At 38.1% G+C, this 231,088-nt stretch overlaps 4 protein-coding genes across 11 annotated transcripts; 1 reads left to right on the plus strand and 3 right to left on the minus strand.

Annotated features, from left to right (window-relative positions):
• Window positions 1-97,862: 97,862 nt before the first annotated feature.
• On the minus strand, window positions 97,863-108,480 carry LOC149074935 (serine protease ndl-like). The gene is made up of 2 exons (XM_089245883.1): window positions 108,290-108,480; window positions 97,863-100,013 (listed from the first exon to the last, which is right to left on the minus strand). Exon 2 carries the CDS (start codon window positions 99,865-99,867, stop codon window positions 98,038-98,040), a length of 1,830 nt encoding a protein of 609 aa, XP_089102009.1. The 5' UTR covers window positions 99,868-100,013; window positions 108,290-108,480; the 3' UTR covers window positions 97,863-98,037.
• Window positions 108,481-116,734: 8,254 nt separating this feature from the next.
• Window positions 116,735-150,989, plus strand: LOC149074936 (protein NATD1). 6 transcript variants are annotated; one of them, XR_016194311.1, is made up of 6 exons: window positions 116,735-116,901; window positions 117,115-117,259; window positions 122,428-122,537; window positions 126,512-126,641; window positions 136,006-136,104; window positions 150,805-150,981. XR_016194311.1 is itself a non-coding variant. In XM_089245886.1 (5 exons), exons 2-4 carry the CDS (start codon window positions 117,121-117,123, stop codon window positions 126,629-126,631), a joined length of 369 nt encoding a protein of 122 aa, XP_089102012.1. In that variant the 5' UTR covers window positions 116,910-116,945; window positions 117,115-117,120; the 3' UTR covers window positions 126,632-126,641; window positions 150,805-150,989. The 6 variants fall into 6 exon arrangements, 2 of the variants coding, with proteins under 2 accessions (XP_089102012.1, XP_089102011.1); XR_016194310.1 differs by having other exon boundaries at window positions 116,900-116,945; window positions 150,805-150,989; XR_016194312.1 differs by lacking the exon at window positions 116,735-116,901 and adding an exon at window positions 116,910-116,945 and having other exon boundaries at window positions 136,019-136,104.
• LOC149074937 (uncharacterized) lies at window positions 143,861-202,041 on the minus strand. The gene is made up of 6 exons (XM_089245884.1): window positions 201,818-202,041; window positions 154,485-158,169; window positions 153,049-153,256; window positions 150,235-150,386; window positions 145,300-145,383; window positions 143,861-145,108 (listed from the first exon to the last, which is right to left on the minus strand). Exons 2-6 carry the CDS (start codon window positions 158,092-158,094, stop codon window positions 144,711-144,713), a joined length of 4,452 nt encoding a protein of 1,483 aa, XP_089102010.1. The 5' UTR covers window positions 158,095-158,169; window positions 201,818-202,041; the 3' UTR covers window positions 143,861-144,710.
• A 7,757-nt stretch (window positions 202,042-209,798) lies between these two features.
• On the minus strand, window positions 209,799-229,673 carry LOC149074938 (methionine aminopeptidase 1D, mitochondrial-like). Of its 3 annotated transcripts, none has more exons than XM_089245889.1 (7): window positions 229,570-229,673; window positions 224,922-225,430; window positions 221,466-221,657; window positions 221,168-221,331; window positions 216,904-217,001; window positions 215,389-215,436; window positions 209,799-209,991 (listed from the first exon to the last, which is right to left on the minus strand). In XM_089245889.1, exons 2-7 carry the CDS (start codon window positions 225,393-225,395, stop codon window positions 209,816-209,818), a joined length of 1,152 nt encoding a protein of 383 aa, XP_089102015.1. In that variant the 5' UTR covers window positions 225,396-225,430; window positions 229,570-229,673; the 3' UTR covers window positions 209,799-209,815. The 3 variants fall into 3 exon arrangements, with proteins under 3 accessions (XP_089102015.1, XP_089102016.1, XP_089102014.1); XM_089245890.1 differs by lacking the exon at window positions 229,570-229,673 and adding an exon at window positions 229,409-229,507; XM_089245888.1 differs by lacking the exon at window positions 229,570-229,673 and adding an exon at window positions 228,962-229,010.
• Between the last annotated feature and the right edge of the window lie 1,415 nt (window positions 229,674-231,088).

Consider the following 231,088-nt stretch of genomic DNA (forward strand, 5'->3'; position numbering starts at 1 on the left):
CCCAAGCACCGGAAAGGGCTTTGCCCGAAACTTCAGACGTCATGGGAAGGACCCTGTAGAGTCGTGAAGAGACTGAACGACGTCGTAGCTCAGATCCAGAAAACACCATCCTCGAAGTGCAAGGTGGTCCACACCACAGGTGGTACTCTTACCACAGTGAATGCAACCCGCCGATTTAGGAACTGAATTGTCGGGACGAACAATTCTATGAAAGAGGGCAACGTTACGATCTATAGATGACAGATGGCGCGATTTGTTACGTCTCTCAAAAATATCGAAATCTGTTGGCAACACCAGATGATACCGGTTTCAGTTTAGCGCAAGGCTGTGCAATTGGCGGAGAACTGGCGGAGGGTGGCAGCAAAAACATTCTAGATGGTTCCGCGCCTCCAGACAGTGGCGCCACAAACTGGTACTATGAAATAGATATTTGTGGAATATTCTTTTTCTTAAAGTTTCGGCCACAGCTATAAATAGTGAGGAGATTTCAGATTAAAGAGAGATTCGATGAAAAGTCAGTTGTGATTGAACTTTGCGAGAAAAGTTGTTAGCTCTCTGATTAGCTTGTAAATTGATGTTCGTAAATAAATCTGTGTTTGTCCGTCGAACCGCTTCTTGTTTTGCAATCTCGAAGCCTTAGGGAAATTATTCCGGAACAATTGGGTAGCTAGAATATGTCATATGTTGCGATTACACTACAAAAGTTTTAGAAAGTTCTTTTATAAAATTTGAAAAAACAACCAATAAGCCTATTCGGTTACATTCGCTCGAATATAATCAATACACGTATTAGGGGTCATTCAAGTATTAGTCAGCATCGGGGGGGAGGGGTTGACTTTTGATGACAAGGGGGGGGGGAGGGGTTTGAAGGTTGCTTACGTCATCAACCACCCTTTTTGAAGATATGAAATATTCTAAGCTGCTGACGAAATTTTGCTGACAGGGGAGGGAGAGGTCAGTGTTTTACTGACTTTTTCTGACAAGGGGGGGGAGGGGGTCAAAAATGGCTAAAAATCTGCTTACGTAATACTTCCCATAGTTGCATTTTTCAAGTTTTATAAAAGAAATATTCTAAAACTTTTATAGTGTAACACCGGCCATACGTTATTTTTTTTTTTATTTATCACCAGAAACGCAGTGAGTAGTAATTTTCTTCGTATTCTCTGATAAAAGTCAAAGTCTCAAATTTATCTGTTTACGTAGGCGTTTATCTCTCGTCCAGGCGCTTGGGTGTTAACGAAAATTTAATTTTTGTTTGTAACTTATATCAAGTACAAATTTTAACCGCATCATTCATTTTTTTTTTATTTGATCATGAATAGTAATGAAATCATTATCATTTTATATAAAGCTGTTTATAAGCTAGGGCTTATTTTCGGGGAAACATTGTGTATATATAAAATTGATATTCTGTGCGTCCATCTGTATGCATGTTCACTAAACAAATCTACGATTTCATACCAATCTTTGCCAAATTTTGCACCTTCATATGCACCAAACAGGTCCCAACTTAGGGCAAATGTTTTTGGCAGCATCTTTTCGAGAAAAAAAAAATTAGGGCCTCCCCGGTGAGGAACATGGATATCTAAACCCCGTATGTAAACTTACCGCGCCATTTTATGAAAGGGCGGCAACTTTTGCTTGCCGTTAATTAATTAATTTATTTATTTTTTTTGGCTGTGATTGGCAACTTTGCTCGACTCTGATAATTATTTTGGCTTTAATTGGTAACTTTACTTGCCTTCGACGTTTTTTTTGGCTGTAATTGGCAACTTTGCTTGCCTTTATAATGGTTTTTGAATGTAACTGCCTACTATATACTTGTCTTGACTATTTTTTTACTATATTTAGCAGCTATACTTGCCTTTGATAATTTTTTGACAATAGTTGGCAACTTTACTTGCCTTTATAATGGTTTTTAAATGTAACTGGCTACTATATACTTGTCATGACGATTGTTTTTACTATATTTGACAACTATACTTGTTATAACTAATACTTACAATTACTAACGATAATTATAACGATAATGTTTTGACAATAGCTGGCAACTTTACTTTTTTTCCTTCGACAGTACTTTTGTCTGTGATTGGCAACTTTGCGTGCCCTTGACATTTGGTAGTGCGTGTATTGATACTTTCCTACCGGAACACCTTTCACGGGCGAGATGCAACCGCTTGGTGGGCCGCATTTCAACCGCGGCACGGAGGGTTCCGAACCCCTGTTTGCAACAAAAAAAAAGAAAAAAATTCTGGATCTTGGATATTTATTTTCGTCCATCGGTCATCTGAGTGACAAAACAAAATTAAGAAAAAATAGGGGAAAAAAGAAAGAAAGAAAGAAAAAAAGAACCAGAAACCTTGAAATTCCATTCTTTTTGGTTCGGTTTTTCAAAACGAACGTGGCCTTCTTTCGGTTCTTTGCCTCTTTGGTTGGTTGATGGCCGATGATGCCTGTATGTACGTATGAATGTAAGACGTACGTATACGCTGCAAGATGCTAGGTCACTTGGAAAACCCGGATGTTAAAAGTTTGTTCTTCAGCTACGGTAACTAACTAACTCGACTCGAAAGAGGATCAGAATAGGGGTCGCAACAAAAAGAACAGATTATAATCTCGATACCAGGTGAAGTTTCTTGCTTCATCTATCGCGTCCGATTATATTTATATCGTCACGTTCATAACTTTAACATGAACGTAATAACTTATCGTGTATACGGAAATTATTTTAATTAATAATTAATAAAATATTTATTTAAAGCTCAATTACATAGATTTCTAAAAGTACAAATTTGATGTTTATTTTTAAGAACGTTTGAATGAAATTTATTTAGCTTTGTATTTTATTTTCAATTTGAAAATTTTTACTTTTATGATAGTTTGAATAAATTTATTTAAAAATTATTTTATTCTAAATTTTGGTTTAAAATTTAAGTTTCCTCTTATAGGAGTTATTCATGGTAGTATTCATTAGTAGTTATTCATGGAGAAAATTGAGTTTTAATAAGTTATTCATTGATTAATTTTTCGGTTATGTTAATAAAACTATTTAGAAATTTCATAACATTTTGAAAGTTGAATTTTTGAATTTTCAAAAATTAATTTTACTATTAGAACACTACTCAACTTTATAAGCACGGTCTGTATAAGGGAGTTTTAAACCAGGGGGTGCTTGGAGAGATTATCTATATACTGATTGTCTTTTTTTGGAGAAAGGTCCGTGGCTGTCAATTTATTTTGAACGCGGGGGTCTACGTAACGAAAAAAATTACGAATTCCTGTGGTCTACATATAATAAATATTTTAATATGAATATATAAATGCAAATACAAACACAAAGACCACAACAGGCAAATTGCCCAACGAATCATCTCAAAAAAAGATGCCCGTAAAAAAATATTTAAAATATGAATTTTATTATCAAAACTACATTTAAAATTTATAAAAAAAAATAATATTTAATAAATTTTAAATTTAGTTATAATAATAAGGTCATATTCGTATTTCAAATATTTAAAATAATGTGTATTAATTATAATTTACTACGTTATTTATTTCGAAATTTTTCACACATTAAAATTTTTAACTAAAAATTTCCCCAATTATGCATTTTGGTAATGTATGTATATATTTCGTTATTACCTAAAAAATAACAATGAAATGTCCTATAAGTGAAAAAAGGTAATGTGTATTTTTTTCAAACCAATTTTATATACTGTAATTCGAAGATGTTATGCATATGTGATATTAATATATAATTTATAACAATTTCATATCAATATTAATATTACTTATGACTAAATATATATTAATATTAAATTATAAATAATTTATAAATAATATTAATATAATAATTTGAAATGTTATACATCAAAAATAACATCATGCAAAAGAAAAATTCTAATTTCGTGTCCTCATGTTAATTGTATGAAAAATTACATTTGTAGATACATATTGAAAATCATTTTTTTGTGTTAAGATTTAGAATGTTTTGGAATTTTGAGTTGCAAATTTGTTTAATGTAATTTCAAAAATTTAATAAAGTTTTAAAATTTAAAAAAAACTGAAAAAAAATTACGGAATCTTTTTTTAAAGTAATAAATCAATTTTTTCTAATAAAGTGATAATAATGTCTAATGAATTTTTATTAATATATTTTCAATGTTTTTCCCTTATTGTCGATTAATACAGTCGAATCCCATTTCAAGGAATACCGTTATAGTGAACATCTCGTTTTAACGAATACTTTCCTTATCCCCCAGATAAGTTTACATAGAAACAATGCTTAAACCTGGATTTCCTTTATAACGAAATTTCATTATAACGAAATGATTTCTTCGGTTTCTTGGAGTTCGTTATAATGGGATTAGACTGTATTTCAAACTGCTCATATTTCGAAGCAAAAAAAAAAAAAATTAGCATGACAAGCTGTTGAATCAAACTTTCAAATTAAGAATATTTTCAAATTAAGAATCTACAGTATTATTTTAATATTAAATTTCTTAAAACCAAGCAATAATAATAAATTAGTTTATCAAAAATTATTTAATTTCTTACAAAAAAAGCCCTTTGCCAAAAATTATCAATTTCAAAAATCATTTAAATTCTTTTTAAATTTTTTTTTTAATGGAACTGTTGGTTTTACTGAAAAATAATAATAATATAAAGAAAGTTGCATTTTTGAACTAAAATTTCATATAGGGTCTAGAAAATTAAAATTCCTATACTTTTTCAAATATTCAAAAAAATCAATCTTTTTCAAAAAAAAAAAATTCCCTGAAATTGAAAATTCTTAAAGTTTTGTTTGATGAAATATTATTTATTCAATTCAAAACTTTTACAAGTTATTAGAATTTTTTTTTCATAGAAATTTGACTGATTTTTTCATTATAGCATAAATACTGTCATAACTTTTTTGAAATCGTAATGAATGGAATTACATCAATTGTTGGCCTATAATATGTTGAATTCATTGGCCTAGTTCCGATGAGATCTCAACTTATCAATCTTTTTCTACAACTTTTAGATACCTATCAAAAAAAAAAATATATATATATATATATTATCGATACCTATTTCGATCATACGCAAATCCTTGAATATGTAAATTTATTTATTTTTCCATCTTTCTTTTGTATTTTTTCAAGAGAGGCAATGCCCTTCAGTTACGCCATTTCTGTTTATAAGAGCAAAAAACTGTCAATGACTGCTATAAGAAAAAGTATCATTCTGTTTATACAGTGAAATCTCGATATAACGATACGCTGGGCACCAAGAAAAATTATCGTTGTAGAGGGATTATTGCTATATCGAGAGGTAGCCGTTTAATATTAGAATATAGGCATTTCCCAACAAGGCTTGATTGAATATCGGTGCACAAGGATTTATCGTTATATCGAGTATCGTTGTAGTGAGATTTAACCGTTTTTGATTGCCGGGGTGCGAAAATTAAAATTATTTAATTTCTTACGGAATGTCTTGTCAAAAACAAAGAACTTTCAAAATTTTAAATTATTTTCAAATTTGTTTTCAACGTTTCGAATTTGTTCATTTACTGAATAATATTAATAATATGATAAAGCTTTCAAGAAAATAATAATAATCTTCAAGAACAATTGAAGTTGCATTTCTAAACTAAATTATATAAAGAGTTTTAAAAAAAATTAAAATTCATATTTTTCAGAAAAAATTATCAATTTTTTTAAATAAAATTCCACAAAAGTGAAAAAATATTTATTCATTTCAGACTTATTAAAAGTCATTAAAAAAAAGAACATATTTATAGAAATTTGATTGGTCTTCTTCATTATAGCATGAATATACCATTATCCTTTTTTTTTTAAAAATCGTAATGAATAGAATCACATAAATTGTTGGCCTATATTATGTTGAATTCAATGGCCTAGTTCCGGGATCTTCGAACTTATCAATCTCTACAACTTTTAGATACCTATCAAAACAAGAAAATAGTATCGATACCTCTTTCGATCGTATGCAAATCCTGAATACGTAAATTTATTTATTTTTTCTCTCATCTTTCTTTTGTATTCTTTTAAGGGAGGCAATGCCCTTCAGTTACGCCATTTCTGTTTATAAGAGAGAAAAAAAAAAAGGAAACCGCTTCACTTCAGTGTCAATGACTGCCGTAAGAAAACACATCATTCTGTGTGTATTTGATTGCCGTGGTGGGACATCATCTCCACACAAAAAATTAAAATAAAACAACCCGTTTCCACGTTTCTCAAGAAAAACAAAAAAATTAAGTAAAATAAGAGAGAGAGAGAGATACACGGTAACCAGTTTTTAGAATAAGAAGGAACGAGGCTATCTCTCAGGAGGAGCTCCAATACCTATAACCTATTTACCCCCTTTCCTTTTGTAATTTTTTTCGTTTTTTTAGCCCGCAACATGGCGGCAGGTTGTGGTATGGGAGGGCATTTATTTATAGTAACCAACAACGAAATGCACAAAGAAAGAAAACATTTCTTCTTCTTCTTCTTCTTCTTACAGGTATTGAATAAGATGTGCCGAAAGGATGTAGCGAGTCCATGATGCAAGATTTGTTTCTTTACTCGCGCAGTGCAGTAATAATAATCGGAAAAATTACGATGACGGCTTAAGCGAAGTGCAGTCAGTTTCAATGTGCAATATTGTGAAAACCGTATAAATTTGAAGTAATGTAACATTCATTAAAATTACGATATTTTAAGGAAATTTGTAGATTTCAAAAAAGAAAAAAAGAAAATTGAATTTTTTTTTACCTTTTTGCAGCTCTTATTACTTAACTTATTGTGTTAAAATATACAGTCGAACCTCGTTAGTACGTCACGCGTTTAACACGTCACTACGCTTACCGGATCACTTTTTTGGAAGTCCCAATTGTCCTCAGGTAGGAATTGGCAAGCTATGGCTTACTCCGTTTGACGAGTCACTCCGCTTACTAAGTCATATTTTAAGTCCCAAGAGTGACTCATTAACGATGTTTGACTGTACTGGTACACTTTGATTTATACTAGTAATTTTTAATTTAGACTAATCAGAGCAACTGTTAGAATAGTTAGTTTTTCTTCTGGATTATATGCATTTGTATATTTGGCTTTTTTTTTGTCATCATGGATATAAATGCATAAAATGAAAAAAAATTTCAGAATGAGTGCATATTTTTGATGTTTTATTTAAACTCAATCACTTTTTTTTAGTGATTTTTCAAATAAATATTGCTCCTAATGTTTTTATAACATAGAATATTTTTTCTAACAGTTGAATTGATAGAGATGTTTGCAATATTGTATTTTCCAAATATCAACCGTTTTATTGTATGGTTATTTCTGGAGATGTGTCAAAGTTTCTCAGCCACCTCGTTGGGCATTTTACCTGTTGTGGCGTTGTATTTGTATAATTGAGTACAAAATACGTAGAAGTTATTTGCATATGCTGTATACAGGGTGTCCTGTAAGTGCTAATGCTTCCCTTATCTCATCAATCGTCCGTCGTAGAGGTATAGTTTCAGTTTAAAAAATGCTTAAAAGGCATTCAGAAATTTCCCTGTACCAGTTTCGAAAGTGAAAATACAGTGTGTAACAAAATAAAAAATAAAAATCTAAATTTTTATAAGCGCCCCTCCCCCCCCCCAACTTCCAGTTACAGAGTTATGCCTTAATGAGATGGCTAATGAAAGGCCGCATTGCATTAGCACTTACATTACAACATGTATACATATGTGAAGGATATTGTTTTGTAAATGAAAAATGCATTGAGAAATATAAAATGTACATTTTAAAAACTTATGTTTTTTTTTCTTTTCCTTCGTAGGGTGATTTTTAATACATATTTATTCCTTTTTCGTACATATTTCGGTATTTGTAACATTTTTCCGCGATTCTTTTTGCATTTTTAACTGCATATTTGCATATTTCGTCACTTTTCAGCACATATAATCCGGGTTCTATATAGTTACTATAACTGACAAACTCTCGCAATTTTCAGACGTTAGTGGTTGTTATCGAAGATTGAAGTTACTGAATAATTTCAAGCATTGTAAAAAAACTGTCATTTTCGGATACTAAAACACTGCTGTTAGAAATTAACATTGATGAAATTATTTGATTTATTTAATTAATTAACATAATAATTAACACAATAATTAACACATCAAAAATTATTTAAAAAAAAACTGGAAATGTCAGACATCCTCTGAAAATGCTTTCTAGGTAGAAGAGGAAAAACAGAAATTACAGGATAAAAAAGAGGAAAGAAAATCCAGAGAGAAAATGAATGAGTATCATTCAGGAGAGTCTACTAAAGAAAAATATCCCATTTTTTTCCTCCCTTATATTATATAAGTTCCTTTTATGCTATCAGAGTCAGTGCAACGGGAGAAAGATGACAAGCCAAGCCATAATAATGGAATCAAAGAGTTCACTGCCCACCCAATAAATATGACACACACTAGATAAACGCTTATGGCACAAAATAGGAAAAAAAATAAATAAATAAAACACCTAAGACAATTACTCAGGAAACGGGAGATCATTTTATCATTGATAAAAGATTTTCGACAATGCCCGGCAGCAAAGCAATGACGTTACTCATTCTTTACTTACATATATTCCGATGGAATAATGGTCACAAAAGAAAAGACGGATATTTAGTCACAACGTGAAGGCATCTCCTTGGGAGAAATGACCATCCAAGTTGAGAATTTTACGTCATTATACGAATAATTAAAATTATGGATTATATATTTTGAGCAAGCGGAATACAGGGTGTTAACTAAATAGTTTAACGGGGTTGGTGCACGCAAATTTTCCAAAAAAACATTTTCCAATTTTTAAATACTATGAAATTTTCTGCGTCAGCTGTGTTAAAGTTTTACCCGTACTAAAAATATTTAAAAAATATTTTAATATAAACTGCTTTAGAGCAGGCATTACACATGCTAATTTTTGTCACTAAAATGTGTTTTTCCTCAAAATTAAGTTTTTTGATAGATAAGGAACATTTTCTCGAAAACCACTCATTCAAATGTCTTGAAACTTTGTGTGTCTCTCAACACTATATAGTGTCACGTTCTTTTAACACGAGGATTTTTTTTATTAAAATTATTTTAAAAATTTTTATGGAACAAAATATAGGTAAATTTTGGTGACACTTGGAAAAGTTGGATGTTGGTGGAGTTAAAATTCGATAAAAAAAATCAACAATTGAAATCCTAAAATCCTCGCGTTAAAGTATGTAATACTATAGTGTTGAGAGACGCACAAAGTTTCTAGACATTTGAATGAGTGGTGTTCGAAAAAATACTCCTTATCTAACACAAAAATCTTAGAAAAACGCAATTTAGTGAAAAAACATTAGCATGTGTAATGCCTGCTCTATAGCAGTTTACATTGAAATATTTTATTACGGGGTAGAAAACAAAAAACTTTAACACATTTAGACGCAGAAAATTTCACAGTACAGTCAAACCTCGTTAATGAGTCACTCTTGGGAGAGCAAAAATATGACTTAGTGAGAGGAGTGACTCGTTAAACGGAGTAAGCCATAGCTATGCCAATTCCTGCCTCAGGACAATTGCGACTTCCAAAAAAGTGACCCGGTAAGCGGAGTGACGTGTTAACCGGGTGACGCACTAACGAGGTTTGACTGTATTTAAAAATTGAAAAATGGGGGTTTTTTTTTTGGAAAATTTGCGTTAACAAATTCATAAAACAATCGAAGGAATCGGTATATTTGGAAGAGTTATTCTCACGAAGGGAGACTTTTATTTTTTTGCTGCCGGAAAGAAATTTAGTTCAAATTTGTGTCGATAGAGGAAGCTGCATGAAAGGGAATTGAAATATGCAAATCATCTATATACATAATTGATTTTCTGTCTGTCTATTCTCTATAACAAACCTACAATTTTAGATCTATTTTCACTAAGTTTTGCATATATCCCAAACGGGACCCGACTTGAACGATAGGCTACTTTAAAAGTTTGTCAGAGCTAGGCAAGTGCCCGAAATGGGAAAAAAAAATGTCGGACAACAATGGTTCCTGGGTCTCAACAATCACTTTCGGAATGTCAACTTTGGCTACCGTGGTTCTCTAGCGATGCGTTTCAGACATGTATATGCCTTTATAATGTAGGGAGAGAAACGATGTCACTCTTCGCTGTTTTCATACGGAGCACGAAATCCTGGATAACCAAGCGGAGATCGAGGCTTAATTCGGAAAGAAAATTCACATTCCTCTCTGTGGAGAATCGAACCACCAATCTCTCTCTGTCAGGGCGAGTGTTTTAACTATTGAACTACAGAGGACAGAATACATATGCTCTAAGGAATCAAAATGTCTGTCCTCTGTAGTTCAATGGTTAGAACACTCGCCCGGACAGTGAGAGATTGGTGGTTCGATTCCCACAGAGGAATGTCAATTTTCTTTCCGAACTATATACATCTCGATCTCCGCTTGGTCATCCCCCCAGTAATTAATTAAAGAAAACCCGGGCAGCGACGGTAACTTTTTTCGCAAACTGCACTTTCAATTTTCATAAATTTTTAAAGTATTTACGAATTTATGGGACACTTCTGTGTACATTGTCCTTATTAAATAAGAACATAACTATAAATAGCAGTTTTTACCTTAGAGAACCGCTTCCACGGAACTTGGCCGTGAAGCTCATCTACAAATTAACAACAATTACTCGTTAACCTAACAAATAATGTTTTGAATAATTTATGTACATTTGTGAATTTATCAACAAGTGAAAAGTAATTATAATGGAAATAGCGGTTTTAAAATACTGTGAAATAAAAAGTACTAACTAAGTTAATAAAAAATTTGCATACATAACTTCTAAAGTCAATACTGTTTTGTTTGACATGAGAAAAAAAAAACTTAAAAATGCATCGATAGGTGGCGCTGTACTCGGTGGAACACGGGCGAAATTCGCTCGTAGAGGGAACGAAGTCGGCAAAAAATGACTAGATAAAAAAAATTTTGTGATATTTAATTAGGAAGTTTTTTTTTTCGATGTTACAGTAATTTCTCACTTTGCACATTCCCTTTTATACATCTCTTTCAGTCGTAAGGGACCGTTCAAGTATTACGTAAGCAAAATTTTAGCCATTTTTGACCCCCCCCCCCCGTCAGCAAAATTTCGTCATCAGCTCTGACCCTCTGAAACCTAACGCATATTGGTGGGATCAGAGACGTACACGGAGGAGGGGGGGGGGGCATAGGGGGTTCTCTCGTGCCCCCTTTCCACGATCAAAAATTTATTTTTTAATGCAAAAAAAATAATTTTTTTTTAAATTGAAATTTCGGAAGAAAATACCTTTATATGTTATTATAATCAATTTCTCTTAATTTCAATGTCAATTGAAGGCCATGAACTCAAAATTTATCTTTCATAAATTCATCGCGACCCACCCTCTAAGCCATATAATGATAAATCGCATAAAGTCCCTTGGCCCGCGGACCAAATATGGCCCTGGGGGTTACTTAATGTGGTCTGCCCTCTTCAAACCTAATTTTGTAAAAAATGGACTAACGGAACATTGCATGGGGGGCTCGAGGAGCTCGAGAGGCTGGTGAGCCTGCAGGGCGTACCCGGCGGCATCATCACTAATAGCGGTGAGACCGAGGAGTATGTGGATTCCTCTGAGTATGTAGAGGAGGCGATAGCCGCGGGGCTCTTGGAGGATGCAAGCGCGGAGTCCTCGGATGCTAGGGTATGAATCTGTGTATTTCTAACAGACAATATTATCTTCAATGACGCCAAGAATAACGTTGTAATCAGTGTAAGAGAAATCAAAATATATCTTCCAAATCAGCGATTCCTATAACTTTTCATGTATCACCCCCTCCCCTTCCGTGGAAATGCACATAAAGTATTACTTGCATACCTCCTGGTATGTTGTGTCGTAACTCTTTTGCATTCTCTATTACTTTGCTCATTTTTCGGCCATTGCTGATTATTTCCTCGGGGTACCATTAAACGGTCCCTTTCACGTAACACAGGCTGGGAACCATTGTTTTAACCCATTAGGCGGCACAGCAGAAATCACTAAACCCCCTTCAAAAATGTCTGTTTTTTTGAGTAGACTTTCTTCTAATTTTAAGCAAGTGCAAATTAAAGACAAGTGTGAAAAAAGGTGTAAGGGAAATTTCATTGAGAAAAATCAACTTTTCAAAATATCTAGGCTTTTAAGGGGACGAGATATTTCGTCTATGCTACTTAAAGGGCAAAATGATACCATTAATGAAATTTAAGTAATTACATAATTAAAACGGTACGTTTTATGCTTTACATTTCGGTCGGTCCGAAGTGTCAGCTTCAGCAACTGTCTTAGCATCTGCTACTTCGTAAGTAAATAAGCATTTATACATTTATGAGCAATCTCTGTCGCTCGCTCTAGAGATTCATTAAACAATAACCATTACTGGGGGGGGGGGGGGGTGTATGCTCAGACATCCCGATCTGAAGGACCAGTACCTGGAAGCAGGCGTGGATCCGGGTCGATGTGTCGGGAGGGGCGATTTATTCTGTTCGTTGGATCGTCACGTATTTTACGGGACAGACAAATTTTTCCTTTGTTATTTGCCGTTCTTGGCAGGGATGATCGCCCCCATCGCTTCCCTCTGGATCCAAGCCTGTCTGAAGGACATTTGTAAACAGGCAATATTTAGTGGACATGGCTGAGATTTGGTGATGATGGCCACAGGTTTCGTCACTTTCCCCCCACTCATTATGCACATACAGGTTCTAAAATTTGAGCAGCCATATAATTGCTGGTGAATGGGGGGGGGGGCATGCTCACAAACCACTTTATGGTGTTTAACATGGTATTTAAACGTCCCAACATTTTAATGATAACATTCAGGTTGTACGTTTGGAGCGCCTCGGATTAACGATGAAAGGATAAGAGAATCACGGGTAGAAAAAAGCATTGCTGCTTATCTTCCGCGTATCCCCTGGATGGCTTATCACGTATGTCCCATGATCTCCACATGTTGGAGCAGGTCTCCAACAAAGCTGGTACCTTTTTCATGTCCCCACAAGCCAGACTTTTCATGGATCTTTCATCTTCTACAGTGAATTTATAGCGTGAAAAAAAGTCTTACCCTTCGCGAGGCCATGCGTACTCCTAAATATAAGCTCAACACTGGCTCGGCTCAAAGGACCAGGGTTAAATCAAACGAATCAAGGCGGGCGACGCGTATTTTCGTCATCTCAGTTTAATAGTCATCAACTCTGCCCCTCTGAATCCTAACTCATATTTTCATAAAGGGTGGTTGATGACGTAAGCATTATCCAAACCCCCCCCCCTCCCGCCTTGTTATCAAAAGTCAGCAAATCGGAAACCCCCTCCCCCCCCCCCATCGATGATGACGTAATACTTGAACGGCCCCCTAAGACGATTTTCTGAACTTCTGGGCAAATACAGGAGACACATCCATAATTAATCTATTATTTTATCAGAAAATTGTGAAATTTTGTGGAGGGCCTTGCGTGATGGGAATTTATTTCAGAGGGGTGGGGGGGATAGTTGCACGTGTCGCCACCAGAGAGTGCTTTATTAAGAAATGACACATTTAGGCAAACGTTTACAATTTTACACTTGTTGAACACTTTCACAATTGTTACTGCAACAAAACATGTTCCACACGATGGCCATCATTTTCAGATACCATGTGAAATCACCAGATGGTATGTTCCACAACTGACCGAAGTGTGTGCTGGGAAATGTTCATTACGTGGCGTGACCTTTAAGGTCGGGTAAAGTTCTTGGCTACCTTTTTTAGGCATTCACATACTTGCACACGCTATAGGTCACTCTTTTTTTTCACTCAGTGGCATGGCTCCTTGCTTTTAGGTCATTCTTTTGGTCATCCACATGCTCGAACACGCTCTAGGTCCCCCCACTGACATGGTTCCTCGCTCTGTAGGCCACTCTTCTGATCATTCACACATGCTTGCTCACTCACCAAGCCACTCTGCAAACTCACGTGCTTGCAATTTCTCTTGGTCGCTCACTGACCAAAGTCCCTTACTGTCTCGGCGGCAGAACCGTCTTCAAAAGCATCAAGCGCCCCTGGGCAAAGTGATTTTTTTACATTTATACACGCTTGCTCTCGAAAATTTTAACCGGGTGTCATTTTTATGAGTCTCCCCCCCCCCCTCCCGGTTCGCACCCGGGTAGGCACATGAGTTAGGACGGCACTGCTCGACAGAGACGGATTTATTCAGGGCTATGCAAATTTTGCTGCCCTTCTCCCATTCTACTAATTTTCTCTCTCAGTCATTCCTCAAATTCGCCGCCCCCTGGGCTATATAGACCCGCTAAGCACCACTCCTCGTAAATACGCCCGCCGCTGTCGATCGTCCAATATTAAGGGATCGTTTCTCTAGAATCTAGATAAAATAGGGTCAGAAATATATATTTATGGAATTTTTTTTCCTATGCATAATTATTAGTTTGTTTGTCGAAGAATCAGAAGAAACGATCTACGTTTTTACACAAGTCCGAAATGTGACCTAATCAAGAGCTTTGTTTTTCTTTAAGAAGTTGGTGACCTCAAAAATGGCTAAAGATGGCATCTAGAGGTTATTACGACAAATTCTTTTTTTCTGAAGCATCATTATTCAGAAGAAGAAGAATCTCGAAATAAACTTGAATCTAATCTCATCTAAAATGATATTATATATTATTTTTTAAGATATTGAAATGATAGTTTTTTATTGGAATTTTTTCCGGGTAATCATAAAATTAATCATTACTTTTTAAGGGTGGAAGTCATTTTTGTACTTCAAGGAAAAAGTTCGGTTGTTGTCGTGAAATAATTGATTGTTGTTTTTGATGGGAGTAATTTAAATTCCGTGTAACCTGGATAATTTTTGCTTCAATTATTTTGTTTGAAGATATTCACTTGAATTTCTTGAAAAAAAATTCCATTGAAATGGTTGAAATAATAATCGCCAAATTTACCTTAAACCATTGCAAGAAACTGAGAATTCATTCAAAATTTTTACAAAAGGAATTAGTGGAATTTTTTAAGAAGTTGAAGGAAATCACCTAAAATTTTTATAAAATTTTGTTCAAAAACGGGCGGAATTCTTCTTCGAATTGTTGAAAAAAATCTGAACATTTTCAAAAACTGGCAAAAAAAAAAAAAAAAAAAGTCGGGAATTTTTCAAAAGTTGCAGAAAATTTGCTTAAAGCTGTGAAAAAAAAAGCTGTTTAAAATAGTTGAAATTTGTTGAGAAACATTCAAAAAAATGTCTCATACTTTTAAATATATATTATTTTCGATAATTATACAAATACAAATACAACGCCACAACAGGCAAAATGCCCAACGAGTGGCTGATGAAAAGATGCCCATATAAATATGGTTGTCATATATTTAAAAAAAACAGCAACCCTATTAAAAATGCAATTAACACAAATTATAAGCAATATATACACGTGATAAAATATTATACAACGCCCATAAAGAATACTTATGGTTGTCTTATTCTAAGAATGAATAGCTTCTCGATTTACCCCAACATGTTTATCGTATTTATTTTTAAACGTGTCAATTGTGTTACAATTTACTGCCTCCGGGGGTAAGCTATTCCATTTATTAACTACCCTATTAGAGAAAAATTCCCTGCGACACCATAGCCTTGCATTGTCCCTCACCAATCGATACTGGTGTCCCCTTGTAAAAGCAATTGTGGGTGAAGTCAAAATATTGGTAGAAAATTCTCAAGAAACGTTTGAAGTGTGAGGATACGTTTCTTATAAGACGCTCGTCTACTACCGTGAAGGGAGTTGCCGTCAGGTTACCTTCGAACCGGGAGAAGAATATCGATATTTTCCCTAACGAGCTTGAGGTGACAACCGATAGATGGCGTCTTCATTTCCAACCCAACTCGTTAACGGTAGTAGATTGATTACAGCGATCTGGCCGGAGTTGGTGTGTGGTGATGTAGTGGATGTAACCAAGGGTCCATGGACCCCTTGGAGAATTCTCAGAGAGTCCGTGGGCATAGAGAAGAAAACAACTAATTTGCTGTTTTTACATTATCATGCGTTGAATATATTAATTACTAAAAGGAGTCAGTGGCATTTATCTTATTGGGGAAAAAGTGGGTCCGTGGCCTTCATCTTAGTGACAAAATGAGAGGTACATTCATCCTATGGACAAAAAAGAGGCCCGTGGCTTTCCTCGTATTGGTGAATTTAGGTCTCTGGCTTTCGTCTTATTGGCAAAAAAGGTCTCTGGCCCTCGTCTTGCTGGCGCAAAGCGCCCACGGAACACAAAAAGTCAAGAACCCCCCCCCCCCCCCCCCTATGTACCGGAACGAAATATTCAACAGATCACTTCACATTTTCATCAATTTCATTTCTACAACGAATTGCATAAAGAAACGACTTAGGTATCGGGATTCAACTGTATTACAAAATAACTGTCAAAACAATTTAACGATACCCCTCAACTTTTCATTTCCAAGACGGAACCAATCCATTGACCACTCACGATTACCATCTGGTATTACTATTACGGTACACGTTTTTATAAGAAACCACCAATGGCTATTCGGGTATTAAGGAAGTAAGTCATCCAAAAACGAGATCTCAATCATTCTTGTCTAATAAGTCTTTCAAAGTTCATCCCAGAGAATCCCATGTCCATCTTATTCATTACAATCCATTTACGATGACCAATTCAAAGCGATAATTTCAAATCCAATTCTATATAATATGCACAATGTTAATTATAGAGGTGTCCATCTTATTTCTCTTCTTTTTAAAAAAAGAAAGAAACAGATGTAATCAGTTCCTAGTTTTCCAAAGCTGGTAATGTTATTTCTCCTCTGTGCAATGGACGTTATTGTCTTTCGGTTCGAAACAGAAAAAAGAAATAAAACGTGGCTTTTTTGGAAGAAGTATTTGAGCAGCGGGCTGTGTGTGACCTGACAAGAAACAATTGAAGACTATGTGTGACCTGGTACACTAATGACCCGGCCCTTGCCGTAGTGGTAATAATAATAATAATAGTAATAGTAATAATATGGATGGAAGTTTAAAAAGAAACGCATCTCGTTGGAGGTCACGCGGAACGTGGTTGAAAGAAAATATATAAAAATAAAACGGAAGAGAAGAGTGACGAGCACAAACCTGTTTGAGGTTGCTATGCTAAAATTTTCCATATCACATTTATGTATCTATAAAATAACGATCGTATCTCGGAGGTTTCTATTCATTGGCGATCTTTCCGAACAAAAAGACTTCGTGAATGTACTTAATATTATAATGAACATAACGTGAATATCAAATTCTTTCCGTACGCATGTCCGTAATGAATAAGAATGTAATCATTTTGACCTTTGGGAATCGCTTCGACGAGCTTCGATTGGAAGCTTGGCCATAATATATTCAAATCGTGTTTTTTGATTACGAACGTTCAAACTTAATTTTACAGACTTGGTGTTTCATAAATTCAAGAGTTAGGATTTAAATTTTATTCGTCTACTTCAGGGGTGCGCAACCTGTTGCCCGCGAAAAGTATTCCGGTAGAAAATTGTCAATATATACACACCACACCATAAATATCTAAGCTGACCATATTTCTTTCATAAAATGCGGGAAATTGGTATCCATACCGAATATCGCCAAAAATTGCAAAACAAATCGTCAAAGGCAAGTTAATTTGCTCATTTTTTAGCCAAATTTTTAGCCATTTTTAACCCCTCCCCCGTCAACAAAACACTAACACCCCCCCCCCCCCCCCATCAGCAAAATTTCGATGGAATTTGCTGATGGGAAACATGGATTTGCTGATTTGCAACAAGGGGGAAGTCATCAAAAGTCAGCAAATCAGAAACCCTCTCCGTTCCCCCCCCCCCTCCCGATGCTGACAATACTTGGATGATACCTTACAGCCAAAAAAAATTGTCGAAGGCTTGTAAAGTTGCTAAGTTCGGCCAAAAAAAAAAATTGTCGAAGGCAAGTTAGGTGCCAATTACAGTCAAAAAAATTGTTAAAGGCAAGTATGTTGACAATTACAGCAAAATAAATTGTGAAAGGGAAGTAAAGTTGCGAATTGAAGTGAAAAAATTGTCAAACTGAAGTAAAAATGCTAGTACAGCCAAAAAAAATTGAGTAAGTTAAAGTAAATTTCGTGCAGCGCCCTCTATCGGCAACAATAGAGCGTATAAGTGTTGTGAACCTAACATGAAGTTAGTTTCTGTGTAAGCTTGTTATGTGTAGCGCTGCCATCTGCCTTAAGTTTTTCTAACTATTAGTGAAGTGCAATGATTTAACAATTTTAGGAGGTTCCTTTTCATTCCGTACACCTCACGGTAGGATTCTGGTCACTCTGCTCAGCGGAACTTATCAGTATCGATAAGCCATACTGCTCCACGGGTGCTGGGAATCTAGAAAGAAGAGGTTAGTGGAATTAATATGATGAGAGATTGGAGATAGGGTTAAGAAAGTTGCAACCAGAGCAGGTTATTGAAGAAGGCGGCACAGTTACGTTTTTGCTAGAGACCGCATTTTGAGTTCATCTGGTCAAAGGGCCTTCAATGAAACGTGGCCCCCCCGTGGGCCACATTTGGCACTTGGGGATTTTTGCCGAGGATCCGCCGATCATTTTCAGAAAATGGTTGACAACATTGAAAAACGATTAATTCTAGAATTAATGAGAGACATAATATCGAATTTGATGAAAGAAATAATTCCAGCACAAATTGATGAAAACTCATAATTAGTTAAAGAAATAATTCCAGAATCGATGAAATTTCAGAATTACTAAAAGAAATAATTTCAGAGAATTCGTGAAAAATAATAACTTATAAATCAATAAGAGAAATAATTTCGTAATTTCTCATAGAAATTATTTCACAATCAGTAAAAGAATAATTGCGTAATTATTGAAAGAAATGATTTCAAGATATATTGAAAAGGAAAATAATTTACCTCGTAATTACCGAAATTTTAGGTAAAAAATTAATCTCAGAAATAATCAGTTTAATTGGTAATTAATCAAACACTATTCCAGAATTAGTGAAAGAAATTATTTCAGAACTAATCAAAATTGATAATTAATTTGAAAAAAACTTCAAAATAAATAAAAGTCTTTAATTATTTATTTCCCCGTTTAACTCGGGTCCCCATTGCCCCTCCTATTAAGATGTCACTAAATTACATGAGTTAGTGGCCCGCGGGCTTCGTGGGATGTTTCAATTTGGCCCGCCGTGTATGAAAAGTTGAAGAACATTAATTAGTCTAATCATTCTATGAAAGGATGACTTCACTGTCCGTTATCCATACAAAGATTTTTAACAACTGGCTGTTGCAAAGATGAATTTTTTGGAAAGAGGGAAAATTCAACTGCCTTTGCGGGGAATCGAATCCACATCCTTTGATCCGGGTCAACGCCCTAGACCAGTGTTTCTCAACAGCAGCGCCGCGGCCCAGTACCGGGACCTAACACTAGTTAACCGGGCCGTGAATGATTCGCAGTTTCATTTTCCCATTGATTTATCGTTAGTTGTGTGTATGACCGGGCTTTTCGCTCACGCAAAAGATATTTACTTGGCCGCGGGCTTCCAAAGGTTGAGAATCACTGCCCTAGACCACTAGACTACAAAATTCGATCAAAAAATATTATTCTCCACACAACATTTGAAGAACAAAGCCGGTAAATCGCATTATCCACATTAAATGGGATACATTTCCTCAATTTTTTTTCCAATTTTTCAAATTCGAATATATCAACAAATATTGCACCTAGAAAGGTGGAATAATTTTTTTCACATCAGGAGAGACTGCGCAACAACTTTCTAATTTGGTTTTTGGGGACAGAGTGATCGTGATATAAAAAGTTAATTTTTATTTAAAGAACTACGCAACCCCTTGCAACATGAATGACGTATCTGAGCTCTACCATTTATTAGGATAATTTTCTAATTGGAAGTATGCCTCTAGGATAAACGATTCGCCAGTAAAAGGCGGCAGGGGGAATTATAGAATCACTCTGTATAATAGGCCTATACACGATTCATATATGCCATTAACTTTCAGCAATTTAAAAACAAGAATGACATCGATGTCATGAAAAACGAATGATGTAAACACAAATTAAAAAAACTCTAAATTTTTATATGGTCTCCCTGTGCTTAAACTTCCAATTAGAAAGTTGTTTCGCTGTCTCTGCTAATACGAACGAAAAAAAAAATTAATGTTTCCAATTGCGATATTCACAAAGATATTCGAATTCGAAAAACGAAGGAAATTTGGGAAACGACAGCGGAGAAACCATTTTACCGCATTTGTTTTGAGCATTTTCTAAACTGGAATCGTATCTCTACGATGAACGGTTCGGGAGATAAAGACCGTCCCAGCACACTTACAGGTACGCCCTGTACACAAGTTGGTTCTTGCTTGGCGATTCCGTGGTAGGTGTCGTTTATTATTATTATTATTAGAGCCCGGAAGTTCAGGCAAAATGCCACATAAATGCCTTTTTTTTTTGCCTATTTTCAAACTTTTTGGTAAAAATGCCTTTTTCGAAGTTTTCCTGCCATAAATGCCTATATATTTTAACATATTTTTAAGTTTATTAGTGACTTTCAGAAGCCATAAAACTGGAATATTTTGAGCATTGACGACAAAATAATTGTTGTTTCCAGATTTTCCAACAATATTATCAGAAGCCCCCCCCCCCAATCCCACCCCCTTCCAGCCCCATTCAAACGCGAATAAGTGATCTGAGAGATCGGTGTTGCCAAGCATTAAATTTGCTTTGGCCGGATGGTATTCGACGTGAATTATTTTGTTGCCAAAAAAGTTTCAGACGAACGCAACCCATGTTAGAAAAACAGAGGAAAGTTAGAAATTGTTGTTTTTCTCCACAGGCTTCACATGAACATGTCTCGCTCAGGCATTGGACTGCATTGTACGCGTATAGTCGACCGATGGCTGTCCCAAGAGGTCGTCAATCGACGTCATGGATCACACAAGGCGGCGTAGGAGCAGTCAGAGCTCTGGGGTTCATGTTGTTCTGCTGATTTTGTTTTTTTACACCATAAATGCACTTGTGCAAACAATCACGGCTATTTATTTTACACATACATATTTAGTATTCGATTAAATTTACCAGTCGCCCTCAGGGGTGTGTGACAGCCACACAGGGCCCCACGCTTGAAAGGAGTCCCGCATATGTGGTTAATATAAAAAAAAAAAGTTAATTTTTCAATACATTAGAACAAGGTAGCCATGTTTCAACTATATAAATGACTATTATTCCAAATAACACGACAAATAAACGAGAATTATTCGCAACTTGAAGGAGTCCCACAAATCATTTTCTCTGCGGGCTCCGCGTCTGGTAATTCTGGCCCTGGAATCGACCTAATAATGAGGGTCTTCTCACATTTTATTTTGGGCTTGAAATCATTTTAACCTGAATTATAATGCAGTTATTATGAGTCATAATTAAAAGCAATAGAGGGCATTAAATGCAACAAATTTTTCAAATAGTGTTTGGGTCCTCAATACTCAGTTTTAGTTATTTTTTTATTTCTTCCACAAATTATAAATGCCTTTTTTTAGTGCTTATTTTAGGTTTTTTTAGTGCTTATTTTAGGTATTTTTAGTGCCTATTTCGACAATTTTTAGTGCCTAAACTTCCAGGCACTAATTATTATGATTCACTGTTATTAATATTTTATATATTGCATGACGTCAAAACCGAGCTAGAATTCTAATTTCTAGATGGTCTATTGGAATTTAAAAAATTTACTATTGCTGGAAATATTCTCATTTTCAGATATTCCACTGGAGTTGATAAATTTACTATTGTTAAAAACTCATTTTTAGGTATACTATTACATTTAGGAAATTTACTACTGCTGGATATTCCGATCACGAATTCATGACAAAAAAATTTTAATATAAAAAAAAAAAATCGGACAAATACTTCAATCACCAAAAAAACATTATCCCCCCCCCCTAAAATCAAAAAACACAGCAACCATATTCATACAAAACATACACAATCCATATCTGCCATTTAAAATTCCAATGCCAAATTATCCCCCCCCCTTTCCAGCAATTCAAAAACAAGAAGGACATCGACGCCATAAAAAAAAATAAACGAATGATGTAAACAAATTTAATGCAACATCCATCAAAAATAAAATAGTAATAAAGCTCTAAAGATGGGGGGAAAAAAATTGTATCCAAAAAAATGAATAAATAACAGTCATTAAGAGGTTCATTACATTGCAAAAAAAAATAAAAAAAAATAGCCAAAAAAAAGCGGGAGGAATAGCCATCCCACAATGCTTATCACACGGCTATACAATGTAATGATTACCAGAGGCTAGAACAGGAAGGGATGGATACAAACACAAAACTTCAATGCTCAAAATACGAAGGCCTCTCTCTCTCCATCCCATCCTGTCTATATCCATTATATACAAGTTGATTCTTGCTCGGCGATGATTCCGTGTTAGGTTATTATTATTATTATTTACTATTATTATTACTTTATATATGTATTGCATGACGTCAAAAGCTAGCTGGCCTTGACTTCGGGCACTGGGTCAGCCGTGGTATCTCTATATTCTTCACCCCTCTCCGACTCTTCCTCTTCTTGTAAAAATCCCGCTATTCGCCGTACGACCTCTCTATCTGGTGTTGCTGGTGCTGCTGCTGCACCTTCCCGATGTGGTAGATATACTTAAACGCGGATCCAATCTAGTCTCAAGATTACCTTTTTTTTTTTTTTTTTTGAAAGAAAAGCTCTTGTGACTTCACAGCGGGGATTTCAAACAGGTGATTCATGGAGACCTTTGAACTGTTGTGAGCCCAAGGTTGATGATATTTCCTCTCGTACCATTTAACAAGGCGGAATCTTATTCTCTCTTCCGGGTTCTTTATTATTTTGGATGGTTGTTTGGTTGCCGTTAGTTATTATGGTCAAGTTGGTTCTTGATTCTTTCAGTATGGATTATTTTTTTTTTTTTTCTCTCTCTTTTATTTGATATGTAGGTCTGTGTAGTTCAAGTTGATTGGTGTGGGAGGTGCTGTTTGCAGAGATTTATTTGTTTTTTGAAAGGAGCTGTGTGACCGTTGATGTCTTTGGAATGTATGGTCGTGGTTTTGATATCAAATAGCGTTTTTTTAAAACTGAAGTGTTAAATTTTTTTGGATTGTCTTTTGTACCGGGGCCGTTACTAGGAACTTTGCCGCCCCCCACAAATTTAAGATTCGATCATTTTATAACGGTGTTCTTTGTTCCAACGTAAACTGCCGCCCATAAATTTTTCCGTAAGGGGGTCAGTTGCTACCCTTCCCTCTAGTTCCGGCCTTGCTGTCAACGCTCCATTCAAAGCTGAAAGTGTCGGTCTCTACTCCATTCGAAGCTGAAGATGCCCGCCAACGCTAAATTCGCAGCTGAAGATGTCGGCCACCACTGCAGGAGGCCGATGCCCCCACCCTCCCCAGTTACGGCCCTGATGCAGCACCTCCTAGAGATACAAGGTCTCTACACTGTTTGCCATAAACGTCATTCAGACTACCTAGCAATTTTGCCACATTTTGAAACACAGCATCTTATTTCGTTTCTTATGTCCACTGCAGGAGGCCGATGTTGAAGATATTTGCGTCGGCTTATGAGCAACTGGAGATACTTGCTCCATTCACAGCTGAAGATGTCGGCCTCCATTCCATTTGAAGCTGAAGATGTCGGCCTCCATTCCATTTGAAGCTGAAAGTATCCGCCCCGGCTTCATTAGCAACTGAAGATGCCTACCAACCAGAACCGTAATTGATATTTTTGCTGCCTCCACAACTTTAAAATTCGATCATTTTATAACGGTGTTCTTTGTTCCCACCCAAAACTGCCACCCTTAAATTTTTCCGGCCTGGGCAGTTGCCGCCTCCTCTAGTTCCGGCCCTGTTTTGTACCCTTATTTCTCATAATAAAGCCATTACTTACGCAGGGTTTGAAGACTGAGGAAACCGAGTGGCACTACATCAAGTCCGTTCCTGCTCAAATAACTCATGATAAAGTGTTTGTAGAAAAATACTGTTTTAAGTAGAAAACGTATCAGATAACTTGCCCATTACACAGGGTAGTAAGGAAAGTCCTATATAGTCTAGAGGGGTATAAAAATCATTCAAATCAAATTCATAGTAATGGTAGTTTTATTCGTGAGTCTGTTGAATCAATGAATCGTAAAACATACAGCGTGATTCCATAACTTCCCTTGGCGTCATTAGGTTTCGTGTTACCTTAAAATTTGAGCTGGTCAAGTCTAAAAAATTGCAAATTTCTACGTCACCTGTTGATTCCAGAAGGGTTTACCTTGCCTGAGGTACCCTTACTGCCCTCTCGTCATAAGCATAAGAAACACGATCATTCTGCAATGGAACCTCCCATAATGGACACTCCCATTAGCGGACACCTACACTGACTGGCACCATTTTGAATTACATACAAATACAGTCTTTATAATTAAAGTTCCACTTTTAAATGGCCATAAAAGGAAAACTACTGGACAGAATGTTATCAAAATTGGTAATAGTTTACAGGAGGTCATAGAATACAATTTTCACAAAAAAAATCAAAAAATCACCACCAGTGGAGAATGGCGCTGTATGCAATATTGTTAAACGAAATAAGACATGAAGACATCGGTTTAAAACGTTTTTAGTAATCGTTTCTATAATTAAACTGTTTGTGGAGTTATGCAAAATCGCAATGGCAAGTTAATTGCAATGCGATTTAACTTGCTTTCAGAAAATGTCGGACGCTACATTGAACATGCTTTTGTTTTAGAAGCGATTAAAAACATTTTAAACCGATGTCTTCATGTCTTATTTCGTTTAACAGTATTGCATACAGCGCCATTCCCCGCTGGTGGTGAGTTTCTGAACTTTTTTTGCGAAAACTGAATCCCATGACCTCTTGTAAACTATTACAAAGTTTGATAACATTTTTCCCAATAGTTTTCCTTTTATGGCCATTTCAAAGTGGGACTTTAATTAATTATAAAGACCCTCTATATTACTATTCATCAACGAACACCCCTCGTTAACGGAAAAAACGGCGGTCCCATTATCAAGAGATGAAAACTACCGAAATGTATGTGAAAAAGGTGGATATGTTCCCTTTTGATAGAAAAACGATCACCTTTTAGGCCGGGATTACACTATAAAAGTTCCTTTGATGAAACTTGAAAAATCCAACCAATACGGTTATTGGTTACATTCTGGAAAATGAAACCGGTGACCTTATTGGCTGCCTTTTTCAAGTTTCACAAAAGGGCTTTTACCAAACTTTAATAGTGTAATCTCAGCCTTGCACTGTAATTTCTACCAAAAATATTCCCGTTCGAATAATCCCCGTCACAGCCGTAACAAGGATTTTTGCCGCCGGGGGCAAACGGGATTCGACCGTTCCGGCAACTTCAAAAAACAGTGGTTTTATAACAGTGTTCTTTGTTCCCACATAAAATTTCCGCCGCCCCCTTAATTTTTCAGTTCCTGCCTCCCCCCCCCCCCCAGTTATTGCGCCCTGATCCAGCACCTCCTAGAGATAGAAGGCCTCTACACTGTTTGCCATAAACGTCATTCAAACTACCTAGCAAGTTTGCCACATTTTGAAGCACAGCATCCTATTTCATTTCTTCTTATTTCGGCGTAGAATCTTCCCGATTGGCTCACAAATACCGCATAGTGATTGAATGCGGGGCATAGAAATCGCCAATTCTGAGCCCCGATCATTTCTTTTCCGCACAACGATGGCAGGGAATTCCCCCCCCCGAATATTCTGAGGGGGGAAAATGGACTACTTACTGACGTCACAAGGCAGACTGCGGAGGCTTTTTATCTCTAGGAGGTACTGCCTGATGATCCCGGTTGCATAATCTGACAGATCTAATCCCAAAGATTCATAAACCGTTCGAAAGTGCATTTCGGAAGATAAAAAAAAAAAAGTTCCCTTTTTTTGAAAATAACCTCATATACGGTCACTCTTCCCCCCCCCCCCCACACACACACACACAATCACTTTATTACAAAGATTCTCGTAACTCTTTGCTTTAAGCTGTTTATAAACTCACGAACACACACGGTTTCCGTAATCAGCTCAAAGTTCAGAAAAAGTTTGAATCGAGAGACGACTTTCACCAATAAGAGAGCAAAAAAAAAAACGAAATTGCAAGAAAACTTTCCCTTTTTATATTATCATCATTTTTGTATTATTTTTTCCTGATGATACCGTTGATTTCGGGCAACTTCCTGAATCGATAAAAAACAAAGATAATACACACACACACACACACACACACACACACACACACACACACACACACACACACATATGTATATGTAATTTTTTGTTTCTTCTGTGTAATGTATTAAAAAACAACAAGACAAACACGTCGACGATATGATAATGCAGTTGACAAGTAATTTATCGCACTTTGTACGCACTGAGAGAAAATGCAATTTTTTTTTTTTTTTTTGCAGTTTATCTCCATTTTCACATCGCGTAATATCGAATTAATCGATCTCGTATACCGTTATTATATGCAATCGATAGGGAAAATGAACGTCACGAAATTAATTTTCAAATTAAGTTGGGAATTCTCTTCATTAATTAGAGACTGGAAGCCGATTCTGTTTTCCACTTGTGATGTTGGAGATATTTTTCTCTGACCGATTTTCTGAATGGTTTTGGTCTAATGAACTGTTTGTCAATGAACACTTACCCGAGGACTCTTTGGTCTATGTATCGCAGAGGTCTTCAACCTTTGTCCAGTCGCGAGCACCTGCCTGTTACTCCATTCATCAAAAGGGGAGCACCCCCTTACGGTAAGTTTGGCGTGCGATTGCATAAAAAATCGGGATGATTTCAGTCCTTGAATGCGATCTGTACAAGGTGTTTGATTGGAAAGTTGATCAAGTGCTCGCGAGCTCGGAACCGGTCGAGTGCTTCGGCCACTTCAGGGGGGAGCACCGTAGTGCTCGCGGGAAATGGGTTGAAGATACCCGATCTATCGCATAGTGGTTTTGAGAACCTCTACTGTCAGATGGGTAGAGAATTGCCCGAATTTCGCGTATTTTGCTGTGGTAGCCATGGCCCTTCCACTTAGTGGAATGCAAATTTTTGTCATTTGTTATTCATTATTTTCAAATTCAGGCACCTGCCTCTCTCGCTCTCAATCCCTTTCAGACCCTGGTACCACAAATGTGGTGTGGTTGCTTTTTGCCACCGTAGAACTTTCTTTTTCTACCTCAGGCAGTTTAGCACTGGCCATAATGGGAGATAGACGTGAAAATCGCAAGATTGCTGGGGGAACGGGGCATGACGATATCAATTCACCTATACGCATATACATTTTCATTATCTTGGCTGAAAATATATGAATGAAGTGAATTATTTCTTTACAAAAAATAATAATAATAATTAAAAATTTAAAATAAAATTTATGACATGAATGTCGCTCTCCACTTGTTAATACAAGATATACGGAAGACTGGATGTTGTGAAGATATTTAGTATTTGAGATGTTAATTTTTTAAGGAAGGCACTCGTCCGGCAATCGAGGGACCCGGGTTCGACTCCCGGTAGAGGCAGAGTTTTTTCCTTCCTTAAAAAATTAACATCTCAAATACTAAATATCTTCACAACATCCAGTCTTCCGTATATCTTGTAAAATAAAATTGAAAAAATAAAGATTTGCTGCCATTTATGGTTTTAATGCATTTTTTCAGCATCAAAAATGCAAAAAAACATTTTGAAAATTCCAAAAAAACGAAGGCTAGGGGTCTGCAAAGGATATTGAAGAAATATGGCAACACTTCTCTGAAAGGAATCACGCATAACTCTGAAACCACAAATTCGTCAAGGCCAAGCATCTATTCACAGAACACATTATGACGTGCACCGTTAGAAATCACGCAGAAGAATTAGATATTTTGATTGATTGGCTTATTCACTCGAATAATGATCAAATTGAATATTTTACTGTAAAAAAAACCTTTTTTTTTTTTTTTTTTCACCGCTCACAATTCCGGTCGGTCCATTACAAGAAAAAACAAATGCAGTCAGTCGGCCCCGCTTAATCGGATATCAACGATTTCACCACACCATATCTGATTAAGCGGGAAAGAACTCAATCGCAATTTTACAACGCTAGCATAGTTTATTGAAAACTGATGAAAAAGATCAATATTAATAAGGGTTCTCGAATAAATCAGACATCAAAAATGGAATGAAAGTTATATTTAAGTACAATGATCACAATACCTTTTACCTAAAGATCCTTACTCCTCACGATCCTTATTCAAGATTTTTACTTTTTATTAGAAAATTTAGCGTCCTCTATTGGCTCAACAGAGAACAAAAATAAAATAACTAAACGTACATATTAAAGACAACTTGAATACTTGGAAGCTTGCACCTACTCTCAAATGTGTTTATATTTCTGATCAATTCCAAATATTTCATTCGGTAAAAACATTGTGTATAGTGGTTGATGTGTATCAACAGTTGACGTTTTAGCGTAATATTCGATTGGGGCCGAAAAGTCAACAAAACGCTGACCCCCTCTTGTCAGCAAAATTTTGTCATCAGCTCTGCCCCCCTGAATTCTAACTCATATTTTCATAAAGGGGTGGTCGATGACGTAAGCATTATCCAACCCCCCCCCCCCTTGTCATCAAAAGTCAGCAAATCGGAAACCCCCTCCCCCCCCGCCATCGATGATGACGTATTACTTGAATGACCCCTTAAGCTGGGACAAGTCGTTGGAATTATCATATTAAGCGGGGAACTTTAACATTGTCCCTATGGGAGAAATTTTGACGCGGGAGAATTTTATCAGTTTAACCCGGGGGTTCTCTTAATCTTTTTCAGCCGTGACTCAAATTCAACCAAAAGATCGGCGTGTCGTGACCCATGGGACTGTGTTTTTCCAAATTAGTGACACTAGCGGCGCAACCACTGCATTCGTTACTGGAGCAAGAATCTCTGGTTTGTAAATGGATTCGTATCACACACATTTCGGAAGACCCTGCGTATAACGCAAAAGGAAGATCCTGCGGAAATTTCGGTCGTGAACCATAGCTCAAGAACCCCTGGCAGTAAGTGAATTTGTACGACTCATCTAAGATGCTTTTGCGAATCAAGTTTGGGTCCGGACCCATAACTCGAGAATTCCTGGCTGTAAATGGATTTGTGACGACCCTTCTCGGAAGACCCTGAGAATCAAGTTTGAGTCGTGGTTCATAATGCAAGAATCTTGGACTTGTAAGCGGATTTGTATTACGCATCTCGGAAGACCCCTGCTAATCAAGTTTGGATCGGGATCCACAGCTCAAGAATCCGTGGCTGTATGAGTGACTGGGGCAAATATGATTCGCCATACGGGGTTCCCCGGAGGGAGCATTTATTTTTCCAATGTGAAAAAAACATACATTTATATACATCCTACCCCAGAGAACACCATCAACATCTGGGGAGCAGCAATTTGGTGCCATCGAGGCTCACAAAAAGTATTTTGCATTAAGGACAAATATTAGATCTGGCTGTAAGTGACTCATCTCGGAAGCTTTGCGAATCAAGTTTTGTCTTCATCCATAGCTCGAGAATTCCTGGCTGTAAATGGATTCGTACGACCCTTCTCGGAAGAACCCGCGAATCAAGTGTCGGTCGTGACCCATAGCTCAAGAATCCCTGACTGTAAATGAATTCGTACGGCCCTCTTCTAAGGCGAGTCAAGTTTGTTTCGTAACCTTGTAGCTCATGAATTCCTGGCTGAACGACCCATTTCAAACCTGCGACCCAAATCGCAGGCCATAGGTTAAGAGCCCCCCGTAATTTAACCAATTTTTGACCGCTTTTCCAATTCATGACCAAATTGCAGAATTTTTTTACGTGTGATAACTGGGTACTTGAATGATACATTTGAGATGTTTCAAAAAACTAGATGTTAATTTAGTACGTTTATCTTTGTAATTAGCATAAATTTCTAATTAATTAACTTTTCAATTGATATAAATTAATTAAATTTTAAATTAATATTAATTAATAAACATTTCAATTAACATAAATTAAATTAAAAATTTAAAATAAAGCATTGGGCAAATGCAACGTTAGTCAACAGTTGGTTAAGCGTTTATCCGATTAAGCGGGGGCAACTATGTAGGCGTAAAAGAAATTATCGAACTAAACGGTGCCAACTGTATGTGGGTGTGAAATAAAATGTGCCATCTTTTACCGTGGAGATACTCGGGGTCTAGATATTAACGGGTACAAGCTAACTCGGTATCAAATCAGTGACGAGAGAAAACTCGAAACATACATCCGTAATTTCGATTTATTTAGTTACCATTCTCAAAACGGAAATCGAAAACACCTTTTTCTTATAATAGCAAAAAGTTTATATGTTTTATGATTCAATGATTCAACAGCACCCACGAATAAAACTACCACTACACCATCTCGGGAATGATTTTCTTTCTCTCGTCTTAACCACAACACAGGAGGTCATGGACCTTTCAGGTGCAAAAAAAAAAAAAAAAAAAGCGGAAAAAAACCTCTCTCTCTTCCATTCTCCACACACACACACTCTGAGGTGATGACGACGACGACGATTCAATCAATCTACTGACCGTTATTCGAAATGACAAATACTAACGACATCGAAATCTAATAATCATTTAAAAATGAATAAAAGGGGGAAAAAACAGTCGCGATGCATCATCACCACATCATCCCACATTAGAGTTCGATTACGTGGCCAAGACTACCGATTTTGTATTTTCGGATATATATGGATGAATATTTAAAAAAAAAATTATAGTTCCAAGAAACTTTGTTTTCATTTATCGTCTGCTTTTTATAGTAACTCCCCCTCCCTTCTTCTGAGGCTGGTAGATCATCGTCACGATGTTAGAGTTTAATTACGTCATCACGACTCTTGATTTTGTATTTTCGGATACATATGGATGAATATTTTATAAATTAGTTCCAAGCAACTTTGTTTTCATTTATCGTCTGCTTTTTTATATTAACATTCCCCCCTCCCCTTCTTCTAAGGCTAGTAGATCATTGTCACGATATTAGAGTTTAATTACGTCATCATGACTCTTGATTTTGTATTTTCGGATACATATGGATGAATATTTTAAAAATTAGTTCCAAGCAACTTTGTGTGTTTTCATTTATCGTCTGCTTTTTTCTAAGTCATTTCTTCTTTGGCTCAGAGCTGGTAGTTCGAAGGAAGAGAGGGAAGGAGAGAGTCGCGCGCGCTTCTCTCTTCTTCGTGCCTCTACTCTCCTCGCAACAACAGCCTATCGCTACTCAAAAAACAGGTCAGTGACCTCTTTTATTTTATTTTTTACCGCGGAAAATGCGCGGATTTTTTTTTTTATTATTGTTATTTATCATTATTATTAGTTTTTACTTGTTTGCTTCCGTAGGGCGTGGAAAAAAATATGATTCACAATATTTTTTTTTTTCTTTTATAATTGCGTTAATAAATACTAGATATGATGATGTTACGCATTGATTGCGTAAACGCATTACAAGGATTTTCTATTTCATTTTTGTATAGGAAATGCCGATGTATCTCCGAAGCTGCGTTGAAAAAAGTACTAATGCGTTTTGATTGATATTATGAAAATGAAAGAAAAATGAGCTATTATGGATTATTGGGAATTTTGTTGAGAGACTCGGACCGACTGCAACTCCGGTCTATCACCATAGGCAATTATCACTGGATGAGTTGTGCTGTATATTTGTAAATAACATTAAACAGTTTGCGTACGTATCTAATTTTGCGAGTGAATTTTTATTGCTGCCATCTACTTTTCGGATTGCGTTTTTAATTGGGTTGCTGTATTTTTGAAATATATGACATCCATATTTTTGTTATGAGCATCTTTTTCTCAGCCACCTCGTTGGGCATTTTGCCTGTTGTGGCGTTGTATTTCTATTTTTTTTTTTAACTTTCTTTCAAACCGAGCACAACTCAAGTCTATCACCATGGGCAATTTACTACATAGTGAGTTGTGCCGGAGAAGTGTAAGTACCTAACAATCTGAGTGTGCGTTGCCATCTATATTTCAGAAGTGAAGTGTAATAATTGAATGTTTGGACTTGTGAGATTGTTTTTTTCTGGCTTTGACTTGAGGGGTCTTCCTCCAGTGGTGGCTCGAAATAAGATCCCTACTAGGGTGTAACCTATTTAGCACCTCCTACCCTTCCTTTTTTAGGTCAATAATTTTTTTTTCGCTCTTCCACTAGAATTTGCGAATCCTTTCTGGACGGACAAAAATCCTTTTCGCTATCATTTTTTCAACACAAAGAAATCATCCTTTCACCTCGGAGAATCGACGCACCCCCCCACCCTCTCCCTCCGGAGCAGACAGAATTAATTTTCTCTATTTTTTTGGTTTAAAAAAAAAAATCGCCCTTCTCTAAATATCGGATTCGGCACCCCTCCCAGAGCGGACAAAAATATAATTTTTTCCTTTCTTTTTATTTAATCAACAAAAATTCTTTTTCGCACTTTTACCACAGACATAGCGCCCCTTTCGAGGCGGACAGAGATTATTTTTGCTAATTTTTTTCAGTAAAAGATAAATCACTTTTTATTTCGGATTCGGCACCCCTCCCAGAACAGGAATGAATAATTTTTCCTAGTTTGTTTCCCCCCTTTTTTAGTCAATAAATTTTTTTTCATCCTTTCACGTATTTGATACCCCTCCCAAAGTGGGCAGAAATCATTTGCCGTATTATTATTATTATTTTGTTAATAAAATTGTTTTTTCGCCTTTTGATCTCGGACTTGGCACCACTCTCAGAGTGGACAAAAATCATTTTTCCTTTCTTTTTTTCCATTATAAATTTCTTTTCGCCCTTTCACCTTTGACATGGCGCCTTTTCCAGAACGTACAGAAGTAATTTCCCGTAAATATTTTGGTCAAGCAAATTTTATTTTTCGTCTTTTTATCACAGACCTGGTGTTGACTTGAATTATTTGTCCTAATTAATAAAAAAAAATTTTGTCCCAGTAATAAAAAAAAACTGTATGCTTTGCTTTAGATAATCGGTTTTACTTCAATGCTGTTTGCTTTTGACTAACTGGTGATGACTCCCTATAGTCTATCGATATACGTATATAATATCTATTTTCTGTACGTGCGTGCTTCCGTTAAAGTCTCCTCACAGAGAGAGAGAGAGAGCAACAACAGGACTACAAAACGGTACTAATATTCAATCATTACCCTTCACTCATGGCTAGAGAAATCGAAGGCACTCCACATAACAAGCATTGAAAAACAGAAACAAAACTTCACGTTAGGTTCACTACACTTACACGCACATTCCGGCATGTACCAACTCGTTAGAAATTCCGTAGAGGAATGTATATGAGTTGCGCGTACGGTCAAGTAGTTGTTCATTCGTTATGCATTTCAATGTTAAAATATTTCATTTATTCCATACACAACTCGAATAACTTATAAACTCGTGGTGTGGGGGGGGGGGGCAATGTTCTTTATCCTTTTTTTACGCGTGCAGACTGGTGAAAGCGGTTAAACAATTTCACGGACCAGCAGAAACGGGAGAAATAATTTGCCATCCAGCAAAAAATAAATGCAGTCAATAGGGGGAAATAATTTGTGGACCAGCAAAAGTTAAAAAAATATATATGCATAAGTACTTATCGGACCGGCAAAAAATAAATACAGAGAATGAGAGAAATAATTTGCGGACCAACAAAAAATTAAATGAACAGGAAAAATAATTTGCGAATAAGCAAAAAATTAATACGTGTGTAGAAGAAATAATTGGCACAACTGCAAAGTGCAAATGAGTAGGTGAAATAATTCACCGAAAAAAAAAACGGAAAGAATAATTCGTACACCTGCTGGGGGCTGACAAAAGTAAAAACTAATGTAGAGACGATATAAATAAAAATATATAGCAGCTATATTGTCATGGACCGGCAGCGGCCCGCAAACCAGCGGTTGAAGAATACTGCTCTAGGGTGATTATTAAAACTACATATTACAGTAAAATCTCTCTTTTGCGGACACCGGTGGGACAGAAAATTTCATCAATAAAAGAGAGGTGACCATTAATCAGGGGTTTGAAACGAATAATTTTATTCTAGAAGAGAAAATTATTATTCGGCCGTAAAAGAGGGGTGGCCACATCTGAGAGGTGTCCGTTAAGAGGGGATTCACGTACATAATACATGATTTTAAAAAGATCTACTATTTCGTATAAGTACATACAGTACCGTTTCTGAAGTACGATTTCCGTATAAAAAAAACGGAAGTACAATTAAAACTATTGAGTTATAGCAATATTTTCTTTGAAATCTGTGGGGTGGGGGACATTTTCGAAAAAAATTCAGTTGTGTAGTTTTTGCATTTATACGACGCTTTGACCGGTTTCTCGAACGTCGTATAAACCAGAGCTGTATAGTAAACGCCGTTTCATCTCTCTTTGATGTTGCGCTTGCCGCCTTGGCTCAGTGGGCGTGGTCTTGGAGCTGTTGTGTGACGTCACTGCCCTACTACTTTTTTTCTCGCAGACGACATCAGCTTTGCGTTTTGTACTGTATTGAAGAGGATTATTTTAAGTTTTGGTTGTTTATTTTACTGTTTCTAAGTGACTGATCACGGTGCTTCACCATGAAAACACCATGAATCACACAGTGATTGCGGTATGAATGATCACACAATGGTCACGATGAATCACACAGTCACTGGTATGCGCGGATGATACTTTTATAATATGTTTTGGGAGATACTTGGGTAAATAAGTGATAAACAAATATGATTTCTTGTGTGATTTGCAAAGTGCAAGAGCAATTCTTGGAAGACAAAGGAACTCGGGATTCAAGTTACTTATCATTAGGGGCTAGGATTTTTATTGTTCTAAAAACTTCTGAAAAATGCTCTATAACAATGCATTTATGCTCTTAAAAAACCGTAAATATGCCCTATAAAAGGAAAAATAATGTCCTCTGAAAATTTTTTTATTTTTATCTCAACCAACAGTTTTAGCAAAATATGATAATGACAGGTGTTTATGCAGTCTAAACTATTTTGAACCATTACTTATTATAGGAATAAAAATTCTTTGTTTTACCAACTAATCTCATCGAGCCAAAAATTTCCCTTTTGAATAAGTTTTTCCCTACAAATCAGAATTAATGTGCTGCCATCTATAGGTAAAAATTCCTAGAAAGGTACGGTATTTAGCTTTAGAAAAGCATTGCACGAAATTAAAATAAATAAATAATTCTATTCATTTGATAAAAACTCAAAATTTCCCACAAAAAATTCTCCCATTTACCAATTTTTTATCCAATTTTTCCCCACGAGTTACCATCACCGAAGCCGATTCAGAGATTATTAATTTATTTACAGCCACACACCAGTGTCGTTGAAGGGCTAGTATTTTTATGCTCAAAAAATTCAATGTAATCCCTGATTGGTTGAAAAACCTGAATTTCGGGATTTTTTTACCAATCAGCAACGACATTTCATTTTTGGTGCATAAAAATCCTTACCCCAAGAGTTATCGTCAGAGGCGGAAACCGCAAAAACCAGTCTGAAGCGGGATTGGAATACCGAGGAAAAAATTTGCTTTTTATCGAAAATCATGAAATATGCCTTAAAATTTTGAAAATATTCTCTACCACGTAAAGATAGCGAAATATGCAAAAAAATGAAAAAAAATATGCAAAGACAGAAATCCGATACCCAGGGACTTGCAAAATATGGGTGTCCAAATGTAAGAGGCTCAATCGAGTAAACTGTAAGTACTCTTATATTTGCTTCCCATGTTTTTATATTGCAGTTGTATTGGTAATAACGAAGTCCAAGGCTTTCAAAAGCTACAACTAAGCAGTTCATTAGGTAATTGAAATGATCTGTGTCGAGTTGGCTTTCAATCAACCTAACAAAAGTTAACTAATGCACGTGATTGAACTAAAACCGATCCAAGAAAAATATTTTTAATGGACGTTGCCTCAAAACCAAATGCAAAACTTCTTATTTTAAAAATTTAAATGACTGTGAACGAAGCAAGTCAATAAATAAACGGATCAAAACAATCGAAAAAATTATTTTGGAAAGAATTCAGTAAAATGGACAGTACAGCGACTACCGTTATTAACAAGGTAGCAAAGCGAACGCACTCGGTTGTGCATGGGAATGACGTCACGCGTGACGTCAGCTGGTACCAACTCCAGCACCTCGTGAGACAGCCCTTGTTACATGGCCCTGCGTATAAACGAGGTTCCGCTGTAGCTCGCGAATCTAGAACTGATCTTCATGTGACGTGCGTGCTGTGTTGAAGAGTTTCAAAGTTCGCGCGACAGTCCATCGCTCATTGGACGACAAAGCATAATATTATGTAGTAGCTGATAATATATGTTTTGGTTCTTATTCTTTCCTTAAAATACCGGAGGCAGCCTCTCCAAGACTCAATCGGATCCTCGAGATCGCGATGCGATACGCCGCAGCTGGATACACACATTTCTGAGTATAAATAATTTATGCATCTATCATCGGAGGAGGTGATGTCCGAGAATCAAGCGCCGCCTTTTTTTTTTCTCCATATAAACTCAATAACTGGAAGAAAGATATGCTCTTCCTCCACATCTTCTAAAATGACAAGCACCTCTTTAGACAAGGGTTGTTCGCGTGTGGAGATAACACGTGGCCTTGTCTTCTCGTTATCGCATCTGACCTCAACACTTGATACACTTTCACGAGGAGGATGATCCGCATGTCCGTGATGTATTTTGCACCACTGCAAAATCGAAATTTTGATCCGGTTCCTTAGATTTTCAATTCTTATTGGTTTATGGATGGGAGGGCGAATCAATTCCTCATGGTGGAATCCAAACGGGACTACACAGCTCGGGGTTAACCTTATTATACAGGATGGTTGTAAATAAAATGATAGTGCTCAGAAATATGTAGCGTCCATTCTGATGGAGACATTTTGATGAAACTTAGTGTATAAGATATATGGACAAAGGTAGTAAAAGAAAGATTCAATGAAAGAAGTAGTTCAATTTATGACTACCAGATGCAAAATCTGCTCTTTTTTTCATCGTAGTTATCTTTTTCCCATGGTCCGACGTATACAGGGTGTCCTGTAAGTGCTAATGTGGCCTCTATATCATCAACCGTCTGTCGTAGAGGTATAGTTTCAATGTAAAAAAATGCTCAAAACGCTTTCGAAAATTACCCTATACCAGTTTTCAAAATAAAAATGCAATGTGTAACTAAGTAAAAATGTAAATTTTTATACGGTCCTCCTGTCCTCTAACTTCCAGTTCGAAAGTTGTTGCCGTGTCTCTCCTGACGCCAACAAAAAAAAATTTCCACGTTTCCAAGTGCAATATTCACTGAGATTTTCGAATTCAAAAATCGTTGGAAAAGTTTTAAAACAACAGCAGAAATGAGGGAAAAGAAGCGTTGTCTGTTACGTTGTCTCAACTTTCCTCCGATTTTTGAATTCAAATGTCTTAGCGAATATTGCACTTAGAAACATGGATTTTTTTTTCCTCTTGTCCTCAGAAGAGACAGGACAAAAACTTTCTAATTGGAAGTTAGAGCACAAGGGGACCGTATAAAAATTTAGATTTGTTTATTTTGTGACACACTGTATTTTCACTCTCAAAACTGGCACAGGGTAATTTTTGAACGGCTTTTGAGCATTTTTTACATTGAAACTATACCTCTACGACGGACGGTTGATGAGACAAAGGTCGCTTTAGCAATTACAGGACACCCTGTACACCAAGTTTCAATAATATACGTCCACCACTACGAGCGCTACATATGTCGGAGTAGTGTCAGTCTCTTCCCCCCCCCCCTAAAAACAAGATCACTTCTAATTACTGTATTTAGTTCATTTACAGTGAACAAATATTTCATAAGTAAGGTCAGTCTCTGGACACCTGATCTAGAGTTCAGCGAGGGGTTCTCTTGTGGGTGCTATGAAGTCCCAACATCATGGACCAAAGCGATGTTCTGGTGCTCACTATGATTTTCACTAGCTTGTTTTAACAGCTAATCAGTTGCATATTCACGTACCAGCTATTAAAGAACACAGCCCAAGACAGAGGTGAGTGGGGGCGAACCAGTCTTAGGACTGATGCACCATTGATAATGATGATGATTTACATACTTGCATTCAAACACCATATCTCCAGATGCCATTTTGTAGTTCCTCTATGGTCATGAGCTGCTTCTCCTCCACACCAGGGAAAACTGTTTCAACAGCAGTTCAGTGATATTCTGGAGCCCCCCTCCGGGCTGGAAATAAAAGCCCATTTATTTAAATTCTTTGAAAAATTATAGTATCCCATCTCGTTATCAAGGAGGCCCCGTATATATCCGAGCCCGGGTGGGCCCATGCGTTAAGGTGGACCGCAGTCGAAGTGGCGTTCTTCATTATGGAATAAAAGGGGTTTAAGGATACTATTTTCGTTAAGGATGAGAAAGGTGGTACATTTCCCAGCACAACAATTGTCCTAAAGAAAAATCTGACGATTCTGGTTTGATGGGGGGGGGGGGGGGGCGAGACCTCAAGTAAGTAAACTCCTCATTCAATCTACGTGATATTGCTGATTATGATCATCATTACGTCTCCGTAGGTTCTACACGATCATTTGTGTATTTTAGTTCACGTCCAGATATAAGGAAGCAAAACTAAACGTGCTATTACAGCTCCAGCCAAAGTTGAAATGCAGTTTTTCTACATAGAACTAATTTTGGCAACGACCTTCCCCTCCGTCTCTCTCTCTCTAGCAGATAATGCCAGAAGGAGAGATTCGTAATAGTGACGAGGTAGAGAACGAAACCAAAGAGAGAGAGAGAGAGAGATCTTTATTTGAAACAGACAAAACGGTTTTTCCTCAAGACAAGAAAAAAAGTTTTCTTTTTACAGTGTGTTTACGAAGAAGTCACGTGCTCTCGAGCTTGATTAGAAAGGGTTGGTGGTTGGTTGGCGTCAGCAGTTGTAGTATATGTATCCTCTGAGGCAAGGGTGGTTCGTTAGAGAGACGACGTCATCATCAACTCTTGGAATGCGGAGACAGAGAGAGACTCTAAGGATCAACGTATATTTACATGTGTATACACTCGCGCACACACACACTAGAAATCAGGTCAGTGGGTTGATGCTCCCTCATCAACAACAAGCTTCTTCCAAGAGATTGTCGCTTCTTCTTCTCCTTCTTCTCTTTTGCTGGTAGAAAAGTCACCGGCATCAAAAATGATAATAAAAAACAGCCAGAAACTCGTCTTATCACTGATAAAACGCGTCTCAGAGCACGTCCGCAACTTCGAAAAAGAAACTCCCTTCATTATTATTATTATTATTTTCTTTTTAAGCGTGAAGAAGTTTTTCTACCAGCTCGTAAAAGATGCCTCAAGATGTGCCGACGGTTATTGGTTTTGAATTTGAGGACCATCTCGAACTGGGGATATGTCCACACTCGTAGACAAAATCGTGCGAAGTGTGTCTGTAGACCAAAGGGTACGCAACGTACGTCCCGCGGGCCAAATGCGAACCATCAAGAGGTTCCATCCGGCCCGCGAAAGTTGTTACGGTTGTACAAAAGTATCAATGCACACAACACGATAAATGCCTAGGCCGACCATATTTTCTAGTTCAAAGATACCGGCACCCACACGGATTATCACCAATTACAGCAAAAAATTGTCAAAGGCAAGCAAAGACGCTAATTATCGCAAAAAACTTGTCAAATGCAAATAAAACTCTAATACTACTTTACCACACGCACGCACACCAACTCAGGTTATATCGCCATATAGCAATTTACCACCGAACGACTTGGGTTAGAAATGAAGACGCCATCTATCGGTAGTGGTATCTATTATCCGAGGTAAGTAAGGTTGCCAGTAACAGCTGTAAAAGTTGTCGAATTCAAGTAAAGTTGCCATCTATAGCTAGAATTGCGGAAAAATCGCAAATGGCGGGAAATAGAGGGCTACTGCAAGTCACAATAGGTACAAATGTAATTCACGAAAAAACCATAGAAGTTATATTTGATAAATTCTGCGAGATAAATATGTTTATATGCTTATAAATTTTTCAATTAGGGATCATTCAAGTATTACGTCAGCATCGATGGGGGGAGGGGTTTCCCATTTGTTGACTTTTGATGATACAGGGGGAAGGGTGGTTTGAATAATGCTTAGGGGTCATTCAAGTATTACGTCAGCATCGGGGGGGGGGGGTTCGGATTTGCTGACTTTTGATGACCGGGGGGGGGGGTTGGAAGGTTGCTTACGTTATCCACCACCCCTTTTTGAAGATATGAAATATTCTAAGCTGCTGACGAAATTTTGCTGCCTGGGGGGGGGGGGTCAAAAATTTCTGAAAATCTGCTTACGTAATTCTTGAATGGCCCCCTTACGTCATCAACCCCCCTTTTTAAAAAATATGAGACATTCTTTATGGCACCTTTACTGGGTGTGCCAGAAACACGAGAACCTTTCCCCAGTTTGTGGCAACTGAACTAACATTCGCCCTACTGATAAGTCCCCTATAGAACCACTTTAGTGATCTTTAAATGTTCCGCGGATCCTTCAAGTGATCCGGAAATGTGGCAGGTCCTCTTAAGTGCTCTAGAAATATGTCACTCGCCACTTGAGTGCTCTGGAACTGTGCCACGAATCACTTAAGTAATCCGGGAATGTGCCGCGGGTAACTTGAGTGATGTCGAACCACACTGGGGGGCCTCTTGAGAGCTCTAAAACTGCGCCTCTGCCACTCAAGGAATCTCTAAATGTGCCACGGATCGCTTAAGTGTTCTCAAACTGTGTCACGGTTCACTTAAGTGATCTGTGAATGTGCCACGTACGTACTTGAGTGATATGAAAACGCGCCACGGTCCGCTTAAATGCTCTGGAATTGTGCCACGAGTCCCTTAAGCGATCTGTAGATGTGCTGGTCAGTTCATTTTTACAAAATTAGTTCTGAGAGGGCAGGCCACATCAGATAACCCCCGGGGGCCACATTTGGTCCATAGGCCAAGGGCTATATATGGCTTAAAGGGTCGGGTAGTAATGAATTTCTTAAAAATAAATTTTGAGTTCTTACAGTCACAATTGCCACACTATAACTTATGAGCATGAAAATTTTAGTTTTTAATTTCAAAAGTTTTCAAGTAAGCCTCGTTGAAAATAAGGGAAAAAAAGGGACTTTTTCCCCTAAGCCATTCCCTTATTTCTCTAGCCATGAGTGAAGTGTAATGATTGGACATTAGTACCGTTGTAGGCCAGTTGCTCTCTCTGTGTGGCGAGACTTTTTAACGGGCTCGCGCACTTACTCGCGCACACACAGAAAATCGATATCATATACGTATATCGATAGACTATAGGGAGTCATCGCCAGTTATTCAAAAGCAATCAACATTGAAGTAAAACCGATTTACCTAAAGCGAAGCATACAAAGTTCTTTTTCATTACCGGGATCATTGATAAGCGCCATTGTCATCAGTGTTGCCACAATAGAAAAAATATTAACTTACTCCAATATTTAAAAAGTTGATTTTAGACAACCACATCAAATGTGTCTGTCATTAATATTATCACGGAACTTGGTTTTCTTTGCGAGTAGATGGGTATTTCTCCAATCAAGCGACCTAAAAAGAAGACTAGATTTACTTGGGAAAATAATGAAGTTGGCAACATTGATTGCCATATAATGATTATTACGGTATAAGCTACTGTTTTCATAGTTTTTAACAACCGCCATTGTGATTGGTAAGTCAGGAAACACCATTATTTTTCCAAAAACTATCATAACTTGAAGTTCAATGTGGAAGAGGGAGATTCAATATTAAGCGGTTTAGAGATGGGGGTTATTAAAATAGATAAGTTGCATAAAATTCTACGGAGCATTTCAGAGTTGAAGTTGCATATGAAAAATTATCAGCTTTAATTCAGTGGTAATAGCTGGTAATAGCGGTATACAGCTCTTCAGAAACTAGTATTTGAAGGAAACTGAAAAGCGAAGATTTTATGCAGTTTAGGCTACAGTCAAAAAATGCAAATTGGTAAAATTTACAACTTTCACAGTTTCACGCCGGAAGAAATTCACCCTGCAATATTTAAAGAAAATTTCCCGAGACATTGACAGTTGAATGTAACAGTAGTAGTAGATGGTATTAAATATTAAAAATTTTGATAGTCAGTGTACACATTCTAAGTAAGCTTTATAATATTATCATCCCATTAAATAGTTTCACTAATTTAAGCTGTAATTTTATTCAAAACCCATCGATTTTTCAAGACAAGGTAAAAAAAAAGGCTCAAGAATTTCCCACCAGGTGGCATATTGGTTGTTAGCATCGTGTAGCCGTATGTTTGAGTATACCCAGACACTTCTTCCATCGCTCTATCTTTATCCATTCGAAAGTTATGACCACTTGAAAGATCTCGTATACAATGACCCATATGCGCCCTTACAATCATCTAAGAATAATTTTGAAGAGTGCGCATCAGATCCGCCTGATCCCCCCGTGCGTCGGAATATTCCCCCTTTAGTTGATACCTAAACGTTATACGGGGGCACCGAAATGCATGCTTTCCAAATACTGACAAAGTATCTAGTTGCGGCCCTAGTGATGGCAATATAAAAAAAATCCGTGTAGCTTTATGTTATGGTAATTGTGAACAATCATCTGTAAGGGGCCGTTCAAGTATTACGTAAGCAAATTTTTAACCATTTTTGACCCCCCCCCCCGTCAATAAAAGTAAGCAAAACGCTGACCCCCCCCTTCCCCCAATGTCAGCAAAATTTCGTCATCAGTACTGCCCTTCTGAATCCTAACGCATATTGGTGGGATCAGAGACGTCTGTTAATTTTAATGTTATTTGAAGGCTTTTTTTTTTTTTTTTCAAACCGAGCACAACTCAGGTCTATCGCCATAGGCAATTTACTACCTAGTGAGTTGTGCCGGAAGTCAAGTGTGTGTACCTAACAGTTTGAGTGCGTGTCTAGTGTTGTGTATGATTTTTCAGTGCTGCCATCTATATCTCAGAAGTGAAGTTAGTGATGTGTAGTGACTGAAGAATTGTACCTATTTGAAGGCTACGAGCTCAAAAAATTTATCTTTAATAAATTCATTGCGACCCACTCTCTATAAGCCATATAATGAAAAATCACATAAAGGTCCTTGGCCCGCGGACCAAATATGGCCCTGGGGGTTATCTGATGCGGCTTGCCCTCTTGAAACCTAATTTTGTAAAAATGAACTAAGCGGCACATTTCCAGATCACTTAAATAACCCGGGATACGGTCCCCGGAACACTTAAGTGATCCGTGACACATTTAGAGATCCCTTGAGTGACATGTGACGTAGTTTTAGAGCAGTTAAGTGCCGCCCCCCCCCCAGTGCGGTTCTACATCACTCAAATTACCCGCGGCGCATTCTCAGATTATTTAAGTGATGCGTGGCACAGTTTCAGAGCACTTAAGCGGCCCGGACACATTTTCAGATCACTTGAAGGATCCGTGAAACATTTAGAGATCACTAAAGTGGCTCTGTAGGGCATTTATCAATAGGGGGGATGTTACTTCAAGTGCCCACAAACTATCGAAAAGTTTTCTCTCGATTTTGGCGCGCCGAGTAAGATGCCATTAAAAATATTTCATATTTTCATAAAGGGTGGTTGATGACGTAAGCATTATCCAAACCCCCCTTGTCATCAAAAGTCAGCAAATCGGAACCCCCCCCCCTCGCCCCCATCGATGACGACGTAATACTTGAACGGCCCCCTAATAAAATCACAGAAATTTTCTACGAAAAACGGTATTTTTTTTTTTTTAAAAAGAAGTAAAATTGCCATTTCGTTTGTGAGGGAAAAGTAATATACTTAAAACTCACAAAACAAAAGAACATCGAGAGAGAGAGAGAGAGGAATGTACTCTTCCTCAGAGTGATGTGCATTGGCTATTCCTCCTCGAAAAGGAATGGACGTTAGTGACAAAAGGAGGTATTTAGCACGTTTGTTTCCACACAAGTCGACAACTGCGTTGATCTCTTGACAACTTAACAAGGATGAGGCTGGGCTCTGGCAGATGTCGCCCTAAAATTTATTATGTCCACTCTCTGACCCATGACTCGAAACGAACTCACCACAGAGGAACATCTTCTCGCTCTCTTCTGTCCTCTCTTTGCCTCCTTTATCTTAATGACCGATGGGGGGGAAATCCCCTCTTTTCCATCCAGAAACACGCGCTTTCTCTTGCCTACCATCACCCTTTAAGGCTGTTGGTTTGCAGAACTACTTCTTTTTGTTTTTTTTCAACCTCCAGACCTGCATTTATATAAAACATTTACTCCTACTGGCGTGGTCTCTTAGGGCAAGATAAAAAAAAAAATCTCGAATACCATAATATTATTTGTGGGAATGTTTTCTGGTCTTCCGGGTCCATGTTTTAGACATCCGGGGAACATTACCGTGATAAAAAAAAATTGAAAGAATCGGTTCCGGGTCGAAAGTTTTGCAAAAAAAAACGGCTCTAGATGCGGAAAACCCCCTTTATACCCGTATTTAGTTTTTTTCTCCCCAAATTTCGTCCGTTTTTCGAATTCGAAGATTTCAGTGAATATTGCACTTGGAAACATGGGATTTAGCCGGTTACGCAGGTTCATTTAATAATTTTTGCCGCACTACGGTTATTGTTCTGCAAACGCGGGGCTAATCTCTCAGACCGGGAACCTACAATTTATTGCCGATTCCGAACGGCAGCTGTTTTTTTTCCTTAATACTCATCGAGAGAGGTGGGTGCTCTAACGCAGCCACCTCGCTGGGAATTTTGCTTGTTGCGACCTTGTATTTCTTTTGTTAGCATCAGAAAAGACAGGGCAACAACTTTCTAATTGAGTTTCGGGGCACACGGGGACTGTATAAAAAAGTTAATTTTTTCCTGTTAATTTTTAATTTTGATGGATATACAACTCTTTGAAACATGAATGACATATCTGAGTACTACACGTTATTTGGAAACTTTTTCTAATTGAAAGTATAACTCTAGGATTAACGGTTCGCCAATAAAATGGCATGTCCCCTGTTTGCTATGCATCCTGTATATAATGCTCATTACGCATACATAATTGCGTAATTCCTTTATGTTAACCCTGTACATGTAATTGATATAAATGTTTACTGTGATAATGATGATATGAATTTCAGATGTGATGAAACTAAGCTATGTTGTGATGTCTTTTTTTAAGTAAAAGGAAAAGAATATCTTTCTTCCGGGATCCGGGTTCGAACCCCACAGTGGTGGTCGGCTGAAGTTGGTTTTCTGTGGTTCCCAACTTCAAGGCGCAAATGCGAGCCGATCTCCCCGTTAAAAAGTCTCGCCACAGAGAGCAACAGTCCTACAACGATAAATCATTCAATTATAACACTTCACTCATAGTTAGAAAACCTGGTGGCAGATGGCAGCACTACACATAACAAGCATTACAGAGAAACAAAAAAACTTCACGTCAGGTTTCACTACACGTACACGCACATTCCCGCATGTACAGATTCGTTGGGGGTTCCGCGGGGGGGGGGTGTGGTGTAGCAGTAGTAGGTAGGGCCTCCAAAAAATGGCTCGGTGATCCATGATGTCAGCCACCTCGTTGGGCAATTCGCCTGTTGTGGCGTTGTATTTGTATTTGTATATTTTTCTCACAAGAAAGCTTCTTCCTATAAAATCATCAAAAGAAATACCATACACATAAAAATCTATGATAGCTTTCAAAGTTTTCTCTTAGTACAATGTAAAAATCGCTCATGATTATTTAATATCAATATTTAAGAGCCACAACACGCATTAAGGTTAAAAAAACATCCTTAAAAATTGTTGACAACATGAAATTCAATGATTCTATTTTCAGAATATCCACATGATCGGAATGTAAGAAAAAAATCTGAAGAAGAGAAATATACAAATGTAAGTCTATCGTAAAGATAGAGAGAGAGAGAGGGGAAAAGAGATGACCAACGCCTCAGCGACTCGGTGTGAGCTCAACCGCGAGGATGAGGTCAGTCAGCCTGACCACCAGACCCAACCACAAAATGGTCATCTCCTTCTCGGTCTTCCCGCAACGACCTACCATTACTCTCGCGCATCATTTCGAATCGGGCCTCTTTTCCTCGCCATTTTTGACCATTGGTCCATGCGATCCAAAAGCGAAACAGAATACTCTTTTTCTTTCTTTCTTTTTTTCATTAGTATTATGTATTTATTTTTTGTTTCTCCATTCAGTCAAAGCGGAAAGGCCACTGCCACCCACAGCCACCACCACCAGACTATTTTCTACATCTATCTTTCTGTGTGTGCGCGCTTCTTAGAAAATGACAAATGTTTTTCAAGGGCCATCAGAGAGAAATACCGTTAAACGTGTGTTTAGATGTTTGTTTAATGTTTCGTGATATTTATTCCCCTGCTCTCTCTTTATTCTTTGTCTTTTATTTCTTTCGCTGGCCAATGTTTTTCTTCATGTGTATTTATGTTGTTTTTTACGTGTGGTCAAAGCCTCGCTTGAACCTCTATAAGTACGAGAAGAACTTAACTCGCTGATTTCTAACGATCGGAGCTATTATACCGATGATGTTTGCAGTAAGAACACCAAAGTAGTGGCAACATACTGGACGCGGTTGGCCGAGAATGGATATAGGATTATATGCTGAACTTGAAAAAAAAAGGGGGGGGGGGAGCCATGCGGTCAAGTTGCTTTTGGAGAGCAGCTAATGTGTTCCTCTCTTTTTAAACGCGTGTTTACAATTAGCTAATACAATAGAAAGATCTTGACATCGTTCCCCGTCATTTCCCATTACTGATCGACGCTGTATGCAGTGACATAGACCTCCCGTTGCCATGTACGCGGTAAAATGTGAAAACCGCTTGGGATGATACTAAAAAATCTACATCAGTATATAATCAATCCGGTCGTGCTTCAACGTCAACAGTGATTCTGGACACTAGCGACTGAGGGAAGAACAGGGAACTCGTTACCAACAATAGAATGTGTAGGATATTGATTGCTATGGCCGAGAAGTAAAGGAGTAATAGTGGGGCTGGGTATCGTGCAAAATGTGGCAGAATTCGCTAATATCACCTATTAGCGATTACACTGCTTGACAAATGCTAAAAAAAATACGGTAGTGTGTCGTTTTTTTCTCATGACACCAAATGATGAACATCCTTTAAAGAAACAAAACTTGGCACATGTTTAATAGACATCCTAAAGTATCGATATTATGCAAAGTGGGGCAGATACCACCACATGGCAAAGCAAGATAAGCAAAATAAAAGAAAAAGATGCTCCTTACAGCAATTGTAAACAGTTGAGAAACGTGCTTGTTTTAGGACAGATATGAAGTGTGCAGGTTCATCAGCATGTTAGTGCACAGTGTCCAAGGACACTGATGCACATTTAGCATCGGTTGTGCCTTAATTGTTGAGGAGGGCTTGATGGATTTTGTTACGTTCGTCTTTCAAGGCGATTTTAAGTTCCTGTATGGTTCGAGGAGGGCTCTGTCTTTGAGCAATATGTCTGCCGAGTGCTGAAGGCGGTGGGAGGATTACCACACCACAAGAGGATAAGAAGATGGTTATGTCAGCCCAGTGGCGAAAAGAAACAGAATTCCACTCCTAGACATAGAGAGTCGAATACCTTGCTAACGCTACTGGCACTCGCGTATGTGACAGAATCATTTCTCGGCGATTAAATACTATTGGTTTATACGCGTGGAAGTCTGTAAAATGCATTCCGCTACGAGAACATCACCGTCGAGAAAGATTACGTTGGTGTGATAAGCAAAATACCGTTGACAATCAGAAATAGTGGTCTCGAAGAATCACGTTCTCTGACCGATCGTGCTTCAACGCCAACAGTGATTCCGGACACTAGCTACTGTGGGAAGAACAGGGAACTCTTTACCAACAACAGAATGTGCAGGATATTGATTGCTATTGCCGAGAAGTAAAGGAGTAATAGTGGGGCTGGGTATCGTGCAACATGGCAGAATTCCGCTTCATATCTTTGATGGAGTTACCGTAAAATCACAGCGGTAGTGCACAGCGATTCCCCTGGGTCATGTCCGTACAGTTGCCCCGGACTTTCTGTTCATAGATGACAATGCCCGTCCGCATAGGACAGGTGGTGTCCAACGCTAGTTACTTAAATTATCTATAAATGTGCCGTGGGGCCACTTAAGTGGTCTGCGAATGTGCCGCAGGTAACTTAAGTCTGGAGATGCTCTTTGACGGCTGAGCTCGTTGACTCTATCTTTCACGGCCGCGATGGATTTGTTTATCTCGTCCACGATGCCTAATTTCATCTGGCCCATAACGGTCATCAACTAGTTCATCTGTTCTCGCATCTCATCAATGTTCATCCCTGTGGTATTTACCATTCAAGTCCTGAATTATCCCACCTGTGACACCAAATTGTTCAGGATAATGTCTCTCACAAGCAGTTCCAGATGGAAAAGCACGAAGCAATTCGAAGGACAACACAGATTTATTTCACAGAACAGCTATTCACACGTATTTACAAGATGCGATTCGACAACACGCTAAACAGAGAGCCTCTGACATACGGTTTCTCATACGCACGCAAGAGATCTCGTATTCGAAAACTCAACAAACTGCCCCTATTTCCGCTCTAGTGGCGCTATATAAAGCCCAGGAAATTTTTCGAGGACAATTCTACCATATTCTGGCGAGATTCCATCCTTTCCTTTGGTGTCATGACATCGCCAAATCATCGGAGCTGTCGCTAAATTCGCCAAGTTTGCCGTCAATTTGGCGGGATTTAGAGAAATGCATTAATGACTTACAGGTGAAAGATGACATAATAAATCTATATATATAAAATTGATTTTCTGTCTGTCTCTCTCTCTCTCTCTCTCTCTCTCTCTCTCTCTCTCTCTGTGTATCCATAGAATGTATATGGTAGTTCATGGCAAGTGTGTGTGTGTGTGTGTACGGTTATGTGTGGCAAAAAAAAAATTGCGGAAAATAAAAATATGTCCGCTATTCATTCATCAAACATTCATTCTCGAAATAAAAAGAAAATGAGTGAATATAATATGTAATATAGAATACTTCTTGGCGAATTTTAAAATTCATTCGCTCCTTAATATCCTGATGGATCGTCGCCGTCGGTGATTGGGCTTCACTCTTTTTTCGAATTGCTTTATGAATGAATCTATGATAGTTACAAGACTTCTTTTCAACGAAACCCTTGATGATTACAAGTTTGTTGCAGGGAACCCTGGACGCGATGAAGTGACTATTCTATTGAACCCTGGATGAAGACGGGAATGTTACACGGGGTCCTATAGGATTGCGAGATACACGGAATACTGAATGATTATATGAGGGAACCCTGCAGAGGCTTTTTGCTTAAATCAATAAAGATTTTGATTTTTTTTTAAATTTTGATATGAGTGAACCATGCGTGGTGACTCTAGCCCCGTTCACATGTGCAGTAAAACATCCCGGGAAGTTCCCGGTAACGGGGATTTTCGCTACAAACCATTCACATGACGTTTAGTTTATGCCGGTAATCCCCCCTCTTCTTTCCGGAAGTCATCACTGGTTACGTGGGTTGAACGGAAGTGGCTGATTCAAGATGGCTGACGAAGGAGCTTACAGTAGTTTTCGCGGCGCAAAGAATTATGGGAGAGAAGGTAGGTGTCGATCACCAATCTACCCAAAGAAAGATGGGCTATTTTGATATATGAGCTTCTCTGTCGCCTTCTTTTTTCCCTACGAGGGGAAAAAAGTAGTCATGCCGGTAATTATCACCAAAGCGACCCCCAATCTTGCACATGCGAACGGGACTTATGAGTCGTTTCCACGGAACCCTAGATGATTACGATACTGTCTTTTAGAACTCGTGAGACATTTAACAGTTAACTTGATGCACTTTGATACACTTGGCAGTTGACTTGATACATTCATACCCTCGATACACTTAATACAATTAATAATTCTAATTTTCACTGTATATTTCATCAACCAATAGCAAAAAAAAAATTCAGAGAAAATGAAAATCTCTCTCTCTCTCTCTCTCTCTCTCTCGCTACTTATCCATTCATCAAACATTCATTCTCGAAGAAATAAAAAGGAGTAAATAGAATATATATAAGAGAGAGGGATGTGTTAAGAGGAACTTCTTGGCGAGTTTTAAAATTCATTCGCTCTTAATATCCTGATGGATCGTCGCCGTTGGAGATTGGGCTTCTCTCTCTCTCTCTCTCTCTCTTTCCTACGCGAATTGCTTTATGGGAATCGAAGATATCGGTCATTCGTCACGAAAGCACGGTATAAAAGAAAGATGAAGGCAAGCCGAGAAAAGAAATGATTGATAAATAAAGCAAAAAAAAGAAGAAGCCTTATATACGAAAGCGAGAAGGCCCAAGATGGTGGCGGTGATGACGATGTCGGGAGGGGGGATGGGAAGAGATCGAATTGATCTTGGGCATCCCGTGGATATCTTCGTCTTCTTTCTTTACCTTATTTCTCTATTTTTTCCCCCCTTTATTTTCTTGGCTGCTCTTTCTCGAAAATGAGCAAAGATCGCATTCCTTTCGCTTCTTCTGTCTTCGGCATACAAATACCAGATAGTCCTTTCTCTTCTCTGTTTTTTTCCTTCCTTTCTTTTCGCCCCCCTTGCTTTCTTTCTTCTCATTTCCTGTCTATTTCTTTTCTTTCGAATGCACTGTCCGTATGTATTTCTGGGAATATCAATTTCGAACCAAAGAATACTTTTTTTATATATACGCTGAATGATTGTTTCGGTTCGATATGGGATGGGTTTTCCTTGGATCATGTCCGCACACATGTTCTTCTAAGAGAAAGTTCGTGTTTTGGTTCTGACGGGCAATCTCTGTGAAGGGACTGTCTCTCTCTCTGTATAGCAGTGCTTCTTACCATTTCTTCGCCCGTGGCCGTCTTTGATACGAGAATCTTATAGGGGACCCTTCCACCTATCAAGGAGCATAGGAGGGTACTGGGAGGAAGGAAGAAGAAGGAGGCGATCACCTCAGTGAAAAGTTGGGATGTGGATATTTACTTTACACACCCTCTGTGGTTCGACCCCCCCCCCCCCTTCCGTTCGCAAAATATGATCCGCTTATGTCAAGGAATGATACCCCTTATACTCATCGAATTGATGTTCTGATCGAATTCACAGCGAAGGAAAATTTCATGAGTAAAGTCGGCCTCTGATTCCGTGGGGGTTCTATGCCGTCTCAGAACCATGAACTCTCAAAAAAAAAATGACGTTCTTGGTCCCCGTACTCAGATTCAAGTAACAGCTTATCTCATCATGTATCTCATCCCCCCCCCCCATTGACATTAGGCTCAGGGCCATGCCCGGCTGGGCCCATGCGTTAAGATGGGTCTGGTTCTATGCAGGACCAGTTTAGCAGTATCAGAAGCCCCCACCCCCGCCAAGGACTCAATTTATACCTTACTTTCTTTCCAAGCGAGCACAACTCGATAAAGGGACCCTATGATTCGTGGCCATAGGTGGATACAGGGGAAGGATGATGGGGTGAACTCCCTCCCGGTCAGTGAAAACTTGTGTTATTGGCATCGGCAGGTGGGCGGAGGAGGACATTCCGTATGTCCGTCACCTTCCTTTCACTAGCACGAGCTACCTAGGAAACACAAAAGGGTTAAGAGCCCTTAGCGTACATCTAAGAATGTTCAACTGTTTCCTTCCCATGAATAACACTGCTTAACCAAAAATTTCTGAGAATAATTCGACAGTTCATAACCCTTTCGAGAACCAAACATTCATTTTTTTTGAATGCTTTTGCATTTTGGATACTCAAAAAAAAATGCATTAAAAACACATAAATGTCAGCAAATCTTTATTTTTCAAATATTTTAAATTTTTTTCAATTTTTTTGTGAAGAAATAATTCACTTCGTTCAAATTTTTTCACTCAGGGAGATCTGTATTCATCTTCACATACAAATTTTCTAGAATTTTATAGCGGAATTTTGTGTAGTAAGCCACACTTTTCCCAGAGGCAGTTTCTCCTGGAAGCGATCTTGAAAACCCAGCGAAAGTTCAAATTCAAGTGCTGCCCTCTGATGAAATCAACAAAAGTTCATATCTACCATGTGTCTAACTCAAAACTTATGCAATCCTTTGAATCAGGGCCGAACTCCGTGAAGTCAAGAGAAAAAATTCTGCGGTGAAAAAAGGCAACCCCCACGCGTTTGTTGTGCCAGGGATAAAGATGGGACGATTGATATTCTCGAAAAAAGCTATCTCTTATAGCAAGGGGGTTCTTAACCTTTTCCGGCCGCAACCCAAAACCACCAACACCACCAACTTCGCGACCCATGGCTCTATTTCGGATATAAGAATCATATACATAAATGTGAAAGTATGTATGTATCTATGTCTGTTCTTTATACAAATCTACAGTTTCAGACCGATCATCGCCAGATTTTGATATATATACCAAACAGGACAGGGATTGAACCGTAGGCTACTTTAAAAGTTCGTCAGAGCTGGCCAAATGCCCGAAATGGGCGAAAAACTGCCGGGCAACAATGATTTTGGGACCTCAGCAATCACTTTCGGAACGTTTATTTTGATTATCGTGGTTCCCAACAATGCTATCAAAACTGGTACAGAGCGATTTTTAAACACATTTTGAGCTTTTTTTTAAATCGGAACCCTTTCTCCCCACGACCAACGCTTGATGAGATAAAGGTAGAAAGAGAGAGATAGGACTTACAATATACAGGACATCCTGTATATTGTTTTATATATCGGCTGGAATCAATAAGTGAAAAGAACAATTCACTGAATTTTTTTTCCCAAATTTCGAAAAATGTTACAAAAAAAATTTTTTTTTAATTTAATTTTTAAATTTACACTGCTGGCCACCGTAAATGCAACACCCTGAAGGAAGCATGCAAATAATATGAAATTTACAACATGCATTAGCGGAGGTGAGATATGCAAATGATTAGAATTTCAGCGCAGTCGCACATCACGCGCGCCTGTGGCGCCACTTCAAAGCGCTATTTAAGGCTTGGAGATTTCGACGATTTGAAGTACGGCAATTGTGTTTTTCTTGTGGTTTTTTCAAAAAAACGACCAATTATGCCTCGTAGAAAACAGCGATCATCTTTTGATCAAGTATCCGAGTTCGACAGAGGAAGGATAGTGGCCTACCGAGATTGTGGATTATCTTTCAGGGAAATCGGTAGTCGTGTTGGACGAAACCAAACAACTGTAATGCGGATATGTGATCGTTGGATGCAGGAGGGTACGACGGACCGACGTGTTCGATCGCATCCACCTCAGTGCACCACTTCACGTGATGACAGGCGTATTGTGCGTATGGCAGTGACGGATCGCTCAGCCACATCACGAACCATAGCACAGCACATTCAGTCTGTACCGCATCATCCAGTGTCTGCGCGTACCATTCGACGCCGTTTACAGCAGAGTTGTCTGTCCGCAAGACGTCCATTGCTTCGTCTACCCTTGACGCAGAACCACAGACGTCTCCGCCGCCAATGGTGCGATGAAAGAAGGATGTGGACGGCACAATGGAATGAAATTGTCTTTACTGACGAGTCACGCTTCTGTCTGCAACACCACGATGGTCGGATTCGAGTGTGGAGACACAGTGGATAGAGGATGCTGAACAGCTCCGTTATGCACCGCCACACTGGTCCTGCACCGGGTATTATGGTATGGGGCGGTATTGGATATCACTCTCGCACTCCTCTAGTACGCATTGCCGGTACTTTAAAAAGCCAGCGCTACATCTCCGAGGTGTTGGAGCCAGTTGTCCTTCCTTACCTTCAGGGCTTGCCCGCAGCCATATTTCAACAGGATAATGCGCGACCACACGTGGCACGCATTGTCCAAAGGTTCTTCGTCAATCGCCAGATTGAATTGCTTCCCTGGCCAGCTCGCTCTCCGGATCTTTCGCCGATAGAAAACGTGTGGTCCATGGTTGCTCAACGATTGACCCAGATTACATCCCCAGCTGCCACACCAGATCAACTTTGGCAACGCGTGAAAGCTGTTTGGTCTGCTGTACCCCAAGAACACATCCAAAGTCTCTTTGAATCAATGCCGAGGCGTGTGGCAGCGGTGATCTCCAACAATGGCGGCTACTCTGGCTACTGATTTTGGCAGGAACCACACTTCACAGAAGTCTATAAATTTAATCATTTGATGCTTGGTCAACATGTTATCTACAAAATAAATATTGTTGCGATATCTCTTGTCTTTCTTGGTGTTGCAATTTGGGTGGCCAGCAGTGTATTTAAAAAAACAAAATTTTAATACTAACAGTAGCCTAAAAAGAGCATTAAATAATAAGTAAAAGAGTTTATAAAAATTAAGGGGGGGGGGGGTGGATGCACGCAAATTTCCCAAAAAAACCGCTTTTTTTCAATTTTCAAACAGGCCTACAATAAAATTTTTTGCTCCTAACTGTGTTCAATTTTTTTGTTCTACCTATACTAGAAATATTTTTAAACTATTTTAATATAAATAAATTGCTGGCAGGCATTATGCTAATGTTTTCCATTAAACTGCTCTTTTTTCTCAAAACTAAGTTTTTTTCGTTACATAAAGAACATTATTTTCAAACACCACTCATTCAAATGTGTTGAAACTTTGCACATGTCTCTCAACAATATGGTGTTACATAATTTAACGCGAGGATTTTTTATTAAAATTATTTTTAAAATTTTTTATAGTACAAGACATGGGTAAATTTTGGAGTATTTGAGAGGGAAAAAAATCAAGCACCTAAAGTGTGCATAGAAATTTTTTTTAATATTCCTTAAATGAAGGAGATTTCTCTTATAGGAAAGCATTGGAAGCCAAGATCGTGCATCAACCCCCCACCCTTCTTAATTTATGTGAATAATTATTTACAGAAAATAGATTTCAAATACAAAACTAATTATCCAAGGGGTTGCAGAAAGGTAGTCATATTGAACTGGGGATTGTGGGATGGTAAAAAGGATAAGAACCACTGTTATAGAATATGAAAGCCATCCCCAGATATCATCATCAATAACAACCATTTTCAATCCACTGCTGGATGAAGGTCTCCTCTAAATTTTTCCATTTTGCTCTGTCTGATGCTTTAGCCATCCAGTTGACTCCTGCCACTTTCCTGATCTCGTCAATCCATCTTGCGTGAGGACGCCTTCTCGGACGTTTGGGGGTACCGATCTAGAATACTTGTGGTACATCTGTTGTCCTGTCTTCGTGCAATATGTCCTGCCCATTTCCATTTCAAACGTTTAATTCTTCCCATGATATCATATACCTTTGTGTGGTTCCTTATCCAAGTGATTCGTTTTCTGTCTCTTCTTGTGATGTCTAACATACATCTTTCCATGCTCCTTTGTGTTGTCTGTAGCCTTTGTACCGTCTTGCTTTTGAGAGTGTCCATGTTTCAGCTCCATAAGTCAGTGCTGGTAGAACACACTGGTTAAACACTTTTCTTTTCAGGCATAATGGCATGTGACTCTTCAGAATCACGCAGTTTATGCCAAAAGTGTTCCATTCAATCCTGATCCTTCATTAATTATTCCGTTGTCTATGGTAATTTCTTGTTCCAGGTATACATAGCTTTCTACTATGTATGGCTGTCAATCAGGCTGTTGAATAGTCTTTACTTGTTAACTAGGAGAAGACCCTTTAATTGCTTCATTATGAGGACTTGAAGGAATCGACTAGGAGTAGAGGCTCAAAGTCCGATCCGCACCTTCCCGTGGTGCATCCCTGTAAGTAGCCATGTTTAACACGTGGTGAACGGACGCGGATGGTCTTCCTCCAACCCGCACTGGCCAGAGTGGAGGATTACGGCCGAAAACCCCCCTAAAAATAAATATGAACCCCCAGATATAAGGGTTTGAATATATAAATTCTTGAAAAAACCAGTTACGGTCTCCACTTTGGGAAACCATTTGACATCCCGGTATATCGGAAATCACGTCAGTAACGGAACTAAATCTATTGGCGGTTTTATGGCCTTTCGGGATAGGCCTCTCCGTACTAGGCCAGGTCAGTTAGCGGCAACAGGTGCAGAAATGACGTAGAAAGGAAGAAGCGAGGGGAAAAAACTACAATATACATATATAAGAAATTCCAGTTGTAACAACCTTTCGGGGTTTTTTTTCCTATATTTTTTTTCAACTGGTAAAAAAACCATGGCGTTCATACATCCGGGTACTACGACGACTCTTAAAAAATTTCTCACCCCTCCCAAAAATTCTTTACAATGAATTTTACCATCGGGGGGAAAAAAATATATAGCAGATTGCAGATGGCAAAAAAGTAGGAGCAAAAAAAAAACCCTATGACGTGCAACATTTTAACATGAAAAAAGTTCATCAGGTCCATTCGCCCCGTCACTAGATCCGATAGGTGAAGAGCCGGAAGGGGCAAAAATAAGGGTTTTTTTCTTCTCTTCCTTCAATCTTCAATATCAAAAGGTGCTCGCACGTCTACTGCGACCCAAGAAAATGGGTAAAAAACGTGCACTAACCCCTATTCTACCAATGTGGGTCATCTCAGTCGCATAGACACAATTCTCTCTTCTCTCTCTCTCCTTGACCTTAACTATTTAAAAAAAAAAAAAAAAAAAATCCAACTCATTCCCTTCGCCCCACCGAATCCCTGCCGTCATAAAGACAGACCTGTAGGGCTTTCTTCTGAAGATCACGTACGAAAAAAGGGGTCGTAGGGCCCCGCGCACTCCCCTCAACTGTCTGGATCGAGAAACGAATATAAAAAAAAGGGGACTATATCTCTTTTTTTGTATAAGGTTCCTTCTTCCTTAAAAGAGCAAAAAACTTACATAGGTGGTTATGATGGGTTAGGGGGGGGGGGGGGAAATACGCATAAAAACCGTGTTTTAATGCGTTTTTTGTCCCTTTCTTGAGGTGGAGTGAAGCACAGTGACCCCCTTCGGTTGGGTTTACGGGGATATAAGGGGGGAAACGGAGATTTTGAACTTAAAAAAAAACGGATATGTTCATATCCTTTTCCATTCAGAATCTCTCTTCACTCGTTTTCGTGTAATCTGTGGTGTTGTGTGTGTGTGTGAAGACTTAGGGTTAAGGTATATCCCGTCTACTAACCAGGGCAATGTCCTGTTCGTGTGTATATCCCCATCTTTCCCTTATAAATATTGTTGTAATACACTTCGGTGCTCCAACGGGAGAGACCTTGTCTCGATTTTTTTTTTTTTATATATACATACCTGTCTGTGGCAAGGACGGTCGTATTTCCTGTTTACGTCTTGGTTCGATGTAAGAAAGGGTGATTTTTTTTTTTTTTCTAGGGAATATTCAAGGGCTTGAGGTACGGCCCATACTTATTTCATGTTGATCGTTAACCCCTTTCACTGCTTACGGTAAATGTACGGCATAATGCCGTTCTCTCTCTCACCTGGAATTTTATTCCGATTTGACTGAAATCTCTGAAGAATATTTAATCCTGATATCCTACTGATAGAAAGTTATTTAAGGTATTCTCGACTACGTTGAAAACGTCATTTTGGAAGAAAATGTGGATTTTTATTTTTTATAAAAGCCCTATTTGTTGTGATTCCAAAACGGGCTTTGTTTTGTTTATATGATGCTTAGAATCAAAGTTACGTTCACTTTAGTGTTGCGTTTTTACATGCAAGTAATACGCGAATAAAGACTTTGAACGTGTTTTACGACGAATGATATTTTTGACATTTTACTTGACTTTATGACATGATTTGTAAAAATTGATGCGTTGCAGCCTTACGAAATTTTAATGTGATATTTTGCTATATATTGTTGAGGTTATGAACCAAAATCAAACGTCTATCACATATATTTTTTGAATTACAGTGTTTTATAGACAAAATCTAGGATGAAATTTCAAAAAATTCACACGTACTTAAACATATTTTAGTGTAACTTATGAACATATCATGCAATCCTTTAAATTTTAGTTCATAACCTGCAACAGTACTAGCTAAATGCGCTGTGAAAATCACAAAGCATTTCATTAATAAACTTTTTTGCAATCGTGTTTCGAATATCACATGAATTTTGCCTGAAATTTGACATAAAAACGACTTTTTCATAGAAAATATAATAGATAGACCAAAATTTGTCACTGTTTTCACCATTTCGAGACACTTTCTATCACAAATGTATTTAAAGTTCGCTCCAGAACCATTTTAAAGAAAAGTGACAAGAAAGGTAGTCGGATAGCTTAAGGTATTCGACTACGTTTAAAACGTCGTTTCGGTAAATTTTTTGACGTGAATACGTCTCTTAAATCATCTGACGATACCTGGTACATCACCAACGAGTAACGACATGTTTGAACTCTCATACCTCAAAGTTCGCAAACGCAAATCAATGGTATCGTCAGATGGGCATTGCAAAACCAATCCGATGACACTGTTCTGGTTCCGGTGCCGCTTCCCTACCTATTCGTAACGAAATTGTTTTCCGCTGTACCTCAGAAAGTACGCAACGCAAATCAAGATCAATGGTATTGTCAGATGGGCATTGTGTATACAGTGGAACTTCGGTTAACGAGCAAAAATTTTGAACATATTTTAACTCGGTTAACGAGTGATGATTCGCAAGCGCTTTGTGCGCTTTTCGCCCCTCCAATGTGGTGATTCAAGTAGCAGTATCTAACCGCACATCAATCTAAACCTTTTACAAAGCCGCTCTCGTTCAGAAATTTAGCAGCTCTCCAGGGAATTTCAGGCAGTTATTTTTCTTTTCTTTAAAGTGTGTTAGCAATTCAGAAATATGTTTTGAATTTCGTTTTTGGCATTTTTACTAAAAAATAAATTATTAATACCAACCCATTTTTTAAAAAAAGTTCATTTTTGTGAGTGGTGGTAGAAAAAATGACCTGACTGAAATTCATTTCTCGACATACTTTAACATGTTTAGTTCATGAAAAAGGTAAAATTAGCTGCTAATATCTGCTACTCCGCTGACCCTATGCCATAGCTGAGGCTTGCCTATACAAAGGCGGAATAAATATGAAGTTTGAGGAAAATTTCTTTAAAAATGGCAGATTATTGCTCTGATAACCGCAGATTATTTGAGCTTTTACACTTTAGTGTTGCGTTTTTTACATACAAGGAATCTGTTATTAAAACTCTAAACGTGTTTTAAAAGAAAAAGAAATATAGAGATATGAATACAAAAAAAAAATTACTTCAAATTTTTGTCGATAGAAGCCTCTGCCTAAAAGCAAATCACTGAAATTATGCAAAATCGGAGTCCTATAAAATGCCGGGTGTACGGTTAACATTTTTGAGCTCATTTCGGAATTTTCTTGTTACTGGTACTTCCATGAGGGTTCTCATTGTGATAATTGACATAAGTGGATATCAAGCACTATTTGGTGAAGTTGTTTTACCTCAGCCATGAATCGCCAGCTGAAGCTTTACTAATGTATCTGACAGACCAGACACGACCAAGGCTCTGTCCCTCCCGGGATATAAGCCTTTTACCCGTGCGGGTTGGGTCGCGCTGGGGAGCTTCCTAATGTATTCGGCACAGAAGAGATTCAATAAAGGTTCGGATCCAATCACTCCTACCATACTTCCCCGCAGCGCCTTCTATCGAAAAAATTCTAACTAAATTTTTCGTATGTACTAAAAACAAATCCCCCTTCCCCTCCGTGGGAATAACTTTTCCGCAAAACCGCATTCGAATATACCGATTCCTTCAGGTTTTTTTCTAGATTTTGAAACTATTTACGAATTTATGAAACACCCTATACATGAACATATGAAAAACTATGAATTTAAAGGTTAATTTGAATATTTAACTTCCTTTTTTTCAGTTATGGCCGCAGATACGGAAGAGTGTTTTCTCGTATCGCTGGTTGGTGATACGTGCAAGACCCTCAGATTTGCCAACTCGAGGGTGGAGTCACTCCAATGAGGATTAAATGGAGGGGAATTTTCACTCCTACGCCCAATTCCGCTCGAATTTTCACGACGAGAGCCTCGTTCAGCCCTTAAAAAAAACAGGGACAACAGTGGATTTCGTGACCAGTTTAAAAAAAAAAACAAAACCGACAAATATATATTGTACGCAGTTAATTGAACCCGGAAGCAGTTGCTGTGCTGGGAAACTGTTTTAAAGGCACTTTCAGGTAATTAGCGTCGACAAACACGGTAAACAACAAAATTACATTTTCACTGATTATTTGGTGCTCTCTCTCGCTCCCCCCCCCCCCCGTTTCTCTTATGTAAGGTGATCGTGTCGCGTATTCCGCTAACGACTAACCATCGTGTTAATTTCGTATTTAGCGAAAATCGAGTGATAATGAAGACGATATTAGCTTTTGTTTTTTTTAAGAAATAGATCTACAAATAACATAATTATAGCATTCGATTTGGTTATTCGGAAGTTTTTTTGGTAGTCATTAATAGCCTAGTAACCCCCCTCTTCCCCCAACCTGTGGTACGCGTACCTCCCCGTGAGTGTTCGTGACGACACGTTCGCGGGTACGCGAAATATTATCAGCAATTGGAGAGGAAAACGAGTAAACTGAGAAAAAATTGGATTAAGCCGTAGTTATAGCATAATATGCAAGCAGATACCCAGATCTACTGCGCATTTCAAAGGAGTAGTCACGCTTTTTATGCGTATATATATATATAGGGGTGGGGAGCACGCAAGCCTCCTACGTACTTCTAGGAGAAATCAAGCCTCCAAAGCATATCTACGGGTACTTACACCTTTTAATTGGGATAAGCACGCCTCCTATGCATTGCTGGGGGTTGGAAAAAACTCCTACGCATTTCTAAGGGAATGGTAGTTTCCTCCACAGATGGAGGTATGCTTGTCTTTCACGCATATCCAGGGGTACGCGAGCTTCTACGCATTTCTATTAATACATATACCTACAGGTACCCAAGCCTTTTTAAGTGTCATTAAGTGCACATAAGCAAGCCCCCAACGCAATTTTACGGGGGGGGGGGGCGCAAACCTTCTATACGTTTCTATGGGGTAAACAAGCATTCTACACATTTCTGAGGGTTCAGAAGCCGTATATTTGTCTTCTACGCATTTCTAGCAGTACGTAAGCCTTCTACACATACCTACGAGTACTTACACCTCTGTAATTGAGATAAGCAAGGTGCCTACACACATATAGGAGTAAGCAATCCTCCTACGCATTTATAGGGGAAAACAAGCCTCTTATGCATTTCTTCTAACTTATAGAAGTGCGGTAGCCTCATCCACAGATGAGAGTAGGCTTGCCTTCTACGCATTTCTAGGAGTGCGCATACCCACGCCTCTTTAATTGGCATAAGCACATAAGCCAGAGAGTTAGGAAGCCTCCTCTGAAGATTAGAGAATCTTTTCTTTCACGCATATCTAGAAACTACGCAAGCCTCCTACGAATTTCTAGGAATACGCTTGCCTTCTAGCCTTCTACGCATGCTTACGAGTACTCACACTTCTTTAATTCCAGTGAGCAAGCTTCCTATGCATTTCTAAGGTTACGGAAGCCTCCTCCACAAATATAGGGGGAATGTTTGCCTCCTGTTCTACGAATATCTAGCAAGCGAGCCTCCTACGCATTCCTAAGGGGAACACAAACCTCCTGTGCGTTTCTATAGGGCCGGTACACGAAAGATTAAGAGTTTTTGACCTAGAAGATGATAAAGCTCGCTCGCCTGACCTAATGGCCGAATATACAATGTGTGTGTGTCAATCCGTCAGCACGAAGCACTGAAAGAATTTCTACAGTTATCGATTGATTGTCCGTATGCCTAATGATTCAACCACCGTTATCCGGTGACAATAACCTGAAGAACCTGTTCCTGGTTTAGGAGACGATAACCAATGAGTAGGCTTTAGCCCTCCTACGAAATGCTTCCTGAAATAAATGAAATTTCACGAAGCTAATCATCCGTCATTCGACGGGGGCCTTATCAGCTGTGAATGATTGCCCTGTCGTAACCGAGTGACACCTCCGAGTCCAGCGCAATAATCCTGAAGAGAACACGTTTACATTTCCAAGAGCACACGCGCGTTTCTGTTGGTACAAAAATATTGTGTGTTTATACAGAATAATTTCTATATTCCAGTAACATTAATAGGTTCACTTGAAAGCATAACACGATTCCTCTCCCCGAATGTATTTATTACCGGTTAATTCGGGTTTTTTTATTAGCGCATGATGTACATGCGAAGACTTCCTCAATAAGATAACATCGTTTCCAAGAGAGAAGGCTTCTTTCATTATTTTTCCCTTTAAAAATGCCTGGATCGGCCTACGCAAACGATGTAGGAGCGAAATCATCATCATCGCATAGGCATGTACGCCTTCTCAACTCAGCCTTTAGAGAGAAAGAAAAATACACTGGAACACATCGTTTATACGTCGCTCAGTTATACGACTTTCACATTTATACGACGTGTGGATTCTGTGAAATCGGTTTCCCATACATTTTTTTATATGTTACAATACAGGTCGAATCCCGTTTTAACGAATACCGTTACAGCGAAAATCTCGTTTTAACGAACACTTTTTTCTAATCCTCCAGATAAGTTTACATAGATACAATGCAAAAACATGTAATTCCTTTATAACGAAATTTCGGTATAACGAAGTGATTTCTTCGGTCCCTTGGGGTTCGTTATGTAACGGGATTCGACTGTAATTCATTTATTTGATGTTTTCACTTCGACTCGAACAATTCGAATAACTTTAAAAATAAAACGGCATTTGCATCCATTAAATGCGTGTAATTTTTTTGTAGACAGTGAAAGCGCGTTGTTGGAGCAGTTTTTTGCATATTGCCACCCCAAAATACATAAATTTTTTGGGCGATTTCTGACAGAAACGGACCTAGCCACTGCTGTCTGATGGCCATTTAGAGTGGACACTTGAGTGATTTGTTTATTTCTTGTTTCTGCGAATACGCAGACACGGTTAGCATCAAGGAAACGGGTTTCAATTGTTCGAAAGACGGCCATATGTCCATTCAGATTTGTTTTTTCCTCCCAAAGTTTTCCCAGAGGGGGAGAAAAGTCCATTTGCAATCATTTTGAGGGCACGGGTCTGTCACTAAGAGGCATGTACGGTACACAAGCACAGTATTGCATCAGTTCTTGTATTGCTCGGTCATTTCCATTGAAATTTTCTTTCGTTGCTGGTGCTTCGCTTGTTGGCTGTGTCAAATCTGCCATCCTTAACGCCAAGAAAAACGAAAGGCGCTTTCCCGAAACGACAAACTAGACATTTTGGAAGAATTAGAAGAGAATTTTGGATTAATGGCGAAAGTTTTGATCTTGCAAAGCAGTTTGAACATCCCGACATCAACTTTAAAAATGATTATAATGATTAAGCAGAAAAACTGAAATGAAAGACCAAGAAGCTACTGTTTGCAAATCATCTGCTGCCAAAAATGATGAGATTGCAAGATTCATGAGCGACTACTACAGTCGAATCCCATTATAATGAACGCCAAAAGACTGGACTTCGTTATAACGAAATATCGTTATAAAGGAATTCCAGGTTACCTAACATTGTTCCTATGTAAACTTATTTGGGGGATTAGAAAAGTGTTCGTTAAAACGAGATTTTCGCTATAACGATATTCGTTAAAACGGGATTCGACTGTACTAAACACAACACATGCACCTCGTCGATATTCTTCTATGAAACTATGGGATTCTTCAGCTATGTGTGTCACACGATCCGAACTCGATTCGCACGGGCTTCCGAGGTGGGTCGTGCAAATTCGAATGTTGGTTTTTCGAAATTAGTAGCGACTCAATCAGTGCATTTATCGCAGCTTAACGGGTCTGAAAGTGGATTTGTACGACCCAGCTCGGAAGTCCGTGCGAATCAAGTTTGGGGCCGTGGCCGATAGTTTTTCAGAATCCCTGGCTGTATCTGCACGACACATCTTGGAAGCTCCTGCGAATCGAGTTTGGGTCGTGGACCCATAGTTCGAAAATTCCTTTCTGTAAGTGAATTTGCACGACCCACCTCGGAAGTCCGTGCAAATCAAGTTTAGATCGTGTGACACAGCAGAATAATCCCATAGCTTCATAGAGGAATATCGACGAGGTGCATGTGTGGTTTAGTAGTAGTCGCTCATGAATCCTTATCTCTAAGTGAACTTGTACGATTCCCCTCGGAAGCTCCAAGTTTGGTTCGCGTGACCCATAGCTCAAAAGTTCCATACGTATCACAAGGGAATATGGACGAGGTACATGTGTGGTTTAATAGCTCACGAATCTCTGGCTGTGAGTGTATTCGTACAACCCACCTCCGAAACCCCAGTAACCCTAGTTTGGGTCGCGATCCGTAGGTTAAGAACCTCTGCTCTAAGCAATTTAAAGCGCGATTTTTAATATAGTGAAACCCCTCTTAACGGCCACCCCTCTTTTGCGGCCAAATAACAATTTCCCATTGTACATCAAAAGTATGCATTTCAAACCCCTGACTAACGGTCACGCCTTTTTTACGGACGAATTTGTTTTCGTCCAGTTGATGTCCGTAAAAGAGAGGCTTTAATATATTTCCTATGTCTGTTGGGACGGGGAGGTCATTTCTTTAAGAAGTCTCAGTGGTTCGACTTAGGCATTTATACGCCGGGCGTCGTATAAACGAGGTTCAACTGTATTTGTTACATTGAAACCGGTTCAAAAAAATCAACATCTGAAACAGTATGGAAAATTCAGTTCTCTAAAAACAAAGAACCAGTTTTTTAACGGCTCCTAATGGTCAGAACATTTACATTATCTTTAATATCTCAATATATAGTTTCTAAAATAATTCAAAAAAACATAAAATGTAAAAAGTCTTTTGGGAAGCGGAAGTTACGTCATATTTCTATTCAGAAAGCACGGGATCAGCCCAGTTATGTTGGCGATTCAATGCCTTATAGTATTATTAGTGTGTGTTGTGCGCGTATATCCTTCTTCCCACCGTTTCATTCACCTGGCATTGAGATTTGATGATGATCATTACCCAGATAGTGAATGGGGAGGAGGGGCCCGACTGAGAGCTGTTGCGTGGCCCTGATTCCGAGATGTTCAAGAACACCACGTGTGTAGTGTTTTGAAAACTCCGCAGTGATGATGATGATGATGAACGCCTCTTTTTTTTTTTTTTTTTTACGGAAATAATAAACATTACACATTTAATAAACATTACCGGTGCACGTTTAGGTAGATCAGTTTTTCTGTGAAATACGAAACAAGGTGGTGCGCAAAGAAATCTCTACACGTTGCCAAAACCTTACCTAATTTGGGTGATTTTTAGCTACAAATTGACAGAATTAAGCACAGAGACAAAGATATTTGTTGCCTTTTACGATTTACGGATGGAAATTTTTAGCATTCCGTGAATGTTTTCCCAACGGCCGTAACTAGCCTCTAAAGTCGTACGTTCCAGTCTTGAGAAAGTTTCGTTTGTTTGTTTTTTTTCTGATCGTTAAATGATGAGCCGTGAAGCGCAATAATTGATTTAATGTAATAGTGCGTTTCGGAACACTCATTCATAACCAGTGGGAAATAGTCTTTGATGAAATAGGATAATAAATCAAATAGTCTTTGATTCAAATCGTCTTTGGTGCCGCTAAATCAACTCAGGATGTGGAAAAGGTGCTACGATATACACATTAGAGCCGCGATACTGAAAAGTTTGGAAATTCTTAGTCTACGCAGAGAGATTCGATGTCTCATATATATTTACGATATTCCTTTTCACATAAATTTATCGTTTCCACTCGTTCGTCGTTTTATCGAAGAAAAATGAGTTGTCCACATCAATGTTTTGTAAAGCAATGTAAGTTATCCTGAAAAATGTTTCATCAAACAATGAGCATTTCACAACAGTTCCATAAATGAGCTTTTCACAACAGTTCCATCAATGAGAAATTAGCAACAGTTTCATCAATGAGCTTTTCACAACAGTTCCATCAATGAGGATTTCGCAACAGTTTCATCAATGAGCTTTTCACAACAGTTCCATCAATGAGCAATTCGCAACAGTTTCATCAATGAGCTTTTCACAACAGTTTCATCAATGAGGATTTCGCAACCGTTTCACCAATGAGGATTTCACAACAGTTCCATCAATGAGCTTTTCACAACAGTTCCATCAATGAGGATTTCGCAACAGTTTCATCAATGAGCTTTTCACAACAGTTCCATCAATGAGGATTTCGCAACAGTTTCATCAATAAGCTTTTCACAACAGTTGCATCAATGAGCATTTCGCAACAGTTTCATCAATGAGCATTTCACAACAGTTCCATAAATGAGCTTTTCACAACAGTTCCATCAATGAGAAATTAGCAACAGTTTCATCAATGAGCTTTTCACAACAGTTCCATCAATGAGGATTTCGCAACAGTTTCATCAATGAGCTTTTCACAACAGTTCCATCAATGAGCAATTCGCAACAGTTTCATCAATGAGCTTTTCACAACAGTTTCATCAATGAGGATTTCGCAACCGTTTCACCAATGAGGATTTCACAACAGTTCCATCAATGAGCTTTTCACAACAGTTCCATCAATGAGGATTTCGCAACAGTTTCATCAATGAGCTTTTCACAACAGTTCCATCAATGAGGATTTCGCAACAGTTTCATCAATAAGCTTTTCACAACAGTTGCATCAATGAGCATTTCGCAACAGTTTCATCAATGAGCTTTTCACAACAGTTCCATCAATGAGGATTTCACAACAGTTCCATCAATGAGGATTTCGCAACAGTTTCATCAATGAGCTTTTCACAACAGTTCCATCAATGAGGATTTCGCAACAGTTTCATCAATGAGCTTTTCACAACAGTTCCATCAATGAGGATTTCGCAACAGTTTCATCAATGAGCTTTTCACAACAGTTCCATCAATGAGGATTTCGCAACAGTTTCATCAATGAGCTTTTCACAACAGTTCCATCAATGAGGATTTCGCAACAGTTCCATCAATGAGGATTTCGCAACAGTTTCATCAATGAGCTTTTCACAACAGTTGCATCAATGAGCATTTCGCAACAGTTTCATCAATGAGCTATCCACGCCAATCTATTTCATAAAACAGTGCTCATCTCCGAGAACGTTTCACCACAAAAATGAGCTATCTATTACGATACTTCATGAAACAAAATTTTTACTCGGGACAGTGTTTAATCAAACAATAATCTGTCCACAAAAATTTTTCATCAGACAATAAATTACCCACAACAATGCGAGCTGCCCACAACATTTCATCTTACAATAAATCGAAGGCAGAAAAAGCAAGGCAGCCATGTACTTTAGAGGCAAACGAATTTATAAAATGATGGTAATAAATTTATATTTTTACTTGAATAAAACATATGGCAATTATTATTTAACATTGAAATCTCAAATATTTTTATTTGTTTATCTTTTTTGGAAACGAAGTAAATTTTTAGAATAAAAAAATAGGTCAAATAAACAAACCTAGTTTTTTACGGATATAAATTTGCTTTATGTACTTATTTTTCAAAGTTTAAATAAAATCTTACATGGCATTTATTACATCAAGTTATTTAAAAAATGTGAATGTTGAATAAGTCCCGTAGTGATTAGCATAATATTTCGCATTACCTGATCACTAGGTGGTTCTAATGTTTTTGGATATTGTTTTTGCATATTTGGCTATTTTCACGTGATAGAGCATATTTTCATGCATGTTTCGTAATTTTCGATAAAAAAGTAAATTTTTCCCCTTGCTATTCGAATCGCGCGCTTCAGACAGGTTTTTGCGGTTTCTGCCTCGGACGAAAGTTCTTGAAGGGCTAGGATTTTTTTTTTTTATGCATAAAAAATGCGACGTGGTTGCTGATTGGTGAAAAATCCTGAAATTTTCAGGTTTTTCAACCAATCAGCAACGACACTGAGTTTTTGTGGAGCATAAAAATACCAACTCTACGAGGACACTGGCGTGTGGCTGTAAATAGATTAATCATCCGAATCGGTGTCGGTAATGGTAACTCGTGGGGGAAAAATCGGCTAAAATTGGTGAATGGGAGAATTTTTTAGCGTTTGTGGGAAATTCTGAGAGTTTTTATCAAATAAAAATAATTATTTATTTTAATTTTGTAGGATGCTTTACCAAAGCTAAATACCGTAGCTAGGTATTTTCACCTATAGATGGCAGCACATTAATTCTGAATTTGTAGGGGAAAACTTAAGAGAAATTTTTGAGGAAATTGAAAAGGAAATTTTTTTGCTGGATGTATGTGTATGTGTGGAGATTAGTTAGTAAAACGAAGAATTTTTCTGTTCATACAAATAAGTAATGGCTCAAAATAATTTAGACTGCATTAATACTTCTCATTATCATATTATTTTGGTAAAACTCATGTTATTTGAGATAGGAATCAAACTTTTTAGAATATATTTTTCGTTTTATAGGGCACATTTAGTTTATTAAGAGCCTAAATGCATTTTTTATAGAGAATATTTCAGAAGTGTTTAGAGCATAAAAATCCTAGTCCTACTGATCATTTGATCATTTTTGTCGCATCACTGTCATTTTCTGCACACGAGGGGTAATTAGACCGGGACCTACAATTTATTGCCGATTCCGAACGGCAGGCTTGTTTTTTATACTCATCGAGAGGTTGGTGCGCTAACCCCTTCGATGGGGGACTCCCTGCGGTAGCAACTTTTTCAACGGTCATGTCGCCGTTTCGTGTTGTACCCCTGTGTCAGGAAAGTTTTTAAATGTTAAAACAAATACAGGGGGGAGATTCAATAAAAAAAGTTCGATTTTTCACCACCAGGTGAAAATGTGGCGATTTTTTTTATCGCGGTTACCTTTTTCCTCGTGGTCCAAATAACGCATATGTCAACTTTCAGTGAAATGCGCCCACCACGACGGGCGCTGCATGGGTCGGAGTAATGCCAGTATAATTAAGCTCAGTAGTATCAGTTTACTTATGCTGACACTACTCAGACCAATATAGCACACGTTGTGGTGGACGTATTTCATTGAAACTTGGTATATAAGTTATTTAGACCATGGAGGAAAAAGATAACCGCAATAAAATACCGCCACTTTTTCACCTGGTGGTCAAAAATTGAACTTTTTTTTTTATTGAATCTTTCTTTTCCTCATGATCCATATATCAAGTTTCACCAAAATTTCTCCATCAGAATGGGCGCTACGTACATATTAGTGTCAGTTTATTTTTAACCACCCTGTATTTGTATTGCTTTTTCTGTACATTTACATTTTATTTTCTATATACTTATCTTGCATTTGAATATATTGTGTTGTGATATATGTGTGCGTACTAAATGTGCAATATAAACATCGAAAACCTAGCCAATCTAGCTTTTTTTGTGTTCGGATTCGTGTTCAGCGCATCGAATCAAATAAGAAATGACTATTTTTATTCAGAAACGTTTTTCAAAATTCGTTGTTCAGTACAATTATGTCGTAATCCACTAACTACAACGATACTATTCCTCGCACCGCTTAGTATTAGGTATAAACTGCATTTAAATGGATTCTTAAACAGTTGTAACATCTGAAAAATATGTATAACTAAAATTTTACTTACAGATAAGTAACACAGATACATGTTCCCCCATACCGTACCGTACTTATCGAACGATACAATAGCTACTACTACGTACGATGTCGATTTCAATAGAAACACGCGCGAAACTTTCATTGTTATACCGAAACTATATATATTTTGGTGTGCGTGTGGGTTGGGGGGTGGCGACAATAGATGATTATTATCGAAGAATTGTATATCGCTTGAACGAACCCGGATCAAAAGAGGATCCACGCCCAACCATCCTCGATTCTCTCCTCTGGGATCTTTCAAAATGAACACAAAAGTGATTTTGGGGGAGAGTAAAAATCGTTTGCATAACGATTACCATCATCAACAGCACCATCATCAAGCTACTGACTGACCGGAGGACCGACCGACCGGCCGCCCTTATCATTCGTACGCAGCCCTGTGTATTGTAACGCACACATACCCGCGATTCGATCGTCCGATATTTATCCCGTCTCCCTACCCTGGGAAAAATCTTCCACCAGCCAATAATAATTACTCGATATCGCGGTGAAAGTCATTAGTTACTGAAACTGTTAATTACCAACCGCCCCCCACCCTTCCCCCCGTTCTTAGTTGTCTGTTCCCCCACCCAACGCCAATTAATTTCCGATTTACTGATCTCAGAGGATAAGCGGATCGAACCCCCGTTTCCATTCATTATTAGGGGGGGTCGTTAATTTCATCAAAAGTATTGGACTTCATTAATAAGTAAAAAAAAAAATATGTATTATGAAATTTTTGGTAAAAAATTAGGATAAACAAAGAACTTTCCAACATGAGACAAGATGGCGACGGGTTTTTTTTGCTTTAATCTTTAATTATGTATTATGGAGGGATCTGTATTTGGCACATTCCGGCTGGAATATATTGCCTTAACATTTTTGGTGTGAATTTTCGATTTTTGTCTAATATCCATAAAGGGGAAAAAAAACGACGCATTTTTCAAATACTTTTTCATACCAAAAAACGCATTCTGAACAGCTTTTTAATATCAAATAATGCATTCTTTTATATATAATACTTCCTCCAAAAATGATTTTTCCATCTCAAAAACAACTATTTCTCGATAGAGATTTTTCACCAGACAATGCATTCCTCAAATGTTACATCAAAAAATGCATTCTGAAAATGTTACATCAAGCAATATATTCTGCAAATCTCACATCACATAATTCATTCTGTAAATGTTACATCAAGCAATGCATTCTGTAAATGTTACATCAAAAAACGCATTCTGCAAATGTTGCATCAGATACTTCATTCTGTAAATGTTACATCAGATAATTCATTCTGCAAATGTTACATCAGATAATTCATTCTGCAAATGTTACATCAGATAATTCATTCTGCAAATGTTACATCAAGCAGTACATTCTGCAAATGTTACATCAGATAATTCATTCTGCAAATGTTACATCAGATAATTCATTCTGCAAATGTTACATCAGATAATTCATTCTGCAAATGTTACATCAAGCAGTACATTCTGCAAATGTTACATCAAGCAGTACATTCTGCAAATGTTACATCAGATAATTCATTCTGCAAATGTTACATCAGATAATTCATTCTGCAAATGTTACATCAAGCAGTACATTCTGCAAATGTTACATCAAGCAGTACATTCTGCAAATGTTACATCAGATAATTCATTCTGCAAATGTTACATCAGATAATTCATTCTGCAAATGTTACATCAGATAATTCATTCTGCAAATGTTACATCAAGCAGTACATTCTGCAAATGTTACATCAGATAATTCATTCTGCAAATGTTACATCAGATAATTCATTCTGCAAATGTTACATCAGATAATTCATTCTGCAAATGTTACATCAAGCAGTACATTCTGCAAATGTTACATCAAGCAGTACATTCTGCAAATGTTACATCAGATAATTCATTCTGCAAATGTTACATCAGATAATTCATTCTACAAATGCTACATCAGATAATTCATTCTACAAATGTTACATCAGATAATTCATTCTGCAAATGTTACATCAAGCAATGTATTCTGCAAATGTTGCTTCAGATAATTCATTCTGCGAATGTTGCTTCAGATAATTCATTCTGTAAATGTTACATCAGATAATTCATTCTGCAAATGTTACATCAGATAATTCATTCTGCAAATGTTACATCAGATAATTCATTCTGCAAATGTTACATCAAGCAGTACATTCTGCAAATGTTACATCAGATAATTCATTCTGCAAATGTTACATCAGATAATTCATTCTGCAAATGTTACATCAGATAATTCATTCTGCAAATGTTACATCAAGCAGTACATTCTGCAAATGTTACATCAAGCAGTACATTCTGCAAATGTTACATCAGATAATTCATTCTGCAAATGTTACATCAGATAATTCATTCTACAAATGCTACATCAGATAATTCATTCTACAAATGTTACATCAGATAATTCATTCTGCAAATGTTACATCAAGCAATGTATTCTGCAAATGTTGCTTCAGATAATTCATTCTGCGAATGTTGCTTCAGATAATTCATTCTGCAAATGTTACATCAAGAAATACATTCTGCAAATGTTACCTCAAGCAATGTATTCTGCAAATGTTGCTTCAGATAATTCATTCTGCGAATGTTGCTTCAGATAATATTACATCAAAAAAACTCATTCTGCAAATGTTGCTTCAGATAATGTTACATCAAAAAAACGCATTCTGCAAATGTTACATCAACCAATGCATTCTGCAAATGTTACATCAAACAATGCATTCTGCAAATGTTACATCAAACAATGCATTCTGCAAATGTTACATCAAGGAATGCATTCTGCAAATGTCACATCAAGGAATGCATTCTGCAAATGTTACATCAAGCAATGCATTCTGCGAATATTACATCAGATAATTCATTCTGCAAATGTTACATCAAAAAATTTATTCTGCAAATGTTACATCAAAAAACGTATTCTGCAAATGTTGCTTCAGATAATTCATTCTGCAAATGTTACATCAAGAAATACATTCTGCAAATGATACATCAAGAAATACATTCTGCAAATGTTACATCAAGAAATACATTCTGCAAATGATACATCAAGAAATACATTCTGCAAATGTTACATCAAGAAATACATTCTGCAAATGTTACATCAAACAATGCATTCTGCAAATGTTACATCAAGGAATGCATTCTGCAAATGTTACATCAAGCAATGCATTCTGCGAATATTACATCAGATAATTCATTCTGCAAATGTTACATCAAAAAATGTATTCTGCAAATGTTACATCAAAAAACGTATTCTGCAAATATTACATCAAAAAATGTATTCTGTAAATCTTACATCAAAAAATGTATTCTGCAAATGTTGCATCAGATAATTCATTATGCAAATGTTACATCAAAAAATGTATTCTGCAAATGTTACCTCATTCTGTGAATGTCACGTGACAATTCATTCTGCAAATGTTACCTCATTCTGTGAATGTCGCGTGGCAATTCATTCTGTAATAATTTTACACCAAACAGTGCTTTCATATAACAACGGTAAAAACTATATATATTCTGTAAATGTGATTCATCAAACGATGCTTGATGAAAACAAAGAGTAATTATACAAATACGTCTCATCAAACAATGCTCTAGTTAAACAATGATTAAAAAAAACATTCCGTTAAACATATTTCTTCAAACAATGCGTTCTGCAAATGCGCCTCACCAAACAATGAATCCGAACGGTTTATTCATTCTATAACAACGGATCGAGTTCCTCATGGGGAAGTCCTTCCGTAAAACTTGAAACATGCATCCAGTAAAGCTATTGGTCGCATTTGCTCGAATGTAACTATTGGTTGCGTTTTTCAAGTTTTATAAATGAACTTTTATGAAACTTTTATTTGAAAATATCCATGAGGAGAAAAATTTCTTTTTGTAAAGTATGAGATACGTTCAGAGTATCAATCAATTTCTTATGTATTCGCCTGAGGCCGGACCGATATCCAAGGAGTTTTGCAGGAAGGAAGAGCCAAATTCCTGAGGCTCTTCGAATTGATGTAGTGTTTATTGTGTGTACTTTGGATGTCGTAATCGGAAGGATGTAACATGAATCTGTCATGTTCTCGGAAAAGAGAATATTTTGCCTGTATATTTGTGTTGCCGCTTCGATGTTTTTTTGTCCGACTTTTTACAACGTAGATTCCCAACTGGTGTGTCCCGCGGATTCCTGCGGTTCCTCGAGTGTTTTGTTTTTTTCGGGTTCCACGGAATCAAACATCACAGAACCCTCAAAAAATTGCGGAACAGCTTAGAACTTGCAAATAAATAAAAAAAAAATTTTGTTACTGATGAGATTCTTTATTTTAAATTTTGATGAATAAACTACCTTTTCCTGCACAAAACGTGAGCGGATGTTTCCAAATTTTTAATAAATTTTATAATTTTCGGACAGAAAATTATCTAAATTCGTATTTCATGAGCAATATTTCGCGGAAAAGCGCTAAAAATCTAATTGTTCCGCATTTATTTCATCAAAAATGGCAAATTTCACATTTATCGCATCTATTTCGTAAATACGAAAATTACGTAGCCTTAGTGACACCCAATCAGCATGTCACGGCACATACAGTCCATTCCCGATTGCTCGAATATCTGTTTAAGTTTTCACTCGATTCCAGAATTTTTCCCGTATTTTTAGTGTTAAAATTTTCTCTTACTCGAAGTTTCTTCCTTTAAGTCGAAGTTTTCGAACACGACACAAATTTGAAAAATATAATTTAGCAGTAGAACTTAACATTCAGCAATATTCTGCTATATAATATAGAATTCAGCAACCGAAATCAGTATTTAGCAATAGAATTTACCATTGAGCAATATTAGCAATAGAATTTAGAATTCAGCAACCGAAATCAGTATTTAGCAATAGAATTTACCATTGAGCAATATTAGCAATAGAATTTAGAATTCAGCAACCGAAATCAGTATTTAGCAATAGAACTTACCATTCAGCAATATTAGCAATAGAATATAGCATCCAGCAATATTGACAATAGAATTTACCATTCAACAATCGAGTTCAGCATTAAGCAACAGAATTTAGCATTCAGCAATCGAATTCAACATTTAATAACAGAATTTAGCATTCAGCAATATAATTTAGCATTTAACAATATAATTTAGCATTTAGCAATATAATTTAGCAATATAATTTAGCATTTAGTAATATTTGCAATTTTAGCATTTAGCAATAGAATTTAGCAATATAATTTAGCATTTATTTGCAATTTTAGCATTGAGTAATATTTGCAATTTTAGCATTGAGTAATATTTGCAATTTTAGCATTGAGTAATATTTGCAATTTTAGCATTGAGTAATATTTGCATTATAATTTAGCATGAAATTTCAGCATTTTAGCATTTCTTCCTCCCCACCCACCAAAACATTTTCAAATGAAATCAGTTAAAAGTGTAATAATAAAGAAATTCTAATTCAGGTCTCGCGCTCTTAGGTAATTATTTTTGTTGTTGTCGTTATTGCTAGCGCCCTCTATCGTCCGATATGAGAAAATGACTCGCAGCCGCGTTTCTGAAATTTCTCGAATGCACGCATATTCGTTATTGTTAGGCTGACCATATTTGCCCGAGAAAAATACGGGAAATTTGGCTTCGAAATATAGGGTGTTGCCAAAAGAAAGTAAAATCGCCAACTCATATTAAAATCCAAGGAGGTTATCCTTTCCTCCATGATTAAAATCACAAAAACGTTGCCAATCGCGGGAGATGAAGCTCCACTTCAAATTGCAGAGAATTTTAAAAAAAAAACGATAAAATCGTGATTATCGTAATATAATTTCTGAAATGGAAAAAAAATTTCAATCGTTGATTTGAAGAATAAAAAGTCAAGTTTCAGTCAAGACTTCGTTGCAAAAAAGTGGGGACAGTGAAAACAACGACAACAAAAAACCGGGAAGAGTCCCAGGAAATACGGGACCCAGTTATTGCGCAAAAATTGTGCGTGTTGCTACAAAAACAATTGTTTAAAATTATATACGCTTTTAACACCATTACTTTAATTTCTAACATTTACTACAATCAGGAATGAAGATAATATTTCTATAATTCATAAATATTGTGTTATGTATAACACTAACACACAATGTATAGATTATTATAAAGATTGGAAAGGCATTTTTGTACGGGAAAGTGCATTGTGAGCAAATCAGAGTGTCAAATATGTAACAAATCTTATTTCATCGTTAGGCCAACCAACATTCCTTAGATGTGGCCAGCTTTAATCTTAGGAATTTCTTGGGAAAACGTCATTGTGAAACGGAAAAAAAATTGCCGAAAGGAAATTGTCGTGATATCCGAGTTGGTTGCTTTTCATCGACGTTACAAGCAAGGAGAGTTAACATTACACTCTCAATGGGAATCAGTCCAGACCGCCAGTTATTGGCGTTATCACCGAGGTTTATAGATAACTGAGACGGCTATACATAATAAAATTTAAAAAATAGATTGGTATAATGAATATTTTTGACCGTGTATTTTGAAATATGTACCAGATCATAGAGGGTAAAAATTTTCTTACGATTTTCACACAGTTCTTTAGAGCACGGGTTTCCAACTGGGGTCCCGCGACACCTGTTTCTTGGGGTTTCGCATGATCAAACGCCACGGAACTCAAAAAAATCACTGGTTTTGGAGAGAGTTTTCAAAGAAGAAAACGTTCTTGTTTAAAGCTATTCGCAAAGCTATTTTGAATATTAACAAGGTAGTATCGTTAAAAAAAAAATATTCCAGACCACTTTTAGAGGACTAACCTAGAGAGTGTGCAAGCATCTGAATGGACAAAGCAGTGTGTAAGTATGTGAGTGGCAAAAAGGATGACCTGGAGGGCGAGGGACGAAAACAGCGACCCAGAGGGTGTGAAGGAATGTGAACGACCACAAAAGAGTGTCTTAGACACAGAGGCATATTTACGGTGTAGCGGGATTGGACTAAACGGGCTGTGGTCCCGGGCGGCTAATTTGGAGGAATGAGTAGTCAAGAATACTAGGCGAGAATGGGTGAAAAGCGGTGAAATCTGTTTAGTCCACAGGCCACACAAAGATAAATCCGTCTCCGGAGGGTCCCCCGAAAAAGATTTCATCATAGGGAGTAGAAATTATGTGTTTCTTGCTCGAATTTCCACGTGGAAAAATGAGGTATTTGCCCAAGCGGCACCTGATCCCATTATCGTGGTGTGTCCCTCCTATGCACCAGAGAAGGCCCTAGGGGCCGTTCTTGGCGGGCCCATGCGTCAAGACAGTCCTTGGATATTTTATTAAAAGATTCAGGCAATATCTTTCTTCTTTAATTGAGAAACAAACAAATGAGTGAAACAGCACCCGTGGCTTGATAGTTAATAAATACCCTCCGTTGTGTGAAAAACACTGGAGGTGCGGTTTTGTTTTGGTGGAAAAAATAATTGTTCATTGTTGGTGTAGTGGCGCCATCTCTTGTAAACATATGTAAGGGACATAGTCAAAGATGCGTGAGCATGCATTCTCATGTCCAAGTTTAAACATCTCCGGTAACTCTAATTTAACGCTTTCTCTCGCATATGTGGAGAACGTAAATAACGTCGTTACACATTGGAACACCTGCTGGCTTAAAAAAATTGCTTTTGAGCTGAATAAAAAAAATCTTTATTATAATAATTATAAGCTATCTCTTTCTTTATGTAATTATAATTATATTATTACATCCTTTATTTCTCCATGGTACCAAGAATCGTTTTTATTTTCCAGATAGTGGGCACATCCTCTTTAATTTCATCCGCATAGACATGATGTGTCTCTGCTCACAGAATTTCAATATCTGTGAAGAATGTACAAGATAGCATGTTATTTTTTGTCAATGTTGGGAACTTTTTTCCGCTCAGTAAAATAACTCTACGCGCACGGAAGCATTGTCAGTCATTCTCAAACCCTAAACGTGTAATTTGTAAACTTATAAACCATGAAAAAATTGTGTCTTTCTTAGTTACTTTTGTTTATTACTAACAAACTGGTGAAAATAAAATTTTATCAGACACAACATGCCTTTTAGAAAACTTACACAGAAAATTTATACAGTACAGTACATTATATATTTAGAAACATCATTAAACTAGAACTCCTTTCTGCCACCTATCAAATAAAATAAACAACTGTTATGATTGGAATTGGTGGCTAGCTTTTGATTAATGGGCCATATGAAAAAAAAATCAATATAATATGAAATTATTTAATATTCTTTGAGTAATAATATAGATTGAATTATGAAATTAGTTGCAGAATTTTAAGAGTTGATATTTGTGTGCAGTAAAACATGTTATTTTGCTAAAATTACTTTCAATAGTGATAGCATGGGGGGGGGGTAACAATTTGATTCTGTTCTGAATAGTGATTTAGTTTTCTTATCTAATTTCAATTTTGCGATTATTACTGTTATTATTTTACTACAAACAAGCGTCAACTGTTGAAGTTTTGCAGCAAATGCGATAATTCAATCTCTATATTATTGCTTAAAAAATATTGAGCAATTTATCTCATATTGGTTTTTTTTTCCATTTCTTCACGCAGCACCCTAATTCAGCGGTTCTCAACCGGTGCTCCGCGGAGCTCCAAGGGCACTCGAGGATAATAAAATAAATTTAATAAGCAAACAAAAAAAGAAGCCTAAAGGGTACCGCAATATAAATAATATGCTAAAAAGGGCTCCTCGAGTTAAACAAGGCTCCGCCATAGAAATCATACATTGGAAAGGGCTCCTCGAGTTGAGCCATAGAAATTATACACTGGAAATGGCTCCGCGAGTCAGAAAAGGTTGAGAACAGCTGCCCTAATTATAAACCTGCTACCAATTCCAACCATAACAGTTGTTTTTTTTATTTCATAGATGGCAGAAGCGATTCGAGTTTAATGATGTTTCTGAGTATAATACATCCTGGACTGCACAATATTTCCTAAAGAGCATGTTTTGGCGGATAAAATTTTGTTTTCAGCCGTTTGTTAATAATGAACAAAAGTAACTGAGAAACACACCATTTTTTTATGGTTAATAAGTTTACAAATTTCACGTTTAGGGTTTGAGAATGCTTCCGTGTACGTAGAGTTCTTTACTGAGCGGAAAAAAAATTCCCTGCATTGTATAATATAGTATGTTATTTTTTGTCATTCTTCACAGATATTGAAATTCTGTACGCAAAGAATAACTTGCCCCTCCCATCTGAAAGAAAAAGACAGAGCACATTTTAATGTAGGAATAATATTTTTCCTTTCCCCTCGAGCATATCTCAGGTGCTTATCGTGCCCCCCATCCCTAGACTGGGATCTTTAATGGATTTTCCTATATACTAAATTTATAATGAAAAAAACAAAATACCTTTTATGATATTTCACAATATATTGTTAATATATATTTTAACCAATTTTTGTTAGTTTCAATGCTTTTAAAAGGGTGGTAACTCAAAATTTCTCGGGAAGGCAATTTTTGTACCCCCCAAAGCCCTTTATGACCCGCCAAAGGTTGAATTCTGTCTATACATCGCCTCTGATTAAGAGGTGACGCGAAGCCCTCTTTCATTTTGCCCTGTGGGCTATGATGCTGCTGAGACGGCAGTATATAAGGGCACGCTTTTTTTGGAACAAATATTCAAAAATTTGTTTGAGTACCGTAGAACCTACTCATTATCATCAAGGGGTTACGCTGAACAGCCTTATATATCAAGGGTTTCGCGAGAAACTCTACGTTGGAATGCCCTGCCCCTTAGAGCCTGAAATCCATTTCAAAAAATGTTTTTAAAGCGGTGGCGAACAAAAATTGTATAGTGTGATCGGTATTGATTTGATTTAATTTTAGCTGTTAGATTTTTACAAATCGGCTGATTTTATTGAACCGGTTATTTTCTTAACGTAGTCTCTACTGTACTCCCAATACCTCCCGTAAAAATAACTACAGCATTGCGCATGTTCACGAGAAAACACCATAATAACAACACGAAAAGACATTACTTTATCACTTGTCTCAATACCTCTCCTCTAGCAAAATCTAAAAAAAAATGAGAAAAGTTTCAAGCTGTTAAAGGAGAGAGAAAAGTTTGGAATCGTTGTTTGGCAACAACCAACGGGACACAAACACTCACGAATTCTCCCTAAAAAGGAACCCATTCATGGCATTGTGAGTCCTTTTCCCGAAACATCAAATTAATATTAGAACACTCCACACACACACGAACACAGAAAGAGACTCCATCATCGAAAAATATCCAAAAAGAGAGCCCCGAACGAACACGAGGCTCGACTCCCCGCGTGTTTTATTAGATAATGCGTAAGAGAGGAGCGTGTTTTCGTAGAGGAATTTTTTGGTTGTCATCCGTATCTCGAATATTTTTGGCCCTCCCCCACTGTGGTACTTATTATTAATACGTCGCCTTAACAACATTAAGGCAACATTTGTCATCAAACTTTTCCCGTGAAAAGGTTGTTGTCACTCGTTGAGATATTATTATCCGCGCAGAAGTACAAGAAGATCGCGAAGAAAAATCTTTTGTTTAGCAAGAAATATAAAATATCCTCTCCTTATTTTCCCAGTTCCTTTGGAAAATTTTGTGACTTTTGCGGGGGAAAAGTCCGTTCGCATGGGAAAGTTTTCCCCCCATCCTTGATTTTTTCCCTAAAAGAGATCGATTCATTCATTACGAGACTATGGAGGAGAGAGAGAGAGAACATTAGCAATAATTCCGAAAACATTTTCTTCATTCTTCGCCCTCGAGAATGAATGAGCCCGGAATGAAGATGCTTTCTTAGCGCACCATAAATATCAAATTCCCACCATTATTTCCATTTGTTTCCTCTTAGTTTTCAACGACTATGAAAAATTTTATGTTAGTGTTTGCCGTTGCCGGTTGAATTAATGGTTTTTGTGGGAGAGAGTGTGCAATTTATTGGATTTTTCCCCACGAGACTTTATGAAGATATGATATAATCGTACTGTACAGTCAAGCGCGGTTATAACGACATCAAGGGTTCTATATGAATTGTGCCGTTACAACAGAGGGTGGCGTTTTTAAAAGGGTTTCATACTTTTTAACATGATGAAAGCTATATTCTAGTAGATATAGCATTAAAAATATTATTTAGCCATTGATTTATTTCACATTTTTACCACGTGTTTTTGATTGTAGCACATGCTATTCCGTACTCTTATAAAGTTTTTCATACGTCTAGTAGTTAATTTTTAACAAATTTTCAGAAAAATGCATTAAAAACAATTTGTGTGCCTATTCAGTGATTCAGAAAATAATTCATTCAGTGATTCAGAAATTATTTCATTCAGTGATTCAGAAATTATTTCGTTCAGTGATTCTGAAATTATTTCATTCAGTGATTCAGAAATTATTTCGTTCAGTGATTCTGAAATTATTTCATTCAGTGGTGATTCTGAGTGATTCTGAAATTATTTCATTCAGTGATTCTGAAATTTTTTCATTTAGTGATTTGAAATTATTTCTGCCGCCAATTCTGAAACTATTTCATTCAGTGATTCTGAAATTATTTCTGCCGTCGAGATTCTAAAAGTGTTATTTTAGTAATTTTGTAAGTATTCCTGTCACTGATTCTGAAGTTGTTATTCAATGTGTCTGAAATTATCTTTTTCATATATTCTGAAATTTTTTTCATTTATTCTGAAATTATTTTTTTTCATTTATTCTAAAATTATTTTTTTCATTTATTCTGAAATTATTTTTTTCATTTATTCTGAAATTATTTTTTTCATTTATTCTGAAATTATTTTTTTCATTCATTCTGAAACCATTTCTGTCACTGATTCTGAAATAATTTTGTTATTATTTGAGGGGCTTTCAAAAGTATTTATTTCAAGCAATTATTTTTTACATTAACTGTTTATTTATTGATCGTATTTCAGTGTTCTTCAGCTATATCCTAAAACCAATCGGCGAGCCGCGGTGAAGAGCTCCGAGGGCAACATATGGCCCGCGGGATCATCCGTTGAAGACCCCCCCCCCCCCGGCTGCATACTACGTCGCAGAATAATTCAAACTGATCTTTGGTCGCGCCAGTCAGGGTTCGAACCCTGAAAGTTCCGGCCACTCGAGTCTTTTTTTTGACGGGAGCCATTCCAACTGTTCATTATTCCCGTATAGAACGGAATGATTCAAATTTTCCTTTGAATTAGAATTTCAAACGACAATAAGAATCGATGGCTTCTTAACCCGTTTCACGATCACGTGCTAAAAAACGTTCTCTGAGGTTTTCCTTGTTCTCTCTCTTCCCTCTTCACCATCGCGAAGCTTTATATAGTAACCCTATCAACAGAGACGTTTCTTTTTCTTTCCCTTCTTTCTTCGTGTACTCCTATTAATGTTTTGTTCCCACATATACTGTACATAACGTATCTTTGTACTATATGCATATAAAAGCGAAAGAGCACACGTAGGGTGTGGGTGAAAGAAGACTATAAAAAAACTCTCATCTATACCTTATTATACTTTTTCCTTTTCAACTTTTATTTTCCTTTCCTGCGGTTGGCTTTGGACGAGGTTGCCAGATTTATCGCCGATTCGTCTTATGAAGATAATCCAAATTTCTTGCCAAAAGCTTGTACGTGAAGTGGTTAATGGAGTCTTTGTCCAGTGCCCCGGATGAAAAAGAGCTGCAAAACCACCCAATCATTGAAATTTTTGTTGAATTTTTTATCTTTTCTTTTCAACGTTTGATTTAATTTTGTTATTGGCAGGGATATATTTCCATAATCGGGGTGAACGCCAAGTTGGCGACTTTATTGCGATAAGTTTAGTGTAAAAATCTTCTACGATTTCGTTAACACACACACACACACACAGTATGATTATGCATAGGGCGGGGAGCATAGCATGCACCCTTCCAAGCTGTCCCATCCGGCTCGCAAAAAGTGTTCCAGTAAAAAATTAACAATATGATCTATACCTAGGCTAACCGTACCTCTATAAAATTTGGGATCCATCCGACACATCGTAAATTACCGTCAAAAAAATTGACAAAAGGCTAGTAAAAGTGTCAATTATAGCCAAAAAGAACTTTCAAAGGCAAGTGGAGTTATTATAGGAGCCAATTATAGGCTAAGAAACTTCTCCAAGGCTCTCAAGAGCACTGGAAAACTGTTTCCTTGCATAATTACAAGAGAGTGAAGAAAGCCAACATCACACAAGATAGAGATAGGGACGGCTTTTTCCTCAGCCCAATATATCAAGGAAACAGATATTTTCTGAATTTTATGTGGAGGTGAACTCGCAAAGGAGAGTCATCTGGGCTCCGCCGGGACTTGAACCCAGGCCCCTCTGCATTCTGGGCAAGCATGCTACCATCTACGCCACTGCAGACACGACTTTGAATTCCCTATATCCCGCACTGTGGCGTGAGCCGCTGAAATAGAGGCATTAGTAGTCTCTCTTAACTTCAACAAGGGGCCCTCAGGTGGAGTCCAAATCCAGAAAATACCTAGTTACTTGGTATATTAGGCTGAGAAAAAAGCCGTCTATGTCTATCGTTCCACCTGGAGGCCATTAGCTAAACTTAAGAGATAGGCATAAGTAGCCTCTGCTTCAGCGTCTCACGCCACAGTGCGTGAAATAAAGAATGCGGGGCCGTGTCTCCAGTTGTGTAGATGGTGACACGCGCTTGCCCGGAATGCAAGAGAGCCTGGGTTCGGATTCAGGTGGACACCAGATGACCTTCCTTTTCGAGTTCACCTCGGCGTAAAATCCAGAAAACATCTGTTTCCCCGATCACACAAGATATTCATGATTAAGGATAATATTGTGTATCAAAGCGAAGCCCATTGAAATCCGTAGCGTCCCCGACTTACGAAGCGAACTGCACCCTGCACCCATCCATCAAACAACGATCACGAAACGGTACCTAGCCTCCAGGTGTCCATCCACTTTATACGATTATTGTATATATATACTACAGAGAGAGCAGAAAACCACACACGTGAGCTCGGCGGGGAGGAATAGCACTGTTCGTACCCGCGAGGGGCCTTGGAGATAAGTTATAGGGAGGTATACCCCGGCAAAATGACCATCCATTTTGCGTTTCCCTTACACACAACGCTGACAGAGACAAAACTATCCGGGGTCAGAAGATTCCTCCAGATGGAATCCTCGATTGCCATTTGTCCAGCTTGTGAGCGAGAGTATCTTGACAAGAGTAAATAATGGGGGGAAAAAATAAAAGATGGAAGAGCTGCGAGGCACACATAGACCGGTCGAGTTGTATACGTCTAACGACTCGGAAAGGGCGTTTAGAGACGGGCAAACACATATCTGTGTGTAATATGGCGAGGGACGGAACTTCCATTTGCCGAAAAGTTATCAATTACGCCGGTTAACTGATAGGGATTAGCTGCGAGGGACAAACGGAATGTTGTTCCATTGACTCCGGTCACAAATAAATGAACTTACGTTGTCCCTTCCCCCTGTAATGTGCTTTTCCTGCCTCACTCTTAATGGAATTAACTGGTCCCGAGTGGCCATTGGACGTAATAAATGATTGACTTGTACCTGCGCGCGTCTTTTTTTCGAGCCGGGAAAATTCTGTAGCGTGCCCTACGGTTTGATAGAAGCCTCAAAATCATGATCGGCTCAGAATGATTATAGTCATGCCCCCGGAGTCGCGCGGTTATGGAGTGCGATTTTTCCGCGGGAAATGCTGAAATGCTTTCTGAAACACAAGCAAGCATAATCAGGGGATTATTGTCGAGATAGTGGAGATTATTGAGTGATAATTAAAAAGTGGAGAAATGTTTTTTTAATCTTATTACAGAACTTCATTCTCTTTCGGACCCGGGTGCCACACAAATGTGTGGGTTGTTTTTCCTCACTGTAGAATTTTTTCTTTTGATCTCATAGTTAAGGGGCCGTTCAAGTATTACGTCATCATCGATGGGGGGGAGGGTGGATAATGCTTACGTCATCAACCACCCTTTATGAAAATATGAGTTAGGATTCAGAGGGGCAGACCTGATGACGAAATTTTGCTGACAAGGGAGGGAGGGGGTCAGCGTTTTGCTGACTTTTGCTGACAAGGGGGGGGGGGGAGTCAAAAATGGCTAAAAATTTACTTACGTAATACTTGAACGGCCCCTAAGCCCTGACCAGAGCTGCTCTTTGGGGGGGGGAGGGTGACAGCTGCGGTAGCACCGGGCCCCCGCATTTACGGTAGCAACAATTTCTTTAATAAATTCTGAATTTTCATCAATTCTGGAATTCTGCATTTCCATCAATAAATAAATTCTACAATTCATCAATAAATAATATCACATCATATTTTTTCACCGTGCGACCCATCAATGAAAAACCGGCCTTCAATTTTAATCGAAAAATTATAACAGTAATGTTTTTTATGTGTTAGGTGGCAGCAGGAGCTCCATATCAATGATGATCAATGTTGCCGCTGTGGTGTTCGAGTGGTTATAATGACGGACTCGCGATGCGAGGATCCGGGTTCGAACCCCACAGTGGTGGTCGGCTGAAGTTGGTTTTCTGTGGTTCCCAACTTCAAGGCGCAAATGCGAGCCGATCTCCCCGTTAAAAAGTCTCGCCACAGAGAGCAACAGTCCTATAACAATAAATCATTCAATCATAACACTTCACTCATAGTTAGAAAAACTAGTGGCAGATGGCAGCACTACACATAACAAGCATTACAGAGAAACAACAAAACTTCACGTCAGGTTTCACTACACGTACACGCACATTCCCGCATGTACCGATTCGTTGGGGGGTTCCAGGGGGGTTTGGGCGGGGTGCAGGTGTGGTGTAGCAGTAGTAGGTAGGGCCTCCAAAAAATGGCTCGGGGATCCATGATGTTCTTAAGTCAGCCACCTCGTTGGGCAATTTGCCTGTTGTGGCGTTGTATTTGTATGTTACATAATAACTCTAGAAACAATTCTCGAATAATTTTTTTCGTAAATTCTGTGTGAATTTCCGCAAAAACCATTCATTTTATTTTATTTATTTCCTCCAAAAATTTTATTTTCAAATTTAACTCTGCCACATTTCATTAGAAAGTGAAAATTCTCCTTCAAAGTCTACATTTTTCTTTTAATACAGTTATTTCTGTTTTTCTTTTAAAAAATGTCCCCACTTTTCTCAAAACTACCGCTTAAAATTTTAGAGAGCAGAGAAATTACCCTTCAAAATTATTTTTATGTAACATGTAAAAACATTAACATGGAGCTCCCGCTGCCACCTATCGTATGAAAAACACGACAGTTATAATAGTTATAATTCTTCGATTAAAATCGGTGACCGGTTTCTTATTGATGTGCTGCACAAAAAATGATGGGGTATTGCTAAATATTTTATGAGCAATAATATTAATTTAATTATAAAGTTTGCTTCCAAATTTTAACGGTTGTTACTCACGTGTTGTAAAATAACGCTAGTACAGCAAAATAAATCCCTAGAGGGAAAATACCAGAATATTGACCTGTTTCTGGTCAATATTTTTCCCGATTACAATTTCAAAAAGCCAAGTAAGACTACATTTTGCTGTACTGACGTTATTTAACAGCACAAAAATAACTGTTGTAATTTCAAAACAAACTTAATTAAACTAATATTATTTCTTAAAAAAAAATGATTAATATCACTTTTCTTTTTTTACCGTGCGACCCATCAATGAAAAATCGGCCAATTTTAATCGAAGAAATATAGCAGTTATGTTTTTTATACGATAGGTGGCAGCATGAGCTCCGTATCAACGATGTTGCATAATACTAAAATAAAATAAAAAATTTTGAAGATTAATTTCTCTCCTCTAAAATTTTAAGGGTTAGTTTTGTAAAATAGAGGGACATTTTTTAACAGAAGTAACTCTGTTGAAAGAAAAACCTAAAATTTCGAGTATTTTCAGTTTTCAATGAATTTCGGAGGAGTGAAATTGAATGCTGATGAATAACACCTCTAAAAATGGAATATTGGTGAACATTGCTGTCAAGAACAAAATATTTTCTGGAAGAGTCATATTTTTCCTGATAAAATTTTATTTCTACCCGTTTTATTGAATATGGTCAAAAATAACAAAAGGCACAATTTTTTTTTTTTTTTTTTTATGGTGAATAATTTGATTGGGGATATTCTAATCCATGCTGTCAGATAACCAGGGTTCAGGAAGGGGAAGTCATGTGTGACTCTAACCTCCTTTGCTTCTATGATCACGTGACGAAAACTTTGGGCAAGGACAAAAAAAGGAGATGTTTACCTTGATTTCCAGAAGGCATTCGATCGGGTCTAACATAGTAAACTCTTGAAGCGTTTTTACACGATTACTGGGAGCAACTTGCTGAAGTGGATAGAATCGTGCTTAAAAGATAGGGCGCAACGAGTTATGGTGAACGGGGAATTCTCTGGACAATGCGAGGTTATGGTGTCGCAAGGAATTTTTCTCTAATAGGGTTGTTAATAAATGGAATAGCTTACCCCCGGAGGTAGTAAATTTTAGCACAATTGACACGTTTAAAAAGAAATACGATAAACATGTGGGAGTAAATCGAGCAGCTCTATCCATGCTTACAATAAGACAACCATAAGTATTCTTTACGGGCATTGAATATTTTATCATGTGTATATACTGCATATTGTTTGTAATTGCATTTTTAATTGGGTTGCTGTGTTTTGAAATATGGCATCCATATTTGTTATGGGCATCTTTTCCTCAGCCACCTCGTTGTGCATTTTGTCTGTTGTGGCGTTGTTTTTGTATTTACATATGTTCAGGTGAATGACTGACAATGCTTCCGTCTACACAGAATTTTGTGCTGCGCAGAAAAAAAAACTTCCCCATACTGTATAAGGCAGTAGTTCCCAAACTTTTCGAATGACGACCCCTCTGATCACAAGAATTTTATCAGCGACCCCTACATTTGGTGGCCATATGTGTGTGTGTGTGTTTTCCCCCCAAAACCATATATTTTTAGGGGCATTTTGATTTTTCTTTAATACAAGTGCGGCACATTTATTAAGCATTTTTCGGGACGACTTTATCCATTTCGATTTTTGTTTGCGTAATCAATAATAAATGAAATTAAATTATTTTTCAATATTTCAGTTGACAGAATTCTTTTATTATGAAATTACAGACTGCCCACACGTGTTTTGAATCCTGTAGACAGAGATAACACATTCGCAAATAAAGGCGCGTGCAGCATTCGTGACAAGACGCAGGGCAGCACTCTGTTTTGTAACCAGGGAAATCAAAGAAGGACAGCGCGAATTGAGGCACGAAGCTACGCTGCGCTGATCGCATGCACTCGTGGCGCTGCTGCTGCTGCTGATCCGCAGATTTTCGTGGACGATTCTTCATGATTTTTGGTCTCTTTTTTTCCAAAAACAAAGTTATTCGATGGAGTTCCCATTCTCTCCTATGAGATGTTGTTTAACCCTTTAAACGGTTTTCAATTTTTTATTGATCAGCATGATAACTGCCACAATGGAAATAAAAGCGTGTCAAGAGCCCGAGATATTTCAGGATGACCGAAACGAAGCAGATCATGTTTGACGAGATATCTCGGGATTGCCGCTGTGTGGAGTTAATATAAACGTTTTTACATATAAATACGGTATTATCAATTATTAGTTTCGACTTTTCATTACTTCTAAATTTTCGTACTGAAAGACTCCACAAATCTTCACGAAGCCGAGGCAGACAGCTTCAGCTGCGAATGGAGCTGAGGCAGAAATCCACAGCTACGAATGAAACGAAAGCAGACATCTTCAGCTGCGAATGGGGCTGGGGCAGAAATCCACAGCTACGAATGAAACGAAAGCAGACATCTTCAGCTGCGAATGGAGCTGGTACAGAAATCCACAGCTACGAATGAAACGAAAGCAGACATCTTCAGCTGCGAATGGAGCTGGGGCAGACATCTTCAGCTGCGAATGGAGCTGGGGCAGACATCTTCAGCTGCAAATGAAGCCGAGGCAGAAATCTTCAGCTACGAATAGAGAGGATGCAGGCGGATCCAGGGTGACATGTCAGACACATATGTGCAGGTGCATCCGATCAGCTCGTATTTTACGGGAACAGACTAATCTTCCCCGTATTATTCGGCTCGTGGGAGAGGGTTTTGATCTCCCCCATCCACACCCTACCCTACCCCTGAATCCTCGCTTGTGCCGTGTAGATATACATAAAAAGACAAGAGATTCAGAGACACATTACTTCGACTTGGTAGCGAGAAAGAAACAAGAAAAAGCATCACTGGGAAGGTTTTTTCACGGACTCGTAAGTTGCTGTTGGGAAAACACATTGAAAAATGCTCTCCCTTCTTACAAGTATCCATTCCCAGGACTTTAAAAATCAGCAACGATTTCTTTTTTTTCCTCTCTCTATCCTGGATAAAAAAGAACTCTTTTTCCCTAGAAATAAGAAGAACGGGGGAAGGAAAAAAGTGATTTTACTCTTCTCTTTCTATACCATGATTCCATCCATCCACAACTTCTTTTTCCTTATTCTGTGCGATGCTTTCCATGAAAATTTCATTTCGAACAAAGTATCTGTTCAACTCAAAGCTGGACCCCAACGGACGCCAAAATTCGTTCAGACTGAAGATCACTTAATTTTCTATTCAAAGCGAAGGGGGGGGGGGGGAGAGAGACACACTCTTGCTTCTTTCTTACAAGAAGAGTATGGAAAGAAAAGAACATTTTCTTGGCTTTGGTCCCAGAAATCTTCTCGTCTTGGACGTCAATAGCCCTACGCAGGAGAAGACGACACAACGTCTTATTTTAGTTTTTTTTTTTTTGTATATAAAAAAAGTTTTTTGGTGCCGCCGCCGTTGCCTAACATTTGGAGTCGTTTGTCACCAACACGGGTCGAGAATTCTCTCCCCCCCCCTCCCCTTAAATTCTCTTGAATTAAAGATTTTTTTCCCCCTTCTTTATATAAGGGGGAAAAAAAATTGTATTTCTATCGCCTTTATTTTGTAAATTTTAAAATGTAGCATAATAACCTCCTATACGCGTCGAGTATTACAGTGACGGACTCGCGATGCGAGGATCCGGGTTCGAACCCCACAGTGGTGGTCGGCTGAAGTTGGTTTTCTGTGGTTCCCAACTTCAAGGCGCAAATGCGAGCCGATCTCCCCGTTAAAAAGTCTCGCCACAGAGAGCAACAGTCCTACAACGATAAATCATTCAATTATAACACTTCACTCATAGTTAGAAAAACTGGTGGCAGATGGCAGCACTACACACAACAAGCATTACAGAGAAACAAAAACACTTCACGTCAGGTTTCACTACACGTACACGCACATTCCCGCATGTACCGATTCGTTGGGGGGTTCCGCGGGGGGGGGGTGCATGTGTGGTGTAGCAGTAGTAGGTAGGGGCTCCAAAAAATGGCTCGGGGATCCATTATGTTCTTAAGTCAGCCACCTCGTTGGGCAATTTGCCTGTTGTGGCGTTGTACTTGTACTTGTATATAATAATGGGAGTTGCGAAAGGCCTCGCAATTTGCAGGTTTTTAGGCTTTTCTTCTCTAGAACCCACTTAGCCTTTCCCCCCCTCCCCTGCAAGTAAAACTTCAAAGAAAAAATGAATTTTAAAAAAATTGAAATTTTTACCTGCCTGAAGAATATAGGCACAGAATCAAATTCGTGCTAATTCCAATATGCCACGTCACACAAAGGGAGTGTTTCTCATTGTTGCTACACGTGAACCTTGAATGTACTCGTGAATCTCAAGCATAGGGCCTATCAACCAGATACTTGAATAGCCGGGGCAAGTACGCATTTAAGCGTTCCCCAGTAATGCTGAAGGAGATGTTAAAGGGTTAAATTAGCGCCCGCCCCCTTTTTGTCACGTGCCCGGGGCAACAGACCCGCCCCCTAGTTGCATCCCCGGTCAAGCACCATGCCAAAATCCTCTGTCCTCGAACAAGAAAGTATTGCGGGTATGGGTACTGGGGTCAAAGATATAAATCAGTTTCCTCAAATTTCTATTGCATTAAATCGATTTAAAACAAGCATCTATAGCAAGTATCTTCAACCCGTTCTTCGAGCACCATGATACTACTCCCTGAACACCCAGAGTGCTCGATGGCCGTGTCCGATATCGTGCTCGCGAGCACTTGATCAACGTTCCAATTAATATTTTGAGCAAAATTGAGTTCAAGGATTGAAATCCTGAGTTCCTGCGTTCTTATGTTATACTTGCCGTGGGTGTACTCTTCTTTTGATGATGGGTACAGGCAGTGCTCGCGACTAGAGAAAGGTTGAAGACTTCTGATCTATAGAGTGCTAGCACGTGGTGAACATCTTAAACCAAAATCGGGACCTTTGAGACCCCACGATGTCGGCGTATTTGTGAAAGAGCAAAATGATTTGTGCAACCTTCTCGAAACATTACCGCAAGCGAGCACAATTGGGCTGGACTCGAGACTAGGTGTCGTATTTAAGCGAATGGCAGCTACTACTACTACATACATCTGATCCATATTCCTGTGCGAACTTATAACGAATTGGTACACGTTGGAATGTGCGTGTATGCAGGGCTCCCAGATCGGTATTTTACGGGCTCATCCATCGTGAATTTATATCGGGAAAAAACAAATGAGAATCATCCCGGGCCCCATGCCTGAAACCCTGTCCGCCCCACCCTGTGGGGCGTAGGGCACGCGTGTACGTGTTATGAACTGGAAGTGAAGTTTCTCTGTGTAATGCTTGTTATGTATAATGCTGCCATCTATTTTTCTGTATGTGAAGCACAACGGTTAAATAATTGAACCGTTGTAGGCCTGTTGCTTTCGATGGCGAGACTTAAGATCGGCTCAAAAGCTCAAAATTGGGAAACACAGAAAATCACCTTCAGCCGACCACCACTGTGGTGAAGTTTGAGCCCGCACTATGACCACTCGACCACCACAATGAATGAATGTTGATTTAGACGTTTGGACTCGACCACCACAGCAGACGTATACTCTTCAGTGATGAAAAGTGGTGGAATTTATAGACGGTTATTATTATTATTGCCATAATCCAAGAAAAAGTCTATGAACTTTATTCAGTACACAGAGAGGTGAAGTTCAGTGGTGTGGAGAGCGTTTAGTTATGATGGGCACAGACCTCGCTGAGGTTGTTAAACTGCTGTCAGAATTCGGAAATGTACCAAGAAACACTTGAAAGCCATTTATTACCATTTTGGAGAAATATTAGTTGTTTCAAGCTGGACTTTTCAGCAGGATCATGCACTTCATTCAAATCTCAAAGTCAACGGGAAAGTGGTTCAGAACTGAAAGCGTCTCGGTTCTGGATTTGGCCAGCCTTCAACCTCATAGAAAACCTTTACACGTGTCATTCATAGCAGAGGAAAACAGTATTTTCCGTTCTCAGTACTGACAAATGCGATTGAGAAAGGTTTTACGGAAAATTCACATCTAAGAAAATTCACCGACCAGCAATTTCATCGACGGAAAATTCACCGACTAACAATTTACCCGAAGAGTTGACCAACTCTGCCCAAGAAGGCTGTCTTCTTGACAACAATTCGACTTGAGTCAGTGAGAAAGGAATGACCGATTGAGTGAATCAGTTAATCACATCGTTGTTTTTCGGTGAGTGAGCAAACTAGTGAGTGAGTGACCCAGTTATTGAGTAAGCGACCTGGGGATAGAATGAGCGACCTAGTCGGGGATCAATAAAGCTAGTGGCCTAGTTAGCGAGCGACCGGGTGATTGAGTGTGTAACAGTGAGCAACCTAGTGAGTTGATGATAGAATTAGTGACCCAGTGAGTGGTGACCTAGGAAGCATATGAGCGAACTAGAAATCGAGCGACCAGCCTATTGAGTGATCGAGATAATGATCGACTGAGTGACCATGAGAGAGAGCTAGCTAGCTCTAGTGGCAGGCCGGTTTCGCTCATTTTCATCAACTCACTCGTTCAAGCGAAAGAATCCTGCACAAAATGTGTGAATCCTCACACAATTTACATTAAATCCCTTAAAATCAAAATTAGTGTTACGCCTAAACTTTTGTGGTGCACTGTGTGTAGCCATTCTGCAGGGGAAGTGATTTACGATGGGTTCAATCGATTTCCCCCAAATTCGCCTCTAAGGTGAAATGAGACATGTCTCATTTCATTCATCAATTACATCAGGCCTATTTGCATAAATATCCGATTATCTTGTGTTTCAGGCCCGGTTTGAAATACGACCTGCAGCAGATTATCAGTGGCCAATCGGATAGTCATTGGCGTAAATTTGCAACCCACTTATAACGAATTTCTCCGATGAATGAATAAAAATAATTTGAACCAGGGCATTCCTTAATGGACGCGAGACTATACGAAAATAATAAGAGCGTCATTTTGGGACCCCAAAAATGTTTTTGGCTGCCCCCTTTAGTCCCAATATATTTTTTGGGAGCGGGGCGAGACAAATTTTGAATTGGCGGAAATTTGGAACTGAAGGAAATTTTGAATTAATGAAATAGATGAGTCCAAAAACTAATGAAAATTAAAACCTAAACAAGGAAATAATTACAAAATTGATCAAAATTCGGAAATGATTTTCTTTGAATAATTGAAAATTAAGACGAAACAAATATTTCCAGAACCGATGAAAATATTCAGAACTAATTTCGGAATCGGAGAAAATTCAAGATGGAAAAATAATCCTGGAAATGATTATCAATTATGGAATTATTTTTTTAAATAATAATTCCACACACAGAATTGGCAAAAAAAATAATCCCAGTATTGGGGAAAAAATTCCAGAATTGGTAAAAAAAAAAAATTCCAAAATTAATGGGAGAAAATTTCAAAATCTATGGAAATACATAATTAATTAAAGAAATAATCCTAGAATAATCCAAAATTGATTAAGATCTAGATTCAAAGAAAACTAGACAACTAATAAAAAAATTCCAAATTGCAAAAATTATGAAAAAAATAATTGCAGAGAATTTTTTTGCGATGAGAAAAAATTCAGTTTGTTTTCAATTATTCTAGAGCAGTGGTTCTCAACCGGGTGCCATATGGCCCCCCTAGTGGTACTGGGATACTTCAGGGGGGCCACAGAAGAAAATGGAGAAAGGGGCCATGACAGGTGGTTTGGAGGGCTGCAGAGAGCTGAGAAGAAAAATTAAGGTGACTATTGACTTACAGAATCTAACAAAACCACCCATAAAACCCAGGGCCGTCTTAGGGATTGGACCCACCCGTGAGTCACGCTTAAATTTTGCAGCAGGATCCCTAGGATGGGGTTTTTTTGCAGGCCCTCAGCTACATTTTGCACAGACCCCTCCTCTATATTAAATTATAGTGTGAAAAATAAAAAATGATGAAAACCATATCAGGCCCCGGGCTTCAGTTCTGTCAGTCCCACTCTTGTGAGGGGTGATGCCCGGAGGTCTCATGTCCATGAGTGGATCCTACCTTATGATATTTTGTATAGTACAATAAATTTTGAAAATAAGTAGGAAATATGTATGCTGCTTATTTCCAGCTAACTATGGGACTACCATAGCATCACTTTGCCTAGGGGGCCCATGATGTTGAGACGGCCCTGAATAGAACTCGGACTAGCGGGGAGCTTAGTAAATTCTAGGCCAGTGGTCTGGAGGCCAATCTTATTTGCAAAATTTTCGTTCAGTATAAATTCACTGAAAAAATCAATTTAATACGTATAAAGGATCTTGATTCTAGATGAGGGTCGTAAACTCTGGGTAAGACAGGGGAGCCACGAGAAAAAAAATATGGTTCAAAGGGGGCCACGGGCAAAAAAAGGTTAAGAAACGCTGTTCTTAAGAGGATAAAAATTCAGAACTAATAAAAAATGCAGTAATTCCAGAATGGACAAAAAAATTCAGAATTAATGAAAGAAATAATTCTAGAATTATTGAATGCCGTTAATAATTTAGTGGAGGGGGGAGCTATTTGATTCGGCGCTCCGGGTCCCTTTGGCCCACAATTTTGGGAACAAAAATGCATTCACGCACCAAGAGCAAACATCTATTTTAGTGTGATCCTCTGGTTTTTGATGAAAAAGTATTAATTTGCACGAATTTTTAGTACATATTTTTGCACTTTTACGCCCTTTGTGCGAGTTGTTCACTCCTAAGGGTCGTTCTGATTCGAACTCTGCGCTTCATTAAAATATTCCATTGCGGAAAATGTAACGCGATAATAAAAGCTTTATTAAACGAGTGAAATAAAAATGTGTATATAATCATTTTCACTTGTATAACATCGAAATATTTAAAAAAAATGAAAGCTTTAAAAACAAATTGGAAGATTAAAATTGAACTTTCGGACCAGCGTTTCTCAAAGTGTGCGTCGCGACGATCTGAAGATATTGATGTGTCTTTTTTTTATGCCTTGAAATAGATATTTTCACTTATACAAGAATTATCACCTTATTCTGACGCACGAATGGCATGGTGGTAAGATGCTCGTCTACCACCGTGAAAAAAAGGTTGCTGCCACAGACCCAGGTTCAAACACAAGGGAGGAGGATATAGATATTTCCCCTAACAAACCTGAGGCGACGACCAATAGACAGCGCCTTCATTTCCAACCCATCTCATTAATGGCAGTAAATTGCAATATAGCCAGAGTTGGTGTAGTAGTATCAACGTATTCTAGGGAACCGCAGATGAATCGGGCAAGGGAGTCACGGATGGCAAATGTTCGAGCGAGCACCATTGCTTTAGACCATCGCCCCCTTCATCAGAAATGTTTTCCTCTTATCGCCCCCTTCATCAGAAATGTTTTCCTCTTATCGCCCCCTCCCCAACTCAAGTAAGCCCATAGGATCCTATGTTAAATCAGTAGGTTCTATCGCCCCCTTGGACCATTCCATCGCCCACCAGGGGGCGATATTGCTCACTTTGAGAAACACTGCTTTAGACAGTCGAGCGCGTTGAAGTCCACGTGACTGATTTTTGAAGTTTCGGAAAAAAGTTTTACTATTTTATTTGCAATATTGAAATATTCATTGAAGTCATTTTCGAAAATTCGACTTCAAGGGTCGTGACACCCCCCCTTAAAATTCAGAATGAAAAAATAATTCCAGAATGGCTGAAAATTCTGAATTACGAGAAGAAATTATTCGAGTTTTCCAATTAAAATTCAAAATGAATGATTTTGATTCTCATCGAAATTGACGGACGATAGTGACGGACTCGCGATGCGAGGATCCGGGTTCGAACCCCACAGTGGTGGTCGGCTGAAGTTGGTTTTCTGTGGTTCCCAACTTCAAGGCGCAAATGCGAGCCGATCTCCCCGTTAAAAAGTCTTGCCACAGAGAGCAACAGTCCTACAACGATAAATCATTCAATCATAACACTTCACTCATAGTTAGAAAAACTAGTGTCAGATGGCAGCACTACACATAACAAGCATTACAGAGAAACAACAAAGCTTCACGTCAGGTTTCACTACACGTACACGCACATTCCCGCATGTACCGATTCGTTGGGGGTTTCGCGGGGGGGGGGGGTGCATGTGTGGTGGAGCAGTAGTAGGTAGGGCCTCCAAAAAATGGCTCGGGGATCCATGATGTTCTTAAGTCAGCCACGTCGTTGGGCAATTTGCCTGTTGTGGCGTTGTATTTGCATTTAAGATGGGATTTCTGAAAATTCATCCCCCCACCCCAAGGGGGTGAAATTCAAATGTGAATGTCCAGCACTGTGAACGTAGGCTCTGTTCATTTGTTCCCGTCACAGTAGAGGCTGTTTTCCTGTGTGTGTATATTGCATATTCTATAAAAAAGAAAAAAGGGAAGCAAAACTGCTCAGCACTGTGGACGGAGGCTTTGTTTCGTTTCCCGTCACAGTGGAGGCGTTGTATATATTTTGTATGTATTGTGTATTTAGATCATTCGAATCTTCCACCTCAACATGCCAACTTCATCTTCTCTTATTTGCCACACAAGTCTTCTCACTTGTTTTGAAATCCCAAGCTGCGGTCTCCAGCCCTTACGTGCCACTGGGCACACGTGCAATTTTTCTTCCTGGTCATTGGGTTCAGCTATCAATTTTAGCCAAATGGCTTTTATGTTACATCGAACTGATAGCTGTCTTCATAGGGAGAACGACGCGAGTGATTGATACTTGCGAGCGTGGGGCAGGGGGCCCGCTATTATTAATTTTTTGCTAATTTTTCCGACGCAACCCTGCCTCGTTTGAGGTAACGGAAGTTGCTTTGCATCAGTGCGGGGTTGTGAGCGGTTCTATCTGTTATATGGGAGAATCATCGACGAGTAATTTTCAGATTACCAAATCCACGCGAGCGAAGCCGCTGCTAATAGCTAGTGGTTCATAAAAATTGTTAAACCCTAGTTGATAGAGCAAAGTACAATTTTCTATTTTTCCTATAAATATTTTTTACACATACATGCAACTGTAAAAATGTTTATGAAACATATGTAAATACTAAATTAGGTGTAGCGCAGAACAGCTTGTTATAGTTACTTGTAGCCGAGAAAGCTGGACAAGATAACGTTAAAAACAACATCCAACTAACAGCTGATTCCCGGGAAAATATCGGACACAGGGCGTTCTAACCACATCTTTACATGTTACACTATGCTCTGTTTCAGTATTTAAATAGTCCACTAGAGAGATATCATTTCGATTATCCATGTTTTAGTGAACAAGGGTGTTTGGACCATAGCTGTGTGGAAATAATGGTACATATTTTTTCACTTGTGTTACCGTGGGCATGGTCGCAACTAAATACTGTCAAACACACATATTGGCAGGGCCGTCATTTCAAACTTTTTCCGGGGGGGGGGGGGGCATAGAACATGTACTCAATGTATTTATAATTTTATATATACTATTTTTAGTGTATTTTCAAAATCCAGGGGCCCTCTGACACCTCCCCCCCCCCCTCAAATGACGGGCCTGCATATTGGCGCCCCTGTATGATGAAAAGTTTGCCGGTTAAAATCGGCGCCCTCTCATTCTTCTCCCGTTGCGCCAGATCTACCTGCTCTCCCTCCCCCAATTGCGGCCATGATCTCAAAGACACCCCGCCCCCCCCCCAAAACTCCCGTCTTAATGTGACCTGATCACACCCCTAAGGGCGGCTCTGATTTCGACCCCGTTTGTGCTTCATTAAAATATCAAATTGGCGGAAAATGAAACGTGATAATAAAAGCTTTATTAAACGAGTAAAATAAAAACTACACCTCGTGGTAAAACGATGAACATTTTCACGTGTATAACATCGAAATATTTAAAAACGAAAAGATTTAAAAATAAATTTGCAGATTTAAAATTGAGCTTTTTTTGATTTTCAATTTTTAAAAAAAATTGTTATGAATATGCTGCGCTGTGATGGTACCACGAGATTTTCCTGCCGTTGAGACAGTCGACCTCGTCTTGAGCGTCGTAGCAGTCCACGTGGCCGTCGCATACCTTGTGGAGGTCTAGACAGTTCCCGCCTCCGACGGCCGAACATTTCCATCCGGGACACGCTGTCAACGGATAATCGTCCCGTGACTCTTTCGAGATACTGGCGCGCCTGATCCAGTCCAGGTAATACGCGACCCTGGTGTACATGCCCGGAGTTCTCGGCCTAGCGCAACCCGTCCCGGCGCTTATCACGCCAGCTATGTACCAGGACATCCCGTCACTGCGGGGACACATCAGTGGACCGCCGCTGTCACCCTGGCAGGCATCCCTGCCACCCTCGGGATAACCAGCACACAACCACCTATCCGACCTCCTGCAAGACGCAGTCAAGGGAACGTTCACCTGCTGGAGGTCGTCGGAATCGAGTTCCGTTTCCCCCATGTCGCCCCAACCGATGGCCGTGCAGAATGAGCCCGAGTTCTCTATGGTCCCGGGCCTTGGTAGGCATATGGGGCGGATCCAGAAATCGAAAGCTATAGGTTGAGAGACCTTCAGCATCACTATGTCGAATTCCAGAGTGACGACGTTGAAACGCTTGTGTGGTAGGACCCGGCTGATCTTGTAGATTTTCTGGTGAGGAGTGAATGACCGACGGCGCAACATCCCCAACTGGACCTCGTAATAGTTTATGTGGTAGTTGAGGAAACAATGAGCGGCCGACAGCAGCCACTGGTCGCTTATGAGTGTGGCACCACAAGCGTAGGTGCCGTTCTTGTAGATGGCCGCGTGCCAGGGCCAAGCTCCTGGCTCAGACATGTCGCCACCAACGATACGGCCTCTGGGAGGTCTCGGCAACATCAACTTCGGATTGAAACCACACAGGTAGTCGTCGCAGGATACGTAGATGCCTTCATCGGTCGTGCATCCGTTCCATCGCACGAACTCCCCTTGCATGTGATAAATATATTCACCCGGAATCTCACTTCTGTGGAGTTTGAGGGACTGGTGGTGACTAGAAGCCAACGGATTGGCAGTGATACTGACGCAAGCATAGGACGCCAACGCCTCGGTCGCAGCAGCGTCGTCCTTCATCGAGCATATCGGGTACCAAGCACCGTTCTGGTTCCTCAACAGGAAACCCCTCTTAGACTCAGGTGGTAGGCTCCTATAGACTCGACCAGAATCCGCGACGTCCGAATCCGACGTTAGGCGGAAGCAGAACGTCTCGTCCATGGCGTTCTGGCAATCGACTTTAGTATCGCATATAGATTTCCTCGGCACGCACTGTCCATTGCCGCAATTGTAGGATTCCACGGGGCAGTAACTGCAGAAGCTCTCGTCGCTCTCGTCGAAGCAATCCGGGTACTTGTCGCAGAATTTAGAGAACGGCATCCGGAAGGCACACACGCAATCCAGTTCGTCCTCGGCGCCGGAACAGTCGACGTACCCGTCGCACCTTCGGGACAGATCCACGCAGTTCGTGGATGAATTGCAGGCGAAATACTTACTCGGGCATTTCAATATCCCGGTTACGTTGTCGGGACGCGGCCACGAATCCCGACCACCCTCACCGAAAGGAGCGTAGACACCACCATCAGCTTCTCTGCCACTATCGGCATTCCGGCTGAGCGGTTCAGCCATTGAATACTTCAACTGTCGATGCTCGTTCCTCACGGCCACGGCGTACAGAATGAGAGCCAATAAAGCACTGATGACGAAAGACATTAGTACCGAGACAGCAATGATGTAAAGCGGTGAATATCGCCTCCTACGCCTCTGGATATAGGGCATCAGTTTCCTCTCCACTTTCCAATTCAGAATTTTTTTTTTCCCCCGCTTTCCTTTTGAAAAGTGGTTGCCACCTCCTATCGAGTAATTTGCTTGTAGTATGATGACACTCGCAGCATCTTATCCTGCAGAATATCCAATGTTTACGCCTGAAAAGATATACAAGGAATTCGGCATCCATGAATATCACGAATCTAAAATTCAGAATCATGGGGAAGAAGAAAAAAAATGTCAAACTATCGATACATTTCGATTTTAATGCCTATTTATGCGTGAGGAAAAAGATTGGGTCACGCTATTATAACAACAAAAAATAGCACTAGATGTGTTTTTCTTTGGAAGTGAGGAATTTTGTGATTTTTATTGGTGTATCGCACAGACCGACTCGATCAAAGTATCCTAGAAAGAAGGATTGAAGCAGCCCTTACTCCAGGGGTCTTTAGCGTATGGCCCGCGGGTCGCATTTGGTCCTCGGAGCTTTTTTTTTTTGTCGTGGACCGCCGATCATTTTTAGAAAATGTCTGAAAACATTGCAAAATGACTAATTATATAATTAAAGAAATAATTCCGGAATTTATTGAGAGATATTTCTAGAATAAATGACAGAAATTTTTCCAGAATTGGTGAAAAAGAAACTTATAAATCAATGAGAAATAATTTCGTTATTGCTGATAGAAATCATTTCACAATCAAGAAATACAACTATTGCGTGATTATTGAAAGAAATAATTCCAAGGTATATCAAGAACGAAAATAATTTCAGAATTTCCAAAATAAATAAGGGGCCATTCAAGTATTACGTAAGCAGATTTTCAGCCATTTTTGAACTCCCCCCCCCCCCCCGTCAGAAAAATTTCGTCAGCAGCTTAGAATATTTCATATCTTCAAAAAGGGGTGGTTGATGAGGAAAGTAACCTTCAAACCCCCTGGTCATCAAAAGTCAGCAAATCCGAAACACCCTCCCCCCCCCCCCCCGATGCTGACGTAATACTTGAATGACTCCTAATTACAGAATCATTTAAAGTGATTTCATATTGGAATTGATTCCAGTATTAATTAGTAATTAATAGAAAAAATTTCAGAACTAATTAAAATTAATAATTAATAAAAGAAATAGTAAATAGTTGATAAGGTTTGCGCGGCCATCATTTGATGAAAATTGTTCGGGTTCCGAACAAACAAATTTTCATGAAAAGAAATAGTTTCCAGAACAAATTAATTTATTGAATTATTTTTGTCCCCGTACAACACGAGGCTCAATTGGCTCCTTCTATTAGGATGTCACCAAATTACATGAGTTTATGGCCCCTCACAGATTTCGCGGGAAGTTTTAGTTTGGCCCGCGGTGCCCGAAAGGTTGTTCGATCGAGTAAGGCAGGGGTTTTCAAACTACTGTCTAAAATTTCTATAACGACTAACTGGCTATAAAGTCAGTAATTGGCGACCGATTACCATGGAAAAATATTAATCAATCTCGCTTCGTCGTTGATAACGCATCGCATTGACCTCGGATATACAGTCATATTTTTCGTCACAAACCCTGTGCAAAGCAAGCATTGCGGGGATGGCACGAATAGAGTTCCGATGTTTCGTTAGTGAATGAATATTATGCCCTCTGGGCCCCAAAAATCTACGAATGAAAAAAAAAATCCCACTCACTCGCCCAGGGTTATGTTGTCACAAAACGCATAAGCCAGGCTATGAGGCCAATTTTAAAACAAAACTGGCCTTCATTAACCATCAACATGAGGCCTACTATTCTTATATCAAGTGATATTTGCTTTACCTTGTGCGAAGCCAATTACAGCAAATCAAACCATACAGACACAACACTGACCTGCACGAAAATCCTCGACCTGATTGACTTGATGAGTAATTACGGCAATTATGAAAATTCACAAGCAAAAAGATACTCCGACAGATCAGCCGCATAATGATCAAGTTTAATAAGTTGATCAAGAAGAAAAACCCTTCAGGGTTTTAGGAATATGCACGATCATGTAAGTACGTTCATTTAAATGCAAAAATATTCGTAGGAACGAAATTGGAATTCGATTTTTTTCATGATACGAAAACATGTAAGGTCAGGGCCGCCCTTGGGGTATGCGACAGGTACGGTCGCACCGGGACCGCGTTTTGGGGGCCCCACACTTACCATGATCATTTCTTTCATCAATCCTGCATTTTCTACGATTGTGAAATTATTTCTTTCATCAGTTCTGAAAATTTCACTTTAAGAAATTCGTTGCGACCCACCCTTAGGGGCCGTTCAAGTATTACGTAAGCAAATTTTTAGCCCCCCCCCCTTGTCAGCAAAATTTCGTCATCAGCTCTGCCCCTCTGAATCCTAACTCATATTTTCATAAGGGGTGGTTGATTACGTAAGCATTATCCAAACACCCCCCAACCCCAGTGGTAGGCTGAAATTGGTTTTCTGTGGTTCGCAACTTCAAGGCGCAAATGCGAGCCGATCTCCCCGTTAAAAAGTCTCGCCACAGAGAGCAACAGTCCTACAACGATAAATCATTCAATCATAACACTTCACTCATAGTTAGAAAAACTGGTGGCAGATGGCAGCACTACACATAACAAGCATTACAGAGAAACAAAAAAACTTCGTCAGGTTTCACTACACGTACACGCACATTCCCGCATGTACCGATTCGTTCGGGGGGCGGGGTGCAGGTGTGGTGTAGCAGTAGTAGGTAGGGCCTCCAAAAAATGGCTCGGGGATCCATGATGTTCTTAAGTCAGCCACCTCGTTGGGCAATTTGCCTGTTGTGGCGTTGTATTTGTATAAAACTTCCCATCAAAAGTCAGCAAATCGGAAACCCCCCCCCCCATCGATGATGGCGTAATACTTGAACGGCCCCTTAAGACAAATATGGTAAACCCTTGACACGCAGACCAATTGTGGCCCTGAAGGTTATCTGATGTGGCTTGCCCCCCCCCAAACCTAATTTTGTAAAAATGAACTAAGCGGCACATTCACAAATCGCTTAAATGACACGTGGTACGATTCCAGAGCATTTAATTGGCCCGTGGCACATTTTCAGATCACTGAGGAAGGCCTCGAAGATCACTTAAGGAACCTGGGACACAGTTCCAGAACACTTAAACGATCCGTGGCACATTTAGAGATCCTTTGAGTTGCATGTGGCACAGTTTTAGAGCACTTAAGCGGCCCCCCAGTGCGGTTCTACATCACTCAAGTTACAGAACATTCCCAGGTTACTTTAGTGATCCATGGCATAATTACGGATCACTTGAGTGATGAGCACTTGAAGGATCCGTGAAACATTTAGAGATCACTAAAGTGGCTCTGTAGGGGGACTTATCAATAGGGAGAATGTTAGTTCAGGTGCCCAATAACTATCGAAAGTTTTTTCCCGTTCTTGGAGCACCGATTCAGATGCATTAGGAATATTTCATATCTTCAAAAAGGGTGGTTGATGACGTAAGCATTATCCAAACTCCCCCCTCCCCTTTCATCAACAGACAGCGAATCGGGAACCCCCTCCTTCCATCGATGCTAACGTAATACTTTAATGACCCCTCTAACTTGCGTTTCTGACAAAACTTACATAGCAAAATGAAGCATCCAACCAGCTGATAAACCCAAAAAATGAAAATTTGCGCATTCATGTCACTGGCGTGAGAAGGCCGACGATATGATGCCATATTTTCCTTTTATGCAGCACACCAGTGTCAATTTATGCGCCGTAATGCCGGTTACTGTGTTTTTATACAAAAATGTTTGGAGCAAAAAAAAAAACCAATTGCGCTGTCACCCCTGTGCTGCCACCTATCAAATAAAAACAAACTAATCGTTATGGTTCTTCAAGTAAAACTGGTTAGTGGTTTTAAACCGGTGTGCAGCATGAAAAAAAATATATATGAGAACGTGATATAACATTGTTTATGCTACACATTGTGTTAGTTTTATGCGTCATATAATCGGTTACTTGTTTTGATGTTTGCCACAAAATAATTTTGCAGTGAACTGGAAAACATAGTATAACCGGTATATATATATTATAGCGCCTAAGATTTACATCGGTATACAGCATGAAAACAAACAATACAAGGTATTATGCCAATGTAGTATTTATTTCCAAGCTGCACACCGGACCAACAGTCAATTTACTTGGAGAAATATAATGAGAAATAGTTTTGTTTTAATTTAATAGGTGGCAGCAGGAGTCATAGAACAAATTTCCTCCATTTCAAATAAATATTTATGAGCATTTCTCTTCCATACAAAAATTTTGGCGCTAAATTCGAACTCATTCGTCAATGTTTTTCAAGGCAACATAATTTATCATTATCACAGTAGCATTTTATTCACATAGAACCAATATCTGCATTTTCATTATCACGTGTTTTTAATTTAGTTCCCAAGGATGGTGGGTCTAGTAACTCTCGGGGTTGAAATGTACTTCCCCAGACAGAATTCTTAACTTTCGACATCATTTGATGGTGCGAGATGTTTCTAAAGTCGATTCCACACAAAGCCGCTTGAAAAGCTTAATGCAGCTTTGATTCCACACCAGCAGAACTCTGAATTCCGCAGAGCAAGAACCGGTTTGGTGACGTGGCTACGCAAAATAGACCATTTAAACCACCCACCCACGCTGTGCTAGCCACAGCTCAAAACCGGTTTTTTTTGTTTTTTTTTTTGGAACATTGAAGCTGCGTGAGTGTGGATCCTACGTAACAAACAATAACTTCGTAGTATTGAGAATAAGCACGCATTAATAAGGACAGCTCGCCGCGGCGAACGCTTTGAGAACCGCTGCAATAGGAGGGGGGGGGGGGGTTCTTAACTTATGGGTCGCAGGACATTCCGGGATGGGTCATACACCAATTGTCACTACTAGTTTTCAAAAACCAATTTTTTTGGCAAAAAATATTCTTTGTGCACTTTCTAAATCAGAAATAGACTACTCATTTCTAGGGTTGCATACGCTTCTCACGAATCTCTGGGGGTGCATAAGGCCCGCCATTTAGGGGGCCGGCTTTTGAAAATATACGAAAAATGGTGTGTATATATACATACATTGAGTACATGTGCTTTGCCCCCTGGAAAATGTTTGCCCCCCCCCCGGAAAAAGTTGAAATGACGGCCTTGGGGTGCATACGCCTCTTACGAATTTCTGGGTGTGCATACGCCTCTTACGAATTTCTGGGGGTGCATACGCTTCTTACGAATCTCTGGGGGGGGGGGGTGCATACGCCTCTTACGAATCTCTGGGGGGGAGGGTGCATACGCTTCTTACGAATCACTAGGGATACTTAAACCCCGCAAGTTTGAGAACCACTGGCATAAACTTGGAAAAACCGCGGTCCCAATAACTCAAGAAGCTACACCAAGGTTTATACTTACTTAGCGAGCCTTTCCGGTCAATTACTGCATAAAATCAATCAGAATTCAATTCCCGAAATTTCAAAGATCTCCATCACGGTGAAGCCAACTTTTTCACTCGGTTAGATGCTTAAAGAAGGTGCTTTTTAAATGGCCGGGGAAATGGCCTCCCGATGCTCTATTCATGTGGATGGGGGGGAAAAAGAAATTCCGATCATTCACAAAACGATGTGGGAAAATCCTTTTCCTTGATAGGGAGGATTCATTTTAGACTTGAATGTGGTTGAATGAGAATGAAAAAAGAAAGAAATCATTTAACTCTATTCAGACCCTTGCATTGGAATCGATGAATGGAAGCCCATAAGGCGCGGGGCCCAGATAAAATCCATCTCTCTCTGTATAAATGAATGTGTGTGCGCGATATAGAGGTCTATCCTCAGTTCAAATTGATTCGCTCAGAGGGTCTAATCGTCTGTGATGGGCCGCCTAAAAAGTTGCCTACGGCTGAGACTGATCACGGTGAAATTGTAAATTTCAGCCGTCTACGGGTATAATTGGGACTTCTTGGCTAAAATCACGGGCAGGGCGTCATAATTATGCAAAACTAGAGACCATGATCTGGGTGGGGGGCCCTCCAAAGCCGGTTCTGGACATTTTTCAAGTAAGCAAATGATATTTTGGTGATTAAAAAACCGCTCTTCCCTTTCAGTTGGTGACTTATGTTGCCACTGAGTTTCCAGGATTCAAGATCCGGCCCGGGGGGGGACCTCAAACCTTATTACAGTGAAACCTTGATATAACGATATCCTGCTGACCGAGAAAAAAATATCGTTGTAGAGAGGGTTATCGTTAAATCGAGAGGCAGTAGTTTGACATTTCCAAACAAGCCTTAAAAAAATATTGTAGAGGGATTTATCGTTATATCGAGTATCGTTATAGCGAGGTTTTCTCACTTCGGGTTTTTTTTTTCTTTTTTTTCACCACTTACTTTTTTTCACTAATTAACCGTACGTACACTATATATGCTTAACCAATGGCCCGCTGGCCAAATGTGGCCTTTGTAGTCATCTGATATGTCCCGCGACCTCAAATTTGATTTTGTAAAAACGAACAGACGCATTTACAGATCACTTCAGTCCATAGACGTACGCAGAATTTTCTCAAGGGGGGTTCAATTTTCTCTTATTCTCGGACGGGTACGTTTTTTCCTGCAAAATAGCGCTATAATCTCGGCTTAAGGAAGGGGTTAGAACCCCAACCCCCTTTGCATACGCCAATACTTCAGTTAAGGATGCTCAACCTTTAGGAGAGTGCGGGGGCCACTTCAGTTTGAACACGTGCCGCGGGCCGCTTTAGTGATCTGGAAGAGCACAAAACGGCGTTTACGTGATCTGTAAATGTGCCACGGATCACTTAAATGATCTGAAAATTTGCCATGCACCGCATAAGTGATCAAGAACTGCAGCAGATAACATAAGTGATGTGGAACTGCACTGAGTGCCCCCCTTAAATGAAACCGTGTTGAGGATCACTTGAGTGATCTAAAATATGCCGCGCGTCACTCGAGTGGTCTGTAAATTGTCGCCAGTTGTTCGAGTGATGTGGAACGTGCCGCTTAAATGCTGTGTGTTTTTGTCGCGTTACTCAAGCGATCAGTATACATGCCGCGGATCACTGAAGTTATCAGTAAATGCGCCGTGGGCAGATCAATTGCTCTAGAATTATGCAGCGGGTCACTCAAGTAAAGTATAAATGTGCCGCGGGTTTTATAAGTGATCTGGGGCTGTGCTGGAGTCACTCAAGTGTCTAATCTGTGAATGCGCTGGTCCCTTCGCCCTCCGCTTTGTATCCACCTATGGCTGGGGGAGGGGCGGCTATTTGTGGCTGAGACTTTCAGCGTAAATATTTTATTTGTTAATTGAATCCGATTCCCGCGGGAGCAAGTGGGGCCCAAATTTCAATAAAGTTTTATTTACCGGCAGACTGAACATCTTTGAATCATGTCAGAGGGGACCTATTATGCCAGTTTTCTTAGGGTTCCTTCAAGTTAAAGTCGGATACAATTCATTGGTCTACTTCAGCGGTTCTCAACCGGGGCTCCGTCTGCACTTCCCAGGGGCTCCGCGGCGACTCAAGGAAAATAAAATAAGTAAATTTGGCAGATAAATTAAAAAAAAAAAAAAAAAGAGGCCTACGAGGTTCCGCCATAAAAATTATATACAAAAAGGGCTCCTCCAGTCAAACAGGGACCCGATATAAAAATTATGTACTTAAAAGGGCTGCCGAATCAAAAAAGGTTGAGAACCGATGGTCTACTTAAAAGGGCCGTTATAAGAGCATTGACGGTCTCCTTCCGCGGCAACTGATTTTTATAAGGCCCTACACCAAGCGAACTCAATCTTTTCGAGCGTGCGGGCCACTTCATTGGTTTGAAAACGTGTCGCGGGCCGCTTAAGTGCTCTGAACTGTGCAGCGGATCACCGAAGTGATCTTTAAATATGCCGCGGCCCACTTGAAGGATCAGGAAATGTGCCGTGGGCCACTCGTGAGATGTGGAACTGCTCCGCTAGCCACTAAAGTGCTTTGCAAATGTGCAACTTGAACTATCTATAAAAATGCTCCTTCTTCATTTTTACATAATTTGGTTTGAGTCCGAGGGCCACGGATTGAGCATTTATGCTCCAGGGCCGTCTTAAGAGGATCATGGACCCCCGGGCCATGTGGTTTTTCTGAAGCCCTACCATGTAAATAGTATAAAAAATTTTTCACCATATCTCATTTTTGTGAGGCCCCTTTTCTCTTGAGGTGCCCGGATGAGCCCACGCGTTAAGACGGCACTGTTATGCCCTACACCTTGCTCATAACGCTTGCCTACAAAATTACGTGTTAACTCTCGAGAATTTCATCCAGACAATTTCTGTGAGCCTTCCCCTCTTCCCCCCCCCTCTTTCTCTTGAGGCGCCCGGGTGGAGGGCCCATGCGTTAAGACGGCAGTGAAACATAGGGCCAATCTATATACAGTATTTGATTGTGTCATTTTACAAAAATCCCAAATCTTACCTTTATAAATATTTTACATCCGAGTAGTGTTACCAATAGGACTTGACCAATCACACGATTCAAATTTCAGAGGCGGACATTTAATTGTTCTTTGTTAATGACCGCTGCAGCAGACAATTAAGCGTGGGTAGGTCCTGACGATAACCCCTAAGGGACGATCGCTGCCCGTCTTCACTTGACTTGACTCGGTTATATTTCAGATCTTTATGATCGCTGCCCGAAAATTTAATTTTTCATTCTCTAAGAGATGCAACTGGTTTTTTTATTCACGCAGCGCCCCCTACGAAAAATTATCGAATCAGATGTTAGTAATTATAATTGCACGGAATAGGGGGTCCCGATGGCCGAGTGGTTAGCACATCGTCCTTTAATGCTAGAAGTTAGGGGGGTTCGATCCAACCATTGCAAAATCAGCTCTGGAGTTTGAGATAACGAGCGATTCGGTTAACGAGTAATTCATACATTGAGCAAACATTTTGACTCGATTAACGAGCGATGATTGGCATTACAAGCAAAAAAAAAATTTTGCATTTTTATTATTTAGTTTTTCACTTTACCACAACTGAGCCGATGGGGGTTTTCGCTTTCGTCCACACACGTACTATGGAATTGTGGGTAAAATACAGGGTGAGCAATAAGTCCGGAGAAATTTTAAAAATGAATAAAAAGCGGGAAAAATAACCGAAAAGAAAGGTTTGCAGGGTTAGCATCGCTAGGTCACGGGAATTTTTTTTTATGACGGGGAAAAAAATAACAAAAACAGCCGATAGGTGGCGCTGGTACGAGCGACTTCGGTTGAAATATGCAAATGAGACGGTTATAAGAACTTGCGCTCCTTATCCACTACCAGTTCACCATTGTAAACCGTGTATGTGGACCTGCTACACTCGGCCGTTGCTGGATTTGTGACTCGCCTGCAATGTGTTATCCCCTGCGGTGGTGGTCATGTGAAACACATACTGCTGTAATAAATTATTTGGAGGCATTCTGTTCGTCGTTCGCGTATCTTTTCTTTGACTTGTGTACGTCAGTGCCACCTATCAGCTGTTTTTTGAGTTATTTTGTTTTCCTGTCTTAAAAAAAATTCCCTTGACCTAGCGATGCTAACCCTGCAAACCGTTTTTTATTTCGGTTAATTTTTCCGGTTTTCATTCATTTTTAAAGTTTCGGCGGACTTTTTGCCCACCCTGTACAAATGCCACAACAGGAAAATTGCTCAAAGAGGTTTTTGAAAATATTCTCACCTTTTCTCAGTCTCTATCCGATCGTCAATTACTAATATAATTTCCAACATCACAAAGCTTAAAGCACCGCTATTTCTTGACCACTTGAAGCACAAGAACTATTGCAGCGATGCTTCGTCAATATATCATCAATATAGCCTGGGAAGGAGCAGCACCTCCTAGATGTAGAAGGCCTCCGTACGCTGCTCGTGACGTCAGCAAGTGGCCCATTTTCCCTCAGAATACTCAGGGAAACAATTCCGCTGATCGTGCCAGTATCATCGTTGTGCGGAAAAAGAAACGATCGGGCTAAGAATTGACGATTTCTATGCCCCACATCCAATCACCGTGCGGTATCTGTGAGCCAACTAGGAAGATTCTTCGCCAGAATAAGGAGAAACGCGAAATAGGATGATGTGGTTCAAAATGTGGCAAACTTGCTAGGTAGTCTTAATGACGTTACAGATAAACTTGGCATCCCATGCGGAGGCTTTCAATCTCTAGAAGGTGCTGGATGGAGTGATGGAGTCACCAAGAGAACCCTTAATTCTGTTTGCAGAAAATTGGGAGCTGATTGAACGTGACTTTGGGGTGTCAGCTCATGAACATTAACCACTTTACGATCAAGGACGTAACATTGCGTCCAAACACCAGTGGAATAAACTAAAAAAAAAGTTCTCTCTGTTTTCGTTCCTCTCCACTCATCATCGCGAGGCTTTGTTGTAACTCTAAGAAGTTGTCTTTTTTTACCTTCTGTTCATTTCTACACTCCTATTAGTGATGTTTTCTCCACATATGATGTATCCTTCTATTACATACATCTAAGAACGAAAGAGAACAGGTAGGGTGAGGATGGGAAGACAAATATCAACCTCTATACATACTCTCTTATCTCTATCCTCTCTCTTATCTGTACTTATCTATTATACTATTTTCCTTTCAATTGTTTTTTTTCCCCCCTCCTCTTCTTCTAGAAGAGAGGTTGTGTTCTTGAGGTAGACCATGTGTGTGCCTAGAGGTGAATGAAGATAACATGCAAGAACTACTGGAGGAACATAGCCAGGAGTTGACCACAGCCGAACTAATGGATCAGCATTGCGTGCAAGAGCTTATGGGCAGGTTCTCGTCTGAGGAAGGGAGAAATGAGGAGGAGTTCCCCAGTCTTCAAATGAAAGAGATGAGGGATGCCGACTATAAATTTTGTAGAAAAGAACCACACAAGTAAAGCTCATTTCCGTAAAATCCTCAAAAGGAGTCAAAAATCAAGCGTCATTTCATTGGTTCCTTTCCGAATTCGCACAAAAAAGAGAAAGATTCGTGAGCCAGCGAATTATATACAATTACTGTAGTTCTAAAAAAATAGTCCTCCGCTCTTTGATCGGTGCAAGTATTGTATATTTACTTATGGTGTAATTGCAGCGGTTCTCAACCGGTGCTCCGCAGCCCCAATGGCTTCCATTGGGTCACTCCCCCGGGGGCTCCGCTGCCGCTCGAGGAAAAATAAAAAACAGTAAATTGGAAGGAAAAAAATTATAAATATTTTAAATAATATAAAATAAATCAGTAACTTTGATGAATAAATGAAAAATAGGCCTACGGGGCACCGCCATACAAATTAAAGACCAGAAAGTGGCCCCGCGAGTCAGAAAAGGTTGAGAACCGCTGGTGTATTGCATTATCAAATAAATTATTATTGCATTGTGGAACAAATCGTCCGAGTTTGCATTACTTCCTGCGGAGAAGTTTGATTCGTTATTACGAACAATTCGGATAACGAGCACGTTCACGGAACGGATTAAGCTCGTTAACCGAACTTCCACTGTATTTTGGTTTTTATCTGTACTTTGGAGCCAGGAGGCGCCCAGACCACATCGCGGCCGTCGCACTTACGGACGCGAGTACCTCTGGGACACCTTTTCCTCATTAAATATTCAGGTATAAAAATAAATCGTCAAAAAATTACGTAAGATGGCGATCGATCAAAATATCAACATTTGCATATGACAATTCATTAAAATCACGTTAATTGGTGTTCTAAACGTCCGTGATAGGAGGGCATCCCGTCATGCTGATTGAATTGCTATTTTTAAATCTAATTTGAAATCATCTACAAGACCATCTATAAGACCATAAAATGAAAAAAAAAATTACAAATTTAGGAATGAAATAATTTTTATAATCGTTTACGTTATACAGGGTGTCCCGTAAGTGTTAATGCGGCCTTTATCTCATCAACCGTCCATCGTAGAGGTATGGTTCCAATTTAAAGAAAGTGCTCAAAAGGCGTTCAAAAATTTTGAGGGTGAAGATACACAGTGTGTAACTAAAACAAAAAATCTACATTATTATATGGTTCTAGGAATGGTTCCTGATTTCCAATTAGGAAGCTGTTTCCCTGTATATCCTGATGCCAGCAAAAGAAAAAAAAGATTTGGAGGAAAACGAAAATTGGAGGAAATTTGGGAAAAAAACAGTGTTAAATGCGGGTAAAATGGTTTTTCCGCATTTAACACTGTTCCTCCCGAAATTTCCTCCGTTCTTTATATCTCTGTGAATATTTCACTTAAAATCATGGAAATTTTTTTCTGTTGGCATCAAGAGAGGCAGGGAAACAACTTTCTAATTGGAAGTTAGAACAACTACTTTGTCAACCGTATAAAAATTTAGATTTTTTTTTTATTTTGTTTCACACTGTATTTTCACCCTCAGAACAGTGCCGTCTTAACGCATGGGCCCACCCGGGCACGGCCTGGGGGCCTCAAGAGAAGAGGGGCCTCACAGAAATGAGATCCGGTTGAAATTTTCTAGAATGTACCTGGTAGGGCCTCAGAATAACCACTTGGCCCGGGGGCCCATGATGCTCTTAAGACGGCCCTGTCTCGGAACTGGTACAGGGTGAGTGACTTTTGAGCATATTTTCAATCGGAATCCTACCTCTACGACGGACGGTTGATGGCCGCATTAAGATACCCTGTGTATTCGAACTTTTTTGCTTGAAATTCGAATTAACCAAGTTCGACTGAATATAATAATATAATTTATAACGTCAATGAAAATACCACGAACTCGGATATAACGACACATTTTACCGTCGTTTTTTAGAACTAACGATAGAAGAAAGGATTTTTAAGAAGTTTGGGGAGCTCCTACCAAGACCGTAGCGGAGGGGAGGACTTGGGGGTTTGGTCCCACCCCCCCCCCCCCCACCCCCGAAATGTGAGAAAATGACCGAAAAAAGGGGAAAAGATTTTCCAATATAATGTCGCCTTTCCAATTTTTTCCCTTATAAAAATGTCCCGTTACCTTTTTTCGTCGAAATTTACTTAATCATTAATTTTCACTATTTTAAGATCAGAGATTAAAGTATTTAGTATTATAAATTTATAAGTTGTGTAAAAATAATTATGACTATAAATACAGTCAAACCTCGTTAATGAGTCACTCTTGGGAGAGCAAAAATATGACTTAGTAAGCGGAGTGACTCGTTAAACGGAGTGAGCCATAGCTGTGCCAATTCCTGCCTGAGGACAATTGGGACTTCCAAAACGTGACCAATTAAGCGGAGTGACGTGTTAACTGGGTGATGCACTAACGAGGTTTGACTGTACTCATCAGTCATCTCGCTTATTCGCACTGTTAATTTTTTTTCCCCGCTGAAATACATTTTAAATCATTACATTATTTTCAAGTATGTGCTGTATTTCTCGCCAAGGGTTATTCATTAGCCACATTTGGCGATTTCTCTGACAATTGTTAGTATTTCTATCGAGAATTGATGATATCTCCTATTTGTAACCCCAATTTCCTGTTTTCTCGCAATCAAATGTGGTCACCCTAATCCAGGGGGTCTTCAACCTTTAAGACATGGCGCGCCGCATTGAAACTTCCCACTAAGCCCGCGGGCCACCAACTATTGTAATTCAGTGACATCTTGAAAGAAGGAGGGGGGGCCCGAGTTAAACACGGGGAAAAAATGTAAGACTGTTTATTCTGAAATTATTTCTTTTTTATTAATTATAAACTTTGATTAGTTCTTAAATAATTTTTTCTCACTAATTTACTGGTTAAATTAATTAATTCTTAGACTAATTTGAATCTGTAATCAATTTAAACGATTCTTTAATTAATTATTTATTCGGGAATTACGAGATTATTTATCTCGAACTTGATTCGCAGTAGAGGGGGGTTAGAAAGGTCACACATATCCACTTACAGCCAGGGTCAAGCCCTAGCGAGGGAGGGAGGAATTGGGGGTCTGGTTCACCCCCCCCCCGAAATGCGAGAAAATAACCGAAAAAAGGGAAAAGATAGCCGAATCTATTGTTTTATCACTTTGGTTCCCCCCTCCCCCGGAAATGAAAGTGGTCCCTCCCTGAACGAAATTTCTGGCCACGGGCCTGGCCAGGGTCTCTTGACAATATTCGTCTCAACCTAAACTTGATTCGCAGGAGCTTCCTACATTCCTAAATGGGTCGTACAGATCCAATCACAGCCAAGGATTTTTGAGCTATGGGTCACGATCCAAACTTGATTCGCAGGCAGGGCCAGTTCTGGACATTTTTCAAGTGTGAGCGAATGATATTTTGATGATAAAAAATCGCCCCTCATCCTTCAGTTTGCGCCCTAAAATATCGGCTCCTTTCAATTGGCGCCTTTTGAAGCCGCGTAGTTCGCAGGATTCACGATCCGGCCCTATTCGCATGACCTTCCTAGATGGGTCGTATAGATCCATTTACAGCCACGGGTTTTTCAGCTATGGGTTGATCCAAACTTGATTCGCGTCAGGTTTTATTTTAGAAGGGTCACACAAATCCACTCACAACAAAGATTGACTACCCATATCACAACCTTGATATGGATGGGGGTACTAGATTCGAAAACGGAAAGGAGGACACCTGTGCCTGCACACTTCACGACGTCGCTTTTCCCAATTTTTACAACAGATGGCGCCACTATATTGACCAAAAACTGGACACTACAATAATTTTTCCCTACTGAATCAAACATTTAAAAAAATCAAAAACGGAAAATAAACCGAATGACGATACGTTTCCCTTCGCTTGTTCCTACCGTCTGGTCAGTTTTATTACTTTGCGGCCTTTGTCTGGAGCATGGCGAGGTTTTCTTTGGGCAAGTAGTTTAGTTGTTTTTTTTTTTTTTTGGCATTTCTGAAAAAGCTCTCATAGCCTTTGCCCTCAGAAGGTTTCTTTCGGGAGCGTTGATATAGTTTTAGTGTCGGTTGCATGCTATTTTCTTCATTTTTTTAATGGGAGGAGTAACATCACTTTCCATCCTTACTTCAGTACACGGCATTAGTTATCGGTGAGCAAACAATGGTATTATTCAAATGGATGTTGCTGTTTTTTAACTTCCGGAGTGGTTTTTTTCAGACTGTCTTTTTTTATGTTATAATGGACCCAGCTGAGCCATGATGGTTAAAATAGCATCAGCCCTGTTTGAAGGCATTTGGTTCTTGTATTCTGCGAATTTTGACGGCGATTTGTCTGAGTTTGTAACCATGTGTGGGGGCGAGAAAAAAGACACAAACACTCTTTTCAATGAAGAGACGCTGTATATGTTTCAGAATGGAAAAAAAATAAAAAATTCCCAGAAAAAAAATATAATTCCAGAAACCTGAAAATAAGAACAAAAGAGGGAATTTTTTTGAACGTAAAATGACATAATGGGACAATTGAAATTACAAAAGGTAGGAGGACGTGTCCTCCTAAAAAAAAGGATATCTGATAACCGTAGATTTGGGTCGCAACCCAAACTTGATTTCGCAGGAGTTAGTTTCCTAGAGATTTGCATGAGTCGTACAAATCCACTTATATTCTTCCTGTTACAATTTTTATATTCAGCAACTTTTGAATTCAAATACTATTACTCAACGAATATTGCACTAGAAGCTGAGCTTCCGTAAGCGGGGTTCCACAAAATTTGGCGATTTCTAATTTCACCAAAGTTTTGTACCTTTACGACCTAGAAATTTTTTGCTCGCCAAACATCTTCGACATCGTCATAATTAAGATGTCCCACAAAGAAGAAACTGGGCACTTCTTTTTTTTGGAAAGCTAAAATATCGCGGGGGGGGGGCTAAAATATCGCGCTAACTAATAAAAAAGGAACTGGTCAGCGAATCCAGAGCCTCAACTATATATTTTGTCATCAGGGGCAAGCCGAAATTTTGGCGCCCCTTGCGTGTAGAAGAGGCAGTTAAAGGACGAATTCGGCACGGCACCCCTTCTGATCTAGCACCCAGAGCACCAGTCCCGCTTGCTTATGGAGTCACATTCATATCAATGAAGAAATATATGTTTCAAAGTGGGATAAAAAATTCCCCCAGAGAAAAAGAAAAAATAATGCTGGAAACCTGCAAAGAGGAGCACAAAAGAGCGAATTTTCCGAAACGTAAGAGGACGCTTGAGATGACATCAAAAAGGGGGACGGTTCGTAACCCTAGTACAGGGTGAAGAGTTAACTCCTTTTCAGATCAAATAACTCCCAAACCGTTGGCTATAGAAACATACTTCAAATTATAAGAAGTATTTAAATAACGTGCCGATCTTGGATGTGCCACTTATTTTGATAAAGGCTGTATATGGGCCACCAATACGAAATTTCTAACAGCGATCGTACTAAGAAATTCGTTTGGTGTTGGGTTTGCCAGACTAAGAACTCAAAGTCCACACAAATGTAATGGGGTCGGTCAGGTCCGCAACTGGGAAGGGGGGAGCAAGCGGGACCGGTGCCCCAGGTGCTGGACCAGAAGGGGTTCGAAATTCCTCCTTTAACTGCATCTTTTGCATGCAAGGGGTGCCAAAATTCCAGCTTGCCCTGATCACAAAATATATAGTTGCGGTGTGGTCTGGGAGTCACATTCGTATCAATGAAGTCAATCAATGGAGTGTTTTTGTGGGTCCCCCCCCCCCTCACACTCATTCACCAATTTAGCCATCGAAATTCCCAGAATTCTGCTCTTTTTTTAACAGTTCCGTTTTAATTTTGAAGTTGGGGGAAATTATTGTTGTGGCAATACCTTCTAGAGCAGAGTGAGAGACTATAATACCTTGTGGCCGGTTTTATTGGTCGGAATAGTGGCGCCATCTACTGTGAAAACTGGGATGAGTGACGTCAGTAAGGGTGAGTGGGCAGGCATCCTCTTTTCTCAGTTTGCGAAACTATTAACCCTGCTCTGTAGTTTATTACACTGAAATAGTGTGCTGCCATCTAAGAAATATATAACCAACTAAATCATCATGATATGTAGTTTATTTCCTTTCCTTTAGATGACAACACTAGTCCTAGTATAACGTGTAACAAATACGTATACTTGAAATTTATAAAATGTATTTTGGTGTTTGATCCGAAGTAGTCAGATCTGCTCAGGTAAGTCACGGCCGTCTTGATATTTGTTTATTTTTAAAAATCCGGTTTGTTTACATCATTTTTACTTTTTATTTTCATGAGGTTGCACGGCTTCGGTTATATTGCGTTTAATATAATAATATTATAGCTTCAATATAATTACGTTTAATGAACTGTGAGATTTCGCGCTTCAATGTATAATTTGATTTTTTGTGAATATCTTATCTCCATTAGGTGAGTATGAACGGCGTCATCAAGGGTGGCTTCAGTCGCTGGACATTATATTCTTCCTCTTTCAAGCGTTTCTCGATGGGATCCTCACCGGAAGTTACGCACAACGTGAAAGGGAAAGAGTTTTATTTGGTACAAGAAAATGGTGGTGAGAATAATTTTTATTTCCCCTCCCTTTTGAATACAGAGTGAAACTTCGTTATAACGATACTCGATATAACGATAAATCGCAGAACAGTTATAATATCATGAATATAAAACCCTGTATGAATATATACATGCAGAATATAAATGCGGAGGCATACAGTAGAATCCTGTTTTAACGATTACCGACATAGTGAAAATCTCGTTTTAACGAGCACTTTTCTAATCCCCCTGATAACTTTACATAGGTAGAATGCAAAAGCCTGGAATTCCTTTATAACAAAGTTTCGTTATGGCAAAGGGATTTCTTTGGTCTCTTGGAGTTATAATGGGATTCGACTGTATTTATGGTTTTGCCTCCTATACAAATTTTTCTGCCTTCCCGCCCCCCCCCCTTCTCATATAATTTTATTGACTGACATTTACAGCCCTGCACTATAATCCCCAAAGCAGAATGTGCCGAAATCTGCGACGTATGTCGCAGAACAATTACCACTACTGCAGAACAATTTGGAAGAATTTTAAGAAAAAGTGCAAAAAACACTATTACATGTATGGGGGATTTTTACCGCAGAACATCTCCAGTCAGCTGAGGGCTCATCGCAGAACAGTACTAAACATTCTGCTTTGGGGGCTATAATCCTCTTGGCTCCCATTCCTGCAAAAAACACCTTTGTCTATGTGTCACTCTTATGGTCACTCACGTGCTTACATGCGATCACTTACATGCTTGGACATATTCCAGGTCAAGAAATTCTAGGTCAAAGTGAGTTTTGGTCAATCACTGACTGTCTCTCACTCTCTAGATCAGTGGTTCTCAACCGGTGTCCCTTGTGCACTCTCCAGGGGCACCGCTGCCACTCGAGGAAAATAAAAAACCAGTAAAATTTTAAAAAATGATAAATATTTTTAAATAGGGAACAGCTTTGGTATAAGGGACACGCCAAATTGGCGACTTTTTCCCGGCGATAAGTTGCCATCGTTGGCGCACTCTGGTTCGGTGTTGTTCTGCTGGGTTGTTGCTGTTCTGGAAAATTCTGCCAGGCAGCGTTAGTTGTTGTAGCGCGTCTTTTCAAACAGTCGTACAGCCATTTTGTCGTTTGTGCTTGTTTCGAGTGTTTGGATTACATTTTCGTCGCTGGTCAGGTTGTATTGTTCCCTTTTTTTCCTTTATTTAAACAGTGCCCGTATTTTATTTATACCCTGATCGATTTATTTTTATCCACAGTTTTATTTCTTAAAAATCCAGAGCTTATTTTTGTTCATACCATTTGTTTTTATTGTTTTTTGCTGTTTTCTATGCTGGTGATTTTTTTTTTCTGGCGCACGTAGTGTCTGGCGGCTTTTTCTCAGACCGGTGGACATATTTGGCGTCGGGAAAAAAAATCGCCAAAAATCGCCAACCTGTCACTTATACCAAAGCTGTTCCTTAAATAGTAAAACCTACCAAAATAGTTTGGCCTACGGGGATTTTAATTTAAAAGAGCTCCGCGAGTCAAAAAAGGTTGAGAACCGCTGCTCTAGATCACTCGGAACTGCTTTGGTATAAGGGGCTACTTGGAAATTTTTTGACGCCAAACATGCCAGACAGTTTAATGAAAAACCACCAAGGCTGTCAGACACCACGGGTGCCAAAAAAGTGTCTCCCCCCCCCCACCCCCCCACCGGCATAGAAAATGAAAAATATATATATATATATCAGTATAAACATAAATAAGCTCTGGATTATAAATGATTTCGGTGGTGGATTGGATTATAAATATCATATGAGACTGCTGGGTGCTATGGTAAAACCACAGAGTAATAATACTATAGAGTGCGCGCGAGGGGTTACAATGTGAAGCAAAGATCCGGAGTCACGTGACTCCAGTCGAAAGGCTGGTCAGGGAATCTCGCTGGCAATGCTTTCCTTATGGCTACTCGTATGACGATCTACACGCGCTGTCTTATTTTTGATTAGAATGGCCAACACTTGCGCAGCTTTCGGATGTTCTGAGCGGTTTAGGAAAGGGGGACCAGTATGCTTTCACAAGGGAATACTTTTTTGCTTATTCCCCTTCTTATAAATTAAAAATTGGAATATTAAATTGACGATGCAATGGATTTCTGACGTAATCTCAGTTTTTAACGACTCCATTTTGGATTTAATTCAATTAAAGTTCCAAGTTTTGGTAAAATTCAAATGTCATGAATCATTATTAAATGTTTTAATAGAATTTTTGGCAATAAATGATTGAAATTGTGAGTTTTATGAAGTTTTAACTGAAATATACGTCTCCGCAAGATTTGGCGAGATTTGGCGAGCTAGTGAGTTCATTCGACTTTTGCTCAACTTGGAAGAAAATATGCTTTTCAGGAGGAGAAATTTATGAAAAATATTCTATTTAAATAGAATGTGAGGAAAACTCCCCCCCCCCCTCTAGACAATTGCAGTTTTGCATAAAAGTGCATAACAACCTCTAAAAATATTAGTATTTTTACCCCTCTTCACACCTGAGATAAAACTATTACAGAAAAGAAATTTTTTTATTCATTAATTTATGTTTGTTGTATGTGAAATTGCCGCTTCAAACAAGAAAATTAATTATTCAATTGATTTTTTGAGTCAATATCTGTACTAAGACCTGAAGTCATATATTGTGTACCTCAGATGTTATCTTGAAAAAGAATCATTCTAAAAACGATTTAATACCTTAAATTAAGATTAACATATGCATACTTTTGAAGCGACGAGATTACATATGTCACATATATATATATATGTGTGACATGTGTAAATATTATATTATATATATGAAATATTATATCCTAAAATATTATATATATATATATATATATACACACTTTAAATTATTACATATATACTCTACATGGAATTTTAATTCTTATAATTTAGAGAAATTGATGATGAGATTCTGTAATTTTCTTGAGTAAAATCTATTTTAATCCTGAAATATTATGTAAGTGTTTACAGTTTTGTGTGATGAGGTTATAAAAGGTTTTTCAGGAATGTTAGAAATGAAACTTTTTCTTATTGTTTGAATATTATTTCATGACTGAATATGGTATGAGTGTGAATGTGTTACATTACATAACATAATATGATGCATTATAATTAATTATACATTAATTATGAGTATATAGAGTAATTGTAATGTTCTGGAAAGATATATTTTTGTTTTAATAACCCCTCGTATAAATAAATTTTCGAAATTAAAAGCGACAAAGTGAATGAAGAGAATATTTAAAAATATAAATGAATTAGGTTTTACAACATATACGTTGTTCCGTTTTCCAATATTTGTTTATTTTATAGAATTTATTTTTTCAAATCTGATACTCCCTAAATATTTCACATAAAAATGAGTGAAATTCATTGAAAAAATGAAGGAAAGTTTTCATCAACTTGATCGAATTGAGTCAAATTTCGTTGCAGCAACATCCTAGCTTCTGCGAAAACGCGCCAAATGTAATAGCGCAGAACCTGTTCTTTCCCCGACAATACTGCTCATCTTTTCTTCACGTTCGACAAGTTTTATGAATAGCGTGCGCGGTCTACTTATATCTTAAGTCTATGGGTAAAACCAACAAGCATAAAAATAATATCACTATCTAGACCAGCAGTTCTCAACCGGTGCTCCGTGTGAACTCCCAGGGTCTCTGTGGCCGCTCTAGGAAAATAGAAGAAAAACAGTAAATTTGAAGAAAAAAATAATTAATATTTTTGAATAATAGAAATAAGTCAGTAGCTTTGATGAATAAATAAAAAATAAGCCTACGGGGCTCCGCCATAGAAATTATTTACTGGAAAGGGCTCTGCAGGTCAAAAAAGGTTGAGAACCGCTGATCTAGACTAAACATCAAAACAACATAAGGTATCCACTCTTTTAAATAAACAACAGTCCTTCCTGTTGTCTAAATAAATATTCCCTGTATAAAAAAAAAAATAAAACCCGGACCCTTTCTGGGTATTCAGATTCTTTAAAATAAATAAGTATGATAAAACCTTATACGGGTCAAAGAAATTAATCCAAGGCACACCAGGAACTGCTCAAAATGGCTGTTCTGAAGTTTGAAAAGTTGCAAACAACAACTAATGCCACCTGCCACATCTAGAGCAACGACAACACAGAGAGCGCAATTATGTCGACGTTGGTGACTTAATGTCTGAAAAATGTCGCCAACTTGGCTCGCCCTTATACCAAAACTGTAAGCTGTTCCGGTCACTCTTTTGGTCATTTGCATGCTTAAACAATGTTTTGGTCACTCGCTAACCTGATCACTTGATCTCTAGGTCACTCGCTAACCTGATCACTTGATCTCTAGGTCACTTGCTAACCTGATCACTTGATTTCTAGGTCACTCCCATGCTCAAATCTCTCCAGATCACTTTTTGGTCACTTACTGGCCTGGCCCCTCGCTCTCTAAGTCACTCTTTTGGTCATTCATATGCTTACATCACTCACTGACAGGTTCTTTGCTCTCTTGGTCATTCTTTTGATCCTTCATGCCGTTGCACATTCTTTTGTTCGCGCCCATGCTTGCAGACACCCTGTAGGTCACTCTTTTGGTCAATCACTGAAATAGTCCCTTGCTTTCTAGTCAGAGACAGACATACACATAACAAACATTACACAGAAACAAACTTCACGGAAGATTCACTACACACACATTCCAACACATACCAATCGGTTAGACGTTCCACAGAGGAATATGGACGAGGTGCATGTCTGGTTTGTACTACGCTAAACAACTCCCTCCTCCCCCCCCCCTCTTTCCCACGTAAATAAGTAAGAGTAATAAGTAAGTAGTAGTCAGAGACAAACAATACATGGTTTCACTGCTTATGGACTACTGAACAACACATGCACCTCGTCCATATTCGTCTGTGGAACTTCTAACGAATTGGTGCATGTTGAAATGTACTGCTTGTGAACTATAAAACGTTTTACCATGCTTCTCACATTCTAATAATTTTGTTGAATACTCATTCCTCAAAAATTTGCCACCCCTTCGAATTTACCGCCTTGGGCTATAGCACGCTAAACAACCCCCCCCCCCTCCCACGTAAATAAGTAAAAAAATATCTGATTTCTTGATACCCTGCTCAATATGAATATTGAACTCTGAATTGATATTTTCATAATTATAATCAACTGATATCCATTCCAGATAAAGCTTATCTCCAATACAAGATGATTGATCATTCGACTATGGATTTGGAGCATACAATAGTCCCTTCAACCATGCAGGGAAAAGGCATCGGGAAAATTTTAGCTGAGGTAAAATTAAATTTTTCCACAATTTTAGTTTTTCCTAATACAAATTTTAAAATGTGCCTTTTTGTCATGTGAATCATCAATGAAAAATTTAGTAGCACATAAAGACCTTGTTAGTGTATAAATAAGCCGTAAAAAATCAGGCTACGCCAAGTTTGTAAATGTTCGAGCCTGGTCAATTCCCAGCATGCCCGAAAGATCGAGGTTCAATGAGGAATACACGATACATTCGAAAGATCAATATATCAATCTGTATTGAATATTGAATAAATATGTGAATCGGAATATGTAAAATAATAGTTTTCTCTCTCACTATAGTAAAATGTGTTTTTGCCAGGAAGTGGATAACGATAATGAAAATCGAACATTTAACTCTTATCACTAACCTAAATTATCATTAAAGCTAATTCAGAAATACTGTTACTCTGTTTTACATGTTTTTTTTTTTTGGGGGGGGGTGGGGGAGGTTTGCATGTAAAGAAGCTAAAACAAATATGTCACTTTTGTTACAATATCATGTTTTTCTGTGTGATTATTTGGCTTTTTTTTTATCTGCTTATTCAAATATTAAACAAAATGATCAAAGAATACAAAAATACTTCACAGACTACTAGATTTTCCATGTAGTTCATCTGATCTGTAAGAACGAACATGCTCAGTATCCACATTTGCAAGAAACCAAGATTTATGGTAACAAAAGCAAACATGAAATTCAAACTTATTCCAACGTACTTTGTAAAATATAAAGAATCCTATACTGCGGAGAACACACAGGGTTCAAATCACCCAATTCAGTTGTTACTTTGAGTCCAGATATTTAAGAATTTTCTTCAATCTGGGACTCAAATTTCCTGGCATGCCAGCCTCCCTCGATGTTTCCTAGTCTGTCAGCTAATGCGGAGGAGTACAGTAATTTGTAAAACTATACATGAACTTTGTAAACATTTATCTGAGCTCTGTCCTGAAAAATCTTGGACCTTGATGGAAATTTTTGAGTTTAGTAAGAAATGACCGTTTTCTTTCTCAATTTCTATAACACAAAATGTTAATGGCCAAAAATTAATGGCACAGTGTTTGAGGATATAGTACTACCCCAGGTTTCAACCCATTCTTAATAATTGCTGATTCATATGTGGCAACCGTTTCATAAAAAAAGAGCATTAAAAATCAAGCTTTGAGTACAACAACTGGGGCAAAACATTCCTTAGTTATGGAATATGGTTTTAAATCCACCCTTCAAAATTGGAGACCAACTCTGTTGATAAGAAGCAAATTCCTATTAAGAATGAGAAAGTGGTATACTGTTCTGTTAAGCATAGTACAGTTAATTCGTGATAACTCGAACTCTGATACCTCGAATAGCTGTTTAACTTAGTTTTCACTCAGCCCCAGAACTTTTTTGTATTTTAATGTTAAAATTATCTCTTAACGCAAAGTTTTCTTCCTCCAAGTCGAAGTTTTTCAGCAGAGAGAGAGATAAAAAAAACACACACATCATATATTTAGCCTCCCAGTGAGAAACCCCCAGTGTGGGTTTTCATAATGCAAGGAGTTTCTTTCTCGTCTGCCTTTCCCCACCCCCTCCTTCCCTCCTCCTATAAAAATTGACCAATGACAATAAATTTAGCCACCTGTGTTTGCATTATTTTTGTTGTGTGTGTGGTCATGTTAAAACCGCAACTTCACTTCCAAACATTTGCAGATGAATGCAGTGTTCTAAAGGGCTCAGTACAAATCTCGATTTAACATAAATTTTTCAAAAATCTTGAAAGCTTTAGATTTAAAAGAAAACTAGAAAATTATCTATGAAACAGAAAGAAATCCAAATCAAAAAAGTTTGTAGCTGAAAAGCACAGCATCCTTCCAAACATCCTATCAACGATTTTAAAAAATGAGGGTGATATTCATGCAAGACTCTCTGCAAATGTGAATCCGACATGCAAAAGACTAAAACCTTGTACCTTTCCAGAAATAGCTTTGCTGAAATGGTTTCAAACATATTGGATACAACACTAACATTCCATTATGTGGAACAATGCTTTGTGAAAAAGCTTTGAATTTTGCTAAATTAAATAATGTAACTGATTTCAATGCTAATGCTCCCGGCTTTGAAAAATTCAAAGCTTGAAACAATATTATCTTCACAGCCCTTCATAGAGAAGCAAAAGATGTTTCGCCACACATGAAAACATAAAGCCTTTGCTTGAGATTTTGAAAGGCTGTGATCCGAAAGATGTACAGTTTTAATGAACACTTTTCTAATCCCACCTAGATAAGTTTACATAGGAATAATGCAAAAACCTGGAATTCCTTTATAACAGAATTTTATTATAATGAAGTGATTTCTGCTGTCTTTTGAAGTTCGTTATAACATGATAGACTTTATACAATATTGATGAGAGTGAACTTTTTTGTAAGTGCTTCCCAAAGAGGACAATGATGTTCAAAGGTGAATCATGAGCAGGTGGCAAATTAAGTAAAGAAAGACTGACCATCGTAGTTGGTGTCAATGCATTGGGATCTGAGAAGCTACTTCTTTTGGTAATCTGAAAATTTAAAAACCCTCAATGCTTCAAGTCCGTGAAATCTCTTCCTGTGCAATATGAAGCAAACAAAAAGGCTGGGATGACCTCAAATATATTCAAACAGTATATTCTAAAGTTAGATAGAAAGTTTCATTTAGAAAAGAAGCATAAGATGTTAGTGTTCAATGATCATTGTCCTGTGCATTATGAAGGTCCTAATTTAAAACCCATCACTTTGAAATTTTTGCCAGCGAACACCCCTCTGCAAAATTGCAACCTGTGGATCAGTGCATTGTTAAGGGTCTTAACATTGGTACAGAAAGCGACTGATTAGAGTGGCAATTGATGACATAAACAATCATGTTACGAGCTGAATTGATGTTCTGAAAGCCATACTGCTACTTTCGGGCACCTGGAATAATGATGTTGCACCACAAACGATTGTTAATTGTTTTAAAGTGTGTGGATCCTTTGGTGATTGAAATGTACCAAGTAGGGATCATTTGTGGGAATTAGACAATTCCACCATTGATGATTAAAAGATGCTTTGCTTTGAGGGAAATATAGATAATGCTCCTTAACGTTGATGGCATGGTGCTGATTTGTGATGATATGTTTGATGGGGGCATTGTCAGTTCACTGCAAGAGGGAAAATGATGATTCAGGGAACAAAGATGATTCTTATTTTCTTCCTCCCCCTTTAAAGAAAAAAGCAATTTTGACCATTGGTACAGTGTAACGTTTTTATGGAGAGTGCAGACAATATTGCGTGGATTTATTTGGCTGCTTCCAAAGAGTCAATGACTTCCTCATGAGAGAAGAGAGAGGCAGTCAAAAATCACCGCATTTTTTGACAGGAAATAATCTGCACACTTTGTTTATAATTTATTTAATTTATAAGAGTATCAGGTATGAATCCGTTTCCATAATACAGCATTTACGTCTATTTTGTTTTTGAATATTCTCATTCAATACCCCTAATTAAATAAGATTCCATTAGAATAATTTATCGTCGTGAATTTTTCATCTACATTAGTTTGAAATGTGATATTCGTAAATGGCATATAGTTATTTTAATAAATCTTTCTTTTTCTCACTCTCAAGTCGGAATTTTCGATAAGTTAAACTAATGATAACTCAAATTTTTTCGCTGACCACTGCACGTTCATGTTATCGATATTTGACTGTGTTTGGAGTTGGCTTTAAACTGTACTTCCTGGTCTAGTAAAGATCAGGCTTTACAATCATTATTATAAGAGTTATTTTCTTTCACTCTATTCTTTTTCTTTATTGCTGACCATAGTTTATGAAAATCAAGTTCACCACAAAAAAGCATGGGATAATCAGACATCGTCCAAATAATTATAACTGTTGCTCAATCTCAGTGATTCATCATATAAATAAAAAAAATGTGTTATAATCTTAATAACTTTGTATTATATTTGTATTAAGGCTGCATTCAGTTATGCTAAGGAAAAGGACCTGAAGGTACAAATCACCTGCGATTTTGTCCAGAAGTTTGCTTCAAAACAACTCAGACCAGAGTGGAAAATTCTGTTGAAAGATTCCTAATTTTGAAGAGGTAAACAGATTGAAATAATGTCCTTGTAGTATATTTATGTATAACTAGCTATAATACCCGGTGCTGCCTGGGTTTTCTTCAGTTTCTGGGAGGATTGAAAAAGTGGCAAACCATTATAAAGGAATGAACTATTATACATAATACTGGTAGCATTAAAGAAGTGTCAAACCATTATAAAAGCATATGCATGTCTGAAACTCATTGCTACGGAGCTACAGTAACCAAAGATTCTAAGTTATTGTTAAGGCTCAGAAACCATTGTTGCCTGACAAATTTTTGCCCATTTTGGGTATTTGCCCAGCACTGCTGAATTTTAGGTCCGTTTAGTATATATATGCAAAATTTTTTTGGCAATGATAGATCTAAAATTGTAGATTTGTATAAAAAACATGCACACACACACACACACAGAAAATCAGTGTGTATATATATATATGCAGACTCTCTCAGACTAGTGAAAAGGATTCTTTCTGCACAAAATGGACTTTTCATTAGTCAAAAACATTATATCATAATCCACCTGAGTCCGGGGTTATTTTGGTTGTTACTCCAAAACGCTTATTGGTTGGAAGTGGATTCATTATTTGAAATACAGCAAAACTTTGGATCACGAGAAACTCAGTTTACGAGGGATTCACAAGAAAAGCCAATTTTTTTTACAAATATTGATTTCATATATGAGCAATGTGTTGCAAGACAAGCATAAATTCAAAAATATTTCAATATACATTTGATCTAGCTTATAACGATTTTATCTAAGATTCACAAACTCCAAAGACAAAGTAAACTTTGACTGTTCAGATTTTTTTCCATGATTTCGGTTGTTTTATTGAATTGCTTGTTTAAAGTGTTTTCCCCGCTTAAGACGTTTTTTCACAGCAATTTTTTGAAAAACATTATTAGCGGGATCCACTGTATATCACAATTAACATAATTATCATCCATAAATTTCACTTCCGGGCTGATAATTTTTGTTTTTTAAAGAACATACTCTTTGTACCACAAAACTACATAACATTCCGATCTGCCACTAACATGTAATATTCACCTGAACCTGACCAACCAGATGCACTTAGGTTCCCGCCACCTATGCAGTTTTCTACCTTCCCAAAGGATAGATGCAAATGGAAGTCACAGTCTCAGAAACCTTCACTGGAAACATCAAAGCCATCTTGCAGCAAAAGAGAGTGTCATAAAATATATTACTAATTGTGATTAGTTAGTTAACCTTGATAACCCTCAGAGGCAGTCTTGAAATGTTGAACCTCACTGTTGCCACAGTGGTGGTCAGCTGAAGTTTGTTTTGTGTGGATCCCAACTTTGAGGTGCAAATGGGAGCCAATCTCCCCATTAAAAAGTCTTGCCACAGAGAGCAACAGACCTACAACATGCAACTATTCAATCAACAACTATTCTTGATCCCGTTGATCCATTGGCGGGGGGTAAGTAGTCTGGATCACCATATGATGCTGCTGTTAAATATCTTGCCTAGTGACATTCTTATCCACTAGTGCAATATACGAGCCAGACATGCACTACCATTAGTGCTGTCTTAAGTTAAGACTCTTAACACATGGGCCCACCCAGGCACGGCCCAGGGGCCTCACAAAAATAATATTTGGTTGAAATTTTAAGGACTAAACTTGTTAATTTGTCAGGTAAGGTCTCTGAAAAATGTCTTGGCCGGGGGGGGGGGGGCAATTATCCGGCTCTTAAGGCGGTTCTGGCCACCACATGGGAGAAACATAATTCATAATAATCATGATTCAATTTAATGTTAACAGTTCTTTTTCCTCTCTCCAAAACAATGGGGAGTCCCTAACATTTATAGCATTATTTTGTTTGTATTTCAACAACTTTTATGAGGTGATATTTACTTACTTACTTACTGAAACGGCCACCCAGTTCATAATCCGAAGAATTTCTAACCGATGATAGGTCACACTGTGACCTATTTGTTGACCAGGATAAGGTGATATTCACCGTGAGAATTTGGCAGTGCATTGAAATTTAGGCACATGTAGTAGAATGTTTTGTTCTGCAAAAATGCAGTTTTGCATATGATATCACATGCTATTGATAAAAAAAGAAATTCAATAATTGCAACTACAGTTTTCACTAAATTTTAAAAACCTGAAATTCATGAACTGACACATTTTTATTATTCCTCTGGTCCTGAACGATACAAAATTTTTCATTTACAAAGAAATTTTTCGAAGCCGTTCATGTTCATAAAAATGGCAATCGACTGTAGGGTCGTCTTAAGAGCATCGTGGCGGCCCCTCCGACAGACCAGTCACGACCCAGGCTCTGTCCCTCCAGGGATATAAGCCTTTTACCCTTTCGGGTTGGGTCGCGCTGGGGAGACCCCTCCAGGCCAAATGATTTTTCTGAGGCCCTACCTGGCAAATTCTCGAAAACTTAACTACTTCTCATTTTTTCTGAGGCACCTCTCCTCTTGAGGCTCCTGGGCCATGCCCAGGTGGACCCATGTGTTATAACAGCATTGATCAACTGTACATACTGAAGAATCTTTATTCAGTCGGGCCTGCTTACAACGAAGTCGGAAGAAACATCAAAACTATTTGTTATATCCATACCAGCTTGGAAAATGATGTGTTTTAGCAAAATGAAGCTATTTAAATGCACGATATATATTTTTCTATGATATGAGTGTTCATACAAAGGTTTTTTATCAGCTGGCTGATGCTAAGATATATTTTGGAAAGAGAGAAAATTCAAACTGCTGACTTTGGTTGACAGGAGGGGGTTGGATAATGCTTACGTCATCAGCCACCCTTTATGAAAATATGAAATATTCTTAATGACGTCTTACTCTGTGCGCCAAAAACAAAAAAAACCTTTCGATAGTTTGTGGGCACTTGAAGTAACAACCCCCCCCCTATTGATAAGTGCCCTACAGATCCGCTCTAAATATTTGGCGGATCCAAGTGATCTGGAAATGTGTCCAGGCCGCTTAAGTGCTCTGGAACTGTACCACTCATCACTCAAGTGATTCGTAATTATATGCCATGGATCACTTAAATATTCTGAGAATGTGACGTGGGTAACTTCAGTGATGTAAAACCGCACTGGGGGCCACTTAAGTGCTCTAAAACTACGTCACATGTCACTCAAGGGATCTGAAAATTTGGCACGGGCCGCTTAAATGTTATGGAATTGTACCACGGGACACTTAAGCGATCTGTAGATGTGGCGCTTAGTTAATTTTTTTTTACAAAATTAGGTTTGAGAAGGGCAAGCCGCATCAGATCACCCCCGAGGCCATATTTGGTCCAAGGGCGAAAGGCTTTTATGCAATTTATCATTGTATGGCTTGGAAGGTAGGTTGCAATGAATTTATTAAAAATAAATTTTGCATTCATAGCCTTCAAATAACATTGAAATTAACAGAAATTGATTATAATAACATTTTTGCATTGAAAAAATAAATTTTTGATTGTGGGAGGGGCATGAAAGAAAGAGAGCCCCCCCCCGTGTACGTCTCTGATCCCACTAATATGCATTAGGATTCAGAGGGTCAGAACTGATGATGAAATTTTGCTTACGGGAGAGGGGGTCAAAAATGGCTAAAAATTTGCTTACGTAATAATACTTGAACAGTCCCTTTTATCAAAGGCCCAGTCACTGAAAAAAAATTTCCATCACTATTTTTGAATCAAGGAAAAGAAAAAAAAGCTGCTTTTACATCAGTATAAGCTCCTTCTCTGAATCTCTCCTTGTAAATTTTCAGTACAGCATCCGAAAACTTTCTCTGCAATTCGTCTTTGTTCTTCAAAATTGTTAGATAACAAACTTTCAGGAATCCTAAATTTCTTTGATATCTCACTTTGTTTCTAAATTTTGGGTTTTCCAACAACTACTGCTACTTAACCGTACATGTAGCCACACCCTTTTTTAACGTCACGTTTTCCAATTTTCACAACAGATGCTGCTCCTAGGAGTCAGCATTGAGTGTTGTTTGCATCCCTGGTTTTCCTTTTTATTTTGTTTCTGAATGGAAGAGGTGACATCCCCCTCCTCTTCTTCCTTCAGTGCATGGCATTTTCCCCTTCAGTACATTTTCTGTTGGTGAGTAAACGGTGGTATTCTGGGAATAGATGTTGCAGTTTTCTTCTTCCCAGAGGTGTTTTTGGACTGTCTTTTTCATATTATCCAGGAGCAGGCTGGGCTGTGGTTAGAATAGCATCTGCTCTGCTTAGAGACAACTTGCATTCTTGATCAAGGTATTTGTGTTTGGCGTCTCAACCATGAAGCATTCACTAAGCAGTGCATGAAGTGGTCAGTGGAATTTGCCACTTCCGTTATGGTATGGGGTTGTATGAGCGCTGAGGGCCCGTGAGGTATTTTGACAGGAATAGAGAGTAAATTCTGATGTATATCCAGAAATTCTAGAATACTGCATGATACCATTGGTTGAAGATTTATTGGATGTTGATTTCATCTTCCAATAAGACTATGCATCTTCTCACACTTCAAAATCGACCACTACTTGGCTCGAAGAAAAAACAAATTACATTGTGCTTTCCCCCCCCCCCCCCCCCGGGCCATCAAATTCACCTGATTTGAGTCCCATGGGGAAGTTATGAGGTGTTGTGAAGAAACGCCTTCAAAAGTTTGCTCCAAAAGACAAAAATGAACGTTTAATGAATTTGAAGACCACGTGCACAAGTATATGTAAAAAATATTGCAAAAATCCGCTAGATTTTCACAATATTTTTTTGCAAAATTGTTCAGGAGAGTTTATTAAATTTAACGGAGATGCCGCAAAATATTCAACATTTAATTGAATTCATTTTGAATGATTTCTCATAAGTTTTGTAACGTTATGGTAATTTTTTGAATCGAGTTAAAAATTATTGCAATTTTGTGATTTTTCTGAAATGCCAATTTTTCCTAAATTTGTAAAGTTTCACTTTTTATTTATATGTTACATTTTTCTGCAAAGTATGTAGAATCAGTCGACGTAATTTGGAAATTGTGGACATTTTCATTCCGGTGAAATACAATCAATTTGTAAATCATATAATGCATTTTTCACGTTATTCTAATTTTTTGAGGTGGAGCTGTATGTTTCAAAGTGAGAAAAAAATTTTCCCCAGGAAAAAAAACATAATTACGGCCTTAAGAAGGACAAATTTTCTAAGGCGTAGGACAATGTTTGAAATGACATAAAAAGGACTTCTGGTAACCCTGTATACATGCACCTTGTACACATTCCTCTGTGGAATTTCACTTCCACCTACTATATGCGATACGAAATTCATGGGACATGAAAAATCTTTGTTATATGTGAAAATTTGTAATATCTGTGTTTATTATAAAGAAGTCTGACTGTAGTAGAAAAATTCTAGGGTAGTTATCTTCAGTGGAATGATAGAAAATTTGAACAAATAAAGACAATCTTTTTTCTTTTTGATTGGTATGTTTAACTCTTTGATCTTTCACAAAGTGACATTATTATCCCTTGTTAAAACCAATTCCAGTCAAAAGAAATATTCTTGTCTACAATTTGATTTGCCATTATCAACTGAAAATGTCTACCGCAGCTACAAATCAGATGCCTCTATTAATTGTGAATTATATGGATCACTGCTGGATAACTGAATAGAATTATATAGCTACCCAAATGATTCCTACACTGTAAAAGTTCATGTGTGATTTAACCTTTAATTTTTAATTACATACAGGGATGGCACAAGTTGGACAATTTTGTAATCGAATGATTTGTGAAATATCAATTGTAATGTACCAGTTCAATGGCAGATGAAAAGTAATGTATACATGATGTCTACGTATTCACTTTGTCACTTGAATGAAAAATTGCCTCGTCACTGAAAATCCTCTATCCACAAACTTGGACTACATTAGAATACATTACTACTAATCTGCCATTGAACTTTTTATATCTTACAATTAATATTTTTCACATTGTTAACTGATAGACTAAAATTAATTTTGAACACATTCAATTGATCACATAAAAATCATATGTGTCAGATCACGTAGTTTCCACTATGAAGGTTGCTGTTAAGGTCCACGGATTCAAATCTGGGCAGAGAGCATCTGAAACAAGTTCTTTACCTATCGAGCCTGGCGGTATATAGCACCTTCATTTCCCATCCAACTCCACTGGTTGGAAATTGCCATATGGTGATATGTGATCAGAGTTAGTGTGCTGTAAAGTAGTAGATGATGTAGTTTTATGAATAGACAACCCTCAAGTTTTACAAACTTATTACCCTATTTTCCTGCATATGATTCTCAGATTCATGCATAAAAAAAAAACATCTGAATTTCTTATAGTGCAGATTATATACAGGTTTTTATTATCTGTGTTTCTTGGAAGTTTGTAATCAAAATAAATATTCACAAGAAAGTTCAGTTACAAAATTATTGAACTGCTTTGTGTCCACTCTGTATAAAAAACATACTATGAAACATTTTTCATGTACTGAGGGGGTATTCTTAGTTGAAAAAATAAATTTTAATGAGTGAGTTAACGAACATCACACACTGAAATATCATGTGTGAAAAAGTTACATTTTCTGCATATAATCTGTAGATAAAAATTTCACCACTTTGAGAAAAAAATCCCATTATATAATCTGCATCATTCATCAATGACGAAATCTTAAGGAATGGTTATCAGTCCAGCCGTACTGATAACCATTAGAAAAACCACAGAAAAATCTAGGCTCCAGAAAAAAATTTTAGGTGCCAAAAAATGTTTACCCGGAGAAAAATTGCCTCATCACAGAAAATCCTCGATCTGCAAACTTGGGATACATTACTACTAATCTGCCATTGATTAGTAGTCTTTCAAGGCATAGTGGCCCCCTCTTTCACGTGTGCAAGTATGCTGCTATAAATTCCAAACATTTTGTGCTGCTCTCAACCTACAATTTAGTAACTACAAAAATAAATTTTTTTTTTAGGCGTCAATACCAATTTTTCAGTCATTATGGTGACCCAGTGCCTGGAATTTGTCCAGCCCTGGTTATCAGTCACATTTTTGTGGGGGAAAGAAAACAAGGTACATGTGTGGTTTAGTAGTAGTGGCATTTTTGTGGGGGAAATATCAATTTTTCCATCTATCTCTTATCTATTTGCCATCTACAAATATTTAAAAAGTGTGGTATAGCTCAGGTTGATAAGATACTCATCTAGAGTGCCAAAGGGTATTTAGAGGTGGTGTCAGTGGGATACCTGATTCATCCTTGTCAGAAACTTTCCTGATGTGAAGGAAAGGTTGGTAAAAAAAAGGGGGGGGTTTCGTTTTAAATAGTATTAACATTAAAAATAATAAAATTTCTGAAAAATCATTCAAACTTCTAATAATTAATTAAAAACATTTTATTAATGTAATTAACTCTATAGAGCATCAGAATGTAGCCAAAGGTTAGAAAATGTGGTAAGAATGAGAAATTGTGGCTTCTTTATATAACTTTAAATAACTAAGATACTTCATATGAAAAAATATATATACGAGTATATTCAGGCCACTCTTTTATGAGACTTTTTTAAAAAAAACACTTGTACCATCTTATGCCATTTAAAGATATACCATCAGAATGTACCCCAAGAATATAATATGTGGTAAAAAGAATAATGAACCAATATAAAATTTTTCAAGGAAAAAAATGATATTTAGTTTACTTTTATTAGATTTTTTGAAAAAACCACTTGGTTAAAACCAAACAACCTTGTGTGGAGGTACAACAGAAACTGTAACAGCATCACAGAAAAACACTGCTACCACAGGGAATCTCCCCACTAAGGGAGTTAGCACACCCCACCCCTCTGCAAGATATGTAAAAAAAACAATGTCAAATGCTGTCGTATAGAATATGCAATAAATTGTAGGTCCCGGTTTAATTCGCCCTCGTGTACAGAAAATTATCAAATAATTATTTAAAATACAGTTTTTCTTTAATATTTATTTTGATTCCGAATTTCCAGGAAAAACTTGTATAGTAATCTGTATACACACATACACAGGGTGCATGTGATCTATTTTACCAAATGAAACGGAGGGGATAGACAAGCTCAAGGGGAACATGAAACACCCTTCCAACTCTGTCCTATCTGGAGCCATTTTTTGAGTTATGGTGGACAGTGGATTATGAAAGAAAAATGTGTCAAGTCTGAAAATACCAAAATTTGTGAGATTTTTGAAAGACCTGCATGCAAACTAGGCACATATTTGGAAAGAGCAGAAAAAATCCTAGAGAGTGTCACCATTTCCATCAGAATATCTGGATTTATTGACGAACCACAAGCGCTAAAAGATTGGCAAAGTTCAAAATCAAATTGTCACCTAAATTTTTTCATCTCCAATTCCGCAAAAACCCCTTTTAGCTGCAACCAGTCAAATTTACCAAAAACTTTTCCATTGCAGCAGCTTTCAAAAGAGCCTACAATAAACCATATCTGTGTTCTATTTATAGGGGAAATTTAGCCTTTTGTTTACATTACATCACTGAAATCGACATTTTGCAAAGTAGACATTTTAATAGAATTTGGCGACAGTTTTATTTTCTACTTTGCCAACCTCTCGGCACTTGCAGCTCGCCATTAAATACAGATATCCTGATAAAATCCTATAAGGTGATACCACCTTTTCCACCAAAATCAAATTGTCACTAAAATCTGTATCCTCTAATTTTCATTGAACATCCACTTCGACGAACCCTGATTGCAGGGATACAGTGCAAACAAAAGGCTAAATTACTCTTGAACCCGATACACAGATGTATTTTATTGTAGGCTGTCTTGAAAGCTGTTGCAAAGGTCAAGTTTTTGGTAAATTTGACCAATTTTAGTTAGAAGGGTGTTTGCGAATTGGCAATTAAAAATTTGATTTTGAACTTTGCCAATCTTTTAGCTCGATAATAAATCCAGATATTTCAATCAGAATAGTGTCCCCTTATAGGATTTTTTCTGCTCTTTCCAAGTATGTGATTAAGTTTGAATGTAAATCTTTGATACTACAATCAATTACCCACCATAACTCAAAAACAGCTCTATGCAACGGGGTTAGTAGAGCGTTTCATTTTTCAAATGGGCTTATCTATCACACCCTCCCCCCCCCCTTTCGTTTGACAGAGTAAGTCACATTCATCCTGTATAATCTGCACTAAGAAATTTGGATGTTTTGTTGATGCACAATCTGAGGATCATACGCAGAAAAATGTGGTAATAGTTTTGTATAGCTCAAGGATTTTCTATTCATAAAACTGCATGATCTGACCCATATGATATTTATAATTGCTAATAGAACGTGTGTTCAAAATTAATTTTTGTCTATCATCATTGTATGATTAGAAGGTTTCACTTTCAGCTTTTCATTCAAGATGAAATCGATGTTTACATGACCCTGAGGCAAATATGAGGAGAATACCGGTGGCTTATACTGAATTTATTGCTGTAAATCATTGAGGTATATATATCCAGAGCTCACCTTTTTTTTCATACAAAATTTTACATTCATCATATTATCTAATACAATATAACTCAACAACAATGCTATACTTTCCACTCAGCCAAACGATATATGTATGTATGTTATGCTATAAGAATAAGAACATAGAGATGAGACGTAAAATACATTTCGATAGCAATGTGCGCTCTGTTTAATCACCCACGAAAAACGAATATGCACAAGTATCTCACAAATGGGAAAACACGCTAAAACATCACCACAAACACACACACACACATACATACACACATAATTTTGCTTCACAACCCTTTGTGTGTATATTAAGGGGAAAAAAAGAAAATAATAATTGTTATTAATTATTGCAACGTAACTCTCAAGCTTCAGCTGTACAAAACATTTATTGCGTTTTCTAATACTCTAAGAAAATACTTTAAATCATCGTTCGAATAAGCTGTGGGAATTATATCGTTATTATGTTCATAAGAAAAAAAGCACCAGGATATTTATTTTCTCAATGACAGTTGATAAGACCTGTCCATATGCGCCGTTGTTTATTTATTTATTTTTTGCTAGCCTAGCCACATCTTTCTCAGAATTATATTATTGTATGGCTTGGTATGTCATTATTGCTCTATCTGTTTGTTAACTGATTCAGCAAATGTTGCTAATCTCTGAATCGTTGCTAAAGCACGCACATGCGAAATAGTGATTTTGAGGTAATCTCGGAATGGTCGAAAGCTTTTCCAGAAAATTAGCTGGATCATTAGCGGATGAACCATCTAGATCTCATAGATCTCGGGTACGGCCGTCAAAAGGGCATCTATAACTGTTCAAAATAGGTTTTGATTCCATTGTGCGTAGTGTTTATCCGCCATTCAGTTTCATTCAATAAAAGCTGAAATCTATCAATTGACTGTATATTCTGGTGTATAACTATCAGGAGTGATCTATTGAGGTATTCACCATAACTGGGCTATACTAAAATTGATTCAAATCGTAAAAAAAAAGTTCAATATCAATTATAAGGGTAAATGTAAGATGAATGGGGAGAGGTCTCATTGTCAAGTAGAGCTAAATGAACAAGGAAGAATGCATTGGCCAATCGGCTTCGATAAATTTCCTTTGGGTAGTCTATATAAATATATATCTATAGCAAAGAGAGAGGTAGGGAGGTTTCGTATATATATATATATATGTTCATTTTTATTTATTTTTTATTCTAAATCAGAAAATATAGTACGCTGGCACAGCTCCAAGCATTATCTAATTCAAAAAAAGGAAAGTTTGATCAACATGAATTTTCTATAAAACTAACATGGAAACATGAATTTTACACTGACGCGATTCACATTATTAGGTCCGTAACTAAAGCTCGAGTAGAGTAGTAAACCAACATGTTTCACTTTTTTTTTCAAATCTAACATCATATGAAAGAAATGCAGACAAGACATCATGTGAAATAGATATGTCGAGGCATATAGGGAAGTTGAATCATAATTTTCTGTTTGGGATTGAGGTTGTCGCAAGAAGTTTTTTTAAAGCTATTCCTTGGAAAAATTCCATTTAGGCAAGTTAAATTGAACATACTAGAACAGTATGTTGTGCCATTTCATGGGTGGCTCTAGATCAAGGTGTACAACCTTTTAAGTTCATGGGCCGGAAAACTTGTGTATGTGTGTGTATATATATATAGTGTGACAACGTATGACCCGTAATTTTAGTCGTCCAATCTTTTTGTATAAAATGTCCCTTTTTCCATCTTCAACAAGGGAAAGAATTTTTGAAATTTTAATTACTTTTGCAACTAAGAGTCATAATTTTCACGATATAATTAATTAGTCACACACATGTATTAATTTTGCTTTTCTGTCAAATATGTATGTTTTTTGGTGAATTTTGTACCCATTGGAACTTGCAAAAGCCTTCTATTTCCCACCATTGGTGATTTTTCAGCAGTTTTAGCGATAGATGGCAAAAATTTACTTGCCTCCAACAATTTCTTTCATTGTAAATTGCAACTTTACTTGCCTTTGATAATTTTCTTTTACTGTAACGGTCAACTTTGATTGCTTTTGAAAATTTTTATTTTATTTTATTTTTTTCTGTTATTGTCAACTTTGCTTGCTTTCGACAATTTATTTTACTGTAATTGGCAACTTTGAGAATTTGGACCTTTGACAATTTTTTTGACTCTTGATATCCTGTGTGGATATCTATTACCTGTATTTTTAAGAAGGGAAAATGGTCAGCCTAGACATTTATTGTGTTTGTGCACTTTTCTACCAGAACACCTTTTGCTGGCCAGAGGTTGTACACACACCTGCTCTAGATCGAGCATCAGTGCCACACAATATTTGAAACTCTAATTTTATTAAACTTAAAAAAAGCTTTAGAATTTCTATGACAGAAAAGAAAAAAAAAATAGAAATATATATATATGTGTGTGTGTGTGTTATTATGCAACTCGAGACAATCTTCCAATATGTTCTCATATATGGCCTCTCATAACTGTTTCACTATGATGTCTTGTTCAGAAACCAGTTCCAAGAGCTCTGATCAATTATGGACAGCAACATTGTTAACATGTACAGTGTGCTGCATTCAAATTTGAGTGCGCGCACACTGCACTAAAATGAAAGATTAATATGAGACCAGTAAGAAACATTCTTCCATAGGAAGTATGCGCTAATTTACTCTTTTTTTTTTTTTCTTATAATGCATCAACTTTTTTTTTAATTTTTTCTCATCCCTGAGCATTCAGTTTATATGGTATGCACAAATACATGATGTCACATGAGATAACATACGCATATACATATGTATATAAATTACACAATACAATGAGTTTATTCCAAGCACGACAATGAAATACATTCCCATTATACGTAGGCAGGAAATTTTGATGTCTTTGCTTGTTTTTCGTATACTACAGAATAAATACAATATTGAATGTTGTTCCATTCTTAAATATTTAATAATACAAGGGTTCGGTGTGTGGGGGAGGGGGGAATTAATAAGTACACACACAATCCCCCATCACCGATCTTCACTGGTTTATCTTTCTCTATCTAATAAAATAAAATTTTCTAATGTAGGTCGGCAAATTTCCTGAAAAATCTGGAGAAAATCTTCATGTAATATTATGGCAGAAATATTCTGCCAACATTTTGGATTCGATTTCGATACCACTGCTCAAAACTGTCAGCAGTATCATTAAATATAATTAGAAATGTATGGTAAAGGTTTTTTTAAAATGCTACTAAACATTAATTTTGTGTACTATTTAATCACTAGACTAAAACTCAGAAACTTGAGTCCATTAAATTGAGGATAAACCAAAGAAACGTTAATACAAGTTTGTTTTTTTTCTGTCATTGAATAATGACAATTTAAAATATTTTAATGAAATAAATTGTTTTCAAATTCATTGAAAAATTAATGATTATTTAAATTGATTCATTTAACATGTAAGTGACTATTAAAATCATAGTTTACAACAATTTTTTTTTTTTACTCGCGATTGCTGCCAATAATATTTGAAAAATAGTCAATGTTTCAAATTTTTTTAGAACTTTACTTATTATCATTACAAAAAAAAAATATTGTCTGAAATGTGGTTTCATGAATGAGGGATACAGTAGCTCTTATTTATGACCGAGAGCTTTCATCTGATTTTTTTAAAATGTGTATGGAGTTCACGTAGTAATATAACTGTAAAAAACTGAATTAAACAAGATAAATTTTGTATGACTGACTGATTCATCAGCTGTTCAAAGTATTGTGAAAATTTAAATTTAATCATATGCCTGGAATAGTTTTTATTGGTCATTGGTTCAACGCAGCATGACCTTGGTGGTCCTTGCCAGGGCTGTATAGTAAAGGCTTCATCTCTTTGTAAATGCGCTCGCCGCTTTGGCTCAGATGGGCGTAGGATCAGAGCTATCGTGTGATGTCGCTGCTCAAGCACTTTGTAACAGACTGCATCAGAGCAAAGAGACTTACTGCATTGGAGAAGATTATTTTAAATTTTACTTACATATTTTACTGTTTCAAGTGAATGATCTCTCATTTATGGTTTTGTTTTTTGTATCAAGTATGCGCTTGTGGTGTTTTTACAATTTTTTTTTGTGATTCTTGTGAAAATGAGTGATAAACAAATATGAGTTGCTGTGTGATTACAACGTGCAAGAACTACTGAAAGAACAAAGAAACTTTAGATTCAAGTTACTTATCATACTTTTCCTAAAGACCCAGAGACTAGCAAAATATGAGTGTCCAAATGTAAGAGGCTCAATTAAGTAAACTGTAGGTATGCCCATATTTGACTCGTAATATAAATACCTCATCCTTTGTGGATTAACAGTACTGTCAGAGACATGAAGAAGAATGGTTGATAGCTTCTAAAGAGTTTTTGAATCTCTCCATGATGTGCGTTCAGCCACCAAAAAGGTGTTATTAAAGAGTTGAAAAAATAGACTTATGAAAGTGTTCTCTCACACACACATGTATGCCCACAAGCTATACACATTTGTTCAAGGATAAAGACTATTAAAATTAAAATTTTGAATAGAGATAAAAAGGGCATTAGGAAATAGATGAAAAAACTAAGAAATAAATTAAATCCAAGAAATAGTTGGTAAGTTGTAATGTCTTTTGATGTTAGCATTCAAAACAATAATAGTAATAACCTCACAAACATTTTATATCAGGATTTCTTTTTTTATATATTTGCGTCCCATATTTTTATGTTGCAGTTGTATTGGTGATAACGAAGTTAACACTTCTAAAACCTACACCTAATTCAAATGAAAATAAAAAAAGAATAAAAAAGTATAGAAAGTTTGAAAGATAGTTGAAATTATGTGTCTTTAGTTGGCTTTCAATCAAACCAATAAAAATCAACTAACGTACGGGATTCAACTGAAATGAATCCAAAAAATATATTCTTAGTGGAAGTTACCTCCTAAGCAAATGCGAAATTTCTTATTGGTATGACCAATATCCAACCATTTAAATGTTTAGATGAAGCAAACTAATAAATATGCAAATACTAATGGCAATAATCAAAAATATAATTTTGGAAAGTATTCAATAAAATGGGCAGTACAGCATTGCAAACTATTGTAATTAACAGGGTAGTAAGGCAGACATTGGAGTACGCAAGGGGGGGAGGGTTCTAAGCCAAGATTATAGTGTTATTTTGCAGGAAAAAAAAGTAACTCCCCTCCTCAGAAGGGAAAAATCTGAAAAACCCCCGCTCAAGAAAATTCTGCGTACGCCTATGAAAACAGATGCACTCTCTGTTCTGCTTGAGCAATGATGTAACACATGACATCAGCTTGTATCAATGCCAGCCCCCTCATGAAACATCTCTTATTACATAGCCCTCGGGCCTCATGCCCAAAAAAAATTAAATCCAAAATCGATTGGGTACAATATGAATCATAGCACCATCAGGCATAAGTATTCCCTCAGACTAGCAAATAAAAGTCTGCCTGATTTAGTTAAAAATGAAATAAACTCATTTCAATTTTGTACTAGATACTATACTGTCATTATTGAAATCAAAAACTGAATAAGGTACTGTGAGTCACATATAGTTCTCCAGAAAAAATAGTTTATATGCACAAAATAAGGTTGAGAGCATAAAAGTTGTTATTCGATTTGTTCCAATCTGCACTAATGCTCAAAATTTTAGCAACAAAATGAAAAATGCTTATAAAAGCAAACATTTAATTCTTTTTTGCTGGAGTTTATAGAGATCATGGAGTGAAGCAAAAGATAATGTCTGATGAAATTATGAAGAAAATAAAAAATCCAAAATCGAATAAACTGGCATGCATAGAAAAAACAATCACATATTGAGCCACAAAATGTTCAGTGGAGAAAGTCAGCCAATATGGGATATGACCAGCTATGCTGGATGCACAGGCTCAACAATGTCGACCCATACCTATAATAAGATTATCAATGGTATCAGGGTCCAAAATCGCAGCTCATCAAGGCTTTGGAAAGGGTCATGGAAAGTAGTTGAATGTTTACTATAGATGTCTATTACATTCTCTATTGGGTTCAAGTCAAAAGAAATGAGTGCTATTCCGTACAAATCAGCGTTTAGAACTGAACATAACGCTGGACAACACAAACTGTATTGATGAGATAGACAGCTTTTTCTCAGCCCAATATATATCAGTGCCTGAGTGGTAAAATGCTTATCTTCCACTATGAAGGTTACCATCAAGGTCTATGAGTGAATCCAACCAAAAAAACATCAGAAACAATTTCTTTACCAACTGAGCCTAGAGCGACCACTGATACCTGATGCCTTTATTTCCCACCCAACTTCACTGGTTGGAAATTTCCATATGGCAATATATGACCAGAGATGGTGTGCAGTAAAGTAAAGCGGCCCAATACATGAAGGAAACTGATATTTTCTGGATTTTATGCTAGAGTGAACTCGAAAACAAAAGTAATCTTGTCTCTGCCGGGCCATGAACCCAGCAATACATCCCAACTAAGACAAGATGACTTTTCTTTTCTAGTTCACCCCGGCATAAAATCCAGAAAATATCTGTTTCCTTAACACAAACTGTGTTAACTTTTGCATTATCATCCATAAACATGGTGACAGAAAGAAATGGTGCAAGCATATGATGCAGGAATGTCATCTCAATAGTGCACTACCATCTCTGAACCTCTTGTGAAGACATAAAGGCACCAATAGCGATTTCTGTCCAGATCATCATGCAATGAGATTACAGTGGAGAATTATCAGCTTGTTGCTTAACTTTTGAGCATGATTGTACTTACTGAAATTTTTCTTTCACCAATCGATGTAAATTATTGGAAAGATTAAAAAGAAGCAATGGGGTCCTTGAACTTCTGATATCAATGGATTCTTGCCCTTTGATAGAGCCACTGAGAGAAAGCATGTATCATTAGCCTAGACTGGACGTAACTCCCTCGACAGTTTGACAACTTAAATATAGTCTCTGACAGCGGCAGCACATACTCAGAGAACCACTATAATTAATAAATTGATTCCATAGTAACATCAAATAATATTTGCAAATCTGTTCAATTAATGACAAATTAGATGAGGCAGCATTGCTGTTGTTTTTTTAATCCGCTTTCTCTATAGCTCTTATTCTGTTATGGTACTCCCTGTAAGAAGTAGTTGGCAGTAAAGCATCAAAGAATGATCCTCGAGAGCTGTGATCAGACATTGGATGGTTGTCCTTATAGCTCAAATAATTTATTGATTATAATTGAAAAAATTGACTCTATACCATACTAAAATATATCATCTAAATTAAATATCCATTCCAAATTTCATATTATAACCACTGATTTTAAAACCTCCATTCGTGTTTTAACATTTTTATAACTGTTTAAGGATGTTAGGTTCCAAGGTTAAATGTGTCTGCCGAAAATGGCTGAATATAAATTTCTGCCATTGGTTATTACTATAATCATTATATTAATATCAAGCCACTCAGCTTGTTAGTTTTCCAAGATCAACAACATATCACAGTTTCCAACCAAGTGCACTAGCCCTTCCTCATAATGCCCATTTAGATATTTCATGCCTTTGAACCTCTGGTAAAAACATTTTTAACATTGCAATATTACAAAGAAAGGGTTCCAAGGTATCGTCCTCAAAAATCTATGAAACAATTCAAGTGCATTTATCTCGCCCAGAAACACATAAAAACAAAAAAAAATTAGCTACAGTGTGCAATTATTAAAGTCTCAAAAATTATTAAAAATGATAACAGCCAGTTACTCATCGCCTCTCGTACTTTTTGGCAATATCTACAAAAAAACTTCTTTTCACTTTCTTTTCCTTCCTTTACTTCAGAAACTAGTTCTATTTTTTTTTCTTCTGTCTTTGTGCTGTCCCTAATCACGTGTTGTTTGAATGAACGCTCTAGAGTTGTGCGGGATTTTTAAATTCTCTATAGGCATTCAAAGTTTGTTTTTTTTTTGAGTGACCCATAATAATTCTACCAGATTTTTTTTTTTAATATTTTTGTGCACATTAAAATGATTAGAATCAGTGTAAGTGATAGTTTTTTCAAAACTTTTTGGAAGATGTGACCTTGGAACCCTTTCCTTGTTAGATGGAGTGATTGGGGTTGTATCCCTCCCACTTTTAGTATATTGTGCTTTTTCTTCGTCTCTGGATGTGTGCATAATGATGGGGGAGGGGGGGGGTTGATTACCATATCAAGATTCATTAAATTAAATACTTTGAACTCGCGTAACCTGTCAATCACAATTAAAAAGAAGTTATTGATATTTAAATATAAAATTACAATATATCTCAGTAATAATACTGTTAATAAGAACATTTAGATATTTAAATTCATGTTTTATTAAATGAAAATAAATTACAATTCATTAATTTTGATTTCTGTACTTCTTGTTATTCATAACATGGAATACGTAACAATATAATAACTGAATTTAGGGCAGCAAACCCGCTTTAAATATGAGATTTATCTTGTTCAGTAATGGTCATTTAATTTTTTTTTCACGCTGTGTTAAAATCAGATGATTTATGAATACGTATTTTGAATATTTTATGGAGAAAAAAATCATTTGACAACATTGGCTGTGTTGCTTGGTTGAATGAATTCGGCGAAAGGTATACCCATATTCCTCATTTCACAGAGTTTCTGAAAGAAATCACTTTTCATTGTTTCATCTTTTGGCTTCTGAACATGTTTCAGTCTGTTACCACGGTTCCGGTTTTCAATGACAATTTTGGTCGCAGAATCTTGGCCTTTGTTGGGGTCTTGACCATTTGCACTCGCAAGCAGGCTACAGCTCTTGAAATGCTCTTCAGACAAGCTGCGTGTGTGGAAACCCGTGCCACAACACGCACATATGTTCCTCGAACGCAGTAGGTGGGTGCGGGTTTTCAGGTGCCTGTTGAGGTCCGATTGAGTGACGCCATTGTAATTACATATTTGGCACATGTAATGTTTAATACCTGTGTGGAAAATATAAAGGAAATCTTGTATGTATTCATTGATGATTTCAGCCTATGATTTTTACCATTTACACAACTGTTATCCCTTGAAATTCTTTGACCTTTATTCCTGTCTGACATATTAAAATTAAATTTCTCTCCTTGAAATCTCATGTTCATAGAACCCATATACTCATAAAACGTGAACTCACCTTCATGACGCATCATATGGACCTTCAACTGGCTGTTTGTGCGACTGCAGTAGCTGCAGTATGGGCATTTAAATGGTCGAATATCTGTGAAAGAAAAAAGTTCTAGTTCAATTTTAACAGATATGGGGGAAGAATATTTTTTAATTGCATCATATTGACCCTTAAATGTATTGCTTCGCATACATGCAAAGGCTTCTTTAAAAGTTCATTATTGCAGCCAGTTTAAAGATAAAAATTCAGAACTGCCTTTCCCACTTAAGGTTAGATCATATTGTTTCTATTTTATATTTTTAATTTGCTGGTATATTATTTTATTTGCTCCAATCAATGAGAGTGACTCTTTGCTTGTTGCAGAGCATGTGTGGCTGTGATTTCGTTAAGTTGTTAAAATTTTTTGTTTGCAGTTTTCTCTTTTTTTTACCTTGAAGTTTGCAATCTGAATTTTCTTCTTACTATAATTTTGAATCACAAAAAAGGTAGGCATATATTTAGAAAGTAATATTACTTTTATACATTTGTTTATGTGTGAGTTTAGAGCAGTGCTTCCCAATCTTTTGGAGTTCATGGCACCCTCTGGAATAACATTAAAAACGTACGGCACTTTTCCTTGAATTCAAAATGCAGTTTCATACAACAAAAATCATGCAGTAAAAATACATCAATAAAGTTTTGTTTCATTAATCATTAATAAGAAACTTGTGATTGATGCTTAAAGCACAGATACTTGAAGTCAGGGCTTACAGTTTGCAATGAAATACATAAATTGTCTTCAAGGTCTTGCAGTCTATTTCTTGACAGATGGCAGCACTACTCATAACAAGAATCACACAGAAACAAACTTCATGTTATATATTTACAACATTCACACGCACATTCCGGCATGTACCAGTTCATTAGAGATTCCGTAGAGGAATTTGTGCAAGCTGCATGTATGGTTGAGTAGTAGTATTAGTCTATTTCTTGCTTTGTATTTTATTGTCGCCATGTTGCAATAGTCTTTGTATTTTATTGGCGGTATGTTGCAATAGTCTTTGTATTTTATTGTTGCCATGTTACAATAGTCTTTTTATTTTATTGTGGCCATAGCAAAAAAGGCTTGCTCGCATAGATATGATGTTGAAAGGACAAAATAGCGTTAATTTCTTTCTTTGTTAGATTAGGATACTCCTTCTCAGTCCAAGCCAAAAACCAGCCACCGATGCCTCACTCTTAGTGAACTTACCTTTGAGTGTTGAATTAGCACAAAGATCAATAGATTCATCTCATGAAATTAATTTCCTCTGCACTGTCTGCAAAATCAAATGGTGAGACAACTCTGTCTAGATTCTCAGTGGAAAGAGATGGAAAGTACATATCTATTGCATCTTGCAATCCTGGTTAGCTTTGATAAATGAAGTCTTTCAGCTTATCCAAAAATGATGTCACTCTCTGCTATTACTATGAAAGTTTCGACAGCTGGCTGATGGGAAGATAAATCGAAGAAAGAAAATTCAACTGTTCTTGCAGGAAATCAGACCCACATCTTTTCACTTGCCGGGTGAGAACCCAAGACCATTAAACTACAAAGCCAACGAATCCTCTTTTCTTAAACTCGTGTGCACTGAACCAACACCATCTATATGAAGGCCTCTGCGCAAAGCTTTGATGTTGCTGAAGAAGTTGATTTTACCTGTAGCCATTGGATATAGCAGGCCCCAACACATGTTATATCTTTACCCTTTTTTTGCAATATATCCAATAACTATAGGTTAAATGGACTTCTTCAGTGACATCACGAGGTTCACGCGGAGGCTTTCTGCTATAGATGGTGTTGGCTGAACGATGCCTTACATGGACAGCCAGACCTAACTCAGGCCAAAGCTCACATTGCTGACACTGCCATCAGATGGCGACTCATCTCCATAATATCTCGTGGCACCCCTTAGCAGATATCGTTTCACACCGGTTGGGAAGCACTAGTTTAGAGGCTTTGGACATCTTCAGTTATGCCTTGTATAAGCAGTATGATTCGAAACAGATTTTTTTTTAATGTTTTTTCTCACTTTCAATACGTGACAAAATTATCAGCTCAAAAAAAATAAAATTGAGCATTTAAGTGTTAAATTGTTTTCTTTAAGCAGATTAGCATTCTCTTGTTTCAGTATGTGCAAATACAAGACATCTATTTTAAAATTATTCATCTTTGGTATATTTTTTTCACCATCATATTTATATGTTGCTATTTTTGTTGCTAGTTACTTTGAATTAACCAATAATGATTCATAACTTTCACAACCTTCAGCTGTAACATGACGACCTGGGATCTCTTACAATCCTGTTGTTCAATTAATCTTGTTTAGGCCCCAGGGTTCGTTGGTTACCGGAAACCACCCGAGGCTTCCGCTGACATTCCAGTTTGGGTCAGTTAGTTCGCTTAGTCTGACGGTCGAGGGGTGGGGTCTCCTAGCCATTGGGCGAGAACGGGGCCAGAGGTCGGGCTGCCAACGTCCCATATAAATTCCGCTTTACATCCATGTCAGAGATCCCAATAGCTCGTCTAGTTACCTTCTCTTTCCCTCTGGGGGGTCCAGTGGTTCGTCGGTGGAGGCAACTTCAAGTCGTCATCGTCAAACTCTATTTTAAATGTGCAATATATTTTACCTCCACGCCGTCTGTGGTTCCTAGGACCATCTCGCGGTTTATAATGTCATGAGTTTATACAATATGCAATAGGCCTAAAAGTTGTGGATCCTGGCCAGATCTCCAATTTGTTATGTTTGGTTGCCAGATTCAATATTATAATGTTTACAATATTTCCTTTTCTCTCATGAAATTATGTAAATTAGATACAAGCTAATGCCATACCTTCAATGATGTGATTGGTTCTTTCGTGAGGCATTATGGGAATGCTGCTATATAAAAGCTAGTTAGGGATGTGCTTCACTACCTTACTTACAACTTACGACCGATTCTGCTACTTAATCACTAAGGCGTCACGCCCTGTTATGGTGTGAGCTAGATCATCTCATAAATACAATGAAGTTATAATTGTAGAAGTGTGCCTTGGCACTTAACCCGTCTCATCGCTTGACTTCACATGAGGTTTCAACGTCGTCGTGATCCAGTGGATTGGTTAGTGGCCAGACCGGCTACCCGTGAACTTTCGCCTCCAGTTCCATGTGCAGCGACTGAGCTCTGGTCTCAATGAGTGTTTGAAGACACCAAACCCGACTGAAGCTGGTATCAGGGAGTTTTTGGCTGTGAGGTAGACACCTGGGAGTGTCTATCGGACGATGAGAACTAACACGTGAAAACCTGGACATGGCTATGAGATCGATCCCTTTTATTGTTTCATTGTAACATTGAGAGAAAAGCCTAACTGTGATAATTGTTGATAAAACGTAACATTAATAGTTTAACATATAATTGAATAAATGTTTATAGTTCAGTCAAAACCTTTGTCTATTTCATTGTTGTCATCCACTCAATGGTTACTGGGGAAAAAATATTAAAGAACCGGGAGGTAACGATTATACAATACGTTACACAGCATTATCAAAAACTAAAACACAAATTTTTATGGTTACATTTGAATGGATGAACACCATGATGCCATTTCATTGCTTGATTCACTTATGTTGCACTAATTCTCAAACAGTGTGGGATCCACCTGTGGGTTGTGTGATTCTATTATTTCAGTGAAACTTTGTGGATCGTTCGGTGCTAGCATGCATGGTGTGGGCAGGATAAGTTCTAGAAGTTTTAAAGTAGAAAAAGCTATCTTATAATTTTATGCATCTCAGTGAAATTTTGCGACAAACACGAACTGTTGAATGTAGCCTGAATCTGAGCCATTGAATCAAATTAACATGACAAAGAAATGCATTCATTCTATTCACAGAGGGAGAGTCCAGGCGTTAAAGCAATCTTGTTTTGAGTGCCAATGCTCTAGCACTTCATTTACAGATACACATTCTCTGACAATGAATGCTCATTTTACCCCCCCCCCCCCCCCGGAGATTACATGTAGCTCTGGTGCAAAGTCTCATATGCCACCCCTAAAGATGACCCTGGTAAAAGGCTGACAGTGCTTTAGCCTAGCTGATCCAGGGGTAAACTTGATTTTTTTTTAGTATAAAACCACACATAATTGTTTACCAAGCAAAATGTATGTTACCATAAGTCCTGCTTTTTAGTCTGTACTGAATTTTACCATTCTTAATTATGCCAGCTCAATCAAAAAAAAAGCTCTTATTGATACACCATCACTACTTATCCTGTTGAGAGAAAGTTTTATGCAGGGCTTCACATATTGAGAAAAAATCTAGGAGCTAACCAAGCACTTTTGGAGCCAAGCATATTTCTTTCATCCAAAAAGCTAGTGATCACACATTGAAAATTTTAGGTTCCAATACCAATTTTTCTGTCACAATTTGGTATAACGCGGCGGATTAAAGTCGGCCGAGGCCCCGGGCGCAATTAAAAATATTGGGCCCCTTAAATTAGAAAAAATAATGTGATGTTTGGGTTTTTCTGGGCCCTTTAGAAGTTGGGGGCCCCTGACGCTTGCCCAGTGCGGCCACCATTAAATCCGCCTCTGAACATCATTTTTACTATTGGAAATTTTATAAAATTTTGATGTCTAAACTAAAGTCTAAGCTGCTGCTTGGGTGCACATACATTTGATTTACAGAGGTAGAGTCCAGGCATTGTCACTGGATTATTATTCACTCTGATATAGATTTCAATCTTGTTTTTTGAGTGCCAGAGCTCAAATGCTTCATTCATGGATATGCAATGACACACTCTGACAATAAATGTTTATTTTAAGCCCCCACCCTCTACCAGTGTTTCAAATTTTGTTACTTATTTCTGCAACAGCCTTTACATTAAAGTATCAAAGTTTCGGCCTTTACATCAAAGATTTGCGCACTAACATAATTATTAATTGCTTACCTGCATGAAATGCCATATGCCTGTTGAGATCAGATAACGAGTTAAAACTCCTTTGGCAGTAGCTGCAGGGAAACATGCATTTTCCTTCTGATGACTGAAGTGCGTTCATATCTGTGGTTAGTGCACCTACTGCATCACTAACTAATGCAAAGCTGTTGAAATTTCACAAAAAATAAGGCTTTAGATAAAAAATGAAAAGATTGACAAAGACTATGCAGCATCAACATTGTATACAAATAAATGAATTCTGAAAAGAAAAAAAACAATAAAAAGAACATGTATAGTCAAATAGTCTTGCTATTTTTGGGATATCGGGAGATTTCTTCAATATATATGACACCATCCTGTGTATGGCGAATGTCTATAAATCCTATATCAAAACCAGTGATAAAAATTAAGTGACCTGTGAAAAATTTATATGCTGCACAAAAAACACACGATTTTTGGCGTTGAAATCGGCAAAGTTAAGGAAAATTGTCCATCACTGGTGCTATGTATGTATGTTCTTTGATTTTATAAGTGTTGTCTTTCATTATTGCCTTCTAATTTTGATTTACTTTCTTTTGTTAGGTGTCTATATTCGTAGGTGATGAAAATATATTTGTATATATTCACCAAAAGCAATATTGTAATTGGATAATTTATACTACAAATAAAAGAAAGCGTAGCTATATACACATATAATATCAGTCAATTAGTTTTGTAGTAAGTGTGTAAATAGATGCTTCAAATAAATTATTTCATGAATGCGCCACAAAATTACATTTCTTGTATTTACGTGAATTTCCTTTTTTTTTGTAAATACATATATTTATTTTAAAATTAATTTTGATTCAATTTAGCATTCACTGTAGATATTGTGTTAGAAAAGACTTTGAAAACATATGTAAGATTTATTCTGTATGTATTGCCATCTACGTACATTCAAATTGAGTGTTGTCACACAAAAAGGGGAATGTCAAATGTGTAAATGTTGAAGGAAACATACTCATCCATTTTTACATCAAAAGATTGGAAAATAAGTAAAAACAGAACTACAGGATTATTAAACATTTTTAATTAAAAAAAAAAATAATTGTGAAAAAAAAGGGTAGGCTGTGTGTGTCCACTGCCGCAAGTTCACAACATGAATATGGTAATTAGTAAAGCATTAGCAACATTAAAATTTTTAAAAATCCCTACAAGTTGCTCTATGCTCTTAAACCAATGGTTCCCAACCTTTTTTTCCCTTCCTCGCACCCCCAGAGCAATGTGACTTACCTTCCCACACCCCCTTGGATAATATGTTTCTTATCTGTTAAAAAATTCAGGGTTTTTTCTGTAATTGATTATACTAATTATCCAATAATTAGTTTATATTAATTATTTTACTTATTGTTTCATGTATTTTCGGCTATATGGATAATATTTAATTTTGGCTTCATTTTTTTGAAAATTATTCAAAAACAAAATTAAAAAAACATTTTTTAACATTTTTTTTGAGATTTGGAAAAAAAGATCCACACATTGAATAGTTCTTCACTTATTGATTCTAGCCTCAACAACTATAAATAATGTTTCTTTGACACTTGACTGAATTTTTGAACATTTTTCCTGAGTCGTGTGTGTTCACAGCAGTATCAAATCTATGCACATCATGCTAATAACAGGAGGTACCAATGTAAACAAACCACGAAACATTTTAGGTAAATAATGGTATTTTTTCTTAACTGAAATGGAAACCAAGAAAACACGTTATCGGAAAAAAAAAAACGTACAACACAAAATTTGTATGACACATTTCTGCAAGAAGTCAGAAGATGAGATGTCAAAATATTGGTATGATTCATATTTTTTAGGAATTGAAAAATTCAATTATTATAATTTTAATTTTCCTAAATAATCAGTCAACATGTTGTAATTTTTTTTCCATCTTGCATCCCCAACAATGCTCTCGCGCACCCCTGGTTGGGAACATTAAAAACAAAACATCTTAAACTGTTTCTGATGTTTCAAAAACAATTTATTAATTATATCCTGTATTATTTTGAGAAAAATCACAAATTTTGCTAGACCTTAATTATTATTATTATTTTCAAATGCTCCTTATGGGAGGTTTTATTTTACTGCCTTTTCTCATGGAACTTGCCAAGATGAATCCAACAACCCCTTGCATAGCAGGTGATAGTAAGCTCATGTATATCTCAAGCTATACCAATTTTCAATGTGGGACAACAGTTTTCATACTTCATGTTTTACTATTGTTATCCAATGATGTCATACTGAGATCAAACCCCTGTCACTAGAAACTTTCGATCTTCATCTTTCCAATGAATATTTAGCATTGTCTTCGCATGTGTTATGTGGAAGTTATTTGGATTTAGTCTTACCAATTTATGAGATGTATTCATGTCAAAAAATATATAAATTTCTATATCCTATTATTATATGATATAAGTTTGAAATGTGTCTGATGTGTATGAATAGAACCTTAATTAACTAAGGTACACAATCAGATCAGTGTCAACTGTTTATCTATACCATTCAGTGATGCAGTGTAACACGATAGAATCAGTCAAACTGGTGATTTGAAACTGTGGTACTGGTTACAGGCACACAATCACATTTGATATCACAATCTGATACCACATTTTTTTACTTCCTTAAGCGGCATCAATTTGTGATTTATAACATCAGGGTTTTTGAAGAAATCAAAGACTAAGTTGTGCATCTCAATATACTCTACAATTAATGTATCTTCCATGATCACAGTAAGTTTAGCTGATCGATTCACTGATGAATACAGTTTTCAAATACTCAATTTATGAGTTTTACCTCTGGGTGGATGGTGACAGTGTGGCACTCGAAATGGACATAGAATCCCCATTTAGATCCGGTTCACTTTTTATTTCCTGAGGTATTTTTGAAGACTCCCTAGTGCTCGTCATATCCAGAGGCTCATTCAGCTGAGGTTCTGCTGTTGCACCACCCGAGGCGAAATAATTCAGTTGCTGCAGTACGAATTCATTTGGCACACTTTCACCTGTTAAGAGGAAATCGAAATATAAGGATGTAGCAATAAAAATAAAATAATCACATGATCAAAAGCAGAATAATTCTAACTGAATTGCGAAAGTAGAATAAAATCACCATAATTGTTTAATCTTATGTGAATGAATTATTTTTCACTTGAGATTTTTGAGCATTCAGAGATATTGGCCAGATAGTTCATAGAAATAGTGCTACGTTCAAAAATTTCAGAGATTCTTGTATTACGAAAGAATGAATACAGATAGAGCCTGTTCCTTTGGTATTTCTTTCAAAGTAAACTACCCTAGGCAAGCATTCATTTTTGCTATTGTTAATACAAAGATGTAAATGGGGATTGCAAACCTTTTTTGTCACATCCTTCATCCAGTGCCTTTGTTACTGCACTTCTTTTGAACCTCAGAATTGTTGCCCCTTAAGTAATTTCTTATCAATCAAGGAAAAAGTCAAATGGGGCAAGATCGAGGTAATAAGCTGGTTAAAGAAGTATCGGAATGTGATGACAGGTAATCTGACACCAAGAAGGGACATGTGAGCTAGCGCATTGTCGTGATGGAGCACCCACAAATTGGCCTTCCAAACATTTTGTCGCTTGTGACACACTAAATCATGCAGACATTTAAGGACTCGCGGGTTCCTCCTGATGACGGAATGTCTGTCAAAACATCACATTCCGATGTACTTCTACAACCAGATTACTCCTCTGATCTTGCCCCACCTGAATTTTCCTTTTTAATAAAGATACAGTCAAATCCCGTTATAACGAACTCAAAGAGACTGGAGAAATCACTTTGTTATAACGAAATTTCGTTACAAAGCAATTTCAGGTTGTTTGCATTGTTCCTATGTAAACTTATTTGAGGGATTAGAAAAGTGTTCGTTAAAGCGAGATTTTCGCTATAACGGTATTCGTTATAACAGGATTCGACTGTATAAAAAATTTGCTTAAGGGGCAACGATTCTCAGGTTCCGAAGAAGTGCAGCGGTGAAGGCACTGGTAGATGTGGCAAAAAAGGCTTGCAATCCACATTTACATCTTTGTATGAACAATGGCAAAAATACATAATTGCACAGGGTTATAAGGTTAATAGTTACTTTAAAGGAAACACCAAATGTGAACAGGTTCTATCTTTATTCATTCTTCTGTGATAAATTAAGTCTCAGAACTTTTTGAACATTGTAGTATGAAGGATGGTGTGTGTTTGTATCATGGTTTATATTACCTAAAGCAGCTTGGTGTTGTAAAAAAGCAGTGTGTGCTTCCACATTCAGCTTTGGCATACTGTTTAGGATCTTCTGTGTGATTGCGTACAAGCTCTCTTCTGCTATTGGATTCAGAAAATTGCATGTCGAAGTATTGGTGGTCAATTTGAATGGTCTGCCTTTCCTTCTGTTCCCGAGTAGGGATCTCTTTGGATCTTGGAGCACTACCGGCTGCTTGCTTGTTTCAGTTTTTTCTTGGGAGTTTGTGTTTTTAATGAGATTGTTCAAGGCAGAAGACCCGTTCAGAGTTGGCAGATCTTTCACCTCCGGAACCTGTAAGTAGTTCAATGCAGATGATGTGGAAGAAGGGCTGTTTCCACTTCGAGCATTTAGAGCAGGATCATGATCTTCCTTGTGATTTGTTTCTGTACATTTTTGTTCTTTACATTCGTTGTCCTGCTGCTGTTGTCTGGTGTCTGATTTTTTGCATGTGAGGTTCTCTGGGACGTCTTGCTCTTCATTCTTATCACTGTTCGGTGGACGACCTGCCTGTGACCTAGCACTGCTTGCCGGTGACTCTGCTTTATTCTGGCCCATTGAATTAAGAATCTTGACGGCAGTCTTTTTCAGGAAAGACACCAATCTCTGAGAACTGTTCTTGACTCTGGTCGGGTGTCTTCTGTATGGCAAAGGTTCCATCTTGGCTGTATCGGCGTGGAATCGTAGAATGTGATGGCGTAAGTTGCGTAGCTCGCTGAATCCCCTGCCGCAGGTCTTGCAAAAGCAGGCCTTGACACCACTGTGTATTCTCTCATGTCTCTGCAAGGAGAAAATTCGATCGAAAGTCTTAGGGCAAACTTTGCACTGAAATGAGCAGTTCTGGGGTGATGCGGCTCCCGTATCTGCATTGTCTTTTGTGGAATCGGGAGAGGAACGGGTAGATGAATTCGGCTGCACTGATTGATTGGCAGTAGATGCCGTCGTAGGTAACTGAACTGGTTGCGTTTGAGACTGTTGTTGCTGCGGGGTAGGTAAGGTTGGCGTTACAATCGACGATGACACTGTGGACGACGATAATGTGTCTGCAGCCGTGGCGCTGCTGGTCGTCGTCGTGGTGGTTGTTGGCGGCGGCTGCGTCAGGGAATTCGGTCCGGTTTCGCCACCGGCGACTGGTACTTGCGACGGGGGCTGCAACGCAGCTGCTGCAAAAAACGGGTAGAAACCCGGTTGGACTAGAGGCGGTATTTGCTGGGGCATCGGGAAGAACGGGTAAGACAACAGACCAGTGGTGGGCATAACAGCAGCTTGATCGTTTGTGGTGGGCAGTACAGGTATCGGGAAAGGATTGACGTAATAACTAGGCAGGAACTGCGAGCTCGGCAGGTATTTCCTCTCGGCTCTGTGGCATTCTAGATGAGTGTCCAATTCGGCCTGCCATTTGAACGACGCGCCACATTTCTCGCATTCCTTACCGGTATTGTCGTTGTGTGAAGCCAGGTGGACGCTTATAGCACGCAAGCCGGAAAAGGCTTTCCCGCACTGACTGCACTTGTAGAGCACGTACTTCTGCTGTGTCGCAGGGTGCACGGCCTCCATCTTCGTGACCAGCACATTCTCTGAAGTGACCGTCAGGCTTTCCCAAGACACCGGTTTACTGTTCTCTAGCCCTTCCTCGAGTTGGGAATTGCTAGGTAGGAATATGTGGGGTGGTACGAGATAAGGGTTTTCTATGGGTTTATTGTTTTCATCGACGAACATGTTGCTGCCGGTGCACACGGGGATTTGCGAAGCCAGATTCGACGTGTACTGATGGAGCTGGTTGAACAGGGACTCTTTCGAAGTGAGTATGTTCCTGAGGGTGCTGCTGTTGTTGTTGAGATCTGTGCTCTGAGCAATGTGCGCCGCGTTGATGGCATCCAGGATCGGATCTTGTTTCTCCGTTTTTATGGTGGGGTGAGAGGAAGATTCCTGAGGGACGATCACCGATTTCCTCTTGTGGTCGTCGACTTGTTTGTGGTGCTGATGACGAGCTAGGTTCAACTGATTGAATCTCAGGGCTTCGGCGTGCAAGAGATCATCGTGGAATGTGGAGCTGAACACCGGAATGTGCGATTGAACCTTCTCTGCCTGCAGATCGGGTTCGTTTTGCGCCGACTCGAAACTGTTCACCTCTTTCGAGCTGTTTTTGTGTTTGTATTTTGACATCGAAGTCGTCGTTTCGGTTGCCGCCGCGTTTGTCGTCGTTTGTGGGAGCTTCGATTTTTGCAGTCGAACGTGTGGCGGCAACCACCTTCTTTTCTTGAGTCGCGATTCGAGTGCAGGGCTGAGGTAGACTTTCTCGTCGTGCATCGAACGCAAGTGGTACCTGAGAGTGTATATAGATCTGAACTGCCTCGTGCAGTGCGTGCACTTGTGTGTTTTGATGTGTAGCACTGGTACTTTCGGTTCCGGAAGCGGTAGAACTTCCGTGAGGTCTACGGTTTGGTTCTGTGCATCAATGTGCTGCTGCTGTTGTTGCTGTGGCGGCTGCGGTTCTTCGGCGTTTGTGCCGTCGTTCCTGTCTGCACCGTTGCAGACCGTGCTTAGAGTATATATCGTATTCGTTTTTGAGGTTTTGATAGTGTATACTGGTTCAGTAGTGGATGATGTGACGTCAGCGGAGGATGTACTAGCAATCATGCTTTCAAAAGTGCAATCTTTAGCGGTTTCTTCGAAATCATTACTTTCTTGAACGTTAACTGCTTTGGCCACGGTGGGTGTCATGATTGGTGCTTGGTCTTCCGTGTCCTGGGTCGTATCGACTTCGGATTTCGGTGGAGAACTGAATATTCCCGAAAAATCCGTCTTAACATCAAGTGGTACCGGATTATCTTCTCCTTCGAGGATCTCCGTGTCTTCATCTTGCATATCCGGTGGCGACGGTTGCTTGACACTACTGTTGTTGCATTCTGTATCCGATTGTTGTGTCGGTACTACCGCGATTTGGCTTTCCAGAACAGGAGGAGGTAAATCGTATTCCATTGTGTAGCTCTTCGACGGACGGTTCCTCATCTTCTTGAGCTCCAGCACCTGCAGGCGATGGTTCGACAGGCCTTCCTTTATGCCGTGCGTGAGGTACTGGTGCGTGAGCTGGCTCCGCTTGCACTTGAACTTTTTCTCGCACCCGATGCATGGGAAGGGCCGTTCGCCCGTGTGCACCCTCATGTGTCGCAGCAGATCGGACGGCGTCCTGCCGTGTTTACCGCAGACCGAGCATTTTCTGTTTTTCTCCTTCTTGAGAGCGTAAAATGGGATCTGGACGAGGAAGGACGGTGCGGAGATATGCTCTGGATAGGATTCTTCGGGAGTCACCTTGGATCTCGTCCTCGCTCCGGGCCCATCGCAGAAAGTTTCGCCCTCTTCCTCCTCGTCGCCATTGCGAGGAGTCGTCATCGCGGTCGTCGCCGCCGCCACATCATCGCTTCCACCGCTTTTAGGAGAATTCGCTTCGTCCCTCGTTATATCTGGTATCTCCAGATTATTAGTATTGAACGTGCTTTGCACGTCGGACACTTCGGTCAGCACCGGCAATTCCGGCTCTTTCGTCGCCGCCGCCTCGTTCGAGTCCTTCTCTGAGACCGCCGTGTCCATGATTTATCGTCGAATGGAATCGGATCTAGATTCGCATTTCTTCTTCCTTCTCCTCCTGAGCATCGCCTTTCACATCTGCAATTAGGACAGTGACGAAAAAAGTTCAGTTCAATTCATTTTTTATACATCTTTAAAATTAAAACTTCATTTTGAAAGCACTATAAACCATGTTTCCCCGAATATAGGGCCTTACATTACCGGGAAAACAAGTCCTAGCGGGATTTTTCAGGATGCTCTACCCGGCGACTAAAATACGCCTTAATTCAGATGTTCAGCCAAATAAATGTATTGAACTTTAAAAAATATTCACGAGTTCGATATAAATAACACATCATGTAATTTTTAAATTTAGATATTATTTAAATAGAGTACTTGTGAACACTGGGGTGTGTGGTCCTTAGCTATAGTTAATTTTCCGAACGTTAAAATTTTGCTGCTCCCACCCTTTAATTCTGTTCTAATCAACTAATAAAAGCGATATGTGCAAAATTTTAGCTCAATCCGAAAACTGCTAGGCGACCATCAAACGTTGAAGCTTAAAAAGCACTGTTGATTACTTATACGCAATGAGAAATTCCGTTCAAAAAGCAGTATACTCTTCCCTATCTCGATCGTTTTTTCTCTTAGAGAAATTTATGAGGGCACATCCAGGAACCCCAGCAATTGTTTGAAAACATTCTAAATCCAATTTTCTATAAACATTTGTCCCAATTCGAAAAATACCTGAAATAACATGAAAAATTTCAAAAATATTAGGTTTTTTAATAACGCACGCAACTTCTATAAGAGAAACACGTTTTTTTCACAGCAATAATTTTTGCACGATCAAAACAATATGAACGAATGAACATTGAACATTATTTTGAACATTTTTCCTAAAACAGGATTTAGCAGCAGTTAAGTATTTTTTACGGCAATGATCTGTAAAACAAATCATTGCGGGAGACAGTTTCGTTTTTTTAAAAATTGATTCAGAATGTTTGTATATAAACAATTGCTAGGGTTGCCTGGATGTGTCCTCATCAATTTCTCCAAAAAGAGAAAAAATGGTCAAGACAGGGAAGAGTATATCGCTTTTCAACGGACGTATATGGAATTGACATGTAGTTTACTATGTTGCAACTTCAACGTCGCTTAGTCCGATTGAGCTAAAATTTTGCACAGATCTTTTTTTTCTTTTGATTGAAACAAGATGGGGGGGAGCGGGAGCTAAACTTTTAAAAAGGAAAAATATGGGCCACCCTCGTGGTCGCCTTTGGGCAAAAGGGAAATGAATGCTTATCTTCGTACTGTTGATATTGCAATAAACAGGGATCATTTTTGTGCATGGAAATCAATGAATGACAACATCGAAAAAAAAGGTACAGAAATCGGCGTGAAAACTTCGCGAATCCAAGCAAGTCAGAATTTAAACAAGCTAGTCAGCAAGAAGCAGCGCCTTGTACGAAAGTTTCAAGGATAAAATCACTGACAGTAGTGTTGCCAGTACACTACAAGTAGGCTACTCCCAAAAAAGTGCCCATTTAAAAAGATCCCTATTTTTGGACACAAGATTCCGGAACCAAGGCTCAACAGAAAATAGCAAGAAATTCTGTTCGAAATACTTGGACATTTATAACATTTCTGTATTCAGGGGAGCCAAGTCTGAGTTGAAGGGGCAAAAAAACACATTGTCGACAGAAAAAAACGTGGTCGGGGGCGCAAAAAATAGGTCCCGCACGGGTAGTTATTTTTTCTCGAGCCACAGCTTACTGTATTTGAATGTATTTAAATTTATATTAATCAGTAAAAATACACAGGGTGATTACTTAATTCCTCTTGCCCCGTTTTACAGGTGAACCGTTGATCTTGGAGGCATACTCTCAATGAGAAAAATTAAGCAAATAACTTGTAGAACTCAGATACGTCCTTCATGTTGCAAAGGGCGTTTTGTTATTAAAATAAAATAAAAATTAACGTTTTATACGGACGCCCTGTCCTCAAAACCCAACTAGAAAGTTATTGCCCTGTCTCTCCTGAGGTTGATTGTTAAAACCACTAATCAATTTCGTTGCTTTTGTCGAAAGCAGTCCTACATTGCTTGTTATTTAATAAAATTTCCGGACACATCCATCCTTCGGGAACACTTCGATATCTCTCTGAGAGATGTGAAGTGGGGTGTATCCAGTCCGTCAACGTTCAATGTCTCTCCTGAGGCCAATAAAAATTTCACGTTTCTAAGTGCAATGTTCACTGAGATATTTGAATTGAAAATCGGAAAAAAAGTTGGGAAAGAACAGCATAAGCTAACGGACAACGCTTCTTTCCCTCGTTTAAACTGTTCTTTCCAACCTTTTCTTTTGTTGGCCTGTGGTTTTTTTTCCCTCCTCCTCAGGAGAGACAAGGCAACAACTTCTCTGATTGGGTTTTTGTGGGCAGGGTGTCTGTATAAAAAGTTAATTTTTATATTTTAATAATAGCCCCTTACAATATGAATGGCATATCTGAGTATTATACGTAATTTGGATAATTTTTCTAATTAGAAGTGTGCCAACGGTTCGCCAGTAAAATGCGACAAAGAGAATCAAATAATCACCCTCCTGTAGGTTACTATAAATGAAAAAAAAGAAAGTGGCATGTGTCCCATAGAAAAAGCCCTAATGTGTCTTTTAGAGCGAGAATTAAGCTGATTCTATTTTCGGGAAACACGGTGTACTCACACATTTTATATACATTGTAGGTTGTCATAATGACGTGTAAAATATGTTAACACTTTTATATTAAGCATGTATCTAAGTGTCGTAAATCCTCAGTTGCCAATTACGTAGTTCAATATATTTTCAAGTGGAGAGACGATTGTCGAGTGATCTAGGTATATTACGCTAGAGCAGGGGTTCTCAACCGGGACTCCGCGTCAGCTCGAGAAAAATACAAAAAAAAACCAGTAAATTCGGAAAAAATAATTATAGGTATTTTTGAATAATAATAATAAATCAGTAACTTTGATGAATGAATGAAAAATAGGCCTACACGGGGCTCCTCCATAGAAATTATTTACCAGAAAGGGCTCCGCGAGTCAAAAAAGGTTGAGAACCGCTGCGCTAGAGATCCATGCAATATGATTGAAAAAAATGCGCATATTGTGGATATATACACCTCACGTATGGTTTGATTTTCAATATGCTCGCAAAGACTGAACGTAAAGCACCAAGAACAACTCAATGGCATGAAGCAGTTCAAGCTATTCCGCTTCAAAGGACAGGGATTTGGCAGAAAATTCCAGAAAAATCCCTGGTCAGAGTCTACTCGATCTCGTCAACTCGCGGAGAAACCGATCCATCAATAAGTCCTCCTCTGCGATCCCCTCTTCCCTACAAACCACATTGCCTCCATTCAATCCCGATCCCCCCATCAACGCCAAGAACATCCTAAGAACTCGCAGCAGGCCCAAAACTGTATCATAACGTACCTAGCCTGCAGATTAGTAAATGGAATTGCTACCTATAACTGAATTATATGAAATCACCCCACCCCCTCCAAAAGGGCTATAGTCTGAAACTACTTTTCAAGCTTGGAGTTGCGAACTTGATCCGGTCTCCCATTTGTCTCTCCGCAGAGAAAGAAGGTGGGCCTTCAACACGATATTTAAATGACATGAAAAATTCAGGCATTTGCTATTTTCAATTCAATATATGGAAGACAAATGGCAACACTTAGCACGAAACGAACATAACTCTGACAACATAAATATGTTACTGCCACGCATATACACACGTTATTGTGTGTACCAGTTCGTTAGAAATTCCCCTGAGGAATGTATACGAGGAGATGTACAGTTAGCAGTAGTAGTCCAAAGTAGTATTCTCTATGCATAACGGACACTCCCCGTTAGGGGACACTTTTGAAGTCAATGGGGTCGAAGGGCCTCAATGTATTTCGCAATATATTAACGGACACTCCACGTTAGCGGACAAAAATATCGGTCCCATGCTGTCCTTAATCGAGAGTTTCCACTGTAGTTGTTTACTATAGAGGCAGGGCCGTCTTATGATCATAATGGGCCCGCGAGCCAAGTGATTTTTCTGAAGCCCTACCTGGCAAATTCTCGAAAATTTCAATCAGTTCTTAGGTTTGTGAGCCCCCCCCCCCCCCCCCCAGAGGTTCGCGGACAGTATCCGGGTGGGCCTATGACTTAAGACAGCACTGTATAGTGGTGCCCATATGGGAGGGATGACTTCGTGGGAGTAGATGACGTTGGGTGACCTTACGTCCCATATTACGGGACAACTTCTATCTCTTTCCCTCATTATTTTTTGATTCTTGGGGAGAGGCGATCGCGTCCGTGGATCTGCGCCTGAGTTCAATCCTTCTTCCGTTCGTGCCGCTGCTAAAAAAAAAAACAACCGCGCTTTGACTGATGAGCTCAAACGCTGTCAAATTCCAAGAAGCGATAACGCCTGGATCACTAGTTACCAACGCAAAAACCAAAATGTAACCTTGTATTAGTCGATTATATTTTCCAAAAACCTGGAAACAGGACCATAATTAATCATTTAGTGCTCATGCCTGAGTGTGTTGAACTAAACTTATGCAAAAAAAAAGAAAAAGTTGCCTAGACGTGTCGATGTCGTGCTTTTGAACGGAGGCTTTTTGTGTTTTATTCGAATATTTTGCCTAAACATGGTAAAAACGCGGGAAAAAATGGAAAAAGAGTTTATTTTGAGTTATTTTTCTCTCTCTTGCAAACCGTCAGGGGGGGGGGGGTGGGGGGGGGTTCACAAATAATAATATTCCGAGTACAGATTTCTTAAGCTGAGCGTGACCGATTATTATCGATTAGAGCAGCAAATTTTTGAACCTATATTCTGAAACTGTTCCTCCAAAAAATGCCAAGTAGAGTACAGAAATTCTTGCTCCCCCGGAGCCCAAGCTCGTAAGGAACGGGCACTGCCAACACCTAGATCATACAAGCTCACCCCGTGGCATGCGGGCCAAATGTGGCCCTCAAAGTCATCTGTTGTGATCAGCGACCTCAACCTAATTTTATAAAAATGAACTATAAGTAGCCCATTTCCAGATCACTCAAGTGACCCACAGTGCAGTTCCACATCACTTGAGTGACACACACACACACCGCATATCTACAGATCACTCAAATGCTATGAATAAAAAAACCCGCGGCATATTCTCAGATCAACTCGCGGCATATCTATATAGATCACAGTTTTCCAAACTTTTTGTTCCTTCGCCCCTTCTTCAGAGAAATTTTTCTCTCAACGCCCCCCAACTCAAGCGAACCCATAGGATCCTATGTTATACCCGTGGCTTCTATCACCCCCTTGGACCTTTCCATCGCCCACCAGGGGGAGATATTGCCCACTTTGGGAAACACTGCTATAGATCATTTTAATGACTCGCACAACTTGCACCAAAACCCAAAAGAAATTCTAACCCGGACAGGGACTCTCCTAATACGTCTCTTGACCAGTATTTTGTTTATTAACTATTAGCACTTGAACTTTACAATGGTTACAAAGTTCAGCGGTGCTTTAAAAAATGTCTATTTACAGTTGTTTACATTTGCAATTTCCCTCCAGTGAGGCAATTTTTACATTTACCATTTATCCATGGTAATACCCTAGGTTTTTTTACAATTAGTGCACGGAGCAATTCAACTTTTTTAAGTAAGTCTTAACTAATATTAGTTAATACCTGCCCTAGATTTAGTTGTTTCCCTATAAAGGGATTTACAGTTCTTACTTGTACACAAATGGTCTGTCTCCCATTTGGACTCTTTCATCGTGTGCTGTTCCTCGCAGTTTCTACATTTCGCATCTTTACCGCACTCGGCCATCTTATGTCCTTGTTCCCCCACATCTTTTACAGGCACTTGGCTTGTTACACACACGCTCTAAGTGTCCAAACATTCAGCAACGGAGGCATTGCAATGTTCTCACATATTCCCTAATGTTGCATCTCCACTACCCACCTTTACTGGTGTCATTTTCGAAGGTCCTTGGATTGAGCTGCAAATCCCAATTCACTCCATCTCTGATGTCAAAATTAGAGATCACCGTATTCTCGCGTCTTCAGCGCTTCTTTCCCCAAGCCGAGTAATACGGTTGAATGCAGTACGTAAAAAAATATGTTGGTTTCGATTCAAAATATTTACTATGCCAGTGGTTCTCAAATTGTGAACCGTTGACCTTTTCTAGGGAAGCCGCTAAGACTGCTTTGGAGAGCCACGTATAAATGTTGATAAGTGCAAGAGAAGCTGGAAGTGGAAAAAAAATGTTTGAGAACCACTGCACTGTGCGATATAAAATGTAAAAAACTTTCAATGTATGATGAAACATTTTGTTTGATTGCGGCCCATGATCGTTTATCAAACTAAGCAAGTGGCCGCTGAAGATCAAATCATTCAAGTGGCCCGCACTCTCCAAAAGGTTGAGCGATCCTGATTAATGAGGACTGAAAGTTTGGAAGATTGTATTAATACGGTGTATGTGTACTATCATTGAACAGTGACAATAAACCAACCATCCAGCCATTCAATGAAAAATGTCTAAAAAATAATGCAATTTCGCTGCCCGTTATGACTGTCACAACCGTGTGGCTGTACTTTCGTATTTATTTTTTTTCCATATTACTTTGAATTTTTTATTTTTTGTGCTGTAATATTTTCTATATATGAAATTCTGTGTGTGTACATTTAATTGTGTTTAATGAAGTTTTATCCAACAAGTGCCCCCCCCCCCCTGACAAAGGCAATGGTTAAAATTGGCTAAAGCCCATAGACCCTGAGCCGTGTTCGATTTGAAAGAAAGCCCAGTGGTCACGTGAAACACTGATCTTGAAGATATTCGCCCTCATAGGCCTTCTTCTTTCCGCCTTCCCCAATATTTGCCTAAATCTCCATAGTCCCTATAGAAAGAAAAAAAAATTGGGGTTCAGTTTCCAATAACTTTAACGCCTCTGTCAAGGAAACATTTTATTTTCGGGATATTATGCTGAGGTGAACTCAGAAAGAAAAGTCATCTTGTCTCCGCCGGGACTCGAACCCCCAGGCCCTCTTGCATACCGGGCAAACATGCTGCCATCTACACCACTGGAGACTATTATCATAGGCGTTCGACGGCAAGTTCAGAGGGGCGACAAATCTGAGGAATGAGGTAGACAAGAAAATTAATAGAATATTAGAAGGACGACGAAATTTGTATATAATCCTCAATAAATCCCCCCCCCCCCCGCCCAGACAGCAAATGACTTGGTCAGTGACTGACCTAGAGAATTTGCAAGCACGTGAGTGAGCAAAAGTGTGACTTAAAGCTTATGCAAGCATGTGAGTGATTATAAGAGTGACTTTAACATAGGTGCACTTGCAGGAGTGGGGGGGGGGAAGGCAGACGTCAAGCAGGTTATAGCTGCTTGGCCATTATTAAGATAGTAAATTCGAGGAAAGAGTTGTCAAGAAAATGCGACAAAAATGGGAGAAGGGGGGTGAAATTCGTGTAGCCCACAGGCGGCAAAACCATAAATGCACCTCTGTTCGTCATGGTACCCGCTTAATGAAGTTAATCCCATTTCTTTCCATCACGTCACACACCACATCAATCTCGATTAAAAAAAAAAACCATTTTTTTTTTTCACCTAAAAACTGCGGATTATATGAATTACTCCGTTACTCTAACCAACATCTCCTGAATACTACACATTGGTGCAATCCACTTGAGGTAAATTTACAATATAACACTAAACCAGTAACAGGTATAGTAGGCTATAGCTGATGTTGACTAAACGCGCATTCTCTCCCTCCAATGCAAGACGTATTTAGATTATCATCACGGACAAAAAAAAAAAGGAAGTTTTTATATAAATCAGAGATTGCGCTCACTAACAGACGAACCTACAGGTTCCACGTATCATTTTGTAATACGTTTTTCGAAAGAAAAACAGAAACGGGGAGAAGAAAACAAACGTCTTAAAGGGGGAGGAGATTGCCGACACACACAAAGGTAATAATAATAATATACTGAAATGAAAAAAAAAAAAAAAAGAAGAAGCACAGGAGACATGGTGGCAGTAGTTTTTCTCGCTTCAAAATAATACCTAAAAAAAAAAGTAATGTTTTTCCATCTAGTTTGTGTCGAGGTCGCCTTCAGAGGCCAAAATCCAGTTTCAGGCCCTGAATTACACTAAGGTAAAAAAAAAAACAGGGGAAAGGAAGGAGAGGGCCTTTAAAAGTTATAGTGCAGCAGAAGTAAAAAAAAAAAAATTGGAGAAGATAGGACAGTGTCAAGGTCAACTCATCTTTTTTTTTTCTTGTTTGTTTGAAATGCTGCACGAAACGCGCGTTCGTGCACGCAAACGCGGGAATGAGCTTTCACAGGCCCCTCCTCCTCCTCCAAAAAAAAAACCCAAGAAGACACGTCATCATCATCTTCTTCACAAACATCACACAGAAATAACACCTCCCCTTGACTATGTTTTTTTTTTTCCTTCTCTTCATTACTTGTCTTGATTTTTTTTATAAGTTATTATTATTATGTTCATTGCCAACACTCGGTGTTGCTACCACACACACACACACACACATAAGAAATGAAATTAAAAGAACGCACCACACAATCCGGTTCAGAAATATATAATAGAAAAAAAAATATTATATTCACGTTGCGGCCCCTATTTTCTTTACCCAAATGTCAGCCTCTTCAGTGGTTTGTGCAAAAAAAAAATGTGCACCAAGTTTCTGAGAGCGTATATCGCGTGGTAAAGCATTTTCTTGTTATTATTTTATACTCTTTTATATATACGTGACATTCATGCGTTTTTTTTTTTTTGGGGGGGGGGATACAATGGCTATGTCGACATGACTCATATTTTGGACGTGATTGGTCCGTCAGTTGGATATTTTCTCGCGATACCTCTCGAAAATTAAGAGTTGATCAATACAATTTTTTTTTTCTTCTAAAAATTGAGAGGGAAGTTGCTGCCTTTCTAAGAATGCATTGTTAATAAATGTCATTGTTGCCGATAGCAACTGCTATCGCGATAGCCATTGTTATCACGCAAGTAGGTCATGTTATCGCGTTCTTTTTCCGTCATCATTATTCACACTGTGCTGGACGACACTGACATTTTCCGCTTTTGAATTGACCCGTAGATCATATTCGAGATCCAAAAAAAGAAAGGTTTCTCCAGTTTTTTTCGGAAGTCGTATGATGTGCTCAGCGAGAACACGTCCAGCAATACCGGAGGTTTTTAGTTCACGCGAAACCTAAACAAACACGCGTATTTATCTATTTTAAACATGATTACATGTTACATATTTTTTTCTTGCAACACACCAATGAAAACTTTCACAGGTTTCGATTTAAAGGGAGAAAAAAATTCATGGAATTCTAGGGTTCCGGGAAACACCAGTCTGGACTCGTCATTACCAAAACAAGTGGGTAATACAAACAATTATTTAGGTGAGATAGATCTCGGGATAGCATAAGAAAAGGTTAATACAGTCGACGCCACTTATTATAATCACAGCTAATGTTTCATTCTGGTATTGTCATCACTTTTGCAAGGAACGGAACGGGCCAATACCATAACATAGGAAAAATTCGTTTATAGTTATTGGAACTTCGGGCAATGTTACCTTTTTCATGGAAAGTTTTTTGGGCATTTTGAAGCTATAAGGTTTAACCAGACTAATTTTTTTTTTCTCTTTTATATCGTAATCAGCCTGCAAGACCATGTAGGAGGCTAGAAGGTGTTCTCTTTCCCCCTTCCCTTTTTGGCAAGCAAAATTTCCGTACTTAATGTCGTCATCAGTCCATAGTATTCGCTGTGGTCCATATGCGTGTGAAGGTGCTTTTACAATGTCCTTCCTATAGTGAAGGCAAATGTATAGCAAAAAAAAAACACTTTTTCTTCAGTTCTTGACCAGATTCAAATTTCTTTTTCCAAGAGACTTTCTCAAGGGAATGTATGGAACGTATTGTATAGTACATTTAGAAAAAATATCGTAATTTGTGATATACGTTTGATAGTTCCATTTTAACTCCTCACAATGGCTGAATTACAAAAATGCAGAATTTTAGCTTAAAGGAGAAGAAAAAGAGATCCTGTACAAAATTTAAAAAAATGGAAGGATTGAAAATTTTGCAACCCCTTATGTGGGAAAGAAAACAAGTTAAACCGTTTTACCCGTTGCCCGTTTATCATACTTCCTATTCAACCAAACGGGATGTGTGGTCACCCCACTTGCGAACGGAACTTTTTCGGATATAGTTATTATTTGGTTATTGTTATCAGAAACCCGCGAGCCCCGGTGTGATCACATTGATCACATTAACCCTTTAAGCGGTTTTTAAAATTTTCCTGATCCGCATTATAACTGACATATTGGAAATAAAAGTGTGTTAAGAACCCGAGATATTTCGGGTTCTCGAATATCTCAGAGATATTTTACCCCGGAACTCCTCCTATATTGGAGATAAAAATACACACAGTATAACATCACTGTATGCGATGTCTATGTTACGGTGTATGAGATCGACCATTTTGGTAAATTTGATAAATTTTAGAGAGATATAGATGGCTTTTTTCTCAGCCAGAGATATCAAGGAAACAGTTATTTTCCGGATATTATGCTGAGGTGAGCTCGGAAAGAAAAGTCATTACGTCTCCGCCGGGACTCGCAAGAGGGCCTGGGTTCGAGTCCCGGCGGAGACGTGATGACTTTTCTTTCCGAGCTCACCTCAGCATAATATCCGGAAAATAACTGTTTCCTTGATAAATTTTGTTTATTTATTGCGAATTTTCACATTTAATGGTAATTACGTATAATTCTCAGCTCATATTGGTAAATTTGCTAAATCGTCAATGAAATCACTCATATTTACCGAAATTGTGCGCAAACTTCAGTTTAGGATACTGTTAGAAAAATTGATGGCAGCACTACACGTAACAAGCATTACACTGAAACAAACTTCACGATATATTCATAACATGTACACGCACATTCCAGAATGTACCAATTCAGTAGAAGTTCCGCAGAGGAATGTGGACGAGTTGCATTTATGGTTTAGTAGTATTAGTAGTTTAGGATGTCGAATTCAATCGGTAGTATTGATTTTGTTTGCACATGTTCATACATGTGAAGAGAGCCAACATTACATTGATATGACATGAATGTCGCTCTCTACTTGTTAATACAAGATATACAGAAGACTGGATGTTGTGAATATATTTATTATTAGAGATGTTAATTTTTTAAGGAAGGAAAAAACTCATCTCTGCCTCTACCGGGAGTCGAACCCGGGTCCCTCGATTGCCGGACGAGTGCTCTGACCACTAAGCTACAGAGGAGATAGAGATTTTCCTTCGCTAGAGCGTATATATGCCGAACGGAACCGTGCAATGGACGGTGAAACCGATCAGCTAATAGCTCATGGACGACGAGCCACCAGATGGCTATATATATGACATGAATGTCGCTCTCCACTTGTTAATACAAGATATACAGAAGACTGGATGTTGTGAAGATATTTATTATTAGAGATGTTAATTTTTTAAGGAAGGAAAAAACTCATCTCTGCCTCTACCGGGAGTCGAACCCGGTAAACTATAAAACATCTCTAATAATAAATATCTTCACAACATCCAGTCTTCTGTATATCTTGTATTACATTGATAATTAATTTTTATGTTTTTGATCCTCTCCACACTTATTTTGATTAAATTAAATTAAATTTGGCAATATACGTGTGGTGTATGTATCATCACGTACGAACAGAACTAATGAACTTTTTAAGTGTAGAGGAAAGGGAGATTTTTTTACCACGTTCATCAAACTTACCAACTTCATTTGGGAACTATGAATATCTCCGGTAAAAGTAATAAATGTTGTAATATTACTTACCAAGACGATTGGTGATAGAGATAGATAAATTTCTCAATTTTTTTTTTTTTTTAAATCATAAATTTTGTATTTATTCGCAAATTTCGTATTTGTTCACAATTTTTTTTTTTTTAATTTTAATAATAATAATAATAATAATTCAAATAAAAAATTACGCATTTGTTTACACACGGGCGCGCACGCACGAACGCACACATACACACAACAACAACAATTTTCAAATGAAAAAAAAAATATTTTGGATAAACTTTCTAATAAATAAATTTTGGTTCTCAAATGGACACAATAGTCTACCTATATGCTGGTAAGCCTCATTTATTGAGTTGGGTGTAGAGTTGTCTTAAAGAGCATCATGCCCACCCACTGCCACCTTGTGAAAATATATGACTGCCTACCAATTAAAATGCTTACTTTCGGAAATTCGAACCAGATCTCATTTTCATTATACCCCTCTGCACTTAAGGCCGTGGCCGGTGGGCCCACATATTAAGTCGGCACTGGTTGGATGTCATGTGTAGAGTCAATTTATTTAAACTCCTCTGCTGCGATGAATTCAGCATAATAATATATTCTTCACCAATTCGATTTGTCAAAATTTTTTTTCCGTTTTTTCATAAAAATACCCTTGAAATTGGCGCTCAAGAGAAGATTTCAAGTCTGGAGTAAGCTCCACAAAACGTGCGCGAATGTTTGGATCCTTCCGAATTTTCGATTACTAGTTCCATAATTTACAGAACTCGAAAACGAAAGTAAACGGAACTCGTATTTTCAAGCGAGAATTCCATTTTGCTAAAACTTTAAAAAAAAACTTATACTGAAGCTATCGCCTCTTTATATTCATTGAGAAAAGCAAAAATATGTTTCATATATTCGCTCAGATAGCCGCGAATTTTACTTGGTCACTACAGGTGTCGCGCGGGAAGAATTTTGCTGGCAGTTGTGATACTTTTTTTTTTTGTAGCTTAAAAATATGCATTTTTCATTTTCCTTGAGTGCAAAATAGTTGCCTTCGTCTTGGCTACAACGGGATTCGGTTCTTTGAATTCTTCAAAAGGGGTTTGGTGCACGCTAATTTTCCAAAAAACACATTTTCGAATTTTCCAATTTTCAAATACTATGAAATTTTCTACGTCCAACATTGTTCAAGCTTTTTGTTCTACCTGTACTAGAAATATTTTAATGCAAGCTGTTGGCAGAAATTATATATGCTAATGTTTTCCACTAAAATGCTCTTTTCTCAAAACTAAGTTTTTGCTAGAGATAAGGAACTTTTTTTCCAAATACCATTCATTCAAATGTCTTGAAACTTTGCATGTCTCTCAACATTATAGTGTTACATACGTTAAAGCGAGAATTTTTTATTAAAATTATTTTTAAAAAATTTTATGACGCAAAATATTAGTAAACTTTGGGTGATTTTTGAAAAAGTTGCATTAAGTTGAAGTTAAAATTCGAGAAAAAAAAAACCAACAATTACAATCCTAAATGCTCGGGTTAAATTGCATAAAAATATCCATAATATTCGAGAAAAATAATGAGTGCCTAAAGTGAATAGAAAATTTTCAAGTGTTCCTTAAAGGAAGGAGATTTTTTCCATAGGAAAGCATGGGAAGCCAGGATCGTGCCCACTTAATGAGTCGTCACCCTCGAGATCCAGTTTATGTGCTCAGCATTAGTAGTGCAAGATATCGTCACCAAGAAGAATTTTTAATAATTTGAAGCACGCAGTCATGTAACGAGCGGAATCTGATGCTAGGCCCTTGACTTGAGAGTATTCAATTTCGTATTCTTTTAAAGTGTCAATCATAGCACACGGAAGAATTAGCGACGTCTAAGTGTAAATTATCGATATTTCACAGGAAAAGTAGTAAAAATTCAAATTTCCGCACATTTATTCGTCAAAACTGACAAATTTCACATTTATCGCGTTTATTTCGTAAATACGAAATTTACGTATCCCTAGTGATAATGCATAATAACCGAGTTATCACATTTACCGCAGCATCTATTTTCAAAAGAAACCGGAGAAAGATTTCTTGGCATAAAATTAGAAATTGGAATCTGATGGAAAGCCGAATTTCACAAATTATGACAAACCATTACTTTCATACGAATGTCTGCGAATTCTATTCAGCTTATCGCTTAAGTTACAGTACATACTCACTGAAAAGCGGTTCATAATTGTTTTGCCCTTAAATTATTCCATTCGTATAAATACGTTCAATCGAGTAATTGCCATTATGGCATGGATTTAATTCCTCCTGCGTCGGCCAATTATGACATCTCAAGTCGGAAATAAAATGAAACCATTTCTTCTCGCCAAAAAGTTGCCCTAAAATTGAAATAAGTAATTCCTTTTTTTATAGAGGGGAAAACCAACCTCAATTAATCCAAGAGGAGACCAGGAAAAAAAGCGGCTGTAAAGGGGATATTGCTCCCTTCATAGAGGTGGTCCTCCAGAGAGGTGAGCCTGTGTATCTCATTTTTTCATGAGACTAGTAAGAGGTGGGACTTGAATATTTTGAAACTTTTCCTTCTTGATTCACTGAAACCAATAATTCAGAGATATTGATCGGTAAATACGTAAGTGTAGGTGGCGGGGAAATCGCTCAAAATAGCCCGATCGAGTGGTCGTTTCCCTATTCTGATGGTAAACAGATTCCTACAGACTCTTTTCCCTTATGATTGTATAGTTTTAAGTTAGAGCCCCGTTTATACGACGTTTAGGTTCAGTCCTGATTCATTTCTATAGATTTTTTTTATTTCTGTTTCGTTCATTCATTTCAACTCTAGAAATAATCCGATTATTACAGTTGTAGAAGCTAACTTCTTACATCATAAAAAAAAACTGATACGGACTTTTTCATGGACCCTGCTGCATACGTACTATTTGCAATTAGTTTTCCCTCACTGTTATATACAGTCAAACCTCGTTAGTGCGTCACCCGGTTAACACGTCACTCCACTTACCGAGTCACTTTTTGGAAGTCCCAATTGTCCTCCGGCAGGAATTGGCACAGCTATGGCCTAATCCATTTAATGAGTCACTCCGCTTACCAAGTCATACTTTTGCTCTCCCAAGAGTGACTCATTAACGAGGTTTGACTGTATATTTTCTGCGAATTTAAGTTACATGCATATACAGTGGGTCTCACCTATGGTGTTTTCATTTAAAACGTATTCTCGCTTATTACGGCGTATTTTCGTGGTCCAACTTTTACTAACACTCACCCAGATTTCCTGCTTAAAGTGTTTTACCGCTTACACCGTTTTTCTTTCTTTCACGGTGGTTTTTTGGGGAACGTTATAAGTGGAATCCACTGTACCTATGTTGCAGGAGTAAATAGGGAATAAATAATTCACTACGCATTTGTTTCTTTACGTTTTCTTTTTTCATTATGAGAGAATTTAACACAGCTTAATACGATATTTACACACTGTGAACATCACCTAGAAACAAAGGAAAAGGGTTTTCTTTTTTTTGTTACATAGTGATAATTGAATCTCTGTTTTTTCGGTTAGTACAAAATATTTTCAGTTTTTCTTCGTGTTAATGAGGTTCGACTGCATGGAGGAAGTGTTTTTCCATACAGTAAAGTAATTCCCCGACTTACGCTACCCCCCCCCCTTCCCCGAGTTGAGTATTTCGGAGTAACGCGGTTTTTCTGTGAAAAATTCACATTTCTGATATTCAATCATAATCACAGAATTATTGCTTAAATAGTAGAGAGATTAGTAGATTAAAAATAGAGATTATTTCCAGGGATAATTAAGTAAATAATTGTTTTATTCGATCAGAACGTGATGTGTGTGATGAAACTACACTGATGTTTTAGAGGCTGCAGTATATAAAGATGAAAATTTGGCCGGATTTAGAAATAGAATCCCACGGCTTGTTTGATATCTACCATCACAATTTCATACCAGAAGTCCAACGCCAGTTTAGAAAAATAGTTTGTTTAATAGGATGCTCTTTGGTGACAATGCACCTGAAATGGTCTGAAATTTTCAACTAATGGCTGAAAGTTGTATTGTTTCCAAATGCAAACAACTCTTTTCTTTCGATGGGTAAAGGTGTTATCGAAACATTTAAAGTGTTTCACCCATGACTTTCATAGGTTAATAGTCAACACAGATTTTAAGGGGGGGGATACGGTCTTTTTTACTTGGCCGGTTGCAGTCACAACGTAAGTGAGATGTTATGAAGCCATAGAATAGTAGTAGTACTGTAGCATACAGTCATAGTTTCGGGACAAAAAGACAGGTGTTCTTCCAAAAATGGGGTCCCAGTTAACATGCATTTCTATAGAAAATCTACCCTGACTTACGCAAGTTCGACTCACGCGTTTGTCGTCAGTCCCGCCGTAACTTCGGGGTATTACTGTATCTCATTTGTAATGCTGATCATTCAGTCGTTAACACTTTTTACCTTATTTCACAGACAATGATGTCACTCGAAGGACATCTTTGATATTAGTTATCGAGATTTCGGTCATTGTTCCGTTCCTACCGTCCGAGACAAATCATTCACCGTAATTGCAGTAATGAGTTAATTACCATAGGAGGAAGATGGGGAAAAAAAACTCGTTTCTCTGTAGAATCTGCACAAAAAGAGAAACCACATCACATTTATTATTATTATTTTTTGTATAATATTATCTTTTTTTTTCTTTTAAAGACCAAAAAAAAAAATCATGTATGGCCGGGAAAGTGAACGGTGACGTCAACGAGAAGGGGGAAAAAGGAAAAAAGAAAGAAATAGAGAAGTAAGTAAAATAGAAAAAAAAAAATCTCAATTTTCTTCTTTTGGGGCGATTCGTTTCGATTCCTGGACTATCCCAATTTTCTCGGATGTGTGTGTCGATTTAGTCCGGGAAAAGGGAGAAGGATTGAGATGAGAGAGAGAGTGAGAGAGGGGTGAAAAGAGAGAATCTTCCCTCTCGCGTTCACGCACGCCCACGCGTTCCTTTTCCCAAACTCTTAGGAGGCCGGGATAAATAAGAGGGGGGGGGAGAGAAGTTTTTTTTTGCCCTGGAAAAGCTGGAGCTTAAAGGAACTTCAGAAAGAGAGAAGACACACACACACATACACACAGCTCAAAAAGAAAAAAAAAACCATTTAATCAATAAAAAGCCCAACTCCTCTCATTCCTCTCTCTCTCTCCAGAAAACTCCAGGCCAGACACTGCCTCGAACCAACCGCCACCTTCCCATCCAGTAGTAATCAATACCAGTCACGAAATTCGCTCGCGTCTACTAGATGCAGCAGAACACACACACACACACACACTACAACAACAACGCGAGTGAGTGAGGCAAGTTGCGGGAATCAGCCGTGGGGGGTGGAGGTTTCGGGGAAGGCATCTTTGGAGTTTTGGAAAAAGCGGGAGAAAGGGAAAATGCGTTTTCCTGGACGGGAAGGTGGGGAAGGCCAGCACTCGCGGCGGGTCCGCAAATGAGTAGGTGGATAAGGGGACTGTGATGGTGGGGAGGGACACACACATGCACGAATGCCACCGAGTCTCCCTAACTCTACTTCTTCTACACACGGTAGGTTTTTTTTTTTCTCTCGTGCACTGCCTTTCTTAGAAACGCGCGCCAATTTCATTCCAATTGGGAAAGTCCTGCTCTTTTCTGCAATGGAGATCTGCTGCGGGGTTCGGTGAAGTGAAAGGAGGGAAGGACCCGGACTGGATTAGGTGCCTGACGTTCCCCCAACCCCCCCCTCTCTCTCTCTGTGGTGGTGAGGGATAGAAGGACAGGACGCGATGCGATGCTGGAAAACGCGCCGCACGGAGAACGCGTGTTGAGGCGCAGGCAGGCAGGCAGCAGCAGCTTGCACTCAACTCTCTCTCTCTCTTTTGGGGTCTTCTCCTCCTATCGAACGGTTTCCAATGTGTATGTGTTGTAAAAGGGGTGGACGACGGTTGGAAAAGAAGTCGGTGGCCAGTACACCGTTTGGAAAGATGTGCAGTGGAGGGTGAGGTCAGTACTGAGAAAAGCCGTTGGTCTCTTTGAAAACGAGCGCGCGGTAGAAGACTGGGATGGGGAGGACAGAGATCACGTGATGAGCGTCTTCTGGAAGGTTGTGCAAGTAAAAGTGAGTGTGGGGGGGGGGGTTGGTTAGGAGTCGAAATCATCGTTGTCTACTGGTCCAGTTCCCCCCTCCTACCACCTCAGACATGACCGTCCGCATCAGAGTTGGCCTAAGCCCCAAGGAGAAGACTGTCGCCGACTCGTCCGAGAGCTCCTTGTGAAGGAGCCCGTGTACCACGCAAACGCACGCCACCCACCTACATATACACGCTCTGGACTGCATTTTTGTGCTGCTGATGCTGGCTGGATCGTCTTGGAGAAGAGAGGAATTCCGATGTTGATAACGATAAGCAGTGAGAGAGGGGGGGGGGGGAGAGAATGGACAGAATTGTGGAAGGAGCAGTGACGATGCGAAATTTTCAACAGACAATGGGGGGGGGGGGTTGAATCTTGAGAACATTGGAAATGAGGGGTGCACTAACTTGGAAAACCGGGTAGAAATTCTCTAGTCCTCCATGGTAAACTAAGCCAGATATCAGGGTGATGGTAGGTCTTTATTTCAATAAGAAGAAGGCTATGAGCTTCGTCGTTTTTGTGAATGGGTCCGTGAGATGATGGTAATTCCAGCCCATAATGCTCCTTCTGAAGCGGCTTTGCTCACAAATGCCCGTGTAATGCCAGTAATCCACCAGTGTCGGGGTAAATCTAGTAAGGGAAGGGACGTGAAAGCTATGATTAACACCTACCCATATGGAATCTCAATGGTAAATAACACAACACGCGCTACAAGATGAAATCCATATACCCTCCAGTGAGATCGTCTGAGGATATAGGGAACCGATCCCCTCTTCAAAATATAAAAAAAATTCATGTATAGACCTACATATACCGTATATAGCAATGGATCTCAAATTCCTGCCATACGCGGCTTTCCTTTGACCTTCACGTCTCCAGCTGACCAGCCCTACATCAGCAGAAAGGAAATTTTTAGCTACAGTCCTTATATAAACGGAGATAGACTTCAAGGTCGTGGGGGTTAACATGATGATGTCAATACATACACAAATAAATGCGGTCGGCCAATAATCGGGTAACGGAAAAGTGGTTACCCCCCCCCCCCCCCACTCAAACGGATAAAATCAAAGCGTATTAAAAATCAAAGCGTATTATTGATACGCTTTGGATAAAATCCTCTGGAACCAAAATTTGTTCCATACAATGTTAGATAAAGTTCCCTCTTAACGTTAATTTCAATAACTTTTTCCCTCTTAATCGAATGCAGTATTACCATTTACACAAGTGTAAATATATATATTAACCACTATGTACATAATATTTTCATCAGATAAAACCAATGAAAATTATGACAAATACATTGCCAGTTGTAAAAACCCTAAATTTGGAGGCTCGAAGTGCCTAAGCTGTCTTCTGTACGTTTGATTGTATTCTCCGATTTCATTATTATTCTCCGTTATACCAATAGAGAGCGCTAACTTTTTCGATGAAAGTAAAAAATTCAAATCTGCACGAAAGTCATACATTAGCTTTATGCCATCAGAAAAAAATTAACGCGAAAAAAAAGGATTTGAGGTTATGCATCAAATTAACAAATTTCGAAGTTGATGTTTGAGACAGCATCACAAACTATACCAATGGTGTGAAACGGCAATGGAATTATTCCCCGCATAATCGAATATCCTGGTTAATCGAATATTATATGCTGGAACCACTGATAACCGTTTAAGCGGTATCGACTGTATTAGATCATCCGCACTGATTTTTAATGTTAGGGAGTCATTCCTCCCCCCCCCCCCCCCGTTTATCGACAACCCATGCTGGTGTCGCCTCCCAGTTTGCACTCCATATATTTGGCCCGATTCAAGAATTTAAGCCATCTTCCCCTTCTTAAACCAAATCTTTGGACCTCATATTTTATCTTGTATCTGTTACTGCCCATGATCATGACTGTGATATGATGGGTTGCCGTAGCTACCGTGGACATGATTATCACGAAAAAATACGCCAAATGGCGATGACCCTTTCTTTCGGTGATCATGCCTTTTATTTGGCCCAAATTTCGGATTTTGACCGGGTTCTTTTTTCAACGAAATTGGCCAATTCGCGAACTGGCTTTGGTAGTATCATAAAGTATCCATAGCTTCTACCTCACCCCCGTTCCGTTCATTTCCAGCGGCCTCAAGGAGGGGAGGGGGGGGGGAAAGGAAGATTTTCGCCTTTTTTTTGTTTGAGATACGTGATTCAAACAAGAGTAACAAGCACCCACCGGAAATTTTTCGATTAGTTTCGATTTGAATAAAAAGAAAAAAAAATTGAACGAGAACTAACTCATCAAGCAAATAGATATTGATCTAGTGAAGGTCACTAAATTCGTAAACACGAAACAATCAATATTTTCCAGTCTCTACGTTCGCTGCCCACCGTATTTCAGCACGTGTTGAAAGATTCTCCGCCTAATAAGGCTCTTTTTTTTTATACACAAGAGGGAGCAAACTTTTGAGACAATTAGAATAAAATTCCTGGCCAAGTACATAGACCCTTGCTTTCGTCATGACATTCCCCGCAGTTTGATGGCTCTGCAAGATATCTCTCTCTCTCCTCAAAAAGTGCTCTCTCCTCTGTGCTTGCCACGCAATGTCTCTTCCTCTGCCCTGTACATGACATGGTTGGTGGGGGGGGGGGGGTATTTTCTTACCGAGCTTCAATTCTCATACTCCCACCCTGCTTTTTTCAAGGCAGGTTCCAGTACCAGACAGTAGTGTTTTGATTCCATTTGTGAGGAGTTGGAACACGTCATACCTCTCTCTCTGTATGTGTAGCAGAAAAACCGTTCAACCGCACTCGATCCTGTGCTGGCACAGGGCTTTTACTTTTCAGAGCCCCGAACATTATTCCGTTCGGGGGCAAATTCACTCTTCAATGGACACTTTTTTCCTCCTCTCCAAAGGAAACGGGAGAGATGGAGAGGGTGACCACATACTCTACATGGCTGATTCAGGGGGAGAGTGGCTTTGTAGGAACTTTCTCTTTATACAGTACTTGGACAACCATCTTCGCTCGTCCCCACCATACACACACAAACAAAAAAAAGCTTTTCTTGAACTCCCTCACGTGATCAAACCGTATAATCACACATATCTTTGATGGAGAGTTTGTGATCTCATGTAGCGGGTCGATGGTGTCCAAATGGGCCTCTGTGATTCTGGTGGCAAATGAACGGCATTTCACAACGGTTTGGTACATTGCTTAAAAAAATGATGGAGTATTTTTCATAAATTCCGCCTTTGACGGAGCACTGTTTAAAGATGACTGTTTATAGACTGTGTGTGTGTGTGTGTGTGTGTGTGTGTGTGTGTGTGTGTGTGTGTGTGTGTGTGTGTGTGTGTGTGTGTGTTTATATATTTTATATAACTTTATAGATTGCTAATTCAAAATAACTTGGTAGATTACTAATTCAAAATAACTTGATAGATTACTAATTCAAAATAACTTGATAGATTACTAATTCAAAATAACTTTATAGATTACTAATTCAAAATAACTTTATAGATTACTAATTCAAAATAACTTTATAGATTACTAATTCAAAATAACTTTATAGATTACTAATTCAAAATAACTTTATAGATTACTAATTCAAAATAACTTTATAGATTACTAATTCAAAATAACTTTATAGATTACTAATTCAAAATAACTTTATAGATTACTAATTCAAAATAACTTTATAGATTACTAATTCAAAATAACTTTATAGATTACTAATTCAAAATAACTTTATAGATTACTAATTCAAAATAACTTTATAGATTACTAATTCAAAGATGACTGGTTACAGAGCACTTTTTACAAGCGACTGTTCACGAAGCATTGTTTGTAGACGACTATTCACTTGGAATTTCTCAGAAACGACTGTTTACGAAATATTCTACATCAGAAATGCCTGGTTTACCAAGGAATAGGAAAGGATGTTTACAAATCATTGTTTAATGACTACCGTTTACGGAGCATTATTTAATGACAACTGTGTGTGTTTACAGAGCATCCTTTAGAAAAAGTTTATGAATCATTTCTTCAGAAACGGCTGTTAACTTAGCAGTCTTCATAAACGGTGGTTTACGGCGGAGTTTTTAGAGACGACTGTTGACAACATTTTTCGGAAGCGACTTATGTGTGGAAAATTTTTCATAAAAGACTGTTAATCAAGCATTATTCAGAAACGGCTGTTAATCAAGCATTATTCAGAAACGGCTGTTAATCAAGCATTATTCAGAAACGGCTGTTCACAAAGCATTGTTTAAAGACGACTTTTAAGGAGCATTGTTTAAAGACGACTTTTAAGGAGCATTGTTTAAAGACGACTGTGTTAACAGAGCATTTTTTTAAATGACTGTTTACGGAATATTCTTCAGAAACGACTGTTTACGGAATATTCTTCAGAAACGACTGTTTAACCGAGCATTCTTCAGAAACGACTGTTTAACCGAGCATTCTTCACAAACGGCGGTTTACGGAGCATTGTTTAAGGACAGCTGTTTGAGAAGCATTGTTTAATGACGACTCTACAGAGCATTGGTTGGAGACGCCGGTTTAAGGAACATTGTATGATGATGACGATTGTTTACAGAGCATTGTGTAGAGATGACTGTGTTGACAAAACATTTTTCGGAAACGACTGCGTATGGAATATTTTTCATAAAAAACTGTTAACCGAGCATCATTCAGAAGCATTACAGAGCATTGTTTAAAGACGACTGTTGCAGAGCTTAGTGAAAGTTTACAGAATATTCTTCAGAAACGACTGTTGCTAGTAGAATCCTTTTCGCGAGAAAAAGCCCCAACTTATACCAGACAGACTGAAAGATCATCTTTTTAACTGTTGGGAACCAATATTATCAATATTTTGACAATATTGTCCATTTTCGGGGGGGGGGGAGGGGAGTCTTTTTAGAGTCCTTCCTCTGCACTGGAAATGAACGCATTACACATGAAGAAAAACTGAAATGACCACCAGACCAGACATCCCAATTTTTATTATATTGTTTCTGGGCAAGCCCCAAGTTTTTCTTGTTTTCCGTCCCGAATTCAGCCAAGCTGACGTAATCTGTCCGGATTCGAGGAAGAATTTTTATTATTCGGCCCAAGAGAGATTTCTCCTGGGAGTTCTTCTCCTTCTTCAAAAAAAATTTCAGCTACGCGTGCGCTCAGTTTATAGAGATACCAATTCTGGTAGTTCCTTATCCAAAAAAGCTGATACGAAAGCTCTCATGAATACATTGAATTATACTGAATGACCAGAAATTCGCTAAGAAGTTCGAAAATCCATCAAGATGGCAGAGCTATCGGGTGTTCATGCATCGTCACTGCCTGATTTCTTCACGGATAAGTGGAGAATTCGTCTGCCCAGAGGCCCCCATTACTCAGGGCCCAAAAATTCGAGCTATTATATAAAACAACTAACCAAACACTTTTTGAACATTGTCAAAAGAGTCTCCTTATTCCTGCTTTGCCCAGGGCGTCTACATGTTGCAAACGGGCCTTGTGCGTTGCGGCTCGTAGGGGTCGTCAAATAAGTGGAATAAGCAGTAAAAAAGTGAAATGTATCATGATCATCGCGAGTAATTGGCATCTCAAAACTTCTTAAAAGTGTTGAAATGGTGCCCCAATAATGAGACTGTTAAGTAACGGACAAGCTGGTGTGAATCTTCAAATCATTGAAGAACCAATTAGAGTCCACGGGGACCCTAGAATACGCCATAAGAAAGTTGGTTTTTTTCTACGAATTTAATATTATAACTTAACCGTTGGGATTTCCAATCTGGGGTACCTACGGCAAGATGTGTGTGTGTGGGGGGGGGGCATGCTCATCGCGTAAAACCTATATGTGAATTGCATATTTTTGTAATTTTTTTCGTATGCACGTCACAAACCTGTAATATACATTATTATCTATGTTTGATGGTGGTGGGCCCTCATCCTGATGTATCTTTACTTCCTAGGAACGTGGCGTACGTACTCCCTTGCGATGCGTATGTAAAGGTGAGGGAATTAACCCCTTCTCCCAATCCGAGATTATAGTGTATTTTTGCAGTAAAAAAAGAATTCCCCCCCGGGAAAATCCCGTGTGGCATTATCGTAGGTCAGTTCAGTTAAAACGTTTACTCCAACCGGCGTTCCTCAAATATTCTGAAACCAGGAGACTGTGCCGCGGCTTCTAGGAGTCATTTTAGTATGTTTGAATAAGATTTGGTGTTTAAAAAAATCCACCTATTTCAAAGCCAGTGATGAATGAATGACAATAGGGAGTTCAGGGATGTCTGTGAGGTTTAAGAACCACGGGTTTACCCTTAACATTAATTTGAAAATTCCAGTGAGAGAAAGTAGAATCACATCGTGAGGTGATTGGCATCAAAAGATCTCATAGAACTTCTCGAAAGTGTGGAAATGGCGCCTCAACAACAAGACCGCAAAGTAACGGACAGACCGGGGTGAATCCTTAAATCCTTGAAGAACCAATTAGCGTCTGCAGAGACCCCAGAATCGAATCGTTTCGATTCCTGAATGGCGCCATGAGAGAAAGAGTTGGTCCTTTCTCTACGAATTTTCGAACCAAAAAACACGCTAGCAACAAATAAAAAAAATCAAGAAAACGTCGCGCGGCTTCTGCTCATCCGCGTGTTTCACGTGAAGTTCCAAGAAACACGGAACATGGAGAAAAAAAAAAAAACCACAAGTAATGAAAAATAATAACAATGAAAAAAAAAGAAAACGAAGAAAGGTGACCTCTTACGTTCATCCCCCCCCCAAGTTTCCATGTTATCCATCACTGCCCTCTCTACCAACCCTCCCAGTACCATCATCCAATGGCCCCAGTGTCTTCCAAAGAACAGGTTAGCCTTGGTTCAGGTCCGGTGTGGCTGTGTGTGTGTATGCTCTCTCGCTCTCACACACTCAAAAAAAAAATAATAATTTTTTTTTTGTTATTTTCTTGATGTGCCGACCGACCCATGATACCATTCTCTTTCTTCTCCACAGTCAGAGAGGAAACTAGGGATGAGTGAGAGGGAGAACACACTATACATTTTTTTTGTTAACAACGTGCGTGCGCGCAAAACTCACGAACGGGGTTGTGGAAGGAGACGAGTAGAAACTTCGAAGTTAGAGGAGGGGGGGTCGAAAGAACACGCGCGCGCGCATGAAGGCGAAGTAGGGAGTCGAGTCCTGTGCTCGCTCTACTCTCTCGCTTGCTTGCTTGCTTGTCCGTTCCTTGCTTCCTGTCGATATTTTTCCCACGGACCCCGCGTTTCTCTGGACCCGCCCACTGCGACTTGTGTGCCACCAACCCCACCCTACCCCTCCTCTCTATGCTCTCCTTTCCAGCTCTTCTCTTTTTTCCAAAATAATAATAAAAAAAAAATAAATAAAAAGATAGAGGAAAAAGAGAGATTCCGTGGCAATGGCAAGGCGCGGACCCCCCAGTTCACCCAAACTACCTGCCTGCCAGCAACTGTGTGGCAACCACCACTTCTCTGAAACGCGAGCAACAAAATAATAAATAAAATAAATAATAATAATAAAAAAAAATAAAAATACTGAAGGAAGCAAATTTTTTTTTTTTCTGTCTCTTTCTGAACTGAGCATGCGTGTTTTTATTTTTTTCTGCTTTTCGGGAAAAAAGAATTTTTGTAGGGGAAAAAAATCGTTAGAGATAAAAGAAAAGAAAAAAAAAATCGTATCTTTCTCTTCAGGCTCTTTTTTTTTCGTTCTGTGTTTTTCTCTCTTGGACTGGACGGTTTTTATTTTATTTCTTTCGTTGAAGGAAAAAAAAAAGTTTCTCCATTTTTTTTTTCCTTGGGAAATGACAATGGAGACGACGAAGGCGTTTGGAGAAACTGGATTTTTTTTCACTTTGTTGTTTTTCTTCAGGCATGAGAAGTTTTTTTTAAAAAAAAAAAAAAAAAAAAAAAAATGATTACTTGCGCATTTGTCGAGAGAATTTTTTCCTTCAGGTTTTTTCCTCTTGTTCTATGCATTTATTTATTTCCATTTTTTTTGGCTTTATTTTGCAGTAAATTATAAGGTTATGTCATGGACACATGAGTTTATCAATGACAAGTTTTGTGACGATTGGTTGTGGATCGAATATTATTTATTCATCGTCGAATATTATTCAATATCATAAACGGATTGAGTATGTAATATGACTTATGTGTGTTGAGTATGTGTGTATGTCTGCTTTTGTGTGTGTGTGTGTGTGTGCTTGCTTATCCGTTATCTCTGCAGTATTGCAACCCGATGAGGAAGCAAACTTACTACAAAGGCAGGCAGGCTGACCAGGCTCTAGACAAGAGCAAGAAGTTTCCAATGAACGTATTTTTTCACACGGAACCTTGATGCAGTGCCGTCTTAACGCATGGGCCTCACTCGGGCACGGCCTGGGAGCTTCTGGAGAAGAGGAGGAGGCAGTCAAAATGAGATGTGATTGAAATTTTCGGAAGTAATCAAGTAAATTTGCCAGGTAGGGCCTCAGGAAAATCACTTGACACGGGGGAGGAGGGCGGGGGGCGGGGCATGACACTCTTACGACGGCCCTGCGCATATGCTCACACGGGCATGATCCACTGTGCCTATGTGCAGAAAGATCCTCATGGAGATGAGATCTAGTTTAGAATTTTGAGAGCAAGTTTTCAATTTGTTAGGCAGGCATTTTTAACCAGGTCGGGGAGGAGGGAGGCTCAGAAAAATCACTTTGCCCGAGTATCCATGATACTCTCAAGACGGTCTTGATGGTTACGATACTGCTTCCCGCATAAACAAAAGATATAATAGTTCATTTTTTATTTATGGTCCAGAAAAGGGAATATTTCCGCCAATATAGATATTTTTTTAATTGCAACCCCCAATGGAAATTCCCACAGCTTTTGAAAACACGGAGCCCCAGAAAAACTTTCATGCAACACCGGTTGGAAATATAGGTTGGCCAAGAGACCCAGGGTTGTACACCAAAATCCCAATAATTCGAACGGGTCGAAACAGGTTCATGAAAAAGAATCGAAGAAAAGACCCAAAACATGCGCAACCCTATTGGACACCCTGCAGCAGTGGTTCTTGAACTTTTTCCACCCGATTGGTCTTATCAAAGAAAGAATGGAAAAGAATCATTTCAAAGCACTGAACATCAACACGTCAAACTGAATACGCCAACTCCTCGCTACGCCTTAACAGAGGCCAACTACGCTCTTAGAACCACTGCCCTACGAGATTGCGATTAAATTATATCACAGGGTCCCTCATAAACCAGGGAGTCTGTGCCATTGCGTGTGTGTGTTTTCACTTTCCAAGACTGGCATTGGTTATCTAATATAAGGGACGGCTCGATATGAGAGGTCTATCATCTGATCAGTAAGATCATCTGTAGGGATTTATAAACACGAAGCCACGAATGTTAGGATCAGCTAAGGTCTAGGTTCGAATCCCTGATGTCGCAGCAACCGATCTGTAAGCTGTTCGGCGGTACACAGTACACTGAATTTCCGTGACACGCTGTAGGGGAATGCAGCCCTACTATTTTATCCCATAAAATATTCCGCTGTATCCTTGACAATCTCACGGCACGCACTTTAAGACGAATCACTGGAGTAATGATGAAACGTCTTCGTCGTTAGGTCCCTCTAACCTTGGGCCCCCCACATCATGGGGCAGGCCCCGTCCCCAGGCTGGATCTTTGACGACCCCCCCCCCCAAAAAAAAATTCATAGAGTGAAAAACAAAAGATGATGGAAATCACATCGTACCTTCCGGGTTGGCGCATCGTAAGGGAAGGTGGGGGCATGCCTCTCTTCTAACACACGAGTTCTTAACATTTTGTGTTCCTCTTGACCCCCCTGTGCCGATGCGAGGAAAGCCACGGACCCCTTCATAGCAAAATATTCCGGGCGATCGCGCGTTTGAAGTAATGTTCAAACAATAATTGGATTGTTTCATCATCCGAGTACGGACTCCCCTGAAACCTCTCCAAAGATACCGAAGGGGGGGGGGGGGGGTCCTCTGTGTTAAGAACCCCTGTTAGTACCAGCTTTGCCCAGGGGCCTGGTTGTCAAAGACGGTGGAAGAACAGCAGAATGTAAGCTCGCCGTCACATTCTGCTTCCCATCTCGGAGAGATATCGAAGCGTTCCCGAAGGATGAAAGTGTATCCGGAAAAAGTTTTATTAAAAACAGTCACCTCAGACGAGAATTCAACAAAAAATAAATTGCTATAAACATCAAGGAATATTAGCAATCGTCAATCTGAAATCATACAACAGATAGATAAAATATAATCAAATATAAAACATAAACTCGTGAGCACCGCCTGTCCCCCCCCCCCATCAGCAAAAGAAGAGCACCCTTATGGCAAGTTCGGAATACCAATCCATAAAATAAGGATAAACTTAATCCTTGAATGGAATTGTACATGGTGTGTTACTGGTTGAATATGCCTGCTGTATATATAAGGCATAATTTCCCAAACTTTTTGTTCCATCACCCTCTTCTTCAAAAATTTCTCGTTCTCCCATCACCCCCTCCCCTCCCAACTCAAGCCAGCCCATAAGATTCTATACTAAACCCATATCTTCTACCACTTCCTGGATCATACCATTCGCCCCCAGTGGGCGATATTTCCCTACTTTAGGAAACACTGTTGTAAAGGGGTTTTAAGAGGTCTCACTACTCTTTCGACTTAAAAGTCGAATTTTCAAAAAGGACTTCAAAAAAGTCATTGTTCTTTCGTAATTTAAGAAAGAAATAATGAATTATAGCGTAAACGTATACAAGAAAAAACACTTTGAACGCGATTTTCTCAGATTGCAGTTTTTGAGCTCATCCGTAAGATTTAAAGAAAACTATTGCCCAAAAAAATTCTGAATTTTTGCAGAAAAGTTTAGCGGATATGTGTTAGTAGAATAGACCTCGGATTTAGCAATCGACTAATGGGAAGTATTTTTAAAAAAATGCTGAATTTAGATGTTTGAAATTTATATCTTTTTTCAAACTTTAAAAATTTATAAAATTCTAACGAATGGTCAGATATCGAAGTCCGAGGTCTACTAACATATGTCGACTAAACTTTCCTGCAAAAATTTAGAATTTTTGGGGCAATAGTTTTTTTTTTAAATCTTACGGATGAGCTCGAAAACTGCAATCTGAGAAAATCGCGTTCAAAGTGTTTTTTCTAGTAAACGTTTACACTGTAATCCAGTATTTCTTTCTTTAATTATGAAAGAACAAATTAACCGATTGACACGAAATTTTTAGTAGTTTATTTTTGCAATTGAATGAAATATTTTTTGAAGTCATTTTTGAAATTCGACTTTTTTAAGTCGAAAGAGTAGTGAGACCTCTTAACCATTCACAAGTCACGATATGCCCTCCTCGAGTTGGTTAAAATTAAAAAAAAAGAAGTAATTTAATGACACAGACCCCGATCTACCGCCTCAAAGGCAATATTTGTCATCATCTGGATGTGCTACTTAAATGATTAAGTGTGCATCTGGTAGTGGCTTATCTGTGGGAGAAACCCTGAGCGAGAGACAGACTCCAATTAGTCAATCAATTTGGACGCCATTTAATCTCGATAAATTAGTTTAATCGATTTATCAAATTGATGGTTTGTTCAATTCAAGAAGCAACACAGGAGATAACCGTCGTCTTTCTTCGGGTGTGTGTTGTGTGTTATCATTCACGAAATCGGATGGGGAAAAGGGAGGAAAGAGATCATCTTTTTCCGCAATATATTTATTATAACGGGATAACCTGCTGATCGTTATTATTACACCTCTCCATACCTGTTATCTGCTCGAAAATGATGATGATGGGAAAAGAGGGAATGGGGGGGAATCGAACCCGCTCAGTCGAGTTCAGTTAGCGGGGTTCTGGAGGGGTGGGGGGAGAGGTGAGAACCCGTAAAGCTATTATGTGCGTACTTGAAGCGAATATTTTTGAGTACCTGTTATGGAGTTTTGGTATCGGACCCGTGTTTGTCCTGCAAAAACGGGAGAGTAGTCAACTCGCTGTTGCGCTCCCCCCCCCCCCCCAGAGAATCTTAGGTGGGCCTATCTATAGTGAATTCCTAAAATAACAAAAATAATGGGATTTATCCTGAGCCCTCCCCCCCCCCACCCACCCCGCTAGAGACCTGTCAGCGGATGCTCTATGTGCCTATCCTGTTACACAGCACGGGTATTTAACTTTTTATGTTCGAAGGACCACTGGAAATTTTAAAAAATCTCGAGAAAAAATGTCTAGCCCCCTAAAGCCATGATAACCCATAACAACTGTCGCAGTTGACATTTTCGATTTTATCTACAACTCTCTAAATTCGTGCAGCTCCAAAAGTAAATAAATAAATAAACCCTTCGAGATTAAACCCATGTGTAGAGCTGTTCTAACGGCAAGATTGGGGGGGGGGGGGACTCTGCAAAGCAATAATGACATGGGTAATGGTATAATATTGGCACCAACCTCTCTATGGGACTGCTACAATGCACCTGAGTGTTTTCGCTCTTTCATTCAGGATATTTCTTCGTATGTTTCGGAATCTGCCACGAAGCTAGAGAGAGCTAGGCAACGGGGTAAGTTCATGGAAAAATTCTGGCGTTCATTCAGTACATTTCTAAGCAAAAACAAAAACTATTGGTTGTTTTAAACTTGCAATAGCTTCTTTACGGGTGGGCAAACTTTACCCTTGTTTCAATTTAACAGGCAACCCCAAATCACTGAAGATTCGTATTAAACACAAGATTTTTTTTATACGGGTCAGGCCACAAAAGCAATTTTTGGTTCCCCCAGCTTGAAAAGACACCCTTGATCAACGAGGCTGTAAGAGTGATATAGCGACTATACCAAGTGATATAGGTCCACTTTTAAATACTCAATGGGACCCCCCCCCCCGCAAAGTCTCCTACATAGAATATTATCTAGGATGCTTTGCCCCCTCCCGATAATTCGAATTTTTCGCTAATCCGTCGACAGACCAGGTCACAATCATAGGCGGAGATAAACTCCAAAGTTTGGGGAGGGGCACGATGATGAGTGCTGAGGAGCATGATGATGATGATGTCGATTAATATATACGCATATGCATTAGATCAGTCGGCTCCACCTTTGATGCTGAGGTGGGGGGGGGGGGCATTGTATCCCCGTCATGGTCACAATTAGTTGGAATAAGTGAAGCCCTGCTGTAAATTTATCCCAAAAATATCTCGCTACACGACATTTGGGGGAATCACTGGTTTACACAAAGGGGAAGCTGTCTCTTGATAAGGGCGCTATATAGTCACCCTTATTATTACCAGGGGCGGCTCGAGCTTACCTGCCGCCCGGGTACGAAGCCTCATGTGCCGCCCTAGTGGCGGGCCTGCCAGGAGGCTGATATGGCTTCAGTGAAGGGCACCTGGAGATAAACCTGATTTTTTTTTTCAGAAGAAAGCCGCACGTCATTGTTCACCGTGAAAAATATGCGTGACCATACGTCCCACTTTTGAAGTAGGGTTTTTTTTTTTTTTGTTCTAGAATTATTTTACCATTCTTACTAATGCCAGATAACTTAATCCATGAAAGATCACTTATTTTTGTGAGCCCTTGTCACTTATCTTGTAAAGATGATACTTAACGGGGTAATTTTTATCAAGAAAAGTTTCAAAGGTATTTCTGGTATTCCAGGGGCCGGACAAGTGAAAAGCCAAATTTTTCCTTTGCCTTCATTTGACTATTGTGTAGGCTGACCATATTTTCTCGAGAGAAATACGGGACATTGCGTTTCCAAATACGGGAAAATACGGGACATTGCCAATTTTCGCCAAAAACAACGCCAAAACCAAACAAAGTTGCCAAATATTGTTGAAATTACGGAAAAATCACAATGGCGGGAAATGATGCAAATTGCAGTGAATTGCAATGTATTCCACGAAAGACAAACTTTCAAGGCAAATGTGGGAGATTAATATTCTCATATATAGTTATAATTATCGTAAAATAATTTATGAGTTGAACAATAATGTCAATCTTTGACTGCAATAAAGAATAAAAATTCAAGTTGGCTTCGTGTAAAATACGGGAAAAACCGGGACACTTTTGCCAAAAAGTCGGGACGGCCAAAAAAACAGAAAATACCGGGACTGTCCCGGGAAATACGGGACGTATGGTCACCCTACTATTGTGGAACAAATTCTGAGCGAGGGTATAGGCCCCCCCCCCATCTTAGAGCAGGGCCCCTAGGCTAGGATATTTTGCAGGCCTCCTCCCAGTCAGATTTCTCATGGCCTCTTCTATAGTTAATTTATAGCGTGAAAAAGCCAAAAAATTATGAGAATTGTCCCAGGCTCTTGTGGAGGCCATGGGTGAGGGAAATAAAATGCACACATGCCCCTTGTAATAGAGTACAGGGGCAGCGCTTGGCCATGCGACCCATTGCGGCCACACGGGGCACCGCTCAAGAGGATGCTAAATCCGAGGTGCATGGGTAAAAAAAAGTTCCATTCGCCGAAAAAAGTCAAGATGTCGGCTCTGGAGGGGCCCAAAATCCGAAATGAAAGGGCGAAAAAAATTTTTTGTTAGGAATTGTTTGGATAAATTATGAGGAGGGGCATGACCTTCAAAGGGTAGGGCTAACAGGGCTCCAGCTTGACTAAACTAAATCCTTATAACTTTTTTTTTTTCACTCTATAAATTAACTGTAGAAGGGGGCTCCACGAAATATTCCAGCCTAGGGCCCCTGACGCCGGAGGTAGGGGGTATGGAGGGAGTAATAGGTAGGAGGCACAAAAAATAAGTCCCACACGGGTACAGATTTTGTCTCGAGCAGCCCAGATAGCCTACATTCTTGTTTCTGGTATTACGGTCAGAGGCCTTGTCTATTTTCTCAACGTTTCCGTTGTCGAGGTACAGTATGACTCAAAAGTGTGATGTCATGTAAATTTTTACTGTTTTAAATTTTGGGGTCTTAAGCAAAGTCTACGCTGTCGCCCCTTACAACCTGCCGCCCGGTTGCGCCGCACCCCTTGCACCCTCGCTTAAGCCGCCCTGCTTCGCACTATAAATTTACTAGAGAAAGGGAGTTCCATGAAAAATACCACTACTTTACCGCATACCAACTCTGGTCATATCGCCGTACAGCAATCTATGGAGATATGACCATATACAGTCGGCCCCGCTTAATCGAATAACGGATAAATGGATAAAATCCTCCGTAACCAAAATTTCTCGCATGGCATAATAATTGGGGCATTGTCAATGTTCCCCGCTCAATATATAATATTACGCTTCAAACGTCAACTGCTAATAATTCACATCAACCACTATACACATAATGTTGTTATTGAAACATTTGGAGTTAATGAAAAATATGTTACCAAGTTAAGATTAAATACATTTGAGAGTAGGTAGCCTCCAAGTATTCAATTTGCCTTCAATGTACGTACATTTAATTATTTTATTTTTGTTCTCGGTTGAGCCAATAGAGGGCGCTAACTTTCCTAATGAAAAGTTAAAATCTGGGGTATTTTGATATTAAATGTAATTTTCATAATTTCATTTTTGATGTCTGATTTATCCCGGAAGCTTTATTTATATTGATGCTTCATCAGTTTTCAACACACAAAGTATATTAACGTTGTAAAATGACAATTGAAGAATTGTTTTCCCCGCATAATGGCGTACCCCGCTTAATCGGATATTGTGCACTGGATTCGTTGATTTTTGATTAATCGGGACCGACTGTATAATGAAACCACTGGGTAAGGGGTAAACCAAACTCCCCAGGAGACTTCAGTGGCTGTCCGGGAAGGCACACTTCCCCGTTAGGAAACACCGTCTTAATGAGTAATGTAATGCTTTTAAATTGTAACCCTTGGTCCAAACATCCAACGGAACCGAAATCCCTTGCGATATGGCCATATTTACATTCCGCTTCGTTTTCAAACACATCCGGCGAACCGTTTAATAACCTCTTGAAGGACCCCCGGGTGTCCATAGACTATCTTTTTAAAGCCGTCACCGCAGTGAATATCAGCGAAATCGGCCCCCCGCGAATTAAAATAAACGCTCCGCGAGTGTAACGTAATGAATAAAAAATCACATTAGGAAAATCGATAATCGACATTAAACGCCGCTTGATTAAATTCCATTAACGCGCGAAATAATAATCGATAATCCAGCTGGATTTCCTAAATCCGAGCTCTAATTCGCAAAAATTTTGACAACCGTTTAATTCCTCATATTTTTTTGTTAGTCCATCAATTATTCATTTAACCATCATTTTATCAATTATTAATTCATTTCATTAATTATCAATTCATTTTATCAATCAGTGTAATTTCCTATATATCTAAATTTTCATTTCCTATCAGTTCATTTATCATTTTATCAATCATTGACTCACTTCTCGCATTTTGATTAGCATTAAACTTGTAAACCCAATTTTCGCTCACAATTAACTGGATCTGAATCGGTTTTGATTCCCGATCACCTCGAGGATTAAGAGATTTTACTTCGGTTGTACACTCTTGATGCATTTCACTTCAGATACGACCCCCCTCTTCCACGGCCGAGCCCTAGGATAGAGCTAACAAGGTTCTAGACAAGTAACAAATGTTAGTTTCCATTTCTTTTTAGTATAAATTTTATGGGAAGTGTCAATATTAGAGATCAATAAAAGCCCTGGCTGCGGATCCCGGTCAAGGCAATACCTTCTATAGCAGAAAGCCTCCGCGCGAAGTTCGTGACGTCACTGAAGTCGTCCAATTCTATAGTCATTGGATACATTGTAAAAAAAATATGAAGATTTGACATACGTCGATTGATATGTCCAATGGCTACAGGTTAAATGGACGACTTCAGTGACGTCAAAACTTCGAGCGGAGGCTTTCTGATATAGAAGGTGTAGCATCGGTCTGAGCACCTACAGAATTTATTCGGAAATCAGTCTAATATAAAGATCAAGAGACGAGAAACCCACAGGTCTAAATTATTTCATTACTTCCGAAGCCTCTGTGTGTATGCACATATTTCTCTGTCCTAAGCTACCTACCTATAAACATAACAAAACTATTTATCAACAAGCTTTGGACTATTTATCGCGGAACTTTAAGAATGTCCCAAAAGGTCTCACTACCCTTAAAGTCGAATTCTCAAAAATGACTTCAAAAATATTTTTCACACGATTCCAAATAAAATACTAACAGATTTCATATCAGTTGGTTAATTTGGCTAATTTATTTTTTCGTAATAAAAGAAAAAAATAATGAATTATAGTATAAACGTATAGCCGCTGTGGTGGTCGAGTGGTTATAGTGACGGACTCGTGATGCGAGGATCCGGGTTCGAACCCCACAGTGGTGGTCGGCTGAAGTTGGCTTTCTGTGGTTCCCAACTTCAAGGCGCGAATGCGAGCCGATCTACCCGTTAAAAAGTCTCACCACAGAGAGCAACCTACAACGTTACAAATATTCAATCATTACACTTCACTCACAATTTGAAGTATAGATGGCAACACTGAAATATCATACACAACACTAGCTACACACTCAGACTGTTAGGTATACACACTCACTTTGTTCCAGACTCTGCCACGAAGCTGGGCTGGAAGAGATCTCGGCAACGGGATAAGTCCGGTGGCAGAGACCCTGGCGTTCATTCATTCAGTATAAACGTATACAAGAAAAAAAACCTTCGAAAGCGATTTTCTCAGATGGCAGTTTTTGAGCTCATTAGTAAAGATTAAAGGGGGGAAAAAACTACTGAGACCAAAAAAATTCTGAAATTTTGTAGAAATGTTTATTCGACATGCGTTACGGCCATATTCACCGACAGAGTTTAAACTGCAATCGCAGGTCAAAGGATTAGACATCGACACGGATTGGTTAAATTGCCGTGTCGATCTCCAATCCTTTCACCTGCGATTGTAGTTTAAACTCTGTCGGTGAATATACGGCCGTAAATAAAACAAACCTCGAACTTGGATATCTGACTTAGGGCGGTATTCACCGACATGGTTTAAGCTATAGTCACAATTTTTTGATAAGAGATCGACACGGATTGGTTAAATTCAGGGTTTTAACCAATCTATGTTGATCTCTTATCCAAAAATTGTAACTACAGGTTTAAACCATATCGGTGAATACGGCCCTTAAAGCCGTATTCACCGACCGAGTATAAACTACACTCGCAGGATAAAGGATTAGCGATCGACACACGGATTGTTTGGAATCCTCAATTTAAATATTCCGTTTCGATCTTCAATCCTTTCCACCTGCGAGAGATTGCAGTTTAAACTGTGTTGGTAAATACGGCCGTTATTCTCGTTGGAATTTTATGAATTTTTGAAAAGTTTAAAAAAATATATAAATTTCAAAAATAAAAAATTCAATTTTTTTTAAAAAGTACTTCCCGTTTTATAGTCAATTGCTAAATCCGAGGTCCATATGTTGAATAAACATTTCTGCGAAATTTCAGAGTTTTTAGGTAGTAATTTTTTTTCTTTTATGTTACGGAGATGAGTTCAAAAACTGCAATCTGAAAAAATCGCGTTCGAAGCGTTTTTTCTTGTAAATGTTTTTACAGTATAATTCATTATTTCTTTCCTTAATTATGAAGAACAAATTAATCGATTGACACGAGATTTTTAGTATTTTATTTGCAATTGAATGAAATATTTTTGAAGTCATTTTGGATAATTCGACTTTAAGGGAAGTGAGACCCCTCAATAAAGAGATGGGAAAGGAATTGCAGAAAATTCAATTCCAACTTTCCTCACTAGAGGGTGTTTTTACACAGGGCCGTAACTAGGCTTTTTCCCGCCCCCACAACTTTAAAATTCAATAATTTTGTAATGGTGCTCTTTGTTCCCACCTAAAACTGCCGCCCTCTAAACTTTACCTCTCGCGGCAGTTGCCCCCCCCCCCCCTCTAGTCACGGTCCTGTTTTTATACACGGGAATTTTTTTGCGAAAACGCGACCAAATCGCTAAATTTTCATGACAGGTTATCCAAATATGCATTATCAACAGAACCATTATGCCTAAAGATTATGACGTTGAGTTGAACATGCTTCTGCTGGTGAATGCTTTCACGACAACTGTGATTCTTCACCAAAGCTATGCGGAGATTTTCAGCTCTTTAAATGAGCTTCAAAAGAACTTCTCAGGTCCGTAACTAGGATTTTTGCCGTCCGGGGCAAACATGATTTTGTCGCCCCCGCAGCTTTAAAATTCGATAATTTTTATAAATGTTCTTTGTTCCCTCCTGAAAACTGCCACCTCCCTTTATTTTTCCGCCATGAGCAGTTGCCTCCCCCCCCCCCTCCCTTCTAGTTCCGGGGTCCTGGTTCTCATGTCATCAAGACTTTCCTAAGGTTTCAGGATAACTACGGCTGTAGACACCTCGATGAGCAAGGGAACTTCAATTATGCACACCCTATATAATTGGATCATCTCGAACGAGTGGGAGCGATTCCACTTCTAAGATACGTGATCTCCATAGTTTAAGAGAATAGATAATATTTAATTTTTTCAATAAATAAGGTCAAAATCGTTGATATCATTTGGATCAGTTAGTACGTATAACATATACGTATCATATTTATTTTCCCTTCTAAAAGGTCTCTCGACACACAAAAACCAAAAAGTCTGTTTTCTAGAACATTCGAAGAAGAGCGGCCGCACCGGTTCCGATCTGAGGGTCACCGATCTCGTAAAAATAGAAAGAAAGAAAAAATCCACCTGATTTTTTTTTTTTTTTGATAAAAACAAGAAAAATACCACCTCCACCGACTGAACCACCATCACCATGAGAATGGAGTCCTCGACTCGACCGATGCCGTTCTTGCATTTGAAATCCTGATGCTGCTACTCGAGCCTCCAATTACAGTCAAACTCGGTTATAGCGATATTGATACGATTCCTCGAAATTCTGTCGTTGTAACCGAGGTGTCGTTACCAGCGCCTTCCTTACAAAACGCGGAACCCAGTTTGAAAATAATAGTAGGGACAGGGATGTCTTGGGAATTTCGAGGCCCCCAAAAGTGTTTAGGGACCTCTTTTTCCCTGGAATACTCAGGATTAATGGAAGAATTGATGAAAATTCAGAACTATTGGAAGAAATAGTACCGGAATCGGTGAAATTTCAGAATTATCGGAAGAAATAATTGCAGAATCGATGAAATTTCAGAATTATTGGAAGAAATAACTTCAGAATTAGTGAAAATTTTCCGAATTATTGGAAGAAATAATTTCAGAATTAGTGAAAATTTTCCGAATTATTGGAAGAAATAATTTCAAAATTATTGGAAGAAATAATTTCAAAATTATTGGAAGAAATAGTTCCAGGATATTGATAATAATTTCCAGAACCACAAGACGCTCCTATTTATACCTTTCGGCGATCCGATGCCAAATATTTGCGGGAAATTTCTAGTGGTTTCGAAACTGTTTCACGGAACCCTCGATTATTACGAGACTGTTAAACGGAAACTTTGGTAGTACTGTTCCAAGGAACCCTTGATGGTACTGTTCCAAGGAACCCTTGATGGTACTGTTCCAAAGAGTCCTCGATTATTACGAGACTGTTCCACGGAACTCCCGATTATTACGAGACTGTTCCACGGAATCCCCGATTATAACGAGAGTGTTCCACGGAATCCCCGATTATAACGAGAGTGTTCCACGGAACCCTTAATGGTTACGAAACTGTTCTGCGGAACAGTCAAATAAATATTTGCAGCGTAAAACTTTTAAAACGAATGAAAATGCAATTTTGATAACGCGGAACTTCTGAAAAGTCTCTTGTGGTACCCCAGGGTTCTGCGGAACACCAGTTGGAAACTCATGCTGTAGTCTAGCATTTTGACCGGTCAGTTGATTACGCGATGGAAATTAATATCAGGGCATTTCCAACAATTCAGAGAACGAACGATGGTTTTAAAATATTTCTAAAAATGGTCGCTTATTCGATGCTATTCGAGATGACGCCGATGGTAGCTTCCTAGCACAGCAGCTCTGCTAAAGGAAAAAACAAACTGCGGAAACTTATTTATTTATTCAATCATTGACGGATTAGCACTACAGTTCACGACGCTTAATGTGATCACATCAGGACTCAACTTTTCTGATAACAATAACCAAATGATAACTATATCCGAAAAAGCCTCGTTTGCAAGTACGACGCCATACGTCCCGTATGAATGATTGCAATCGTTCCATCTGTTTCTTTTTTTTTATTCTAAAAAACGGGGCATTTTTTTTTCTTTTGAGCTTGAGTCCTGCATTTTTGTTGGTCAGGCATTGTGAGGAGTTAGAATGGAACTACAAGGGGGGTGCTGAAACTGTTTGGGAGTGCGGGCCACATCACCGGTTTGAAAACGTGTCGTGTGCCACTTAGGTGATCTGATGTGCCGCGGGTAGCTTAAATGTAAATCTGTATGTGTGCCGCGGGTAGCTTAAATGTAAATCTGTATGTGTGCCGCGGGTAGCTTAAATGTAAATCTGTATATGTGCCACGGGCAGCTTAAATGTGAATCTGTAAATGTTACTCGGGTCATTAGTGATATGTAAATTCGTCACAGGCTGCTTAATTGATCTGGAACTGTGCCGTGGGCCACTCAACTGAAGTGAGAACTCACCGCATATACCACTTGAATGATCTGAAACAGCACCCCAGATCACGTTAAGTGATCGGTACAAATGCTGCGAACCACTTAAGTAATGTGGAATAACACTGCGGGTCACTTAAGTGATCTGGCAATATGCCACTTATTTCATTTTTTACAAAATTGGGTTTGCGGTCGCGGGCCACATCAGATGACTCGGAGGTCCACATTTGACCCACGGGAGCCCATAGATTGACGTCAAGAGGGAGGAATCATGTCAGTGAACGACCATAGAGTTATTCAGGGACAGAGTCATATTCACGGGGGAAGGAAGGAAGCTATCACCCAGGGCGGCAAATTTGAGAAATCAGGGATCAAGAAAATTGGATGAAGAGCGGCAAAAAATTTGTATATCCAACTGGCAACGAAAACGTAAATCCGGCTCTACCCACAAATAGCGATATCACCCACTTTGGAAAACACTAAATTATCCGAAGTCATCCATTCAATCCACAGAAGCGAAGTAAATATAAACGTACAGTTACAAATAAATGCAGTGAAACCTCGATGTAACGGTATTCTGCGGGCGAAGAAAAAATATCGTTGTAGAAGGATTACCGTTATATCGAGAGACAACATCGTCATCACGTGCCACCAAATTCATGCTGCTGTCGGTATCGTTTCTAAATCTGGATTGTTAGTACCATCCTAAAACACGCTTTAAAGTATTATCATTCCTCGCGAGAAACTGTAATTAATTAGTTGATTGTAATTAATTAATTGTAATTAATTAGATTAATGAAATTCATTCAAAAATGCATTGCCCCTGTAAAAAAGTTTACCCTTATCCCACTTTTGTGTCGTACAGAGAAAGTGTCGATTCCAACAGCTTCGTCAACGTTTTCGGTGATCATGTGGGGCAAAAACACCGACGTTATCAGACGCTCTTCGAAGAATGAAAACAAGGAACGAGGTTAAAATTAGATTCAAGAACGATTTTGAGCGAAACATAACAAAATATCGTTTTCGCAGCGTTTTCAAAATATCGTTATGGAGGGATTTATTGTAATATCGTTGTATCGAGAGGTGTTTAACATTAGACTATAGGCAATTCCAAACAAGATTTGAGAAAATATCGTTGTAGAGAGATTCATCGTTGTAGCGAGGTTTCACTGTATATCAAATCATTTCCGATCACCGTATATAAATTAGATATCTTTGCCGAAAAAATGCAAATGCATAGAAATTATTTTTACTGAGAAATCAAAGTTTCTCTCCTCAAACATAAATAAAGAAGAGGGAAAGCAAAAAAATAAATATGATGGGTGAAATCACAGAGAAAATTAAATGCTTGAAATGTACAAAGAACATTGTTGAGGTTGTTGTTATTCTCCCTCGAGGGAAGTCTCCAAGTGAGGGAACCAAAAAGTGAACCAAAAAAATTAATTTACTGCCGCACCAATTCTTTCTTGTTATTTTTTTCCCCCTTATACCCACGCTTCTTCTTTAACTTCCCAACAACCACCTCCAGTTGACGTTTTATATGTCAACCCATTGGAAATCAATATATCGATCAACTCACACTTCTTTCCACACACACACACGCACACATTTTTTTTTTCGTATATACTTCTTTTACCTCCTTTTAAAAAAAACGGAATATCTATAATATTTTCAATCATCAACATCATTACGAAAAAAAACCAACAAAAATTATCTTAGAATAATACACCGAAAATGTTTTTTTGTTTCTTAATTAATTAATTGTGGTCCCGTGTGTATTTGATTGTAGTGGCAAATGCATAATTTAAAAAAACCTCATTATATCAATTTCCTTCCACATTTTTTTTTTTTTTTTTTTGGCATTTTAGAAGTTATGATTCCAAATACAGTAAAACCGATACTCGATACAACGATAAATCCTTCTACAACGATACCTTTTCAAGTTTTGTTTTGAAGAGTCTAATATTAAACTGCTGCCTCTCAATATAACCGCACGATAATCCCTCTACAACAATATTTTTCGTGGTCTAGAGCAGTGGTTCTCAACCTGGGGCCATATGGCTCCCTTGCGGTCCTGGGATATTCTAGGGGGGCCACGGGAGAAAATCAGAAGAAAGGTGTTCCACGACAGGTGGTGAAGGGTGTCATAGAGAACTGTGAAGAGAAAAGCTTTAAAAATGTAACATGGTTGAAAAATATTATTACTTTCAGAATTCATCAGATCCGTCCATAGAACCAGAAGCGTCTTAACCCTTGGGTCTATGTGGGCATGACCCGGGTTTTCATGTCTATAATGGAGTGGGGAGGGGGACTGCACTATATCTAATTTTCATATGTAAGCTGTTACTTCCATCTAAGTATGGAGGGCCGCCAGGGCAACGGTTGATGTGTTGGGAGGGTCGATTTATCGTGCACGTTCGTTGGATCGCCCGTATTTTACACAGACCGTTTTTTACAATATAATTTGACTCCTGGGAGAGATGATAATCCGCCATTTGAATCCGTGCCTAGCCAGGATTCCAGAGATTGATCTGATTTATTAAAATTTCATTCATAATTAAAAATAGAAAGTATCTCACTTCTTGGATAAAGGTAGAGGGGGCCCTGGATAGAACAGGGGGGCCACGAGAAAAAATGTGATCCATGGGGGGGGGGGGCATGAGCTGAAAAAGGTTAAGAAACACTGCATATAGAAACGTCCTCTCCACTAGTCAATACAAGATTCATCGAAAGACTGGTTATTTGTGGAGATGAAGATTACAAGGAAGAAAATTCATAAGGGTAGAGAATAATATGAATAAAATAATATGAATTTTCTTCCTTGTAATCTTCATCTCCACAAATAACCAGTCTTTCGATGAATCTTGTAAGAAACACTGGTCTAGAGTACCGTTATATCGAAATTTCACTGTATTTCCCGAAATCTAGAAGTTATTATGGCACGTTTAGGATTCACATAATTTCTCATAAGAGCTTGAAAACTTTTTACCTTCGAAATACAAGTAGAACATTATAAAAAGTTCCATTTAGAAAACATACTATTTGACTTTTTACACCTTTTAGTGTCATTTCAGTACAAAATACAGTTATATAAATACATTCCTTTTTTATTTAGAAAAAGTCGATTTCATGTTAGTGTAATTTTTTGAGAACTGTTGAAATTTTAAGAGTTCAGATATTTATAAAATCACCCCAAATTTAGGGAATTGGAAACAAAATTCAAGGTAAAAATTATTCGACTTTTTTTAAGCAAGATTTTATCTGCTTATAAAATGACATTAAAATCAATGCAAACCGTACATTAGCATTTTACTCTTGCATTGTATTTTATTCTTAACTAACTATTTGAGCTAGTTAAAAAAAAAATCCACTCTAACTAATTGAATTGTTATATTGATGTATTGTTCCAATTAAAAATATGCTAACAGCACTAACTTACAACTGTTAAAAAAAAACATTATGGTCAATGTTTTAAGAGTCAATGTTTCCAATTGGGAACATCGGTTTTATTAATCAGTAAAAAATATTTTTCGTACATAAAAAAAAGCACTCGATCCCCCCCCCCCCCCCGAAGGTGTTAGATTCCACACAAACTTCATTTACAAAATGAAAATTTCATTCATTTGAACCCTCCTGCCCATAAATTTAAATTTTTAAAATCGCTCATTTTTTTTTAAGGAAGAATAAAATTTGTTTTCAATTTTAATGTTGTTCCTAATGGGCATGGGCAAGTCTAGAAAACATACTAGAAATGTGGTTTTTTTTTTCGTGAATTTTTTTTTTTCCGGTTAATATCTATAAACTTAAGGATTAGAAGAGGAAAATAAATGGAAAAAAAAAAAATTGATTAAAATCAATCCCAAATGGGCGGGTAGGACGTTAAAAACGTAAATATCCGTGCACCACGCGGGAGACGTATCAATAAACAATTGTTATATTAGATATTATAATGATTTCTAAATAAAAACTAAGTAAATATGAGGACAAAGTAGAGATAAAAAAATATACCGTGAAATAAATAAACATTTCATCGGATCATTTATAATATCGAGGTAAAAAAAAGAGGAAGGAAGAGCACGTTTTTCTTCTCTCTCCCCCCTCGTTTCGTAAAGAGAGAGCCTTTATGATAAATAGTTCTTGGTGCTACTCACCACCAAAGCTGCTGTGTTATGACGATCCGACGCCGTCTGAAATGCATATGAAATATTCGACGATGCTTCCTTCGGCAATGAGCGAGAGAGAGAGTTTCTCATATAAAAGCAAAGCCTTCGGGAAACAGAAGCCAAAGAGGAGTGAGTAGGAGGAGCAAAAACCAGGCCCCAGTTCAGTATATCCCTCACGAAGAAGAGGGAAGGGAAAAAAAAAACAGACGACAACGACGACTGCGCCGCGGATGATTTTTCTCGTCTGCTTTTTTTTTTTTTCTGTGATTATGGTAAAAGTGTATAAATGCCGCAGCGAGAGAGAGACGCTCTGCTCTCGAAACCCGCCAGGTAGCGCTTTTGGCGGAGATTGCGTTGTGCCAAACCGTTTTTGAACGGAGTATTATGGCGCGCTTGTGCACGTACGGGATATTGCACACGGGCGTCGGAAATGTTTCGAACCTGTGGGTGCTCGTCTTGAGCGTTATATTGGAAATTACGATTTCTCAATCAATTCTGGGGGGTGCTCAGACCCGTGCCACAAATTACCGTGGGTGCTCGAGCACCCCCGGCTCCGACGCCACTGATATTGCACATATATATGTGCCAAAGCTGTATTAAGAGTTTTCAAGCGGCTTTGATATATGCAGAGGCGCACGCCCAGTGATGGTAACTCGTGGGAAATTTCCCATATTCGTGGGACAAATTGACCAAAAATTTGTCCAAGTGGGAAATTTCTTAGCATTTATGGGAAATTTGAGAGTTCATCAAACAAAATAATTTTTTGAAAAAATAAAGAAATTAATGTAGTGCAATAAGTGTAAAAGTATACTTTTCTATTGTGAAATACTTGATTACGTATTTTTCCCGCTAGGTGGCAGTACATTTTTCGGAATGCGTGGGAAAAATTTAGTCAAAAGGGAAATTTTTCTGGAGGAGGTTACCATCACTGTCGCCGCCTGTGGGATACATTGGCGTACGCAAAGGGAGGAGGGACGGTTCTCAACCACCAAGCCTAGATTAGTGTTATTTTGCAGGAAAAAAACGTAAACCCCCCCGAGAAAATTCTGCGAACACCAATGGCAAAACCTCCTAGATACTACTCTCTCTCTCGGAGGCTTTGCCTATGGTGGGATACATGAATTCTGTGCTCAGATAGCACAATGTAACAAGTCACTTTTTCAAAATTTCACGAGGGCAAATTTGTAAACAATATTTTGCAAAAATGTGGTTCTTTTTGGCTTTTGATTTATTGCAATATGCCGCCGTTGGTTCCTCGAAAGAGATGGACGAAATTTTGTCACCTTTCACGAACGAGGCACCAGACTGTGGACAACTCAAATTTTTGGGAAAAGTGACTAGTAACATTTTGCTATCTGACCACAGAATTTTGCCGCCCTTCTCCAATTCTAGTCTCTACTCTTTCTTGGATAAATTCAATTCCAGATTCTATCATATACAAGACAAGATTATTTGGCGATTATCTACATAAGGATAATGGTGGTGCGACTACGGACTGATTGACTGTAGACGATGTTATGATCACAATTTTTATTCCACATTCCTTGTTTTATATATGATATATCGCATTGTTTGTTATTTTCACATAAATTAATAAATTTCCGGATACAACCATCCTATGGGAGCGCTTCGATCTCTCTCTGAGATGGGAAGCGAGGTGTGTCCGGTCCTTCACTACTCTTGCTTTGAATTCACCACCTGTGCTTTAACCCGCTTGGACTTAACCTCCCTTCTTGCGAATACACCTGTATCTCTAGTCACTCTTTTTGTCACTCCCATGCTCTCACACTCTCTAAGTCACTTTTTTAGTCATTCACATGCTTCCACACTGTTTTGGTCACTCACGTGCTTGCACACTGTTTTCGTCACTTACGTGCTTGCACACTGTTTTCGTCACTCATATACTTGCACATACTCTAGATCACTGACATGGTTGCTTGCTTTATGGGGCACTCTTTTGATCATTTACACCAGTGGTTCCCAATCGTTTTAGGCCATGCCCCACCAAAGCATCTCTGAAATTCTAATGCCCCCCATTTCTGTCTACTTTTAATTAGTTAAAAGTAGTGGTTCTCTATCAGGGGCCCTCGAAGTGACTTCGTGAGGTCCGTGAGCTTGGATGAGGAAAATATTAAATAATTGTTTTTGCATTGCTATAGACAGAATATAAATTTTTAAAGGAGTTCATAGCCTTCATTTTTCTTCGTTTTATTGGCACAGAGCGGAGACCCTGTGCATCTTACTGGCAAAAATTTTCCATGTGACACAAAACCCTTCGTCAAATCCCTTCCACTGAAAGAGAAAAATAAAAGAAAGAAGTCACACACACACATATATATCAAGAGAGAAATTGTTTAAATTTAAACTGATATAAAGAAATAGAGTTCGGCAGGTTCCAAGCCTTCACGGAAAAACTCAAATTGCTCCCTTGTGGAGCGTGGGCCCCCCCAAGTTAGGAATCACCGATTTACACATGCTCTAGAGCCCTAAGTGCATGTGAATGGCCAAAAGAATCACATGCATCCTAGGTCACTGTTTTGGTCATAAACAAGCTCACACACACTCAAGGTCACCCACTGATCTGGTCCCTCATTCTGTAGGTCACTCTTCTGGTAATTCACATGCTTGCTCACGCTCTAAGTTACTCTTTTGCTCACTCACGCGAACTCTCTAGCTCATTCTTATGGTCACTCACTGACCTTATCACTAGCTGTACACGCAGAGGCAGATTTATTGAGGGTTTTGCAAATTTTACCGCCCTTCTCTCATTCTATACTAATTTGGGTTTAAATAAAATTATACCTTCATACTTATTTTCTCCATACATCATCGAGAAGAATGCAGGAAATTGCGATTGTAAATACGGGATATCACTAAATTTTGCCAAAAATTACAATTTATTGCTTTAAAAATGAAGTTTGCTAATTACTGTAAAAATTGCTGAAGGGTGTGGGAAAATAAAAGGCCACTACAAATCGCGGTTAACGAAAATGTGTAATATTTCACGAAAAAAATATTCAAATGATCTGATGACCATATTTCATTGAGGAAAAATACGGTAAACTGGGATTTTAAATAATACGTAAAATACGGGGACATTGTCAAAAGCACAATCACCGAATAGTAATTAAAATTGCGGAAAAAGCGTAAAACCTGACAAGTATGTGAGATGAGTATATTTAATTTTTGCTTTGCCATAATAATTATAATTCTATTTATATTATTATGAAAACGGGGCGTGCTTGTGTGCGCTACTACTGTTAGTAATTATTACAAATTCAAATAAGTACCGTTTCAAAAACGGGACAAATGTATAAAAAAATCGGAAGGAAAATCACAGGTACGTCCGTAATAAGGGACACAAATGGTCCATCAAATTGTTTTAAGAATTTTACTGGTCCTTGTTTTCAGAAAGGTTGAGAAACATTGCCCTAGTGCAACTGGTGAATTTAATAAATATGAAAAAAATCCAAGTGAGTGTAGTATGTGTGATGAATATAGTCAGACTCCGATACAATACTCTGAAAGTGTTGATGAAGTTGCCATGAAGCTACTTTCTTTGTAGTACACAAAAGTACTGTGCAGTAAACCACTTTACAGTATGGAACAACTAACTGGATTTCATTAATAAATTAATCAATATTTTTTTTTTGTGAATAAATGCATTCAATGCATGCCATAGTGGTACTAACTACACCAATTCAAAAGAGATGCAAACAACAGCATAAATTTCTTGGTGACTGATGATAAGCTCTTTATATAACGATATTTTTCCTTGGTCCGCTGAGTGTGTATCATTATATCGAGGTCACCTCTATAATACATAAATTTGATAACTTTCCACTAATTTTTTTCCAACTGGTGTTCCAGGGGAGTTTTTTTTTTTTTTTTTTTTGAGGTTCCGCGGAATCAAACGTCACGGAACCCTTAGAAATATATCGCATCAATCAATCAGTTCTTTCAGAATAGAATAAAGTAAAATGAATAACGGTGTAGCAAAGCTGTAGCGAGGGGGGACTTGGGGGGTATGGTTCCCCCCGAACGAAATTTCTGGCTACAATTCATATATACACATACATTAGATCAGACGCCCCCCCCCCCCCCGTATTCGAACGTGTTTTCTTCAGATTGAATTTATGAAGCTTTAACAGCCCATTCGTAAGATTAAAAGAAAACTAATACACCGAAAACTCTGAAATTTTGTATGACATTTGTTAGTAAAAGTGAATCTCTGATTTAGCAATTGACTAATGAGAAGTATTTGAAAAAAAAATGTTGAATTCAGGTTATTGAAAAAAAAATGTCTTTTTTTTCCCCTCGAACTTTCAAAATTCATAAAATTTTAACGAATATGGACAGTTATCCCCACACATTTTATTGACACATGTACTATAAATATTCTGCAAAATTTCAGAAATTTTGGCGGTGTTTTTTTTTTTTTTTTAAATCTTACGGAAAAGCTCAAAAACTGCAATCTGAAAATCGCGATCAATTTTTTTTAACACTGTATTTCATTAATTTTCTATTCAATTTTAGAAAAAAATAATAATGGATTGATACGAAATTTTTTGCTGCAGGATGGTGGTAATCTAATTAGAAATCTATCATGAATGTAAGGTACACTGAAGTAAGTGGAAATTGGGGGAGGGGGGGGGGTAAGTCAGCACCTCCTGGGGGTAAGTACCCAATATGATTTCTAAAATTCTGTGAGCTTTTAGGAGTGGTCCCCCCTGGTGTGGAATTGTACAAACTCTATTTTTCAGTATAAATGTACTCGGCTCGGTGCACTAGCTACATGATTGCAATGATATTTCGTATGGAGAAGTTGAGTTAGCGATCACTAAAGTCCGGATTAAATGCAAATGCATAAGTGCTTACGCATTTGCATATTTTAGCACTTTTTACAGTTAGTGTGCATATAAATGCATAAAACCTCCAAAATTTTAGATCAAGTCCAAATTTTTAGAATTTTTTCTATTAATCGCATTGTAGCAACGTTTACAAGATTATTTTTTAACTTTTTATTCTTTGAATTTCAGCAAATTTCTACAATTTTTTCAAGAAAATATTTCATTATTAACTGTTGTTAATTTTAAGGCATATTTTTGCATTTCTAAATGTGTATATTCATTTTTTGCGCATATTTTTTAGTTTTACTGCATATTTTTCTTTTTTTCTTAGGTTAAGCCTTATTTTCAGTGCTTTTAAATATGGATACTTTTTCATTTTTGTGCGTTTTTTTTATTTTTTGAAAAACTTCAGCATTTTTAAAAAAAATGTATATTTTTATTATTTCACGTGTATTTTTCAGTGTACTTATACACGCCCTTTAGTACAAATTGAATATTTAAGGCATATTTTTGCATATTTCGGTATTTTTAAATGCACATTTTCACAATTTTCATGAATATTTTCTTTTCTTTTTTTCCATTTTTTGACAATTTCAAACGCCTATTTTTTTTTTTTTTTTTCATTTTTGCGTACACTTTTCGCTTTAGACTTCGGCATATCATAGGCGGAGATAGACTTGGAAGTCTGGTGGGGGGGGGGGGCACGATGATGATGTCAATTCATATATCCACATATACATTAGATCTGCCCACTCCACTTTTGACGCTGGTGGGGGGGGGGGGGATGCCCCTCAACCGTATCTCCGCCCATGCGGCATATATTAGGTGGACTCGTTTTCTTTTTTCCGCACATATTTTTAATTTCATAGTATATCACATTTTTTAGTGCATAATTTTTTTTTAATGTGTATTTCAGCGTCTTTTAATGCATATTCCTTCGTTTTTTAGTGCATATAATCCAGGCTCTAGTGATCACGTTGCTATTCCTTGTGCTCTTTTCATTTCGAATATTTCTGAAAGTGTTTACTGCCCTCATTATCAATATTTCGATACCCCTATGTCTGCCTTTCTTCTTTTTTTTACCCTATCATTTTAATATAGTTACATTTCTTTAAGTGAAATAGGAGCCGATAACACTTTTTCCCCGTTTTACCTGTGCTGGAGCAAATGGACCCTAATGCATTTATAAAACCCCAGTACCTATTTGCATTGGCTTTATCAATTGGTAGGAAACTGAAAAAAGGAATAAAGCTCTAGAGTCAGCACAAGCCTGTTCTAGACTCTTAAAAAATGAGTGTCGAGAAAAGGAAGCAAAATTTGGAAGAATATGCAGTAGTGCATCTACCTTTCAATGGCCCAACATTCAAGCTAAATATATGGTCAGAAGTAATAAATTCCTCATTCCTTCACCTCTCCAGTTTGATAGTCTGGGAAAATTCATATTCCCCCCTCTCATTTGCCTCATATAATGTCAGTTAATATTTTCAGGGTGGTGGGGGGGGGGATGTATCATTCTATTGTGGTTTCCCATATACCAAAGGTTGTTAATTAACATTGCAAGTTTTATGCATACTAGGTCAGAGGCGGATTTAACGGTGGCCGCACGGGGCCCCGATAAACCCAAACTTCACACTTTTTTCCAATTTAAGGGGCCTAATATTTTCTTTTGCGCCCGGAGCTTCGACCGATTTTCATCGGCCACTGACTAAGGTGGCTAATTAACTTTGTATACCAGAATAATAAATTTGGGCTTTTTATGGTTCAAATGAATTTTCCCATTTGTTGGCCATTCTTTCATTTTTGAATCATTTATGGTCATCATTTTACGAATGGATTTTAAAGCACAATCAGCCAAAGGTTCCCCTTGCCCACTCATTGAGGTAAGTGGAACTATTTGCTAACTAAAAATAAAATTAATCGTGAAAAGGGGGAACTGAAGAAACTACATTAACCCGGAAAAAAAGCATGATTCAAAAAACATGCATCCATATTTTCAAGAGGTTTTCGTTGACTTCTCCAATATAGATGCTAGGTTGAATTTATACTGTTGAGAAAAGCAAGATCATTTATCTCAGTGTACCTTCTAATTTAAATTTATGCCAACGGCTCCAGTGTGATTCCAAAAAAATTTTTAATTTCTTTCATCTAAGACACTATGGAGATGAATGATCGACCTAATGATCTGGAAATATGCTTTCTAACATACATTGCTACTATGCGGTATATAATATTGAATTAATAAGCTGGTTTGAAAAAAAATTAGGCAAAACTGTTAGCAAGATACTTCAAGTAGCTTGAAAGTTCACCATGTAATCTCACAATGAAGATTTAAAACTCTGTTATGTTAACCAAAACACATAAATCATGAACAACTATCATGAGTCAAAAGATCAAAGCATATTCTCATATAATTACTACTTGTGAAGTTTTGAACTGCAGTCGAAACTTGATTACCTGACATATGTTCAGCTGGAATTCACAATGCATATATCAATTTTCTTAGTGATAAAGAAATTAACGCAGAAACCTGAAACTTTCCTACCGATGAAAAAATTGAGGGAAAGAGACTAAGTTTAAATAAGTAACAACTTTGACAGCAATTTGCCAATTTAGGCATTGGTTGGTTGGAGAAGCAACTACATAACGACTCATCGGATATGATGCTGCAAAAAAAATCTTTGCAAAGCAAACAATTATCAAACTATACAAAGTATAAAAGACTGGATACCAAGTAGAGATGAAGATAAACTTCAGGAAAAAATTCACTTCCTGCAGGGAATCAAGTCCCTCGCAGTCCAGGTGAGTGTTCTACCATTAAGCTACAGAGGATAAGAACTTTATCTTCTCTGCTTGGTATTCAGCCTTTCATACTCTGTATGAACAATGGAGCGTTAAATCGTTTCTATCAATTACTTAACTGTCTGTTGATTTCATATGTGACTATGACTAGTTTTGATGATCCTGGAAAATGATAAATGTCATAGGTTTTTATGATCAAATGGTATGTTATCATTTGTAAGTTTGTCATGAAAACTCTCTCTCACTCGATTAATTATGAAACAGTAATTAAAGCACTCATTTGTATTGAATGATTATTCTTTGTTCTGGTGAAAAAATAATTCAAGAATAAAATATTTTATTTCTGAATAGCATTAGCAGCAACAGGATTAAATTTTGTAAGTATCTCTGCACCGTCTTTGGTGATGAGCACAGTATGTTCAAACTGAGCACAGCGACTATTGTCCTCAGTGGAAGCTGTCCACCCATCTTCCAAGATAACGATATCTGGTTCGCCTTCACATATTACTGGCTCTATGAGTGATAGGAAGAGAAAATTATTAGAGGTGATCAACTGAGGGAATAAGTCTGAAATTCATCATATTTTATTCAACTATATGATGATTAAGTGGATGAAACATTATACAGGGTGATTCTGAGCTAGTAGGTCAAACTTCAATGAAGCACAAAAAAAATTTACACTAATTTGTGCAGACATGAACTCTGAAATCTTGTGCTGTGTTCCCAGTCTTCAATTTAGTGATACATAGAAAAATTTAAAAGTCAATACCACTTTTTATAGTTGCCATGGTAATCTGGCCCTTGGGATTCGTCAAGTTTTGAGTATCCATATAAATAATGTGAGTAATTCATTCAGTTGCAGACCTCAAAACCGATATTATCACTGAAAATAAATCATTATGAAATAGTCAAAAATTTCGAAGATCTTAAGATTTATCGCTGGATAATTTTAAAGAACTCTGAACTGCGCCCACTGTGTTAAACGAGCAACTTTGTTGCGGCATTCGGGATACAGGCAAAATCAGGAATGTGAGGATGCCCACACGAAGCCTGTTTCAGCCCTCAGGCAGACACCAGTGAAATATCTCAGATTTCTCGAGTTTCTGAAACAGGCTCTTATTCATAGGCGGAGATAGACATGGAAGTCTGGGGGGGGGGCACGGTCATTATTGCTGGGGGCACGATGATGATGATGTCAATTCATATATACATTAGATCAGTTGACTTTGCCTTTGACGCTGGGCCCATGCTATGTCGGCAACATTCAGGATATTGGGCAAATCAGGAGTGTCAGGGCACCACAAGAAACCTGTCATGCAGACACAGTGCAATATCTCAGATTTTTTGAGTGTCTGCACGGAACAGGCTCCTTTGTCAGAAGCATGCAGGATACAGGGCATGTCAGGAGTGTGAATATGCTGACAAAAAATGAAACTGTTATTGTATATGACTGTGCCTGGACTTACAAAAAAAATTAATTAAGTCAACACACATATTGCAAGCGGGGGCGGGGGGAACTGAGATCTCAGTTTAATTTTGTCTGACTGGAATACAAAACTCATTCTTCAGCTGTAGAAAGTTGCAGGAGTGTGGAATCTTTTGCTACAAGCAAAACTTCTTTTTCCTTCCCTAGTCTTTGTCGAATTCATGTTAGTAAAAAAATATAAATCGGGAAGGGAAAAATGAGATGTGAGTGTGTATATGAAATAATTTGTCCTTGACAGTGTTAGAATATTCAAGCCTATAAAAAATAATAAAACATTCTTATATACTGTAACAGCTGTAAATCAACTGCATAACCAGGGCCGGAATTACTAGAGGGGGCAACTGCCCCAGGTGGCTAAATTTAGGAGGGGCAGTTTTAGGTGAGAACGAAGAACACCATTACAAAATTATCAAATTACAAAATTGTGGGGGCGGCTGAATCATGTTTGGCCCAAGCGACAAAAAGCCTAGTTACAACCCTGGCATAAGAAGTGTTGGAAAATTATTAGAGCTAAAAGTGCAATAACTTATGAGTAAATATTCAACCAACAAGCATGAATTATAAAAGAGAAAGTCATGAGCTCGTACAATATATGAAAGCGTTCACACTTTGAACAAATCGATGCTGTTAGTATTGTCAGACACTGTACTGCACACCATATTATTATATTTTGTAAGCAAAACTATTTTTGCTACATATATGGTCAGACTCTAATATAGCAAACTCAGATTCAATAAATTCCTTGATTTAACGAATTTTTTCCAAAATTTTGATGAAAATAAAGTTCAAAGAATGAATAACCTTGATATAATAAATAGTACTTTATGAACTCTATATCTGTAATTTTTTTTTCTAATTTCTCTTCACCCAAAATCACAATTCAATGATTTGACTTCTCAGGATTTGACCTTCAGCTCTTTTTTCTCAAAAACTAACAAAAAAAGGAGATGCAGAAATCTGTTCTTTTTTGAATAAAGGAGGCAATAAAGCCATTTAGAGCCATGGAAAGGTTTTAGTGACCAATTGGTGAAGACCAATACCATAAAACATTGTGCTGTCTGCATATTTAGATTTCATTAAAGAAATAAAGTTACATCAAGTTTGTATGCTTTGCCTCGAAAAGCAAAGAAGGGTCATTTGAAGAGAAAGCATTTTTTAGATTAGCTAAAAAATGACAATTTCGACAAAATTTGATAAAAATGTTGGACGTGTGAAACAAATTTTTATCAAGCAATTTTTTCATGTATCCTGATTTTATACTTAAGAAATAAGTTACAACAGCTATCCCAAAGTACAGTTGAACCTTGATTTAAAAAATTAGAAGAAACCAACAATTTTATTCATTAAATCAGGATGAAATTGTGATCAAGACCATAAACATATTTGAAACGTCAATTTTGAAAAGCTACTTACATAGGGGGTTATCGTACTGACTTATCGTAACAACTTATTTCTCACAACAATTGAAAAAAATATATGAACTTAACAATAAAATCAGGAGGAATGAAAAAATTGTGTGATAGAAATTTGTTTTGTACGTCCAATATTTTTATCAAATTCTGTCTAAACTTAACTTTTTATCTAATCAAGAAAACGCTTTCACTTCAGATGACATTACTCTTTGCTTGTCAAGACAAAGCATGCAAACTTGATGTAACTTCATTTCTTTACTGAAATCTAAATATGCAGACAGCACAATGTTTTATGGTATTGGTCCGCACCAATTGGCCGCTAAAACCATCCCATGCACACTCTAAATAGCTTTATTGTCTCCTTTATTCAAAAAGGAACAGATTCCTACTTCCCCTTCTTTCATTTCTTTCTACAGAAGAGCTGAAGGTTAAATCTTGAGAAGTCAAATCTTCAGATTGTGGTTTTGCATGACGGGAATAAGAAAAAAAAAATTAAGGACAGTTTGAAAAAAACTGTTATATCAAGGGATTTTTATTTGTTAAATGGGATGGGGGGTGTTTGACCTTTGTCTTTGTCAGAATTTCAGAAAAAAATTAGTTAAATCTAGGAATTCATTGAATCTGAGTTTGTTATATCAGGGTCTGACTATCTTTTAAAATTTGTCATTTGAGTATGTTTATGCTCCTGATAAATTTGACACGGATTTAACAATTTTCTTGATTTAACAAATAAAATTGTTGGTTTTTCCGATTTGTTAAATTGTAGTTCAACTTCTTTTTTTTCCTATTACAATTTAGTACCATACAAGAGCTTGTAGAACAAAAATGAACACCATGTCCATTATTTCACACAGAAAAATTTGATTCTGAACATGAGTTTTGATGATGGGAGTAACTTTCAGGCACAAATCAATCTTGTCAAGATACAACTATATAATAATACTATCACGATAACAGAGTATTTATGGGTTCCAAGCAAATTACTGAAGAAAAATATTTAGCACAACATTTTGAGAAAACACAAAAAGCTTTTCATCAAGAACGTAAATGGCAAGTGTTGAGTGAAAATAAAATGATGGTCATATCCTTTGTGATGATTATAAATATACAGTATTTACCTACACAGCTTGTTTCATTCAGTCAAAATGAGAAAATATGGGGAAAATGAATATTCAGCAGAAGTTAATAAGAAAATTAAATTGGTATGCATGTTGCATGTTTAGTTGATAATGATATTGCTATACAGGCTATTTTACTTTCTTTGCACAGTACTTATCTTTGGCACAGCACTTATTTAAATTTAGAAACATATTTTCAATTAAAAAGTTTTCAAATGACGTGCAATTACTCCGAATGTTTTAAATTTTCCAAGAGGAAAATTTTACACAAAAAAAATAGGAAAATATCAACTTTCTATGTGTAGACCATGTGCTAAAACTTCTGATTAGTGAAATGTAAATGCGTCTTTGTGAATACATTTATCAAAAATTACATAGTTTTAAATGCTAATTAACTGAGATATTTGACTATGAAATTTTCCTCATTTGTTGCAAATGATTGAGGATGTGGTTCACAAATTGTAAATTGGAAATTGAATTCAAAGTTGTAAAAATTCTGTAAGTGTCAAAATACGTAACAGCTATTTATTGTGTTAAAAAATATAATGGTTGAGTTCATTCTGTTTGTATACAGCCCCTGAAACTCGCAACATTTGAGCCGAAGAAAGCATGTCAACACAGTGATAAATATTGCAGTTTTATATGTTCAATATCTCAATAAATATTGCACTTAAAAATATGAAATTTTTTTGTGAATGACTTTCCACAGTGGGATCTACATTTCAATAATTGGAACATGGGGGACTGAATAAAAAATTAATTTCTCTATTTTGTTATGTATACCAGTGTTTCTCAACCTTTTTTTGTCCAAGGGCCCCCCCCCCCCCTTTGAATCATATTTGTTTCTCGTGGCTCCCGTCTTACCCAGAGTTTTCGACTCTCATCTAGGAGCAAGATACTTTATACGTATTGAATTGATTTTTTCAGTGAATGTATACCAAACTAAAATTTTGCAAATATCATTGGCCTCCAGACCACTGGCTTAGAATTTATTGAGCTGAGCTTCCCGCTAGTCCGAGTTTTATTCAGGGCCGTCTCAACATCATGGGCACCTTAGGCAAAATGATGCTATGGTAGTTCCATATTTAGCTGGAAATAAACAGCCTACATATTTCATACTTATTTTCAAAATGTGTTGTACTATACAAAATATCATAAGGCGGGGTCACGTATGAACATGAGACCCCGGGCATGACCCCTCACAAGAATGGGATGGACAGAGCTGCAGCCCGGGGACTGATATGGTTTTCATCATTTTTTGTTTTTCACACTATATTTAATATAGAGAAGGGGTCTGTGAAAAATGTAGCCGGGGGGCTTGCGAAAAACCCCACCCTAGGGAACCTGCTGCAAAATGTAGGCGGTGAGGCCCGGGTGGGTCTATGCTCTAAGACAGCCCTAGTATTATGGGTGCCCACATGGGTAAAAGGCTTGTATCCCGGGAGGGACAGAGCCTGGGTTGTGTCTGGTCTGATGGTATTATGGGTGGTTTTTTGGATTCTGTAAAAGTGTATAGTCACTAATACAAAAGCTTTATTTCTTCACACCTTAATTTTTCTTCTTAGCTCTTTGCAGCCCTCCAAACCACCTGTCATGGACCCTTTCTCCATTTTCTTCTGTGGCCCCCTTGAAGTATCCCAGTACCACTAGGGGGCCATATGGCCCCCGGTTGAGAACCACTGATGTATACGACCCCTCAAACAAATTTTCAGATTTTAAATAACTACATGTTATTTGAAAACTTTTTGTAATTGAAAGTATGTTCCTAAAGTCAACAGTTGCACAGATATTTGCTGTGAAAACAATTTAGGAAACCCTGTATTAGGCTCCATGAATTTCTACAAACTTTGCACTTCTACACTTCGAAGTGCAGAAAAAAAATTATTCAACTTACCAATAGTAAATATCATTCCTTCTTGCATCAATTTTTGATTATCATTTTCTGAAAAATGGCAGGAGAAATTAAATTTTTTCCCCCAAAGATTACAATATAGTTCACAATTTATAATCTATATTTGTTAAACAACAATCATCTTACGTCCATAGGAAACTTTCAATAAGAATATGTTATTAACCCTTTGACTCTGTATGAATTGTCAAAATTATGCTTTTTCTGTTTGTGCGAGAGAAAAAAAATCAATTTTTATTTCCCTTATTTCAATCATCAGAAAGTGATTGAGCAGGTTCACTACGCTCATCCTTAAATGATAGAAGCAGTTGAAGAGCTAATTTAATATCAGAGCTTATAAAGCAGGGGTGCACAACCTTTTCAGTCAGCAGACCAGATATGCAGTATTTTTGTCCCTTGCTAGCCAGAAACTTTTATGTGAATGACCATATATGACCAGTATTTTACAGGGCATTTCCCTAAATTTATCAGTCCTAAATTTTTTATAACATGTCCCGTTTTCAGCAGTATTTAAACGGGGCTTACTTAAATTTTTATTATTCACTATAATCAAGAATCGAGGTTGTTTTCATGACTTACAAATTATATTATGAGAATTATGACTAATTATCATATACTGTAAATATATTCATGTCACATTTGTCTCAAACTTTTTTTTCTACATTAAACATTTTTTTTTTCAAACAAAACAAAGTTCTTGGTGAATTATATTTTAACGCATTGTGAATTGGTGGTAGGCCCTATTTTCTCCTCATTGTGATTTTTCAACAACTTTTAGCGTTAGTTGGCAAACTGACGAACTACTGGCAATTTTACTTACCTTTGGCACATTGACAAATCATGTATAAACATATAACATACAAATATATATGTTATATGCACATATTGACATTATATATTGTTTTTGGCAACTTTACTCACCTTTGACAATGTTTTTGGTGATAATTGTCCCTTATGGATCCTGATTTCCCATGATTTTATGATAGAAATATGGTCAGCCCATGTATTGATATGTTGGAATGTGTATCGATAGTTCTTTACCAGAAGCCATTTCACAGGTCACATTTGGCTTGTGGGCTAGTGGTTATGCACCATGCCTGAGTGGTACTGGTAAGATGCTCATTTTCCACCATGAGAGTTACTGACAGGGCTACGGGTACAAATCCATGGAAAGAATATTGAAAACACATTCTTTACCTACCAAGCCTGTGGCAACCACCGATAGATAGCAACTTCATTTCCCACCCAATTCCATTGGTTGGAAATTGCCACATGGCGAGCGATATGACTAGAGTTGGTGTGCAGTAGAGTAGTGGTTGTGCACCTGTATTATAAACAGCATGGTTGAAAATAAAGTGAACTTTGACTGTCTTTTGGCATGCACATAGTGAACTTTACATTTAAAAAAATTACAAAGCAAAGTTAGAACCATTCACGTGATTACACATTCCACGGACCCAATCGAAATAGATAAGTTCATTATAAAAATGAACAACTTACCGCAATGGAGAATATTCGGAGGTCCATGAAAGTATGACCCAATACCATGTCCACAAAATGCAGGTACAACTGTGAAACCATGCTTGTCAGCAATTTCACTGCCCAAAATAATAAATAAACATATAACATTTTAAGTAAGCCTTATGATTCATGTGAGGAAAAGAAATCTATAAATAATGATCCGATTGCAATAGAAAATATGAACTATGACAGAGTCACAGATAGGGAAATAGGAAGGGTTGCAGCCAAACCTGGTACCCCAGATGTCCGAACAGGAGGGGCAGGGATCCTTGAATTTAACCCTTTAAAACTGTCATTCAGCATTACTGGGGAGGGCACCAACACGCATGTTTGCTTCTGCTGATTAAGTATCCAGTCCTTTTGGGTTTCCTGATCACATTGGGAGAAATAAACTGTTTTGGGCCACACTCTAAATGCAAATTATAGAATGTTAATCTGGTTTCAAAGTTCAAAAGTTCGGAAAAAATGATCCAAACTCTGACACTTGAAACCTAAATTAAACAGTATCAAGATTTAAAAAAAAAATGAAAAGATAAAGCTTGAAATTACTTGTAAACACTGGTTGTTTTAAAATTTATTACACACACATACAACACAACATAAATAGCACATTCACAAAAAAAAAACAAAATACACATAAAATACAAACACAATATACGAGAATATATTACCATTATGTAATAGCTCAAGGGATTACATAATTCGTTCAGGGCATATTGATATTATATATATTGGGGGTTGACAACAGACTAGTGATATAGATCAGGGGTGGCCAACTTCTTCCTGTTCGTGGGCCAACATAATGGTCAGCTATAGTCATCATGGGCTGCATCAGTGGTGCAACTTCAGTGTATAAGCCGCTCCATTATTAATTGAATTAATTTGTTAGTTATTAAATTAATTTCGTCACTAGAAATAAGAAGTTTGTAAGCAGTTTGTTAATCAAGAAATCTGCTGCTGGAACCGATAGTTCAAATAATGATCACAAGTTTAATTTTTTCACGGTACTTTTACCTTGTCACAGGCCACACCAAATCACTTCCCCCGCCAGCTGTTAGTCACCCCAATATAGATAATATTCAGTCCTCATTACATTCATAAAAAAGAAAACGAAGAAAGTAAGTACATAATTTAAAAAAAAAATGTATATATAAAACATTATTCAATTGCATTGATTTTGTTTATTGGTAGTTTGGTAAATTTATGTAATAATTTTTCTGATTTTATTTCTCATCATTCAATTAATTATATTAATTAGGTGCTATTTGTGTATGAATTGTTTTTGTATTATGGTTTTGTTTAGGTATACCATATTGAATTCTATGTCGAAGTGTTAGTCTCTGTTGGTGTTTAATTTTTGAACCAATCAGGATTTTTCTGAATAAAAAATAATATTTTGTAAAGATAAAGTTTATTAATGTTAAATCTATAATCATTGTGACAGCCTTGGATTATATTTATTTTTTTCAGATATATTATTCACAACTTTTCTCAGAGTGTTTCTTATTATATTTATATTTGAATCATAATCACCGCCCCATACCAATATACCATATTGTACGATTGGCAACATCCATTGAAAATAAATCCAATGGAAGATCCTAATTCCGTATGAAGAAATTTAGAGGATACGATTTTTTCAAACAATAAATCCTGGTGTTTCCTGGTGTTGATGTATTTTAGTTTATTACTTATTATCCCAGCTTGAGACTTCCATTTCAGGTTTTTTTATTGAAAATGATTCCTAGATAATTTATTTCTCCCGATTCAATTATTTTGGTGCCGTTGCAATTATTACGTGAGCAATGTTCTACATGATATTGTATTGTTATTGGTTCTATGTTTCTGTTATTATATAATTGGAAATGCATGAATTTAGTTTTATTCAGGTTAAGATTCAATTTATTGTATTTTAACTACTGGGAAATAAGTCATATCTTTTTAAGTTTCATATTTTAGGTTTAGATGATCATTAGCTGAAATAAATAGCACTGTGTCATCTGCATAACTTATAATATTTCCATTTATTTGTAAGTATTGTATATCATTTACATAAATCAAAAAGAGCATTGCTCCGAGTACCGATCCCTGTGGAATACCACTTACTATTGCTTTAAATGATCCTGTTTCAGTTTTAATTGCCTGTTTCCTGTTTGTTAAGTAGCTTTTAAACAAGTCATGCATTTTTCCTTTTATACCAGCCTTATAATTTTGTCCAGAAGTATTTTACGGAAAACACAGTCAAAAGCTTTATGTGAATCCAGGAAAATAGCAATGGTTTTTTTATTGTAATTTGACATTCATTGTTGTTTTATTACTGAAATGTTTAATATTTACAAGGTGACATGAGGACAAAATTTTATGTTCATTATAGGAAGGGCTGAAACTAGGAGGAGCAAGCAGGTCTAATGAACCCCGGGCCAGAGGGACTGCAAATTTCACCTTTTACACTCTGGTTCAGCATTACAAGGGGTGCCAAATTGCATGCTTAACCTGGCTGACCAAACATCTAGTTGCAGTATCAGTTATACACACAATTAAAAAAATGCCACAAACATATAAGAAAATGTTAGGCTCTAGGCAAGGCCATAACTAGGCAGGTGCAACAGGTGCACCCACACAGGGTCCACTTGGAAAGGGGCCCAAAAACAGGCCAGAAGGGGCCTAAATTCAAATTCTTGCACAGGGCACAGGAATGGTTAGCTACGGCCCTGGCTATAAGCATTATAGAAATTACACAGATTAGATCAACTTTTTAATTAATTTAAGAACACAACATTAATTAACACAACATTCAAAGATTAACACCAAAACAGGCATCTGCGACTGAATCCTGGTGTTAGGTTACAAAGAATGAGAGATAATAAAATGCGTTTCTGGACTGGGATTCTTTGCCTAAATTCGGAATTGAAACTACTACTACTTCACGGTACATCATCCAAAGTGGGCAATATTGTCCTCTGGGGCCGACTGGATGGTCCAGAAGGAGGGGGGGGGGTGGGTGATAGAAGCTATGGGTATAACATGGGGACTATGGGGTTTTCTTGGGATGGAAGGGGCAATGAGAGAGAAAAATTTCTGAAGAAGGGGGCAATGGAACAAAAAGTTTAGGAAACTACACCAAACATGCACCTCATATATATCTCTTACCATCACATACATCCTCTGGGAATTTCTAATGAATTGGTACATGCCGAAAAGTAAGTATGTTTTGAGTGCATTTATGGCCCTGGCATATTTATGTTGTCAGAAGTGTGATTGTTTTGTGTTTTTACTGGTCTTACATTTAGCTTCCATATTTTGAAGTAAAGATGATAAATGTTTGAATCTTCATGCTATGTCAATATTGTGCCTATAGGTCTGCCTGCTCTTTGTGGAGAGACTTTTTAAATGGGTGACAGGCTTGCATTCACACCTCAAACTTGGAAGTCATAACTATTACTAAACTGTACATGCACCTAATACACATTCCTCTGGGGAATTTCAAATGAATTGGTACAGGCGGGAATGCATTTTCTGAGTATATTTATGGCCCTGATGTATTTATGTTGTCAGAGTTGTGCTTTTTTTGTGTTCATGCTGGTGTCATCTGTTTAACAAGTTTTAAATTAAAGATGGTAAATGCTTGAGTTTTCATGTTAAAGCTATCATCTCTGCTATATGCAAGTAGCATGTAGCAGAGGCATCGTCATGAAGAAAACATTGAGGGATCTGAAAATCACCATCCATTATCTTGCAGGAACTCAGGCCCATACCCATAAGACAGAATGATGCATTGCATTGTATATTTATAAATTATTTGGATGGGGGGGGGGGGAAAGCTCAAACAGCTTTGGTTCCCCCACCCCGGTTCCAGCGTCTATATGGAATGTAGTAGGTTTGACTGCTCTCTGCAGAGACTTTTGTTCCCATCACTAGCATACATCCGACTACAAAGGTCATGAAGTTATAATTTTAAGGCCAGGATTATACTGTAAAAGTTTTATGAAAGTTATTTACAAAAAAAAAAAATCAATAAGCCTATTGGTAACATTCATTCGAATGCAACCGATACACTTATTGGTTGCCTTTTCAAGTTTTATAAATTTTTATAGCATAATCCTGGCCTAACTATTACTTGGGTTTCCCCCGTCATTTAACTAAATCCATATGCAACTGATAATGAGTTCTAAAATACCAAAATCATTTTGTTAAAAAAAAGTTTGTCATAAGAAATAACAAGAAATGAAGTAGAATGTCAAACCTGATTGTTTTTCCAATCATACAAAATGGCTTTCCAGGTTGGCAAATGCTGATGGTATCATTTAGGCACTTCTGAGCAATGCTGATAAGATTTTTCCCTCTGGAATCGACATTCCCAACTCCATACGTTGCAGCACAGTCACCATGATATCCATTGTAATAAACCTAAAAACAAGATAAGAATTTACTATGGGAAAGAAGAAAAGAAAAAAATAGATTTGTTTCCCCCCCCCCCATTTGAATGAGAATTAACTTTTTTTGCCACATATTAGTTTACAAAATTATTTTCTTCAACTCACACTGACATCGATGCTGACAATATCTCCATCTTTAAGCGGCCTGCTATCTGGGATCCCATGGCAGGCAATGTTGTTCACCGAGGTGCATACAGACTTTGGGAAACCTCTGTAATTTAGCGGAGATGGATATGCTCCATAGCTATTGCACATGCAGTGGACAACATAATCCAATTCATCAGTCGTTCTTCCAACCTACTCAAAACAAAGATTTGAATCAGAGAGAAATCACAAGGACAAAAAAGTCTTCAATCATGAATGATTTGAAAAAAAAAAAAAAAACATGATTTCAACAAACATTTAAATTATAAACAAACATTTAGAATGTGACATTTTTATGCAGCATTATATATAATTCTGATTCATGTATAATTACTTTAAAGACACTAAATAATTCTTTTGAGCGATGTCAATGATGTGAATTTTATTTTTTGCTTGACATATCCTCAAAAAAGTTTTGACACGGAATGTTAGAGAAAATTAAAAAAAAGGAAAAGTTATGTTATGTATATGCTAGACCTGGTTTTCGCCTAGCATATACTTAACATAACCTAGAGCAATTTTCCCAGTGTCCTATAATTTAGGCGGTTCACAAACAAGTGCGGATCCAGGATGATGTGTGGGCAGAGGTGACTTGTGTAAGTTCTTTGAACGACCTCCAAGGACAACTTTGGGTGCTCAGGTGCCCAAAGTATTCTGTAGCATATGACCTATTAATTCAGAAATGAAATCTTTCAGAAAGCATTTTCAGAAAATATTTCACATCTTCCTGAAAAGACCATTGCCCCCTGGGGGCACATTTCGATCATTTTTGTCGCACCACTGTCATTTTCTGCATATGAGGGCTAATTAGACCGGGACCTACAATTTATTGATGATTCCAAGAATGGCAGCCTTTTTTATACTCATTGAGAGGTTGGTGCTGAAACTTCTTGATATGGGACTCCCTGCGGTAGCAATCTTTCTTGGGGGCACATAATGCATGTGCTCAATGTTTCCTTTGTTGTTTTTCTTTTTTGTTCTTTCATTTTTCATTTCACTGTCCTGTTCAATGTAAATGTTTGTGTCGAATAAAGGAAAAAAAGATTAGGCAGTGTCAGACACTCTGCCAGTTATTTTCGTGAAAACGTCGATCATTTAATCGCTGCACACACCGACATCAATTTTAATGTTTCATGCCAAAGAATGTTTTTCTTTAAAGTAGTTGTCAGACCCAGTGCTGTCCCTGCAGACAGCAGGCGGGTCCAATGGGTCTGGGTCGATTTGCATTGTACTGTCTATTTCATCAGCAACAAAATCCGCAGCCATATTTGATCCAGCCCCGTCCAATTCTGCCAGAGTTGTCCGAGAGGGCTTGCGTCGCTAATATTTGCTGCAGTACTGCACGCAAGAAAGGGGCTTAAGTACTTTGTGGCCTGGTGCAAAAACAGCTTTGTGGCCTGGTGCAAAAACAGCTTTGTGGCCCTCTAAAACGGGGTTTTCCCATTCCCCAGCATTGTATATTTCACAGCCTTGTATATTTTTGAATGACAAACCTCAGAATGAGTTACAGTACATTTATTCCTCTTCAAAACAACACTTGGTTCAATGACATTGGTAAGTAGTTTATGAGATGTGATCTCGTTTATAGATACATGTTGAATCTGAACACTCGAAAATCATTGGTTCACTTTGCATGTACGCAGTTTCTGATGTTAGGATGCACAAATATCAAAATGACATTAGCAAAAACTTTCATCTTTCCTCTTTAAAATGAGATCAAGATGGCAGCGCTATGTCTATTTCTGATGGAATTATTGAAGTTTGAAATTAGTTCGGAAAAAACTAGTTCACTTGGGGGCAATTGCCTCCACACATCTGGCATCAATTTTAAAGATGTTTTTCACATCAAATCTCCTTGTTTGTGCTGTATTCAAATCATTGTCATAAATAATGATTTGCATACTTCTAAACAACTTTGAATCTTTTTTTCTTTCTCTTATGCAATTACTGTATATTCCTCATATATCCTGTTGAATGGTCTGCTATATAACTCTAGTGTGGAATCACTGACTAATCGTACACAGTTATGTCTATCACCACAGGGGCAATTTACTGTCGTTTTTTACATCTAAAGAAGTGGCTGTTACGATACACTACAATACTTAATGACACATGCACCTCATATCATAAATATTCCTCTGAGGATTTTTGAATGAATTAGTGTGTGTTGGAAATCGCTGTGTACATAACGTGTGAAAATTGCTGGAAGTCAATGGAATATAGAAACATAGTGGAAATGCCTGGAACAAGTTACAAAGTATGAAAAATCCTAGTGTTAAGATAAAGGTTTTGCTTTTTCTGATTTACAGAAAATACACAGACAATAACGCAAGGAAAATCCACCATGAACTGCCACTGACAATAATTCTGCACGAGTGAGCAGGTCTGTGAGTGGCAGTAGTTAGTGAGAGAGTGAATGACAGAACAAGCGCTTAGTGAATGAATGAGGGGCAAAGAATGACTGAACGATCTAGTAAATGAGCAGAGCAAGCGACAGAGTGAGTGAATAAATGAGCAAGTGACAGAGTGAACAACCTAGTGAATAAGTGACCCAGTAAGTGTGTGAGCAATTAATAGACTTAATTGCTCATTTTCACCCACTCAGTTGCAATAAACTGCTGTCGGTTAATTTTCGCAGCAATTAATTTTTCTTTCTTTGAATTGTTTGTTGTGAATTTGCCTTGCCATGAATTGTTGTCTGAATTTTCTGGACACAAACGGAATAGAGAAATACAGTGAAAATGTCTGTAATGAAAATAGAAAATGAATTACCTTTTGGGTTAGATCAGACAATTGAATAATGTAATGAGTTACAAAGTATGAAAAATCCTAGCGTTAAGATCTGCCTTTTCTGATTCATACAAAAATTCACAGACAACAATTCAACACAAGGAAACTTCACCAACAAACAAAACGGAAAATTCACTGACAACAGTTTCACACGAGTGAGTGAGCGACCAATAACTGAGCAAGTGACCAAATGAGTGAGAGAGTAAGTCAGTGAATGACCGAAAGAGTGAATGACAGAGTCAGTGACAGAGAGTGAATAAATGAGTGAGAGAGTAAGTCAGTGAATGACCGAAAGAGTGAATGACAGAGTCAGTGACAGAGAGTGAATAAATGAGTGAGCGACAGCACAAATGACCTCAGTGAATGAGTGACCTTACAAGTGATTGAGAGGGAGTGCGCTATTCATAGACTCACTAAATTGCTCATTCACTGCTTCATTTGCTCTCACTCACTCATGTTGAAATGTTATTGGTTAATTTCCCAGCAATGAATTTTCCTTTCTGTGAATTGTTGTCAGTGAATTTTCCGGACACAAACGGAATAGAGAAATACTATGAAAATGTCTGGAACGAGTTACAAAGTATTAAAAATCCAAGTGCTAAGATGGAGATTTTGCTTTTTTCTAACCTGCACGTGTTTGCCCACTTCATCAAGAATGGTCCAGCAGAGTTCACAGGATTCTTTCATGCGTTGTATTTGTTCTTCGTCTTTTATATCAATCTCGGTTCTACTTTCATCAGCAATTCCTGTGACAGCATATTCAGGCTTTACTATGTGGTCGCCTACGGGCCTCAACTCTTTGCTAACCTCAGCTGGTTCAACAATGTCGTAACTTACAGTCTTCCTGTGTTTTCTAAACCATGGCTTTTTGGTCTTGCTGCTGGAACTTCTCATAAACGAAAGAATATGTTTGTAACTGGAATAAGAGCAGGAGAAGCTGTAACGAGAAAGGCCATCACCGCAGATGCTTCTTGCCAATTTGGTTCTATTTAAGGCATCAGAAGGTAGCTGAACTTTTTGCTGGAAATGAAAGGCATTGAATTTGTTTGAATTCAAGGAAGACGTATTCCTGATCAATCTTGTTCCTAGTCTCGCTAGCATATTTGGTTCCTTTGTGCGGAGTATGCTCACATCTCCTATATTCAGAGTATTATAATAAAAAAAATTTTATGTAAGCAGTGAGTAAACATGACATAATGCGTCTAAATAAATATAAATATGCAAGTATATTTCAATAATGATAAAAAATTTTAATTCAGTAATTTTAAGGTCAATGGGACTGATTAGACTACTTATAAGCATAAAATAATACAAAATGGCAGATTCAATCAAACATGGTTGAGCCCTTTGTATGTCAATCTAAACGCATCAATGTAAATTTCGTTTAGATTTAAATTAATATAGTTGCATTAAAATTAATTACTGTTAGATCGTTTTGGATCTTTTACATCACTCAGACATCTTAATAGCAACGAGTTGTTGGAGTGACATATTTACAGGAACTGTTGCCCCCACTGGCAGTTAATTGACAGAATCGTAGAGGGGGAGAAACATGTTATCAGGAGAAGAAGACTTACAACAGCATCTGGGCTCAGGGCTGCCGAAATAAGAGCATTTTAAGAAATAAGAATCTGAGGTATTTCTGGATTCCCAAAATAAAGTGGATCAAGTTAGACAAGTTATCTCAGGATTGCCGCTGTAACATAGGCTGAGATAGACAAAAGGCTGAGGGGGGCACTATGTTGAAAGCTGGGGAAGCATGATGATGATGATGTCAATTCATATATAAGAATATACATTATATCAGTTGGTTTCGCCTCCCTCCCCATATCTCCGCTCATGTGCTGTAAGGGTTAACAAAGAATGTCTTTGGAAAACCTTTGTCATGGGTGGCACTCCTCCCAAAAGTTGGAGGTCCATCAGGCCGTAGCAGCACAGTTTGAGAACCCCTGCACAATAAGGTTCTACTGATTCCATCTGTCTGATGCAAGAATGTTTTATCCATTGGAAAATTGAAAAATTCACAATAACAAGACCTACGATGCTGGTGATAACAGGAATTGAAATGGTGCAACCAGCATGTTGGCTTGAAAAACTTGTCACCAATGAAAAATGAAAAGTACCAAGGTAATCCGTTGGCAAAAAAAAAACCTGCCAAACTCGCCACAACCTAAATATTGAAATCTTAGAGTTTTTTGCTATAAATTTGCCGTGTGTGTGTGGAGAGTAACAGTGAAAAAATCAGTTGCATAGCAGCGCAGCTCCAGGATATATGTGTGTGAGGGGGTAGAATTTATTCCAACAGAAAACTAGTTCATACCATGCATTGTTTTTTAACATCGCAAAGGTTTTAGAAAAGCTGAATGCTCATTAAGCTCGTATCTAAACCAGTTAAGTCGGGGGGGGGGGGGGGGTGCACCTTTTCATTCCATAGGCCATGAATGAATGACAGCCAGAACTTTGCCACTGGACTTATCCCGTTGCTGAGATCTCTTCCAGCCTAGCTTTGTGGCAGAGTCTGGAACACTTTATGTTGTGTAAATATTCCATAGGCCAGATATCTGGTAATTTCTCCACTCGCAGGGCAGAAATTTGTATATATAGTGTAACCATATGACCTGTATTTTACAGGGTTATCACGTAATCTTGGCTGTCCCAACTTTTTCATGAAACGCCCCCTCCCTATTTTAAACAATGCTTATGTTAATTTTCAAAATCAAGAATGGAGATTATTTTCATGACTTGTAAATTTGCGCTTTTGAATTTTTTTATTTTGGCTGTAATTGGCAGTTTAATTTGCATTTGACTATTTCTTTTGGCTTTAATTTGCAACTTTACTTGACATTTGACAATATATATATATTGCGATAATTGACGATGGCCAGTAAGGTTCCCGATTTCCAGTATTTGTCATGAAAGAAATATGCGATCAGATCCCTTGCGGGATTAGGCCTGTGGGTGGCAGGTCGTGCACCCCTTTATTAACCGTTTAAAGGCCAATGTTCCACAAATGGAACATAGTTCTTATTTACAAAAATATCCAATAAAAATTTATTCAAACATTTCTGGTTTTTTATCGTATATAGAGAAGAGTTCAAAGTATTTTTTGAAATAAATTTGGAAACTTCAGGTTGATATAAAATTTTTTGACAGAATTTTGAAATTCAACATTTTTTGGGCATTTTGATTAAAATTTGTCAAAATTTCAATTTTGAAATCAATTGAAAATTATTTTGTGTGCTTCTACCACTTAATATAACAATCAAAGTAAATCAATAGTTTCTTTTTTCTGTTACACGTTAAAGAGCTACGCGCGTTCAAATATGCATGTTTCATTTATGGAACATTGACCTTTCAAGAGAGTGGGATTCTAGGGATATCTAATGTGCAGTGCACTGCTTTGATTTTCCCGTTCGAAACACAGGGTGTTATCATCGTTCAATATGTATATAGGGGCTAATTCTGGGTAATACGACACAGAGGAATGTGCTTTCTGGGGTGGATTGCTTATATTGGGTGAGTACGTTTTTCTTGCATTTCTAGAAATGTATGTTTTTGCGAACTGCAGACAAATCAAACCAAGTTCGACAATCGTAGATAGTCTTGTTATGTTCAGCTGAATGTAACAATATCAAAAAATATATCTCACATTAGAAGAACCTGTAGGATATTTATAAACTCTTTCAAATTTTGAATCAGAGGACATTGATATATGCCAATTACGTGCTAATAAAAATGGGAAATTCACAGATGAAGATGATTTGTTGAAAATGATGTAATATCAACAGTTCCAACTGATGTATGTGAAATGCTAGATAATTTTGCAACAGCGAGGATGAGGTATTAGAAAACTCCTGAAACGTCTTCTTCAAAAGATGTAGGGCAGAAAAAAAACAGCAAAACTCAAGTGCAGCACTCAAGTTTCAAGAAAAGTCAAGACCGTTTTGAGCAATCCGTAAAAAAAAAAAAATCAACTATTGCATGGGATAAAAAGAATTCTTTCTAGAATCCGATCAAAATCCCAGCTCTGGATTCCATTGGAAAAGATCTGCCATATAACCATTATAGCACGTTGGATAATTCAGAGCTGCAAGAAATCCTATTTCGCATTTGGAATTCCGAAGAGAAATGACAATGAATCGTTCTACGAATGAGGGGTTAATTATTCATCGAGGTCCACATTGTCAACTGAAAAAAAGATGTCTGGTCATCTGAGGGCCATTATATTGTGTCTGCGACGCAAGGACGGTGTGAGGTTTGTCAGAAGAAAATCACTGCATAAAAATGCTACCAATGTGACAAAAAAGCCCATCAAAAGGTCCCTTCTTTTATGACGGGCATTAGAAAACATTTTGAATTTTCTGCACTCATTTTCATTAGAGATGTGAGGTGAGAATATTCTTCGGAGAACGAGAATATTCTCCTAGATGTAAAAATTGGAGAATAATCAAGAATATTCAGTTTTCTTTTAAATAATTAAAAATTTTTTTTTACTAATTTTGTTTATATTATGAAATATAAGGGGCAAGCACACATTTTGATGCCCCCTCGCAATGTAGAAGGAGAGGTTTCAGAATGACATTTGCACCCCCTCGGGTACAGCGCCCGGGGCATGAGACCCGCCTGCAACGCCCTAGTTGCGGCCTTGGCTATTCTTATATAATCACCTTCAATCTGAGATACAGAACTGCTGTTTCCTTCAATGCACATACACTTGAATTCTGCATCACTCATATTTCTTTAAAAGTTGTGCAATTCTCAAGTTATTTATCTAGATTATTTATTTTAATACATGTTATTACATATATTCTTGATAATACTCTCTGGAAAGATTTTAGATTTTAGTAACTGAAGAATATTCTCATCGAGGAGAATATTCTCTGGAAGGACTATTACTAATAACTTCAGAATAATCCTTATTTTCTGTAAGAATATTCCCCAGTAATTTATGAAAGTAGTCCTTCCACAGAATATTATATACAAATACAACGCCACAACGGGCAAAATGCCCAACGAGGTGGCTGAGAAACTATTATATAACTATATTATAAATAACAGGGGAATATTCTCATCAAGAATTTATAAGAATATTCTCAAGTTATTAGTAGTCCTACCGGAGAATATTCTCCTTGACGGGAATGTTCTCAATAATATTATCGAGAATATTCTCCGAAAGATTTCTCAAGAATTTTACAACTCTTTTCCCAGTATAAAGTAAGAGACTATTTTGGCTCCAAAACGTAAAGTTTCATAAAATAAAACTCGTGGACCTCACCATTCCATTAAGAAATAAACAAATCACCGGTTTGTTTACAGTTGCCCTTATCCGGGTTGAATTACACACAGCAGTTGGCACCATTTGGCTTCATCGTGAAATGTGTACAAAAAAAAAAAGTATGAGTGCGCCATCTATTCTACAACTAAAAAGACATTATTACACCTACATTCATGGAAACCTAAAAAATCATACAGGGTGATCAGCGAATAAGCCCTTATTTCAAAATTAAATATCTCTACAACAAAGATCAATAGAATTATGCGGTAAACGGTACGTTTATTAGCAAAACTGTAAGAATGTTGTACAGAAATTTCGAAAATTTAGTTACGAAAACTGTTAACAGATGGCACTCTGCGCTGAAAACTCTTTCTCTGAAAGGAGTCTAAAACAAAAAGAAAATAATAAAGTCAAGCAGTCTTTGCAATCAGAACACAATTTTTTAAAAATGTTCACCGTTCGTAACAAACGAGGTGGCGTAAACGAACAATGAAATTTGACATCACGTCTTGCAATGTCTCAACGGAAATGGAATTACATGCAACACCAATCAACGATTCAAGCTCATCCAGAGTAGCGGGATTATTTCGATACACAGTGTCTTTCAATGCGCCCCACAGAAAGAAGTCACAAGGAGTCAGGTCGGGAGAATATGGAGGCCAATCTATTCCTGTGTCAGTAAATTTCTGATAATGTAACGCAATTACTCTACTCCCAAAGTATTCATGAAGAAAGCGAAAAACTTTATCTGTTCGATGTGGTCGAGCCCCATCTTGCATGAACCAGTCGATACCTGGTCGATCCTCCAACGCTAGATGTGTGCTGACAAATTGTTCCAAAATTGTAACGTAACGTTCAGTAGTAATCGTTTCTCGCACGAAGAAGGGGCCGATAATGCCTCTGGCGCATACCGCAGCCCATGCAGTAACTTTAGGCGAATGCAGTGGTTTCTCTTCACACAAATGAGGATTTTCGAAACCCCAAAATCTTCAGTTTTGTTTATTTACGAATCCATTCAAGTGAAAATGTGCTTCATCTGTGAACCAGATGCAGCCCACATCAAATCCTTCGTTGTCGATCATTGTGAGAATCTGATTCGCAAAGTCAACCCTTTGTCGAACAGATTTCATGGGTATGGCCTAGGATGACCATACGTCCCGTATTTCCCGGGACAGTCCCGGTATTTTCTGTATTTTTGGCCGTCCCGACTTTTTGGCAAAAGTGTCCCGGTTTTTCCCGTATTTTACGCGAAGCCTACTTGAATTTTTATTCTTTATTGAAGTCAAAGATTGTAATTATTTTTCAACTAATAAACTATATTATGATAATTACAACCATAAATGAGAATATTAATCTCCCACATTTGCCTTGGTGAACGCTTTTCTCGTGAAATTCATTTTAATCCACTGCAATTTGCAGTAACGCTTCATTTCCCGCCATTGTGATTTTTTCGTAATTTTAGCAATATTGGGCAACTTTTCTCGGTTTTGGCGTCATTTTTGGCGATAATCGGCGATGT

Source organism: Pholcus phalangioides, unplaced genomic scaffold (genome assembly GCF_987345545.1).
Source record: "Pholcus phalangioides strain wild (caught in Gottingen) unplaced genomic scaffold, Ppha-v1.0 ptg000016l_1, whole genome shotgun sequence".
NCBI lineage: Eukaryota > Metazoa > Arthropoda > Arachnida > Araneae > Pholcidae > Pholcus > Pholcus phalangioides.

Bases quoted from the DNA above. Each gene is read 5' to 3' on its own strand.
- LOC149074935 (XM_089245883.1), bottom strand. From the start codon at position 99,867: ATGCCCTATATCCAGAGGCGTAGGAGGCGATATTCACCGCTTTACATC.
- LOC149074936 (XM_089245886.1), top strand. From the start codon at position 117,121: ATGAACGGCGTCATCAAGGGTGGCTTCAGTCGCTGGACATTATATTCT. The intron at 117,260-122,427 runs GTGAGAATAATT...TATCCATTCCAG, and splicing joins TTTGGTACAAGAAAATGGTG to ATAAAGCTTATCTCCAATAC. The intron at 122,538-126,511 runs GTAAAATTAAAT...ATTTGTATTAAG, and splicing joins TCGGGAAAATTTTAGCTGAG to GCTGCATTCAGTTATGCTAA.
- LOC149074937 (XM_089245884.1), bottom strand. From the start codon at position 158,094: ATGGACACGGCGGTCTCAGAGAAGGACTCGAACGAGGCGGCGGCGACG. The intron at 153,257-154,484 runs GTAATATAAACC...TCCTCTTAACAG, and splicing joins ACAACACCAAGCTGCTTTAG to GTGAAAGTGTGCCAAATGAA. The intron at 145,109-145,299 runs GTGAGTTCACGT...TTTTCCACACAG, and splicing joins CCATATGATGCGTCATGAAG to GTATTAAACATTACATGTGC.
- LOC149074938 (XM_089245888.1), bottom strand. From the start codon at position 229,004: ATGTGCATTGAAGGAAACAGCAGTTCTGTATCTCAGATTGAAG. The intron at 221,332-221,465 runs GTGAGTTGAAGA...TCTTGTTTTTAG, and splicing joins TTGTCAGCATCGATGTCAGT to GTTTATTACAATGGATATCA. The intron at 209,992-215,388 runs GTAAGTTGAATA...TATCACTCATAG, and splicing joins AGGAATGATATTTACTATTG to AGCCAGTAATATGTGAAGGC.